Raw genomic sequence first — 288358 nt, forward strand, 5'->3', positions numbered from 1 at the left:
ATCTGATCTCTGCTTCCCAAAAATTCCACTGTGTTGTCAAGAGAAAGCAGAAAGCTGATGGAAGACATAAAGTGTGCAGAAGGCCTGCCATATTTCACAGGGATTTACTCTGACATCTGTATGTAGCTAGCTGGTTTTTTCCTTTGACCCGAGCAGCAGTCTGAGTTCAGCAGTGTGCATTCTTCAATGCATCCAGAGAATTCAAATTATTGTTTTATGGGCCAAGTGATAGCCATGCAATTAGGATTTCCCTCTGCTTTGGGATGGTGGCAAACATGTGCCATGAAATCAGCTTATTACAGCTGTGGGAGGGGAGTTGAGGTTGAACTTCCCTGTTTACGGTTTTGCTGTAGAATTTCACTTTTTAAGGAACTTTGCAGATGTTTACCAAACTTCCACATGGCTGCTTCCTGAAGTTATGCCCTGCCTTTCATCAGAGCTGAATGCTTAGATGGCCCAGAAGTTCCCAAACTCCCTATTTGCACAGAAACCTTGCTCCAGTGAGCTCTGAGCTTGTGCTGTCTCCTTAATGAAAAGCCCTTGCTGTGCCTTCTGGTATCCCCCTCTTTTACAGCATGGATTCTGTGTGTTTTCAAGCAAACTTGAGCCTTGTTTTCCATGAACTGAAATTTAGTTTGGATCCAGTTAAAACCTCTATGCTGTTTTGCATTTATAAGGGATATGAGGGTTTGTATTTATTAGAGAAGTTTCAAAGTTTAGAGCTGGATTTCTTTTTGACTGAATGCTTTTTTGCAGTTATTAGCCAATTTATTCTGTCTGTTTTCTGAGCAGGAGATTTATCATCAAATTGTAAATAGCTTCTAAGTTGCAAAAGGCATTTCCTTCCTTATTCCATCCCCTTAGCTTTTTTTTTTTTTTGTGCAGGCAGCAATAGTTTCCACACTCAGTGTTCAGGATCCCATGGATCTGGAGAATTCGTGGTGACTATCATTTTATTCTGCTGAGTACTTTAAAAGCTGTAATGAGACTGTGTGGTAAAGTTAATAGAGCCTCCTGGTTATTCTCACAGCACTTGTAAAAAATTACTTGGTGTCATGACTCACATCCAGATGACTGTATAAAATTAAGAATACTCTTAACGCTTGTTCTCTCAGATATATATATATAATTTTAATTTATTGGTGCCATGAAAATGCAATCATTTTATCAGGGAGATGAGTTGGAACTTTCCAAATGCTGATGGATAGCAAGCCAGATCTTTTCAGTGTTCAATAATCAAGTTGGAGGCATAACACATTGGACACAAGGGAAAGTTCCCTTTTGCAGATGATTGATCTGCCAACCTTTCATTCTGCTTCCAGCACACTTGTGCTTTGAGATGCAGATTTTTTTTTAGGTTACAGGTCTTTCAGATTTTTTCCTATTTATACTAATGTTTTAACCATTAAGTTGAATGAAAATTAGGTTTCATTGCAGTTGTCCCTTGCAGGATAGTGTTTAGGGCTTTGTGGAGTACATGACTGTGCTCAGAAAATGTCATCCATCCAGCTCGTTACTTTGTGATCTGTAATAATTAATTTGTGTATAGGTAGCTTTCCTGTGGCATTGTTTTTTATTAATCAAGTGAGAGGTGGAAATGAAATGCTACCATGGTTTTCATCAAGAATGGTCTTTATTCTTAGAAGTTACAGAACTTTACACCATGAACTGCTTACAGAAATTTACACTGTTATACAGTTTTGTCAGCCCATTTCAGATCACTTGTTATGGCTAAAAAATGATGGGCATGGCATTCGCATTTATTTGGATTTATTGAAGTGTGCACCCATAAAAAATGGTCCCTTCCTTGTTTACAAACTCTCCTGTAAGGCCTCTCTAGCTCTTGCTTTGTCATAAGCCTTCATCCTTCTTTTATTTTTTTTTCCCTGAGAAACTAAAATGGAAAAAACTGCATTGAATGTGACTTTGTGCTGAAATGACCATGCTGCAAAAATCAACCTTTGCCTGCAGCTGGCTTTAATAGTCCCACCCTGAGGATAACACAGTCTGCTCCTACAAAACAACAGTCACTGGGATATTCTTGTGTGCCAGCAGGGGAAGAGATGGTTCTGGTACCTGATGTGCAGGAGGTTTGGATGTAACCCTTCAGACACAGATTTCTCTGGAGTCTGGCAATGATTTGTTGGGTAATGATGAAAAAACCACTTTGAACACATATGAACTCCTATGACAAATGAGAGGACTGGTTCTGTCACATGCTGGGGCACTGCTGGTGAGGTGTGTGGCACAAAAGCCAGGTACCAGGTGTGTCTTCTTAGAATGCTAAATTCAGGGCTTTTTGGAGATGTTAAATGTCTGGGGTTGAGCAGTTTGGGTGGTAAAGTTCCAGAATATGTGGGTGCTTTAACAAACTTACTGGATCTGGTATTCCCTGATTTCAAAGTCTATTGGTGGAATCAAAACAAGTGTAATACACAGAATTATTCATGTTGTTCTGAGATTAGCTAAGTGATTAGAGCATGGCAATAATGAATTCCAAGGTCAAGGGGTTGATCCCTACATGGGCCATTGACTTGAGAGTTGGACTTGATAATCCTTGTGGGTGCCTTGCAACCTGGAATACTCTGTAATTCCTCATTAGCTAAAGCACAGGAAACACATGCATGGTATGAGATCATCAGCAAGTGTAATACATGCTTTGCATAATGTGCTGCTCTAGTTCAGCTCAGTTGTAAGAGGCTGCTGAAGCTGATGGGAATTTTTTGCAAATTTGGGGTTCTTCCCAGGGTGGCTCTTTGGCCCTGTGGCATTATTGGAGGCCTCATGGCAAGTTTTTGTTATCCTTAGGAGTAATGTCCTTGTGTTCATTCCTCATGGAAGATCCATGGCTGAGAGTGAGAGGTCTGTACCTGTGCAGGGTGGGCTCCTTCCAGAACAGAGAACCCCCAGTAGGTGCCTGCTGGGAATGGTTGCCAGCATCAGGAGCAGACATGAAGGGACTGGGTGTCCATCCACAGATCCACCAGGGGTGGCATTATGTCACACATGCCACCAAGTCACCCAGAGCAAGCACAGTCAATCAGTATAAGAAGAGGAGCTCATCCCTCCCAAAGTAGAGAGATGCCAGTCACTGACAATTCTGACTTGGTTTTGCTGTGAACATCAGGAACTGGTGGGGTTTTTGGGTGGGAATTCCTCTCCCTTAAGGATGCTTTTTACCTCTTGGTGTCTCTCCGTGGCTGGGTGGCCACAATGGCCCAAATGAAACTGGTCCAGGGTTGGCAGTGTCTGCATGAGCTCTTTCAGGGGATGCTGGTGCATGCTCTGGCCATAACAGCAACTTGGTGCCTTGACTACCTAGAGAAGCCAGGATGCTTGTTTGGTTTTTGCACCCCAAGATGATAAACTTTGCAGCAAATGGAGTAGGCTTAGCATTTCTACAATTTACTAATTGTCATTTGAATAAGCTCTAAAGAAATAACCCCACATCTTTAGATGTTGGCCACATGTGATTGTGTAACTGAAGTCATGTAGTTTTGTAAAAGGTCATAAGAATGATCCTCTGAAACCTAGTAGTCACATTTCACTATAATCTTGGGCTGATATTGATGATGCCAAAGAATTACTGAAGAAAAATAAATGCCTGGGGAAAAATCCTTAAGGCAAAGAGTATAAATGACACCTGTAGATGTCTGATATTTCTTTATCTGAGAATCTAGGCTGTGCACTCAATCAAATGTTCTCTTCTAGAGATGCAAAACAAGGTAGCTCCTGGCTCATCTGCCTAAAATACAGGGTTGAGAGCTATTTTGCAATGCCTATGTTTCTGCTAATTGTTAATTGGGCAAGCTGGAGATGATGATCAACAGCATGAGAAGTGACAAGGGTCACCTTTGGCCCACACAACTGCTTAGTCTCAAGAATTCTGCAGGCACTCTGAAGCTGCTCCCTCAAAACACCTCCCTCTACTAATTTTGTATTTTAATTCAACCCTCAAAGGTGTGTGAGAGTGCAGAGTATTTTACTACTGATGTGATGTGCCTGTCAGCTGTATTCCAGGCCAAATTAAGCAGCAATACTTCTGTATGGCAGATCTGTAATTAAATATGGAGCCCAAGCCTAATGTCTGACCTTGGGGAATTTAATTCAGTTGATTGTAGTGTTGGTGGGAAAATGAATTCCATAATTGAGCCTGAGATCTGATGTCCCCCATGGTATTTGAGTACTCAAACACAAAGTTCTGGGAGAAGTCCATTTCTAATATTCATGCTAATTTATCATGCTAACTGACATATTTGGATTCCAGAGCAATTGTAGGTTAAACAAAAGGAAAACAGGATATTAAAGGATCTGATGGGTCCCATCCAAGTTTTGTGTGAGTCTCTCTCTACTGGCTTTAATGGAATGTGGCCCACTCTGTAGAAATAGTTCTTGAATTCCTTTCACTGGAAACACTGACAAAAATTAATATGGCCCTAAAGTGAAACAGACCTGGGAAGCAAAATAAAACTCAGCTCTTGGAATTGTCCAAACCAGAGGAAGTGCAGAAACAAAACAAATGCCATGAGAATGCAAGAGAAAATTTATTCTTTTAGTTTTAATATTTCAAGTATAAATAGCAGATCACCATTACCTTATCTTTGTTAATTAGAGTAGTGCTGCAGATAGAGTGAAAATGGGAATTTTAAATGTTCAGAGCCTTACTAGAATTGAGACAGTGGGTATTTGAAAGACATGGTTTTTAGGATGGTGCTGGAATGGTGTACATCTTATTGACATAACAGCCTTAAACAACCAAAAGTGTAAACATTTAATTAGGAAGCAGTTTTTTTAGAATCTCAATACACCTGCCTTTCATTGGGAAGAAAGGGCTCCTTAGTGAGTGGCATTTTCCTTTGTTATTTTAATTTGTATGGAATTGTTTCCACCTTCCATGTAGTGTGATGTGACTATTTTTGCAGTGATGGCTTTGGCTTTGCAGTGTCATGGAAATGGCAATTGTCAGGATGTAGAAACTGGATCCTGGAAGTCAGACCAAAAAGAATAATGAAAAACATTGTCTTTGTTCTATGCATTAACTGCAATAAATCAAATGATGCAGGATCTCTTTGTGGTTGGTTTTTTTTTGTCTTTTTTTTTTTTTTTTTTTGAGTGGAAGTTATTCTGTGTAGAGTGCCACTGTGGGAAGTCCCCATTCTTCAAGCTGAGAGTAGTTTAACTGTGACTTAAATGGTGCCAGTCAATGTAGCTTTAAATGCAGTGGGCTTTAATCCTGCAGGAGGCATTGCATTGCATGAGAGAGGACAAGAAAATTCAGTTTTTCTGTGTAAAAAAAAACATACTAGAAGGCTGTGATAATATTGAAATAAGAAATGGAAGAATACATTGATCTATTTGGGGAGCAAAACAGCTTCTGGAAACCTCCTTGTCAGAATGCAGCAAGGGGAGAGATTGAAGATTTTTATATATGTATATTTGTGATGGGTGGTTTCAAGTTGTTTGTGGGATGGTTGGGGTTTTTTTTTTACTTGAATTTTGGTCTCTGGTTTCCAATTCTGAGCAAAGGCCTGAAAATGTGTTTGCTCTGAATTCCCTCCATCTGTGGTTTGCAGCATGAGGTACAAAGTCCAGAACTCTGCACAGGTGGAAGGATTTTGTGCCTGCTCAGCACTGGTAACTGATGAGCACCCAGACCTCTGAGTCCATGGTGCCACTGGAATTGTGCTCCAAACAGTTGCTGGACAAACACCAAAAATCCTGAGGGTTTAAGTCAGGGAAAATCCCTCCAACCTTGCAAGCATCTTGCAGGGGTAAGTGCAAAGTGAAATCTGCATTAGATCACTCATTGCAGCCCAGCCTGGTTAGGAGAGCAGCATGTGATCTGTTCCTGCATGCAAACCCTCCAGAGAATTGTATTTGTTGAGTTTATTTATAGGCATTCTGTGGTGCTCACCACTGCAGTTTCATTTAATGACTCTTGGGGTGTTCATGCCTTTAATGGAAAAGGACAAATGTTTTTTCTCTTCAGAGGTTTGCAAGTGAGGGCAGATCAGTGAACTTAATCTCAAGCCTAAACTGTTAATGCAACTAAAATAATGGGGTTTTTCTTCTGAAGACTGCTACTGTTTTGCAGCAGTTTGTGGCAGGTTTCTTAGCAGAAAAGAAGTAATGAATGTTCTCTTCATGTTTCCTTAAATGCATTGTGTAGTAAATGTGAAATTAAATTAAACTATGCATAGTAGAATTTTTTTTTTCTGACTCTCAGCAGTGTTTATCTAGAAATTTCCTTTTCCTGGTAAAGGGAGTTCAGCTGCTTGGAAAATGTTAATCCCTTTAGTGGCTCCTTCTGTCTCAATCCCCAAATTCAGATGACAGTGAAAAGAATTTCACTCTTAACAAGAAAATTCTATTGAAAGTTTAATTTGGGGGAAATGAGAGAAACATAAACATAATTTTTCTAAGTGAAATAAAAACATTGTGTGAAGTTCTCGAAATTTAGCCACTGCCCTCTGCAGTCCCTCACAACCGCAGGGTATAATTCAGATTTTTTTGTTAGTTGGGCCACCTTAAAGAATATCAAGAGAAGTCAGAATCATCTGAAGGGCTAGGTCTCAAAAAAGTGATGTTTAGAAGCATTGGTCCTAGAAGTCTTGCTTGAGAGGCTGTGTCCTAGCATTTCTGAAGTTAAGGAACATTTTTAGATGAAACAAAAAGTCTATTATTTTTGAGATTTGTTTTGGTCCAAAAATTTAGCAGTTCTCAGAGGAAAACATTTATTTTTATGGGGAGGAAAAACGTCTGGCAAAATACCGGGCATTTTATAACAATTTTTTGGACTGGAATTTTTTTATCCTAAAAAGAAAATAAAGCAGCTTGAAGTCTTAATCCTGCTTCTGCTGATGTGAGTCCTCAATCATTTTATTTCCTCTGATTTTTGAATACTAATATGAAGCCAATGACCGGAGGAAAAACTACCATAAAGATTTAACTTTGATGGACCTTTGCACACCTGAAACAGGGTAAATAAGTTTTAATATTATCTCTGCTATTATTTTGGGCCAAAATTCTCTTTTGCAATGCGATCCAAAAATGAGAACAGAAAGATAATTTAGGGGAAAATGCTGTAACTGTCAAACCTTTAATCTACGTTATTAGTGCACCATGTGTGGTTTCCCTGAAAACCAAAAGCAAGCTGAAAGCTTTGACTCTCATAACTCATCTGCACAATGAGTTTGTCTTCTGGTGTTTGTCTTGTAAGGTTTTTTGCCAGTCCTGAAAAGGTTGGAACTTGCAAAGGAGCCTGAGGCTAAAAAGAGTGTTCTAAGTAAAGAACAAATGGAAATTCAGAGGCAGAGAAGCAATCTGACCCTGGAGAGCTGCCTGGTAATGTAGAAAGTCTGAGGAGGAAGAGGGGTATGCCTCCTCAAAGCCATAGCTGGTGGAAATGAGCTGCTCAAAGTGAAATTCCAATGAGCAAAAAGAACAGGAGGAGAACTCATGTGAGAGAAGGAAGTTTTGTTTTTTTTTTTTTTTTTTTTGGTCAATGGCTTGAGGGACAAGAACTTGTGCTGGTCCTGCAGAGCCTATTGTGGAGATAATTTCTGGGATCAAGGAGGTGAAAAAGTTGCAGGGAGAGGTGGTTCTCCAAGAGCAAGGGAATGGTGGGAAGTCCTCATCAGTGTAATGTGCACACCAGGAACAAACTTTGTTTATCCCTGTTGAAAATGCTGTTTTTAAAGCTGGGTGATTAAATGACTGAGCTTTGGGATTTTGATGCATTGAAGTACAAAATGGGGATCACAGATGTAGTGGAAGGTTATCTTCCCTTCTACATGTTCCCTGTCCTGATACATGAGAGAGAAACCCCTTTTGATGGCAACAGGGTTTCTGTCCAGAAGGTATGAGGAGTTTTTTTAGGAATTTGTTTAGTTATAGGGGAAAAAAATTGGCTCATTGATAATATAAGATAAATCTTGTGTCAGCAGTGTTGCAAGCACTGAAGACAAGTATGTTAGAGTTACAAAGCTCTCTGTAAAATCATAATATTGGTTAAAAAGCTCAGACTTAAGAGCCAGATGTCCCTGGTGTTCAGCCATTCCAGTTGGGTGGGTGACTCTAAATCTTGAGTCTGATGAACTCAAGGAACTTGAACTTCAGTGGAGCAAAAGTTCCTTACTTTTTAAAATGAGAAACTTTCTTGGCAACCTAAGAGTGGCTTCATTTCTGTCCTGGGGTTGCTCCACACACAGGAAAACCTGCTGCCCTCCCCTGTTCTCTCTGTATGGAAGCTGCAGGGCAGGAGTGTGTTTGTGGCTGCAATGATGGGCCCTGATTTCAGCAGATCTCCATGGCTCATCTAATGACCTGTGAGATGATGGCACAGCTCTCAGGCCTTCAGAAACTCCTCAGAAGTTCCCTGTCTGAAGCTGCATGGGTGTGAGACACCCCAGTGACTGGGAGCACTCCTGGCCAGCAGGTGCTGCACTGATTTCCAGCCCAGAACACAACGTGGGGCTGGGGGACAGCCCAAATCAGACCTGGTGCTGTAGGAGAATGTCTGTGGGTTGGGTTGTGACACTGAGCTTACAGCATTTTTATCTGGCATGCTGCTGGAATGGCTTGATGGAGAGAGAGAACTTTAATTCACTGACTTAGGTTCTATCTAGCTAAAATTGTTCTTGCATTTTCCTCCTCCCTGTTGTTTGGTGCTGTCTTGCCAAACAATTCCTTTCTTTTGCTCTGAGTTGCTTCTGTTTCAATTAGTGACTGAACCAATTCTTCTGTTTCTGTCAAAAATCTTCAATCCCCCTACAGTGAGAGGTAATGCATAATGTATGTTTAGATGTGTTTGTGTACTTCTAGCTCAACAGGTAACTTCTCCATTGCAACAATTCCATCAGTTCAGGCCCCTACACTGTTCAGATTTGAACAGCTGGTTTTGTTCCTTGCCACCCCAAAAACCTTCTATGTACCTTACAGTTACATGTCAGTGATTATTTCCTTTTGGATTATTTTCAGAGGCCTCAAACAAGAAAAATCAACTGTACTGCAGACATGTGCCTAGCAGGAGTTTTACTGAGACCACCAGCTCATTTCACATGGGTCATCAAATGGTTTTCCAAGCATGTGCTGGCTTGGGCTGGTTTTGAACCATTGACTGAGAGTGGAAATATTTCATATTCCTTGCTAATCCCCTGAGCCTGCTGGCCTCCCACCCCTGTGGCCATTATTTTTAAGGAGAATCAATTAAGTGCAGAAATTCAGCTTTGTGTTCTTTCACTTTGGTCTCCAGCATTCTGTGATATGTCAGGGAACTTTTATGAAGTCTGGGGGGGAAAAAGTAAAATCAGGAGATTGCAAAGGAGTTAAGCTTGCTTTTCTTTCTAAATGGTAACAAAAAATACACTTAACTATAAAAAGATGTCAAATTATTTTGCATGCTAATTCCAAATTTCTTAGCACTGTTTGAATCCTGGTGCTCCTGTTTGGACAAGCTGGGTTACTCGATTTAAGGGGTTTTATAATTTTGGTTTTTTATTCTTTGCAGAGATATTATAATGTATACATGTCCATCTTGAGTCTCCCTAAATGCTTTTTCTGCATTTTTTTTTTCCCCAATAAAGATTTTGAAACTGGCACTTTCAGTCACCACAGCATTTCAGGGAGCTCCATCCTTGAATATGAAAGTAGAGGAGGAGCTGCAAAAGTGTGTAGAACAAAATTATGGGAACTTGACATACTGTCTGGAAAATATGTCTGGAAAGCTGTGGGTTTCCTTTTTACTCATATGCCTCTAAGTGGGTTTGCTTTATTGCAATGCCAATAAATAATTTAAGCCATTTATTTGACAGCTTGTGATCCTGTCCATTAAGCTAGTGTGTTTTTGTTAGGAGGGTAGAAATTTCCTTGGCTCTATTTTTTTCCTGCTGGTTCTGTCATGGATAGCATGGATAGGTCTACAGGATTTTTTTTAGTCTTAATTGCATGGGTGTCTCTTGCATTACCAATGCTATTGTAAGCTCTGCTGAGTAGAGCACTGACCAAAGTCTGTTACCATCTGTAGAAAAAGATGTATAGCATGACAATAAGTTTATTCAAGTCAGGAAAGTTACTCCTGAACTGGAAAGAAGCTGTCATCTTTAAGCTCTTTCAGGGTCTGAAGCTCTTGAGCTGGAAAATGGGTGTGGGATCTTGACTTTCTAGAAAGTTTAGAAGACCTTTCCAGAGAGAGGTTAGGAAACTCTTCAAGAATGCTTGCTCTGGGAATTCCTCATTGTGAAATAGGATATTTTTTGAAATTGTTTTTGCTAGATATTGACTGTCCCACACTTGTGTTTGGCTGTATTTTTGGCTGTAACTTCTCTGGGATCAAGTGTTCACAGTATCATCTTTAGTGCCCAATTTTTTTGGTAGTTCTGTTTGATACCAGCTCAAAACAAATATTTCCCTGCCACCATCCTCCTTCAGCAGGGGCTGGTTGGCTCTACCTATTTCTAAATGTAGCATAAAAACCTAAGCAAGACCTGTGGTGAGTTAATTAAAGGCAGCATGGCAGACAGTGCTAAAAACATGCCAGCCCTGAGGGAGGGAAGTTCTCAGTACTTTCAGAGTTCCTTGCTGCTCCTTTTTGCCTGGTGACTCTTAATGGCTGCAGGTAGGGAATTGTTGGAATTCTGAAGATTTGGCTTTAGAGCCTGCCATCAGTGAGCTTGGTGTAGGTGATAGATCCTGCTGCTTCAGAGAACTCCTCTGAAGTCCAAAGGCTCAGCCACATCCCAAAATAACCAATTTGCTGCCAGTTCAACACTTCTCTTAGTTCAGCAGGTTCTGAAGGGCCATCTCTCTGCTATCCTGGTGTAAAAGCTGTTTGGTGATTGCTGCTGTCTTACAGAATCTTGTTTTGTCTGTTTTGCCTTCCAGATGAGATCCAAATGTGGTTTTCCTTCCAGTAAACTCCTGTTGGGAGTGTTTTCTTTAAGTGTTGTTTTAGTTCTGTTCTTAGGCTTTCAGCTGAGCAGGAGAGTAGCAAAGTGTGATCAGATCTGACTTGGTGAATTCAGTGTGTTGCTGTGCCCTTGGGTTTGAAGGGAGGGATATGAACACTGTTGTGGTCCCACAGACTTTGCTCCAAAGCTCACTGAACATCAAGATTGTGTTTTTAGTCAGCTTCTGCCAAGATCAATGAGTAAAAAACCCAAGATCTACTCTTGTAAGAGCAAGACCTTTTTGGTAAAGACTGTATTTCTAAGTTTTTCCCTGATTTTTGTGGCTAGATTCACTAAGATACCCTGAAGGTGGATATATCAGTATATCCAGTCTCTACTTGGCAACATGCAGCTAGAAGAATAAGTGGTAGGAAGGAGAGGTTGTACATCTGTACACAGCAACTCTGTGCCTCATTTCCATGGGAAATCCTCCTTTGTGCAGGTTCAGGTTTTTCTCACATGCAATCAGAGTAAGATCAAATCCCTTCCAGCCATCCCTGCTGCAAGGAGGCAGTGGGAAAAGCTCCAGCTAGCCCCAAGAAAACATTTTGTAGATGTGTCAGTTGTCAGCATCTTCCCTTCCTCTGCCACTCCCCCCTCACTCCTAGAAAGCCCTTTCCTGGTGAGGGGCAGTGTCTGCTCCACAGCAAATCCAAATCTTCTCAGAAGCCCGGGAAGGGAGATGATCCTGCCCTGATGGGCTGTTGGGATAAGTGGAAGGAGTTCCTCTGGAGTCACTGTGGCTTTGCTGATTTACATGCAAATAATTTGTTGACAAATTTTTGTAGACTCTTTCCATGCTGTCTGGAAATGAGAAGGATTGATGTGTCTCATACTTGCTGCCTTGACCTCTTCTGTCCCAGTTAAGCTGAACTTCTCCCTGCAAAACTAACTTGTCATAAGAATTTCTCTTCCCTTTTCTGAGATTAAATGACCATTCACAGTAAGGGCACTAACTTTCTGTTAGGCCTAACAAATATTTTACCCTTTGTATTTTATCTTCCTTCCAGAAGCTGCTGATTTGTGTTCTTACCCTGCTGCTTCCTCCCCTCTTGGTTTATGCCTGCTGAGTCCCACTTTGTACCACTGTCATGGAACACTGGAAGTTGTGCCTGTTCTCAAAATAACCACTGCTGTCCTCTTTGATGGCATCTTCCAGAATGCTGTAACAAAAGGGGAAAATTTGCCAGCTGATGTTTCACCTCCCTCAGTAGCACGGGGTCCACTGCTTGCCCTGATGTTCTTCTTGCTGATCTTTCAGAGCCCAAATAAATTCCTAGGTTGACTTTGCTGCTCCAGCATCCCTCTGCAGAGGGAGTTATCACCAGGCAGGATTAATAATCAACAGGAGGTGTCTATCTTAGACTAAAATATTGGGAGAGAGGTGGGGCAAATGACATATCTGGCGTTTCACAGGGCAGGAAAATCTGGTGGCAGCTGTTGCCATAAGAAGTGAGTGGAAGGCCATAGGGTGGGTGTGGGTTCATAGACACATTTCATCCACTTTTCCAACATTGAGGCACTTCATTATCTTGGGAAAGGTGTTTTCCTTGAGTATGAGAGGTTTATACTGCTCTGCACGAAGCCTTGCACATAATAAAGATAAAAATGCAGGGAGGAATCACTGGTTGTGTACTCTGGAGTTGCAAGTGCTGAGCACTTGGGTCTCTCTGCTCCCCATCACATGGAAACTCTGCTGGCCACAGGGTTTGGGCGCTGTGAATAACAGTGGGGAATTAGGAACAAAGAGCATTTGAACTTCTGATCAGCAGTTCAGCTATGCACCAAAATGTAAACATTTGGCAAAACTGTCTGGCACACATGTTTTGTGTTTCAAAAGATGAGTTAAAAATTTCTGGAAGCTTAAGGGCTTTGATGTTCTCCAGCTCCTTCAAAATGAATTCCTCCTAAATGAATCTGTGAGGAATAGATTCTCTTGTCTAAGAATTCATGAAATGTTTTGGAATTTTTGCTTTTGTCTTCACTAAAGGAAAGTGTGGGGTTGATTGAAAAGAAAAAATAGAAATACAGACACAGTACCCATGTTAAGGTTTACCAAAAGTTCCAGAGTTCTTGGCTGAAGACAACTTCTTCACAACAAAAAGAAATTAAAATTTAAAGGGAGGCTATTAACTCTCCATGAGCACTGTCCTTGTTCAAGTAAAACCACATGTCCAACCATTCTGCTGAATGAGCTGTGCATGCACCAGGCTCTACAGAAAAAGGACTGCCCAATGCTCATGAGGAAAAACAATCCCAAAAATATTTCTTATTGGTTACTTTTGCCCTTTTGGGAAAGAACTTTGACTGAAGCAAAACAAGATCCAACAAATGTTGAGCAATTAGGAAAGGCCTTGTATCCAGGAGAAGCATGGCATGTCCGAGTGCCAGCAGCCCAAGGGACACTCAGTGACCTCAGCCTGGACTCCTTCCTCTGCCTTTCCTTTTGAACCTTTAGGTGACAAAACCCTGGGAAGGAAATTTCCAGTTCAATCTTCTGATTCTTCCCTTCAGTGTACTTCCAAATGATTAGGGAAATCAGGATATTAGGCCTGGGATTCCAGTGTTTCTCCCCAAAGCTGAATAGAAGCAGAATCAAGTCTACATGTGGCAAGTATTTTGCCACTTTTTTTTTTTTTTGGCGCAGGCTGTGTTATGAAATTAAGGTTAAATCTATCATTGGTATATTCCAGAAACAGGCAGTAAAGATACCTGGCACCCTTGTATTTTACCACCAATCTGCAGCTATCACAGAATCAGACAAAAACTCAGGGGGCTGCAGCCTGGATTTGAGTGCAGGCAAGCTGGGTGACAGAGGTGGAAAAGACTAAGCATGCTTGAAATTTGCAGCCCAGCTAAGGTGTGTCTCTTCCTTTGGCAGAAACTTTGGAGCCTCTTGTGCCTAAAGATCCTCTGCTGCAGACCTTACCTGTTCTTGTGCTTTTAATCACTACTTATAATAATTCTATAATAATCAATTTTAATCACTCTTAAATAACTAACTTAGGAAAAAAGGTACCCAGCCATCCTCTGTAGTTTGGGAATGATGCTGGTTCTGTGTGCAGGGATTGTGTGAGGGTCAGGATTTCCATGGAGAGGGGCCACAAAGGAATGAGTGTTCAGAGAGTATTGCCCAGGATCCTCTCCCTTTTCTCTTGAAAATGTCAGAGGTCCTTTAAACCTCACAAGAACCCCGAATCAGCAAGAACCATTCTGTTTGGTGAGAACTGTGGTTTGGGATCAAAATGGGTTTTTAACATTTTTCCTGGTGCTGAAGTCTATGAAGAATCAGCCCAGAGTAAAGGAGATGAGGAACAGGATATCCATAAACAAGTCCAGAAGTTAAAAATTGTTGCTGTTTGTTTTTTTTTTTTCTAATAAGCATTAATTTTAATTTTTGCTGTAGATTTGGTTTTATAAGTAGGGGAAATGTAGAAGAAAAAAAGTATAGAGCTGCTCTTGTACAGGTCCTTATGTCCAAAAAATCACCTCCTTTAATTTAGATAGCTCTTCTGCCTGGCCAGCAAGTGTTTGTGAGCACAACTCCCAATATTTAGTCAGTCTCCACTCATCAGCTCAGCACCAGCACCCTTGACTGCAGCCCAGGCTCACTTTGCAGGCCTGGCTGCAGAAGCAGATTCCAGAAAATTAGTTTAGCATGTCAGTCCAGCCCAGAGCTCCAGGCTTTGGGAGGAGGGATGAATGGAGGCACAGTTCTTGTGCAGACCACATGGGCTGGAGGCTGCCCTCTGATTTACACCCATGCTGAGCTGAGGGGAGTGCACAGGTGTATGTGGAGGAAGAAAAAGGCACACTTGTGTTTTGGGGTTTTTTTTAAAAAGCTGTGCAGCCAAATCTGTCCCAGTCTGGCACATGCTTTGAGTCCATCCAGTAGCTAACTTCATACCTGAGGCTAGATTACAGAACCTGCTGTTAGCTCAGAGTGACTTTGTGCTGCTGCCAAACAAGGAACAGGCTCATTGCTTCTTCTCCCAATCAGAAATACACAGTAAAAAGCAGCACAACACAGAATTAGGGTTGCATGGTTTAAACACTTAACAGCCAGCAGAACCAAAGGGAAAGATTTCTGTGTCTGCATCAGCCCCAAGCCAGGTTATTTCTGTTTTTCCAGCTAGACATGCAGCTTGTGTGAGCAGTGCTTGCTCTTGATGAAAGCAGTGACATTTTTGTGGTGTGGGAGGCAAATGGAGCCTCTAAATGGGCTGGTGTGAAGAAGTGCCAACTGAGCTGCAAACCTCCCCAGTGCATCTGGGCTACTGCTCAGCCTGAGCTGACCTGGAACCTTTTCACAGAACGAGGGATGTCCTGAGATGGTGTTTGCATGGCTGGGCACAGAGGCCATGGCCTGGCTTCCTCAGGTAGAGAATTGTCATTTCTGGCTGATTGGGCCCAAAGGATGTGTGCAGCTGGGCTGCAAGCCTCAGAAACTTTTCCCCCTGTTTAAACAGATATAATTTGGAGATATTGAAACACACTAAGTACTTAATGAGTGCTGTATCTTCCTCCCACCTCTGTTCCTGTGTTTTAGCAGAGCTGAGTCTGGCAAGAAGGTTGAGTCTACCAAAACCAGGCTGGTTTGGAAGAGTTAAAAATGGACTGGTGAGCTTGGTCACCCAGGAAAGATCACAACTGCACTGCAGGGCCCTTAGTGAACTGAGTTGTTCTTCCATGTGTTAACACAACTTGTGGCACTGACAGTTCTTGCCCAAGCTGTGTAACACGCTTCTGAGACAGGTGGGCTGTAAACTGGTTTGAGAAGCTTGAGCCACAGATTGTTGATATCTCTCCCCAGCCACTGTAAATGCTTGTTGAAGTATGCAATGTATGGATTTGCAGCCCTGGGCTTGCAGCTGGAACAGCTGGGAAGGCTGGGCAAGAAAAGCAGAAGAGCACCAACCTCTGTTTGGCAAACACAGCCAAAGGTTCCACTCCACTGTGACTTGCAGACCTTATTCCAGGCTCAGGCTCAATGGGTTGACAAACTCCTAGTTTAAGATTCCTAATTAATGGCCCAAGTAATAAAGTGGTGTTGGTATTTTTTGGTTTTTTTTTCTTTTTTGGTTGGTTTGGTTGGTTTTTTTTTATTTTTTTCCTCTGTGTTGTGTTCCTTACTGTCTAATGTTCATTTGGAGCAGGAACTTTCCTCTTGGGAGGGGTTGGGAGGGCAGAGGAGTCCCTGTTCAAGTGATGGCTGCTGAAGTTTGAGTGGCTGCCCATGGATATAGGGTTTGATGCTGCAGGACTCCAGTGTGGGGAATGTAAATCCCTTCAGGAAGGCAGCAGGCAGTGTGGGGTTGATGCAGAGTCTTTATCAGATCTGAACTTCTGTGCTCCAACTTCTGTGAAACAGCTACAAGAACAGTTTCCATGTGGTCCAACATTTTACTTTAACTTCTGTAAACACCCAGAAAAAACCCCAACCTTTAACATCCCCCCCAGACTGTCATCAGGTACCATGGCACAAATGCAGAGCATGGAAACTTCTATTCAAACACTTAATACTGGGCAAAGTCATAAGCCACTGCAAGGGGGTGTCCTGTAATGGAAAATGTTATGCAAGATGAGCTGGAGGAGAAGCTGCCACTGGGATGTGAGGCTGCAAAGCCATGGGTGGCTTGTTTTCCTTCTGCCTCTCCACCTAAGTTGTATAAGCAGCATCCCACCAAGGTTATTTTTGCATTACGTTTCAAACTCGAAGTAGAATTTATGAGCTAGTTTATGGTTGTGTTAGAACTTTTTTTTTAATTATAAATATACATGCTTTCAAGTAGGATCTTTCAAATTTAATGCTGGGAGAATCATTCATACTCAGATCCTGAAAAAGATTTTTTTTTTTTTCTCTGAGCCAATATGTAAAATGTCAGCTCTGATTCCCTGACTTTGCCTAATCAGGAATTACTCTCAGAGGATGCTCTCACCCTTTTTTTTTTTTTTTTACCTCCAGAGAGATGAAGAGTGAGAGAGACTTTGTTGCCTATTTTTCTGGCATGGCAGCCTGCAGTTTCAACACCTTCAGCTGTTGACTGTCAATCCTGGCAAACTGAGCAGTCCAGGGCTCAGGGCTGCCCTGATCCTTTCTCCCTTGCCCCAGCAGTTCCCTTCACACTGGACAATCTCTATGGAGAAGGTGGTGTAAGAGCCAGGTTGAAGGAAAAGAAGCTCTGGGGTAGAGTGGAGGGGATGTTTTATTTGCCAGAGAATCTGAACAGGCTCTCAGCTTCCCTGGCTTTTCTGCCCTGGCTTTTCTGCCCTGGCTTTTCTGCCCTCTCTCTCCTCTCTCCACCACAGAAGATGACATAATTTCTCCACAAAATGCCATAGTGGCCATTTTTCCAGCCCAGCTCCTTCTGGGAATTTTTAGACCTAGTTTGAAGACTCATAAAGGCTCCATTACTCTTCTAATTAGGAAATAAAGAAGGCTCATTATTTTGTGAGGGGCAAAGGACTCAAACCTTGAAAGCAATTATTTCCATGGTGAAATCCTACCCATAATTGTGAAATCAAAATGGAAGCCAAAGAGATTAAGATCCCAACAACTCATTTGACATGAGAAGGAAGGAGGGGGGAAGCCCTCAAGATTTGATTGCCCTTTTTGTAGTAATCCTTCTTGCCAGAATGTAAAAAAACTTCCAAACATCTGGCAGAGTTAGGTTAGCAAGAGTGAATGAAAGAATTGAGACACACACAAAGGGGAGCAGCAACAAGCTGAAGATTTGTAGAAGCTGGATGTGCAAACTCCCCTGTGCCTACAAACTGGGAAGGAGAGGAGTAAGAAAACCATGACCCAATTTTTGCCCAAACCTTCGCATTTTAGGAGTTGAGGAGTACAGATCTTGCTTAATATCTAAGATTTCCCAGCTGATTTGTACCACTGCCCTAGGTAAGGCTGGCTGACTCTTGCTGTAGCTGAGCCCTTTGAGTTACTTGTGCAGAATTACAGGGACCCTTCCTTACCTGAAGGGCACAGGAGAAGGGAGGAGGGGATACAAAATCTGCAGGACATCTCCAAGCCTGTCAGCTTGCTTCTTGTTTTTTATTTTCTTTTTTTGTACAACTTCTAGGTAAAAAAGGCACCAATTTAAAATTAAGACAATAAACTGGAATACCACTGACAATCGGTTTCAAGAAGTCTTCCCAGTTTCCTATCTAAGAAATATGAATTTGGGGGTGAAAATGGTTTTTCTGGCCAGCCACTTCACAGTGCAAGCTGCAGGAAAAAAAACCTGTGCAGAACCTGCACAGTCAGGAAGTCAAGGAAGGCTTGCACTTGTCTCTGGGCTCAGCTCATGTGCAATCCTAGCTCTGTGGAGCTCCAGCCCCCTCCCTGCACTCTGGGGTCTGCACTGAAGGCCAGCAGGTCTGGGTGTGACAGAGGAGGAGCCAGCAGAGTGAGGATGAGGATGGTGGATGGGACACAATAAAAACTGGAGATTTTAGAGAGCTGATCTTTGCCTGGGCAGGATGCACCTTTTCACAAGAGCTAAATGAGGTTTCAGTGTTGTTGTCTTGATTGAAGGGCACCTGAAAAGCCCTAGAAATCCCAGCTGCTCATCAAGGTGAGTTGTAAAATACATCACCTTCAGGACCTGGGTTTGCTGTTGATTTAACAGGAGGAGGATGGTGTACATAGAGAATTTGAATTAGTGTTCTCAGCAGTGGTTATGTTTGTGTTAGTGTTCTATAAGGAGGGAATTATAGCTGAAAATATTCTCAGAAGGCTCCATGCACAAGGGTGGGGGAAGGTAAAATCTAGATTTCTATTTTCTTTGAAATATTCTGCATATTCAGAAGAGTGAATGTGTCTTAACAGGGAGAGTTCACTTCCTCAGAGTTTTAAAATCCTTCATCACTCACTACTGTCCCACTTGATTTATGCTGCCTAAGGTGGGCCAGCCACACTTGAGCACTACAATAGCCAAATACATAATAAAAAGCTTAAAAAGTCATAAAAGTTTTACACAGAGGATGTGACCAGCACAAACAGCTCACAACATGTGTCTAATGCACAGGGTAGGTGTCTGTGGAGCAAGAAAAGTCATTGTTAAAAAAAGGAAACCTTGTGTTAGACTAGACAGTCTAAATGCAGAATAGCCCTGACCCTGCTGCCTCCCTCTGCTCATGGGCTGGCATCTAGCAGAACAAAACAATTTTGCACCAAAATCTTGGAATGTTTCCATTTTTGGCAAAAAGTGCTGTTTGGGGCAGACAGGCAGTGTTGCTAAGGTGCAGGGATGTGGAGAGGTTGATCCAAGTCTTTGCTTCCTTCCTTCCTTCAGGTCCCAGTTTTCCTTCCCAGATTTCTCCTGGCTAGTCAGGGCAGGGGCTGGAGTAAACTTCAGGTCAGGGTCAGTGGTTTGCTTCTGCTGCAGAACTGAGGAAACCCAAAAATATAAAGTGGAAATAAAAATGCAAGCTTCAGTGAATGAAGTGATAATTCATCTGAGAATTGCCCTTTTGTGCTCACTCCCACTGAAATTTATTTTACAATCATGCCTTCACCCCTTCCTTTCAGCACCTCTCGTTGAAGATGAACTTACTGTTTGTGTGGTTGGGCAGCACAAAAGCTTTATAGGGGAATGCCCCCCACTCTCCAGTGTTATCTCTGATCTGCTCTTGCTCTCTAGGAAATATTCCCTGGCTGGGCTTGGGTTTTGAGCAAGCTGGCTTTGGTGAGGTGAGCAATCCTGAGTCTGTGCTTCTTCATTTAAAGCAGAGAGTGGGAAAATTGCAGGGAAAAGAAATGTTCTCTCTAAAACCAGAATGTGTGCAAACTGAGCCTTTACCTAACCTACAGAAATATTGTTTGTGTGGACAACTCCTGAGGAGTTTGCACAAAGCCAAGTCCTGCCACAGACTTAATTCTAAATCCCCACTTTCCTCTTAATCTCAGTGCTCTGTTGAGCACTGTCCTTGTGTTTGCTGGAAGAGACACAGATGTTAGCTCAGGTTTGAGAGCTCAGAACACAGATTGTGAGTCCTTGTCTGGAGTGCCTGACACCTCTTTGAGGGCTGCAGAGATGTGAGGCACGGGGCTTTCTGTGTGTGTGTGTGTGTGCTGGCAGTGCTTACACAGAGCATCCTCAGCCTGCCATGGGCTGCAGGGCTCTCTGTGGGACAGGAGGTGCAGGGGCTGAGCACTGATGACAGCAGGAATAAAGCACTGGGCTTTTCCTACACTTCTTATAAAGCTTGGCTATAAAAGAGGGAAGGGTTTGGAAATGGCCTGACTTGTCTGATTTATTCTTGTTGTGTGTGAGCCCTTAAGGCTGTGGCTGTGAACTGTCTTGTTTCCATCAGAGGTGCTGCCACCACCACCCCATACACCTAATTAGCTCTCAGTCTTACACATCCAGCTGCCACCTTGAGCTTCACCACTGACCTTTAAGCAACTCATTTCTGGGTGATATTCAGATCTCTTGGGGCATGTGCAGCCTTTCAGCAAGTTTCTGGGGTTCAGGGTGAGTCTCCAGTTCCTTTTGGGGGAGCTTTGGCTCTGACATGGAGTTTCCCCCCATTTTGTACAGACTCCTCTCTCTCTCTGTGCTATTTCCAGATCTCTGCTCTTGTTCTCTGCAGTTTTATCCTGTTGGGGCTGTATGATGAATGGTGAAAACACCAAACATGGATATTTTAAAGGTATTTTCAAACCTCCTGTACACTGCACTCATGGGCACAGCCCGTGATAGATGCACAACTACAGAAAAAAGCAAACACTGATTTGAAAGCCTGGGTTGATTTTCCTCCTGCCACTCCACAGGCTCCTCCAGGGAGTGTGCCCACCTCCTTTCTCTCCCCTCTTTATCCTGGTTTCTGGTGGAGTTGTCTCTTTTAACAGCTCTAAGCCTTTTCCCCCTCATCTCTTGTGAGGGTTGATCATGCTCCTGCTCCTCTTCCCTGGAGTTTTCCAATGCTGAGTGGAGGGCTGCAGGCCAGCAGATCTTTTGGGGCACAGACAGGAGGGCAGAAGCTTTTGGCAGCTGCTGTTGCTCTCTGCAGTCTCAATGCCTGGGCCATCTGCACCTTCTGTGCACCTTTCCCCAGATCCTGGGGCCTGGATGAATTCCTGTGCTGCTCATGGCAGCAGAGTAATGGACAGGAGGACATTTAATATCAACAGTCTAGGAGATGTCTTCTGCAGATTTAGCAGGTGTGAAGGTTTTGTAAATGTATTTTTTTTTACCCATGCTCTCCTGGTTGTATTATATATAAATTTAGTATCCTTAATTGCCAAATAAGATAAAAAATATTAGGAGTTGTCCTTGTTGGTGGGAGCCCTGAAGATCCTGTTTGGATTTCACCTTGTGATCTGAGTGTGGTGGGAAAAGATACCCAGCTTTAACCAGGTGTGATCCATGGGAGCCCATAAAATACAGCTAAAATGAGCAGCTCTATAATAACAAACTTCAGCATACCAGGTCAGTAAAACAAAGGATACAGGAAAATATTAAGATGGCTTGATGACTGAACTACTTAATACTTGGACTAGTGGAGCAAACTATTTACTTCTTGTGTTTGTGCACTCCTTCAACTGATATTTATATCTGAGAGAAAACCAGGCCATGTCTGGAGAGAGATCTTGCAAGGCTGGGTTTGTTTGGGGTTGGGTTTTGAGGATTTCCATGACATTAACATAAGTCTGCTTACAGGAAATGGAAGGAAAGCATGATTTTTGGAATAAAAAAATATACCTGACCTTTTGAAAATGGAAATGCTTCTGTGTGAGCCAAGGCCTCTCTGATGGCATTGCCTTGCAGCTGAGGGAAGCACAACCATCTGGGTTGTTTTTGTTTTGTTTCTCAAACCAGTCTCTCATGTGATGCTTTCTGAAAGCTGCCAAATCCTCCCAAATCTTGGGTGGCCTGGGCCTGAAACAATAAGTGGTCCAATTTCCCATACTTTTGCAGTATGTAACCACCAATATATTTTTATTCCTGATTAAATTTGGACAGGGTTTGTAGAAAATACCCTTCCCCTTGGAGAAAATGAATCAAAATGCCTTTTACTAATCCCTTTGAGCATGTGAAGTTGAAGTTCATAAGACAGAGCTTGTACTGTAGGAATTTGCTAACCAATCACAACTAATCTGGAAGATAAGATGAAAAGGCAATAGGGGAATTGGTCACTGTGTCAAAAAGCTTAAGCTAAATATTCTTCTGGATATTTCTCTGTGCTTCTTCACACATCCTTAACAGCTGCCAAGAAATCATAATGGAAAACAATGAATGAATAATCTCATTTCAGAAGCTGAAATTAGTTCTGTTGGAGTCTTTATTTATAGATTTATTGAATATCACTGGACTGTATTTCAGAAGGTGTTTTTTTTTTTTGTTAAATGTTATTGAAGGGGTTCTGAGAGCAGTTGTTGCACATTATTGGAGCATTCATTTCTATTTCTGGGAATACTTTATTATGAAGTATTTATTATAAAAATACTTTATAACAAAGTTCAGTGGAGAATTAGAAAGGATGTCACTTGACATTGAGGAGGTATACATGAAACTTAACTGGAATTTTATTTCCTTTTAATTAAATAACAAGCTCTAGGAGAATTCTGAGATGTTGGAAACCCCCATGAGACAGCATTTGGGACTCTGACCACCCCAGTGAAGGGCTTGAATAGAACTTTGCCTGTTCATAGCATTGTGCAAATTCTGTCTAGTGCTCAGTGTGCCTCTGGCACAGGTGGGGATGGAGCTGTGGGAGGGAGAGGGGGACTTCCCTTGGATTTCCCAACAGCTCCTGGTGGCTCCAGGCAGATGCTGGGGGCTGGTGGGATTGCTCTGCTGAGCAGAGTGCAAACTGAGGAGCAATCCCTGCTCATGTGGGCTGAGGGGAACCAGCAAATCCTCTCTCAGTGGTTTTATGAGCTCCTGACACGCGCTGGGGGCGGGATGACAAAGGTTTGAAATATGGAGCTGTACATTGCAGCCTGTGCAGCTGCCCCACTGCCTGCTCCTGCAGCTCAGTGGTTGTATGGGGTGGCTCAGAGGCTGCCAGAAATGGGGCTGGTGTCTCCCTGAAGGAGGGGAATTTATCCATGATCCAACCAGAAATGGGAAGTGTTGCCAGGAGGGCCAGGCAGGGACTTAGGCTGTTTCTCTGCTATTTGATTTGAATGCATCTGTGTATGAAAATTCTCAGTGATTTTGAGGGAGCATTCAATTGTATTTAACTGCTCAGAAGCCAAATTTTCAATAACCTGAGTGGCATTTTTTAAAAAAAAAATCAAATATGGAATAGTTAAGACTGGTTTGGACCACTGAAATTTGGCACCTAAACCCCAGGGAGGTGGGGGAAAGGCAGTGGTAAGGTGTGGACAGTAATAAATCCACTGTTTGATGCAAATACTGGCAGAATCAGGCATTCCTGCCATCAGCTACCTCTGCTTCATTTTGCTGAGTAAATTCAGTGGCTTGAGGTGCCTTTCTTTCTCCATGTCTTGCCATCCTTAGGGATGCACTGAGAAGCAGCTGCAAGTGTTGAATTCTCTGCACAGGGCACCTAAATGAAGATCACAATTGTTGTTTGCAAACATGGGCATGTGTGGGACTTAAATGGGCTTTGCCCATGAAAGCTGAGCTTTTCATTTGAGCCCAAGGTAATGACCCTGCCCTAACCTCTGCCCACTGCCTGAGCCAAGCTGCTGCAGCTGAATAGTTCATCAGAGCACCAAGGGGGCTGGTTCTCACATTGCTGCAACAATGGGAGATGTCAGAGAATATTGATTTGATTAGGCTGGTACTTGGTGTAGCCTGCTCTAAGTGAGGGCAGAATCAAGGCCAAGGAATATGCCTGTACCAGCAGCTGTGTCATTTGTAATCTGGTTGCAAAAGCAGATGATGGCACCATCTCTTCTGCCTGGAAAACAATACTGGAATCAAAGCCAAACTTACAAGGAGTGTACTCTGCAATTGTCTGGGGCAAAGGCACTGATTTTTCTCAGAGTCAGTCACACAGAGACACTGTGGAAATTTTTGAGCACTGCTGCTTGCACTGTGTGTAGTTTTTCATGACTGCCAGTGGAAAATTAAGGTGCTGGGAAAATGATACACATCTGCTGTCCATAGTTTGTACTCTGTGTGAGAAGTGGGCATGTTCTTTAAAAAAGGGATTCCTAAGGGCAGGAATCCCTTAGCCTGTGTTCACCTGCAGAAAAAGTGTGTGAAATCCCCACTTTTGGAAGCAGTGCAGAAGAGCTTTTATCTTTTTTTCCTTATTTTTATTTTTTATTTTCTACTTTTCTGCTAGTGAGGGAAAGTGCTGTGAAGTCTCTGTTCTTTGGGGGGCACTGTGTACCAATAGCTAGGCTTAGTTCTGTAGTGGAAAAGTGCAGGTACTCTGTTTTCTTTGGAATATGGCCACTATGTTGTTTGTTTTGCTTTTAGTAAGGTAAAGTCACTGTGACCATGATTAATTCTTTCTTGTTGTGGGCAAAATATATTTTTCCAGCAGTTTTTTTTGGATGTCTTTTTAGTTTTGATCTTTTTTAGTGTGTAAAGGTGCTTTGCACATATTTAGTTTCTAAACTCAGAGAAATAAAATACTTCACTTATAATATCTGTATATTACTGGATATACAGCTATACCACAGCAAAATGAATGGCAAAGAGGTATAATTATAAGCCAAACTTTTAATTACTTGAATCCAAGGTGATGAAGTGCTGCTCATGGAAACACTTGACTAAATCCTACTCTAGGGTGCTCAGTCTGTTCCCTGTAGCCTGGGGGCTTTTCTTTCCCAATACCTTTAGGAAAGCTGGAACCATCTATTCCTGGCTTGGTTTTCATGACCTGCTCTTTGATTCCTGCACCTTCAGCAGGATCCAGTGTTTATTCACTGAGTGCTTTGGTTAGCACTCTGAAGAACTCTGCTGCTTCTCAGGTAGAAGCAGAGCACAGACCTTGCCATTCATGGGGGATTTGGGGCACTTGGAGTGAGAGGCTTTGTGCCCTGGGTATGACTAAAAATCCATGATGGGAACAGCTCCTTGCAGGGCTCTGGCTCTTCCACTGGGTATGAATGAATCCTAGGCAGGCTAAGGCTGGAATTTGGGTTAGGAAGTGCCCCCTTCTCAGTTGTTACCTTCTATTCCTTGTTACTGTGTCTGAGCAGCACTGTTTTGTATTTTTTTTTTTACTTTTAGCTGCCTGACACTGCACTGCACACAGCCCTGTGTTTGAAGAGATGCTCATATTTCCCTGCTCTCTTTTGTGGTAGTTTTTACACCCTCTTTGAGCATGCTGGTGGCTTTGAAGTCCTATGGATTGTGCTGTTTCAGGCCAAAAGATATTGCCTGAAGCAGCATGTGTAAAACTTTCCTAAAAAGTTACCTCTGCCTGTCTAACAGAGAGGCAGCTTGTCTGTGCCCAGGAGGTAATTATGGGGATGATCAAACCTGCTCGTGGTGTGTGGGCTTCTCCCTCCTGCCCTCAGCAGCAATCCCCCAGCCAGAGCTGCCAGCTGGGTGGCTTGCTCACAAATCTCAGCTTCCTCACCTTCATGTCAGAGGGCCCCAGCTGTGAGCTCCAGCACCTGGGAGATGTGTGAGATGAGCTGTGGAAATGGCACAGCCATGGCATCACTCAGGAACGTCTGCTGGGGTGGGGGAAACCCACACTGGGCTCTCTTGATGCTGTCAGGAGGTTTGAGAAAATGTGCAGAGCCAAGCCAGGCTCTCTGAGCTGGCCTGGAGGGACAGAGGAGATGTGACAGGGCCTGGGGTGCAGGGCACATCTCCTCCTGCTGCTCCTCAAAGGAGGGAAAGCCAAGGCTACTGGAGAGCCCAAGTGAAAGCTGGTGAACATCTCCTGGAGTGCTCCTGCTGCTGCTTTTGCTCTGGGTGTGCTCCTCATCCAACCCAGCTCCTGAGCTGACTGTGTTCCCTGGGGGCCAGGAGGTTTAGTGCTCCTTCCTTCCATCCAAGCAGGAGACACAGGTACCACCTACCCTGGTATGGGCAACAAGGCCTCCCTCCTGCAGGATCTGGCTAGCCTGGACATCTTGTTTAATCTCAAAAAGGCCCCCTCATCTTTGATACTGAAATACCACTTAGCACTTCTATTCTGGAAGGGCTGGATGTGAGGGATGGTGCAGTTGTGCCTGGTTTTTCAAGGGCTGGATGGGAAGGATGGTGCAGTTGTGCCTGGTTTTCAGGGGCTGGATGGGAAGGATGGTGCAGTTGTGCCTGGTTTTTCAGGGGCTGTATAGTCCAACAGGCAGTGAGGAGCAAGAGGAATTTATTTCATGTTGCCAGAGAAGGGAATCCCATCTCTCCTCTCAAAACCTCCTTTAGCTCCCTAGAGGTTTTACAGGGTAAGACCAAGCTCTGCCCCAGCCAGGTGACTCTCCAGGGATGTATTTTGTCATTGGGAATGTTAAGACTCTTTTCCACCCCTTTTGTGCTCAGAGACAGAGGATGGCAGAGTTTCACAGTGGGATCTTGCACTGCAGAGGTGTGCAGGGAACCCAAACCTGCCAGGTGATAGCATTTTCTAAAGATTTCTGTGTTTTTGCTGTGAGCATTAGGACAGTTTGACTGTTATCTGTCAAGAAAATAAAAAAATGACAATTTGGGGCTGAGAGGCAAGAACCAGTTTGGTGCAGATGGGAAGAATGGCCTTCCCTGTGGTGTATTTGATGATCCATGTGCATCCTGCTGTACTGTGGGCATGTGAAGGTGTGAGTTGGCTCAGGATGTGTCTCTGGAATGGTTGAGGATGTGTCTCTGGAATGGTTGAGGATGTGTCTCTGGAATGGCAGCTGAAGACATTGCAGTGACAATGGTGGGACAGTGCTGCTCAGTAGGGATCACCTGCCCCAAGTCAAATAAGAAGAGAAATAATTTTGGCAAGCTCAATAATAGCAATGACTTCATTTTGAAAAGCAAAATATTGTCCCTCCATAAATACCCCCAAGGTTTTCCCAGGCAGGGATCACAGCTGCTTTGGGAAGAAGGCACTCTGGGGCTGGACCAGCAATGACTCAAGAAGACCCTCTGGCCCCCACTGTCTGCTGAGCCTTGAGGGCTTTGTGGTGCCAAAATGAAATGGTTCAGAGTGTCTGTACACAGCACCCAGAGCTGCCCCCCCAGGGATGATATACACTGGGTTTCTAGACCACAGATTAACCTCAGCTTAGAACTGTAAATTTTGCAGGAAAATCTGATAAACCTGTGAGAGCCCCAGTCTCGACAGAGATTTCCAGGTACTTCTAACATGATTCTTCTGAGGGAGAGACTGCAGGCTGAGGGCTCCAGGAAAGCACTAACAACCCAAAATGTAGAAGTGCTTTGACTCTTATCACAAGCAGTCCCACCCTTGCCCTGTGTTATCAAACTTGGGAGCTTAACAATGAGCACTTGCAGGGCCCTTCCTGACTGTGATAAGGCATTGATATCAAAATTGTACCTGATTTAGGGGTTTCATTTCTCCATATATTATTTTCCCCCCTATTTCTTGCATGTGCAATCATAAACCAGGGCTTGGGTTATTCCAGTCCCAGAAATATTTTTAGGTCTGGGCTGTGGTACAAAGGATCTCCCACTGTTAAGGCAAAGGGGAGTCCTGGCAGTCCTGGTGATGAGGGCAAGGGCTACCATGGGAGTTCCCTAAATTGTCACAGCTGTGGATTTAGGCAGGTTATAACTGCATTTACAGCAGGCTCCTGTCATAGGATGCAGTGGGGCACCCACCAGAATTTAACTCTGCATTCTTCAAAGCTCAGGTTTCCAGTAGTATCTCCAGGAAAACTCTGGGCTCTGTTGGACATTTTGTTGGCTTCAAAGCTTCAAGGCATGAAATTCTAAAGTTCCTCTCAGAGAAGTTCAACTGAGCAAGAAGGATGCAAACTTTACTTTTCATGGTGTAATTACCCCAGTGAGAACCTGGGGGTACTCCCAACCTTCAGTTTTCTCTTTTGAGAGCCCACATCCCTTAATTCTGCTTTTTTTCTTATGGATTCTTCAATGTTTTCCACCCTTAAAATCTAGGGGGTGCTAAGATGCAGCAGAGATTTGTAATTCCTTCCTGAATAATGTCACTACCTCTTTTTATTTGGTCATGGATACATAGGCTAATAATTTCTGTATTTAATGGAATGACTGTGAAGAAGGATTTTGTTCCCTCTTCTCTAGTAAATCCCACCAAACAAAGTTACATATATGCTGTAGGTATTACTTTTAATATTTAAAACTGTTGTAGCCACATCATGGGAGCTGTGTGGCATTAGAAGAATTTTCCAAAGGGTTGTTAAAATGAAGGAAAAAAGTGCCTTCAAAAAGCAAGCACCACTTTTTGCTTCATATAATAAAGCAGTGAAATTTAAAATGGCCCTAGAATAATTATTATTTCTTGCTGTAAATCTGCATAGATTTGGGGCTCTCCTTTTTTTTTTTTTTTTTTTTATGCTATAAGGATTAGTTTATTGTCTGTGGACTGGATCCTTCTTGCATTACACATGTGACTAAATCTGTGGGGCCCAGTGGCCAGAAAGAAGGACCCAGAAAGGCATTAAAATAGTTTAGCCCATTCAGATGCAAAGTCATCTTACACATAGTTTCCCCTCTAACTGGTTTTGTGTATGTTATTGTCAAATATGAATCTGCAGAACATCTCCTGGTCTGGAATCTCATTCCCTTAGAGCAGCCAGCTGCTCTGCAGCCTTCCTCAGTGGCTGGTACATGTTGGGATCTCTGTACTCTTCTGTTTTCTAGGCATTCATTTTCATTTTTATTCTCTCCCTTAGTTTATGTACTTTGTATGTTTCCATGACCAGTCTTTAGCTGTTTGTCCATTTTTAAGATACCTGCCTAATTTGCAGTTATCAGCAGCGTGCAATCACTAAAGCAAAACAAAGATAAAAATTAATCCAAGTTGACTTTATTGATGATATTCAAAGACTGCGCAAGTATTGGTCATGTTAAGGAGTGTAGGGCTATTCTCACAGTAAATGAGCCAGGCTTAATTCTAATGAATAGTTGTGGAGCTATAAACTAAACCTGTGCACCCAAATAATCCAGCTTGCCAAGGATCACCATCAAAGGTTCGAATCTCTTTAAAAGTTATTTTTCAGAACATGACTATTCTATCTGTAACTTCTATTGTACTGTTTGAAATGGAATCAGGCTGTGAACTCTGCCAACTCATCTTTCATGTGCCTTTCCCACTGGTGTCTCTCTCTGCAGAATCAAGCCTGCACAGCAGAGTGTTTCTGTTGCCTTTTACATGTGGTCCTCGTTAAAAAAAAATATAATGCAGTTTAGCTGTGGTGAAATGACTTGATTTAAAAACAACAACAACAACAACAAAAACCTGGTGCAAAAAGTAAATCTGTTTACTGTATCCCTTTTCATTCAGAGCATTTCCTTTTTGTAAGCTCCGTTTGTGTCCAACACGACAGCCTCTTTCTCCAAGATTAACATTTCTTATGATTGTTCCTGACAGAGGATTTACTTTCAGAGGCCCTGCTAAGGATAACCAAAAAAGGGCATGCAGCAAGACACTTTTGGCAGCTCGCACGAATTTTCGGAGCTTTTTAGGTCTTGGTTTTCTGATGAGTGGCTTCCTGAGCATGCCTGGGGAATGACAGGCATCTCTGCAGGCAGGCTGAGCCCACCTTGGCTTGCGCGCAGCCATTGGCTGCCCATCGGAATAAATTGAGGACAATGCATTCCGCCGCCTGCCAATTGTAAACATAAGGGATATGTATTCACTTAGCATTGACTTTTGGGAGGGGCCAAGGAAAAGCTGCACTTTTATTGAATAGGGCTGTGTGTGTGTGTGTGCTAGGCTGCTGCTGTGCCTCTCTCGCTGCGCTCCTGCCCAAGCAGCCAGTTATTCATTTCCTTCCTACTAGGGCTGAGAACTTTGCAGCCAGAGGTAAGGAAGGGCTTGCGGGACGGGGTTGCCTGGGTTTGACTTTGCCTTGCAGATGGAGCAGCGCCGGCTCCGAGCGAGCTGTGCGAGGCTGGCTCTGCTCTGCTCCTCTCTCTCTGTGTCCCCCCTTTCCAGATGTTGGCGGTGGTCTAAGGGAGATCTCGGGTGGAAGGGGATGCATGTCTGCTCACCCTGCTGGGCAGGATCTGTGCGGGTCCCACCACTCCGTTTCTGATCCTTTGGTGGGCTCCTTAGTGGAGCTTTAACCTATTCTAACAACCCTTTTCTTTTTTAATTCCCTTTCCTTTTTAATTTTTGTTTTTAAATGGAGGCATTACCATGAGAGAGCTTTTAGCGTGTTAAGGTCTGGTGAATTCCTTTTAATTTTGCAACTTAATATGTGGACTTCCAGGGCAGCCCGACTGCAAAGGCAGTCTCGGGGTGTAACTGATACAGATACAGAGAAACTCTGCTTAATGTAAGTGATCTGATACTCGCTGAAGCAGATGTCCCTCATGGCAGCCTTTCACAGAAGTATTGTTGACAATAGATGGCATCAGTTTTTGTTTTCAGCCTCCAACATGCTCAGCAGCGCGTTGCCAGAATGTTTCTTGTGAAGTTGTCTTTCCTGTTAAAAGGGGGGGGGGATTAAAGAATGTGCTTGGGTGGGACTGGAGCTCTTGGAAGTCTGGCTCTGTGTTTGTCAGAGTGCTGCTGGGGAGAGCTGGCTAGCAGGCTCCCCTTCCCAGCTCCTTTGACATGTTGGGACAGTTGGAAAGCATTGTGCAAGGCTGGCTGCTGATAGCATGATATTCTGCATAGCAGGGAATTTCTCAGGGAAAGGGCTGGGAAAATGAAGGGAGGGAGGGAGGAAGTTAGCTGCAGATGAATGCTTGGTAGCTGCAGACACTGACCAAGCTGCTAATCTCTGGCCAGACCTGCAGGGATAGAACAGATTGGTCTCATATGTCTAGTGTTGTTTGGAAGAATGAAAACATAACTGTTTTAAAATGACTTTTTTATGGAGTACTTGTTTTCAGAAGAGAATTTCTTTTCAGAGTATACAGTTTTTGTACAACTCTGCCTGAGAAGGCTTCCCTTGCTAAAAGTCAGAAGGAGAATAATTTGGGAAAATAACACATTCTCTCCTTGGCAGGAACTCAAAGAAAATAAGGAGGCAGAGTGGGATTTTTTGTAAGAACCATGTATTTATTATAATTTGTCTATTTTAGATAGCATACTGTGAATGGTTGTGTTTGTATCATTTGCCATTGGAGAACCCTCAGACTCTGCCTCCACTCTCTTTCTGTCTCATTAAATGTAGCAGTAAGTCCTCTTCTGCAGCAAGTCTCATCTTTCTCTCTTGCCATTTAGACAGGATGGGACCCTAAAACTGCACACACCAAAATCAGCAGAACAGACTCTTTTAACATAAATTACAAATGGAGCAAAGCCTTTAGTCCACTTGCTTCACTAAATTGGTGATAAGGTAATTGATAATAAGGCAAAGCAGGGCAGAACTTTTCTCAATATATTTGAAGAAATGATAGGTCTGCCTTTTCAGGAGAAACTGCTTTGATAGGCAATCTTAATAAAACCTGCATTTGTTAATGTAGACTAAGCCATGATGGGAGGGAAGAAATACCAGATGACATGTCAGTGAACAAGAGACTCAATTGAAATAATTTGTTTTTCCTGAAAACTCCTCTTTGTTGCCACTTGCAATGACAAGAGGATCGATTCCCCAGCCTTCATTCACGGGATTAGTCCTGGTGAAATCAACACCATCATTAATGGATTCAGGGGTCCTGTGTACTCTGAATACACTTTGACAGTGAGTGATGTAAGTGAGAATGAGGAATTTTCTACAACAGCTTCTTCCTATACTCACAGCATTATTCTGGAATGGAGCAGAGAAAGGGGTCACTTCCCTTGTGCTTTAATTTCTTGCCCAACACTGATATGCACAATGCAACAATGACACTGAGAGACTTGAAAGGAAAGTGGGGAAGGGTGTAAGTTCCTCTGGCTGGCATTAGAGGGAAAATTGAGGTGCATTTAGATGGGAAGGTTTTTTTATTGGTCTCATTCATGGGGGCCACATGTGGCACAGAGCATTTGCTCAGTCCCAGAGCTGCTTATTCCAGGTGGGGAGATCACAAAGGTGTAGGGCAAGGCTCTTCTCATGGCTGCCTGCTAGGACATGGCTTCTGTGCTCTGAAGATGCCAGGGAGGCTCTGTCAGGAGCCTGACTGGAAGTCCTCCTTGTTTGACACTTCCCTTTGCACAGCTGGAGCAGCCCTGCCTGTGGGGCTGATCTTTTCACTGCAGAAAAGTGAGAGCCTGCAGGACTTCCTTCCTGCAGGACAAATAGAGCTTGAACGTTCTGGGACTGTGGAAAATACTCTGATTTCTCAGTAGTTGCTTACATGAGACCTATTCTTGTGGGCTGCCTGAGTTTTACTTTGTGTTAAAGATCAGTGGAGCTCTTAACCCTTATCTGCCAAGGGTGCAGCTTGGAACATTTGATCCCAGTGTGTGAGCCCAGAGGGACAGGAAACCATATATGCCTAAGAATGAGAGGGCCAAGAGAGCATAACTGTCCATCTGCAGGGCTTGTCTGGACTCTCCAGGGTGTGGGAGAAAGCACCAAAAAAGGGAACAGGGCAGAAGGGGAAGTGCAGTCCTGAGAGCATTTTGTTGCCTTTGAGAGGAGCTTTATGGGGAGTGTGCAGGATTGGGCTCCAGGTGCACAAAGCCCGAGGCACACAGGCCTGTGAGTGCAGAGAGTGGGAGCCTGCATTCAAAGCAAGCTTTCATTCTTTAAAAATTGTCTCCTCTTATTTAACTACCCCCTGGCAGCTTGCAAGGAGAAAGCTGCTGCCTTACTGCTTTGGGAGAGGTGTGTGTGCAGGGGATGGTTTGCTGGCTTTGAGCAGAGCTGCTGAGGGGTTAAAAGGGTGAGAGAGGATTTGGGGGCAATGCACTGCAAGGAAATCCCTTACCCTGTATGTAGGCACCTCCTCTTGGGGTGCTGCTCCTGCTTGGAAGGTGGAGCTGCTGCTTGCCTAGGGCTTGGCTGAGGCTGAAATTTGACTCAGAGGTATTTGAAGGTCGTATTAGATCTGACCTCTCTGGATGAAACACCGAGGTCACAGGACTGTTGAACTATGTAACATTTTTTTTTTTTTTTCTTCTCTGATGCTTTTGTGGATTCAACTGGCCCAGCAGGGAAGGAGGCTCAGCACTCTGTAATTTGGGATCCCTCCCACCCCCGGGGGAGCTTGCTCCTGCATTTCTTGAAACAGATTGGATCAACCAAAAGGGTTAGGGAATGTAACAGTGTTACTTAGCTGGTATGTTAGTGGGTGCTTTACATCCTGCTTTAAGGAAGTGCTCCTTTCCATGCATTTTTCATCACAAACTGATGTCTCTTCCCCTCTTCCTGCACCTCAAGAGGGGAAAACTCTGTCCATGAAGCACAGGGGCACCTCCTGATCAGAAAATCTTCAGTGTTGAAACCAGAATTGCTTGTGGGGACAGCCCTGCTGGCTTGCAGTGAGGGCAGGACCAAATAGCCGAGGAAGCAGGTGAACGAAAGGGAAAAAAAGCAGCACCCTCTTAAACCACTGGAGTAATTTCTCCTTTGAATTTTTCCTGTGGTCATAAATACCTGGTGAGTCACTTATGGCCCTGTGTCTGTTTCTCTGTCTCCAAGTCCAGGATAAGCTGTACCTTTCTGTATTTAGCCCATGGCTCTGCTGGGCTTAGTTCATTAGTGTTTGTAAAGAATTTGCAATACCAAAATGACAAGTTTAGGCACTGCCTAAAACCTTATTTTTGACTGGTTTCCCAGATCATCACAGGCTTTTTTTCTTGGTGTGCTCACATAGATATGTGATAGATTTCTAGATTAAGGATATAAAACCACAGGAGCCCAGGGAATGAGGTGAAGGCAGACCAGGCTCAGTGGTGACACTGCTGTCACATCTAGAGGGCATTTCCTGTGTGCTTGAAGATGGAATTGTTTGTGCTGCATCTGGACCAGTCTTCCTGTGAAGCTGTCATGTGTGCTCCAAAAATGCACAAAGGCAGCTTTTGCTTACAGATCCACTGTAGTGTCATAAGCTTGGAAGCAAAAAGGACTCAGCAAGCTGCTGGACCTTATCTGCTTGTTCAGTCTCATGTTGATGAGAGCAGTTAAAATTGTGACCCCTGGGGCCAGGCCAAGCTGCAGTGGGGAAAATATTAGGGGGAGATTTCAGGCAATGGAAACATTGCATGTTTCCACACCCTCTTGTGTACAGAATACAAATAAAGAGGATTTTCCCTCGAGACTGGCTGTGGAGGGTGTGAAGCAAAGTGGGACCCACCCGTTTGCACATTTTCTGGTTTGTGTCCTTAAATGGCAAAGAAAAAAAAAATCTTTGGAATTAAGCTCATAGGAGGGTTATAAATAGATTTGTGGAGATAAAGTTTTGCTGTAAATGCTCTTTGGGATCTATTCAGAAGGGTGACTTTGCAGGCCAACAGATATGAAGAGGGAAGTATTGCTAAATGCAGTAAGACAGTGTCACTGCACATACAGGTACACGTGGCTTCTCAATCTTCCCCCAAAACTGCGGAGCCCTAAGGGGTATGGAAATCACTGTGTCCCTTCTAAAATTAAACAGCTGGGTGTGAGGAAGAACTGCTGTTCATGATGTTAAATGTCTAAGGGAGCCCGAGCCTGTGACAGCTATGCAAACAAAGGGCCTGAGAAGTGTTGGCAGCTCGTTCTGTGTCCTTGTCCAAGGGAGCTGGCTCTGCCTGGGGAGGAGCAGAGCAGGGCTGGACAAACCCTCACCCAGCAGCAGCTCCTGGGCTCCTTCAGAAGTCAAGGTTAGATCCTGCAGGCTGGTGCCCATTGGATCGCAGCTCTGCCCAAATGAAGCAGTCTGTGATCAGGCCATTGTTTGTTTCTTATTTGCAAGGCTTTGATGTTCTCTCTTGCCTTTCTCACCGCCACGGGGCATGTTACTACCCTTTTCCCACTTCATTCTTTTCTTTGACAGCGAGCTCTCTAATGGTGAAATGGCCCTCACTTGGTTTCTTTTCTTCCCCCCTTTTTAGCCAACGTTCACCCTGCTAAAATCCTTCATGCAGAAGCACAAAGGCATGACCTTTCACGATTCCTCTCAATTTCAGGGACCTAGCAGTGCCAGTGTGATAGCCCAGACTATGGTTTTCTAATATCAGCTGTACTGAGAACAGTTTCTGCTCAGTCTGAGTAGGTTCAGCTGCAGAGGGAGGAGGCAAAGGATTTTATCTGCACCTTCCTAATGACCTCATGATAACCTCATTTCTCTCAGCAATTTCAACAGGAGAATTTGGCTTTGCTCTGGCCTAGTTAAAACTCATGGCTTGGGAAAAGAAATTCCCAGAGCTTGGCTAAAATGTGTGGAAATAGGAGTGGGTTGGAGAAGTGATTGGCCATCTCCCATTTACCTGCACAGCTGAACCTGCTGGTGCTGCAGGATGCCTCTAGTCAGCATCACTTTGGAGGGTGCAGCCCTGCCTCTGCAGAGAGGAGAGAGGTTTTGCTGCTTTGTTTGGCTTTGGGAACAGCATATCCCCATGTGCAGAGCCACACCCCTCCTATGAAAATGAGGAGTTTCATTCAGATGTCTGATAAACCACAGCTGTTGCTTTGCCACTTCAAACGGAGCTGGGATTATAAAGACTGAAGTGCAGCATTTTAATTGCTGTAAATATGAACGAGAGGGTTTAGGCAATCCAGATGATCCAGAGCCAAGCATTTCTGTGGCTAATGTATATTATACTGACAAAAGCAGGCCAGCTGAGCATTTCCCTACTGCTGTCCCAGTCACTTAAAACACCAACTCATCTCTTTTCTGCTGCATTGGTGAAAATGAGGGAGGACCTGGACTTTAGCTGGCCTGAATCTGAACTTCATCTCAGTGGCTGTACTGGGATGTATTTAGTGATGTAAATGATACTGAGGGTTTTTTAAAATATACATTGGATCTAGTCTGTTTGGTTTCCTTGGGTTAGAGGAATTTAGAATTCCTTGTGAGCTGCTGGCTATCAAGAAGCTGGTCCCTTTTGTTTGATTTTCTACACATCTCCTGAAGGACAATGACAGCAGGAAATGGGGTCAAAATCCCAGTAACAAGCACTCACTAGGAAATGATATTTTGTACAAGAGAGGGCACTGCAAACCCAGAAAGCCAGGAAAATTCCATTGCTCCTCACTCCCTGGTGATTAAAAGGCCCTGCCATATATGGGAAAGGTCTGAGCTTCATTCACTCCAACCACAATAGTAAATGCCTTATTCACTGGACACAGTATGCAATCAAGGAGCAGACTGACAATAAAGAGGAAAAGCAGAAACTTTTCTATGTAGTCTGCTTTCTCTGCTGTGTGTTATTAGAAGCTCTGGGAGCAGCTTTTTTCCTTGTTCCTTTATTTAGATCCCTGTAAACTTCAGTCAGTTTTGTTTGCCACTTAACCCTCCTTCTAAAACCAGACACACCAGCCTATTTCCTCTCCTCCCCCCTATATAACCCAAACAAGAAAAGAACATTTCCTTTACCAGTGCATATAGAAATGGAGTTCCTTGGTTTTCAGTGCATTTATATGACTAAAATCTGGGATTAGTGGACAAAAACCTCATTCTCACTAGGTATAAAGCACTGACTTTAGGGAAAGCAATGATTAAATGCCAATGTTCTGGGGTCAGGGATGGGACCACAGGAGTGAAGCAAATACATGTGTGTGCAAACAGGGGTGAGTTTGGGGGGAGGAAGGGAGCAGTGTGTTTTGGATGGGAGCTGCAGAAGGGGTCCCCAGTGCTCCACACAGCTCTCAGGGGTTTCCTTTCCACCCCATCAGTTTCCAGGTAGTGAAACCCTACACAGACAGCACTGAGATGCAAAGTCACTGGAGCACAGTTGTGTTTACATTCTTGCTTTTCAATTTATTTTTTTTGGGGGGGATGGTGCTGTCTGCCACCAAAATCATGGGGATAAAGTAGCTGGATTTTATTTCACATGGGGAAGGACAGTTTAAGTGCAGTAAAGTACTTAAAGTCAAGATGTGCTTTGCTTGTTGGGGATTTTCTGGAGTTTTCTTTTTTTGTTTTGCAGTGGCTATCTTAGAAACACACTGTTTGTGCCATATTGGTAGGTTTGGAGATTCTCTGATATCTCCTATATAATTCTGCTGAAAACCCACATTTTTGTGGCCAGGAGGGCTGAAGGATCTATTGGGTTTCCCAGACTACACCTCACACCACCCTGGTGTTTCGAGGCTGTGTTTGACATGGGTGTCACAGTCAGCCACAGGACAGCCTGCCTGGATTTGGAACCAGCAAATACTCTTCACCTCTGGCCAGCAGTACTTCTGAGGAGGTGGCATTTGACCATTATCACAAAGTCATGCCAAGACCTGCCCACTGAGGAGCTCTCACGTGGCCAAAAGAAGCATGGTCAAGTTCTGACTGTTGGGTAGTGCCATAGTAGCAGATGAATAATTCTGTTTTCCAGCTCTTAGAAGGATCAGGGGGAGCCAATTTGGAGACCAAAATAACTACTTATCTAATCTCATTCATATTTTTTCATTCAGGATTTGGATTGGGAGGAACTCTGCATTATATCAGCTTTTTAAATGGCATCTGGAGCCTTTGGAAAAGGTCCTTGAGCAATAATCACACTGAATGCAATAAGTATTATTGCATGGTCAAAAATGCTTTTCATTTCTTCTATTTTTACCATCTCCATGATTCCAAAGGGAGAGGGGAGACTGCTTTGTTTTTCTTTTACCTCTTAAAAGAGGGAAGAGTAAAGAAAGCATGTTTTGGAGTAATTTTTCCTTTGGTTTTTCCCTCCCCTAACTGATTTGTGAGCCAGCTCAGTGTTTGTGCAATCTCCTTCTGGCTGCCTGGAGAGAAGCTTTGCAGCAGCTCCTGGTGTTGAACAATGCTGCTCTGCACTGTCCCCATGGACAGTAAAGATGTTTATTGCTTCACCTGTCAAACCAAAAACTCCTTTGTCATCCTTGTGCCATCTGCCATAGTGACCTAATTGCTTTTCTAAAATAGGCAGATTTTGTTTTGCTTTTTCTCCCCCCTTTCTGTTCACTATCATCTGTAAATAGATGTGAGCTCCTTTCTTGGAGTCAATATACAGCAAACTTATTATTAACAAATGGAGACGGAGTAATGGTGTGTTTGCCTTCTGTGTCAGAGGATCTGATAAAGATCAGTTCCTCTTTGTGAAAAATGAAAGGAATTTACTGTATGTGTAGGAAATATGTTTTGTTATAAATGAACAGATTGAAGTGGTGACAGGCTATGAGTCTGACTTACATGACAAAATGCAGTTATACACTTCTGAAAGCCTGGAGACTGGTGTGATGAACTGGAAAAAACATTATAATCTGAGCAGGTTATTTCTGTCTCTCCTGTGACCCTTCAAGGCAATGGAAAGTCACTGATGGAAAGGCTGTTGGCATTAGCAGGCACAGAGTGGTTTCATTGGTCCTGCTTCCATGCTTACAGATCTCTGAGGCTGAGTTTAAATAGGCACACTCAGTGTTTCCCAATTTGGAATTAAATACCAGAAGCTATAGGTGTAAAAACCCCAATAACCAACACCAATCTCCCCCCAAAAAACCAAAAAGCTGGGAAAGCCATATATAGGTCATCTTGTCCCTATCCTACAGGCAGTGTAGGGTAATTCCCAAAAGTACATTCACACATGTTTTGTCCATAAACACCTCTGTTTATTAACAAAATACAATAAACTCTTTTTTATTTTTTTTCAGTTGGGATAGTTTGCTTCACTTTCTAGATTTTAGCAAGGGGAAATAGCTATCATTCTGAAATGTGTTTCTTGGCCCATGGATATTGCTCATGTGAATTCAAGCAAAAAAACCCCAAACCCTAATGAATGGAAACTTGCAGAAGAGTTACCAGCAGCTGCTTTTACTATGGACCATGGCTCTGACATGATCTCACACACGTTTAAGACAAGTGTTACCTCACTGGCTTCCATGGAAATGCTTTTCATTTGCAAGGGAGTAAATGAAGCCAGAATCAGACAGAGACCTAGGGAAACTCTCTGGGAGAGGGTTTTAGTCTGGGAAATGTGCTTTACATACATATAAAATATATGGGCATATCTGCACGCTGCAGTAAATGTGTCAGGCCACCTGAGAGAAAGAGGCCAAGTTCTGCTTTGAGTAGCACCTGTGTAAATCCAGAATGCACTGCAGGGAAAATGTGCCAGGGAGGACCAAAGAAGTATCTAATTTTCTTTGAGTGCTAGAGTGCATTTTTCTTACTGGATTTCTCAGGTTTCCTTGATTGGATGGCTAGAAAATCCAGCAAAATTAGACTGTTCTCAGGGGGCTTCATGTTTTTGGCTCCTTATTTTCAACCATGTCAAAAAAAGTTGTGTTGATTGTGAAACCAGTTCAGACAAAGGCACCACGTTTATCTGCCTTGAAAATACAGAAGGAGCAGTGAAATGAGAACTATTTTTGGAGTCAACTCCTCAGAATTGGGCAATATTACATCTTGTTTCAAGCTCAATATTGCATCTTCTTTCAAGCTGAATCTTGCAAAATTGGAGGAAGGTGGCTGTGCCCTATTGAAAATGTAGCTGTGGTCTCAAAAAGGCAGAAGAACTTTAAAACTTCTTCAGGTCCAGCAGAGGTGTTCAGAGGAATGTTTTGGTGCTACAGGGACAGTCTGCAGCTGTGGCATGGGCTGTGCTGTTTTTCTGGGAGTGAGGAAATGCAGTTGAAGATGTGACAGGCATGGGTTAAGAGTGAGTAAAGGACACAAGAGAGGGATCTGCTGTCCTGGGTTGTTGCTCTCCTTATGTTTTGGTAGCCCTGCTTGCTGCTCTCCTGTCCAGCAGCACCTGAGGTCAGGCACACCTGGAATCAGAGCCTGCAGCCTCTTGGGTGTGAGCTTTGAAATGTTGTGCTTTAGGTGCAGAGTTGATTTTAGCAGGATTCCCCACCAGTGTAAACACTGGTTTCAGATGCTTTTTGCTTGGCTCAGTGTTTGAGGCAGTGATGTTTTCAGGTGTGGGGTGTAAAGTTTCACTGTAATGTGGTTTGCAGCTGATGCTGTGCACTCCCTCTGATGGAGGGAAAATAGTTTAAGACTATGGAATTCAGGAGTGTTAACTTTAATTTTTACTCTCCTTGAGGACTTGAAGGAAAGCAGAATGATGGTAATTAAGCTTGATCTGTAGCCCAAAATTGAGGTCGGGGGAAGGCAATAAAGTGTAGGGAATGTTTTAAATGGCCCTATCTGCTTATTTAAAGGGAGCTTTTAGGGAGTGGGGTTACAAGCCTCTTCTCAGCCTATGACAGGTTTCTAAGTGTTCACTGTCTGAGCCAAAGCTAATTATACTGTCCACAGAAAGAGCCCAGCAGAAGCTGGTGTCCCTGTGGTTCATGCAACTGCTAATTATTTCCAGTGGTGATGCTGAAATTCATTCTTACATAATTGGTCTGAGATCACCAGCTTGTTCAGGTAGATGCGTTCCACACCAGGCAGGAATGGCTCCTGCCAGCTGCAGGGCCCTGCCAGGCTCACAGTGGTAGCCCAAAGTAGAGAGCCTGTTGCTGGATGCATTTGAGATGAGATTTTTTAGCTCTCCTGAGATCTTTCCCCTGAGGAAATTCAACGCTGCTGAGAGAGAAACTCCAGTAGGAGAGCTCATGTTTGAATACAGCACAGAAATCCTTTTATTCTGCTTGCTTCCAGCTTTCTTCTGTCTTAAAACCACCCCATACTTCTATTTTAATATTGTCTTCAGCTGAACAGCACTTACCAAATTCAAATTTCCCTTGTATTCAATTCAAATTCTGCCTTGTATGTGCTAAACAACACTGTGCATGTTGCAGGTCCTTTAACTGAGACAAAAATGGCCAAGATCATGTGGAAAGTCAGAGAGAGAGAGGGGCAGAGGTTGGGACTTCTGTCTCCTACAGCAGGGTCTAAAACATGCTGTCATCCCAGGGAATAATACCCATAGGTGTCCAAGTTTTGGCCAGGATAGGATGAATTTTCTGCAGTAGCTTGGGGGTGGGTGCTGGAGGAGGAGAGGCTGGACATGACCTGGCAGTGAGGACCAGCAGCTCTGAAAGCCAGAGATGTCCTGGGCTGCATCCAAAGCAGTGTGGGCAGCAGGGGAAGGAGGCAATGCTGCCACTCAGCTCTGGGGAGACCCCACCCCTGAGTGCTGCATCCAGCTCTGGGGTCCCCAACACCAAAAGGACACTGGGCTGTTGGGGGGAATCCAGAGGAGGTCACCATGTGGATCCAGAGGGCTGGAGCAGCTCTCCTATGGCAAAAGGCTGGGACAGCTGGGTCTGGAGCAGCCTGGAGAAGAGAAGAGCAGGTCTGAGATCAAGCTGGGCTTCAGGGCTGGAATGCAGTGTAGGATCAGAGTGCACCCATTTCTGCAGTGCCCAAAAGCAATGCAAGAGTTGGAGCAAGTGTGTCAGAAATGAACAACCAGAACTGTGGAAACCCAGGGCACTGGGAATATTTCTCTGTCTGCTCTGGGCTGTGCTGACCCCCAGGGGAGCACTGACTTTGACCCTCATTCATGGAGAAAGTTTCCTGGACTTCAAGATAGACTGGAACCCACAAAAGTGTGGAATAGATTCTAGAGAGCAGTGTGGGTGTGTCACTGGGTGAGAAATTGAGGGTTTGGGATTTTTAGTATGGTGTGGATGGCAGCAGGATGGAGGGCACAGGGTGTCATCCTGGGTTTCTTCTTCATGCTTCTTCTTCCTCCTTCTCCATGGGTTTGGGTGGCATTTTGTAATTGGGCAGAAAAGTTCCCATTGCAGCTCTTTGGGATCAGTTATTGGGTTAAAGGGGAAAATAATCCAGGTGTCAGTTATTAATGGGATAATTTAGTCTTAAAAGCCCTTGTACAAGAGATTGTTGGCCATTTTGTGCTTTGCTATTGAGAAGCTGCCAAACTCACAGTTGTGAGACTGTTTTAGTGATAAGAAATAATAAACACCTGAGTCTGAACTTGAATTACTGTCTCAAGTGCCTTCAACCCAGCCCCAGAGAAACCCACAGCTGGGACCTCCCCACAGAATTTTGTGCTGGAACACAGCTATGGCAGAAAGACAGGAGGGTACCTGGGAGCAGCTGTTTCTCATCCAACTCTGGTGCTGCCTGCTGCACAAAGGAGCACAAAAGTATCTCTGAAGTACCAGGAAGAAAATCTTCACGTACTGCATGTGACTTTGCATTTATACAGGTGCAATTGGCTTCAACTGAAGGGCCATTTTGATGAGACAGAATGTCTCATTTATATCTTGGGTATAAATTACATTTTGACGTGTCCATGAGTAGTAGAAAACAAACACACTCCACTTGTGTTGGTGCTCCTGTGGGCATGAAAGATGACCTGTCCTGTTTCCCCACAAGCATTTTCTGTAGGGACATAATGCCCCTATTCAGCATTCATAAAGGCACCAGCGGCTACCCAACTTGGCTGCTTGATGAGGAGAGGCATTTGCAGAATTCCACCCAGCTGAAATCACTGATTCTGCAAGTGGAATTTGTTTATACATATTCTTTCTCTGTTAAAAAAAAAAAAGTCAATTAGTGGTTTACAATGTTTATATGGATAACACCAGCTGAATCTTGTTCCAGTCCATTGCAGTCCATTTTAATGTGGCCTACAATAAGCATTGTGCAAAAATAATTCTGACTGGGATGTCCAATTGTAAGTTCAAATTCCCACTGTAAGTACAAAGCTTTGTCAAGCTTAATTAATCTCCTCAGGTGATATCAGGAACTTTTTTTTGTGTTTTTTTTTTTAAGGGATAGAAACAAAGGAGACTGAATAGAAGTAAGCTGCTATCCTACAAATTTAAGGGATTAAATAGTGAACTGTTGTATTATATTGAAGAATCAAGCCAATTCACCACCCAATACTCACCTTTTCTATTCAGCAATCCCTAAACATCTCTTTTGGGAACCAGCTGGGCTCACATCCAATTTTTCCTTATCAGGGCAAGGCTGCCAGTCCAAAGCTTTGGGCTGTGCCAGCCATGCTAAGAGGGCAGAGTGTCAAATATGCTGATTTGTGTCAGTCTGAGGGACAGTGCTGTCTCAGGCTGCTTCCTCTTTTACCTGATGGCTTTATTTTGTAGGTCTTTTGCTCTACTTTATTGATCTAATCTACTTCTGGTTTAATGTCACAGCAATAGGAAGCTTGTGGACAATTTATTCAAGTAGCTTTCAGGCAGTTACATTGTTTAATAAGCAGAATACTACTTATTGCATTGAAACCAGAGCAATCTAGGTCCAGGTTTACTTCTGGTCAAGTTAATTTTTAAACACTTGTTATTCTACAGAATATATCTCAAAGTGGTGCAAAAAAAGCAATTGTTTCTCCTGTCCCTTAAGACTGAAAAAAGCTTCTGTGTATTAAATCAAGAGTTCTAGAGAAAAACACCTGCTTTGGGACCCCCCAGAACAATATTCAGAGACGACCCTTACAGACAGTAAAATAGCTTTAGAGGAGCTCCACATCAGAAGTTGTAGGCACTCTCCTGCTTGTTCTCTGTGGCATGGTATTTCCAGCAGATTTTGAAGTAAACTTTCCTCTTCTGGGTTGTCCCACGGCACATGGACAATATAATCTGGATTTTCCCAAAACAGTGCTCTTGGGAAATTTTAATTGTCATCATTTGGATTGGGAGTTAATGTCCTAAAAGAGCAGCTCTGGCTGTTGTGGGGATTTTGGTCGTGTTTTCTGTTCAATATTATTTTAGCAATACTTCTCCTGCTAACAGCTGATGCAGACTGCCCAGAGAAATATGTGCCTGCCCTTGACTTTGACCCATCTGAATCCATTCTGTGGCTTCACATTTCCTGGATTCTAGGTGTGCTCACTGAGGGGACCTGAAATGTCTTTTTGAATGCTATTCTGTCTCCAAACGGCTCAGCCACTGCTCCATGGCCACAAGTACCTGATTTTCTCAGGACCTTCAGCTGTTGACATCCCCCTCAGAATAACAACATTTCTTGTGCATAAATTGATGTAGATTGAGAAAGGCTTCAGTTGACAGAGACCAAAGATTTAAACATGAGGTAATTGCTGTCTAATTATCATAGCCTTGGTAATGTGACAGGGGAGAAAGAGAAAGGGATATAAGTTACTTGAGCCATCAGATAAGAAATGTAGATCCTGTAGTACATGCTAGCTGCAGTATTTCAGTTCTTAGAATGTGTGTATGGTTAGCAGCTTTAGGAACTTGGTGCTGTCTTTGATTATAACAGTGCTGAACTTCAGCTGCAAAATGGAAAGTTCTGATTTTCTAGTACATCAGTAAGTGAAACCTAAACCCGTGTAATCTATAAAAATAAATGTAATTACTTTAGCAAATGTGTTACAGCTGGCCAGGTTTAACATTAAGGTACCTGTTTCTTATAGCTGACTAGAGTCAGAAGACAGAGGTGATGGCTTGGGCTGTGCTTTGCAGGCAGAATGCAGGAGAAAAATTATTGCTTTGCATTCTTCTGGGTGTGCATTAAAGCGAACTAAACAGAGTTGCAGAACTGACCTCTGACACTTCTTCCCATTCTTTTCTTCTGTTTAAAGCATCCTGGTGAGAGTAGCTTTTTTTTAAATTTCAGAATCTCTGGTAAAACTGTAGTTAAGTGGGCAGCTTCAAAATTGAACACTTGATAAAATTTTGAAGAACACCTGAGCTGTGACTGATCTCTTTCAAGGTGGCAGTCTGCAAGGGCAGGAGATGGGACTTTGGACTCCATCATTGGTGCTGCCTTGGTTTTGCTTTAGCAGAATTTTTGCCCTTTTTTCCTTGGTTACTTATCTAGCAAACATACTTGACATCTCTGCAGTAGCACAGAGATCAAGGGCTGACTGCAGCAAAGCTCTTCAGCTTTGGCCAGTGGTTTCTATGGTAAAAATAAGATCATGAAAGGCTGGACAAGATCTCTCTCTGGTCAGAGCACTGGCACAAAGCCCTGCTTCCACTGGTGTGGGTTTCTTCGTTATTCTCCAGACTTTGGTGTCACTTCCCGTTGTGGATAGAGCCTCATTAATCTGCTATAAGAGCACACTTGTTTCCTGACCTTTTGGAAATTTCAGCAGCTGTTTTTCACAGGAATGCTGTGGCTTGAGGCTTAATTAGGGCCCACCAAAATGTTTAGAGGTCCTTTAATGAAAGGTGCCCTGGAAGTGACAAGTGCATTGTGATGTTATTAACTGAAGTGATGCCTACCAAGAACTGGTGGTAGATAAGGCTATCATCAGCTGCTAAGCTCCTCTGTTCCTGCTCTTTGATCTTGCAGGTTTCTAGTTCTTCCACTTGAGCAGTTTTCAATTCCTCCTCACAAAGAACACCTATTGAAGTAACGTGGACCAACTGATTTTTGGATCACTAATTCAAGCAACTGGAGCAAATTATTAGGTTTAAAGTTTCAGGCTCAATTTAGAGCATTGGGGTTTTTAGAATTGCTTTCTGGGAGGCTTAACATTTAGGAACAACTGTCTTGAGTAGCCAGGGTATGTTACAGGACAAGAGCACCTGTGGGATCTTCCTGAGAGGTGGCCTCATTCCTGTTCTCACATATTTTGGTCTTTCCAAGAGTCATTTTTCTCCTGTGAGTGTTTTTTGTGGCATCATTAACAATTCTGTATCTTGATCTTAACCATCCTGGACCTCATGCAGCATCTGGAAATAAAAGCTGCAGTGAAAGCCTAAACTTAGTAGGGTTTTTTTGTTTTGCTTTGGGTTGTCCTTTTTTTAAAGAAGCAAAGCTGTAGTTTCTGAATGACCTGCAGATATTATACAGGCAAAATTCCTGCTCTGAATGGTTCCCAGGATAACTCTGCATTGTGTATGTCCCTAGCAACTTGAAGCTGGGATTTGTTTTGTTTGCTTGCAAAAGAAAATTAATATATCATGATGGGCAATGCATGGCACATATGTCAAATTGCACTAACAACTCAGGATTTTTGTGTTCTTTTATCTATCCATGGATAATATTTAGAAAACAAAGTAATTCAAAAACCTTAAAGAATTTTGGCTGCCTTTCAAAAATGGTGGAGTTAAGTCAATAAAATGCTCAGTGGAGATTGCATGTCCCCAAACATATTTTATCTTGACAAGTTATATACTATTGAGAGCTGCAGCCATGACTCGAAGCCAAGTTGGGAAAAGAGCAGTTCTGTTACAGGGCTGCATTTGATGGGAATCTGAGGAGGGGAAGGGAGAGAATTGTGTGTGCTCTGAGAACGCCAAATGCAGAAAGCCTCGCTAAGCTGAGCTCCTGGGCTCTATAAATCACTTGAACATCAGTAGGTCTTTACTGATTTACATCTCTTGGGCATCTGTTTTGGTTTTTATTTTACACAAACCTAATTTCTCTAGATGCATGAAAGCATGGGGTTTTAATAGGAGTTATATTGATGGGCAGTAGCTTGGAGTCTGTCTATGGAAGTTTGTAGTCGGTATCATTGACTTTAAAAAATAAATAAAATGAACAAGTGTAGCAATGTCTAGCCTCCATGACCTGGATCAAATCAATCCATGATCTCTCTGCACCAAAGTGGCTCTGTTGAAGTTTGCTCATCACACATCTTGCTTCCATGCCAGGGTGTGACTGGAAAGAATAGATTTTCTGGTAGGAGACTGGGAGTGACGAGTTTTGTGACATTAGAACAGATACTTTATTGCTCTTTTCATCTGAAAAGAATGTGAAAAATACATTCAAATAGTAAGAGGGATAAAATCTGTCTGTGAGATACCTGTTGAAGGAAGCTCAGTAGCTTGAGTCCCACTGTTGCAGGATTGAAACTCTTTGGGTTTATGGAGACAGAAAAGTGGTGCTGTGGAGCAGCAGAGTGCCTTCTCTCTGTTCTAGTTACCCTGCACATAACTCCTGTGCAGTCCTGCCCTTGTGGAAACCCAGGGCACTGGGAATATTTCTCTGTCTGCTCTGGGGTGCCCTGACCCCCAGGGCAGCACTGACTGTGACCCTCATTCATGGAGAAAGTTTCCTGGACTTCAAGATAGACTAGGATCCACAAAAGTGTGGAATAGATTCTAGAGAGCAGTGTGGGTGTGTCACTGGGTGAGAAATTGAGGGTTTGGGATTTTTAGTATGGTGTGGATGGAAGCAAGATGCAGGGCACAGAGTGTTTGTTGTCATGGGTTTCTTCTTCATGCTTCTTCTTCTTCCTTCTCCATGGGTTTGGGTGGCATTTTGTAATTGGGCAGAAAAGTCTGCATTGGGGGCTCTGTGGGATCAGTTATTGGGTGAAAAGGGAAGATAATCCAGGTTCTTAACTGGGTAGTTTAGTCTTAAAAGCCCTTGAATCAAGAGATTGTTGGCTATTTTGTGCCTTGCTAATGAGAAGCTGCCCAACTCCCAGTAGTGAGACTGTTTTAGTGATAAGAAATAATAAACACCTGAGTCCCCACATGAATTACTGTCTCAAGCTCCTTCAATCCAGCCCCAGAGAAACCCACAGCTGGGACCCCCCCATGCTCTTTTATCCCAGTGAGAGGCTCCATGTAAAGGTGGAGGAATGACACAGGTGTTTGTTCCTCCCTTCTTTTGGGATACCTTTTGCAGGTACTAAAGGAAACTTGCTGCAGGCAGTGCAGAATGGGCTGGGCTGCAAGAGCTTCACTCGAGGGCAGGGAAGAGTAAACTTTGAAGTGAACTTGGGAGCTACTTTTGGCCCACTTAATTAGCAGAAGTTGGGATGGTTTGGGTTAAAGTTCTGAAAGAATTTTAGAGGATTTAAATTTACTTCTCAGTCATCCTCTATGAACATTGGCAAGGCTTTGAAAAAGGGAGTTGAGAAAGTCTCATGTTGAGAGTGTTCTCATGAAACCTTTGCTTTGGGGAATCTTTATTGTGATGTAGAGCCTGTAAGAGGACACAGCAAACTATTGTTGGTTGGTGAACTCCCCTTTTGCCTGTCCCCTCAGAAACCTGGCTTCTAAAAGACCCCAAACACTCTTAAAGCAAGGAGGAGCTACAATAAGAATGTTTGTGAGTGTCTTAAAAATAAGTATGTCTTATGCTGAGTGTCTTAAAAATAAGTATGACCATAATTCACAGAGCAGTATGCACTGCCTAGTAGGGTTATGTGGTGTTTAAAAAGTTAAACAAATGATATTTTAGGCTTGGAGGTTTTTAATTGTTTTCCCTTCAAAGAAATATTTTGAGAAGATATTTTGTTGTGTTGCTACTGTTAAAATAGATATTTTAGACTGTTATGTTTCAATTGATTAAAAAAAGAAACCCAACAACTTGGAGGAATGTTTATATTTTTCTTCCTTAGATGTTCTGTCCTTGAGTCAGTGAACAGTGGCTTGGAGCTGATAAGGGATGCAGTTGAAAATGCTTGGCTGCAGTGTGGAGGCAGCTGCTGGGAACTAAAAAACTCAGAGGATCACCCTTCTCCACCATGGTTGTGTGTGCTGGCCTGAGAGGCTTCATCTGTCCCTGAAGTCTTTCTCAATCCACTTAGGTGTTGTCAGATGATGATACTGGGGTGGCTGGGGTGGTGCTGTTTGCTCACAGAGTGAGATTGACCACTGTGGAGTTATTTCTCTTAGGAAAAACAGAGATGTTTCCCACATTTTCCTATGGGAAGTAGATTTGAATTAAATGCCACGTATTCACCCATTCATTACCTTGGGCTGGGAGGCATGGAAAGCCAGTGGTGAAATGAGTTACAGGCAGAATTTAACAGGGTCTCAGGGGGGGCTTTCTCCAGGCTGCCTGAGCTCAGCCAGTGCTGCTTGGCATGGTGTGCCCTTCCCTGCCATCAGGTGAGTACCTGACAACATTTTCTTTCTCCTTTTGCACAGTGAGGGTGAAACTGGACTGCACTGGAGCCATTTCACAAGGACAGGGGCAGTTGTCTTGCACTGTACTGTGTCCACTTCAGCTAAAGCAGGAGCAAATCCTTCAGGTCCAGGAGTAGCAATAAGAAGGTGTAGCCCATTCAATAATCTGGAAGCTGTGTCTGTTTTTTTCTCCAAGAAGGGGTCCCACATTTGAATTGAGATCTCTCACTAGCCAAAGAATCTCTTGAAGTTTTTGGTCTTCTGATAACTCAATCTTGAAAAAGATCAAGACTTGGTAAATAAAAATTATTAAAACATACCAGGAGCTTAGATTGAGCATCCACTTAATTGGATGCTCAATTTGAATTGGGTTCCTTACCTTTACTTTGGTTAATTCTCAGAGAGATGCCTGCTAAATGAGACAACATGACTTGAAGTTCTGGGCACTGAAAGGCACAGTGTGATGCAGAGTTGTAAGGTCAGATCCAGCTGAAGCCAGAAATTACTGAGGGTTGTTGCTGTCTGACAGCTTCACAGTGATTTAAGGCACACAAAGCAATATACTCCAGCAGTGCTCAGGAAATGCTCTTCATTTCAGAACTGAAGACATATTTTCCCACTACACCTGTGTGTAGTCATTCCAATCTTTAGTAGATTGCTGCTCAGGACTTAGTGGTGTCTTTAGGGAAGCATAATGAAATCTGTGTTGCTTAGTGTCTGCTGTAACTTTTTCTAAGTGGAGGATTTCATACCCAGCATCTTTCATCAGCCCTGGGTTCCCTCAGTGTGTCATGCTGCAGTAACCTGTCACAGTCACCTTCACTGGGGGTGTTTGCAACGTCCTGCTGAAAGAGTGGAACCTGCAGGGCTGTGAAACAGGGACATAAACCCAAGAGGTCCCCCAGAGAGAAAAAAGAGCTTATTATAATGCATATACTTAGTCATGGCTGTGGTTGTATAGGACATCTGGCTTCTTTACTTTTGAAGCAAATTACTGTTTCTTGTTTTCATGGAGTAATTGGAATAATTCCTCTAAATGCTGAACCTGCCATTGCTGGACAAATGCACTTGGCTAAACATATTCCAATATTACCTGAGGCTTTCATTCCTTGTGATATTTCTTCTGCCTAAGTGTTGAGAAATTGCACGATGCTGGCTGGCAGGGCAAAGAAAATCTAAAGCAAAAAGGCTGCAGTGAATGATTGATTGGTGATTGGTACAGATTTTTAGATGTGAAAGGGTCACTGTGAGCCAGCTGAAGCTAATACTGTTATTCCAGAAAGTGCCACTAAAAAGCATGAACCAGTTAAAGTCAAGTGGCATTTTGGAAGTGAAGTCAGGGTTTTTCAGAGAGACGTTCTTTTTTTTGGCTTTCACTGGTAGAAATCCAAATGCATGCTTTAAAACAGTTTACTCTGGCTGTAGTCAAATAAGTTGAGACAGAATATTGGTCCAGATGGGGATGCTTAAATCACCAACTCATGTCCTAATTTCTCTTCTTTTCCTTCAGTTTGTCCTCCCTTTGAAATCTGGACACTTAAGAATTTTCCTAAATGCTGTGATCTGGAATATTTCCTTAAAACAGCATCTGCTGAGTTATCTTAGATTGCTGATTTACTGCTGTCCTTCCTATGTCTTTTTAGGTTTTTAATTATTTCTGCAATGATTCTCTGTTACTGTCAAGCCTAGAGCAGTTATAAAAGGAAGTTTCTACTTCTATTATAAAAGCTTTTCTTTTATTAAGTTCCTGTTTGTCCCATGTTCTCTGATTTCTATCATGACAAAACATACTAATGGTGAGCTACCCCAGTACCTGGCATGATCTCCCATGTTCTGTTTCTTGAAAAATATAATTTATTGGAAGCTGGCTTGTTAGAAGTACTGGATGAGCAGTGTTGAAATGAAATGAATTTGCTTTCTAGAAGAAACAGCCCAAACAGAAGCTTTCATCAGACTTTTCTCCTGCCCTGAAAGAGCCCAGCTGTTAGGAGGTGGGAAGGGATGGGTGCAGGCTTCATCCTCACACAATGGTTGGCCTTTTTTATGCAGGCTATTGGAAGGGCTGCTCATTTATAACAACTGTTTGTGTGAGCAAGTGAAAAACTGTCAGGGTCCTGTCTGTGTTCCATTGGTGCAAAGCATCATCAGGTGTCATGAGGTAGATTAGTAAAAATAAATTTGCAAATTTTTCCAGCCATACAGCCCTGGACTGTTATTGTAAAATGAGTAAAGATACTTAAAATACACATTGACTTGGGTTTTCTTTCCAAATCTGAAAAAACAAATAGTCTATCTAAAGCCTCTTTAATGGGAAATGATTCCCAAGGGGTTAGAGAGCTTCTGGGGTTTTTTTTCTTTTCCAGTAATGAAAAAGTTAGCACTGAAACAGGAAGTGCATATAAACATCTTCTCAGCAAGCACATGACACATTTATATAGTGGGGAGTTGAGAGGTTAAGAGAGTCCAGTTGGTGCTGGGAGCTCTCCAAGTTCTCCAGGCTTCCAGTTTCATTGTTGTGTTTGAAACCTTAGGGAAAAATACAAGTACTTATCAAATATTTGCATTTATCCACATTCTTGCAAATTACATGCAAGAATGATATTTTGGAGGTTCCTTGAATTTACTCAGTGGTTTTGGAAATTCTGAGGTCTGCCCTGTCCCATACCTAAAAATTTTGCTGTTTGTCTCGCTGTTACTTTTCAAACTTCCAACACAATTAATTAGAAAAAGAAGAAAAATTAACACACTGGAACAAGGAGAGAAAAAAAATGTCCTTACCCACGTTCCCATACTGAGAGAGGTTTTTCCAGTGTGGGGGTGGTGGGAGAAGCAGGGCCTGGAAGCTTTGTCCATAAAATCAATGGTGGGATGATTTCCAAGGTCAACAGAATCTACTGTGGCTGTACTCCTGCAACTCCCATAAACACTGCTTTGCAACAAGAAAATAGCCCAGCTCCTCTGGGATTATCCCTGAGGAATGGGTCAGCAGGGGAGGCCTGGTCCTCTCTGTCAGTGGTTCTGTCTGGTAATCCTTGGGCAGGTGGTCCCTGTGGAATTCCAACGGGATTTTGGGAAATGTGTGTCAGGCACGCTGGTCTCTTTGAACAGTTGTTATTGCAGAGCTCCAGAACTGGAAAACTCAGGGAAAAAATATGAAGTGAGGAGCAGAAGTGAAGGAGAGAGTCACTACTGGGTGATGTTAGAGCTGCTGCTACTTAGAATTCAGATAAAAAGCACAGATGACACCAGGATCAGGAGGGTGGGGGGACACTGAGCAGTGATGAAGATAAGGCAGCTGTAGGGTGCAATCTGTATCATTCAGTAAAGTGACTCTGCTCAGATAAATTGTTGTAATGCAGCCAAAACCAAAATCATATATTAAGGAACAAAAACTGGAATGAGGGACTGTATCTTCTGTGTATGAACAATACAGAAGACTCTAATAAAAATCAACTCTTGGTACCTCCTTGGGGACAGATACTGGCCACTAACTGGCTCTGTGATTCTAGCAGGGAAAATCCTGTGCAATAGTTGGAATCTGAAACCAGACAAGTAAATTAGACACACATTTTTATGCTAAGGGCGAAGAACAATATTTGGTTGATTCTTCTCTTGGTGGTGGTAAGAAAATGTGACATCTGCCTCATGTCACAGAGCCCACAGTTGTTTGGTTTTTTTTTTAAATTTTTTAATTCCTTCTTGTAGCAGAAGTCCCCCCAAGTTCTGTCTAAAAACTGATTTGGGGACTGTGTGTGCACAGGGTCAAAATTCCCACTACACAAAGCTGGAATCTTCCTGACCACCCCTGAAGTGCCAATCTCTTGCAGCAGCAGTATTGAGCTTGTTTAATTAAAACTCCAACAGGAATAACTTTGTTACAGTGGTTAACAAACTGTGTTATGGAGCCTGTCTGGAGCTGTCACAGGAAAGTGATCCAGGGATGTCTGCAGAGACAAGAAACATAAAATAAAATGTGTGGAAAAGGAGCTGCTACAGCCCAAACATGAAGGCTGTTGTTGGATATTGCAGAAGGCCTTTGAGGTGCCATGCATTAAGGAATCAGAAACTGGGGGTAACCAGCAGGACACACACCCTAGAGGCTTTTTCTGGATGGGTTCTTTCATGGGTTCTTTCTTTTCTGAATTCCAGTTCTTTCAGACTGGAATTTATTGTAGATTTAATTTCATATTAATGAAGATGAGATTTAATTTCATATTAAGTCATTAATATGAAATTAAATCTCATCTTCTCATCACTGGAGAAAGATGAGATAAGTGAGATGCATTGCTCTGCTGCATCTCCAGAAAGAGAGCAAACTGTTCTGATAACTAATCTTGATATAAGTACTAAATGTGTTCTTGGGTCACTAAATGTGTCAGTAGGCACCTCAATGACATAATAGAGCAAGAAAATGTTATTTAATGCTTGCTTTCTATATAACTTATGCAGAATGGATTGAATTTACTTTGAGCTATCTGTGCCTTCCATGCTGGTTTTGTCTTTAGAGTTTTAGGAATAAAGAAATACTTGTTCCACTTGGTGTTTATATCAAGAGATCAAATTAGTGACAACTGAGCAACAGCTTTATAAGACAATGTGGACCTGAGTTAGACACCAAGGCCAATTCCTTTTAGAATGTTTGCATGCTTACTCTTGTGCAGAAGAAAGGGTGGATGAAATTTTGGTGGTTTTTTTTTTCAAGTGTGATATGTTAAGAAAATAGGTGTGGGTGAAAGAGGAGACAGATTCTTCTGTGGCTTTATAAACCCAAGTAACTGGGAAGGTTGCAAAGTAAAGAAGGCATTACAAAGAATCAGGAAATTTTGTGAGTTCTGTGGTTTAGGGTCTTTTTATTATTGTTGTGGTGGTTTGTGTTTTTTTTTTTATTCCAGTTTTAATACTGAGGAGGGCTAAGAGAAAAGAATGATGAGAAATGACAATAGAATTTAGCAAGGGACTTGAAACTGAGAGGAAATGTGAAGGAAAGAAATGAGGATGGCTTTGGATCTGCAAGTTTGAGATGAGAGAGAGGAAGGAGGGCAGAGCTGTCAGGAATGAAGGAGAGGACAGACAGACACAAGGAAGATGGGTGCAGGTTTTTGAACCACCAGTCTGAAATAATGCTGTGAGAAAGGGTAGGAAGGGGTGAACAGAAGATTTATAGGTGACTGGAAAGATAGAGCCATGGAATTAAATCAGAAACACCAGCTCTGGGCACTGCTGGAGGTGGTAAACTGTTTAGCACAGGTTTTGAAGGCTGCATTTCCATTTAGGTGTGATGTTATTCAGTGTATTTTACACTAGCAGCAGCAATTTTGTTAATTGTGGCACTGCTCCATCTGGTGGAAAATAATTTTTTCCTGTTTAGCATGGACACTTCACATATCTGATGGTAAAAAGTGATTGGAAAATCCACCCCCACCCCCTTCCCCACGTATTTCAGTGCCTCAAAGTTAAATAACTGCACTTTGAAGTCCTGAGGGGGGGGGGAAAGTAGTGCAAGACACTCATATGATGTCACATGTGTATTTTTATATAATTCTCTGCTCTCCAGAAGTTTTTGATAGTTATCCACACCATCTTCCTACTCACCATCAGTGTTTTGGTAACAAAGGTTTTTCTTGTGTTTTTCTGTAAACTGTATGGAGGCAGTATTGACTTGCTGTCCCCTGTGACAGGTCTGGTTGTAGTTCCACTCTTTTTTAAAAAAACTTTTTGCTAAGCACAGAAAAAAAATAAATTGTTGGTAACATTGTTTTTGTGAAATTTAGGAGCATTTTTTTTTTTATTTATTGAAAAGCATTAAAATATAATATTGGATATAATATATTTTATTTTTTAAGATTATAGATAATCTTAGTATTATAATAAGATAATATATATTATTAGTTGTAAAATTAAAAAAAAAAATTAATCTGTTCTAGGACTCTGGAGGTCAGTGTTCCAGAGTTGATGTCCTGGGTAGGACACGTCATGGCAGAATATCAGATTTCTTCTGTGATTAACTGGCTCAGTGTGAACCTTGTGCAAAGTAACAGAAGGTGGATCTGCCCTCCCATGAGCCTTTAGCAGTAGGTTTTCACCTGAATACTTGGGTTAGTTTGAGACAAACCAAGGTTTAATGTAGAATTTTTCGTGGGTTTTTTGTGTATTCAGTAGTTTTGCTTCCATTTTCTCTGCCCATGAGTCTTGACTTCTCAGTAGGATTCCAGGACACATTTTTCACTTGCTCTGTTGTGGCTCCAAGTTACCCTTCCAAATGAGTGCTTGCATGGGCTTCTCTTGCCTCTTTCATCACCATTTTCAGATGTCTCCCTGTAAATGTCAGGCACTTCAGCACCTCGATGACTTCATGTACCTTCATGCAGGGCTGGTGGCCTGGGATATCCTGCAAGTGTGTTTATCTTGTCATCACCACTCCTGCTTTGGACTGGACCTGCTCCTGAGCAGTGCAGAGAGATGGCTCAGTGATTGCAGCCCCTGCTCTGTGCTATCCCACTGCCTAAACCTTCCCTCTTTGCCTGCTTTTGGATCTGGCTGAGTCCCAGGATCAAGGACAAGGGGAATGAAATCTCCCCATGGCTGTGAGCTGGAGAATGTGTTGCCAAAAAAGCTCCTGGCTGCAGGCAGTGTGATACCATCTCAGCATTTTAGCAGGATCTGTCACCCAGCTGCAACTGCAGCATGCTCTTGTGTCTGTCTGCTCATCCTGCTGCAAACTGTTTATGAGGATTTTTATCAAGATGATCCCCTGTGTGTCATCCTCTTTCACTGCACCATGATTGGCAGGGCTGCCTGATTGATAAGTCTGATAAGATCCATCTGATAAGCTCAGCATGACTCAGGTTTGTGTGGTCACTCTCAGCTTGGTGGGAAGCTTTGATGTCTGTGTGCTCTGTTTGAGTCTCAGGTAGCTGCATGGCTTTAACCACTTATTACCCAGTTGTACTCTCAAATTCTCCTTGTTCTCCTTGCCAAGCAATACACTCCCTTTTATTGCCACCTTCCATTTTATGTAATATGGCTGGGTCTATGTATTGTATTGCATTGTAATATATATTATTGCATATATAATACACACACACACCTTTCCAGGCTTTGTAGTCTGGCCAAAACAGTATTGCAGCCTGGATTGGTTGGGCTGGGAGCAGTGAATTGAAATGAACCACTTGAAGCAGTGCTCTTCCCTGTCTTTGACAGTGTTGCCTCAAGTTGAAATAGCAGGCAAATATTGGCTGGACTTAGAGTCACTTACTCCAAGTGACTGACACTGTGCTATCTGTCATTTTTAATGGGCATTTAACTGTTAGGTGTGAAATGGAGAAAGTAGGAAGTGTAAAAGATGGGATTTCCCTCTGCTGCAGCGGTTTGCAGTCCATGTAACAGTAGTTGGTACTGACTTGGAATTAAGTCTGGATTAAAATGTGGACACTAGCTGCAGACCCCATGCATGAAAAGAAAAAAGAGAAATAAATTCCTTCATGATAGCTGATGTTTTCAGAAATGCCTTTTGGTTGAAGTACTGCATGCATTTTACAAAGTTCATGTACCTCTGCAGTTTATTTTAAGAGATCTGAATTTATTTGGTGTAGATTTATTTCAATTATCTAATCAGAAGCAGACACATAACTTCTTAGGCTGTCAAAGGTATTCAGGAATGTATGACAAACTTCAAAGGAATGTATAAGATCTTGCTACACATCTTACTATGCTTTTTTATAGACAAGAGTTAATTAAATTTTCCCTTTCTGCCCAGAAATTACTTTTAGGCTAAATTAAGTATGTGGGGTTGGAGGGCTTTTCAGTGTTCTCTCTTTGTTTCTGCTTTAGCTTTGTGACTGATTAAACAACCAAATGCTTATCTGGATCAAAGAAATAATAAGCAGAGGGGGCATCCTTAGGCCAGTTATCAGTTGAAAACAATTTAGCTGTCAGGTATCCAAGTTCCAAGGCACAGAGCCCACCAGAGGGATTAAGCAAACAGGGACTGTGCACAGCAATGTTTACTTGCAAAGAAGAGACTTCCAGGGGGAAGGCAGCTCTGTTTCCCAGCCCATGTTTCTGCAGGCAGGGGTTTGCTGGGGAACAGAAGGACTGTGCCACCCGTGGGAGCCCTGCCTGCTGTGGGGTGTGGTCCCTGTCAGGTGGGACAGGAGTTACCTGGCTCAGGACAGCATCCTTCCCTGCCTCCAAAGTGGGAATGCAGCTTGGGTTAACTCCTGGGGAGACTTTATTTATGTTCACTTGCTGGAAGGGAAGGGGAGAAGGGAAAAAAAAAAGCTCTGGTTATCTGAATATACACCACTCAAGTGTGTTTGCAGGGACAATATTTCAAGTTATTAGTCTCAGCAATTTAGATAAGAGCATGTACTTTCCTACAAAAGACAAGGCACAGTGTCTTAATATTAATACCTGACAGAGAGTAACCCTGTGTGATAAAGTACATAGATAGCACAGCAAGGGGTGAATTAGAAATGCCTGGGAAGATATATGATACCATTAGTAAAACATGGAGATTTATGTGTGACATTAACATCTCTAAGATAGCAGAATTGTACTACTAACGCTGCCTAAATGTTTTTTTTTTTCCTTTCCCCCAGATGCAATAACAAAGAGATCTGAGAGAAAGGGTTATCTAATGAGTACTGCCTACAATTTGGCAGAGCCACCCCCTTCAAATTTTCCTCTGTATCCTCTGGCAAATGACTAGGACTCAGATGTTTGAAATCTGTGTCTGATGGCTGTAATGATGGTGATGTTTTGGGTGTGCCTGAACACAAGAGCTGGGTTGCCCTTCCTTGGCATTGAGGTATCCTGCTACCTGCTGGGAATGGCCCTGGAGGAGCAGCACTGGCCAGCAGCAGGCACCAAGCAGAGAGGTCTCCTGGAGCCCACTCTTGAGCTCTGACACCAGGAAGCAGGTGAATTTTAACTCTGCTGGCCAGCTGGTGGGACTTATTTCATCTGCCAGGGCTGCAGGGTCAGGGGAGTGAGAGAGTGGCTTCATCCTCTCTGTCTGGGTGTGCCCTTGGCTGTTTTACCCTGACAGCATCCTTCCCTGCCTCCAAATTGGGAATGCAGCTTGGGTTAACTCCTGGGGAGACTTTATTTTATTTATTTTTGCTGTGGATTGCTGGTGCTGTTGGTCATGCCCACTTAGGCTCTGGTTTGCATGCAAGTAGAGCAGTGCTGAGTCCTCCTTCAGCCACGGGGCAGTCCTGCCCTTCCTGCCAAGGGGGAGGTTTTATAGTCTTGGGTTCACTATGACACAGAGATGGAGCCACAATTATAACCCTGGAATGGCTGTAATGGTTATCACCCTTTCATGGCCCTGGAATTTGAAAATTCTCTATTCTCTCTAAAATGCTCTGTTGCCTGTTGGGAGTTTCTTGCTGTGCAAAGTGAATTCAGTTAAGCAAGAACTCATTTTTCAAGGGAGACCTTTTCTTACAGTGCAGGAAGTTCTCACTTGCGGAGAGCCAGTGTGGAAGTCAGGAGTCAGTCTGTATTGCCTTAAAAGCAGAGAAGAAAAACTGTCATAGTACCTTGAGGATGGAAATTTTAAGGGATAGCTCAGTGTACAAGCAGAGAATGCAAGTTTCTCTTGAGCAGACCATCACTGTAGTAAACTGAGGTATAATTACCTATTGAAATTGTGTTTTCCTTCTCTTTGAACTGTTAGCATTTATACCTAAATAGAATTTCTGCTGGTTTTGAGGTGAGGCACTTCAACGCTGACACATGTTGTTGGTAATTTGGGGGAAGTGATCTGGTGCTGTGGTGAGTGTGCAACATAATGAAGGGTTTTGTTGGGACACTTGGTAAATAGCCTCAGAAATTTGGGAATCAGAAGTTAAAGATGATCCCACCCTCTCAAGTACATGGTTAGCTTGCTGGTTGGAAAAAAGAAGGTTGCTTATAAGTAAGAATAATCTCATGTTCAAATGTGGAGCCTTTTTACATCTGGTGAAGTGTCATTAATTATTAATCATGTGTGAAAATACTTCATCTGAAAGATCTCCAAGATCTTTCCAAAGGTGAGTTTTGTGTTAAAAGTCATTGGCAGTATCATTTGGATGACCAAGACTGAAGCACAGTGAGCAAGAAGATTTAGCTTTAATTTACACTTGAAATGGGAGAGGGCAAATTAGAAACCTGATTCATGACTGGTGGGCTACTTACCTGGCAAGATTTTGGGGTCTTTTCCTGTCAGCTGGAAAACAACACTGACACATCCAACTGCTGCTGCAGGAAGGGTACAGAGGCATTTACAAACATCAGAGATGCTGACTTTGTACTTTTTGATGCCTTTTTTAATTTTTATGAGAGAAGTTGACCAGAAACAGCTCCATAGTGCATAAACCTTTATTGTTTGGGGGTTTGTAAGTTCCATTTTATTTTTCAAAGTGTAATTTTTTTTAATCTCCTAGTCTAAAATGAAACAAACCCTCACTTTTATGATGTGCAAGCATATATATTTTACATTTATTTTCATAACTTCCAATGGAAAGAAGTCTTCCAAGGAGCTGTTGTCAGGTTAATAAAGCTGGAGTCTGAGGCTCCACAGGGCAGGGAAGTCCTTGAGCTTCATTCCATGACATGGATGGTTCTGGATGCTTTACAGAAACAAAGATATCAGGGTGTCATTTAGCAGTGCTTGTTTTCAGTGAGTTTTGGATCAGATCATGAAACAGTTTGCCTAAGAAACACCACAGATCTTAGATTTAGGAACAGATTTTATTGGAGACCAGGCTCTTTATATACTTATAAAAAGACTTTAAAAATATGGTTGGAATAAGTTTCTGTGATTCCTTTAAATCAAGAAATGAAGCCATTCTAGTGATTTCTAAGGAAAGTGAAAGTTAGCATGTAAGAAACAGATGCTGATTTTTTGGTCCTGCTGAAACTGATGGTGAAGCTTTTTTCTATCCAGTTGTAGCCCTCAGATTTGGCAGACTTGCTGGTTTTAGCCATAACCTCTGGCCATACACCAGCTCTCTGGATGTCCAGTGCCTTAGGCTAATTCAGGTCTGTGAATCCTGTGTGAATGTGTAGGACATAAATGCAGAGCATTTTCATGCCACATCTTGGTATGCCTGATGCTCTGGGTTGATTCCAGTTGAATGCTGTGTCAATCAGTGCAGCATAAAGTAACTCTAATGGAGAAATATTTCAGACCCACTTATTTTGACTCGTCACTGTTGGCAGGGGGAAGAACTCTGCACAGAAACTGGTGAGTTTTCATCTAACCCCTGCATTCTTCTAGACTAATATGGACCAAAAAGCCTCATAAAAATCACCAGAGTGAGTGTGCATGCATAATAGAGAGCTCCCAAGCAGCCTTGTTAATCCATGTTTTACACTGTCACACAGTCCTGGAATGCATAATAGTCTGGCTATAGGTCAAGGGCCTGTTTGTTCTTTCATATTTCTCCTTTAGTTGGCAAGTGGACACACTTTCTGTCAGAGAGAAGATGCCAAAAGAAAGGGCAGGGTTTTTTCCAAGTTATTTTTGAAAGGCCTTGATTCTTGGATGTCTGATTAGGATATTTTAGACCTGGCTGTCATTACCCTGGAAATCAAATGTTGCAGCAGCTTAACACAGGCAGCCAAAGTCATTAAAAGCCTTCCAAAAAAATTCATCTCAAGATACAGTTTTGTTCAGCTGCACAAAACAGCAAGGCACTAATTTTGAGCTTAGCAGGGGATTCATATCTTCTGCCTTACATCAGTTTTTAACCTAAATTAAGTGTCTCCTTTGAAGAGCAAAAGCTGGGGTCTGCTGTGTTCTCCCTTCTGTTCTCATGCACATCCACACACGTTTCTGTAGCAGAAGTTTCTTCCTGTGCTTGGGGTTCACAGAACATGGAATTCTGAGCTGAGTTCTGTGGGAGCCTGAGCTGCAGCACCCAGGTTGGCTGTGTGCCTTCCCTGTCTCCCAGAGGTGAGGAGCAGCTCCACTGGGTGGAAGCACCTTCTTGGGTGTGAATTTCTTCAGCCCTTTCAGGACCCTGATGGGAGAGGCTGCTGTGAGCCCAGGTCTGTCTGATGCCTGGGGTGTGGATCACTGGGTGACCCACAGGTGACATCCTTGTGCTCAAAGCAGGAGAATGTCAACAGCTCATTTGTTTCTTTTATTTTATCCTGTTCCTCAAATAGCCTGTGATTATTCATGGCTTGTTCCAGGTCTGACACAGTCCTGCCCTGAGTTTTCAAAGGTGGTTCTTCAAATACATTGTTCCAAAGATTTGTTTTAAACTTGGTTTTTCTGCAGTTTTTTGCTTTCTTTATCTGCTTCTGGCATAAAAAAACATGAAACTGATCACCTCTAATCAGAATTATTTCTTGGGCAGCTATGAAAGCAGCAGTTTGAGAAATCATATCAAATTCTCTTTTAGTCCCAAAGCAAGCGTTGTCACAGTGAATACCTTGGAGTTTGTAAAATTTCCTGTACAAAATTGCCTGTTTATCTGGTATTGGACTCCAGCTTGATCTGGGATCTCCAGATTGATCTGGGAGATCATCTCTCCCAGCCCCAGGTTACTTACCTGCAGAAAATAGATGATGATTCTGAATTACTTTCAACCCTGTGTTAGCTGCAAGGTGTCAGGCAGATTTCTTGGTATTTATTTTAAAAGAAATCTTTAAAAGAGAATTTCTTTCTGTAGTGTAAAATGGCTCTATGATCAAACTGCAGGCACTGTTTTTTCTGTGTCTATCTCAAAGTTCTTTACAGAGGAGTTTGGCATCATTTTCCCTTTTGTCACTCTGACAAAATGAAAATGAAGCACAGAAAAAGAAAAATGATTCCTGAGGCAGCACCAGAGAGGAGGTGATGCCAGCCAAGTGCTTTGTCCCCTGTGTCACGCTGTGCTTGGAAGGGCACGAATCTCCCATCCAGATGACATCCAACATCTTACTAAAACCATCAAAATATTGTTCCTCAAGGAGATAGATGGGATATGAGAACAGGAAATATACTTTTAAACCAGCTGACAGTATCATAGAGCTGTAGCAAATGACAAATCTTTTGGAAAATCCAGTAAAGGGCAGAATTAGATTAATTTAAGAGAGATCCAAGAAATAGCATAACTTGTGCTCTGTCACTTGACATCTTGGCATGCACAGGTGAGCCAGACAGCTCTGTTGGTTCAACCCATGCTCAACATTCCTGTCAGTAAATCTGCTCAAAGGGCCCCATATCCAAATCTTGTGTGGTACAATCACTAAAGCTTTTTTTTTTTTTTTTTTTTTTTTTTTTGCTACTGCCTGGAATTTCATTCTGAACAATCACTGATGTAATACCAAACCTATGGAGTCTTAAACACATCTCAAATTCTGTGGAATGAAGTGGACTCCTACCAAATCAAAAAGATGCAGTATTTTTTGTTGGTACTGTGTTGTTTTTTTTTTTTTTTCAAGTGGCTCATTCCAACATTTTCCCAAACATATTTCAACTAAAAATGTCTGAAAAGAAACTTTTTACGGTTTTCAGGCTTGGGATTAGGGTTTTGTTAATTAATGTTGTTTCTGTTTTCCTCTCTCCCATGTTTCTGAGACAAAGTTTTTTGGTTGTTTTCTGCCTTATCTTGGGTTTTATCTCTAAATGTGTGGCTTTGACAGCTCTGTCATTGTGTTGTGCCTTCATTTGCCCTACAACCTTCAGTCCCACCCAACTCAGCCTGTCACAGAGCTCTGCTGGGTGCCTGCTGTCAACACAGCATTTGTCAAAATTCAGTACTTGGTGCTCAGTACATTTCCTACTTATAGAACTCTAATTGTCCTCTTGATGCCTGGCAGAAAACCTTCATTTCAAAATATATATTTTTTTTTAAAAAAGGGTCAATTTCAGCCTCATAGCAAAGTATCAGTCCAGGTGAAATGTTGTTTGGCTTGTGTTTCATTCCTTCAATCCACACACATTGAAACTGAAGAGAACCAAGTTAAGAAAATGAGTGGGGGAGTAAAAATTGAGGTTTAGAACAATGGTCAGTAGGTCTGGTGGTGTGTCCCAAACCTGGAGCTCATCACCTCAGTCATGGAGTGTAGGTGAGTGCTCAGCAAGGCACCAGAGACCCTTCAGGGCAGATGAGGCTTTAAATTCTACTTTTCTTTGTGCCAAACTTGTTAAAAGACTTTTGCAAGTCTAAGGAGAAAAAACCAAACCAAACCTCTGTCCCACAAACCTCTGTCTCTTCAGGGTTTTCTCTGAGCTATAAATTCACTGCTGGTATTGGCTGAGGAAATGGCTGTCTGCCCAATATAGTTGTGCCACAAAAGTGTACAGAATCTCTACCTTTTGGTCTCCTGTAAGGAAAAACATGGAGCAAAAATGTTGGGGGAAAAATATAAGTAGAACAGGACATGACCTTTTTTTGGAGTATATATGGAGGAATTAAAGGAGCCTTAAAAATTATATTCTTTTTTCTAAAATGGGGGTGAGATGATCTACAGGGGGTTGAAGAAATAATGAGGTAAATAAAGTAAATTAATTTGTGTTGCACTTAGTGCTCCTTTTAAGAATGAAGTGCAAGGTAATTGTCTCAGCTTTCCTTTGTGTGTGTCAGCCAGAGATTTCTTGAGTATGAACCAAATAATTTAATTTTATAGAAACTTTTTAGTTACTGGTGCCCCTTGTCTTTGATATTTTGCAGGCTATGTGGTATGAAACATTATAAAATTATATCAGCAAGTAGATTAAAAAATTCCTCTGGCTCAGTGTTGTCAGCATTTGCTCATTCATGGTATTTCACTTGATAGATCACAGAATCATAGAGTGGTGCGAGTTGGAAAAGATCTGAACTCTATTTGTGAGTTTTGTTTCAATAAGGAATTCCTGAAGATATTTGGCAGAATGAATTCCTTTTTAAAAAAGTTTTTTTTTTAGTCATGTCCTTAGGACTACAGAGTAAAAACAGCCCAAGAAAGAAAAACACGTCCTTGGTCAGGAATATGTGTGTGTGTATTTGTGTGTTTTGGCTCTTCCTGAACAAACCTAACTTAAAGGTGAGTAATCTTGTTTGGTTGGTGAGGAGAACACTTCAGTACCCTGTGAATGAGAGCACTCAGGGAGGACTTGGTGTGAAGGTATCACAGGAAACAAGGCTGGGTGAAAGCCTTGGAAAGAAAACAAGATGTTCTGATTAGCACTGCTGTCCACCTTCAGGGCTTTGCCTGCAAAACATCTCAGCAGTCAGGAGGTTACACAACTCCAAGGTGTTTCCCTGTACTGTGTTGTGCCTTGGAATTTATATTTCCTTCCTTGGATGTCAATGATGGGGCATTTTTCTCACAGCTACAGCAAATTGAGCAGAGTTTCTGCTTGAAAGACCTGGATCTGTTCATGTAGCTCCATGAATCCTGAAGGGCATGTCAGTCCTTGGGTTTTATTAGTGATTGGAGTAGTTTGGCATTTTATTGATGGAAGGCTGGATCTGGGTTTTCTCTGGGTTTGAGCTCACAACTGCAGTTGACTTTAATGGGAGTTTTATTAAGGCTGAGATAGCCCTGTAACCTGGATTTATGCATTGCACAAAGAGGACCTGCATTCCTTTCACCAGCTCTGCTGGGTCTGGGAAAACCTGCATGCTTCAGGATTTACTGTGATACAGCCCTGGGAGGTTCAGAGTGGATTTTCCTAGTGGAACTGCCATCTTAGCTGGTCACAGCTGTGATGTTGTGTCTTGGCAGCTCTAGGGACAGCAAAGGTGTTTGCTGTTTTTGTAAAACAACAGGGTACCCCTTGTGCTTAGCCATGGTGGAGCACAGAGCTGCACGTGTGGAGGAGACTTTGACTCCCTCCTCATTTCATCACACACCACCATCAAAAACCCCCCTTGGCAGGCAGTCTGAAATTGAAACCAACACCTCAAAATTCTCTAAGATAAGCAAATCCTGCCCCTGACACTGCTGCTTATGGATTTAGGAGAAATCCTGTGAGATTGCACTGCCACTTGCAAAGGCATGATGCATTTTTTAGTCTCATCTATTGCCTGAGACAGTGAGTCTAATCAATACTCTTAAACCCACCTGCTGATTGTGTTCATTAGGTGGGAAGGTAAGCTCATTTGTCTAATTAAATTGCTAATTGTGAAGCAAGCTTGGTTTTGGTATCTTTCTTCACCTGATAAAAGAAAATTTCTCTGCACCTTGTAATTCCAGCCTTTTGTCTTCTGAGTAGATGAACATTTGAAAGTTTTGTCTGTTTTACTGCCTCTGTACATGGAGGGGGATGGGAGAACCCAGAGCCCCTGAGCAGCTCTCCCAGCTGCCTGAGGTTACTCCAGATTGGAGATCTGACTCTGTTCTCCCAAGAACTGCCTCCAGTTCTCCCCCTGAGGCAATTTTTTCTCACCCCCTGCTAAATTATCATTTATCCCAGTCATTGCTTGAAGGTGGCTGTTGTACCCCTGTAGCAGTCAAAGTACTTGCACAGACAGACAAACAACCTGTCACTGACACCCATGTAAATGCAGTCCAGCAGCTATGCACAACTAGCCAGGAGTTTTTTGCATCTTTGACTGGAGGCAGCCAGCAATCAAGAAACTGTGCTGGTCTACAGCCAAAAGAAATAGAGAATTCCCTCAGTTGTTTTTGGTTTTTTTTTTTTTCCTCTGAAGTGATTAATGAGGGCATAATCAGGTTTGGCTCCATATTCATCAGTGCAGTTTGGATATTAAAATTGTCAGTTCTGTGGCTGGTGCTTCCCAGGATGTTTTCAGGATTGCATTGCTCTGTGGTTGGGTTCCAGTCATGGCAGCAGGAGCAGGTGAATGGATGGAGCAGTTTTCCTTAGGAGTGGAAGCCTTTTCCCTGATGGGGGCTCAGATGCACAGAGCAGTCTGTCTTTACTTGCTTGGGAGTTTGTCCCTCACAGAGGAGTCACTGGAAAAGGAAAAGGAGCAGCAGATCAGTTCAGTCAGTGGTGCAATTGTATCTAGCAAGTGCAGCAAGGATCAGGATCTGGTTTGCTTTCTAGATCATCCTACCTGTAAAATTTTTTCTGCCTTTGGTGCCCTCTTCAGCCCCCCCCAATAAAAACTTCTATCTTTCCAGTGCCTGTGATAACCATTGGCTTGCTCCAAGAATCCCTTGGGAGCTCAAGAGGCAGCACCTTCCAGGCTCAGGGGCAGCACATCTGGTGAGATATATGCTTTTTTTTTAATTTTTTTTTTTTTCCTGGAGCTGTTGTTCAGTTGAGACAATTTCTATCATGAGCTGCGCTTCAGTGTTAGCTTGGCTTCCTTTGAAACCCAAAGTCTGGTATGGGAAAAGGTTGTTTTGGGGTAGTGATCAGCCTGATCTGGAAGACAAATGTGGTAGCCCTGATCAAACTGACTGCCAGAAATTACTTCTTTGTTTAGGACTTTTCCACCCCAGTTCTTGCCTTTTGTTTTTTTTAGTGTTTTGTACTTTTGCTAAGGATTACAGGTAAGTATGTACATGGTAATTCAGCTCTCTAAAACACTGAGAAATTTTTCCATGCTGTGGCTCCCTATTATTCTCCTGGTTCCTGGAAATCACCTGAATGGGAAGGAGGTGTTTTTCCCCTGGGAAGGCTGAGCTCTTGTGTCTTTGTCATTAACCCTCCATGTGGCCATCCTTGCCTGCAGCCTGAGGCAATGAGGTCAGCCCAACAGCCACCCTGGGCTTTCCCCTGGTGAAAGGTTATGAATATGGAGACCATTATGTGTCATTAAGATAATAATGCTGCTGAATATGTCAGCAGAGTCAATGGCTCTCTGTTCCCCAGGTGTTCTGGTTTTGGTTTGGTGGGGACACCTAACAAAAATTCTGCTTGCCAGGTGGGAGAAAATTTGCCTTTCAAAAGATTCAGCACTTGATAGGAGTCCTGCTAAGCAATGATGGTAATAATAATAAATGTTCCCAGGCTGGTTTATAATTGCTGTTTAGCCCAGATTGCTGTGAGTGAGGACACTCCATCATTCTGGCTGCACAGGTGGAGGTTGTGATGTCATGTGCAGCAAATTCACTGCTGCAAAGGGATGGAACATTTGCATAAAAGAGTAACACAGGGCAGAGTTTCAGCAGTGGAAACTAAGGAAAACAAAAGTTTAAGTGAAGCAGCCAGCCTTGATGAGGAGGTGAGCAAAGGGCTTGCCTTGAAGGGTTTCTCTGCTTGTTGAGCACCCCTCTGGAGTGACTGTCACTGCCAGGGGCTGTGTTTGCATGGTCTGATCCTGACATGTCCTGTGAGGGCTGGGTTTGTAAGGAGTTATCCTTACAAAGGTAATCCCAAGGAGCAATGGGCACACCCGTGGTAGAGCTGACAGCTCTTGTGTCTGCATGGACGTTTAGTGAGTTTCCAGCTCTGAGTTCTCTTTCCTCAGTTCTCTTTTTTTCTCACTTCTGATGTTCACAGGCAGGTTCAAGTGGCCCAGCAGAGCAAAGTCCTGAGCCCAGAGTTCCTGTGGTCACCCTGCCTGCTCCTCTGGTCCCTGGCTCTCACTGGTGGTGTCAGCAGATGAGGGAAAGAGGAGGCAGGGTGAGCTGGGCTGAAGCCAGGAGGATTGAAACCTAAAAGTGAATTTGTTGGGCAATAGTGGCCCCCAAACACATTTTTTTTTAATTTGCATGTGGATCTATAAAGGCTCCAGTTTCAGTCCTTGGGAATAATTAAACCTTAAGCAGTGATAAACAGTGCAATATTCAATTAGTGAGCTGCCCTGACCAGGGCATGTCAAAGTAAATTGGGGTTTTTTTTTGAGGCTGTTAACTGTGCTGACAGAGAGTTGGTTAATTCTTGAAGGAAAATGCTTTGGGCAAATTCCCAGCCTCCAAATGCCTGCAGGCAGACTTGTCCATATTTGTGGTATATTTGAGGTCTAGTGTTCCTCCTTTGGGCCATATATCTTAAGGGGGAATTTTAATGGAAGGAAACACTGCTGCAGAGCAACAGCCTTCTCTGAAACAATTTCCAAAAATATGTTAAGGCCAAAGGTCTTGTTTTTTCAGGGCAAAAGAAGTGAATCCTCTGATATTTACTCAGTTATAAATAGTGATGGGCAAGGCTCTAAGGATGGATTCCTGGAAGATTGTATCAGGGATTGTTATTCCCCAAACTAAGCAAAGGCAGTGGTTGTCTTTTAATTGTTCCATCTTCTTTGGCACAGAGAGCACCATTATTAAACAGATAGCAAATAATTATAATAAATTTGAGGTTTTCACTCCTCCCTTACTTCCTTCCAGTCCTAACAGGAGTCAAAATGTATTTTATTTCCAGTAAGAGATGGCAGTTTAGTGCGGGGGGGGGGGGGGGTAATGTTCATGATAAATGAACATTTCGTTTTGGTTCTCCAGCTGTGGCATCAGTGAGGTGGCAGGAGAAAGTGCCAACCCATAGGGAAGGAACTTACCTGGGGTGCAAGAGGTGCTGCTCTTGACCAGCTGGGCTTGGACAGGGAGTTGCTTTTCATTTATGCACTCCTCTCTTCCCCCATCTGCAAATAGGAGGGGGGATCACAACTTTCCTTAGAGAGAAGCTGTTTGAAAATGTTCATTTCCACTGAAAGCTAAATCTGCTTGGTGTCACTGCTAATAAATAGGTGAGTGCTATCTAATTCCATTAGCAGGTTAGTTTGCCTCCCACAGTGAAATTCAGTCTCTCACAGTGCAGGTCTTGTAAAGTTCAGCCTGCAATTTGTGCATCACCAAAGAGCAAACATGAAACCCAGATGAGACACAAGCCTTGCTAAGGAGCCTGAAGGCCAGAGCCTCCAGAAGGGCTGTGGCACCTCCAAACAGGAGCACAGCATCTGAGGGCTCTTTACAGACTCATGAGCCTGCTGGACCACTACATTCTAAAAAATCAGAAAATGCACAGCATTATTTCTTGGGAAAGGAACAGTTTCTCATTTGCTTTCTAATTTTCTGTATCAAATGTACAGTAACTGTACTGGCTGGAAACTGTGCATTAGTAAACACTAAATAATAAATGTTTGGTAGGAGGTGAGACCTCAAGTAGCAAGAAAAAGTATTTTTCAGACACTGTGCTTTTGTGCAGATGTGGTTTGTTGCTAGTACTTACCAGAGAAGAAAAAATAAAACTGATTTCTGATAGCTATTAGGTGTCATTCCAAAATCTTGCAGTTGAACATTTATTTCTGCTGATGTAAGACAGGTATTGAACTATGTAAAAAGTTGTAGCTGGACTCTGTAAGATACTTGAAACTTCTGAGAACTGAAGCCATTTCCCACTGTAACCTGTTTTAGGCTATTTCTACCCCCCAAAATTAAATTCCCAGTACTCAAAAAAAAAAAAAACAAGGAAAAGGAAAAAAGACACAGGGATTAAATGGCAGAATTGCTGCTTTTTTTGGTGGCTGTTGGTACTATCATATATGCTAAAGCATTCCAACCAAGGGCACGTGGCTGCAATGGAATTTGATGTACCATCAGTTTTAGGGAACAGCCTGTGCCTTGTTAATATGATCCATAAAAGGCTTTCAAACTTCCTGAACCCAGTCCCTTCTGTTTCCAAGTCTGCATATGATCTCATAGGAAATGATCTGGGAGAGGCCAGCCTACCCTTTTGCATAATCAAGGTAGCATTGTTCTTTTAATGCCTAAAGTGAGTTGTTTCACTGACATAAACTCAATAACCCCCTTCCCTCCTGTCAACAAGTCTCTATTATCAGGCTTTGCAATGATTTTGGGGGCATTACAAAAGAGAATAAATGGGAAGAATGAAGTCTGACCTCAATAATGCCATTCATTTACTTTGTCACCCTTTGTCTCAGCTGTTTCAAAAATCCTGAACCCAGTGAAATTTGGAAGACTGAAATGCAAACATGAGTGGGCAAGGTTTATTTTGCAGAGGGCTCAGAGGCAGGTGAGCAGCCTGCACCTTGCCAGGTTTCATAAAGGGCAGGAGTAGCAAAACTGCAATATCTGCCCTTTATTTAGGTTTGATATTGTGAAACCTCTCATGGGTACATTAGCAGCAGAAAAAGAAAGTGAAGAAAGTGAAAGAAAAAGAAGTCTTGAAATCCTTGCTCTTTACACAAACCCAGAGTGCCTCACGCAGTTCATGTTCTTTTTTATCCTTGGGATACCCAGGATTTCCTCAATATATTTAGCCCAAGAAGGGAAACACTCCAATGAGCTGCTGTCCCTGAAAGCCTTGTAGGGCAGCGAGCCTGAACCTCCCTGCCAGGACAGGGAGAAGAAAAGGCTCTGGGCTCTGTGAGTGTGCACAAGTACAATTATGGTCTAGTCCATGTCAGTAGGCTGAGCTAGCTGCCTAACTAAGTGGCTGGAGTTGGAGTGAGCCTAAGCAGAGGGCTCTGTGGCACTCTGCTCGCTGCAGAGTTGTTAAATTTGGCACTCTGCTCTGGGCTCCAGTCAAACATTTTCTTAACCATATTAGGGTATGTGGAAATTGGCCAGCCTTCGAGGGACTTGCTGCTTGTGCTCATGTTTTATAGAGCAGGCAGCCACTGCTTTGCTTAGAAACCAGCAGGTTTGATAGAATAACACAAATAGAACCCTTTAAAATTGTCACTGAAGTGTGGTAGGGAAAAAAAGAGCATTTTTTTCCCAAGACAAAAGAGATTGTTATAACAAAGTTTGCAGTTCCCTTGTGCTTTTCATCTGTAGGTATTGATCATGCTGTAAATCAGATCCCAGTAGTTGTGTATTGAAAAAACAGTGAAGTGAGCCTAGCTGGCTATGGCAAAGCACTGCATTGGTGATGCTCAAGGCTTGCTTGAGTTGGGTTTGGGGAGCCAAACTCCCTGGGGGTGGTGCAAGAGCAATGGGCTTGATCTGTGTTGCTTCAGAGGGAAGAATGCCTGAAACTTCCCCAACAAGGGATCCAATATTCCACTGGAGAAATTCCAAAATAGAATTAAGTGACAGCTTTTAGGTTCTTAAGTGTTGGGAGTTTGTCAAGCAGGTGTGTTGCTTAAGCATATTATCAGGCCTACCCTATACTCCAGTAGATTTTACTATTATTAAAATTACTTTTTTTGATCAGTAATGTTTTAATAATTTTTAGTTCCTTACTGCTCCCTGCAGCTGTGAACTTTTGTTTCAGTAAAATGATTTTGTCCTTCCTGATGTTGTTCTAACGCTTGCAGAGAGTTGTCACATCCCCTACTTAAAACTTATTTGATGCATCCATAGCATTTTAATCTCTTTAAGTCACTCCCTCTCTGCTTGCTCAACACTTTCATGGCTCTCCTGTTGTTGTCCCCTGGGCTGTTATTGTCACTGAGGAAATGAGTTCTCCAGAGCTGAATGAAGTGTTCCAGGTGTGATCATCACAGAGCTGTGTTAGGGATATCACCTTTCTGCTTTGTCTGTTTCATTCAATGTTGCATGGACCCTTTCTGCTACTGCATCAAGCATTATTTCATGCCTGCTAAAAAAAAAAAAAACACCCAAAAAACAAACAAAAAAACTGCCATACAAACAAACAAAAAAAAAAAAACCAAAAAAACCAATCCAGAAAAAAAAAAACCCAAAAAACCCTAAACAAACCAAGCCAAATTTAAGCTTTTCAATTACAAATTCTGATAACCTTTCTTAAAGATGTGAAAATGGCTGAATCCATGCCTGTGGTTTGTAGCTCGAGGCTGCCAAGAGGGTTGGAATCATCTCCTTCAGCTTTTTGCTGATGGTCTGTATGATCTTAGACAAATCTTTTGGCTGCTTGACCCTCGTGTCTGTGTTAGTGGGCATTAACACTGTAGTAGGGGCATTTGGTGAGGCTGTGAGGGTTGGCTCAAGTTTGTGCATGATCTGGAAAATATAAAGAAGTGGGAGTGTAAAATATTGGGGAAAAAGGCTGCAGGAAACCAGATTACCTGACCTGCTTGTGGAAACTGAGGAGGGTCATCAATAAAAAACCTGTTCTCTGTAATGATTTATTTGCTAAAAGAAGAGGGAAACTAAATCAAATGAAAATGATGAACTTTGTATTGAGTGTAACCTCTGCAAAGTTCACTAGAGACCCACTGAGAATATGGTTTTAACATGTCCAAGTTTCCTTTGTTTTACCCAGCTGTTAATTTTTAGTTTGTAAAACCAGCATAAGCAAGAATACATTTGGTTGATAGTCTTGGAGGAGAAAGTAAGCCTGTCTTTTATTTAGGCAAGTTTATATCAGCACAAAATGAGTGCAATATCATGAAATTGTAGCAGAGCTAGGAGTGGGGCATGGAGAGAATATGATATTATTTTTAGATGTACTCTGATCTCATGTAAATTAAGGCACATCACAAATGAGTCTTCTGAATCTAGGTTGGTAAATCCCCTCACTGGCACAGCATATGGATTTACCAGGTTAAAAACCCCTGAACCTGCATTCAGTTGATGTTAATTTGTGAGGACCACAAATTAATTGTATTGTAAAACATCTGAAACCCAGGCTCACTCATGGACAGTCCTCTTAACCAGGTCCAGTACTACTTCTGTGAGCTGAGAAATTTGCAGAGATGGTCCCTGAGGTTTACAAAGCCTGGCAGCACTGACAGTTTTAATAAGCTAAGTTTATATTTGGAAGTGAATGCTCTGAGGTGGCCCAGGATAAGCAGCTGGAAAAAAATCTTTCTTAGTGGTTGTTCAATTTTCTACTGCATTGTAGAATTTGGTGTTTGGAAGGTTACAGAACCACTTGTGTGCAAGTTACTGCCCAGGTGAAGGCTTCTCTGGAGCCATGGATGAGGACTGAAAGGTTCATGAAATATTTATAAACCGTAAGGAGGGAATGCAAAAGTGCATGAGCTCTTGGGGTGGGAGGGAAGGGATTTTGCATGACTTTTTCATGCCCACATCCCACTAAAACAGAAAAATAGAAATGCAGCCTCAATATTGAATCCACTTAAGGGAAATGAAGAAGGAAACATTTCTGTTGGTTTCCATTTTGGATCCATTACATAAAGGACTGCTGTAGGGCTGTAATTCAATGCAGGAAGCATTTCTATGGAATTTTGGCATTAGGTGGACTTCCCAAGAACAGCTACTGTCCAGAAGATATTCCAGCTGAAATCTTCTGAGAGCAGTTTGCAATGTTGGCACTGTTTCATCTGAGGTCTGATCCAACTTGAGCTAGGGGAGGAACAGAGGAGGCTCTGATTTGGATCTAAATGGCTCCTCTCTACCCTGTCCAGCTTGCACATAAAATGTTCAAACAGAGGAACACCCCAACCAAACAACCCCCCAAAAATGACCCCTTATGAAGAAATGAAAGAGAAAAGGTTGTACAGAGCTTGTGTTTGACTAGACTAAGACACATTTTGAACCACAGGCAGGAGCAGAGGACAGTGAGAGGGGAGATGGTGGCAGGGGAACGTGGCACAGGACAAAGGTGACCCACACTGCTCCTGTGGGAAGCACAGCCTGGCTTGGATGGCTTTGAGCAGCCTTAGCAGAAATTCTTTCTGCCACAGCTAACTCCCTTATTACTGAGTTCCTTAACATCTGCATGAGGACCTTTCCCAGACTGAATCCTAAACCACCAGGACTGGGCTGGGCTCTGTGGGCAGATACAGGAATATTCAGCAAGATGCCTTTTTTTTTTTTAATCTCAGTTTTCCTTTGGAACAAGCTGACCTGAGAGAGCCAGATTAGGTTATGTTATGAATTTGATTGTGCCAGGGGTAGATTTGGATGTCAGCAACACATACAAGTGATCAATTCAATGCAATTCAAGTGCACACAAGTTATCAATTTAATTAAATGCAATTCCTGCCCAGGGGAGGGTTTCCAACTGACCCAAAAATAGGCCTGTGCAGTGAGGGAGCAGAAATGTGGGCTGCTTGTCTAGAGGTCTTGAATTCTCTTTAGGAGAGGGTTAGGATTTGGAGCCTGGTCTCCAGAAAAGGCTTCCAGTGGCTGACTTGCTAAATCCTGCTGTGGTCTAAGTTTTAATGGCATTGCTACAGGAAGAAGAGTTTTGATTTGAGCTGAGGTGGTCTCAGACCCTTGTAGATGGTGGCTTTGAAGGCCAGACTGTGCTGAAGGGTTCACCTGTGTGAATGTGGTTGTGACAGCAGGAAGGATGGAGGGGCTGGGCTCACAGAGAGCCCAAACTCAGGGAACCCAAGCACAGGTCTGGATGAGCTGGTTATGGCTTGGACTCAAACTTCAAAGCCTTCAGTGAAATTCTGAATAACCCAATAGGAGGATTTTGGGTTTGGTTTGTTTTCTTAGATGTGAAGAACACATCTGTGTGAGTTCTAGGTCTTGCCTCCTATTTTATGTGCCTAAAAGGCAGCTATGCTGAATCACTGCTAAGTTATTGTCCACCTTTTTTGTCCTTGGGATAGAATAATGGTGTTGCTTTGGATGTCTTTTTTTCCATGTGCCTCCTTCCATATGCCTGTGGCATGCAGCAGAGTGAGCTCAAGAGTTAGTACTACATTTACTTGTGTTTTGAGGAGAAAAGTCTCCTTATTGCTGTTTTTCCTCCCCTGTTCCCCACTCCCTATCCTTTCTATTTCAGAACTTAATTCACCTTGCCAAGAATTTGATTGAGTAGCTTGGATATAAAACAAGGGATTGTTTTATGACTCTTAATAATATTTGTAGATGTGCACGTGAAGTTAAAAATGCATCTCATGTTCCAGACTGTAAGCTGAATGCTAAGGGATACAGCAAAAGAATTTCTCCTGTTTTATCCTGTTTTAAATTGCAGGATTTGATGGGTAAATGGCAGGATTTGATGGGTAAATTGTGGATTTCATCTCCTCACAAATATCTTATAGTTATTTTTGAAGATGGAATGCTGATGCTGGCAGAGTGGCAGCTGTAGCTGATGCCAACTCATGTTATGCTTGTGATCCAAACAAGTGTAACAGATCAGAGCTGTATAATAATAGAAAAATGAATTTCATAAACAAATAGGTGGGGAAATTCAAGTGAAAACAGCAGTGGCTAAGGGGAAAATTTCAAGGACAGAAAATAGGTACTCAGTGAAAGTCAGAGCTGGTATCTGTCCATTGTATTTCTTTAAACATTCAGATTATTTTACTTTAAGGAAAAGGAATTGAATTAATGGACTTGAAAACTGTATGCTTGGCAGAAAAAAATAATCTGCATCTTGGGTTCATTGCACTTAGGCATCCCAATCTGGCTTTAGATGGGGGTTTTGCATGGTGGGTTGATTATCTATGGTTAACAATGTCCACAGTCAAAGTGTCTTTGGTTCTGGTTTTGTTACATCTGTCCTCGATTTTTGATCCCTTCTGGCTCTGAGGATTTGCTGTCTTGCCAGTGGAATCCTTAGGAACCTTTGCAAGTGTCTCTGTGGAGAAGGTGATGACCATGCCCTTCCTCCTCTGAGCTCTTGTGAGGAGCTTCCTGCTGTTCTTGTGAACAGCCCTTGGGCTGAAACTGGCAGGCAGTATTAAAAATAGATTAAATAATATAGAAGATAGACTGGGAGAAATAGTTGGTGTCTAATCCAGTTCATTCTACTGGCCCAGAGCAGAGTTTACTATTTAAAGTGATTTTTGAGTGCTGTATTTTTTTCTGGAAGTGTCCCATGCAGAGCTTTGCAGTTTGCCTCACTTGACCTGTTACAGTGCTTAATTGTCCTTCCCTTTACACAGTTTTCCCAAGGGTCTTAATTGATAGGGAAATTGCTGTGTCAAGGGACAAAATCAGTCTCTGTTGCTCCATTTTAAGCACATTGCATCTTCTCCTGCCCTCAGGGGATGTGAAGGGTTTATCATTCTCTAATATATGTGTGAAAATTACTGTTTTTTATGCTTGGCAAGCTTGACCCTTCCAAATTCTCCATGGACACCATGTTTCCTGGATCTCTAGAAACTTTTCTTGCTCTCTTCCAACAGTTCCCTTTCTCCTGAAGCAATGTGTACCTGTGGATATATTCAGATTTCCAGCCAGGAACTGAGCAGCACCCAAGAGAGAAGGAGTGCTGTTTGTAGCTGCTGTGTTTCCAAACATGTGACATGAGTGTGATTTGCCATCAGCCCTGGGTTAGAGATTTTTGACTCCTCTTTTTCATTTTAGAGTTTGATTCCTCTTTTTTTATTTTATCTGTCAATTACTGCCTCAGTAAAACATTACCTAGTGTTTGTGAAAGCAAACTTACCCAGCCACTATTGTATTTTTTGGATAGATTTAACCCACAAACTGAGAATGCTCAAAGCTGAAAACAGCCAAATTTTGCATGTTCTGGCTACTTGTTGCTTCAGTTGTAATTCTTAACTTTGATGGGTTTTTTGAAGCTATTAATAGCAAAATTTGTGTCAGTGAATATTGCCAGTGATCTCTCTGGTCAGTGGCTTGGGCTGCCTGATTTATTCAGCCATATTTTGGCTTCACAGAATAGGTCAGGCTGAAAAACAAAATACACTGAAATAGGGAGAGAAGCCCTAGAGCAAGGAGGAGAATAAAAATGCATGCATGAAATGCTTCAGTGAGGCTCTTGCAAGTGCTTAGAGAAGCAATTAGAGAAACACTTTGGGAGAGCAGGATGTGTCTGGAGCCAAGTTTCTTCAACACCTATGGGTGTGCTTCACATTCATTTTTGATATCTGCTTTTAGAAATCTTGAGAAAGAAGAGGTAATGCCATGACAGAAGAACAAACATATTTTGCTGAAAGCAGAGTGGGTGCTGTGGTAGACATCATGTTATTAAAGTGGGAGCCACCTTCTTCCATGTAAGAGGGACAGCTTAAAGCAGCTCCTCTAATCCCCCTTGCAACACCATGACTTAAAGACTTTGGAGTCTTTGAAGTAAATTTCCCATAGCAGTGGGAGAATCATCCTGATCTCCTCCAGCCTGCCTTCCTGAATACTCAGAGGGTTCTTGATGAAGAGAACAGGTCTTGTAAATTCCCTGAGGAAGTAAATTGCGAAGGCCTGCATTGGTGTAGCAGTGAGATTTGTCAGATCCTAGCACCTGATTGCCAGGGTTTGAGCATTCTGAATTCACAGGAACACATTTCATCACTGTCCTCGAATTCAAGCTGTTCTATCAGCCCAAGCCAGAGAGGGGGAATGAAAAAGAGTGCCTGTCAGTGAAAATATGCAGTACAGAAAACAGCTTTGGATATACAAGGCCTAGGAAATATGAAATTGGACTTGTTACTGTCATGAAGCACAATGTAATAATTCACAGTGGATCTGTCACTGTAATGAAGAGGAGGAAAAGCTCTAATGCCCTGAAGAGTACATGGGGTGTTTTATATTGCTTGCCCAGGTGTGGGTGTGCTGGATGGGGGCCAGATATCAGTGGTGTAGATCTGTGGGGTTCAGTGTGGGCAGAGCTGAATCTGGCCAAGATTCTCAGGAGAGACCTCCTAAAGGGATGAGCTTTGTTGTGTTGGTGACTTGCACCCACAGCACTCAGCTTCAGAAATATTCAGGCTTTCCTCTCAGGGTGGCAGCTGATACACTGCATTTTCACAGTGCTAGCAAAAGGAAATACCTGCTGTTTCAAAAGGTATTTTAAAACTTTCCCATGCACTGAGTGGATAAGGACACAGGTTTTTAAACTCACCACCTTGTCTTCCTTTTGAAACTGCTGGAGGTTTTCTGTCTGAACCTTAGGAATATTTTGTGCATGGTACTATGGTGAATATGTAGACCTTAGCTGGCTGCTCGTTGTTGTTTATAAAATTCTGTTGGTGCATTTACAAATGGCAATTGAAATCCATGGATACATGAAATAGACTTTCAAATATGTTTTGAGGCAGGATCTGAATTACAATAAACATATTGCTAAGTCACTTGTGCAAAGGTAGACATTTGTTTTCCTCTTCACAGTGAAACAGAAGTGTAAACACTGAGCATTTACTTAGTATTGTAATATCTTATTTTTGTAGATTTGTGGAAAAAAAAAATCAAGTGTTTTCCTTTTCCCTCCCCACCCTTTCCTCTGGGGCATTGTTAGAATCTGTCTGATCCATGGAGATCTGATCCAAACCTAGGGAGCTGAATTTTTTTCTGGATTAAAAAAAAACAACAACAAAACCTGGGTTTGGTCATTTCCCCAAGGCTCAGGAATGCTGGTGATGTCACTTTTCTTTCCTCAGAGCTGCCCTTAAGAGTTCATCCCTGTTGCAAAGGCCATGATGGATATTCAAGAAACATTTCAATAAAACTGTGGCAGCTGAAGTCTCCATCTCATCAGCAGGTCATGGTTCAGTGACACATTGTCCACGAGGGCTCACAGTTGGTTATCCCTAAAATAACAGGTGAAGTAGTGCTCTTTCAAGAAAGAGGGTGTGAATGAAGGAAATTACCTGCTCACAGCTCCCATGAGCCATGAAAGCCACTTCCATCTCTGCCCAGGACCCTCTGTAAACACCCACTGAAATCTTGTATGGCATCAGTTGTGTATTTCTTATGTTTTCATTCCACAACATATACCTGCTCTTGATTTACATGACTAAAATACCAATGGAAAAAGGGAGAATATTTTTGCACACCTTCTGAGTGATAGCAATGAGACCTCAGATATTGTTGTCCCTGTTTTGTAACTTACTACCTTGAAGTTTCTAGTGGATCTGTTAGATCAGTGTTAACAGGACGGATTCCTTTCATCCTGCTGGGAGAAGGGTCAGTGTTGTGCTGCAGAGATGCTGCTAGACAAAATGAGTTGTTTAATGAGATTTAGGGAAGGCTGACACTAGGCTTGAATGCCATGGCTCCTGTAGAAGTGCCAGAGGATTTTCCTGCCCCTAAATACAACCAAAGTAAAAGCTAAAACACGTGGCTACTCAGAAAACCTCCACAATGGTGAACCCTTGGCAAATGGCTGGGTTGGATCTTGGAGGATTGAAGTTATCCTCTCCCTGTTCTGTCAGTTTTCCAGCTCTCATGTGGGAGCTAGCAAATATGTGAATTCCCTGGGGTTTGATGTGTCTCAGAGGGAAGCAGCACAAAGCAGATTTCAGAGTGTTGCTGGGCTCTCTCAGTTTTAGGTGGGTTGTGCAGTGCTGGCAGGATCCACCCTGGAGTTTGTCTCAGGCCACCTTTTGGTTCCTCTCTTGGATCCTGCATATTTCATGGTTGGTTTAGCTGGGTTCACAGAGCTTTCTGTAAACCATGGAGTTCTAGGGAGAAATTTATGGGTTTGAAAGAATAACCAGCTTCATAGGGCAAATGGCACTGTCTCTGATTATGGTATGAAAGGAAGTTCTGGGTTTACCACTAATTGCAGATAAAAATTAATATTTGTGAAGGAGACACGTATGATTTATTTATAAGTGTTTTCTGTTTCCATAATGAAATTTCCTTTGGGTTTAAGTACAGCCATTTGGAGGAAAAAGCAGAGGTCTGTGGCTCATTAGTTTCTGGTGGTTGTCAGAAGCCATTAATCAATTGCCCCTTTTACCAACATAGGTCCTAATTCAGCAAAGCATTTAGGCACAGGCTTAACTATAAGCATGTGTTTCAGAGCACTTTGCTAAATCAGGGCTTTAATGTGATTCAAGCTTGCTGCATTTCTTTCCCAAGTCTAAGTTTAGCCCAAAATGACAGGAGTCACTAATACATCAACTGAAGTGTCATGTACCTTCCTCACCTGTCTTTCCAAATGGCAATATCAAGGGGGGGGGGGGGGAATGGGACAGTTTTCCCCTCATCTTTTTCAAATCCTACCTCAAATGGAGGCGACTGTCCTGAACAGTAGGAGCAAGAGGAGTGAGATGTGGGGAAAGCAGATTATTTGTTCTCTCCAATCTCTGTTTTTGCTGAAGGCTGCTTGGTGATGAGGAGGAAAGAGGAAGGCAGCAGATCCATGTTGTGATACAGCCAGATGAATCCTGGTATGCAGGATCTAAAAAAATAAATCTAGGTAGAGCATGCATGCATCTTCATCTACAGAGGAGACAAACTCAAGTTCCCCTCCCTCTGTAACTCTCCCAAGCACTTCTGCTACTCTTGTAAAAATTACAGTGTGACTTTCAGCAGGGACTGACGGTCAAGAGTGATGGTTTTGTGCTCAGTCCAAGTCTTGTCCTCTTTGGCACCTGGAAAATGATGCAGCCCAACCACAGCCATCCTGCAGAGAAATTCCCTGGAAGGAGCAGCACCTCCAGTGCTGCTATAATAATGACTGCCCCCTCCCACCATGTCCCCCTTCCCATTTTTTATTCCAGTAAGAGGATCAAAGGAACCTGGGGTTTTTCTTTATTTGTGTATGATTCATAATTGAGTAGAGATGATTGAGAGCTCTCAGAAATTGCAGCAGTTACTAGACCAATACAATTTTTTATGGTTCAGCAGGAAGCTGCAGATCTTGAGAGTAAAGGTAACCAGCCTTATAATCCCTTCAGGAATTGTTTGGCATAGGAGAGAGTATAGTTTTTTGGTGATTTTTTTCCCCAATCTGTGAAAGCCAAAGTGACATCCATGTGTCACACACAGTCTTGATTCATTTCAGACCTTGCAGTAGGGATGCTGCCTGTTGAATCAGCAGAAGCACTTTTTCAAAAATAGAGGTTTCCTTTGGATTTTCTCCTCTCAAATGTTGCTGTCATTCAAACTGGTTTTGCTTGTGAAACCTGACATCATCTCAGCCTGAGGTTGTACGTGGGAAGGACAATTACTTCATTGCTTCATGTTTCCCCTTTTCTTCCCTTTCTGTATTTGACAGCAGCAGGAGCACATGATGGAATGGTGCACTGGAACTTTTGCTGTGTGCATTGCACAGATGGAAGTGACAACTGAGCTTTGGCTTTCAGGCTGAAAGCTTTGGTTTTCAGGGCCCACATTGCTCCTAATGGACCTTGACTCTGCAGCATGCAGTCAACAGATTTGTGTGGAAAATTTTGCGTGCTTCCTTTGACTTTCTATTGGTATTCTTCTATCCCAGGGAGAGGAAACCAAAACACTTTCTATTTTCTGTATTAATAGTTTTATACCACACTTAGGGGGAGCTTAAGCACTGTTTATGTTGAAAAGCATTCCAAGGCCTCAAAGACTTAAAATCTGATCAGATGAGAATCAAAGGGCAGTGGGGGAAGAAGCAGCTTTGAGGTAACCCCCTGTCCCCAGTCTCACCCCAAAATCATGTGACAGATTAAGGCAGAGAAGTCTCATCCTGAGCCCTAGGTCACAACTTTCTCTTGCTGGTAAAAGGATGTTTTAAATAGGCTTTGACTGATAACTATGGCATGCTTTATCTCTGGATAAAATTGTCACTGTCACCAGTTGTGAGATCTTTTTGATAAAGTTTGTTTTGCCACTCTAGAATGAGTTACCAAGACAGGTAAAAGCATAGGCTTTCTATGGTATGGTGTTTTTTTATTATTTTTAAAGTTTGGAGCCTTCCTCTCTGAGTGATTTTGGTTTCAGGAAATTAAGGCAACACTTACGGAAGTTTTAAGATATCTCTCTTTTTTCTTCATGCTTGGATCATGCAGTTACTTAGAATCCCTCATTGTCTTGTGCTTTTTTAATGTGACCCTCTAGGACTTGCTAAGCACTGTGTGTTTGAGAATTGCAGCTTCACCAGGAGCAAAAACTGTGGGCTCTGAGCAAAACTGTCCTTACAGATGCTGAGCTAATATAGGTGGTCTTGAAAAGTGTGAATCTTTAGACATCCATAGAAGGCACTTGACAACAGCAGAGATTGGGTCTTGAACAATTAAATAAAATAAAATGCCTGTGGTTTTTTTTTCTTCAGTCTATGAAGTTTAACAAAGAAAAGGGAAAGGATGGTCAGGCAAAAAAGGGAGAAATGGTGGGATGTGTGTGATTAATACAGTTTTAACTTTGCTGTCTGTGATGACACTATGCAGTGATGAAGTGGATGTCTTCTGTGATTTATTTTCTTCTACTTTAAAGTAGTGGAGCTCTAAAAATGACTAATGAACCTCCTTTCAAGGTTCATATCTATGACCTAATTCATGTGTGCAGGAATCTTGTCTTCCTCCTAACTGCTGCATAAAGTTGAGGGCTGCTCATCTACAGAGCATTAGAGGCCAAAGCAGAGACCCTGGACAAGTTCCAGCACTAATAGCTGCATTCCAGTGGAAACAGGAATCAGATGTACAGGGCACATCCTGGTCTAATTGGCAGATGCTATTTACCATATGTTAATTGCAAGTTGTATTAGAAGCTATGATGTTGATTAAGGCAGCAATTAGAGCAGTTCCTTGTAAGATGCTGAGTTTTTAAAGATAATTGTTCCAGTGGATGCCTTTTTATCAATGTACCATTGAAGCTTATTCTTTTGAGCAAAACCTTATTAATGTGTATTTTCCCTAACCTTAGAGCTAAACCTTATTAATTTGTATTTTTCTAGTTTCTCCAGAAAAGTTCCCACCTGAGGAAGTGTTCTGCTGTACTTTATTTAGACTGTGAAAGACAGTATGGTGTGTATGTTTGCATACTATTTTTGTGCTGCATCTGTTGCAGATAGATCAGTGTATATATGTACATTTAAAGTCTATTTGATGCAACCATCTGTAGGCCCAAATAGGGATTTTTCTCTGGAGTTATTAGAGGTGAATATGATAATTCATGGAGCACCAATATCCCCCTGTGGGGATGCTGCTATATAAATAAAGTCCAGCTTTATGTCTTGTGGACAAATTCTAGTCTGGAGGCTGAAATCAGTCTTTGGATTGTGCAAAGCTTGTGAAAAGCCTTATGTTGCATCGTCTGGGTGGTGTTTGGTATTTCCAAGTAGAGGAAAGAGCAAGGGAAAGCTGTTGCAAGAACAAGATCCAGAGGTGTTCTCACCCTTCAGGTCAGCTGAACAGGCCCAATCCTGCAGTTCCTCTCTGGTACAGAGTGACCCCAGGGTTTTTGCTGCTGGAGAGATCAGCTGCACAGCCATGGTCATTGGTATTGTTAAGGCTGAGCAGCTCTCCAGCTCAATCTCACTGCTCACTTTCTTGAAATGATTCTGTTCTGGTGACTGAGCTGGCTGCCTTCACATGGGACATCCAAAGACATCCCAGAGGAATCAGAGCTCATTGTCTGGTTTCCCTAATGGTCCTGTGTGGAGGTGGGAGAAATTGCAGAACCAGAAATCCACCGTGGATCCTATAGCCCGTAGTGCACAAAAATGTACTGAGACATTTTTGGGCACAAGCTTCTGGCTACAAGAGGACTTGTCCTGTGTCACCACACTTCCCTCGTGCCATGGTACTGAGATTTCCCTCTGCATTGAAGCTGGAGAAAAGCTGATTTTCTGTCATTGTTCTACAGCCAAAATAGTCACCCAGCACCATGTCATTATAACAAGATTTTGAGCTGTGCAAGCAAACGTGAGGAAAAAACTCATTTTTCTCTTCTTGAAAAAAGTACTTCACATAATCCATAGTGAACAGTGTGTATTGCTTTGAGAGAACAATTTATATCCATTCTCCTAAAGTGGAAGGGATTCCAAGCACAGGAAATCACCATGTTGAAGGAGAGGCTACTTTGATTTATGCCATCTTCAAAGTGTTTGGACTTCCAGTCACACTCCAAGCTCTCAAACTGAAATAGCTATATCTGCCCAGGGATTTGTCAGGGCTCAGCTGCATCTGTTCAGCATTGTATTTTCATTGAAGTAGTGCAACTTTTTCTTCCTGGAAAGAAGCTGTTTGTGTATTAGCCAAAGGCTGCAGTTGTAAAGGCAGGATTGAACTGGTGTGAGGTTTTTGGTTTAGGGTTTTTTATTTTTTTTTCTCTCCTTTTTCTGCTCTAAAGTTGGCATTTATGGTGTGCTCCATTATTGCTTGGCTGTGGACATGTCACCAAGGAGGTGCTGTGCAGGGTACCAAAGAGAGCAAACCAGCCCACCACTGCTGTGCCTGCCTTTGTTTTGAGGTATTTGAAAATGGAGACAAATCTGCCACATGAGTAGAAATTCATTATAGACAGCTTCTCATGAATGTCTGTCTGAAATTCTGTTAGATCTGGCTTGAAGGTGGAAGAATGGCAAACTCTTTGGGGGCTGAGAAGCCCCTGTGTCTGCATGAACTCCATGGAGATCTTCATGTGTTACCTTCAGAGATGTTTGGTGAAGCACAGGTGATCCTGTGGCAGTTGTAGATATTCCTGCTGTTTTGTAGGCTTAGAACAAGACAATACTTGGGACTTCCTCTGTTTTCTACATCCTCCATTATTTAAAATGATTTAGATGTCATTTATGGCTGTATAAAGAGACCCTTCAGCCTGTGTAAAATGTGTGCTTTGGTTCTGGCTCAAGCAAGGAAGCTGACACCCATGGATTTGCTGTTTCTGGAGAAGGCAGCAGTTCATCTTCTGCCCCATTTGTCACTGCCCTCTCTCCCTTTTCAGAGCATACCACTGAAAGAATTTGACAGAAACCAGTTCTGTGTTTCTAGGAAATGAATAACTTGTTTATTTCAGAGAAAGTGGCCTTCTTTTTTTTTTTTCCTTGCAAAGAAAACCAAATAATACTAAAAAAGCTGTTTCACTGTTTGACACACTGGGAGGCCCCCATGTAAGGTCTTCATTCACAGAACATATCTGTGGCTGTACAAGTGATTTTCTTTCTTTTATAATGAGCCTTTTGTGAAAGGAGAGCAGGAATCACTCCTTCCTTCACAGGTTTGATGTGAGAGTGCAAACTTGGAGTCACTCATTACTGCAGTGGATATCCTATGCATACCACAGACAGAAACAAAAACTGCAGCGTGGTTGGATGTTGACTAAAAGTGAGCAGAAATATATTTGTGCTTGTGTATTGCAAGGAATCTCTATAGAGATTTAGCCAGGTGAAAAGATGATAAAGCATTACCTGAAGCCTTCTTTGTGGAGTTTCAGCCGTGTTTTCCTCATGCTGGAATGCAGCTCTTTTCATTTCCCACAAATATGCACAGAGCAAAGCCATGTGTGGGACAGGGATTCGCTCCTGGAAGGATCACTAAAACTACTGTCCAGTTCTGGATGGAGAATTCAGAGTATTCAGACAGTAACTGGAAGTCACCCTGTGCCTCAGTGGGCTGGCAGAGCTGCCACTGTCCTCAGCAGGGCTCTGCCCAATTCCTGCAGCACAGAGCTGCCATTCCAGGCATTGCTCTGCCCAATTCCTGCAGCACAGAGCTGCCATTCCAGGCATTGCTCTGCCCAATTCCTGCAGCACAGAGCTGCCATTCCAGGCATTGCTCTGCCCCAGTGAGCTCCATGGGAAAAAGTCAAGGAGCACTGTCTGGAGGAATGATGGAGGCCAGTCCAAATTCCAGTGGAGGAATCCCTAGATGATAATTTTTTTAGAAGGTTTCTGATCTCTGGTGGCTAGAAGTCAAAATTAGAAAAATATCTGAGATGATGAATGGCCCAGAGGAGAACAATCTAATTGTTCTGATGAAAGCTGTTTTCTAGATTCAACTCAGAGCTACAGCACCAGCCATTTAGCTTCCCAAAGCCTCATTCTCCTCTTTTATCCCCCCTCTTTTCGTTGTTTATCTATGTTTAATCTCTTGTTTGTGGACACACAGGTAGAATGAGCCCTGTTGCAAGAAGTATTTGTTATCATAAGGCTTTTTGAGCACTCCTCCTATCTGACAGTTTATCACCAGAGATTCCTTCTCTCTGCTGGTGTGTGGGCCTCTCTAGCAGTGTAGATAATCTGTCTTTTTAGTGCCTGAAGAGGGGATGAGCACCACTGAGGATCCGGTATATACTAAATGTATATTCTATATATAAAAGAGTAATGTCATAATGCCTTGAAGTGACTCCATGAAGCTGGAGGTGCTGTAGGAGCTGCTCTGGGCCTTGGTGTCATGGACTTATCCAAGTGTTTTGCTAAGTCTCATTCCCTTTGTGCCAATTGTTCTGCCCATCTTTTTCACCTTCTTTGCTGCCTGTGTGTCATTTTCTCTTTGTTTTTAACATCTTTCCATTGCTTTAATTTTCCAGGTTCTCTTTCATCCTTGTGTTGTGTGTTCTGGGTGTGTTTTTATCTGAAGCACAGTGCAGATTTGTTTATCCAGCTATTCCTCCTGTCAGCCTTTTTTCCACTGATCTACAGGTGGTAATGTTATTTTAATTTTTCATAAAGGAGATGGAAGCTGTGATAGGTAGTGAGGCCTAATAAATTCAAAAGCATTGGGGGCTGTAGAGACCAGAGAGACTCTCTGTGACTTGCACCTAAAGAAATGAACCTGAACTGGTGGTACCTTAATGTCCTTGTCACCATGTGGCTGTTCTGATGGAGCAGGGCTCTGCCATTCCAGGTAAAATTATCCTGCTCTCAGCTGGCAGAAGGTTAACTTGGCTCCCACAGCGTGGATGAATACAGGCAGCATTTCTGCTTCATTCACAGATTTTTCAGCAGGGCTGGGAAAGGAAGATGGAGAGCATTCAAATAGAAATATGCTTTGAACTGTGGTTTTGTGCATTACAGAACAGGAGAAATTAGTGGAGTTGGTGACCATTGTTTAATTTTGTGTATTTTGACAACTTAAAGATCAAGGAAATCCTGATTTGCCTGACAAGAGGGTTCTGTTTTTAAATAAGAAATACGTAAGATTTAAGTATCAGTCTTGAATTCCACCTGGTGAATGAGTTCTGATGTCCATATGATACTTTTGCTCTTCATCAATCCAATGTGACCCTTACAGAAGGATTGCTTTGGACAAATGGCACCAAGACACAAAATTAATAAACTCTCTGTGAGTGTTGCTAACAATGAGAGCTGGCAGTAGACAACATCAGCTAGTTTCCCATGAGAAACAAAGAAATATCAAAGGGCTGTAAATAGCATTGCATTTTCTGTTTGCCAGATGAAGATGGGACATGTGGATGGTTTTGAATGTTTTGCCCATTTTGGCACATGCTCGCATTTTCAGTGGCTTTGGCTGCTTGGTCTGAGAGGTAAAAGACAAATTAGTGCTGTCACATGGTGAGAGAAGCCTCCCAGCATTCTAAAACAGCAAAATCCCTGTTATTCTTACTGCTGTGACTGTTCTTCTGAATAAAAAGGTAGCATTCCTTAGTTTATTACAACTCCTTCCCTCTAGACAGGATAGTCTGTCTTCCCCTTGCACTTCTCAGGTTTATTTTGGTTCCCCTGTCCTGCTCAGAATTCATCATTGTACCCTCCCTCCCATTTGAGAGGGAATGGAAGGAATCTCTAAAAGCTTTTGCTTGAATTTGATTTTTGGACCCAGCTGCTGCAGATCTTGAAGGAAAAGCAAAAGCTCTGTGAGAAGGATAATAGAATCCTCCTCAGCAGGAAGAATTAGGAAGTTTCTAATTTGGTAGTCAAAGAGTCACCCTACCTGGAGAAGAAAGTTTAACTGAGAACCCTCTCTGACTTCTCCATGTTCATGTAACCCTTGGACTTGGGCAGCAAGTGACCATCTGAAAGATAAAACCATCCCTCCAATCATGTTTAATTCAACTAAAATCTATTCTTGCAGGGAAATTGGTGTAAAACCCAAGGAGGCTGAAGCTAACCATGGGTAGGGTCAGCAAGTGCCAAGTTATTTGTCTCACTGAGTTTCTCTTATTTTCTAATCCAATTCTGTGTTGCCACATAAGAGTTAATGTTCATAGAGTGTTTCAGTGTCATGCTTTGATGCTTGGATACCCAGAATTCATTCTGTTGTGTACTGCTGGTCCCTAAACTGTTGAGTTATTTATATTGTGTTGGGATGAGGAATAACATTGCATTTCCAAAGGCCTTGTCTTTTTCTTTTCTTCTTTCATTTATAGTTTGGGCTCCAATGACTTGAACTCTGACTAGCTGCAGTAACATTTATTTGTGAGCCAGTGTCCTTGAGACAAAACAAACACATTGCTTTGCCTAATGTGGTTATCTTTCCTATTCCAAAAAATATGCAAAGCATAAAGAAAAATGTTTTGCAACCTCGTATCCCCTTTCTCCTGTGTTTACTGTTGCATGGCAAATAATATGCATTATGGTATTTAGTTAGCTCAGATTTGCTCTGTGGTCAACCACAAATTTTCTCTGGAGTCAATGGAAGATTCAAATACTGGAGGAATCTGGATGTGAGTCAGCACATACTGACCAGAGCTGGGTGAAAAATTCTCTCTTTACATTTTCATGAATTCAAAATCTTTCTGGAAACTCATCATGTTAAATAGAAAAGAGAGACACACTTCCAGTCTAATCAATTTTCAGATCTCCTTGCAAGATTGAAGGTTGAAATGCCCCCCCGGGCAGCTGGGGGTGAATATTGGGGCTTTCTCTTGTGAAAATGGGGGTGCATTTGCCATCCTGTACTCTGCTGCTGCTGGTCATGACTCTCCTTACAGGTGCTCTGCACTGAATGAATTATTAAATAATTATTTTTCCTTTTTCTTTCAATGTAAGCTGAAGTGATTCCAGGCAGTCCAGGCAGGGAACAATCCCATTCCTGAACACCCTTTAGGTTGATGATGTGTTGGTTCTTGCCTGAGCTGCAGGATGTACCTGCAGTTATTTTTACTTCACCTTAATTCTCTTTTCTCACCACTTGGATTAGTGTTTCTTTACTAGATAGATCTTTGATTCAACTAGAACTGATCTATTTGCTCAGCTGAAGATGGATTTCTACAGAAAACATCCATTTCATTGATCTGGGGAGGTTTGCCCCATCAACTCCTATGTGTTTTATCAGAACAATTGCAACTGCCTCAGGATATGTATCTCATATGAGTAATGGCCTGAAACAAATAAAATGTGTGACTAGAAAAGCAGATGGTGAATGAGAAAACAGGAGTTGGTTATGCCTGATAAGATTTTGAAAGGTGATGTGGAAGCTGTGGAGAGAGGAGCTTGGTAGCAGGAGCCCTCTCTAAGGTCAGGCATAATAAAAGCCCACAAGAAATGTGAAAGATGAATGAATGAAAAGCTGTGGGTAAAGAGGCTAATGAGGTAGTCAGCCTTTAAAAATAGTTAACCTTTGAGTCCTTGGAATGTGTGAAAATCCTGAACTGAGTCTTTGGATGCTTTGGTTTTTCTCTCCACACTCCTGTTTGTGAAGTAAGGACTGCAAAGAAAAAAGGTAAGCCCTTCACTGGTCTTGGACACAAACAAATTTCATAAAAACCAGGACAAACCCCTAACCAGATGTGAGCAAAAGCTGCTTTAGTGGCAAAGAGAAGCAAGGCTGAACTTGGAAGGATTAACCTGGCTCTGCTGAAACCTCCATGAGAAGGGCTGTCCAAGCAGGGTTTTTTTACCCTTCACACACGAGCACTTCAGTCATGCACAGCTAGCATGGACCTCAGCAGCAGAGGACAAAATAATTAACAACATTAAAATGGTAGTCTGGCTGTTTTTAATCAAAGAGGCATTGGTGTGAGAGAAAGAGAAAGCCTTAAAAATAGGTGGTTCTGTGTGGTGCTGCAGATTCAACTAAACTTTAAGACCATGTTCTTTTTTGCGAAATCTATAAATACTTTTTTGGAGGGGGAAGGAGGGGACAGAGAGGAGAGGGAGGTTGGGAGGGGAATGAGAATGAAGTAAAACAAAATTCCTTTTTTTTTTTTTTTTTTTTTTTTTATGGAATGCTAACCAATCCCTTGGCAACAAAGGCTGTGTTTATTTTTAATTAAAAAATAACATAGCTGGGTTGACTTCAGTTTTCCCAGCTGCTATTCTTCCATCACAACAGCTCTGTGGCCTCTTTTCCCTTGCTGATTTCTTTCATCATTTGCACTTAGCTCGTATGTGTTACATGGGTTTCATGTAATACTTCCTACCACTGAAAGCAAGACTAACAGTCTAAACAAGTAGCTGGGGCTCAGTCATCTTGATTCTCATCTGCAGTACCTGAGCATGCCCTTCCTTTTGGAAAAGCTCTAGGTGTGACCAGGAGAACCTTTTTCCATGTGCACATTCCTTGCTGTTTATATGAGGAGAGATTGAAGACTGCATTTTGAAGTTATGAGTTGTAGATCATTAAAAGAAATGGAGTGGGTTTGGCAGAGCTCAGGTATCACTGAGCACACAGGTAGGGTTTGAAGGCTGACAGGCAGCCTTGGTGGTTTTCCTCTAGATGATGGATTGCAAACTGCCAGGTCTTGGTTTGCACATGGAGGGAGAAGGTAGAAAATAGACGATGCTTGTCATGCCTTCTCCTGCAGCTTCATTTCCTCCATCCATGGGGCAGAAGAGGAAGAAGTCAGGGTGGTGATCCATTGATCAAAGTGACAAAGCTGGCTCCTTGTGGAGTGGAGCTGATGGTGCCCATCTGTAACCACCAGTTTGCTCTCCTGAGCAGACTAAAATTGCAGTATTTGTGTAGACAGCTAGAGGCCCTTGAGTATCTGGGCATATCTGCTCCTTTCTGCAGGCTTTTTTAATTACATTAAAGTTGAGATAGTAATGCTGCAGCCTTAAAGGGTTGGAATAGCAAGAATGTGAACAGCAGTGAGAAAATAAGCTGGAGATGAGCAGAGAAAAAAATGGGTTAAAACTATCACGATGTGATGCAAATAAGATGCATGAAAACTTCTGGGATAGAGTAAGCAGATCTGAACTCAAAGGGTTGTGTACCAGCCATCTCTATCTAACACTGCCAGCAGCAGTGGGAGCTGAAAGCATCAAAGCTCCAGCTGCTCCCAGGCAGTAGCTGGAATAAAAGCAGTGGTTTGTTGGGTCACTGGAAACAGCCTACGGAGGAAGATATATGTATTAATCACCAAAAATGTGACTGCTGGGACATTCTTTGTGATGCCTGATTTGCAAGCTTTCCATACCTAATAAAGCCCCTTAGAAGAGTTTTTTGCATTGGATTTTTTGCATGGTTCCTGAGTAAGTGGCAGCGTTCTGGTGATACTTTTACTCTGTGGAAGTTCCTTAGTAAGTGGCAGCACTGTGATACTTTTCCTCTGTGGAAGTTTAGCTCTGTTCATCTTGCCTCCATCAAAATGCAGAAATTTGCAAGCCCAAATGCATAAGAATGCTTATAATTTGAAGAAATTACATTATCCAAGAGTTTTTAAGGTGCAAAAAGGGAGAGATTGGAAATTTGTGGGAGCAACCTCCAAAACTGATAGGATCAGAGGCAGGAGATACCAGGACAATAACAATAAGGAGTAGGAGCAAGAGGATCTGGGCCAAGACATTGGTTTAAGTTTGGGATAGCAGGAATGTGAGCAGGAATGAGCAAATAAGCTGGAGAACAGTGGAGCTGAGGGAAATCAGGAGAAGAGGAGAGGAAAAAACAGGGCAAAAGCATCAAGATGTGATGCAAACAAGATGCACAAAAATTTCTTGGATGGAAGAAGTGGATCTGAGCTAGGTTATCCTGTGAGGAAGGTGATAAAGAAGGGATGTAGAAAGTAAGAAGGATAATTTTTCCCCCCTTCTTTTCTTCCATTTCAAATTTTCTGGAGGGTGGCTGAGCAAACTGGTGTGTGCTTCCTGTGGGAACTGGAATGCTGTGTCCTTCCCTTGTCTTTGCAATGGAGCAGCATTGGCTCATTTCCAATTCCTTGTTTTGGAATGCAATGCATTACCCCTTGTAAAGATGGTTTATTTGAGATAGTACTTAAAGATTTGACAATAATCAAATAAAACACAGTGCCTGTGGTCAACCTAATCATGTGTCCCAAGTCTTTATAGGTGATTAGAGAACTGAAATCTGTTGAGCTGAGTGTTGCTAGGAAAACACAAGATTGTCTTAGCAGGAAGGAGGTAGAAACTTCTATTTTAGAAAGTAAAAGTTAGTCTGAACTAAAAGCTGAAATAAATCCAAGTGAAAAGAAAGTGGAACCAAATGTTTCCCTCCACAAAATTTGGGAACACTCATTCTTAGGGTTTAATTTTCACTCCTTTTAGAAAACTTCCCCAAGGACTAACCTTGAAAATGGAAGCAAACCTTTTGCCTCATGGAGAGGGTGTTCTCCAGGGACTTTCTGCTATCCTATCTCCACAGAAAAACCCATGTGAAGGGAAGCCACAGAAGAGGTTCACATGAACCTTCCCTGCTGAGGGAATGCCTTCATTTGCACAAAGCTCTTTTTTCTGAACTCTTTTTATTTTTATGGGAGCTGTGAGCTCCAGGATCCACAAATAGAAACTTTTAGTGCTGGCACTAATCCTGTCAATCAAAATTCTTCTCAGAAATGCCATTAATTAAACTTCCCTGAAAAGGATACAGCTCACAGAATTTTCCCTGCAGCCCCCTCTCTTCCAACACCCATCCCACTAGTGTGTTTCCATTCAAGAGCTGAAGATGACACAGAAGAGGAGAAAAATCACATCTTTCCCAAGAGACCTTTTTTGTTGTTTCAAATTTTTTAGCTTACTTACTCTGTTTCTTTTGAGCAGATTTTTTATTTGAAATGTTGAATGATGCTAGCAGCTGTCAAAATATGCTTTAAAGCAGGGACTTTCCATTTACTGTCTGTTGGAAGAGACTGTTTTTTGAATTATTATGAAGCATTTTTTTATGGATTATTAACAACTTGGATTAGAGCTCTGAGCTTTCTGGAACCCTCTTCTGAAAGGGACAACGAATTTGCAAGGAATTTGGGACTTTTTATTAGCAGTAAAGAGTTCCCCTCAGAAGCACGTTCTGTAGCAGACATGCCTGCATCCACTGCCAGTGATGTAGGGGAGCTCATGTTCAATTTCCAGATTAAAAACAGGGATATCACCAGCTTTGGCTTTTAAATTTGAAAGTGTTTTCTCTTGCAAGCACACAGTTTGAGAGGGGAATGCTCCCCTTCAGCTGTCTCTGCCTCGCCGTGCGTGCCGCTCCTCTGCTGGCCAGCGAGGTTTGTTTGAGGACAAAGGGCTGATCTGGAACAGGCCTGTCCTGTTCCTGCTGTCCCTGATGTCCCTGTGAGGACAGCAGATCCTGCATGGAGCAGCTGAGGAGCACAGCCCTCTGTTTATTCCTGTGGTCAGTAAGTGCTGAGCAAAGCAGGAACAGACGGCGAGTCTGGTTTTCTGCTCGTGTGAGTGCCACTGCTGCGTGGTTAGCAAATGGTTTCTGCTTAGTAGCACAACTGTGGCCAAAGGAGGAAGCAAGTGCTATGTTTGCATGGCCAAGGATGCTGTTCCAGCCCACATCTGCTCAGATGCACACATACTTTGCTTATTTGTTAGCCCCTACTTTCAGGAATTGCCATGCACAGCTCTCACAGTCTACTTTCAGTCAGTATGAGCTGTACTTAGTCCTCCTTTTGGGTGTGTTGAACTTCAGGAAGCACTTGGCTTTCTTTGCTGTTCCATGCCAGGATGTGCAGAATGAAACCCTGTAAGTAGGGCAGTCATTGTACCTGAAAGATGTTCACTTTTGAGAGAGTGTCATGTCAATGTCAGAGGAGTGACTTTGCCCCAAAATATCAGGGAGTCCTGCTACTGTCAATGGACTGCTCCAGTCAGTGTAAGGATAACTGGCATTTTATGATGGTGGAGGGGAATTTTGTCATTTTCTGAAGCTTTGATGAGTTTCTCCTTAGGAGGATTTTAGCAGTGTGGCAGAATGGAAGGGGAAGATCTCTCTCCTTCACAAAACTTTTCCCCCAGGAGGTGGCTGCACCCCTCTGGGAGGCAGAGCTCAGGTGCAGCAAACTGTGATCAGCAGGGCATGTAAATGTGTGTTTAGCCTGAAGCCAGTGGGATTTGACTGTGGTTTTTAAATGTCACTCAAGCATATTGCTGTGTGAGGTGTTTTTATTTACTTTGAACTGCTGTTTTGTACTGAGAAGCTGTGTGCAAGTGCCTGGGTGAGCAGCTCACAGGTGTGAACACTCTTCCCCTTTCCAGGTCATGCTAGAAGACAAATTCCTTGGGCAGCTTTTTTGGGTATCCTAGTGATGGATGAGATTGAGGCTTCTTGTCCCCTCTGCTGCTGGCAACACTCATTTGCCAAATCCTTTACTGAAAGCCTTCTTCTTGCACATAGCCACATCCAAGGAAAAGTTTTAATTGCTCCCTCTAATTATTCCCATGTAAATAAATTACGTGACAACATAAAAATCAAAAGGAGAAAAGCAGTCTGGAAGAAGTGTGTATTCAGAGAAATACTTCACCCAGACTGTTTGTTAAAAAAAGGTGGTTTCCTGCTGTCATTTTCATGACTCGAGGGAAAGGAAATAATTTGCACAACAGCCAATATTGAAATCTATTGATAAAAATTCCTAGCTGTAACTGGGGTGAGATTCAACTTAACAGCCATTCTTTGGCTGTCACACACTGTGACTCTGTCACCATGGGAGTGGGGACAGATTACAATAAAAGCAACCAAACAAGAGTCTTCCTAAAGGTGCCAGTGAAGGACAGAAATTGAAATTAAAGAAAATCCATTTAGATGTAGGGAAGAAGTTTATTACTGTGGCAGATCAACACAGGAACGGATTTCTAAGAGAGGCTGTGGTGTCTCCATCCTTGGAAATACTCAAACCCCTGCTTGGAGCTGGGTGATCTCCAGAGGTGTCATCCAACCTGAACTGTTCTGTGATTCTGTGAAATATTTGCTATTTTTACAGACCAGAGGATGAATCCTTTTATCCAACAAGTTGCTAACTCAGAGTGCAGTAGGTAGGCTGGGTCACCTCCTTTGTCACAAGGAACACTCAAATGCACTTTGCAACTACTCTTTATGTTCCCCCTCTCTCCTATGATTTAATTTCATTTTCCTAAGTGGTTACATATGTAGGTGGGACTGACACCCAGGTGTGCTATTTCCCAGACAGCTTTTTAACCACCCTGCTGTCAGGTTTGGGATTGCTCCATTGCATGGGATGCAGTGCTGAATACTTTGTGTGCATACCAGAGCTAGCTGTGCACTAGGTGAGTGAGGACTGGCTCACAGGATTTTTTTCAGTGTTGGCAGCTGCTGAACCTAATGGAAAGAAGGCTGCCATGGAGATCTGTAAATATATGGATTCCACCTTTGACTTAGGAATTCTGGGAGTCACAAGCTGCTGTAGGGCACTTGTGGGAAGCACATTTATAATTAACTTTCCCTGTCCCTGTGTTCTACTCTAAATATCTGATACTGATCACTGCTGGGATCTCTTGGATAAAATGGAATACCTGCAACACAGAGTTTGATAACAGGGCCCCATAACTTTATTTCCATCCAAAACTACCAGGTGTGATGGAACCAGGTTCATTACCAGAGCAGAGAGCAGTGATGAAACCATGCTTTCCTTTGTGTGTGTCTGCATCTATTTTAATAGCCCTCCCCAGCCCACATTTAAATGTCACAGGTTAACTGCTGAGTGACCTTGGATTTGATTTGTTTTCTCCAGTTTCTGTAATCAAGAGAGCAGGAACTCCTGAACTTCTTAAGCCACAAAGTACTTCTGATGAAGCAATTGTAAGAACTTCCAATAAAAGCATTTCAGTTACTGAAATTGTATTTAATGGCTACTGTCCTGTGTTATCTGGGAATCTGTGACTCCCAGAATTCCCACTGGGAATAACAGAGCCCATGTTAGCTGGAAACTGAGTGTTGAATGTGCAGTGCTGGGTGTGTGCCAAGGTCTGGGATGCTCTTAATGCCAATGCACAAATGAGAGCAGAACATGAACCCAAAGTTTATGGTCAGGAGAATTGAAGAATCAGTAAAAATGGTGCCAATTTTACCACTGAAGATTACAGCCCAAAGTGTGTCCAAACCTGAGGGATGTTTGTTGGATTGGAGGGTTTGGATTTGTGGAGTCTGTTTTTTGACCTGGGCCTGAACTTCCTTCATGCTTAAGTTGTATGGAAATTACCTGTTTGTTAAATTGTTCATAACCCTTCAGAGGCAGCTTACAATGGAATTGTGGTGGGAGAGAAGCTTTTTTGGAAGGGAAGCACTGTGAGAGAATATTTCAGTCATTTAATTGATATCACAAGTTATGTTGAACTTGTTTCAGAAAAGTGTTGGTTTAGAACAGAGCAAATACAAGGAGAGAAGCAGAAGAGGTCTTCACTACTGTGGGAAAGAAAATGAAAATATTTTTGGGGGTTGTATCAATTTTAGAAATCTTGAAGAGATTGAAAGAGAGCAAATGGTCTGAAGCAGGAAAGGGCTTTTGGACCCAGGACCCTCCAAAAGCATGATCTGAATGTCTTGAAGTTATTCCTGCTGAGAGTCAAATGGGGCACATTAAACCATAGAAATGAGCAAAATAGGATTTTCAATTTAGTGGAAAAGTTGGAATTAATGCAGTGACCTGGAAGGGCCTTGTTATTCATGAGTTGAAGCTCTGGACTGGCAGAGCCTGGTCTGCTCTTGCTGTTAGCAGGTGTAACCAGGGAGAGGAAGAAGATTATTTAAAGTTGTTGGTTTTTCTTTTCATACCCTGAAAATCAGGGTTGTTTTCTGACATTGTTCTTTTTTCTTAGGTGATATGTGCACAGTAATGCTCAGCATAAAGTTGGGGTTGAGATCTCTTCAATCTACTGCTGCAACTCCTAATACATTGGATCAAATTCATGCCTTTGGCCACCCCAGTGTTTTCAATAATGTGAATCAGTGAAAGGTATCTTAAAACCTGGAGACCAGACTGTAAAATTGTTAAAATTACAGAGCAGCCATTTATATGGAGTCCTCAAAATCTGAGTTTCCAGTGAACAACCACAATGAATGCAAGTACCAACCCCATGCTTTTATCTTAAAATGACTGGAAACAGGTTGAATTTTAAATAATCCTTTTCCTCTGTTGGCAGCAGATGTTCAACACGAAGGTCCTTGGTTCTGAAGAGCACAGACCACTAGAGGCTCTCTGAAGAAAACTTAGATTTTATTTTTACTCGGGTGTCTGTGCACTACCAAAGCAGTAGCTGAATGCAGAGGGGAAAACACCCCAGTTCCTTGAAGTTTGTTCTTTCTGCATTTCCTGGTGTCCTTGGTGGGTTTCTACCAGGCCACCCAGAGAATGTTCAGGGTGGGAATCCTATTCCAATGCATGGCAACCCTTTTAAGGAGCCACCTGATACTCTCAGAGAGCTCTTCCTCACTCTCCAAGAAGTTTTGAGTGTCATTGGCTCATTTAGGGTTGATTGCTGTTTGTAGAATGATCTCAGGGTTCCCTTTTTCCTCCTGTACCTTTACTTCTGCAAAATGAACTCAGTTTGCCTATAGAAATTTATTGCTATGAGCTCTTTCTCCAGTTTGTAGTACTCACTTTAAAGTTTGATTAAACTGAATAGTTTTGTATTATTTACAGACTGTCATCTTACTGCTTACCTGCTTTTGCAGGGTAGTTTTTGAACATTTGTTATACTGCAGGGAATTTTCTAGATCCTTAGGGGGGGTGTCCTGGAAAAATGTCTGTGCTGTGAAAATTCACTGCTGGTCAGACAGTGTGTTTCATCTTGTTCTAAAAACAAGAATCTGTATGAACTTCACTTCTTAAAGATGTTTTAGTGACTGACTTGGTTAAGAGATCTCGGGAAATCAAAACCTCCTTTGTCAAATTCTGATTTCTAGAGCTCTTGACAGTGGGTTTTGTTGGTGTCTTAAAACTTTTTAAGTTTTACTCCATACTTAACCCCAACTTTCTAGGAATGTCATTAAAAAAGACTTTACCAAAGAAAAATGAAGAATGCAGAGTAATTATGCCTTTGCTAAATAAGCTTTTTTTTTTTTTTTTCTATTTTTGTATAGAGTTCACCTTGTTTTTCTGGAGTTGTCATTTTGATTCATCAAGCAGCTGGTTTGTTACTGAAAAGCTCAGAATATTTCCTCTGATTGCCTTCCTGTGAGTATGATCAAAGAAGTTACCTCAGACTTCCTTTCCTGTGGTATTCAGAAGCTGGGGGGTTATTTGAGGCTTTTTTTTCCTTGTGTGTTTTCTTATTTCTCTGGAGGCTGATCCAAATTCCTCTGGACATCAGTGGAGAGCCCTGCAGCAGACCCCTGGCTCCTGTCCCTCTGGTGTCACTGACACCAGTGATTACTTTATTCAGAATTTATGGTGGATTTAAAGCACTTCACATGGAATTTTACCTTCAACTCAAAAATCATTGTTTTATAGTAATCATTTGGTCTGTGTATGGCCATTCTTTTATAAGTTCTGTTTCTCCACTGGATTTTAGCAGTTTTTTCTTGCAGTGGGAGTCTTAAATCATATTTATCTGTGTTAGGATCATATGCTGGAGTGCTGCTATCCTGTTGTGTCTTCTTTTTAGAGCAAGCAGGCTCTGGGAAGTGTGTGAGAGACCAAGTAACTGTGTTTACTGACTATTTACAACATGGAACACTTAGACATTTTTTTTTTTTTTTACAAACATTGTTCTTTCACTGCCAGAACCAACTGAGGGTTCACAAACCATTTAAAGGAAGTGTTTATAATGTGTGTAAACTTTAGCCCCTCAATATACGGAAATTCCAGGCTGGAGACAAACTCTGGACTGGCTCTAAAGTTTAAGGCAGTGCCTGTGGCAGCAGAATGATGGGTCAGAAATATTGCCCCAGCATTGGGTCAGCTCCCTTAAATCCCATCATCTTCAGTCATTTCAGGGTTTAAGGAGCTGCTGGTCACTGGTGGGGGTCACTTTCTGTGCCTGGGCCTCCTGTGCCCCCTTTTTTTGGCAAGAGCAGTGTGGAGGAGGAGACACAGCCAGCAGAAGGCAGGACACTGCTTGCATTGCCTTTCATCTCCAGCAGCCTTCCCTCCCCATCAGGATCGCTGGGTCCTGGCCCATTTCAGCTGGTTTTGTCATCATCCTTGGGGAAGCAAATTTAACTTTGTCTGCACTTCTGGGAAGGTTTGTGCAAGTGCTGAATGGGCTGATAATGGTTGCAGGCTGTTCTCTGCCCTGGCTGTTGTTTTGCAGTTCTGTGTTACTCTCCAGCCTTTGGTGGGGGGAGTGTTTAAAACTGAAGCCAGATGCAATCTGGTATTTCCAGTTGTAGGAAATGCTGATGTTTCAAAATCAGGATTTCTTTTCGATTCAGAACCAGCCAAGATGTTGTGGAATTTCCCATGGAACATTTCTTCCCACGAGATGTCTAGCTTTAAGTTCCCACATGCTTCCACAAGTAGTGTGTTTATGAGGTATTTAAATTCCTTAAGAATATGAATCCAGGCAAAGGAGGCCATACTGTCCAAAAGCAAGTGGGCTCATAAATGTTAGTCCTTTTTCCCTGTGCTAAGGGTTGGGTATTCAAAGAGAGCAGTGACTGCCCTCCAGAGTGTTTCTGATACCTCAGCAGCTGCAGTTGCATCTGTAGACAGGTATTGAAGAAGGGACCTCAGTCTCTCAAAACTGAGGCTGAGTTGGGGCTGGTTCCTTATTTTGGTTCATAAATTGCATCTGCAAATCCATCCTCCAGGGACCCAGTCATCTTCTCCAAGTGTTGGATGCAGGGCAAATGTCACCTCTCTCGTGCTCAAAGTCCCTCTGGTGCTTGCCCAGCAATTGTCAAGGTGACAAAAGAATTCTGTCACAAAGAAGTTAAAGCAAAATCTGATCATATTTTTCTGCCCTTAACCCTCTCTTTCACATGGCAAAGCTGGCTGAACAGGGGGATGGGTTTAAGGGGACGTGAATGAAAATACCATGGAATAGGTAATTAGTTGATTTTAGAAAATCATTAAAGCAAATGTTGTGGACCAATGCACTCATGTGGAAAGGCAAAAATCCAGCATTTTCTCTATGCTGGAAATGAGACACAGTTCACATATATATTTTTGTATATATTCACATATTCTCTATGTGAAAATATATAAAGGGCAGTAACAGTTTAGTATTATCATGACAGCCCTGTTAAGTTAGTTCTTGAATACAGTCAAACCTGACTTAGGAAAGCAATGTCACATGCTTATATGAATTACTTTCAAGAATAAGTGCTACCCTCAAACGTTAAAGGTTCAGAGTCACTGGGTAGGGATGATTGGTTTTTATTTTCCCTTGGAAATGTTTGTTTTGTTGAAAGATGTTTGCCATTAGGAAACATTGTGTAAGAGTGGGCTTGGTCAGCTTTTCTCCTAAATAATCATTTAGGAGAGAAGCATTTTTGTAGAGTGCTGAGGATATTTTATGTGGCTTTATGAGGTAAATTTAGATGGGTATAGGGTCTTCCTCCTCTCGTCCATCCTCTCTGCTACTTGGAAAAGGAGGGGCAGAACTCAATCTTGCCCAAGTTTCCCTGTAACTTCTGGGACCTCAAGTGACCTCTGAGTACAGCTGGGGCACTTTTTGGGCAAAGCTCTTCTGTGAGAGTTGGGAGCCTGGTGGGTTTTGTGCTGCTGAGGAGGGGTTACAACAGTTTGGAGTGGCTGTAAACAATGCCAGAGCAGCATTTAGATACAGAAAGTTGTTCTTCATTTAAGGGTGAACCCAAATGAGTAAACCTGTTGTGACTCATCCCAAGTTTTGGATGAAGAATATTTTTTTATTTTCCAGAAATTAAAGCACCTTGGAATTGTAAAATGGACACACTGGGTAGCTGAAGAGAGATCTGCTTCTGACAAACCATGCCTTTTCAGATAGAGGTTTAAAAACATTAAAAAAATTATTAAAAGAATTCTGAACAAGCAGAAAGATCATATGTAAGGGCAGAATCACTGCTGTGCTTGGAGTGAAGGGAGTGGAGTTGGTTATTTGCCTCTTCTCAGTAGGTAGGGAGCAGATCCAGCTCACTGGAGAGGAGGTGGCAGGAGCAGGCTGCACTTGGCTCTGCTCACTGGCAGGGAGTCCATCAGGGAGCAGTGACAAGCAGAAGCTGGGTCTTTGTCCTCTGTGCAATATTGCCCTTCTAAGTCAGCCAGTGCACGTGCTGAGGGAAAGATGGGCTGGGAGCTGGGGCTCTCCAGTCTTCAGTGACAACTGCTCTCTCTCAGCTCCATCACAAAAAGCTCTCCTGTCACTTAAAAACTGCATTTCTGTTGCTGATGCTGTGAACTTCCCAGGGCCATTGTTGGCTTGGTGTAACTTCACAGAGCACACCCATCTCTCTCTGATAAATGGGACCAATCGTTCAGAACCCTGATAAGAATTGCACTGTGCAGCATTACACAGATTTTGCTTGCCCACAGCTTGGTGATGCTTTCAGATCATGACATACCTTGTCCCAGTATTTCTATATAATAGAAGTGAGAAACAGCTGAAATTTTACAGGGTGTCTTGTCTCCAGCTCATGTTGTGTACTCAGGTGTTGTGCTGGGGTAGCCTCAGAAGCACACCAGCATTGCTAGATGTGAATATGAACTGAGCTTGAACTCCCAGTCTCTGGAACTTCCCCATGCCTGTTTTCCAAGCAGAGACTGATTTCTTTGCATCTTTTTCTCACGTGAGCCCTGTGGGTTTGGAACTGTTGAGCCTTTGGCCTGACTCTGACTTGCACTTGAGTCCCTTTACACAGTTAAGGCATTCTGCTGCAGGAGTCTTAAAATGAAAGTAGATGACATTTAATAGTTTAAACTAGAAACAGGTCCCCTAAAAAATAAGTGAAATTGGTCTTCCCTAAATTGTTGAGTGCTGACTTTGAAAAAACTCTTCCAGTTTCCGCAGGCAGACTGGAATCTGGAGAACAGATACCCCAAACTTCAAGAGATTACCTGAGGCAGGGGTTTTTTCTGCTCTTCTTTTTAGGAGAAAATTCTTTTCCATTACACTTGGTACCCACATGTCTGTCTTAAAGCACTATTTATTTGTCACTGAACTTGAGAACTGCTGGTATAATATTCTCACCCTTCTTTAGGATTTTTTAATTTGCTAGTTTTAATGATTTATATTTAACATGTATTTTGGTCATGTGAGCATGCTAAAGACTCTGTTTGTATTTTGAATATTGGGAGGGATTTTTTTTATGTGGAAGGCAATGTTTAAATATGTTTTGAGAAGGGGGGGAGGCAAGAAAAGCTGTCATCCATCAACTGGCATTAAGTCCAACTTTGAAAGTTTGATACAAACTAAATCTGACTGTTAGTGCAGATATGATACAAATTAGCTGTGACTTTATGATACCAGCTGTTCCTCTGACAGGGTAAAAGGGCACATAACTAGAATAGCATCTTTTGTTGAAAGCAGTATTTGTCTTTGTTAAATGTGGGAGCCTCAGGCAAAAAAATCGTGGTCCGTAGTTATGTGACATGAGCAGTCTGCAACATGTTCATGGAGCTCAGGGGGCTTCTTACTGATGTTTTTCAAAGTCTGGGTTATCAGAAGTGTTCTATTTTTGCCAGTTTTATCACTGAGACACAAATCTTATGTTTTTCCCTCGTGTGAAAAGTGAGGATAATCTAAGTGCTGTTTTCCTTACATGTATAAAGACAATCCTGAACAGCAAAACCTGAGGAAAGCCTGCAAAACTGAACATAAAATTTAATTGAAATGGTTTTTTTTGTTAAGTGTTCTATCTTTTTTTTACCAGAGTTTTCAGGGCATTTTATTCCATAAAAAGTCTATGAAGTCTCTAAAAAAAGTAACAATGAGCACTAACTGGGATGTCACTGCACATCTGTGTCCCTGCTGTGTCCCTGACCTTAACACCACGCTGACCCTGGCTAACTCAGGCCTCAGAAAGTTGGCTGTAGCATGTAAATAAACTGAAACAATGGGATTTATGTAGAAATCACATTAATCTCACTTCTGCCACTGGACTAAGAGCCAGCAATTTTTCAAAATTTATTACTTATTTATTTACAGGTATCAGACATACTCCATTTGAATCAGTCAGGGAAGGGGCAGTTTTAACAATGGAGTTATGTTATTAGTACGCAGATACTTAACCAGGAGTACTACAAGGAGTAACACTGAGGCTAGAACTGCCCAGAGAACCAAAATTTAGGCTGAGTATCTTTTACACTTTCTTAGCCACTGTGAGGGATGGTAAGCAAACAAACTCACCTCCTGCTGGAGATGCAGAAAATAAAAAAATACATGTATGTAGAACTGTAGCAGGCATGTGAGTGAAAGGGCAGAGTTAAGTGTATTGAAAAATAGTCACTTCTACTCGTAAACTTCTTGGAGTGAATTTTAAAGATAAATACATTTCAAAAGAAAAGTTGAGGATGTAATAGCTGCTGAGTTTTCATGCATTGCTGGTGATAATATGAAGCATACAGCAGAAAATTCCAAGCACTACTAAATAGGACTCAGCCATTTCTATTGCAAACATCGAATTTTACTGTCTAACATCTGTTTCTGAAATTATGTGAAGTATTTATTTAAAATGTCTTACCATGATAGTCTAAGTGACAAGAGAACATCTTGTTTTCATGAATGTGTAGAGTGGTATGTCAACAAACAAAGGTCCATACATGACATTTGAAGAACAAAACCCCACCACAAGGAGTTCCACATTCTGTCTCGATTTTTTCTGTTTATGTAAAAGTCCCCTTAGCCAGCTTTCTCCTTATGGCTGTATCCTTGCAAACCTGGAGTATCTCCAAGGAGAGCCTAATGCATCCCTTCCATCCGTGCAAGGAGGCTGAGTATGGGAGCACTGGGCTGGCTACAGAAGCAGCCAAAGTGGAAATGGGTGTGAGATGCTAGAGAAATATGTGTTCATCACAAATGGGAAGAAAGAACCACGAGGAAAAATGACATGGAGCACTGAGACAGGTAGCATTTGAGCAAGAAAATTGAGTGCTATCAAATGTGTGGTAGCTGCAGACGCCAACATCCCAGTTTGATGAGTTTTATGGCCATGATATAGGATATGAGAAGGGATGCTGGTCCCCAAATCCCAGAATTTAAGTTAATCTTTTTATTATCTGAAAATGCATTCCTTTTAATGAAAACAACTTTCCCCCCTCATTTTGAGTTCTACACTATTGAGTTGTACTGCTCTAAGCTTCAGGTTGCCATATTCCTCTCCAAGATGCTGGCATTCAGTGGTGGAATAATAAATAATATTGGCTCTTTTGGGTGTTTGGGAGAGGGAAGACAACATTTTGTGTTCAGATGTGCCAGCTGCCTCCTCCCATCCTCAGGACAAGGAATTTGTGCAGTGGCTGGGTTGCAGTGAAGTGTTTGGGCACCATTTCAACAGCACAAGCAGACCTGGGGCTTCTGGAGAAGCCTCTTTATCCACAGGCAGGCAGGTTACTCCTGAAGTTGAGTTACTCTGGGATTTATGGTTGATGGTAAGGAAAATCCCTTTATTTTAAGTTCCCACTGTTTTGAAGATGCTGATCATGCAAAATGGCTCAAGTGTGGGTGTTTCATTTTGTTACCCCTTGTTCATTAGTGTCTCAACTTGATTAATTTGTGAGGGTCAGCATATCTTTGTTATGGTTATTTAGAATCTGATTTTTCCCTTTGGAGGGAGCAAAACCTCTATTCTGTAGGAGTAAAATGGGCAAAACTTGACCTTGGAAGTGAGTAACCATTTAAGGATTTGCTCCTGCCAGTCAGTGACATGCTGAACATTAGGGCCATTCTTATATATCTGTATTGATCTTACAGGTTCTTTTCTTTCCCCCCCTTTTCCCCTTCCTTTCCATCTCTTGCTTTCATTTTACTTTCATCTTTTAATTTCTTCCACCCAGCCCAAAGCAAAAATCTATAAGCAATGGTCTTCTTCAAAGCATGGAAGCTGGCTCCAAAACCAACCTTGCTTCAGTTTTAAAACTTTGCTTGAGGGAGCCAGAATCCCTTTACTTAAATGATTTAATTTTCAAGCAGTATGAATCATGCAGCAACTGCACAAACTCTGGCTAGAATATATTGTACATGTGTTTGTTCTTTAGGCAGTAAGGAGAGAATACAGAACTGGAGGTCATTTGAGTTACAACTGCTTTGGGGGATTTTTTTTTTTTTTCCCCTAAAACATTCCTTCTAACAGATGCAGTTTAAATGGGTTTGTTTATACGGCGTGCAATTGCAAAGGCCCAAACTAACCAGGCTTTACACAATGTGGCCTTCTTCCAAATTAATCTAAAATATTTTAATCCCTCTGGAGTTTCTTTATCCTCTGCATCTGTGCTGTAGTTGAGACACATTTTTAACATTTCTTTGAGGAAAATTACCTTTTTCCCCCTCCAACTGTACTCAGCAAGGTCAGTGGAGCACTGTTATATGCTATTTAAACATCTGAGATTCATCATCTATCTGCACAACAGAAAGAATCATCATAAAAGGTCTAATGAATCCCGACTGCTAGCCAAGTGAGGGAGTCCCCTTACGGATACTGGGGATTAGAAACAAAGAAGACATGCACAACACAGGTTTTTACACTTCAGCTCGTGCAATTAAGAGCTAAACTACCCCTCAAGAAGGGAGCGGGGAATGTTTGTGACCCCCAGAACATTTCTGGCAAATCACACCCTGCTGGAGCCAAATGCTGAAGTCATTGCAGGGGCTGGGATGTTCTCTGGGGCTGCCTGGGAGCAAGGGGGGGTTCACTACTCCCCTTGTGGGACCAGCCTGGAGGGGCTGCTTGCCCTGGGAAAGGAGATGCTCCAAGCCATGGGCAAGTTCCAGTGCTGCCTGCCTCAGTCCCTGTGTGCCTGTCCTTGGTTTGAAGCCCTTCTTGGTTTTCTTTTTCAGTAGCAAATTTATGGGACTGAGCTCATTTTTGCTACCCAGGAATTGAAATACTGAGAGTGGCCTGAAAATGTCAATTTTTGTAAAATTATTTCTCAGGCATTTCAGAAGGCACTGCTGCTCCTTTAGCTGCCTGTAGCTCCAGACAGCCTGAAATGGCCACAGGGAGCAGATGCAGCTTCGATCTTTTGGGATGTTGTATCTGGAAAACTTAAATATGGGCATTTTTATCTGAAATAATGTCATTTAGGTGTTTTTTTTTTTCCTTTGTAGATGGCACCAGGGCTGGTTTAATATCTGTGTTTGTTCTAGACTCATTTATCCTCTGATTCTTGCTGGATCAGGAAGTTCAGACTGTTGTAGTTGAGGCAGTCACAATACAAAGCAAACTCCATTTCCATAAGGCTTCAAACCCGTTTTTATTATAGCATGAGTGCTTTTTATACATTCTTATAAAACTCAGAAGTTTACACTTTACCCATGGGTCAGGAAAGCCAAGGTGCTCATTGGAATAGGCAGTTGCAGGTTTCTCCTATTTATCCTTCTTTCTTTCTTGGTTTCTAAGTCAATGACCTTGATAGGAAATTCTTTCAGGGGCAAACATGGATCCTCTTATCAAACTTTTCTCTGGCTCACAGAGGTCTCTGTAAAACCTCTTCCACATCAGATAACTTTAGGATTGAACCTCTGAGGGGAAAAATGAAGTGCCGAAGATGTCTGTTCCATGAAGGCCTAGGGTTTTATCACAGCTGGTTTTTAATTCTCATCGCTGAGTCCTGCAGGGACTGCAGAGCTTGTCTGCCAACCCAAGGACAGGCTGGTGGCCTTGTCCTTAGTCCTGGTGGCCTCTGCCTTGCCCATGGTCTGAGTGAAATCATCACCCCAGACTGTGCCTGCTTTCAAATGAAGAACCATACCTACCCCAAACACATTTTCCCCATCTTTTCACACAGTCAGAGGTATTTTGGGACCACTGTAAGCCATCCAGTAATGGAATAAATTCCAAGTGCAGCAGGAGACCACATTGGAGGGAAAACTCATTATGTGCCAAGGGCATTTCTTTGACTTTTTCTACCAGTACTGGAAAATATCCCCTAAATAATACATCTGGATGTGGAGGAGAAGAGAGGGAAAAGATGAAAACCAATCCTTTAAATTCAGTAGGAGCCTATTTAATGGCTTGTTTAATCTGCCAGCTGGCACAGCATTGACTTCTTGCTGCACATACTTTAAGAAGACCTATGTAGTTCTTGGAAGTGAGTTTATATTAAATTGTAGAAACTTAAATATGGATAAATTGGCAAGGCTGCTTTTTGGTACTTAATAGAAATCAAGAAACTGCTTAGTCATCTCCAAAGATATTTCTGTCTCCTTTTTAATATAAATACCAAAACAATGTGGACTTAAAGCCGTAGCAAAGATAGTGAAAATTCAGATCTGTTCCCTGGGTGTGCCCTCTTTGAGGTATGTGCACATCCTTCAGACTTTGAAATCACATTCCCTATTCACCTTGCTTTGGGCAGTGTTTTCATAGTGTTGTTTGTGACACCATTTTCTTTGAAGTAACATTATGAGTTGGCACATTATGAATTTGTGTCTTCTGCAGAAGAAGAAAGGCTGGAAAGAACCTTTCCTGGCTAAGAAAACTGGTGTTGTCTTGATATGGATTTTATTAGGGGTGTCTTGCAGATGGTATCACCTAATTGGTTCATTTATTTTCTATGACTCTAAGTGTTGATGCATTTGGATTTTAATTGGCTTTGTGTGGAGGGAGATGGGTGCAACTGAGAGCAAACTTGATGTGCAGTGTGATGTAAATAATTACATTTACACTTCCTGAAAAGTTAGGCTGCACCAAGATGCATGTCTTCTGTTTTCAATTACTTCCAGTAGTGGAAAAGCAAGAGAGAAAGGATTTAACTAGAGAGCAACCTGTCTTTTATGTTTAAGGGACTCCTTTAACAGGATCTGAAGTGACACTTGTCAGCATTTACAAGTTGTAAAGGTTTTATTTGGTTCAGGTAAGCATTGAAAAATCTGGATGTTTGTTTATGATTTTCAGATATGGATTTTATTTTCTTTGTGCTCCTTAAGGGTGCAAGCTATTTTCAGGTTAGTGTGTTTTGGTTTTTTTATTTTTTTTTTTTTTAAATCTGGAGTATGGATTGTAAGAATCCTCCAAGTTTGGAAGTGTTATCATCTTGGACTTTGGTTTGATTCTTCTTTGTACACATCTAGCTACACCCTGTGGCTATGAAAAAGGGGCTTCATGTGCCTTTGGTGCCCAGAACTTACACTGTGAGCAGTCATGTGTGCTCTTGTCTCAGTCTGAGCTGGGTGGAATTACATGGCAACAAGGGAGGCTGGAGGAGAATCTGTGGGGGTTTTGGAAACTTGTGGAAGGGGATTTAGGGAATGGTAGTAGGTAACATTTAGTACTGGAATGATTTTTTTTTTCTTTCCCCCACCTATTTCTTTGAGGGATTTTTTTTTTTTTTTTTTTTTTTTTTTTTTTTTTTTTTTGCCTCTGGACCACACAGATATTTGAGGCACTGTTCCTAAATAAATGAAACAATCTGAAAATTTATTTGCTTTATGCAGTGCTCACGTATAACTTTCTTTTGTGTGCACACAGGACACTGCCAGGTCTCACCTATCTTGTTTATTTGACTCTGAGCCAGGCCAAATCCTCACTGCTCTTGGGTCTTCTGGTTTGGTGACATTGCTGTGTGTTTCCTTGTTTTCAGCTAAACTCAGCCTGTAGTGGGGGTTTACAATGTAGACTTTGAGGGATATGCATCTATTTTGTGGTACCCTGTTTGCATGGTCCTGTTGAAAGGCTTTGTGTTTGTGCTGCCCTGCTTTTCCTCTTTAAAGCCAGGGCTGACCTCCTGCTTCAGCTTTCAACCAAAGTGACATGGAACTGCTGCTCATTAGAGATAAATTAATAGACCTACTGGGCAGGAAACAATCTGGGTTTCCTTTCTAAAGAGGACCAGAAGTGTGAGCTGGGAAAGCCCAGCAGAAATTCCTGCCAGGTGGAATTCCACAGGTTTCCATGATGCCCTTTCAGCTGCCATGTGCCTGTCATGGTGGCATGTGTTGTGTGTAGAATTCCAGAGGTTCCCATGATGTTCTGCCATGGAATAACTGCCCTTTCAGCTGCCATGTGCTTGTCATGGTGGCATGTGCTGTGTGTGGAATTCCAGAGGTTCCCATGATGTTCTGCCATGGAATAACTGCCCTTTCAGCTGCCATGTGCCTGTCATGGTGGCATGTGCTGTTTTGGTGTAAATGTAAAGATACTGGGAGGGAAGATGAGTTGAAGTTCAAAAGCAACTGGCAACATGTTGAAAATGTGTCATTCATTTGTTCCAAGGTACTGGTTGGATTCAAAATACTCAGTGTCTCTTAGGGCAAGCATCAGCAAACCAAAGAACTCTAGTTGTGTTGTGATTTTTTTTTTGGTCATATTTCTTTTTTCTTTAGAAATGCAGGGATGATGTCTAAAACCTAGTATTGCTGCTTGGTGTTGGCTCAACAGAGCAAGCAGCAGAAACTCCCTCAGCTCTCATTAAAGTGGATCCTGGAGCTGGATCCTGGAGCTGCATGTTTTAGCACAAAAGGGGTTGAAAACACAAAACTGCAGCCACAGTAAGCTGGCTGCATTGTACCTTCATCTTATTTTCTATTACTGTTTTATGACTGACTTTGTAGCTTAATGTATCTCGATTTTGTATTTTGAAACACGTTCCAGAAAACATGTGGAGTCTGAAGCCTGGCTGAGTGAATATTGCTGTTGGAACCTCACCTTCAGATTTGCTCAAACCTTTCATTATTTTTGATGGCATTGCCTTGGCCTTTTAATTCAAGACCTGAAAGATACAGAGAAAGTGTGCAAATAGAATGCTAAAACATTTGTAAAACCTGCTTGGAAACAAATACTTTCAGGAAATGTGTTGGTGAAGCTTCTCCACAACTGGGCAGCTGCTTCTGCCTGTGTGATACTCTTTTCCATTCTCTGAGTTGGTTTTTTTTCTTTTTCCTAATAGAAATCAGTGGGAAATTGGCATTTTCATTTAACAGGGCAAGAAGTTCTCTAATATTGTGATGAATTAGCAGAATTGAGATCTTTGCTGGTAGAGGCAGATAAAAGGCAAGGGTAACTAGTGGGTGATATCCCATGAGCTTTCTGCCAAGTGTTTGATTGAAGGAAAAAGTGAGCACAAGTCAGAGCTCATTTGGGGATGAAGCACTTTTACAAATGTGGACTACAAAATCCCTTCTCTTTTTTTGTGTTTTGCCTCATTGACATCACCTGGGTTATTCTCACTTGTGGTTAAACATTGATAAAGGGCAGTGAAGCTTTTACTGCACTTGTATCTACAGCAAAGGCTGAGTGTTTCCTCAGAGGTGAAAATAACTCATTTCCCACAAGTAAGGACTGCAAGAGTAAAAGCAATTCTGCCTCTGCATGTGTGTGCATAAAGGTACAAGAGGATGAAGCAGCCTGTGGCAAGATCTGAGACCACACCAGTTTCTGGCATGCAGAGTATGCCCATGGAACTTCCATTGTGCTCATTAGATAAATCTGGCCTGTGAGGGTGCAATCCAGTCCTGACTGAAGTCTCTGGGAAGTGTGCCAAGGATTCCAACGGGACCAAGATTTCAACTCTAGCTTGTATATGAATAATAATTCAGTGCCTTCTGATCTTTGGGGACAACATATTTGAAATAATTCAGAGGACACTTGGAGGGGAGAGTTAAGGGTCGATCCTCCCACCATGAGAACAAGTGACTGTGCCAGCAGCTTCCACTATGTCTTGTTTCTTCCTTCTGCTAATGGGAAATGATGGACAAATGTCACAGGGATCAGGGGTGGGACCAGTACATGCAAATCCAAATGTCAAGAGAGAGCTCTGCCTGGCCCTTGAGTCAATGTGCAGTAGAGGAAAGGAGAGGAAGGAAGAAGGAGTGGAAATGGCAGTCAGCCTGCCTGAGGGAGTCAAGATAAATGGGGACTTTCCACTGCAACTGCCTGACTCTGAGATGAGAGCTCCTGCTGCTGCAGCACCAATGTTGGCTGACACCTCTGGGGCTGTGCAGCTCCTGCCCCAGCACTGAATTAATCCTGGATACAAGAAATGGACCAGCCATGGCTCTTTTAGTGGCAGACCCTGATGCCCTAGGGTTTTATCTTTTGTAGTTTTCATCCTGCAATTCTTGAGTGTGTCACTCTGAACTCCATACAAAGTGTTAGCTGCTGTCTTCCCATTTTGGTCATACAAAACAATTCCTCTCCAGGCCTGGGAATCAAGGACACCTCACTGTGTCAGGCCCTGAGAAATGTAAACAGAAGTGAGTTGGGAGTGGGGAGCAAAATTGGGGGAAATGGCTTCATTACTTCACTGAAGCTGTAATTGGAAGATTAACCATGCATTAAATATGCAAAGGGACCCAATTTATAAAACTATGAAAAGCTGTGAGCCATCATCCAATTTTGGGTGTAGCCCCTGGGTGGGTTTTGTCTGCCCTAAGGGCACCTGAAGGTCCTTCAATAAATATAACTCCTTTTTATTCCCTTTATTTTGTCCAGCCTCTTTTTGGGTAGTTCTGAAAATGCATCAACACAAGGAGTGAACTCTGGCAGCAACAAAATTCTATAACAAGCTCCCTGTCAACATTTTGATGGGGTCCTGTAGCAGTGGGAGCTGTCACAGGGCCTGGCACCTGCAAGAACATTTGTGATGCACAGTTGGGTAGCCTGTGCTGGGGGCAGGGCTGGTGAAACCTGTTCAGCACCTACTGCAGTGGAGGGGCTGGACCATGGCATGGTCCTTTGGGCCACCAGTAGCTGGCCAAGGACCAGCTGGGGATCTCTATTCTGTGTAATCACTGCAGATTTTTGTTCAGGGTGCAATCTCTATTCTGTGTAATCACTGCAGATTTTTGCTCAGGGTGCAATCTCTATTCTGTGTAATCACTGCAGATTTTTGCTCAGGGTGCAATCTCTATTCTGTGTAATCACTGCAGATTTTTGCTCAGGGTGCAATCTCTATTCTGTGTAATCACTGCAGTTTTTTGCTCAGGGTGCCACAGAGGTGTTCACTATTCTATTCATCAGGTTTGCAAATGCTCTACCAGTGTACATGAGCTTCTTTTACTCCCATGGAAGATGAGATGGAAAATGTACTTCATACCAAAAGCAGAGATTTTAACAGAGGGGGGGTTTGATTTCCTTGTTGAAATTCTTTGTAATTGACTGCCTTCCTCTCATAAAGTCAGTTTGGAAATACTCATGTAGCTGTAAGTGAAATGTTTGAACTGAAACAGGGACCTTGAGAAAACACCGAAGTTTGATTTTCTTGTGCTGAGGTTGGTTTGCCATTGATGAATTGCCCTTGGAAGTCCTAAGAAGCGTGGTCAGATGAAACAAGGAACAGCTACATTGGAATAAAACTGGGTTCATGTGACCTAGTATATTTATTTTGCCTCAAATCCCAAATGAGCTATTCTGTTTGGGAAGGAATAAAGCTGCTTGATAGGGGTTTGTGGGTCTGTGTGTATATGTGTATATGTACAAGAGTTTATTTTCTGCAGTCAACATGAATGCTTGGCCAAATTTTCAGAAACAATTGCAGATGTGGTTTTGCATGAAAGGAACATTGAAAATGAATTTATGGAGCCTTACTGTTGGTAATATATGATTCCAGTGATATCTAACATCTTGGATTAAAGAAGGAGCATGCATGAGGTGTGACAAAGGAGAAATCAATCCTTTGAACTCCACCTTTTGATTTCAATGAAATCATGCCTGCTTCTAAAAGACCTGAGTGGCATTGAATGCTTCTAAAGCAGAATTAATAGGGGAGCAATGAAAATAATTTCCAAATGTTTTCTGACAGATTTTAATAAAAAACACATTTATTTGTTTTGACTGAAGATAGATTAAGGGACTCTAATTCTCCCAGATATTGCAGTAGAATGCTTGTCATACCTGCATTTCATGGGTGCCAGATTAAACAAGTCACATTTAGACAATGAGTGTTGCTTGCTGAGTTGCTTTTAGCTTCAAAAGGGGCAGTGAAGAGGTTATGTTTGCACTTCTGAGGTGGAGGAGGTAGAAAGAAAGGGCAGTGGTAGTCTTAGGGATACAGTACATGTCATGGTATTTAGCCAAGTAATGTGAAATATCCTTTATGCTTCTCACTGACCAGTCCTTTGCTGACATTTGGAAGGTCCAGGGCTTTGAGCCACCTGGGGTGGACACAAATGGGAAAATGGGACACTTGTAAACAGTCCCATGAACAGGGTGCAAGTCAAAAAGCTGCATGCAGTCTTGGTTTAAATCAGAATTTAATGGGAAAATTGATGGTTTTGGTGGTAGTATTAAGGAAAATAAAGAGGCCAATGACAGCAACAACTGAGGTCTTCTGTCCCTAACTGATCCTGTAGTGAGGACAGGTCAGAGGACAATCAAATGCTTAATTGCAAGCACATGGGTGTCACAGTTTGGCATGAGAGACATTTAGGGAACTGATGCAAAGCTTTGAAGCACTTCCCTAAATGTCTCTCATGCCAAATCATGACAATGGGAAACCTTTGTGTAGCTGGACTTGGAAGAGTCCTGAAATTTCTACCAGCTCCTGCAGAACTGGGATTGTGCAGGATGGGCCTGTGCTGGTAGCCCAATTTATTCACCATCCTGAGAGGCTTGCTGGGCACAGAAAGGGAGGGGACACACCTGAGACACAGTGTGCAGAGGTCTTGAGATAAGATGGGAAATTCAGCAGATTTCTCTTGTTACAAGGAAACTTAGGCAAAATCCCCTTGCTTCCCTCCAGGTGAGGGAGGGAATTGGGAAATTTGGTGTTGTACTAAGAGGGAAGCAAGATGGAATGTGCTTGTGTGCTGCAGTCACCAGGAATGGCCGGCACAGAGCCTGGGGCTGCTGTCTTGTGAGGGCTGAGCTAGAGCAGAGGCTGGATGGAGTTAAAGAATCGAGCAGGGATTTATTGAAAGGATCTCCTCCATGGATCCACCTTGGGCAGCACCAGAGCCCAGCCAGGGCTGCACCCAAGATGACCCAAAATGGCCCAAAATGCGTGGACAGGCACAGGGTCTCTCCCTGGGATCAGCTCTGCTCCATTCCCACCTTGCAGTTCATTGTCCCAACCCAGCTTTAGCCCAGGCACTCCCACCCTGCTTGTTTTTCTCTCTCCAGCCCACGGGGTTTGTGCTCCTGGGCTGAGATTTGGATCATTTGTCCTTGGTGCCCAGCTGGAGCAGGAATTGTTTTGTCTCCCTGCTCTGTGCACAGAGCTCACCATCCCATAATGTGAAGCTCAGACCCACACACTGAAGCAGCACAGAAAGTGAAAATAGAAAAGCCAAACCTGAGCCATCAGTGCAGTACCTGGCTGTGTCACATCAGGGAAATTGCTTTTGTTTGAAGTTTCTTGGCTCAACCAGGTTAAAGCTGGTGTAGAAGTTCAGCCTAAACATCAGAGTCCGGGAGCTCCTGCAGTGCAATGGAAACATGACTGGGAGGTCTGGAAAGACATTTCTTGTTACAGACCTGAGTAGCAGTTTGCATTTTGCTTGCTGCCAGTCTGGCTCCTCTGTTTTTAAGACCCCCTTGATGCCGAGTTGTCACTGAAACCAGTGCTGGGAATAGGGTGGGGACAGTGTTAAATCTGAGCCAGAGCAGGAGGTTATTTTGCTCCCCATTCTGGATTATACAATTATATTGTTGTCTGTGTATTTCTACTCAGCCAATTTATTGTTAGTTTTCAAAAGGCATATTCCCACCAAGCACTAGTAAAATATTTTGTGACATATTTGTAATTACCACGTGCTTTCCTTTGATTTTCTACCTGGATGAAAGCTTGAAGAAAGAAGACAAAATTTTCAAAGTCTCTCTTGGGATGAGACATAAAGGGACTGGGATTTGCATGAGTGTGCTTTGTTCTGGGAGGGATTAAATTGAAGAAAGTACTTTTTAGCATGACAATGAAACACTCAACAAATTTTAGCAATAAACCATAGTCAGCTGAAGATCAAAGGCATTATGTGAGGTGCAGGGAGGGAGGGACTGGTATTGCTTGTGAAGTGAAGGAGTTTTTTGGAGAGAGATGACATTTTCAGGGCACACACTTTGCTGTGATTCGGATTCAAGCCACATGGCAATGTAAATTCTTCCACAGGTCCCTCTTTTGACCCTGGTTGTGGAAAACTCCCCCAAGTTTAATTCAGATTATTTCAGTGGTGTAAAAGCTGAAAAGATGCTGAGAGTCTTGTTTTGTAGTAGAAACAACAAAATGGTAACTGGTGGATTTTTCACACTGTAAGAGTAGCCCATGTTCCAGTAATTTGCACATTGGTGTGGATGATGGGGGAATAGAACTGGTCAAATAATTTTAGACATCCACATTTATATATATATATATATATATATATATATGCTTCTTTAAAATTTATTGGTGCCTAGGTGAATTTGATGAAAAACATACCTGAAAATAATTTGGAAAAAAAATAAATTGACATATAAAAATATTTTCCATTTTAATTTGAAGCCCCAAAATTTTATATTTAAAATAAAACTAGGGAGGTTTTCTTTTTGAGGTTGGATGAAACATTGCTTTTGAAACAGTTTTCTTAGGGTAGTTTTCCACTTTTCAGAAAATGAAACTTTTTTGATTTGACACCAACTTATTAAAAATGAGTGTTACAGGAAAATAAATATGCAATCAAAGAGTAGAAAAATGAAATGTCTTTGCACACTTTGGAAGGTCATGCAGAGAGACATTTTCCCAAGTGGCTTTGGAGGCAGGCCGTGGGGGGGAGCTGGGTGGAGTGTCACATTTTGTCCCAGGATGTTTTTACTCATGAATAATTTTCATCTTAAGAAGCATTAAAATGTGCACACTCCAAAAAATGGCTCATAGAAAACACTTCTAATAGTTGATACCTACATCAATACATAAAGCAATTTCTGAGTCTTCTCAGAACCTTAGATTTTATACCATGTATAAAAAATGTGTATTATATTATATATTTTGGGGAAATGGGAAGAGTTTTTAGGTGTTATTGTCAGGTGGTTCTCAGAGGCTGAAAGACAACCTGTCATTTTTGGGGAGACAGTGAACAGCACTGAATAGTTGACTTCTCCAAGCTGACGACTCCTTTTCTTGCACTTATGTGGCTTTGCTAGCTAAAGGTCAAACTGTTGACCTGAACTCCATTTCCCAAGTGGCTTCCTGAGTTTTGAAAGAGATTTGGATTGAAAGCTTTCTGAATGTCATGCAGTGGCTGTGCCTCAGTCCTTTGAGAGGAGACATTACACTGGGATAAACCCTTGACATCCTCCCAAGACATCCATCCATCCGATCCTCATTGCACCACAGAAAAGTATCCTGAGGATGGGGAAAATCTGCTGCATCAGGGACTCCTTATCACTGCTGGGCCATCTCCCCAGTGCTCCTGGGAAGGAAAAGAGGGGAGGAAGAACAGAAATAGTTCTGGGTTGTTGTTGTTATCCTCCTCAGGCTTCCTCAGTGAGGAAGAGCTCAAGCTTTTGGAGATGAGAGGTGGTGCTGGAGGACCATGATGGGCTGGGGTATTTGGAGAGGACATGGGGGTAATGTTGGTGCACAGAGCAGCCCAGAAGGAAAGTCTGTGCCTTGAGAGGTGCAGAGAGGGATGTGCCTGGCTGGGTAGGAGGTGATGAAGGTGCACATAAATCAGATATCAAAGCACGTCTGCTCTGGGGAGGCAAAGAGGGAGAAAGCTTTGGGATTCTTGTTTCTAGCATGTGAGCTGTCATCCTAACAGCCAGCTCTTTGTTTAAATTCCTGATGGTGGCTGTGTTCTGCTCCACAGACTAAATGACTGTACTAAATGGTACAGTCTTGATTCTTGAGGACTCTGTCATTGCACAGAACCCAGTGTGCTGCTTTGAACTTGTTCTGTGTGTGCCATTCCTCCTTTGATCCTTGTCTCCCAGCCAGGGGGAACCACATCAGCCCCAGTAAAGAAACTGGGGCCAGGTTTAGCTGCACATGTGGGCTGAGATGGAAGCACTTCTTGGGAGACAATGGAAGATCTGCTGTTCTGGGTTCTTCAAGGGGTACCCGGTGCCAAGGGTAAACACAAGATTGGCAAAAAATCTTTTTTACAGTTTGTTTTTTAGATGCATGGTCTAACTGAATTTAAAAGAAGGTAACCAGCAGCAACTGTAGTGTCTCTATCAGATTTGCAAAATTAATCTTTCCCTTCAATCTCCACAAAACAACCCCAGACAAACGCGAGGAAAATCAAATCAGCAACATCAAAAATTTAAATCCCCCAATCTGGGAATAAATCAAAAAGAAAAATACCCCCCAGGAAAAGTAAACTAATAAAATAACCTTCACAAAACCCCTACCCTCAGCAGTGTTTTAATCCAAAAAAGGGGGCAGAAAAAGCCACAGATTCCCTGAAGCCATGCAAGGCTTTGCTGGTGCCAGTGATTTCATGGGGAGGGCACTTGGCTGTTGCCCCGGCGGGCAGGGACATAAATAAAGCCACGAGACAGATCTCCATCTGCCAACAGAGCGCTTCAAATAATGCCCAAGTGCACCTTGGCTTGGTGTGCCTCCAGCTGCCAGCAGCTCCTGAGCCACCTTTGGAAGTTTTGGGCTTTCCCTGCGGAGTGAGGGGCTGGGAAAACGTGGATTTGGGGGGTGGGAATGCTGCGAGCGCAGCGGCGGGGCTGGGATTGCGGAGGAAGCTGAGGCCTCCAGCCCTGCACAGGAAGCAATCTTAGAGCAGGCCTTAAATGCCAGATTCCAGGCAGAGTTTAACTAACCACTGACAGCTCTGTAAACAAAGCAGGGACAAAAAGAGAACAGCTTTCCCTTTTCTGGTAGTCATTTTTGGTTTGGGGGCTGCAGGGGAATTCTGTAATAGTCGGCTTGATGGGATATAAACCGAGGCTGGGAAGGCTTTGTATGTGAAGAACTGAAAAGGGGAAAATACTTACATGGACTAAATCCTAAAGAAGAAGGTAGGGCACGGGCAAAACGCGCCGATTCAGCCACAAAAAAAGTATTGCTACTCTTCCTTCTTTGAGCAGGATTTGTACATTGTTTACTTCCCCTGGCTGGTATTTAAAAGCAGTGGCTTAATTTTCTTGTTTCTCTTTTCGTTCTCTCTTGTTTTTTTCTCCCATCTTTCTCTTTTCTTTTTCTTTCTTCTCTCATTTTCTCTTTGCTTTCTTTTTCTGCATTTCTGAAGGTGGGGGGTGGGAGCAGCCGGATGGGGACTGACTTCTGCAGAACTTTTAATTATCTGTGCAGCTAAAGAAAATAAGAACTCTCTTGTGCAGTGCTTTTATTGCTTGCGGTGAAAAATTGGAAGCTGGAAGTTAAAAATCCTGCTGAATTGTTGCTTTTGTTAGTGGAAAAGACCTGTGACGTTACAAATAGCTGGTCTGTGGCTAGCAGATGTATACAGTCCTTACTTGGAGCATGTTGATTTAATTTTAACTAGGAAACTAAATGCAGGCACGGGCTATGTTTATCCTACAAGACATTTCATTAATCTTGTTTATCTCAACAATACTGAGGAAGTTGAGTTTTTTGATGGAAAAAGAAAATAGTTGCAGCCAAGCTAAGACAGCAAAGCAAAACTAAATGGACTCGGTTGGTTAGATGCATCCCTTGTGCTTTCACTCTCATCTAAGTGATCCTCTCCCTTTTAGATTTGGATCTTCCCAGAGCTTGGAACACTTAAACACCCACCATGGATGACTTTGAACGCCGCAGAGAGCTCAGGAGGCAAAAACGTGAGGAAATGCGCCTGGAAGCAGAGAGGTGAGTTACTGCATCTGGAAAAGGGCGCTGGTGCCTGGCCTTTGATGAGCAGGGGCTATGAGAATTTCTGCCTTAACTTCCAAAGAGTCCTCGTGCTAAAGACATGTGCCAAAAACCAGCTTTAGCTACTGCTGTGGGGTGTGTGTTGTCCCATTTCCGTAGACTGCTGTAAATGTCTGGCTCCCAGTTGTTTTGCTACGTGGATAAATGTAAACAGCAAAGGTGATGGAATATGGCCACGTGAAATCATAGAAAGGGAAAGCTCATCCTCAGGTGCTGTGTGAGTGCTGTGCAGATGGGATTGTGGTTTTGGCAGATATTTATATATCAGATATCATAGATACTAAAGGTAAAGTTATAAGTTGAAAGGTGGGATGCACTTGGTGTATGTAGTATAGCATGTGTGTGAATTGTCTGCCATTCCTGTGCAGGTGCTGTTGTGTTTGTACTGCCTGTTGCTTTTTATTCATTTACAGTCACTTTATGTGGGCAGCAAGAGCAACATTTGCTGTCAGTTGTCACTGATTTACTTCGGTGAAATGAGAGCAGAATTTGATGTGGGTATGATGATGTCCATTTATGAAAGAAATACCATGAAAATACTGGAAATTACATTTCATTAACTAAACCCTGTACAGTTGGGTTGGCTTTAATGAAATTTCATGATTTACACTGTTGTAAGCAGGGAGAAAGGCTCCGTTTATTTTTGAAATGCCCTCAGTGATAAAAAGATTTGATTTAGCTTATGAACACTGCACTGATTAAAAAAAAACAAACCTATGTTTAAGCACATTTTATTGTTATTTTTGTACTTAATTCTGAATAGGGACTTCATTTTCATTTCTTCTTCTTTGAGCAAAGCTGTTAAAGGAAAGGCTTTGGGGTTTGCTGGGAATGGAGGCCTTGGGTGGTCTGTGGAGGATGTTAGGGGCTGTAGTTTGGGAGTTTCTGTAGAAAAATGCCACTTGACTTCTCTTTGAAGATCTCCAGGCTCTCGTTGAGGATGCAGAGGCTGCAGAGTGACCTGGGCATCAGCCACGTGGTGGGGCTGGTTTGAGCAGGCAGGGACAACCCCAGGGCTTGGGGATAGCTGGCTCTGCCCTTGCCATCCCTGGAGCTGGAATCCAGGGTGCCACCTGTGCCCCATCCTGCTAATGGGAAGTGGCTTGTCCATGTCTGGGGTGCCTTGTTGGGGTTTAGGTGATGGAGAGGGTAGCTTGGTGGCAGCCTGGCCAGAGGAGAAGAGCTTGAGCCCATGTCCCTTTTTCCCCTAATCCCTGCAGATGTGCTCCATGCCCTTTCCCACACAGTGGAAGGCTTTCAACAATAAATTACTCTATGCTAAATCTTGCTGTCCTCCCTTTGCTGCTGCCAGCTTCAAGCATTCAAGCACAATGAGTCAGACCCCTTAGAAGTCACAAGACTGCTTTAAAAATCTGAGGATCTTAAAAATAATTTAGTCTGGCCTTTTTATTTTTGGTTTCTTTAACAGTAACAGAGCCTGATTCTCAAGCTGGGATGTGACTCTGGGAGCTGGGACCTCCCAGATCCTGTCCCAGAGAGGGCAAAGTGGGGCAGGAGCTGAGCTGAGCACCTGCCCCCAGTGCAGGGCTCACACAGAGGCAAGGGCAGCAGCACTGGGGCTGTTATTAACAAATGAATATGTGATGCTGCATTGGTTTTGGCAAATTCAGATTTTTTAGGGATTTGGGGATCATCTTCACCTTTAATAATACAAGCACAACATTGTCACATGTCACAAGCTGCAGAAATCTGCTTGCCATACTTGCCTCTGAATGCTTTCAGGTGTTTTATGAAGTGGGTTGTGCAGTCCTAAAGCACAGCGTGGAGGTTGGAAATGTTCCTAAGTTCTGAGCAGAGGCCATTCCCCAGCCCTCCCCTCAGTGGCTGTAGCCCTGCTGTGGGGAATCCAGCCCTGGCTGCAGGCATTTCTGCTGGGAGATGGAGAGATGGATCTCTGTAGGCTCTAACATGCTTGCCAGGTCTCCCACATACTGCTTTGAGAAGAACAGCAAAGCCAGAAAAGCCAGCTGCCATTCCCACCAGCAGTGCTGTAACTCAGCATTTTGCTGTTTCCTGGGATAAATGTCCATTGGGAGCCTGGCTTTCTAGCTGGATGCTGTGTCCAAGAAAGACTGAGGGGTGAACATGTTAGCAGCATGGACTCCTGCTCCACGTGCCCAAGTGGCTTGGTGTTCTCATGCCTTCATCAGAGCCAGAGGCTGTGGTAGGAGTGGTGAGGACACAGGAGCTGTCAGATTCCCAAGTGTCTGTGATGCTGGAGCCACTTTGGAGAAGCTCAGTGTAAGCTCAGTCCTTAAGGTCTGGTGTTAGGTTTTGTGTTTTGGGTTTTTTTCCATTTTCCATGATGGAAATGATACTTTTTTGTGCTGTGTATTCTGGGTTCATGTGCTTGGGACTGATCCTGAGGACTCATTTTGTCTTTTGAAGACCAACATTGCATTTCCCCCCTGGTGTGTGCTGTGGCTAGTAGTTCATGCAGAGGCAACTCAGATAAAAGTTGACACCAATTTAAAAACTAAGTGACTTTTTTGCATTTTAAGTTCTCATAATTTCATAAATTCTAGATTTCCCCACACAGGCTCACTGTGCCCACCCAGAAATGTTGTCCAGCCAGATTTATTTTATTTTTTTTTTACTGTTTATATTTGTCTGGATCTCTGGAGGCCTATCAATGTGTTTGGAGCAGCACTGCAGACCTGTCTGGGGGCACATTTCCAACAGCAGACATGTGGGACTTTGTCCAGCTTTCTCCCAGGCTGTCAGATTTATGTGCTCAGCCTGGCAGGGACCCAGCAGCTCAGGTACCTTGGGGGGGAAGGAGACTTTTCAGGCACAGCCTGGGAAAGCCAGGACCAAGTATGGCAGTGATAACTTGTGCCTATCTGGTGTGCACTGGTCAGGTGTGAGCTCAGGGAGAAAAGGGAGATTGCTGGGGTGATGTGATGATGGGATGTGCTGCATCTTTGATTGTTTTGTGGTAAAGCTGAGGCTTTGTCCTGCTCCCCAGGGACAGAGGGACTGCTGTGCCTGGTACCCTGAGGTACCAGCCTGGAGCCAGTGGGAAGCTCTGCACTGATTTCTGTGGATTAAGCCCTACCTGAGTTATTCCAGCCAGTTGGTTGATGAGGCAGTGGCAGCCCTGAAAGGAGCTGGGTGAAGGCTTTGCCTTCCCAGCCCCAGGGTACATTCTGTGCTGGAGTGTCAGGGCTGTCACAGAAGGGAGCTGCACGGAGCTGACAGGATGAATCCCATGTGGAATTGGAGCACAGGGGACTGGTTGCTTTCAGCAAGGGAAAAAACAAATGCCACCTGCTGCTTTGTGCCTCTTCCTAGGCAGTGAAAGATCTTGTTCTCTTGAACAAAACCATTGGGTTTTGTCATTTTGGTGTTGTAACTGATGCTGGAAGAATTCAGCCTGGAGCTGGGTAGAGTCTGTGTGTGTCTGCAGGGGTGATGCTTTCAGTATCTTGCTGGTTCACTTCAGTCTGCTGCAGCTGCACTGAAGAATTGAGGTGAAATACTTCTTGTAATGACAACAGACCTAATGCCTTGACTGCAGCATAACTGAGAGCAAAAATAAGCCCCTTGAACTCTCTAAAAAATATTTCTCAGGTAAATCTATTTAGCACTCAAGCTTTAAATTTACAAGTGGCTGCCTTGCCATTGTACCAGCAATAAATTTTTGCTTTTACTTTGTGACTGTTGTTTTGTTTGTGTTTGCTTTTTATTTGTTTGTTTTTCTTTTTTAAAAATTATACCAGGAAGCTGATCCAACTTGCTCCATTGTCACATCATCACTACTGCAGAGTTCAGGAAGGTCTTAGGGGCATTGTCAGGCTGGCCTTCATTTGGCTGAAGCTTAACTTTGAATCTGAACCAGAGATTTGCCCTGTGTCATGCTCTTCCCTAAAGGATTGCTGATCATATCATGGGGAAAGGAGAGATGTTGGTCATCCTGTTGTGAAAATATGGCAGAGAGAAGGGGTTCACTAGATCCATTACTATTAATTATTGCTAGTAATTACTATTACAAAATTCTCCCTAAAAAAGGTTATGTGAGTAGGACACAGAGAAAAATACTGCCACAAAGCTGGATGGTTCCTGATAGCATTAATTTCTAAAGACAGTGGCTAAAGATTTCTTTATTTTTTTTTTTTTTTAAGAGATCCTACAGGCTGGGGATGGCAGCAGCCCTGCAGGAGGCTAAAAATCTCCTGGGTTAGTAAACTGATTAATGGAACTTCTGCTAAAACAAGACCAATGGTTAATCCCAACTTGGTACAACTGAAAAAAAGCAGTCAAGTGCATTTCAGTTGGGATCCCTGAAGGTGTGTAGAGAACCAGAAAGACATTTCATGTGCTTTTTGCTGTTCCTGTCGAGCCTGATGTACCTCTGGCAGCACACAAAGGACTGATTCACCAAGTTAAGAAGGTCAAACCAGCAGGGTACATCTTTGCAGGACAATGAGAAGCATGTTTCTTGTCTTCTGGAGAGGTTAACACTGGACACATTTGGGTCCACAGCATTTTAACTCTTCTGGAGAGCAAGGCTGTGTCATCTTTGCCAGCCACAGAAAGTAAAAAATGCCCTTCTCTTGTCCAGGACAGGGAGGGTAAGAGTGTGTCCATGTCAGATCAATGCTGAATGACCACAAATAACTTTGGAAGCTGTTTTCATTCCTGCAGTGGAGTCAGCCCTGGTATGGGGTGTACATTAGTGAGAAATGATAGACAGTTCTGAGTTTAGGAATTACACAAAAATGGTTCCTTTCTGGTTTCTCTTTTCTTGAAACACTAGGAGCGGCCCATTTCTTGTTCTCAAGCATCTGGTTATGTTTTTATGAAGAGTTTTCAGAGATTATGCTTCAGTTCAGGTTGATGTTGAAAAGGAGAATATGATCTTAATACAAGTTTTCAGTGAGTGCATGTTGGAGCATAAGGGAAGCTGGCTGCTCCATGTCATTTCCCAATGTTCATGTTTTATTTCAGAATTGAATTTCCCCACAAGTTAAGCCTCTGTCCTCCTAAGGGCTGTGCTCCTGTCTATTCCCAGCTTCTTTTGCTGCTAGAAAAAACCTACAGTGGTTTTATCTCTCCATGAACTTCATATATCCTGAAGTTGCAAATACTTTGTTTGTCTTTCTGTAAAATACTCACTTTTTTGCTAGACCTGAGACATGACATCTTCTGCCCAGGAGTTAAATATTGAGGCACTGAATAAATAAGATTAGAGATGCGTGAGAGTTGAGAACAAATTGAAGCAGAGTGCTCCAGCTGTTGATCTGTCTTCACAGCTGCCTGGAATTCCAGGACTGACAGGACATATTTGGATTGTTGAGGTGGGTTTGGCCCTTCCCACTGAATCTCTGTTGTGCAATTTTTGGAGTTCATTCCTAACCCAGGCAGAAAAGCATGGTCCAGTGGCTCATTGAAACCTTCTCTACTGCAGGCACCCTCAAGTGAGAGTGGGTGCTAAACAAATCTTTGCTATTGCAGCACTTCAAATGCCCTGGAGGAAATAACCAAATGTATGGGAAGGTCAGAAGAATTCAGTGGTTAATATTTCGTGTTTTTCAGATTGTATTTTCTTAAAAATGCAAGAGAAATATTTCATAAAAGCAGCTTTGATCTTCCAGAGAGAGCTAGACATACAGAGCACAGACTTCACTGAGCTGAACCCACTGCAATTCCTAAGCAGACAACAAAATCAGGTCCTTGGTATTTCATATGATAATCCAGATTTTGGATTGTAGTATGTTAAAATCACTCTGTAATCTGGGGACTATGAGTGCTGCACCAGCCAAGCTTTTAGGAGGACAGCTCCAATCTAGCACCCAGACAGTTGGCAAAATGCCCCTTCTTCCATCTCTTGGAAACACCGAGGAATTTTGGAAATGACTGGCTGAAAAGAGCCTCCTCCAATCCTGTAAGCAGGTAACCCACCTACTGCCAGTGGAAAACCTGCCCTTTGTTTCCTGCTGTAAATTTATTAGCTTTAACTGGGTCCTCATGAGCTGGATCTTATTTAAATATCTAATAAATGCAGGCATGGAGACACAGATTTTTGTGCTTATTATTGATAATTCTGACAAGCATGCCTGCTTAAATAGCACCATGTGAGGAGCAATATAACATGGAATTTTATCATGATTTTCAGGATTGGACCAAAACACAGGAACAGCACAAAGAAAATCATGAGTCTGAAGAAATGTAGCTGAAATAGCACAAATAAGTGTCAGTGGCTTTCCTGCCATGTTTATGTTGAAAAATTACACCTGTTTAGTATTTTAGATGCAAAACTAAAGGCCAGGGCAGTTAAGCCAGGGCAGACTGCAGCACTCTTGCATCTCTGCCCCTTCAAACAGTGTAAATATCTGCCACCAGAATTTTCTCATACAAAAGACTTCAGAAACTTGAAATGCAGAACTGCTGTGTTAATGAACACTGGCCTAAGGCTGTGAAAGCACAGAGGCTTCAAACTTGCTGTGCCATCCACAGCAGGGCACGGAGCTTAACTTCTGTTCACTCCACATGGCAGAGACCAAGGGCATTGCCCTAAACTGACTCAGAGCTAAAAAAGGTTCTGTTCTTGGTCCCTGGTCTACTTCTGTCAGACTCTTAGGCAGGGGAATCCCTGTATTTCTAAATTTCTTCCTAGACAATAAGGATGTAGCTGAGCTCTCAGCTGCTCAGTCATTTTCCATCTGTCTGATATCCACAACTAGTGCAAGTGGCAAAGTAAATTTAATTCATTGTATAAAGCATTCTCACACCACAGGATTATGTTCACCTCATCACAAAAATGCATGTGCTTACAAATGAGTTGGCTGAAAAATCTACATTAACCCTTCTTTTACCTAAATGAGGCCTTATATTTAATAGTGATGCTCAGCAACAAATTTCATTTAGTTTAAAGAAAAGCAAAGGGAATAACTGTGTTCCCATGCAGAAGCTGATGGCTGAATATCCCTGTGCCTTAGGAAAAGTTTTAAAAATTACTCTTCAGGCAAATATGATTGATAGATTTACCTGCTGTAACGTACTCTGTAGGCTGTATCTGTGTGTTGCAAGGATCTGGACAGAAGAAGAACTAATGTCAACCTTTAAAACTGCAAATTTGAAGGCTTGGAATGGTATCTCTTAGTTATTACATTTAAATGCCTTCTTTGAAGAAAGCAAGAACATTGTTGAACTTAATTATGTTACTATTATTCAGGGCATTCTGGGCTCAAAATGGTAGAAATTATCAGGCATGAGAGAAATTGCAGTTATTGCCCAGCTGTAAGACTCTTTAAGGAGTGAGATGAAAGTAAATTTAGCCAGAGTATTTCTAGGAGCATCTGCTTCTCAGTGAGTTTGCATTTTATTAATGTCTTTATGATCTAATATCTGAAATTAAACCAGATAATCAGAAGATGAGATTTCCCCTTAAAAATCTGAGGCCAACTGGTTTGCAGGGATAATAGATGAAATGAAGTCAAATGCTAACAAGTTTCACACACGAATAAGCAGAGTTATGTAAACACCATCAGACTGCTGGCAGCCCGGGCAAAGCCATCCCTTCACAGCTCAGTTCAAAGAACCACAGAGGAAAAATGTGATTTACAAATGAAACCCCAAACTGATTTCAACTTGCAGAAGCATCTCATTTGGTCAATTAGCTCCTGCATTTTTGGCTTTGTGCCTTTAAACAAGTTTTTAATTACTGAAGATAAATGTTTATAAGCGGCTTTATTTCCCTCTTATTAGCTCGTGCTAAACGAGGAAAATCCCTTTGCCAGCAGATTGTCCTTGCCTGATCAAGGTCTTTCATAGCATGAAGGAACTGAGCTCATCAGATGGCTGTGCTTCTTGGGCTAATTAATTCATCAGCACACAGCTCAGGAAAAGTTCCTGGCCAGAGAAAAGGTCAGTGGGCAACCAGACCTTGGGAAAGAATCTGGTGACAGCAGAGTCCCCAGGAGCCTGAGCAGAGGGTCAGGTCAGCACAGAGGTACAGCCACAGGTTAGGAGCAGTAGTTGTTCTGTTGGTGTTACAGCTGAGCCCTCCTCTTCCTGGGGAGCAGTGAGGGTGATGGGAAGTGGAAAAGTAAGCAGGATGCATTTCTTTTTGTTTATTGGAAAGTATAAACCAGTGGGTGGTGTATGAGACAGTGAAAGGTTAGCTCCACTTTTGACATTAAGGAAATATAAATAGATGCTTGGTTGCTCCTTTTTATGTCAAAACTTGTTGGTTGGGCCAAATGAACTTGGTTATTAATAGTCTTTGCTAGATAGTCTTGAATAAAAGGCCAGCAAGTTTGTCATGCTGGCATAGAAAATCAAGGGAAGGCTGCAACTCAGCAGCAAGTTGTGACTGTCTTTTGGTTTGGGATTTTTTTTTTCTTTTTTTTTTTCTCAACATTTTTCTAAAAACATGCCTCAGTTTCCTTTAAGGTAGGTTGTGACCCATTTTCAATGCAGACATAATTGAAGCAGATAGCAAGGACTGCTCTAGCAAAGGTTATCTTTTAGGTGGACTGTGCTGAGACCAGAAGAGGTGCTCTAAATTGGTACCCAAAAGCAGAGCTTCTTCAAAAGTTTGGTTAAGTTTGGTTAATACTCCTACTTTCCTCTTCCACCAGTTTGAGACCACATTTTGGTGTAGGCAACATGTTGGTGTATGCATTGATTGATGGAATTGAGCAAATACTCCCTTCTTAGTGAGACCTCTCTGACCTGATGCATGGATATCATGGCAAATTTTAAAGCCAATTAAGTGCACAGAGGCGAAAGAAACCAAATCACCATGACTGGATTTACTGCTTGTCAGCTGAGCCTCTCTCAAGGCAGGTTTTATTGTGACACAGCTTGGGGGGTGAGCACAGTCACATTTACCCTGGGAGGTTTGCACAGATTTAATGCACTTGGTTGCAGTCCAGGTTTGAGGTAATTTTTCTCTATTTCTGTGCACAAGCAAGGACTCTGTAGCTGTGATGCACTTCTAAAGTCCCTGAGAACATTGACAGTTCTGTGTTCACAAGACACATCTTCCTACCACCAGGCAGGTTCCTATGTGTAATGGCTTAATTTGGAGAAATATATCTTTGGAGCAGAATTCCAATGAGCAGACAGTGTTAACAGGAGCAAGCTGGTTTCATTTATAACACTGTCAGCCCTCCAGTGATAGGGAGAAGATCAGATACTCAGTGTATCAATCCTGGGAATTTCTGAAAGGCAGAGTTATAATTACAATGGTGAGAAAGATATAGGGTTGAAGTTGGCCCCAGAGCAGAATGCTTACTTAATATAAAGAATAAAACTGTTTCCATCTGTGTTTTCTAGCAGAGAAAAGAAATATGGTGGTATAGATGGCTTTAAATGAAATGTACCTTTTGGGAGCAGGGGAAAACAACAAGCAAGCAACCTCACAAATTTGTTTTTTGATCTTCACCTGAATTCCAGAACTGTTATTGAAAACTTAGCCATCAGATTTTCACAGAAATGCTTACAGCTGGGATGTGAACCATCACCAAAGGCTGCCTTTATACCTCCCACTTTCAGTGCTATCCTCTCCTCAGAGTACCAGAGCACAGCAGAGACTGGAAAGCCCTTCCCATAATCCATATACAGAAGGGTTTTTTGTCCTTGTGCCCCCTCATGAGATAATTTTACCACTGTGTTGGCATGTCACATCATGCCATCCCTCAAGATGAAGTCCTCAACCTGTTTTGTCCCTTTCTCCCACAGAGAAAATATTTGGTTAGAAATGAAAACAAAAAAAGAAAATGGTGTGTATTTGCACAGGAATAGGGTGACGTAGTTTCTTCAGAATAGGTTTCCTTGACTAGCCTGTGATCACCAAGCTGAACAGCCTCAGAGCTTTTCCAAGCTTGTTCTGGGCACTGTTGCTGGGATCATTCCCAAGATTCCCCAGCAGCCACTACTTCAGTGTCTTAATAAGGCAGTGCCAGAGCTGGGGAGGGCAAGGAGATGGATTTTCTAAACACTGGCTACTCATGGATTCCTTTTATGGTCCAGCTTGCACAGTGGGGTATTCCTCTGAAGGTCAGAGACAGGGATAACAAAGTGCTTCCCACTGCAGCTTGCTTTTTGAGTGCAGGCATCATTTGTCTGGTGCCACACATCCAGGCTGCTCTGAGAAAGAAACAGTTGGGGAGGGAAGTGAGGAAAGAAGGGGGAAAAGCAGGGCCTGAAGTTCTGTGTTTTTTGCATTGATGCTATTGCTGCAGGATGGATGGATTTGTGATAATCATGACGGATGGATTTTGCTGTTATTTCACAAAAAAACATCCCTCAGAATGTCCTCTGCAAGATTTCAGGGATCAGGTCATCCCACAGCAATACCAAGGGCAAATTTTCATGTCGTGGTCATGAATTTGGCTCTTCCTTCTCCCAGCAAAATGAGATAGAGTGCTAATGACATTTTCAAACCAGTGAGTTATGATAGCTGGAGGGTTTGTCTGTGCTGGAATGCCACAAGAGGAATTTGTTTAAGGAAAAGATTTAATTCCACCCCCCCTTCTCTCTTGTACAAGCTAGAGAGTCTTTTCTCTCATTAGCATGTAATCATCTTAAACTGGAGGATTGAGTAAGTTCCTTCAGGGCTATAGTCTCATTTCTCACCCAAATGTTTGATGGCATGGATGAGTCATTTCAATATTCTAACGAGAAGGAATATATTGGTGATTAAATTAATATGAGAAAACCTCCTACTAAGTAATGAAAATATCATCATGTTTTTTCAGGCCTGAATATAAGTGGAGGATATACATAAATTGAATGAAGAAAATATATCTTCAAGGCAAACCTGAAATGCTCAGGCAAATCCAATGGACTTGTAATCTAATTTTTAGTTTACTGATTATTATCAGATGGCCTAATACAGTACCTAATAAACTATGGAGATAATGAAAGACTTCAGCTGTGTCACCAGCTCTGACACTGTTTGAGTAAAGAGAAGTGCTTGAAGGTGTTGTTTTGGTGACTCATATCTTGACAGTCTAACTTTCTTCATCTGTTTCCCTGTTGCTTTGCTGGCTCCATCCTGATCTCACCTATGGTGCTCACATCATACTCACAATGAGATCCTGATGTGCTGCCTTTGATGTCACCACAGGTCTTGTGGTTATGCTGACTTTGGAGGAAATGTGACTTCTCAGTCTGTTGGCCGTGTGGTTTTGCTGGATAGAATATCTTGCTTTGAGGAGATAAAGGCATAAATGCACAGAAGTGGAGCAAAGACCACAAAACAGACGGTTTGGCTGATGAAAGCTTTTTCATTCCTCTCCTTGCTTGGAGATAACAGAAGAATTCTGAAATTCAAGCGAATAGAAATGAAAATGTTTTAAAGCAGGGTAGATCTAGGAGGAAAGGGTTGGCTGCCAGTTCAACTCAGGGACCCATTTAACAGGCCATGTCATACACTCAAAGCTATTCCACGTTAAATTGCATTCCCTTTCAAGGCTTGCCCTCCTCTCATTCTGAATCCTGATTTTGGTGGTTGTGCATGTTTAAAAATTCCTCAGGATTTGAGGGATTGTTGTGACTGAGAGCAAGGTTCATCTGTCCCATCCTCATTCTACTGCTGGCAGAAATTCTGCTAAGATGTCTTGGTGACTAGCAATGACTTTTCCATCACCAGCCCATCTTCATTTATTTATTGGTTGTTCTTCCCTCAGCTTGGGCTGTACCCTGTCATCAGTTTCCAAGCCAAATTCTTTATGGAAGTCAACAGGGAGTCCCTGCGCAAAGGGAAATGACATAATGTTGCCCTTTAGTCCTACCTACAGAGAAGCAGGCTTGGGAAATGTACAGATTTTCCTAATTAGCCAGCACTGAATTTACAGCATGTGTTCATTTTCTATTGACATCCGGCAGCAACCCAACACGTTGTAAATTCGACCGTTTGTATTCCAGACAATTGTTTTTAATCAAAATATTCTGGATGTTGTCTTTATTTGCCTTGCATATGGGAAATGTTGGGGTCTTCAGTGCTCTGAGGTAAAGAATGTGCCATTTTAATGGGCAGCATGGAGTGCTCTTAGCTAAAAATGTTTCCCTGTCCCTTTGGGCTGTGTGATTTTGTAGGCTGCCACCTTTTACACCACCAGTAACTGCATTGTGCTGGAGATGTGTCTCTGCAGTTTGTGAAACACTTTTGATGGGAAAGATGTTTCTGTAAATGTAGGCTGTTATCATGTGAGCTGTCACCCTCCACAAGGAAAGGGTTTCCCTGTTCATGGCCTGCTTCTCTAGGGCCTTCAAGCTGTTCTTCTGCAGCACAGGATAAACAGAGTTGCAGAATGGGTTTAAAATTGAGACAACCTCTTTGCCAGTTAGAATTCAGACTCTTTAAAGCTTAAATGCTTAATTAGATGAAGTAAGGATGTAAGCATAAAGAAATCTGGCCAGAGCAGACTGCTTGAAAGGTAGCTGAAAGTGATTGCTTCTATTGGGAATAGTAATGCCATTTCTTACTGCTTTTTGCTCCTCATTTTAGCACTGAAATGCTTCTCATGATGAAAGCTGCTTTGTACACCTCTATAACCAGAGCTTCTGGCTTTCTGTCAATTATTTACTAAATATGTATATAGATATATAAAATCCTTTATATATATATATATATATATATATATTAGTATATGTATATATATATATTAGTAAATGTATATATATATTTAGTAAATGTGTATATATATATACATTTAGTAAATGTGTATATATATACACATTTACTATATATAATGTATATTTAGTAAATAAATATACATTATATATATTATATATATACACTATATATATATATTTTTATATATATATATATAAAATCCTTTATTTTATATATATATATAATCCTTTTAGCAGGGTAGTGCTGCTCCTTTAGCTTTCCAAATGGGGAGTGAGGAGGGACTCAGCCACAAACCTATCAGAAGGGATGTAGTAGTGCTTTTTTTCTTGCCTCTGTGCTGACCAGATCTTCTCCAGGCTGCAGAATTTGGGGAATGATGTGCAAATCATCCAGGCCCACAGCTGCTAGCACCTGTCCTTTGGTCCAGGCCACTCTTAGAAGGAGAAGCCACGAAAAGCAGCCTCGGTCACAGACTTCAGGAATCATTCTCCAGAAGTTTTAAGGTGTTTGAAGGCTGGCCCACCTCTGTTACATCTAATTAGGACTCTGTGTATGTTTTATTGCAGGGAGAATTGCATGTGGAGCCATTGCTTATCTCTGCCACTGGCTGTTGGCTCCTGGATGTTGATGGGGAGATCTTGCAGTGTCTGCTGATGATTTCTCCTGGCAAGGGAGGCTGATTAGGTGGACAGGCTGATAATGCTGGGCCTGCTGGCTGTTGGGTGGCTGGCACTGAGTGCCATGAGGTGACTTGCATGGGCTGCAGGGATTTTATGGAGCAGCTGTGTTCTTGGTAAACCTCTTCAGAAGGTGGAGAGGAGTAACACCTCCTTGTAACCCCTTCCCACCTGGATTTTGTGGGATTTCACAGGTTTTGTTTGAGGAGACTGAAGGGTGTGTGAAATGCCTGTGCAAGCTTTAGAGTCACATCTTGAATGGTCAGTGGACAGGGCACTTTAATGTTGCTGAGCATGTGTGGGAGACATCTGGAGACTTACTCTGTCCAAAACTAACAAACATGAGGCTGCATTTTTGGGAAAGCAATCAGAAACTAGGGCAGGAGCAATACCAGACCCTTTGACTGGAGGTGCTCTCCTGCCATTTGTGAATTGGATACATCTGGACAGCAAACTAGAGAGAGAAAGATTTGCGCGGCTCTGGGGCGTTCGCTGCTCTCTCGCGCACTGGCGCTCTCCGCCGCGCTCTCCGCTCGTCTCTCGTTCTGTCTCCTTGCGCTCTCCGTGTCGCTCTCTCTTTTCTCTCTCTTTCTCTCTTCTTTCTCTCTCCTCTTTCTCTCCTCTTTCTCCTCTCTTCTCTCTTCTTTCTCTCTCTCTTGCTCTCTCTCTTTCTCTCTCTCTTTCTCTCTCTCTTTCTCTCTATCTTTCTCTCTCTCTTTCTCTCCTCCCTCTCTCTCTTCTCTCTCTTTTTTTTTCGTTTCTTTTTCTCTTCTCTTCCTTCTCTTCTTCCTTGCTCCTTCTCTTATCGTCTTTCTCTTTCTCTTATCGTCCTTTCTCCTTCTCTATTTCCTTTCTCCTTCTCTTCTTCTCCTTTTCTCCTTCTTTATCTCCTCTTAAACCAGAGCCACGACCCTGTTTCTTGTAAATGCACCTTTGTCATCACAGCTTTAGGCTGTCAGAACACATTTTACCTCAAGCTCCATCTTTAATCACTGAGTGGCAGACCTGGGAATAGAGGCCATGGCTCAGCCCCAGGACCTCATTGCCTCTCCAGGGCAGAGAACAGCTGAGAGCTTTCTTACAGAGCAGCTCTGCAGTTGGCTTGCAAGCTGTTTTTGGGTCCTACAAAGTGGGGCAAATGCCACTTGAGCTGCTAACAAAGAGCACAGAACTGCCTGCAGCCTGGTTCAGGCAGAGGGGGGCAATGTGGCAGCTGAACCTGTGCATTTAGTCAATGTTGGGAACAGATAATAAATAAAGATTTTAGGGGTGAAAAAAACAGATTGCTTATGTAACCCAACTGTATTTGTTAGACTTCCTCCTCCCTAGCCTCCTTCCCCATTATTTATCAATTAAATATGCTGAGAGCAGTGAGCTGTTGACCACAAAATCAGGGAGGGGGGCTGTGGGGTAATAGTTGTTATCCTGTTCCAAAAGCTATAACATGGATACCAGAAAGAATGAGAGTCAGATGTGGAGGAGGCTGTTGAGTTGCCATTGGTAGAACAGAACGTTCTGCACTATCCAGTCATGGTTGTTGCTGTGTCTAAAACCATACACTATGAGGGAAATGTGGATGTCACTCTGGAGCTCTTGTGGGGTTTTTGGGCTCCTCATTACGTTGCTACACTGTGTGTGATAGATTACACTGGCATTTAAATTCCATGCCTCAAACCAGCTTATTTTGCTGCAAAGACTTTGCTTCCACTGAGAGCTGCATGCAAGTGAGGAGAGTCTGATCACTGAGGCACTCCAAGGTGCCTGTTTGCTGTTCCTGCTGTCAGCAAAATTCTGATTGACTTCATTACAAAAACTGGATTAATGCTTGTAGGCTTGTTTTTCATGAAAACCTGGATGCTGGTGGGGAGAGAGTGCTGAAAACTGGGAATGCTTACCCCAAACCCTTTTCCATGGATGAAATTGAAGGGGAGGGGGACAAATTCTACATTTCCTGCAAGGTGACAATGAGCAGCTCTGGTTTTCTCCAGATGGAGAACATTCTCTGATGATTGCTCCATTGAGAAATAAGGATAGAGGCCTTGCCTTCACTGAGCTGTGACCCTGGTGTCCCTGAATTGTGCTTAGTGATTCCTCCTTTGCTATATTTCAAATCAGTGTTTTTCAGTATTATTTGGAGCCACAAATTGGAAACCAACATCAAAAACTTAAACTAAATATGACCTTGAAACTTGTTTAAGCTGTTATTCTTTTCCTGAACAGCAACTCAGTCCAAATAATGACTTTTAAAAGTCTTTTTAAAATTCAAATATTATCTTGAAGGAGCCAAACTGAAACCAAACCAAAGCTGAGCTGAAAAGTACACATCAGTTGAACTTTATGAGCAGAGCTGTACTGCAAAGTTGCTTACGCATGTGCAGTGAAGGGAAGGACCTCTGCTCTGAAATTCTTGCTGTCTTAATTCACAGCTGATTGGCAGTGAAATGGCAGAACATACAGTCAGGCAATTACAGATAACACAAACTGTGGTCAGGACTCATCAGATTGACTGTGGAGTTGTTGGCAAATGTGCCCCAGACCTGGAGACTGCACTGGAAGATGGGTTTTATAGGAAGAGCTAGAAAGGAACAACCCAAAATCTCTCACCTACTTCTACACTCCAGGATGTTACTCCTTGCCTGAGACCAAAAGGAAGGACACAGTTCCTTGGGGGAGTTAAGGTGGGGCATTTGTGACCCTGTTAGACCCATCTAATGGGACACATGGCCTTTGTCATGTGCAGCTGTGGGGATCCCTTACCCCACCTGCATCACAGGTGTACCTTGCTCTAAAAACCATACCAGCAGTGGCTGCCATCCACTACCATCAGTTACCTAAAAAAAGCCTCCGTGGATTTTAAAAATATATTTACAAGCAATTTTATTTTTCCTTGTTCAGGGCTGAAGGGAACTAAAACAATAAGGAGTTGGCAAGTACTGGGAGTGATCAGACCAATGCTAGTTCAAAGATTTAAAAGAGGAAGAACACATTAGGAAGAGGAAATTTTTAAAGCATCTCCCATGAGCTGAGATGATGACTCTGCCACAGGTGGTTGCCCAGTGGGGCAGGATCATATCCAGGGTGTGGGGATCCTCCTGAATTGTCCCAGGCAATCCTGGCTCCAGACTCTTGCTGTGATAGAGCTCCTGGGCAGTAAAGGCAGGGCTGAGACATTTGCACACTCTTTATTTCAGCTCAGCACCCCGCCCTGCAGCTCTGGGGTGTCGGCCTTTATGGCAGTGGGTATTTGGCCTGTGATAAATGTAGCAAGGGGTTTTTTCTTCCCTCCCTCGAGTGCTTAAAGCTCCATTGTCAGCATTCAGGAAAGCTGTGTTTAGACTGAGTTGGAAACGGGTACCAGCATGGCTAGCTGATGCAAGAGGGGTTTATTTTCCATTTTAATAATTCTTTAAACAGGTCCTGCGTTTGTATGTAGCTCCTTTGTTGGAATAAAAATCTTTGTTGGAGGCTACCAGACAGCTATAAATAGCTGTCGTGAGTATTTATGCTGAGGATAATCTCAGGAGAAGATATTTTTAACTTTGCACATTGTTTAGAGTAGGAAATTCTTTTAATGCCCACATTTTCCATTCCCAGTGCCATCAGCTTTTCCCCAGCCCCTCTTATGATGTGTGCCTCGCTTGCTCTTTCTCCCTCTTATTTCCTTTAAGGTTCAAGGTTACAGCCAATCTGCTCCAGAGGCAGACTTGAGTTTATTATTATTTTTAAAGGAAAATGCTAACTTTGGCCTTTTGTGACTGTGTGGGAATTGAGTTCATTTCATGGGGCTATCAGAATGTGAAGGGGATATCTCACCAGGCTGTCCCTGTAAATTGGGTAATGAATGAGCACTTTATTTCTGTTTCTCTCCTGCATGGAACTCATGTGCTTGTTAGAATAACAGGGGCCAATCTATTTTATACTCCCACAGAAAGTATTCCACTTTATTTTGGCGAGTTTGTGAGAGCTGCTCCTTGTACCAATACTTAATGCTGGACCAGAAAAATAAAAACCCAAAAAAACCCCAGGCATAATGCTGAACTAGCCTTGCAACTTAAAAATATGGTCCATAACAAAGCTTGTTCTTACACAAGCCAATACATAATTTCAATCTACAAAATCATCCAATATGTGTTAAATTGAAAGTGAGGTGCAGACTGTGAGCCAGATTGAAAACAGGTAAAATTTGACACAATTTGATCTGCAGCCTTTGAGAGAAGTTCACTGTTTACCTGTGATGCAATCTAGTCAGGCCTTTTTTATTTTTCCTAATTCTCTTTAGTCTTAAAAGAGACTGACAGATGCAAAGCCCAACAATAAATGGGAGTTGGGTACCTTCTAGACAGGGGAAACCTAGATTGTCAGTGTGAAGGATTATTTGTCAGCAAAAAATATGTGAGCTCTGTCCTGTACATGGTCAGATTTTAAAAGGCATTTCAATACCTCTTGAGATTTGCCTTTGAAATCTCTTTTCATCTCATGGGGCTGCACAAAAGACAATCTCTGTGCTCTTGAAAACATCACCCAAGCTCCCTGCTACTGCCAGCAGCTCTGGAGCATCTTTTACCTGTATGAGGGGATGGTGTTTTTAGAGATGAAAGATATTTTAAGCCTCTCTTTCTCTGCACAGTTGATAAGGATTTGTGGCCTGTTACCTACCTGCCCACGTTTGTAAGGCAGTGCTGTTTTCATGGGAACTGCATTTGTGTTTTTGACTGCTCGTGTTACTGTTAATTTGACTATTTAATTTGTGTTTGCCACATAAATATGGAGGTAGATGTGCACACATACCCTGCAGCTTTGAAATGCTGCTGTGCTGGAGGCAAGGGCTGGTGGCCACACAGCTCATTTGCTGCACTAATGGTTAAAGAAAATTAATTCTGAGGACAGGAAAATTAAGAAAAAAAAACCCCTTCACTGCAGACTGTACCTCTTTTCAGCCTGCTGAGTGAGCAATGTCATAATCACAAAGATCTGGGCTTAGTTTCCCATCTGTAATGTTGTTTGCCTGAAGATCAGAGGTTATTAAACATGACTACTAAATAGAAAATCTGACCTTCCAGGCTGTGCAAATGTTAGAGAAAGGAGCTTGGTGGGTGGAGAGAGGCTGAGTGCTCACATAGACCTTGCTGGGGAAAGTGTGGTCTGTGCCCAGGAGATCAGCAAAAGGTTGGGACCTGCTGCCTCAAGGCAGCTGATGACCTCCCCCAGGCAGATTTTGAATTCTTGGAAGGTCTCTGCTGAAAACCATCAAGAACCCACCTGGAAAAGTGTGAGCTTTGACCACTGTGATCCCTTTGCTTGGGCTTAGCCAGGAGGAGCTGGCTAATAAAGAGGGATGGGAATGATGGAACTAGATAGAGAATAAAAACTTGCATAATGGGAAGTAACAAATGTGGTGTAGGTACAGAGACTAAATCCCTGAAGGCCCTGGGGGTGGGGCAAACCCAGCCAGGTACAGGGACACAGATCCAGTCAGAAAGGTGAACTTAGATCATGACCTTACAACAAAAATCTCTTGACCAACGGTGAAGGAAAAGTGGAAACTTGACCAAATGTAGGAATGTTTTATTAGCACACTGGCTCCCAAGAACACACAGTTCCCACTGTGGCCTGGTCTGGTGTCCCCTCCTCTCAGTGCCCTGCCTGCCAGGGTTTATGGCCAAATCCCTCTGTAAAAGCATCTAGGGTAAAAATCTCAGCAGGGTGAGATCCCACAGATAAGAGCCCTGGGAAGTACAATATGAAATAAGCAGCTGCTCTGGGGGAACTCCTGCCCTGGGCAGGCAAAACCCAGGAGAAAAAGCAACAACCAGCTGGGAGCAGGACTTGGTGCTGTGCCTTACTGCAGAGTCAGTGCTGGCCCTGTGGTCCAGCAGGGAGGCCAGAAACCACTGGAGGTCAACAAGAGGAAAGGTGATGGATTGCAGCCACAGGGATGTCCTGACTCCCAAGGAAAGGTGGCAGGGTGTGCTCCAAATGGAAGCTTTCTGCATGTGCCACAGCCTTGGCTCAGAGGTGCTTTGCTGAGTGAGCTTGCAGGGGTGCCAGGTGCAATGAGTCCAGTAAAACCTGGCTGCAGACCTCCAAGTTTCTCACATTCCCAGTTTATGGGATGCAGTCAAATGATTTCTTTCACTGCTATCTTGCCTCTCTTATCTGATGAAACTGCGGCTTTATTCAATCTCAGTATTTTTCTCCTTTCTCTGTTGTCTAGAATGTGACTAGATCAAATTTCTCCTTTCTGTCATGACCATTAGTAGCTTAGGTTTGTTTTTTTTTTTTTTTTACATGAAGCTTTTTTCAACAATAAAATCTCTCCCAGACTGTAGTTACATAATATTCGAGTCACAGTGATCATAACAGAATCCACCTCACTTATTAGGGCTGTGGTCATGGAAATGAAAATGCCCTGGGAAGATTTTTTTTGCAGGATTTTGCTACTGCACACATAATTCATGAGACTTGATCCATGAAAGATGATGCCATTTTTAGGCCCATTGCATTGAGCTGTTTAGTATCCTAAATTTTTTAGTTGTGAAGTAAAAGTACAAAGCTTTTGGGCTTCTTCTCCCAGGGCTTAAGGAAAGAAAAGCTTTGTAACTACATAATTTTTAGATATTGTATGCTGTGGTATGCACACTCTAAGTGGCTTTGAATCCAAAGTGTCATATGATGAAAAATCAGCATGTTTATAGATGTACAGGGTCTTCCCAGAGTCCCTTTGTGTTATCATTCCTTGTGCTTGTCACCGACATGTTTTATGAAAAATCCTTTCCTTAGGATTTTTCCCCTCCTGAGAAACTGAGAGGCCTCAGGAACAAACTGTAAACAATTCTTATCTGCTGCTGTGGAATGCAACAGGGGGAATCTGGGATTGGTCTCATCAGGCTGTTTCCAATCACGGTTCACCTGTCCGGCCAGTCTCGGTCTGAGAGAAGTCTTTATTTTCATTCCTATTTCTATTCTTAGCTTAGCCTTCTGATGAAATCCTTTCCTCTATTCTTTTAGTATAGTTTTAATATAATATCTATCATATAATAATAAATCAAACCTTCTGAAACATGGAGTCAACTTTCTCGTCTCTTCCCTCATCCTGTGACCCTTGTGGAAAATACCACAGTGCTGCCTCTGTGTCCTCCCTGCTGACTTCTCAGCACCACTGTCCTCCACCTCTAGCTCACAATCATCCTCACAGGAACTGTTCATGTCAGAGGAAAAGCTTTCATGTGCCTTTGGTGGTTTCACTGTGAGTGGAGGAATGGTGACCCAGGGGGAAGATGACCAGCTGTAAAACTCGTGTCATTTTCTTCATTCATATTTGTCTATTTCTGATTTTCTTTTTCCTCTATCCTGGATGGCTGGGGATATATTTGCTCTTTGAAAACTGTGAGGCCATATGGGATAATTTTCAGAGAATATCAGGACAAGAAATTTGGTGCAAATTTCACTGAAAGAAGAACTTGTTGCCAAAGGGATCTCCTCTTCAAGTGCCTTCTGACATGAAAACAAGCCCTCAGTATTGACAAGTTTATTGAAACAAAGAGATGTGTCCACTCACTTGGTGCTTATGGGCTCCCCTCCACGAAGTAAACACAGGATGTGATTTGTGGGGGCTCTGTCACCAGTGAAGCTGCACTGGGATGGAGTTTGGCTTGATCTTTGTCAGGAGCTGGCTAGCACAGCTCCTTGCCAGAGGTGACCTCAGCAGACACTTCTGATGCCTTGAGAGGGCTGAGCTAGAGCAGAGGCTGGGCAGAGCTAAAGAATAAAGCAGGGATTTATTGAAAGGATCTCCTCCATGGATCCACCTTGGGCAGCACCAGAGCCCAGCCAGGGCTGCACCCAAGATGACCCAAAATGGCCCCAAAATGCCCGGCCGGGCACGGGGTCTCTCCCTGGGATCAGCTCTGCTCCATTCCCACCTTGCAGTTCATTGTCCCAGCCCAGCTTTAGCCCAGGCACTCCCACCCTGCTTGTTTTTCTCTCTCCAGCCCACGGGGTTTGTGCTCCTGGGCTGGGATTGGGATCATTTGTCCTTGGTGCCCAGCTGGAGCAGGAATTGTTTTGTCTCCCTGCTCTGTGCACAGAGCTCACCATCCCCTCATATGAAGCCCAGAACTGCACACTAAAGCAGCACAGAAAGTGAAAATATAAAAGCTAAACCTGGCATCACATAGGCACTGCTGAAACACAGCCACTGCTTGATCAAACCTTTTGTTGAAGTCTTGCAAAGCAGCTAGACCAGGTAATGGTTGGTCCAAGACTTGTGTGGTGAGAATTTGTGCTGCAGACATTCTTCTGTGCCCAGCCTCGATGGGGAGGAGCGAGGAGGGCTCCTTTCCTTGGATAGTGTTATCTCTTTAGGATGAGCTGTAAGAGCTTGAGGGGTTATCTCTGCAATCCTTTGTGCTCCCATTGCCAGCACGGCAGGTGCTCCCTTCCCCACAGTCTGCTGAAAGTTTTTCATTGCTGTTGTAAATCCAGATTGAGCCTCTGACTGCTGTAGAAATAGCAGAAGTGGATGTGTGCTTCCTTGGACTGCAGGGTGTCACAGATATCAATATCATTGCCACGTTTTCCCTGGGTAAAGATGCCTCCAGAATTTATGTGGTGGCTTCTAATCCGTCTGTGTGGGCTACAACACTTGGATTTGTATACACTCCTTGCTGTCAGCAGGATTTAAGGAGGTTTTGAAGAGCTTTGTGTTGCAGCCTGGTTGGTTTAGAAGTGCCCCCTTGCATTTCTGCAGGAAATCTGCACAGAAATGGACTCAAGTTTTATTCAGCCCAGCATGTTTCTATCAAGAGAGGCCCTGTTTAATTCCACCAGTGAAAGTATGGAGGGCATGGGATTTCTGGTAGTGCTGGAGGTCACCTGAGGTGTGGGGAGCCTTCCCAATAATGCAGCAAGGTTACAGCATGCAAGGCAGAGGATGGAAGTTGCTACAGAGGAAAAACACTGCCAGAACAACAAAATTTTGCTACCTGGTCTGTGCTGAAGTGATGCCTGACTGTGTCATCCCAGGGCCTTGGTGAGACAATGGAAATTCCTTGAAATTCTGGCTGTAATTCTGAAAGCATGATAGTTTGTTTCTAGTGTTCCTGTAATTTGATGGTAATTTAAAAATAATTTTGGAAAAGTGTTTGACATCAGTAAAAACGTTCAGATCTTAACTCCCAAATATTTGTAAATATGGACAAAGGTAAGGGCACCAAGAGTATCACAGTCAGAGACCCAAGACTGTGCCAATAGTTGTTAATTTCTAAGGAAGCATTAATTTCCCTTTCCTGTTTTTCAAGAATTTTTATGTGTAGGAGAAATGCCCCTGCTGCATAAACATTTTTTAAAATAATGGCTTTAAAGGACCTGAACGAGGGCCTGAATCCAAATGTTTTGCTAGTACTTAAAGACTCTTTGTTTAACTCTTGCTTCTTTTTTTTTCCTTCTTTTTAACATAGCTATAATATGGCTGGAGCCAAGATCAGTATAGGGCAAATGTGGCCAAAACCCAATAATAAAATAATAATATCTGCCTGTCCATCACAACCTGCTCTGTTTGCCTGCCTAATACTTTAGCTAAAAGGAAAAAAAAGAGCCAAAGCAGGAAGAGGAAAGGATCATTTTCTCTCCTCTGGAGCTACAAGAGGGCAATTTGATCCCAGGTTTGGGTTCACTTCTCACCATGCTTCCTTTGGGGACGTTTGTCATCCTTCTTCAGGGGAAAAAAGAAACACCAGGTGATGTTTGTTTCTGAGAACATCATTTGGAGGTGGCAATCATACATGGACTGGGTGTGTGGACTATACCTGGCTCCCTGGATAAATAGAGGAGCACATTTGTTACAAAGAGGCTAAAACAGACCCACAGGCAAGGTCTTAACTGCAAGGTGATGTAACATCAATTACAGAATTAATGAAATTCTCTGTGTGTGTTTTGGGGAATGCACAAAGCTCTTGGGGGAGATGCTGGAACCCTGGATGCTGAGAATTTTAAACTTTCCATGCTGAGAGGCACAGACCCTCAAGAGAGCACTGCATTTGACCTAAGGCCTTGGAGAAGGCTTCCAGAATTGACTGATAGCACTGGGATTATGGGTGTGGAGTTTGAATAGGAGTGTGCAATATCACAGGGTGGAAAAATTACAGTTTAAGGTTTTAGAATATAGCAACATATATAAAGCAAGATGGAGGTTTTAGGGCAGTGGCTGGTCCTTCTTCTTCACCTTCCTCTCCATGGGTTTGGTTGGTGTTTTGTAATTGGACAGGAAAGGCCACATTGCAAGGCAGAAGGGATCAGCTCTTGGGTTAAAAGTAAGACTAATTTAGGTGTCAGTTCTTAATTGGATAATTTAGCCTTAACAGACCTTGTAGAGAAAGATAGTTGGGCATTTTGTAGCTTGTTGGTAGAGTGCTGTGGAACTCACAGCTTGTAGGACTGTGATATAGATATCACAGTATAATAAATGTAAATAAATAATAAATGTTTGAGCCTGAATATGAAATACCATCTCGAGTGCTTCAATCCTGACCTCGACAGTGACAGAAAAGTTAGAGACACCTGGGGAGGTGGGAACATGTATCACCCAAACCTGAAGAGCTTGATCCACTGGGACTGCTCTCAGCCATCCCATTGCTGGTAGAATTTGAGCTGATGCACAGGTTTGTGGGTGATGAGCCCATCCCTCTGCTGCCTTTTGCCATCATTGCTCTTCCTGCCACAAATGCCAAGAGCCAGGGAACCCTGGCTCCTATTCTTAGAGCTCAGTCTGAGTCTGCAGAATGAGCAGTAACTCTACCCATGAGCTCTGGTTCTCATTGGGACAAAAAGTGTCCCAATCTTTCAGTGTCATGGATTGATTCAGCTGGCAAGTGGTGCAAACCAGTACTCTGAAATTGTGAAATGTATTATTCATTTGCTGATTGCTGGGTTATGTCTTCTTGAAGGGGGGGGCTCTCATCAGATATGGCAGTAGTAAACATGTAGAAACAAGGCACAGCATCTGGTATCATTGTGGTTTTGTGGAGAGTTGGATTGGAAATGCCATTATCCTTCTGGGGAAGAATCACAGCACATGGGAGGGTGTGGCTGGTCATTTGTGTTGGTTCAGTCAAGCACTCTCTCTTCCCATCTGCTCACAAATGAAGAAAGATGAGCAGAATATCAGGAAATGTTTGCAATCACTTTAAACAATGGATGTTTTCTTAATTTACCTGACCTCTCCAAGCCTCTTGTGAGAAAGCAAGTGGAGTGATGCAGCACAAGGTAGCAGAGATTATGCTTAGTGTTTAGACCTTGCTCCTGTCTCCTTTAATTCTGATTCAGTGGCAGAATTCTTGCAACTGAAAATCCAGTAATGATTGACCTCTTCCTTTCAGGCAGTTCCCTTAGAATCCTCTGCTTGCTTGTAAACATATGTAGACAAAATCTTGGTGTTTAGATGCATTCAAAAGATGGGAACAAATCATTTTTCATTCATGCAGAGTTCCTAGTTTCCTTACCTGAAGTTTGTGTTGTTAAAGAATTTGGTAGGTGTTCCCCACTTGGTTTCTAGATCTTTCTGCCACAGTTTAAAATGGATTATAAGTCAATTGGGAAAAAGCTATTGCTTTGAGGGAAGTGTAAAAGAAGTGCTCTAAATGGCAATGGAGTGAGGAACCATGTCTGCAACTGTGATTTTCCCTTAGCACTGATTTTTCCAACCCATCATGCTGCACACATTTGGGTTCATCAAGCAGCAAAGGACTGTGACACACAGGGCCAAGCCTGCAGAATTAGGGGTGCTCTGGCAATCTGGTTTTGGCATGCTGAGGGTACATTCTCCCTGTAAGAGGTTTTTCTCCTTTGCTTTGTGCTTGGTTTTAGTAGACAGGCATGTCCAGTGGCATGTGCTGGATTGACACAAAATAAAATGGATTTTATGAGTAGGGGTTATCATGGTAAGCATGGATCTTGTGTACATGAAAAGAGCTGGTGTATCTCTAGCCAGACACAATTATTTCTGATCTCTCTGAGAGCTGCACACAGAAATGGCACCTGAGCTTTGTGTTCTTCACCTCTGGATGGAAGCTGCCCTTCTTTATTCAGTATTTACAGGCTTGAGATTACCAGCCTGAGCTTGTTTTGGTTGCCTTTTTTTGGGCAGAAACTGAATACTTTTTTATAACTTTCAGAATCTCTGTGATAATTTTTGGTTGGGAAACCTTTTTACAAGGTTCTAACTCCTACTTTTGGGAGAGTTTCACTTCCAAGTGAGGTAAGTGGTTTGGAGAGTTCCACATGAGTAATTATTCTATTAAATATTGAAGATAATAGGAGAGAAAGCAGAAAGGAACTTGTTGGAAGTGGTGTGGGTAGAGCAAGCTGTAGGCTGAAGTAAACCACAGCCCTCTCTTTAGCTTTAGCTGCTGTTTAAATCTGTTTAATAATGTTTGCTCTTCCTTTCTTTGTGGAATTTTGGCACATCACATGGATGGGGACCACATTAATTACTACCTAATTCAGCAGGTTGAAATGGTAAACTGAAACTTAGGAGGTGATGGGGCAGGAGAAGCATTCCTTTGGCCCAGGCTGCCGCGAGGACAGGAGCTGAGGATCAGGGAAGGAGCCATGGCTGGGATGCTGCCTGGCCTTTCCACACTCCATGCACCACTGGGCCAGGCTCTGCACTCCCACTCCTCTAGCTGTGCTTTTAAGGAAGGATTGTGAAGCATCTGGCCCTCAGCTAGACAGTGAGAAGGCAGGAAATGCCTTTGTGCAGCATTTGCCAGCTGTGGTTTCTGGTATGTTGGTGGGTGGGTTCTCAACATGTCCATCTTGATAAGAAAATGCCTAAAGCCAGACCCTGCTCATCCTTCATCAAAGGTTCATTTTCTTTATCTCCAGTTTCAATTAAATGTGGAGTTTCTAAAAACAAAAAAGGCACCCTGCTCTTCTCACAGCCACATTTAACCTCTTCAGCCTTGCTTTGTGCACCAGGAGTAACTGAGTTACAGCTGAGGATCAGGGCTCATCTTCCCAGTTCAATCAATTCCTCTTGACTTTCTCCAAAGACTTTTGTATCCCCTGAAATTCTGCATGTCATATCTTATCATGGGTGAGAAGTCTTTTTCAGGGAATATTTTAGAGGAAAAAAACATAGCAAAAGGTTATAATGGTTAAAAATTTGTCCCTATTTTGTTTTTTTAAATTATAAAAATGTAAACATAAAAATAGTCTCCTGTCTAGTGAATATTATTATTCATGTTTTTCCTACTAAGGAAGAATGGAGAAAGAAAACATCCCATAATTTGAATGGGTTATTTGAGACCTATATAGTCTGGGTTTTGTGTTTTTAAGAAGTACACTTTAAAAAAACGTGTTTGGGATTCAAATGGAAGGGTGTGGACAAAGTTGGGTTTTGAGAAAAGACTGTATTTAAAAAGAATGCATTTTAAATAGTGCTGATAGGAATAAAATACCAACAAAGGATCTACACTTGTTTATTTTCTGTACAATTTCTTACACCCCCAAAATATCTCCTATCTATTAATCTCTGGGTTCAGAATTGGTCCAGGCCAGTTGTTTTTGTGTAAGTTCCTAAGTGTAGTGGATGTTAACCTAAATTGCACCAAGTGATGCAGGAGTCTTTGTCCAAGGGGGAGTTCAGAGAGGCAGGACCTGCTGCTGGTCCCTTCCCACTGCCAAAGGGGGGGCATCTCCTCTGGGAATTGCTCCAGTTTCTCCCAGCTCTGTATTTCCAACATTAAAAAAGAGCTAAGTTAAATCACAGAACATCACATCAATAGTTGTTGGCTCACTTGTTGCCAGACCAAAGTGAATTTGAATTAAACAAGTGGTTTAATGCTTCCATCCTGCTTTAGGTTCTGCCTTGGCATTTGGAGCTGAAGGGATTTTTCTACTTCCTTTGTATTCTGAAATCCTGTCTTAGTCTTAAGGTGAGAATTTCACAGCAGCTTCAGTGTAAATAAATGAACACTGAGGAAAAAGCTGCAAGCCTTTCCCAAAAGAAAAAAAAAAAATTGCTCTCAAGTATTAGAAGTGCTTGAAATCCTGCCAAGTTTTTGAAAATACCTCTGATTTCTTTCTTTCAGACTTTTCTGAAATGTTTATTTTAAACACCTTTTTAATATTTTTGAAGAGCTTTAGTGAACTAAAATGTCTGGTGGCCATTTTAATGAGATATTTCTAATTACTCCTGTGGAACTCTTGAAATGTCAGAAGCTCTCTCGGTGCAAAGATGATGCCCTAAGGAGAGGTTTCTCTTCAGCTGCCTGTGCTTTGGAATGATGGAAAATTCCCTTTCTGGATGTAAGTTTTTTAGATTGGAAGGGTAAGTCCCTGTTATAATGGCTGATTTTGGGAGGAAGATTGTGGTACTGCACGTGCTTTAATCTCTCCTGAACCTCCAAATCCTGTAAGAGCATCTGCAGGAGGAGTTCCTGGAATCCTTCCCATCCCATGAGGTTTAATCACAAAATGTGACACTCTGCAGCCATGTCTCAGGGCACAAAACATCATCAGGGCATGGAAGTATAGCCACAGCTCTAAAACTCAGGCTGCAGCTTTTGGCAGATCTTGAAGGGGAGGTTTGCCCTTGGGAAAAGGAAATTATTTTTCTTTGTAACCAGTGGTTGATACTTCTCTTTGCATTCCAGACTGCTACTGACTCTTTTGATAGCAATTTTATTTAAATCTCCTTGAAGACAAGTCTGTCTGTTTTGGGGAAGGCTCCATTTCTCTTAAGCCTCTTATTGTCAGTTTTTCCAATTTTTTCAGTTTCTGTGAGAGTTTAAAGGGAGGATATTGGTTGATGGCAGGTTGCAGAGAATGCAAACCCCTCCCAGCCAGTGAGAGCTGACAAGGATTTCTTTCATGTTCACTGGTGGCAAAGGGGATTTTCCTCTTCTTTGAGGAGGAAAAGAACAGCAGGGGTTCAGACATTTTCTTGCAGCACACCAGAAATCCCTACAGACTGGTGCAAGTTTGGCAAAGGTCTGTGTCCATACCCAGCTCCAATCCCTGAGAACACTCTGCAGTGACATGGGAGACCCAGGGGATGCACAGGAATGCTGATCCTTGTGAGAGTGGTCAGGCCACTGGGTCCCAAAGATGGTGAGAAGGAAGTGATCCAGCATTTTCCAGTTTCCCTTAAACACAGGTGAACACTCACAGCTGCTTTTCCTGCTGTCATCTGTCACTGCAGATGGGAAGAAACCCTGGGCTCGAGACTGGCTCAGACCTGTCCTGTCCTGGTGGTGTAAGGTATGGCCAGAGAGCCCTTTTCCAGGAGAAGCTAGGAAGCAGACATGGAATGCCTAAAATTAGATTATTCACATGGTGTTTTTATAAATTACAACAGCTTCCAGGCATCTGAGTGCAGAAATAAGTATTAGCACTTGAGTATGCAAAGAAAAAATATAGTTGGGTCTTTTATTGCACTAAATTTGAGCTCTCAGATCGCTAAATTTACGATCTCAGATTGTGTCCTTGATGCAATCACTGAACATTTATCACAGAATAAATTAATTTGGAAAAGACTTCTGAGATTGAGTCCAGCCTATGACCACAGTGAACTAGACTGTGGCACTGAGAGCCACATCCAGCCTTTCTTACACACCTCCAGGGATGGTGACTCCACCAACCCTAACCCATTCCAATATCTAATCACCTCTCTCTGAAGGAATTCTTCCCAATGTCCAACTTAACCTCCCCATGTGCAGCTTTAGACTATGTCCTGTGCTATGGTGATTATATTTTAATCTCTTGGTGTCCTTTTGTGTCTATTACCATGCAATAAATCACTTTTGTTTTTTTTCCTTTTGAAAGCCTGGCAGGCCTGGATGTGGCAGAGCCCCAGCAGAGCAGGCAGAGAGGAATTCTGTGTGCAGGGAGATCTCTGCTCCATGGCCAGGTGCAGTGGGGTTTGCAACTTTTCCTTTTCCCACTGCTTTCCTCTAAAATGTTAGGTGTGAGCCATGGCTGGAGAATCCAGCCTTGATGGACTGTCCTGATCTGAAATGCCAGGACTTGTGGAAGTGTCCAGCCCCTACCCCTTGTTGCTTTCAAGAGGGAAATCCCATTAGATTGTACAGATGAGACTGGAACAGTTCGTGTTTAGATTTCCCTAGGATGAGAAGAAAGTAAAGAAACCTCTTTTTTTTGTGTGTGGTTTTGTTTTGGTCTCCCTCAAGAAAGGAGAATTTTTGGAAAAATAGGTGTTGGATATATCCTGTTTCTTGAGTAGTCCATGGAGTGTTGCCCTTCTAACACCATTTAATGCCCTGCTTGGTTCTTCCCTGGAGGAAGCTGGCAAGGCTTGCTGCACAGGGAGAGAAAGTTTGATCTGTTGCTAGCTCACCTTGGAAACTGAACATGGATTGGGATGGGAGTGCTAAGGAGATTGGTCAGACAGCAGGAGCTGTGAGTCTCAAAGTCAGAGTGGGGATGAAGGTGCTGCAGAAACCTCTGCTGTGAGCCATGGAAGTGAAGGAGTAACAGGGACAGTTCAGATCCACCCTCTGCCAGTTTGCTAAAGTGGATTTGAATGAAATTGAATGTATAACTAGCTCCTAATTTCCAAAGCATTTTTGTGTGGGTTTAGCAATCTGATTCCTGTCAAACCCAATGACTGTCACATTGACGCAAATACCAGGCAATATTTAGAAAATTTAGGAAAGGTATCTTGCCAAGCAAGAGAAAAAAACCCAACCCCACTCTTTTAACATGCATTCCTGTAGGAATCAGAAATACAGAAGAAAGGGGAAAAGCATACTGAAGTGTTGACCATTCTAACAAAAATCATACTGTACTGGTCTTTTTTGGATTTTATTTTCAAGTTTTCTGCTGGCTGGAGGCTTTTGAAGGAAAGAAAAGAAAAGACTCATCTTCTGTCTTGAATTAACTTAGTTAATGATTAACAGAACAGTGCAGTATGTGTGGTGCCTTTTAATTAAATCAGAAGAGACATGATTTGGACAAGATTTTAGTTTCACTTTGAAAGTTATTAAATAAACTGACACTGTTTGCTCTCCAAAAGTTCCTGGGAGCATCCGGTTAGCTGGTAATCCCTGTGCAGCCAGTGAAATAAAGCTGCTTCCAAAACACCTAAGGGCCAGCACCAGGTCTTAAAAATGACTGGTCCAGTCAGACAGGAGCATAACTGAGCATGAACCTGCATCAAGCAGGGGCCTGGGCTGAGGATCCACTTTCAGTTCAGGGACAACAAAGGTCCAAACTGAGTGTTTCTGGTCCAGTTTGCCTTTTGAATACCTCTGAGCTGTTCCAGTGGCAAAAGCTGTTGAACAGTTGCTGCCTTTGGTGGAGTTTGGATGGCTTTTGCTAGGTGAGTTTATGGGGTTGTTTGTGAAGTGAGAGCCTGACTGGGGCTTGGATGCTGCTCGCCAGTAAAATTCAGAGTATCATAAGATAGGAGCTTTAGGTAGAGGAAGGAAAAGCTCTTCTCCTCCCAGAGCTGTGTGCATGTGTGCTCACATTCATATAAAGCTCTCCCAGCAGGAAGGATCAAGCCCAAAGCTTGATCAAACCCTGGCTTCAGACTGGACCCAGAGACTGGATGATCTTGCTGGCATGTGGTAGCACACAGGGGTGAACAGATCCAACATTTCACACTCTGAGCTTGCTGTTGTTTACTGATCTGTGTGTTTAGGAGCTGGCTGAGGCCTCCACCCACGCCCTCTCAGCAGTAAAATCAAGGCAGAGCCTGTTTTGCCTGGAGATGCATCTATCATCTGTATTTGCATCACACCTACCACATTGTGGCTCCTTCTGGCTTTTGTGGCCAAGCTTGAAGTGAATAGTTATCTTTGCAGCATGCCTCCAATGTTTTAAAAACAACAATAATCTAATACAAAACCTGTTGTTGAAATTACCTATTGCCAGAAACTGTTGGTGCAAAGAGAGCTTAAATCTACATTATTGGCACCTTTATGTTTTGTGGGCTCTGCTTGTTTTACCCTACATGGCTGTGAGCAGAAGTCCTACAAGTCTGGGCTTTGAGTGTTATCCTTCACACTGATCAAGCTGAAATTTATTAATACCCATTATGATTCAGGTATAAATGAGAGACAGCAAATTTTAAAGTTAGAAAGCCAAAATCACAGATTGCTTTTTATTGCTGTGAGAATTGCCTTGTGTCCCTGAAATGCATGAAACACAAAAGAATGGGCATGGATTTGAGTGGGGAGACTCAGCACAGCCCTGGCATCTGCTGCTGGTGGTGGCTGAGAGAAATGGGCTCTTGCTCAGAGCAGGAGGGCACCAGAGTCTGTCCCTCACCTGTGGCAGTGCCAGGGCGTGGGGAGAAGTGATAAAGCCTTTGGGATTTCTTCCCCCTCACACTTTCCTCCATTCCAGTTGTCTGGTGACCAGAAAGTTATCTGTGTCCTGGTGGTTGTGTGGAGGCTGTTGTTTGGATCTCCGTGTTTATTTGAGAGCAGTGAAAACATGGCATAAAACAAAAGCTGTGCTTTGGTGGAAATGGTCTCTCACACCCAGGAAATATGATGCTGCTTTGTTTCTGGATTGTGCATTTCCCTATAAGTGACTGATAGAGAATGCAAATATCAGCAAATATGTTTTTCTATTCAAGTTTCAATTTGCAGTGATAGTTCTTGGAATATGATTTTAGCACTTGTCTTGGAGTTGGTTTTGTTTACTGTTACAACCATACATGCACTCAGTAACTTTTTTGTATGAAAAGCAGGATAAAATTACCTCAAAAACTGAGGACAGTCAGAGAAAATTAAATTCTTTTCCCTGTTGAAGATCAGACTCCTGCCTGCACTATCCAAATCTATCCTGTCTCAGCAAAGCAGGCATCATGAATTCTGCATGGGCTCTCTATGGGTCTTATCTGGAGCTACATATTTTGGAAATGTTTATAATTGTGGTCTGGAGGCTCTTGCCTTCTAATGTACAAGGTTTGTGCTCCCAATCCTGCAGAACCTGTCTATGCAAATAGTGCTATCTTCTGATCAGGCATTTGCTACCTGGTACTGTGTCAGTGTGAACATGCAAATTCTGCTTGTGTGAGGCTCCATGATTTGCACATGCAGATGCCCAAACCTACATATTCCAATTTGAGTTTGTATTTTAATACATAAATCCACATATGTACTCACAGGTTTCATTGAACACATGAAATTTTTTGACACTGCTGCTCTTTGTGGGCACCCAAGTAGTAATAAATATGGGATAGAGGTAAAGAATGAAGGGAAGAATGGATATCATAGCTGTAGGATGGATTCTTAGTCTTGAATCTTGAAAGAGCTTGGCTTTTGTGGGCAAGCTTGAAGTGAATAATTATCTTTGCTGCATGCCTCCAATATTTTAAAAAGAACAATAATCTCATATAAAACCTGTTGTTAAAATTGCCTATTGCCAGGAACAGTTGGGACAAAGAGAACTTGGATCTACATTATTGGCAGCTGGGTGCTCACAGGTTTCATTGAACACATGAAATTTTTTGACACTGCTGCTCTTTGTGGGCACCTAAGTAGTAATAAATATGGGATAGAGGTAAAGAATGAAGGGAAGAATGGATATCATAGCTGTAGGATGGATTCTTAGTCCTGAATCCTGAAAGAGCTTGGAAAACTTATGACTGTGAAATGACAGAATCTCCTTTACTTGGGATATTTACAGCTTGACTTGGGAAAAAATATACATAGTAAGAGACAGCTCAGCATTATTTGATGACCAAGTACAAAGTCTTGTTTTTCTAAGTGCTCAGGAGAAACACTCCAAGAGCTCATGTATGAGCTGCCAGACTTTACCTTCAGCATGTGATTTTATACACAAAGTGTTGTTCATCTGTGAAATAAATTCCCTGCTCACATGCCAGTGTCCTAGAATGAAATCTCCTAGGATGGTGAATGCAGATGCTTTTTGCCCTGTGAGATGCATCCACTGAGTCCCCTGCAGTGAACTCTACTGGGGCATTTCAGAACAGACCTTCAAAAAGCCAGCAGAGTTTGTCTGCTCCGTGAGAACATGAAAGAGACTGTGGCATCTTTCATTTTCCCAGGGAGGGAACAGTTAAAAATATTCTTCAAATAAGGAGCAGATGTTAATGTCATTAGAATGGATTTTCATAAAAAACATTTGTTCTCTTGCAAAATGCCAGTAGCTCTGCAAACTTCTCTACAAGTCTGCCTGCTTCTTTCAGGCTTGTGGCACAGAGAAGGGGCAGTGCAGGGAGAGCTATTTACTGTCTCTGAAACCAATCAGGTATGTTTCTGTAAGTTGCCTGCTTTAAAATTGCCTCAACATGAACCAAACAGCTAAAGAAACATGAAGGTATTTGAATAACAGGGCAAGAACAGTGAGCATCACAGTGAATTCCCTGCTGGCAAATAGGTGCAGAAAGGAAGAAGCTGCCTATGGAAAGTAATGGTCTGGACATATGCCTCTGTCAGGTTCTAAATTCACTGGCATTCCAAAAGAAAAAAAGATTCACAGGCTCACTGAAAACTCTGCCTTGCCTGCAGGAATGGTTAAAGTAAAAATAACAAACAAAATATTAAGTGGCTCTCTGGATGACCTCTGGACATTCTTATTGTTAGTATGAGTAGACATTGGAACCTCCCAGTAATAATTTCCTTTTTGGAAAGCTCTCATGTCTCCTTCCTCCTCCTCATTTTACTGCTTTTAATGTTCAGAAAATAGGAAAGGCCCTTTCATTGCTGCAATAGCTGACCTTACACTCTGCTGGAGCCATTTGCCTTGAGTTCATTGGCATGAATGACACCTCACAAGTGCTCTACTGTGGTTAGCATTTGTTTGCTCTAGTTTTGTTTTTATTTTCTCTTTCTAGTGTCTTCCTTAGGGGTTTTGGTGTCCTAGATCTCTGAAGCATCAGGGCATACAAGGAATGCAGGTTGAGACACATCTCCTGCCCCATTATTTTTTCCTTGTGCTTTAGATGCCCATGAGGATTTTTGAGATTATCTGGGAGGTGATTTGCCTCTTCCTGGTCCATATGCAAGATCTTCACCTCAGGGCCACAGTGTACTGAAAGCATCCCTCTTGGTTAAGGTGCTGAAGTAAACAACAGGCATTTGGCTTCCAAATGTTAAAGGGATTATGAAGTGCAAGGATCTATAGCTGCTTCAGATCCTGCTCCCACTTCTTTTCCAAGAGGTTGCAAGCATGGCACAATGTGCTTCAGCTTCTTTCAGGGGAGCCACTTCTGCTGTAAGCTTAGGGAGCTGCTGGATCCACATCCAGCTGAATTCACAGAATTCACAGAATCACTGGGTTGGAAGAGACTTCAAGATCATTGAGTCCAACCCAGTCCCATCACCTCAGCTAGACCCTGGCACCCAGTGCCACATCTGGGTTGTTTTTAAACACACCCAGGGATGGAGACTCCACCACCTCCCTGGGCAGGCCATTCCAGAACTTTATCACTCTTTCTGTGAAAAACTTTTCATAATATCCAACCTATATTTCCCTTGGTGCAGCTTGAGACTCTGTCCTCTGGTTCTGTCAGTGCTGCCTGGAGAAAGAGCCCAGCCCCACCTGATCCCAACCACCTTTCAGGGAGCTGTTGAGGGTGATGAGATCACCCCTGAGGCTCCTTTTCTCCAGGCTGAGCACCCCCAGCTCCCTCAGGGGTTCCTCACAGGGTTTGTGTTCCCAGCCCCTCTCCAGCCTCACTGCCCTCAGCAATGGGAGTGCTTGGCATTGCCTTGGCTGAGCCCTCCTTGGTGCTCCAAACAGGATGCTCAAATGGCCCTGGAGCTCCTGTTGAAACAGGGATTCCTCAGCTGGATGGACCTTATGGCTTACACGATGGGCACAGCTCGAGGGCAGCTGGGGTGAGGCTCCTGGGCACTCCCCAGGACACCCTCCCAGCTGCTCCTGTGGGATATCCCAGCTCCACATGGGCCTGTGCTCCTCACCTGATGCAGTGGGTTGTCATCTGTGTGTCCAGAGCTGCCTGTTTGAGCTTTGCAAGTGTGACAAATCATGTTTGGAGCAATTTTGGATGGGAGAAAGAATAGTAACAATATTGGTGCTGTCAAATTAAAAATTACTTTGTGGGATGCCAACGTGCATCCCTTCTCACCAGCATTTTTAAGGAGCCTGTGTGTTCACACTGCCTCACATGTTCACCTTCCTTTAAGGGCAGGGAAAAAAAAAAAGTAGCAGTGGTCTGCCTGCTGCACCCTCACCTCATCTGCAGACCTCTCTGCAATCACAGAAGTGGAATTCATATTTTCCTCCCCTGGAAATCAGCACTATTGGCCTTTCCTTGCTCCAGACCAGAATTCCAGTATATTTTATGCACCAAAAGATGGGGGGTTTAGTGTACTTTAGAGCAAAGGGCTGGGCCTGCAGAAGGTGTGCATGAATAAATAGCAGCTTCATGGGGTACTGCAGGTCTGTTTCTGTGTGTGTGTAAAGAAGCCCTTGTGCAGGGGAACCATTCAGCTATCTATAAAGCACAGGATTGTTGCCTTTTCACAAAAAAATCTATCTCATCCAAAGTGGAGAGGAAAAAAGGATCCAGTTATTGCCTATAGGACTTAAGCAGAGCTTAAATTAATATCAGTGTCCTGAGCAAAGTGCAGCTGCTGGATTCTTGAAAGCTCTGAGGAAAAAGGAGTCAGGGCTGATGCCCTGGCTGTGCATCATCCATGGCTTTGTGCAGAGGGTGGCCTGGGTGTCACCCCAAGGTAAGAGTGCCACCTGCTGAACCCACACAGTCCTCCCCACAGACAGGAGAGCTCGCAGCAGAGATTTCCCTTTGGGATACTGATCCATCCACACCCACTCTGGCAATTTATGGGGGGTAACAAGATCACAGCCTGGGCTGGAAGAGCTGCAGGACTGCACAGGGAGTGGTTTCAGTTTGCTCACATTTTTGGGCTTTGAGGGGAAGGGCTATGAGAGCCAAGCACATGAAACTGGTAACTGATTTACATCGCTGTTTGCACTTCTATTTCCTGCCCTGCTCACTGGATGACAGGGAGGAACACTGAGGACAGTCTGCTAGACTGGGTTCAGCTCCAGCCCTGCTTTTAATCCTGTTGTTAAACAAAAGATGGTTTTACCTTGACTGCAGTTGAGCTTGCAGCAACTCCCCACCTCCTTGGATTTGTCTGTGTTTAGAAATCACCCTCAGTCTTGAGCTGTCTGATCCAGCCTGACCTTTCACAAGTTAGACTGGATGAAAGTGCCTGCAAAATGCTTAGGCAGTGATTTACTATCAAAAGGGAGCCCTGTTCCCTGGACCATTCTTTTTCATCTGGGTGCTCTCATCTCTCAGCAGGCTGGAATGTGACTTTCCTGTGAGCAAATACTTGCAAAGGCACCTCTGTGCAGTGCTGAGGCTGCTCAGATGAGCTGCCTGCACAGAATCCCTTCTTGTGAAAGCTGAATGGGAAGCAAAGAGTTTGTCAGGCAGCTTGAGCAGCTGAGGAATCTGCAGGAATTTCTGTAACTGGGGGCCCAGAAATGATGAGGAGGAACGATTAGAGAGAATACAGTAAAAAAAAAAAAATTAAAAAAAAAATCATAGGATCACAGAGCAGGGGGGAGGGGGATACAAGAGAGATAATGAGCTTGACAACAGGCAAATACACAGTGTTATTCCAGGAGCTACAGGACCAACCAAATGGTTAACCTGTGGGGTGGAAAGAGCATCCAATGAGTCTCACATGCCTGAAAGGATAATGGCATTTTTATTATCTCATTCCACGCCCTGATCATCCGTCCATTTGCTCCCTGGAGCTGCCAGCAGTTTGCACTGATTCATCCTCTGCAGACATGATCAGCAGATCATACTGCAGGCAGAGCTTGTCCAGCCTTTCCAAGTGAGTTGCCAGTTTGTTCTGTCTGTATGGATTCAGCCTTTTGGTGTGGTGTAGGAGCTGCTGGGGTGGTGGAAATGGCAAGGGCAACAGAACAGCTGGGCAATAAGCAATAGATTGCATTTTTTTGCTTCTTTTTTTGCTACATTGTGCTCTGTTGTCCAAAATCTTTGTGTTCATGCATTCCTCTTACCTGAATTGCAGAATTCAAATTGTTCAGTGCTAGAAGGATATGTGGGGAGAACTGGCTGCTAACTGGAGTTCTGTTGGTGGGAAGTTTGCAGAAGTTTCATAGCTAGTGTGAAAGCTTCCACGTAACTCAGATTGCCTAATTCACTGAGTAAATAAAGTCCTCATGGCACATTCATGGCTGAATGTGGAAGGGAAAGCAGGAGGAGAAAATCAATTAGCCTGTGTAATATTGCCAGTAATATAATCTGCTTTATTCCTGTCCTGTATTGTTTTGTTGATCTGCTTTATGAGTTGATGGGTAGGAAACAGGACACTGCCATGTTTCTAAATTGCTGAGATTTATGTAAGGGTTTGGTTTAAAGCTTGGGGGAGAGGTTTTGAAGAGCAACTGGGATTTCTATGCCTGTTTTTTAGAGTTTCCAGCATGAAATCCTGTGCTCTTGGAGGGAGAGGGAGCTCAGGGATTTCCGAAACTCATCCTCTCCAAGAAGTCCCTTCCAGGAATCTGAAATCCTTCACTGTGATTTCAGAAACTGGGTAAAAAAAATAATAATTTAGCTAAGGGCATGTCAGATGACATTTTTTTGTGTGTTGTTCTGTGGTGAAATACAGCCACAAGCCACAGCAGCCAGCCCTCCCATACTTGTGTGTGGGAACAGGGAGCAGCCGTGGGGAAGCAGAAATTTCTCTGCACTCATTGCCAGGGGAAAGCAAGGGAGGGGAAGGGGCAAAGCAGGTGAGATTTGGACACTTTAGTGATTGTATAAGTGATGAAAATATTGACTTGTGATACCTGATGTGGGGAGCTGGACCTTGAGATCCTTTCTAGTCTGTGCTGGACCTGGTTTAGTGAGGTTCCAGAGTCTGGCTGTTTTGTTTAAAATGCTGGGAGCCACTGGATGTCCTTGCTGGGAGATATTCTCTTCCAGTCCCCTCTGGGCAGGAGAGGGAACCAGCAATGTGCTTGGCATATCTGATGTGTTGGGGGAGTAAAAGCTGGGAGCACAGTGTTAGCTCGAGTGTGAAGTGAGTTCACTAAAATCAGTGAAATTCCTCCTCAGTGAAAACAATCCTTTTCTCTTGAAGTATGAGTAGCTACTGTAGTGTTGTTTTGCTGTATCTTGAGAGTCCTGGGTCCTGTAACAACTTCTAACAAAAGCAGACACACCTTGAAAACCAGACTTGGGTTTCTTTTGTCAAGACTCACAGTAGCATGCTTGGGGAAGAAAAGCAAAGTTCTTTTTGGCAAGGACTTTGAAGAGAAATCAAATATGTGGCCAGAACTTGGAAACTTTATTCCCTGGTAACAAACATCTCCATGACCTCAGGCCAAAAGAGGGAAGACACCTTTAGCATTACCCACAGAGGTTTCTTCAAAGCATTGCTGAGAGAAATCCATGATGAAATACTGCCCTTCCTAGGCTGAGGCACAACGTAACCATTCCAAGGCTCAAGGCTTCTCAGGAGATTGCAGGGGAAAAGAAAAGGAGTATTAAAATCCTTATAAGTTCACTCTCTGGAGGCTCTCCAGGGAAAAGGAGGAGGCTGTTATTGCATTATTTTGAATGAGGTACAATGTGATTGTTAACTTCTTGCAAATGTCCTTTAATGGCCCCTTTATGTGATCATTCCATCTGTGTCGTTTAAAGATATTTTCTGTGCTTTCAGTGGACTTGCGGTATTTGTAGAAAATTTTGTAATTGCTAAATAGCTGAACATAATCCTGTTAGCATTTGATACACTAGAAATTAAAAGCAGAAGCTCTCAGTGGAGCCAAGAAATTCCGGTTGGCCTGAAAACATGAAATCTGTTTAATGAACGTATAGGGATTGGCTTGGCTCGCTGTGCTGGACACTGAAGTGTTTACTGTGCAAGTTCCTAGAGAAAGCACAAGTTCTCTTTGCCAACAGGTAGAACATTTTCTTCCAGAAAAAGATAACTTCTGTTCAAACTTCAGTTTGGTTGTTGAAAGCTCAGGTTTTTTCAGCATTTTCTCTGTATTGTGGGTTTTCTGTTCTGTATCTTGGCAGGATGTTCAAGACTCATATCAGTTAATTTTTTAGGAGAAGAGAGGGGTTTAAGAGGACTCCTCCACAGATAGCAATGGTGTTGGTGGCACTGTGTTATCTGGTTAATTCTGCTCCAAAACTGATGCTGTTAATTTTAATTTGAAGCTCTCTTCTTCTTCTGGTCTTCTCTTTTGGCCATGCTCTTCATTCCTGCTCCCCAGTGGGCAAAGGCCTCAATCCTTAATTTTTGAAAGCCTTTTTACATTGCTGAGGTAATACAAGAAGGACATAATGTAACTACAGACAAGACATATGAAGGTGTTTGCCCATAGTGAGGTTCTTTTTCAGGTTTGGAAGCAAAGAATCCCAGTCAATTTCTGAAAGTGTCTCTTTCCCAGCAGGGACAGGTCTACACAAAGAACTGAGACATTTTTGAGGGGGAGATTCAGTGGCAGAGAAAGGACAGGTCTACAGGGAAACATCTGAGATTTTTGAGCCTTCTTGCCTTCTGCTTCTTTTGTTTTCAGCATAAGAAAAGCTCTCAGGAGCACAAAGCTGGAGTGGAGCTTGGAGCATCCACCTCAGTCTTAATTCCACACTGTGAGCATCAAGCATCTAAAGTTTTGTCAGAGAACAAGTGACTTGGAAGAGTTTTATGAAAATTCTGAGCTAAACTCTCTACCCTGTGCAAGCCTTGGTTCAAGCCAGGAACTTGCTGTGAATCCAAATGCCTGAAATGAGCTGTGAGAACTGCTTCTGATGAAAGGTAAATTTAGTAAAACCTAGAAAATATGGGAGAGTTTTGGCCAGAAATCTTTCAGAGCAGTTCAGAGCAGAGCTGGTTATGAGTTCATGTCAGGTTTTGAAATTGGCTTTGTTTAAATTAAAAGAATAGGAAATACTTTATTTTTTAAATGAATTTTTCTATGCTTTCTGCGTAAGAAATTAGTGAGTTGCACATTTGCTGTTTTTGTAAATAAAGTATTCTGATTTTTTAAAAATCTTTTGATTCCAATTGACCTATCTTTCAAAAAGAAAAGTAAAAAGAAAAAAAACCTTTTACTTTCTTGTTCCAGGATGAATTAAAAAAAAAACAAAAAAAAAACCAAAAAACCAAACAGCCCTGAACATTTTCCATATCACTTCACTCTGACAAGAGTTTTTGCTTCTGCTTCAGCAAAACTAGAAAATTCATTGTTAGTGCAGATCTTAAATCCAGATAGCTCCTCCACAGGCACACTGTTGACTTAGGTGTTCAACCAGTGGTGGGTGGGGGTGGTAGAGCTTTATCCTGCTTCTTCAAACCCCTGCCCTCCCCTTTCCTGCCAAACCTGCACTCCCCATCCACCCTCTTCCCAATTCTGAGTAAAACAGGAAAAACTCAGGGAAATTCTCTGGTGATTGCTTTAGGCCCTCTTTGCTTCTCAGTTCATATATATGTACATATTTCCATATAAAACAGATGAAGTCAATTATGTCCAGTAAATTAAATCTAATGCTTAAAAATGCAACCAAGAAAAACCACTTCCCTCAGTCACTGGAATAATTGAAATACAGAGGCTCAACTTAGTGTAACTTTTCACTCTATCCGCATTTTACTTTGTTAAAAAACCCCAAAACATTTGAAAAACCCTTTCCTGCACTATTTTCATGTACTGACTATTTGATTTATATTTTGGGATGTGTAAGCTCTTAAATGTGGTGAAAAAGTCTCCTTGAGTTCAGTAAGGCAGCTTGCATATATAAGTGGCTGCAGAGCCAAGTTTGTAATTATATATCTGTATAATGTTAGCCTTCAAACATTTATCCATTCCAATTTTAATTCTCCATTTCATAAAATCTATGATCAAATTTTGGAGCCCAAGCTAAGCTGATGTTGTCTTTTTTAATTTAGGACTCAGCCCTTTTATTCTCCTTCTGTGCTTTCCTTTTATTAGCTACTTTCTTTTTGTGCTGATGTGCAGCACATATTGTTGAAGGCACTTATTAGAGCTGGAATTTTACAGCATGGAGACTGTCCTAATAAGGGAAAAAGCCAGCCCTTTGTTGGTGAGGTAAGAGAAATCAGGCAGTGGATAATTTTTATTTTTGCTGATTGAGAAGGATAAGGTGCGGTTTGGCAGGTACCGCATGGGTTTGGCATTTGCTGACACGGTTCCTCTTTTCTGCAGCTCAAATCCTTTGCAGAGCAGGCAGGGAGGGCTTCCCCCACTCCCCCTTTGGCCTTGCCCTCCCCTCTTCCTTCTCCTTCTCACAAGTGTTCAGCTGCTGCTGTGCAGTCTCACTCTGACACTCAGCCTGCACGTGGTGGTGAGATGTTTCTGTGAGTCCAGCAGTGCAATGCTGTAATCACCTTTTTGGGGAACACCACTCTGGAAAACTCTTTTCCATGTGGGCTTTTTTTTTTACCTCTGAAGCATTTAAGCAGTTTATGTGAAGCTGACAGAAAAATCACACCGTACTCCAAAGCATTTCAATACAATTTCTCTCTTCTCCAAAACCCACTACTGAAGCAAGGTACCAAATTTTAGTACCAAGGTTTAGTTGATGGCTCATCTGTTTTTTCCTCCCAGTTGCTTTGGATGTGCATATTGAATTCCAGAGATGAGCTGCACATCCCAGGCTTAAGTACAGGCTTCACATCTGAACTCAATGTAGTTCCTTGTCTTTTTAGCTGAATTATGGTGAGCAAAGTTTCAAGTGAGGACAGAAGCTGGTGGTTTGGGTTTTTTGTTCCTCAGCCTCTGTTTATCTCTTGGTAAAAAAATACTAAGCCAAGTATTGGCTCTGCCTGAATTCACTTTGTGCTGCATCAGGAGACTGAAACTGATGTAGAGTGGCTGCCCCCTTTCCACCTGGTGCTGTGGTGTGTTTCTTTGATTGCTGAAGGAATAATGGTTAACCCAGTCACTAATACCCAGTTTTTTCTGTCACTCTCTTGCTTATTTTCTTCTGAATACTGTACATTTGCTGGCATCACTTGGGAAGCAATTTTTTTCCTCTGCTCCCCACCATAGTAATCCTAGAGTACATATCCTGTCATAATTGAGGTTAGCTTACTGTATGGAAAGGGTGTGACAGACAAATGGGTGATAATAAAGCAGAAAAGGAAAATAAACAGCTTTAGTAGCAGGGGTTGGATGTACCAGTTCACATTAACCAAAACATACAGATGCACCATTAGGTGTGGACTACTCCCAAAAGCTTAATAAACAACCCCTTTTGGGGGGACTGGTAAGATTTGGGTGTTTTTTTTTTTTTTTTTTGCAAGATGCCTGTTTGTATTCAGACCCTCCCTCAACCAGCATTTTTCTTGAAGATCAGGAACCTGGCTAACTTTGTCTTCTTTTTTAATTTCCCTCCATCACTTTTCCACACACCTTGACTGAGCAACAGTGAGAAATACTCATTTTCTCATGAGCAAGACTGGTTCCAGCAGACCCTGGCCTACCAGATGGAGAGGATTAACTCTCTGCAAGAAGTTTCACTCTGAATCTTTTTCAGATCACTTTCAACTTCTTTATACCTCTCTGTAGCAGGATCTGGTCCTGCTGCAGGTCCTTGAGGCAAATGTTGCTGTATACAGAACAAAAAAATAAAAGATGATTCTGGTTCCAGACTGAACATTATTGAGAAATATCTCCTAAATTGTGTGCTATGTATTTTTAAAAAATTGAGGAAAAAAGCTCCTGGAGAAGCCATCCATGTGCATTTGTTTTTCTTCCCCTGATTCTTCTGGAAATGTGGAGGCCTGTCCTAGAGGTGTGTCCTTGAGACCAATGCACTTGACAGTACAGGATGTAAAATTCTGGCTTCTGTTTGGTTTGCTGAAGCCAAATTGCCCACAGGCCTTTTTAAGCATAAAAATACATTACATGTTTCTGAACAGGAGGTTTTTGGCTTGCCAGATTCCATCTGCAATTCAGTCAGCCCTGGAGTTGCTGCAGTGTAATTACAGAAATACCTTTTAACATCACAACTGTTGCTGTCCTGGCTCCTTCCTTACGATGAGTTTTTGTTGTTTGGGGGGTTTTTGGGTTGTTTTGTTTTGGGTTTGTTTGTATTTCTTTTGTTGTACCTGATTTAGTGGAGTTTGTGACTCAGTGATGTGTGCTACAATCATCCTACACTGACATGGCCATGGTGGAACCTTTGCAGTCTCTTGGGTCATTTTCAGGTTGTTCCTGGCTTTCCACCTCCCATGTGCTACAGACATTCTCCAAAGACATTCTCCATTGTCATGTGTTTCCTTTCCCCCCTTTTTTAATTTTTCCCTTTCAGTCATCTCTTGGTAGTGTTTATTTGATTATTTTGCAAAGCCCAAATGAAGTGTGTTCCACCCTTACTGTATTCTCTTGCACAGTGATGTCTTTAAAAGAAGAATCCCATTTTTAAATTAGGGTGTGTGTTCTGTGTAACACTCATCTTTCCTCTGTGAACCCTGAGGGTTTGCTTAGGATTCTGTTTGTCCTGCAAGAGGAACATCTCTGACATGTGCTCTGGGTGTGTAAGATGGTGTTGTGCATCTTGGCCTTAGTCATCTCCCTCCTCCTGGAACAGGAGTGGTCAGACACATCATGTCAGCAGTTCTCTTTCTCAGGATTGCAAAAAAACCCAAAAGCCTTATTACCAGAGGCCACATCTGTTTCCAAAACCAGCTAAAGCTTTACTTTAGTTAGAAAGATGAAGTTTGAGGACTAATTTTCTCCTTGCTCCTCCATTAGATTTGCCATAAAGGCTGTAGCAAAGCAGATTTGTTGCTCTCAGATTTGTCAAAGAGTAGCTTTTACTCAAGGCTCACCAAACTTTAGTGGTAAAAAACTCCCTGAAGGCTGTAGCAGAGCTATCTTGGTGTTCCCATGGTCCTTATCTCTATGGCTGTGAAATCTTCCCACTGACTGCATCAGGGATAATTTGCAGCCCGTTCAGCTGAGAACAAACATTCCTTGTGCATGTCTGAGAGCTGCATTGGTCCTTTGGCATTTTGGGAGAGCCATGGGGTTAATTACTTACCTGAATTCTTTGTCTTTCAAACTCACCCAACACCCTGTGAAGTGCTGAGGCAGGAGACAGTGTCTCCCACCCAGCCCTGAGTTTATTGCCCCTGAACAATTTTGGGTGATGGCATTTTGAGCAAACTTTGCTCAAAACGTCCTGAAAACCTGTTTGTGTGTGATTATAGCTGTGCACCAACACTGGCAGTCTGTCTCTTGCTCATCTTGAGCTGGCAGAAGCACCCCTAAGTGCATCCAAGAGCACCTCACTGGCAGAGGATTGGAAATGTTTGGGTTGGGAGTTACACCTGTGTTTGGTGTGGGTAGTGCTCTGGATCCTGAAATGCATGATTTTTCTCACTGAACATTCATGAGTGTTAGATGGGAACTGCAGCACAAGGGAGTTAAAGCATCCCACACACAGGAACCTGTAGCAGAAGAGGGGCCAAATGAAGTCTTTGAAACCCTGTATTTAGCAACATAACTCTCAGCACGTTAGCTTGAATTAAGAGCAGTCTTAACTTTGCCAATTTAGAGTATTGCTGATCCCTAGAGCTTTTTGCTACCTTGTAGCTGCTAGAGGTTGTCTTCTTCAGAGAGATAATGATCATATTCTTGTTTACTCCGGAATCTCAGTTGAAATGTGGGAACATTTCAACTTGAAATGTTGAATTCCTCCTGCCCTCTGTGTGAGTAGGATTTCAAATTCTCTTACACTTGTCCTAATTCTATGTAGTGCCAAGTATTTGTCATTTTATGTTGCCAAATCCTCGCTTTACAAATGTTGCACTTTCACAAAAGTATATTAAATGTGAATTTACTATCCAGTGCTTGGGTTTTGGCCCCTCCCAGTGCCTTTCAGGCTGCATGACTTAAATTCAGTGAGAACTTTGATAAAAGGACAAATGGAATTGCATCTCCCTTGCAATGGACTTGGAGTGTGTCTGTCAATGGCTACAATGGATTGTTGGGAAGAGGATGCTTGGATGAGTGCCTGGCTGGATCAAGTGGAAGGTCTGCTCTCTGGTGTTATTTCTGGGATCCATCTGCTGTGCAAAGGTTGTAGAAGTCTCAGTGACACCCCAAACACTCTGTCTTGCAGTCCAGGTGAGAGGGGAGAAGTTTTGACTTTGAATCCAGAGCAGTCCTGCAAGGGCTGGTGTTGGAAGGGTTGTCTGGCATTCAGGTCAGTCCATCTCCCCTGTGGGACCAAAGAGGGAGCACTGGGAGCTGTGGAAATGCAAAGAAGCATTCCCATGTAACTTCCTGCAGTTTCTCTAGGACTAAAACCTCTCTGCTGTAGAGCTGGGGTTTTCTCACTGTCACCTTTTGGGAATCCTACCTCACCAGGTCCTGCTGAGCTTTCTGTACCTGTGGAAGCTTGAGAAGCAGAAGGGTGTGGCAGCAAGCCACACCTTGTTTCCACTGCTTTTTTTCCCAGTGATGATCCTCTACCCCATTTCTTTCATACTTTCAGGCATTTAAGTGTATCTCAGTTCAAAACCAAGTGCTCCAAAGGTTCCAGACTGTGTTGAGCCCTGTTGACCCCCGTGAAAAGTCTGAGGTGCTTTTGCAGTGACATGGCCATGAGATCCCCTGGGCTGAACTTGCTTTTGGCCCTTCCTTTCCTATTTCCCAGCAGGCACACCTCCTTGTAAAAAATGTAGACTACTGAACTGACTTGGAAATGCAGAAGGCTTTATTTAAAATGTAGAGGAGAGCCAGGCCATCACTTGATCAGAGAGAGCTGAGGGAAGCTTGTCTCTTTGTTCAGTATGCCAGAAAAAGATCTTAGGATAATTCTCAGGATCTCAGGATAATTCTGTCAGTGGCTTTCACTGACATGATTAGGACATGGGAATCCTCATAATATCCATCTCAGGATAATTTCTGTCTGAGCAATAGAAGTCAGCAGAGTGCAGCTGTTGGAGATGGGGCTGGGAGGAAGGAGTCCACATACCTACAACAACTCCCTTCAGAAGGTGCTGGAAGTGCTCCTTGTAGCTTGAACAAGTTTTTGGAGCAGGTGTGAAGTAGTGCAGCCAAAAGAGAGCCAGATCTGCTCTGTTTAGACTAAAAGTAGTACATTGATCTATAGATCTGTTTTTCCATTCCATAAACTGGCATTATAATAGCCACAGTCCTCACCACACAGAAGTCAGAAGGGTTGCAAGGATTGCTTAACATTTGTAAAACACGTTGGGATCTTTTGATGGAAAGAATTTAACAAGTGCCAAGAACTAGTAGAATAACAGGGGAAAATAGCCATCAGTCTGCATTCACTTCTGGAATCTGATGGATTCTACCCGAAGCTTTGGCTTAAACACCTGTGGGCGTGTACATTTAATGATGAATTTCTTGATTACCCTCTCTGTAAAAATGTCAGCTGAATCTGTTAGACAGCTTTGCTTCTTGGTGATGGGAACTGGGGATGATCAGGGCTTGTCTCACCTCTGGGATCAGATCCCCTTTTGGCAGCCCTTGTAGTCTGTTTCCAGAGGTTGTATTGCTGTCTTATCACAGCAGCTCTTTGCTGTCCTTCCTGTCTCGTTGCCCACCTGTGTGAAGCATTTTACTGACTGGCTATTGAAACTATTACTATTGCTGACTGGCTTCCTGTGTGCAACTGCTGTTCCAGAATGAAACTGAAATTATCAGCAGCAACAACAAAAAGGGTGCCATAATAACTGCTGTGGTCTGAAATCACACTGAATGTTGCACCCTGTCCCTATATCCCCCCAGGGCAGTTTCTCTGTTTTAGGGGCCTCTTTACAGCTGCCTATGTCCCTTTGGAAGTCTTCAGGCTGTGGGCACTTTTAGAGCAAGCCAATTGTTATTTTCTAGTGATTCCTGGTTTTTATCTGGATGCTTCTGTGAACAGCTTATAAATTGTGGATAATTTGTTAGTGACTCTTGGAAATGGAAGAGGTTTTTGTTGGATGCTAGAGTTCTGTGAAAAGGGCTGTTCTTCCCCCCTGCACTCCCACTTTTTAAAGAACAGTGGCATTTGGATTTGTATTTGCAGTGTGATTAACCAGCTCTCATGAGCTCAGTCAGCTTTCCAGACAGTATCTCCAATACTGAGTTTGGAAATTTCTGACAAGTAACATCTCTGGAATAAGCATTACAGTGAAGCAAAAAGAGAAGAACAAGCACATCTAAGGGAAAACTAATTGAAAGGATAAAGCCAGGCTATTTTATTGTGTTTGTGTGGGTGTAGTTGCAATGGCTGCATTTCAAACTTCCAGCTGTTTAATTTGCACAGTGCTGTTATACGATGTCTGCAAATTGTTGTAGCATTAGTGTGCTGTTCAAAGTGCTGCACATGACCCTGCAGATCGGTACAGACCTGTTTTATGGAAGGGCTCTTTACCTTTCATGAAGGTGAAAGGCACACCAGGATTAGCTTTCACAGGGATCCGTGGAATGTATCTGCCCCTAATCCTGTTAGCAAATGACGTGATCTGCACTAATAATTCCTCTGCTGCCTCACTGAAAGTGTCTCCTAATCACCTTGGCTGTTGACAGAAGGCTTCTTAAACACCTCAGAAAGAGAGAGATGCTTGCCCATGCTAAAAGCAAACAGCCATGAATTTCCCTTGAAACAAAATCCACACCTGCACAGCATCCGTGAGTTGTGTGCGTGGGGAATCAGTTCCAGAAAATGTTGAGACATCTGATTTTCATTAATTTTTTTTTTTTCCATTCACCACATGTTGTAGCACTGGATGTATTTGTAATGCCATATTTCCCCTCGAGTGGTTTATTTCAGTTAGCATGAGGGTTCACAGTCTGCTCTGTTTTGGGGCATGTCCTGGTCTTGCATTTCATCTGCTATCCTGTCTGTGGCATTTATTTATTTCAGTAGTCTGCTGTGCTATGTTAAGGCTGTGTCCTCCTAGTGCATATTTTGTGCTGGGAAGAGTGGATAAAAAAAAGATTATTCTATTATTATCTGAAGAATTATCTGGTAAAATAATTTTTCCAGACTCCCTGTGTGCATGCCTTGTACTTAGTTGGTCAGCACAGTGTTCGCTGTATTTCTGAAAGCTGCAGCAGGCAGCCCCAGGGACCAGTCTGGCTCCTGAAATCATCAATTTGTTCTTGTTTGCTAATTTCTGAGGATGCAGCTTTGAAATAAATAAAAACAACACCAGAAATATTTTTTTTAAAGTTGAAATTACATTAAAAAAAATATAATTGCCTGCTGCAGCTACTGGGCTAAACTGCACATTGAGTTAGATCTTGATTTTGGGTGCAATCAGTAAGCTAGCAATTTGACATATAAAATTGCCTTGAAAGCCATATTAAATATAGCAGCCCAAAACCACAAGAAAGAAAACTTCTTATTTGTCTTTGTAGAAATTGTGGATTGTGCATTCTAGGGCAAATCCTACAAAGCCTGACTTATGCCTCAGCTAGGCAAGATGCCCATTGTTCTCAAGTCATATGCCTGAAATATTACTTACTGGGTAAGGCTGTGGCATAAATTATTTTGGATTTTATATGCAATAAAGCACTAGAAGCTGGAGGTGGTGGCAGCAAGCAATTTGCTCTGGAGTCAACAAATACCACATTAACCACAGTGGTATGCACACTGATTGGGTTTTGCTCCCACTTTTTTCACATTTGGAAAAGCAAGCTTGTTTTGTACCCTTTTTTGCATGTTTGCCATCTCTGTCAGGGAAACAGAGATCTGGGTGAACTCCACCAAGCTTCAAGGAAAACAGTAAAAACTTATCAGGTAGAAGGCACTCGGCCAATTATTGTTTTCAGCTTTCTTTCCTTTTTTTTTTTTTGTTTTGTTTTCTTTTTTTTTCCATGCAAAACTTCTAAATTAGAACAGATTGGATATGCTGCTCTGCTCACTGGCAGGTCCATGCTGTGTCTATTGTTATGCAGTAAAACTGCAGAGCATTAGGCTTCACATATTGAGAGAATTATGTTGCTTCCCCCTGGTACATTTCCAGCAAGCACTTTTATCTAAATATAATATACATTGGAGGCAAATTTGACATTGTTTCGGTAGCAGAAGGGTTTTACCCTTCATGTTTGCAGCCCTGTGTTGGATTTATGCTGAGGTGCTCAGAGGCAATTTACCAGAGCTATGTGGCTGTGGTTGCAGAATCTGCTTGCATTTCATATTATGAAACAGATCATCAGTTTTAAGCCATGAGGAAAGGGAGAAAAAAAAAGAAAAATAGGCTGGAGCATGAGTCATTCTGCCTTTGTGCAGAGCAGAGCTGTGATGGTACAGATGGATCTGACTGCGAGGCCCAGGTTTAGGGCTTGGATCTAAATCCAAAGGGACTCTGCTCTTATGAGCAGGAAAAAGGAAAAGAGACAGGGCATTGGAAATCTTGGACATCTACAAAACTGAAATTCGCATTTTCAATGGAAAGTGGTAATTTGGGAAGCCAGGGACTTTCCTAGAGGCTTCATCTGCAGCCCCAGCAAAGAAATCAAATCTCTGGATGGTTTTGGCATTAATTATTTGGTAATCACCAAGGATCTTTTTTGGCACTATGGAGTCTTTTTTCCATGTGGTTTCTCCTTTGCATATCACTTTTTATCCTTCATTCTTCCATGTGGATGTCTTGCACCTTAGGTTTCAGAATCACACTGTTAGAGGGATGAATGCACCTACTCTTTCCTCACCTGTTAAAAAACCTAAATGTCAAAAACATGAAAAAAAAAAAAACCCCATAAAAAAATTCACAAACTGAACCTCTCAGAAGACCTTTTCTTTCCCATGCTTAACTATTTTGTCATGTAAACAAAATAACAATCTCCCAGCCAAGTCCTTAACCAAAGTAAATAATCCAAAGGTTTTGCTCAGCTGAAACAAAAAATTGCTGTTAAAATGGCTTGAAGTTTCAGCCTTTAGGTATTTTAGATCAAGCCTTAAGGTAGAAGAAGTGCTTCTAAAGGTATGGTGGGAAATGAAGGATGGTCTGACAGAAAAAATGTTCTTCTGAAAACATTTGATAAGAGAAAAACAATCCTTGAAATCTTTGGAGCTATGAAAAAGAAGAAAGTCTATAAGGAACACAGTGTGAAAATGAAGTGAATGAGAACACAATAGACTGAAAGGTGCATCAGTGTCTGTTTTGGCCCAAGAACTGGGGGCATATCAGGGTAATCTGCCTGCTCAGAAGTACAGGCTGTGGAGAATGGATGGATAAACAGAGTAAAAATATTTCTGAGACAGAGATCAATTGTGGCCAAAAGGAGAAACATGCACAGTTTGTAAATGGAAGGCTGTAGTGTTTAAATGCAGCAGGTGCCACCATATAATCTACTCTAATTTCCTAAACATAAGTGTCAGTGGAATTTCACCAAGCTATCTACAATGAACCCCAAAATCATTATTTTGTAGTATAACTTCCAAAAAGGCATCCATCTTAATGCAGAGATGGATGGTTCATCATTTCTTGTGTGTGTAATTATCCTCACTGTTCAAAACATGTGCTTAATTTCCAGTTTTAATTTGTCTGGCTTTCATTTCCAGCCATTGGTTAATTTTATCCACTTGTCTCTCCTACATTCAATGTGGAAAAAAAAAATTGGGGCATGTCAAATGGAGAAATATGTGAAAAATATGGGTGTTAATGGCAGCATTGATGCACAGCATTGGACTGAGCACTGTGGTGGCATGTCTGCATGTCTCCACCATAATCCCCTGTTTTCACTCACTACGTTGTTTTGAAGCATGAACATTTTGGACTGAAATTCTGCTCATTCCCTCATTAAAAAAAATGAATCTTCTTCAGCAGGTCTGAGCAGAATGCTGGCAGCTCTCACTGAGTGATGGAGGGAGGATTAGAAAAAACAAGTTTTTTTTCAAGGATTAGAAAAAAAAGTTTTCCCCACAACTGCCCCCCACCATTCAGCACATTTTTAGGTATGACTTGAATGAAATACAGCTGAGATTGACACGCAAAGCTTGAAAGAGAGAGGCACAGCCCTCTGTGGAAGCATGTCCCCTTGTTGTGGTTTTGTTTTTTATTTTGAGGTGAAGATTGATCATTTGTTTATATTCAGATTTTGAAGTGTGCCTATCATAACACAAATTAGGCAAACAATAAAAAGATGAAAAAAATATTTCATCATAAATAAAATGGGACTGAATATCAACAGTGACACAAAGAGCACTCCCCAGTGGGTATTTCAACAAAGTCCATCCTCACCCCACCCATCCTTTCAGGAAGAGCCTGGGTAAATAGAGAGACTTTCTAAGAGCACAGAAGGCCAACAAATTCAGCTGTTATAGGCTGAGTCTGGCAGTGAAATCTGTCATTGAGGACATTTTACTGACATCCTCCATCTGACATAAATTTGGAGTCACAAATCAACAGATATCACTTCAGCTGCTCTGGTCTTACATCATAAAGGGCAGAGGTCTTAGAAGTGGGTTAGGTTGCCAGCTGGAGGTGCAGCAGTTTGGTACAGGATGGATGATCTCATTTCTTGGGGTGGACCACAGGCAAAATCAATCTGCAGCACATGTAAAAGCTCCAGGATAACAAAGCAGTGTGGGAAAGAGCTTGCTGAATAGGTGCAATTGTGTCTGAGTCCCTGTTGAGAGGGCACTGCTGAGGACACAAGGTGTTTCTGCAGGCATAAAAACCAGACTGACATTTGAGTGAACCATGGAGGAAGGAAGAGGCAGAGATGAGCAGCCTTCTTAAAAATCCTAAAGGCTTTTGTCCTTTTTGGAGTTTTTTCATGTATTTCTGACTCTTGAAATGGAGTCAGAGTTGAGATCCACAGAAATTCTTTCTCCCTGCCTCCTCTAGAATGGAGTAGTGGGATCCAGCTCAAATAAGCAGGTTTTTTTCTACTCCAGTGAAAAATGAAAAAAGAATTTAGATTCATCTGGTTTATTTATGACTCACTGAGGGCAGATTGTGCTACAATTATAAGGTTTCTCTTTAATCAGAGCACACACTCTTTAGAATGGGGACCAGATTTTGCCCAATCTTCATAAATTGCCTACTGTAGCAAGCCCATGAGCTTGATCAGGAAATTTCAGTGCTGTCATAATTCAGAAAATAATAATAATGTACCAGTACTGGGCAAAGAACTCCAAGCCCAAAGTGCCTTAGATAATGCTTGGGCTGATTTGAGGTCTCAAGTGGAAACCAGTTAAATCTGGCTTGTATGAAATGGTTTCAGCCCCGTGATCATCCCAGCTATTACCAAGTTTCTTGCTGGGTTATAACTTTACATAAATTCAGAGTTTGGTGTAAAATACAGAGTGCTGTATTTCTCTGAAAAAGGTCTGAAGCAGTTGGCCACATCTCCTGTGTTCCCAATCCAGCAGATTTATTTTTCGCTCAGAGTCACCTTGATTCAATCCAGAGGCAACATTTTTAGACTTGCTCAGACGTTAATGAGATTTGTTGTTGAGTTCTTCAGGTCTGGGATTTCAGTCCTTGAGAGCTGCCCTTGATGATCCTTGTGGGTCCCTTCCAACTCAGAATATTCTGTGATCTGAACGTTCCACAAGGGAGTTGTGTCAGCAGGCTTGGCACACCTCTAGGAGATCATGCTGTGTTGTGGTCCCACTGCCTGAGACAGCTGGAACAGCTGCTTGTGGACAGAAACTTGCCTGCAGAGCCACGTGGAGGGTGACAAATGGAGAGAAGCTCAGTATAATTCAGTTGCTGGGTGTGTGCTGGGCTCTCCAAGGGTGGAGAAACAGCACAGGCCAGCGTGGATCACCAGATTTCCATCTGCCTGATAAACAGAGGGGAAATCTTGGAGACATGCTTTTTGTTATTTATTTACTCCTGCTGAAGGATGTCAAAAGGTGTAGGCAATTGGAAGATAAGCTCTGGAGAGCTCCCAAATTGATTTTGCTCGTGGTGGGTTGCTACAGAGATCTGTTGCAGTGGGAGAATGAGGGTCACCCCTTACACTGAAAGCAGTGTTAGCACAATTGTAAGGAAAACAAGAAAGAAATCTCCTAAAAAACTGCAATTACTTGTTCCTTGTGAATGTTTCCTGATTAATGGGTAGATTGCATGACTGATGGTGAACAGAAATTAATATTTAAGGTGATTCTCATGAAAGTACCTGGTGTACTTGCTCACTGTAGGAAACTGCTGCCTTAATGGATGTGTTTAGAATCATAATAAGAGACATTTTCAGCTTTCTTAACAGATGATCTATGTGATAAGTGTCCAAGGACAGGAAGTACATATCTGTTTAATAGATAAGATTTTGTGGGAATTTTTGCTTAGGGTATTCTTTTTGTTTCCTTTTTTAGTTTGCTGAGCAACTGGTGGTTTAAGAAATGCATTTTAAAGAGGCTTTTAAAAGCAGTTGTTCTCCTTGCTGGGTAGGGGTGCTCTGTCTGGGTACAGAGAGTGGAATAAACTTCATCTTGGTGTGGTCTCACTGCAAAGGCAAATCCTGAGCTTTAGACACTGTGTGTTGGCTCAGTTGTGGCCACTGTCCAGCTGCCACAGGCTGGGAGCAGTGTGTCCTCTCCTTACAGCTGGATTTCAGAGTTGAAAAGATCATAGGCTTCTTGCAGCCAGAACATCTTGCTAATGAGGGGGTGTCTGGTCAGTTTGCTAATGCAGTTTTATTCCAGAGTCTCCTTCTTGAGGAAATTAAAGACCCCATAGATTTATTATTGTATTCACATCCTTTCTGTTCTAGACCTAAATGAAATGTTGATACCCCTTGAAGTTGCTTGCAAATGGCAGAGTTTTTCCTTGCCTTCCCTGCACCACACCTTTAGTGCTTTTAGTTCAGCTCCTTCCTTTCTTCCTCATCCCCCACTGTGATCCCTCATGGCCATGTTGCTCATGGTTTGCTCTCTCTTTGAGAAGAGTTGTTTCTATAAAGAAAAACCTCTTAAAGTACAGCATGAAAGTTGCAAATTAAACTCTTTGGTGCACTGAGGATGAAAATGCTCCTTCTAGTTCTGGCAAGTGGCTCAGCCATGTTTTACACTTTAAATTCTTAAAACAAAATTGGAATAACTGAGTCCCTGCTGAACCTATACTTTCAGCCTTCTTTCAGCAAAGGAGAAAAGCTCAGAACATGGTGATGGGAGAGGTTTGGCCCCAAAGAATCTGATTGATGGCTACATCAAAATTTAGTTGCTTTTAATGTTTAAATATATGCAAAACTAACATTATCTCTACTTGGTTTTAGTCAGCGCAAAACTCAGGTTTTTTTTTTCTATGCTCATGGCTGCACTGCTAACTTAAATATGTGACTGTGTAAAGAAGGGAGACTTCTTAACCCTGATGTGTCAGACCACTGCCAGGAGCAAAGTAAAAGAATGTCCTGACTGGGTCTGGCACATGTTAGCTTCCTAATTCACTTTCCCTGCTCAAAAAGATAAGAGGAATGCAGGCCTCTGCCTTTATCTCACACAGTAATAACCTCAGCAAAGATTTGAATGGGACACGGGATTATTGGGATTTTAAGGTCTTGCTTTCCTTTTCAAGCAGGATGAAACTAAATGTAGTCATCTGTTGGGGCAGATGAATACAACGGGTTCTCAGCTGTAGGCTTTCATCACTTCAGAGATCTTGTGTGATTTGGCCTGGCAGGGCTCTGGGCTCACAAAAATTTTGTGGGTGTCAGATATTTGGCACTCAGAACTGACCACTGAGAGCTGCTGTCATACTTGTCTCCCTGCTTTCTAGTCTTTAAAATGCAGAATTCTGTCAGTGTTTTCAGCATGTGATGTTTAGAGGAGACTAAAAAAAAGCTAATGGAGACTAATGAAAAGCTGCTTTCCTGAGTCCAGTTTCAGTTGTGTGGGCTTGATCAAGTCTGCTCAAATCCTTTGAGTGCTCCAGCAAGGAGGATCGTGGTATGGGCTAGGAGAATGTTTGCTCAGCTACAGAGCTGGGCTTTTATGGATTTGGTGCTTTCTAGCAGCCAGCGTGGTGTGGCTTCTGCCTTGACAGGCACTATTTTCTCAAGTTCTCTTCAGAGAAACAGAAGAAAACCAGGGTTTGAAATAATACATCTCAATTTCACAGCGTACTTTTACAACAGCACGTGGAGCAGCTGCTGTAGCCATGCTTACTGTGCTCTAGAAAACTGCTTTTTGTGATTTTTTTTTTTTTCCAGTGTCCAGTATACCATGGCACCAATGTTTCTCTGTCCCTGTTGCAGGCTCTCCTACCAAAGCTTGATCAAGCTTGCTCAAATGCTGCTGTGAGTGCTCCAACAAGGAGGATCTTGGTATGGGCTAGGAGAATGTTTGCTCAGCTACAGAGCTGGGCTTTTATGGATTTGGTGCTTTCTAGCAGCCAGCGTGGTGTGGCTGCTGCCTTCCCAGGCACTATTTTCTCAAGTTCTCTTCTGAGAAACAGAAGAAAACCAGGCTTTGAAATAATACATCTCAATTTCACAGCGTGTTTTTACAACAGCACGTGGAGCAGCTGCTGTAGCCATGCTTACTGTGCTCTAGAAAACTGCTTTTTGTGATTTTTTTTTTTCAGTGTCCAATATGCCTGGCACCAATGTTTCCCTGTCCCTGTTGCAGGCTCTCCTACCAGAGGAACGATGATGATGATGAAGAAGCCGCCAGAGAACGGCGCCGGCGGGCTCGGCAGGAGAGGCTGAGGCAAAAGGAGGAAGGAGATCTCTCAGGAGAAGCAACAGAGAAATCTGAGGTCAATGCCCAGAACAGGTAAGTGTCTGTTGTTGTTTACTGACAAGCCAGTGGTGGTTTTTGTTTGGAGCAGAGAAGTGCCTGGCAGAGGTTTGCTGTGGTGCTTGAGTTTGAAGTGCTGGTTTGGCCATCCTTAAACTGAAGAAGGACCTCACACAGGGAGGATCAGCCTGGCTGTGTCTGCGTGGGAGGGTGGGAGCATCACACATCTGGCTCATGGCACATATCCAGGTGTCCTCAGGGCTGTCTGTGGGGGCTCAGCTGGGGCTCATGGAGGCTCTCAGGTTCTCTCAGGTGTGGGTGCATCTGGCCTTACAAAACACCACAGCTCTGGTTCTGCTCACAGGGGTCATGGCACCGTGGGGCCAAAGCACTGGGGGGCACCCAGTGCTGGGTGTGAGCTCTAGAGCACAGCACTCACCTGGCATTGTCAGTGTCAGGCAGGTGTAAAGAGGAGAAAAGCTTATGGAAGGTGGTGACACTTGAAACTGTGGAATCTTTCAAGTTGGAAGAGGCCTTTAGGATCATCAAGTCCAACCATCAATCCAGCAGTGCCCCTGCAGCCCCTAAGGCATTACACCATATCCCTGCTATCAGCCCCCACTTGTCACAAAGCTGAGTGGCCTCCCTGTCTGTCCAGAGCTGGCCTTCCTGTCTGTCCATCATCTGGTTAGTTTGATGTCAGAACTCAGGACATCCCTTTGGGAGTCTGGAGTTGCTGGGACCCCTGCCAGGGGGCTCAGAGACCCTGGCTCACAGCCCAGAACACCAGTGGGTTGGATTATGAACCATGGAGCAAATTGCCACCTTTACATGAGGACCTAAAAGCCCCAGCAGTTTAAATAGTGTAATAATAAAGTCATCACAGGGTGCAAATGTAGGTTTGGGGATTTTTAGTATAGGGGTTTTTGGGGACAAGATGGAGGGACTTGGACGTGTCCTGCCTTTCTTCTTTTCTGCCTCCATCTTCACTGGTGATGTTGGCACTTTTAGATTGGTGTAGAGTAGAAGCTCACTGTCTAACATAGGTGATAGGTATTGGAAAATAATTGTAAATATGTCACATGTAGTTTGTGGTACATAAAGGTAACACCACCCTGGGGGCAGGCAGAGTGCCTCTGGCTGTCCTGCTCAGTGGACCACGGCTGGGCAGGAGGAAAATTTTATAGATAAGATACAATAAACAATTCCAAGACTGAAAATGGAAGAGCTTTAACTCATCCTTTGAACACGTGGGCTGAAGCAGAGACTTTTAACACATCTCGGGGTCGCAAAGCCCTGCGACCATCCAAGAGTTTTACATAAATATTAATATAAATAATAGACCCAGATTTCCAGGGGCCACCACACAACTGATAGAAAAAACCCAATGGCAAGTGCTAATAGAAACTGAGCACAAGAAGCAATTTAAGGCAAGGATAGTGGCTATAAATAGCAAAACAGCCACTAAATTTTGAAGCGTACAACCTGTTGAGTTTTCCAACCGAGGACGGTACAAGCTTTTTTCCTAAAAAGAGTGAAGTGCATATGTTGTTAGAAAGAATTTTTAGGTTTTTTTCTTTAATGCAAGCCTGTCCCTTTCCCACAGCGTGGCAGGAGAGGAAAGCAAGCGCTCCACAGATGATGAAGCTGCGTTGCTGGAGAGGCTGGCGAGGCGGGAGGAGAGACGCCAGAAACGCCTGCAGGAAGCCCTGGAGCGCCAGAAGGAATTGGACCCCACGATCACAGATGGGAGCTTGTCAGTGCCCAGCAGGAGAGAAGTAAACAACGTGGAAGAAAATGAGACCACGGGCAAAGAGGAAAAGGCTGAAACACGCCGAGGACGCTGTGAGGTTGAGGAGACAGAAACAGTTACCAAGTCGAACCAAAGGAACAACTGGAGGCAAGATGGGGAAGAAGAGGGGAAAAAAGAAGAAAAAGACAAGGAGGAGGTGCAGGAGGAGAAACCAAAGGAGCTCCCCATAGAGGAAAATCAGGTAGATGTGACAGCAGAAAAATCCGCTGATAAAGAAGAGGCAGTAACTGTAAATGCAGAGGAACACAAAGCAGAGAATGATACAAACGCTGTGCCAGAAGGGACACAAAGTGTGCCTGATGCTGTAGATAATGAGAAGCTCAGGGATGAGGAAAAGGCTGAGGAAGAAAGGAAGGAAGCAGAAGAAAGGGAGAGGTTAAAAGCAGAGGAAGAAAAGAGGGCAGCTGAGGAAAAACAGAGAGCAGAGGAAGAGAAGAGGGCAGCTGAGGAGAGGGCAAAGGCAGAAGAGGAGAGGAGGGCAGCTGAGGAAAGAGAGAGAGCTAAAGCAGAAGAGGAGAGGAGGGCAGCTGAGGAAAAACAGAAAGCAGAGGAGGAAAAGAGGGCAGCTGAGGAGAGGGCAAAGGCAGAAGAGGAAAAGAGGGCAGCTGAGGAGAGGGCAAAGGCAGAAGAGGAAAAGAGGGCAGCTGAGGAAAAGGCTAAGCTAGAAGCAGAGAAATTAAAGGAAAACAAAAGATGGAAGAACAGAAAATAGAAGATGAAAAACCTCAAGCAGCTGTCTTAAAAAAACAGGTACAGTAAGCATTTTGCACCAAAACAAGACACCTGTGGTTTGTGTGAAATGTAATGCAAGAACAGATTGAATTGGAATTTTCCTCACAGATCTAGTCCTGTACTGAAGTTACTAACCCTTGTGCTGTTGCTCTCTCCTTTCAAAAAGAAATCCCCTCCTGCTGACCAAAAATTCAGTGCACAACAGGCCTGACCTCACCCCATTGCTCAGAGACAACCTTGCATGTTCAGACCTCTGCATGTGCTTTTGCTGCCTTTTTTCCCCTCAGCTGCTATAAAAGCTGGCCTAATGCAGTAACACATCAGGTGGAGGCAGACACACCCTGGCAGAAAATATTCTGAGCACCTGTTGAAGTGTGTGAGGAATGCTGTGTGCTAAATGCAGTCACAAGAAAGGGCTCTGCACTGGGACATGTGAGCATGATGCCAGGGAGAAGGGCCCAAAGAGGGGAATGGGAGGATTTGGAGAGGGCACAGCTGCACACAGAGGTGTGGGCACAGCAGCATTTGATGGAGTGGTGGCTGCACACTGGATTGGTACGTGAACACAGCGTGGAGAAACAAAAAATGCAAAAAGGTGCGATGTTCTTGTGTTAAAAAATAAATAAATTATTGAAAACCCAAAACCAAAGGAGGAAGAAAAAGTGGAAGCTAAAAAGGAAAAGCTGCCAGAAGAGAAGCTCCAAGCTACCTCCATACAAGATCAGGTAACTCATAAACCACTGATTTAGATGGGATAGGGAAACTTGAGATATGAAAACAAATAAGGCACCTATAAGTGAATGTTGATTCTTCAGCAAAGTACTTAAGCTTGTGCTCCACTTCAAGAACATGGGTAATCCTGCTGAAATAAATAGGGATGAAGCTCCTTAAGTGCTTAAAATTAAGTAAATTCTTAAGTAGTTTGTTCTTTTGGGGCTTTAGGACCAATTCCTGTTTGTCTTAAAAGAAATATTTCAGGAAACTCAGTTCAGTCAACAACACAAGTATGGTTTTCCCTCTGGGGATGAATTTTTCAGGACAGTATCAACTAATCATCCTTCTCTGGTTTCCTCTCACTTTACTGTGAACTTTTTCCCTATGAACAAAACCTACTCTAATATTAATAATAATGGTAATAATAATCTAGGCCCTTTGGCCAGCAGACTGCCTTAACTAATAATTCCCCTGCAAGCTGCAACACCCCATGATGTAAACTGTGCATACCCAAGATTCTTCTTTTGTTTTAAAGAGAAAAACCCACCAAAATTACTGCATTGCATTTCCACTGTAAACACAGGAGCTGGTGCCATGGTGTTTTACTGTATGGTAAGTAAATAAGATTTGGGGACCATTTACTCTTCAGGGTGCAGCTGGACACAGGGAGCCATGCTCAGGGCTGTGCAGTGGTTTTGGTTCATTGCAGCAGCTCTCAGAACAGCCCCTGATTCTTATTAGGGGAGACTGCTCAGAGCCTTGGAAACTTGGACCCATTTGGGTTCAGGCAGGTCTGTGTGGCTTAAAGGGAGCCACAGCACAGATTTCTGCCTCTCTGGTGGGCTGGGACCATTGAGGGTTGTGGAGGGTCCACTCCAGGGTCCTGAGTTAGCACATGAGTTTGGAACATGCTGTGGATGCTTAGCTCACCCTCAGAGAGCAGTGAGGAAATAGCTGCACAAAAGGAAGGGATGGATTATATTAAGAAGACAGAACCAGTTTCCACTATTCACTTTTGCATGCAGTCTTTGAATATCTCAAGTAAATGTAAAGAGGAGTCTGTAGCTGACCACAAACTTTGATTTGTGGGAACTTGAGACACAGTTGTCCTGCTTGTTCTTATGGAGAGCTCAGCCAGCTCTCCCTGGAGCTCTCATCATGCTTTTAAACCCTACCCTACTGGGCTGGATTATTCCAGGAAATTGGCAAGACTTGTAAAAGTTACTTGTGATTTTAGTGTTTCCATCTTTGGATGCTGAAGCTGAGACAACTTAATAGAATCCCACTTCTGGTGCAATGCTGAATACCCATCCTGAGCATTCAAAATGCCTTGGAAATCTCAGCTGTTGCTTCTTTACTTGTCAACAAAAATTGATGATCAGGATCCCATCTCCACTTGTCCCCCCCCCTTTCCAGGACATACAAATTCAGTGAGGTCTCTTTCTGAATGTTCATGCAGCTGAGAGGATCCCAGTGTTCCCAGTGTTCCATGAACAAGACCCAGGGGGAACAGAATGTATCTACATAATCAGGTTTTGCTTTTGCTTTGGACCTCAGAGTTCAGGTTTTGATTAATTTGGCAAGAAAAAAATTTGTCTCTTTTTCTGAACTTCTGCACAGTTTTTCGTTCTTGAAAGTGACCTGAGAAGTTCACAAGACCAAGCTTTCTCATGATGTGAGACTCCTGGTATTTCCTGCTTCCAGTTTGGCTAGACATGCTGCAGCAGTTGCTTTTCTCATGGTGTTTGGGGGTGGCAGCTGACTCTGCAGGGGAGCCCCAGACCCAGATACCCACAGCTTTGAACTCCCCAAATAACTGAGCCCAAGTAAGGAATCACATCTGCCAGATGGGCCCAACCTCAGTAACTGATTTGCTTCAGTCTGAAGGTGCTCAAACTCAAAATTCAGAAATCTCAGCTCTCAAATAATAGCATAAAAATCAAACAGAAAAGAGGCAGTATAGAAAGAGATAAAAATATAAATACATAATGGTGGAAATTTGTTAACCATGCCTTTGTTAATGTTGTAGCTTGATGTCAAGATTTGTGAGATTTATCACATGTGAGCTATTCCAGTTCAGGTAACATCACCTGTCTGCTCCAAGTGGAGTCCTTTCTGAGTTCAACAGAAGCTGAATTAGTCTGTAATTAGGCAGTGAGGAAAAGTAAAGAATTTATTTTGTTGCCTGCTTTTGGAATGAGATACAAAGGATGCTGCTTCTTTGCTATACAATCTCTGCTTTGGTATTAAAATTAGTAGGAGAAGGATTGAGCCCAAAAGATGTGAAATGTTTCTGTAATATCTTGTTTTACCCTTTTTTTTTTGTGCTAATAGTTTTCTCAAATGTAGACACATTATCATAAATCATACTGGCCTTTGAAATGCTTTTTCCTAACCTACTAATTTTTAAACTATACTGTTTTAATATTAGTTTTCTCAGTGATTTTAATTAAGATGGAAGAGATACAACCCTCCCCAGTGGACCTGAATCCATAAGGCAGCTGGAAGTGTTGGCTTTTTAAATAAGACTTAGGAAGGTCTTGATGAAAATCTCAGCCAAGGAAATCTTATGCTCCCAAAACCCCAGGACAGACATCCTGGCACGGGGAATCTTGTACCAATCAGCACAGCTGGTTTCAGCATCACCCTGAGTGGGGCTGAAAGGTTTGGGGGGCTGCTGCTGTGAGCATGATCACCCCTTTGGTTTGGGAAGGCCCAGGAGATGATGCTGTCTGGTGGCATTCAGCAGGATAAATGAACAGCCCTGCTTGTCTCAGCCCAGCAGGACCATTCCTCAGGGCCCTCACAGCACCATGGCCAAAGAATGCACAGCCATGGAAGCTGAGCTCCCCTCTTGTTCCTCAGGGTGGGAAAATCTGCTCCCAGAGCACAGCAAATGCCTCTGTTTGTTGTGCCCAACATCCCCCACCAGCAGCAAATTTGCTGAAGTGGTTTAGGCATCCTGTGCTCACTTCTAATGCGTGCTGCCATGGTGGCATCCATTGCTGTTTCTCTGGGCAGCAAACTGGCCTCAGGTGAAGTCAGGCTCTGACTCTGGGGCTTCACGCTGTGCCAGCCTAACTCAATGCCTTGGGAGGATCTTGGCTTTGAAGGCTCTGAACTCATCCTTTGTAGGTGAAGATTTTGCTTCTCCAAGAGTTGAGATGGATGGATGTTCTTCCTCTATGATGAGGAAGAACAGAAATTTCTTTTGATTTGGGCTTTGAAGCTGTGTTCTACTTTTTCATTTCAAGGTGCTCCTTAGGACACCTTTAAGAGCAGCTGTGTTGCAGACAGGACAGTCACAGAAGTTCTTTCTCTTTCAAGTTAGCAAATGGGATTGCAGCAGGCTTCCAAAGTATTTATTTTCTAAAGATCTCCATTTGAATTCTACACAGAAGGTATTTCTTGCTTGCCAGCTAGAACCTTCCTTCAGCACAGAGCTGGGGAAAGCAAATAAATACTTTGGAGGTAAAGGTTTCATCTGCTGCTGCTGAAAGTTGGTTTTGGCTGGCAGTCTTAACTAACAGAGGATATTTCTACCTGAGGATGAATAATTTAAATCAGTTCACTTTCTCCTTTTATCAGCATCTAGCCATGACTCAGCATGCTGGGGTCAGGCCATCCATGGTATTGATAAATACTTCAAGTTCATAACTCTGAAGAAATACTGGAGAATGAAATTTATGCATAAAATATTCTTGATTACTATTAAGAATCATAAGGCAAAACTTTTTAAGGATAAAGGGAATTTCTACTCATGTTTTCCAGAGCATTTAATTCTTCCCAGGTTTAAACATTCATGTCTGATAATGCCTCCCATGACCAACCCCAGGTAGGACTGTGCTTTCTGTCAGAGTAAGTTTTGCTCTGATTGCAAGATAATTTTGTGGTTTGGCCATTATTCTTGCAGTAATGAAGCATCCCTGTGCTGTGACACTGAAAAGAGCATCAACTTTGTCAAACAAGCCTGATATTTGTTGGAGGTTGTGTTATTTTTATTGCACCAGTGCCCTCAAACTTGGTACCAAAAATGTGTTGGCAAGTTCCAGAATCTTAAGAAGCAAGAGGTGAATGATGCTGCAATGGGGGGAAGAGTTCTGGGTGCAGTTCCAGAGTGAAGCAGGGTACTGGCATCGTCCCATTGGCAACAGCCAACTTTCACAGAAGACTGAAAATATTATTTTCAAGATGCTTTGATCTGGAATTCAGGTCAGGACAGAAAAGTGACAGCTGGTCACAGTTTAGAGCTTTGCAGGCCACTTCAGCCCTACAGCATATGAACAGTTTGAAGACAATTCCCAATCTTTCCAAGAAATCTGTATTTCTCAGCTGTTATTTAGAATACCTCATTCTGACTTCTTTCTTTTTTTCTGGTGTGTTTTGTTCTGTGGTTTGTGCTGTGTTCTGACCAGGATGACAAAGGTAAAGCCCCCAAAGAGGAAATGAGAGGTGTCTGGGATCGTAAGAAGGGCGCTCCCGAGCAGAAGGCGCAGAACGGAGAGCGTGAGCCGCCTGCCTCCAAACTGAGACCTGCTGAGAATGCTTTTGGGTGAGTGCCAAGGGACACCTGGGCTTGGGGGGCCACCTCTGGGTCTCTGCTGGTGGAACTGGGCTGGCACCATCAGCAGAGGCTCAGGTGTTCCCTGGGCTGTAGCTCTGCAGTTTCTGAGCTGTCCCCACTCTGCTGCAGGAACATCCTGAAGTTCTGAGAGCAGCTGGAAATGGCCTTGCTCCCCCAGCAGAGACAAGAGCCTTGGTTTTGTTCTGCTGGAGCTTTGCTTCCTTACTAATTTCTAATATCTGCACAGAAGCCAATAGTGACAAACCCCTAAATTTTGTGTTCTCTAGGTTTTTTAGTCAGATCTCTGCTTTTACTGTAGTAATCTATTTCCAATTACTCACCTATCTTTATTAGCAGAATAAAGCACAATCCAGTTGGTAACTCTAGAAATAACTTCTCCCTTCATTTAAAGGAAAACATTAAAATTATTGGCTTCTGTAGAAATGTGTTTTTCCAGTTAGATAAAAAGCTCTCCTAGCCAAAATAATATTTTTCTTTTTTTTTCCCCCTTCCTTTTTATAATCTGTGTCACAGTTAGATTTTTTTTTTTTTAAGGAAATATTTGGCTTGTGGTTATACTGGAAAATTCAAAGAAGATAACAATTTTCTAGTGAAAATTTAATTTAAAAGGATCCTGCTTGCTAAAAGCATGGGATACATAAAATAGAAATCAAATTCTTCCTTTTAGCAGGAAACCAGGAATGAGTAGGTTAGAAATGAAAATTTTTCTCCTTCTGCATCTCTCTTCCTCTTTTGCATTGACACAGGCAAAGGAAAGGTTAAGCTCTCCAGGCACTTTGAGAAGTCTGAGCATGGCAGATGGGATTTGCCATTGTATCTCAGCATTCCCCTCGTGATTCTTCCGGGAAAAACAAACTTTCTCAAAATAAAATGCAGTTCAAAAGACCCTGGAGACACCCTGACCTAAGGCCAAAAGACAGGCAGTGATGGAGATGGAACAGCAGGAAATTGGCCATGCTCAAAACTTGGGTCACATCATCAATAACGAGAACGATTTTCTAAAAATATTTTGATTTGTTTTCACTTGCTTTACTTCCTGTGGGAGACAGGCATTAGTGGCAAAATGTAGATTTGAGTTTCCACTCCTTTTTTTTTTTCTATTTCTGTTTTTCTTCTTGTGTTTCATGAAATTGTGAAGAAGCCTGTTCAACAACCTTTTATCAGCTGAGTAGAAGATTTGGGTTGGCAGCATCAGCAGAGGTGCCAATGTTTGTTGGGTTGTTAGGTATAAATTAGGGCCATTTTCTAATGAACTGCCCTCACCGAGTTGGGCTTTTTCTGTCCTTTGTTCCTTTTTTTTTTTAAATGCACACGTCAGATTCTATTTAGAAAGAATATAACTTGGCTAACTTTCAGTGGTGAGAACTGAGAACAAAATAGGGTAGTGGAGGCTAAAGAAAAATGTTCTCTCTCTTTTGGTCTAGGTCAGTCAGTAAGAGAAATACAGAATAAAATCCCATTTTATGGTTTCCTCTTCCCATCTCCCCTCCCACCTGCCTTCCTCCCTATTCTCATCCAGGACTGCAGAAGTCCTAAATGTGATGTAACATGTTTTTTCACATTGTTCTGATGTTTTTGGCTCCCACTTCTCTCCTTTTCCTCCTTGTCTGAAATCTGGCAAACAGCTTCATTTCTTAATACCAAAGGGGTGCTTACAAAACTCCTCCTCCACCCAGCACCTCAATACTAATTTTCCAATGCTGACAGCAGAGAACAGAGATTTCCCAGAATCTGTTGAAAACAGAGGAGTTGGATGTGGAGGAAAATAAGGATAATTACTGCCAGTGTATTGTTTGCTATTTTGGATTTTGCAGAATCAGTCAGGGCAGACCTGTGAGCAGCATAAGAACCAAGTAAGTTCAAAACTTTAAATATCCTTCTTTTTAAGGAGGCCAGAGCAATCACCCAAGGTCTGCAAGCAAGAATGTTCAGAGTAAATTCTGCCACTGGCTCACTCAGCTGAGTAGGGGCTGATTCCATTGAGGCTGAGTGCACTGAGGGCCAGCCTTCCCTCTGTGCTGAGGCACAACAGAGTGGCTCTTCCTCAGCAAAATCTGGGCAAACATTCTTCATTCTCTTCATTCTGAAGGCCAAATGTTTGCCCTTGCCAGGGGGATCGTTTTGTCTGTCTGAAGTGACCTCTCCCATCTTCTCTGGACCCAAAGCTTGCAGGTCTTGGTGAGTTGGCAACACAGATTTAGAGACCAAGAGGCAAAGGAAAAAAATATTGAGGTTCCTGAGTTTGTTTGCTGGAGGGGCTACAACCTTGCATTGAAACAGGAAAGCCTTAAGATAACCAGGGATTTCTTTTGTCCTGTTCATTGGATCTTTGGAAATTACACAGTGCCTTGCACAGGTTTGTGGAATATTTTGGGTTCTCAGTACTTCTGCAAATGGACCAGAAGTATTCCAGGCTGGACACCCACTCAAAAATCACACCTCAGTTATTGCTCTTCCCTTTTTTTTTGAAAGGTTAAATGCAATTTCAAATTAAATTCCCAATGTATTCTCACAATACTTGGTCAATTGTCTATGTGTTTTTCATTTGAAAAAGCAGGAGTTCCTTACTGTAATTTGGCATCACCACCTGATGCAAGCCCTTATTTGTGGCCACTTAAATTAACTTGTCGTATATTTTTTTAGTGATACAATTCCTAAATCATGCATGTCCTGCTACAACCAAATTAATTCAATTTGGTAAGGTCATCTGGGAGCAGAGAACTCTGCGCTAGTAGATTTTATTATGATATTCAAACTACAAATAATTTAGCTCTGGTCTTTCATCCTCCTTTATATGGCTGACTCCATCTGCAGGAGACATCTGTCTGAATGAAGAGCATCTTTGCAGGATTGCAAAGTCATTTATATCCTTATTTTTTTAGATGCCAACAATGCAGGAAGTTTTTTTATATTTTTAATTCCATAAATACAATCATCTTCTGTCTTTTTGTCAATAGCACACTTAGAAACCTTAGGTACCTCTCTCCTTGTCAGCAGGAGCATTAAACACACTTCAGGAGCAGACATTTGTCTAAGCACTGATGTGGTAATTATTTAACAAGGTGATGCTATCTGACTCTGTTGGAAGCATGCACTTCACCTATGCAAATTCTTTAGGTCTGGGGTTTTATTTTGGCATTCTTTCTTTCTGTCTCCTGTATTACAGCTGCTTGGAAAACTCCTGTTTTTCTCCTGTGGAAAGTTACCATTAATAATTTCCAGTTCCTTACTAAAAAGTCATATTTTCCCTAGAAAATGTAAGCCAAAGACCTGATGAGCCTTTCTGTTCATACATGCTGGTGGAATGAGAGTGATGGGTATTATAGCTGAGATAGGAATCTTTTTAGGGTTTTTCTTTTTTTTAAACACTGTTGACACTGGAAAATTCCCTCTCCTCTATTTCCTCCCGTTTTCCCCAAGTCAATTGTTCTATCCCCAAAGATGTTTGCCTTTTTCTAGGGGGTTTATTAAAAAATATTTGTCTTTGAAGGCAAAGGATTAGTGTATTCTTTATGACACAGAACACAAAACAGAAGTGGCACGAGTCCTCAGGCACAGGTGTGTGTGGGAGAGACTCCTTCCTCACTGGCAGGGATGGGAGAGGTGCTCCCTGTAAAATCCCAGCCCAACAGCAGCTTTAGTTCACAGAAAGCTCAGAATGGGGGGAACTGTACTTGAAAACATGAAGGGAAAAGGATATAGGTCCTAGTTTTGGGGAAAGTGTGAAAAAACACAGAACTTGGCAGGAGGCTCAAAGCTTCCAGTACAAAAGTATCTTTTGTAAGGGTACACTATTTAAGTGTATTTTCAGAGGAAAGCTGACATTTTTAAAATATTGTTAGGCATCCAAGGTACGATTATTTTATTTTATGCTGGGTTTTGTGTCTTGTTGGGTAGAAGTTTGCTACAAAACCTGACATATGCAGCTCTACACATTCTCTCCTCTTTCTCTCTTTCTCTGTTTTCCTGATGGAAATGTTTTGGGCCAGCCATAGCTTGCAAGGAGCAAAAAGTCTTAGAAGGCAGCACTTTGTTCTCATGTGTGAATCCTTAGACCAGGGAATGCCCCCCAGGGTGGATTTTCCAGCAGACACATCCCTCTGCACCTCGTACAGAGCCAACTACAGGCACTGCCTCAGGTGGCAGGGAACCAGTCCCTGCTGAAGGAACCTTCTCCTGACTCGGGTTCCTGATAAACCATGCTAAGAAAACCCTGCATCCCTCCTGCCAGCTCTACAAAAATCTGTTTAGACATTGAGGACTCAAAATAGCTTGCATTTGGAAAATTGTCTTCTGTGTGCTTTTGATTGTTTTTGTCATTTTGTGTTGATTCAGTTGATCCTTCAGAGAAGCTTGCTTAATAATACAAAAAATGGGGAATTGTGGAGACCCTGGAGGGGGAACATTCCCTGGTCTAGGGAGACACAAGAAGCTTCCCTCAAAAAGCTGTTAGACCCCATTGGCTCCTTCCCCTGTTCCTATGTGTTGGAATAATCACCAATATACCTGGACAGGACGTGCCTGAGCTTGTCTGGCCCTTGGTGCTGAACCAAACAGCAGCACTGTGGTGTTTTCACCCCAGAGACACTTTTGGCTGGCTGGGTGTGTGGTGTTTCACCCCAGAGACACCTTTGGCTGGCTGGGTGTGTGGTGTTTCTCCCCACAGACACTTTTGGCTGGCTGGGTGTGTGGTGTTTTCACCCCAGAGACACCTTTGGCTGGCTGGGTGTGTGGTGTTTCACCCCACAGACACCTTTGGCTGGCTGGCTGTGTGGTGTTTCACCCCACAGACACCTTTGGCTGGCTGGGTGTGTGGTGTTTTCTCCCCACAGACACCTTTGGCTGGCTGGGTGTGTGGTGTTTCACCCCACAGACGCTTTGGGCTGGCTGGCTGTGTGGTGTTTCACCCCACAGACACTTTTGGCTGGCTGGGTGTGTGGTGTTTCACCCCACAGACACCTTTGGCTGGCTGGCTGTGTGGTGTTTCACCCCACAGACACCTTTGGCTGGCTGGGTGTGTGGTGTTTCACCCCAGAGACACCTTTGGCTGGCTGGGTGTGTGGTGTTTCTCCCCACAGACACCTTTGGCTGGCTGGGTGTGTGGTGTTTCACCCCACAGACACCTTTGGCTGGCTGGGTGCTTGGAGGCAAGTCCAGGCATGCAGGAGCTCTGGTGGTGGTGGGATGGAGCTTCCCCCGTGACAGGGTCTGCTCCTCCAGTTTCCCTCTGGCAGAGAAGCTTTAAGGTGATGGTGAAGGAAAGGAGTCAGTTGTGATGGAGGGTTTGGATCCAGAGCTTTGTTCTGGCCCACAGCCTCTGAACCCAGCCACAGCTCAAACAGAACTCCTGAACTGTGTGGTTGCTGTTCCTTTTAACCCCGGGGAGAGGGGAGGGAAGGGGTAGGGAGCCACCAACCAGGTACAGGGGAGGAGGTCTCAAGGGCCAAAGCACACCTGGATGGCCCAAAGCCTCCCAAGGGTAGAGAATTGAATCTGCCAATCACTTGACGCCCTTCTGGAATTCCAGGACTGACAGCGCTCAGCAAGGTGGGCAAAGGAGGGGATGGACACACCTGGGAGGGAATTATCAGGGGAGGGACCAGAGGTGCTGGGGTAAGCCCTGACATCACAACACGACCCCCCATGGCACCAGTGTCCCTTTGGTTGCCTTGGCAGGCGCTCCGGCGGGAAGGGCGCCGCGGAGGAGGCCAAGCCGGGCGCCGAGGCGCTGAAGAGGCTGGAGGATCAGCGGCGCCGCCGGGGCGAGAGCGAGAGCGAGGAGCTGGAGAAGCTGAAGGAGAAGCAGCAGGAGGCGGCGGCAGAGCTGGACGAGCTGAAGAAAAGGCGGGAGGAGCGCCGGAAAATCCTGGAGGAAGAGGAGCAGAAGAAGAAGCAGGAGGAGGCTGAGAGGAAAATCAGAGAGGAGGTGAGCGTCAAGAGTGGAGTGCTGCACTTGGGTTTATTCCATTATTGCTTGTGGTGTTTTTAGGGTCCCCCGTGGCAGGAAGGAAATGATGAAGCTGACTCTGTGTTCTTAGAAGGATAATTTATTATGTTGCTTTATTATATGAAAGAATGTTATACTAAATTATATTAAAGAATAGAGAAAGGATACTTACAGAAGGCTTAACAAGGTACTAAGAAAAAGTAGTGACTCTCTCCAGAGCCTTGACACAGCTGGACCACGATTGGTCATTAAGTCAAAACAATTCACATGAAACAATTCACATGAAACTAGTCATTTACCAATGACTAGTTGGTAAACAATGTTTAAACCACATTCCAAAGCAACAAAACACAAAAAAGCAAATAAAATAGTTGTTTTCATTTTTCTTTAAGACTTTTCAGCTTCCCACGAGAAAAAAAATCCTAGCAAAGGGATTTTTCAGAAAATATGATAGTAAAAATTACTATTTTGCTTCCACTTTCCTTGTGTTAGTCAACAGCTCTTTGCAGCATTGTCTAGTGAAGACCTGAGGTAAAACATGCAGCATCCAGGTGATGCAGTGCTGGGCTTTTCCCCAGCCAGATCCCAGCTCCATGCCAAGACTGGGCTGTATCCCAGAAAGCACAGCCTGGGATACAGCTGTAGGGGTTAATCAATAACGACAAGGCAAGGGAGACACAGTATTTGCAGGGATCCCTGATGAGGGGAGAGAATGATGAGAGGACTCCATCTTATCAGAAGGCTAATTATTACTTTATTATACTGTGTTATTCTATATTATATAACACTATGTTCCATTACATCTAAACTGAATCTGCCAAGCACTCAACTCTGCCTGAATCTTGTGACAGTCAGCCCACAGTCCCAACAAACACACACCTGGCCCTGACAGGCCAAGAAAACAAAACCCCATCACTGTGGGTAAGCAATCTCTACACTGCATTCTGCTTTGGCACAGCAAATAAGTTAAGAATTGTTTTTCCTTTCTCTGAGGTTCAGAGAATGTAAATCCCAGAAATATTCTTGGGAAGAATTGTGCCTTGCTTTTTTCTGTGAAGAGAAATGTAGTGACAGGAGGAGGTCTTTAGTATGGTTTCCAAAAGGGTTTATTCTATGGAAGGGTCAGGGACCAAAGACACAGAACACAGGTGTGGAGGGGTTTTTAAATGGGGGCTGTTCAAGGGGAGGGGATAAATCAGCAGCTAATCTGAGATATCCAGGGCAGGGGTAAAAGGCAGGGTTCACAAAAGCATCTTCCAGTGAGGGAAGGGCCACATGGACCCCACATGGACATGGAGGGGGCGTGGGGTCACATGGACTAATGGGAGGTCTTGCTTAAGGGAAATTCCAAGTAGGGCATTGGCACCAGGTACGATTGACAGGGAACTCAGGGTAGATTGACAGTGGAGTGGATGGGGTATAATTTGGACCAAACCATTAATTTGGGCAATAACAGAACTTTCCATTAGGAGTAAAAACACACTGCAACATCCAGGGTATGAAAAAATGTTCTAATTCTAGCTTAGGACAGACAGGGCTCTAAAATCTGTTTTTATGAGTCAGGATTTCCTCAGAGATAGCTGCAAATTTCTTATCTTCTTGGGGATTCAGAATCTTGGGGTAGTGCTATAGACACATATTTTATTTTTTTTTTTTTACATTATACAGATTGAATTACAAAGTGCATGTCAAAATTTATCTGCTGCAGATGGGCTGGAATGCTAATGTTATATATAGTTACAGTGGGCCAGATCTCATTAGGGAGATATTTTGTCTATTTAAATATTGAGTATCCAACACATCTGTTTTCTTGTACTTCCTCTGCCAAGGGACTCTACAAATAGGATTTCCAAGTCTCTGGTGCATCATTTAGGAATCCTAGTTGTTTGGAAAACAAATGGTAAATGAATAATACTGATAGTATCTGGCAGCTGAATGCCAATTCCTTTAGTGTTGTGAGCTCTTTGCAGCAGAACTCAGCAGATGCCAGGATTGCACAATGCCCTGCTGGTCAGAGCCCACTGACCAGTGCTCACACTGGTGTTGCTTTGAGGGCTTCTGGTTTGACTTGGAGCTTGTGAAGCAAAACTCCTCTCTGGAGGGTGTTCTGCAAGCATTTAATCTTGGGTTTCTTGGCCACCTGGTGATTCTTCCATGTTAAATATTAACCTTGGCACAATAAGTGTCAGAGTAGAGGGACAGAAGAACAATACCAATGTGATACATGAGAATTCAGAGAAACTGAGCTTGAGCCTTTTTCTGTTTAAGTGGAGCTCTGTGACAATAAATTTGGTGACTTTACTGTGAGAAGCCACAAGAGCAGCACACATGAATTGTCTTCCTGGCATCTTTAACACTGATGGATTTGCATCAACACCTTTATACATTTCAGGCAGATCACTGAACTTTTTCAACTGGCATAAAAATCTGTTTTTAGAAAATCTGGTCAATGTTTGCAGGGCTGCACAGCCCTGTGGTGGTGATGTCAATTCTGAAAGAATGACTATGCATTCATATTGTTCAAGGAGGAGAAGAGGAGGATGAAGGAAGAAATCGAAAGAAGAAGGGCTGAAGCTGCTGAGAAACGCCAAAAGATGCCAGAAGATGGAGTGTCTGAAGACAAGAAGCCATTTAAATGTTTCAGTCCTAAAGGCTCATCTCTCAAGGTAATCTCCCACTAGCATCTACACAGAACATAAAAAGTGAGGTTTGTAGTCCAAACCAACAGTCCAACATCAAAAGCAATGCTGAAATACTTGTAATCAAGCCCAGGAAAATGCTTTGGTAGACTCATTCATTGGGATGATTGAAAATTAGAGTTCCTGCTTAAAAAATAGAGAGTAGACTGGCAGTTGTCTCTTCTTGATGAAGAATCTCCAAAAAGGATCTTCACCTCCATGAGAAGATGATTTTTGAAGCTTAGAGCAGTAATACTGTGTTGTTTTAAATTTGTCATAGGAGTGCTTTGTGAACTGGAGTAGAATCACAGAATCATTTAGGTTGGAAAAGATCTCTTAAGAGCATTAAGTCACAAATGTTCTCTCACTTCTTCCACATCCAGTTATTTTCTTGCTTGCCAGATTACTTTGTCCTTAAGCACATTCAGCCTCATCATCATTAATTGTAACTGACCTGTATGGGAATTCTAGTTTATGTCTAATCCCCCTAAAAATAACATCTAGAAGTACTGGGCTGGATTTCATTTTCTTACATAACAAAAATTACAAACCTCACCCTTCTGTTGCTGCAGGATTTCTAAATGGTCTTTTGTGGCCTGTATTATATTAGAAGTGTGATAAATCAATTAAATGGTCTTTCAGCATGGAAGAAGAATTCTGGCCCCACTGAAATTACTGGGAGCATTGTTTTGGAATTCAGTCCAGTTGCTTTCTCAGCTCAATCTCAAACTGCAGATCTATTAATGTTTTCAAAGTTCTTTTCCTTTTTTCATTTTGGCCACCTATTAGTCATTTAAGAATCCAAAACATTTGTCAAAAAGGCCACTTAGTGGGAAATAGGAGAGAAAAGAACCAGAACTCATTGAACCATGAACTGGATCTCTATGAGATTAAAGCTGTAACTATTGAGTGAAAAATTGCTTTTGAACAAAATTACTTTTAGCTACACTTTGATCCAATCTGGGATTTGGGTTTGTTTTGGGTCCAGTTCTAGCAAATACTGAGTCCAAATGTTTTGGAACATTTGAACCTGAAATACTGGGACAGTTGTAAACAGAGATTGCAAAGCTTCATGACTTACTCTGATTAGTTAAACCTGGCCTTGCCATTTTGGTGGCTAAAGATGATGTCTATAACAGACACCATGAATGTACAGCTTCTTCCCAGCCTCCTGGGAGGGCTTCCTTGTCTTCTGTTTATTGAGATGCCTTTTATGATGTGCATTTCGAGCTTTAATTCTCAGGAGGCTCAGAATGGAGGAAATTGTACTTGAAAACACAAAGTAAAAAGGATATAGATCCTAATTTTGGGGAAAGTGTGAAATAACACTGGACTTGGCAGGAGGCTGAAAGCTTTCAGATACCTTTTGTACAGATGCTATACTATTCTAAGTGCATTTTCAGAGGAAAGCTGACATTTTAAAAATGTTGTTAGGCATCCAAGGTACTTTTTTTATTTTTTTAATGCTGGGTTTTGTGTCTTGTCAGGCAGAAGTTGTTTGCTACAAGACCTGATCTATGGAACTCCACACATTTTTACCTCTTTTTCTGTTTCCCTCTCTGAGAAATTGGTGATACTCTCCAGATTCCAGCCCAGTGTCTGTGGGTGGCCAGTGTAGATGTGTAATGCTGTACAAGTTCACACCCCAAACTGTTTCTTGGCATTCTGTGGTCAAGAGCTGAGGGGAGAGTAATCTCACTTTATTAATGTGATGTGAAACTTGATGTCAAAATCCAGTTATGAGGACACAGTTTATTTTGTTACCTTTAATTTGGACTGACTTCCCAGGCTGGTCTCAGCTGGTTGGCATGCAGCTTTCTCACTGTCTGCTCTGCACTGCCCAACTCAGCTTTTGATTTGTAAAGCATCTGGCCCAGGTCTCCTCCTGTGGTGGATGTATCAGCTCAGATCTGCCATGAGTCATGTGAGAATCCCAAATGCACAGCTGTGGGTGGGTGGTTGGAATTAATACTGAAAAAAGGGAGGCTCAGTGTAAAAATAATGTATGATACATGTGCACATTGTGACTTCTCCTGGGTCACAATCTGGCTAAGCACCTTTTTTACTCCTTCCCTGTCCTTCCTGATGTGATAAGCTTTGGGGAAAAAGAAGAAGTTCACAGGAGTGGCCAGAATGAGGGAAGCAGGGTGTGTTGATTGCCAAGGGAACTGCAAGAACAAAGGGCAGAAAGGAGCTTAACTGAGCAGCAGTGTGGAATATTGCCACCCCATGGGTGCTGCATCTGTCCATCTGTCCAGGCAGGCCATGGGCTAGCTTGGCTTGCAGATCAGAACTGAGAGACAAAGATGTGCAGCTCCTCTCCATCTATGACACAGCTCATGGATGCCCAGATGTAAATGAGCATGGAAAAAATACACATATCTGCTTATATTTAGGAAAAAACCTGCTGTGATTGTCTAGTCTGGCTTCTAAAAATCACAGTGTTGACAGCTCCTGTTGTTTTAACTGGTAAATACAGTGTTTGCCTCAAACCTGAGACAAAACTTCAGCAGAGCTACCACAGTGGGGAGTGCTCTCAGTGACAGCTCGAGGGTTGGTTCCTTCTGAGGGGACAGTGAAAAGAAAACCAGCCAAGGAAATACAGGCCAAGCATCCCTAGCTCAGGGACAGAAGCAGCCTGGGTTTCTCAGGGCTGGGTGGACACCCTGTGGGCTGCAGTGGTACCAAACTTCTGTTCAACCTCTGTCCTGCATCTTGTTATTTTTTAAAAAGAAGGATAAAGCCTGGAACAAGCTCTGCTGCTCCCCCATCAGCCTCTAGCTTTTCCTTTCCCCAGTTTAGTTGTTGCAAAACTTGATGCATTCAAAGAATATGTTTCCTGAAAAGTCTTTGATCATTTTTCTTTTGAGGCAAGTTCATTCCTCATATTTTCTTTGAGGAGGAAGGTTACTGAGTCTTTTTTTTTTCTATTCTCTGGGTAAATCAGGAGAGTACAGGATATTTCAATACCAAGTCTCCTCTTGGGGATGAACACCACCCCTAGAGAAATGCAAAAGCAGCTGGGTGTTGAGGGGAGGGAGCAAAGGCTGGGACATCCCTGTCTTTGGAGAGAATGTCTCCGATGTGGCAGCCTGCACTCTCTGCAAGGCACTGCTGACACCTAACCCAGAAGACAGGACTTTACAGAAACATTTTTTTCTTTAAAGACCTGTCTTGTCCTATCTCATTATTGCTGTCACTACCTGACAGCTGGGGTAGTGGAAAGAATTAGGCTCCACACAGTCTGTTCTCCCTAGATGAGCTGTCCTCGAGGCAGAGGGAAAGCAGAATGGTAAAAACAGCATTTGTGACATTTGTTTTTCCCCACCTTTGATGCTGATGGCAGCACTGGGGTCTGGTAGGCAAACTGAGCTAAACTGGCCCACTCTGCTCAGGTGCTGCTGACAGCAGGGAAAAGCAAAACTGTGCTTAATGAAGCAAGAGGCTGAGTGAGGCACTCAGGGGATGAGGAGGAGCCTCTCCCAGAGACTTCTGCTCCAGTGGATTCCCACTGGGTCCCTCCACATGTTGGATATGAGGCAAAATTAAAACACAGGGTTTTCTGGGTTTGTTTTTTATTCCACTTTCTCTTTTTTTTTTTTTTTTTTTTTTTTTTTTTTTGTTTGTTTGTTTTTGGTGATAGGTCCATTTACAGCTTTCTGTTACATAATATCCAATACACAGTTTAAAACTCCTATAAATCAATGTAATACCATTTTTTAGAAACAAGCTTTGCTGGGAATATCCAGTGGTTTTTGTTTCCCAAGTCATGGTCTCATATTATGTGTTAACTCATTCTGTCTGGTCATAATTTAATTAGAGTTGACTTATTTGAGTACCTGTGTGCTCTGAAAGTATTCCATGGTCACAAAACATAGTCCAGGCTATTTAGCAAGATCCTGATAAGATGAATGCAGTAAAAAGATTATTCTTATTTCCTGAAAACTGAGAAAACATTTTGAATTTTATGTTAACCACCTTGCTTTGCCTGTTTCTTTTACAGATCTATTTTGTCATACTGTTTACTGTATGTGCCAAAGGTTTTAAATTCTTTGCATGGAGTTTGTGTGATGTGCAGTGGGTAAAGGACCTTTAGATGTTGCTGTGCAGTCTAAATGTGTTTGACTTCTATGTTGAATACATGTGTGTGCAGGTTTGTTTGCTCTAGGTGTATTCAATGTCTGCTTCTGCTGACTTTTGAGGAGGCTTTTCTACAATAAATCCTCACATGAATGTGCAGAAGGTATTTTATCCCTCCATGCTTCCCCAGCCAGAGGGCCTTGCTCAGCTCTGAGGGTTTCTTCCTAACTCTTTCCTATTTATTTTCTGCTTTTGCTTTTCCACTCTTCTCTTCTGAACAACCCCTGACTTTTTCCTGATCCCACAGCTGATAACTGAGTAATACACAGTGAGAACTGGTAACTGAGAACCTCTGTTACCAGTGGGTAAAGAACAACCCCACTTTTGTCTTTTTATTACAACCACAAGCAAAATGTTCCTCTTCTTTCCCACCTGTTCCACCAGTGCCCACCTGAGCCTGGTTTTCCTGCTGTTCAGAACCATCTCTCCTGCCTGCACATAAAGAGAGAGTCAAGATCCTGTAAATGAATTATTGGGCAGTTGCCTTGAGTCCTGGTTCTGAGAGAGAGCCCATATTATTTGTCCTTGCTGCCCACCAGGGTTTCACTGATGCAGCTGGGGACAGCCTGGGGATAAACTGGAGTTATTGCTGGAATAACTCCTCATTTTGCTGGTTATGACCCAGAAATCAGCACTGGGGGAAACCTCTACTGAGCCATAGCAGAAGTGAGGCCATGTGTTTTAAGTGACCATCCTCGGTCTGCTGGGTCACTTTTGAGCCATTTCCCTGCTGGTTTTGTGGCATTGCCAGCTGCACCTCCTCTGGGTGAGAGCTGGAACCTTTTCCTGCGGGTGTGCAGGGCTCCTGCTCCTGCCGGTCTTTTGCTGCCACCTTGTGACATCCTTCCACTGAAACAGGGGATTTGTCCTGGCCAAGCCCATCTTTGCACTCAGGACTGCTTTCAGCTCGTGTTTTGGCAGCTAAAACCCGTGATGGAAACGGCTCTGTAAATTGTATGTATGTTTTAGAGTTTCAGAGGTGCCTTTGAGCCGGGTGGGTGGTAGCTGGAGCTGCTCCAGTGAGCTCCTTTGGCAAATTCTGCACTCAAGTGAACTGCCTGCTTGCAAGGGCTTGAGCAGTAAACTGTGCATGCCCTTTGATGGGATTGCTGTGGGATTTGGTGTTCTGGGATAGCCTTGGATGCTAAAGGCACTGAGGAGAACCATTTAAAGGAATGGCTGTCATTGCCTTGCTTTAAATGCCAGGGCAGGCACGGTTAAAGTAAATTGAAAATGGAGAGGCCCTGCTGAGACTGGGGAATCCCCAGGAATCCAGCCAGGCTGATCATTAATCACTTCAATCCCCTGGAGCTGCCTGCATGTATTTTACTTTTAAGTGAAACTGTAGAGCCTGGCATGAGAAGTGGAACAATGCAATGTTGATAAGACTTGAGGAAGTTTGATGAAAATATTTCTTGACCCTGAATACAAATGGATGCACACACTCCCCATCTCCCCACCCCCCAAAGGGAAATGTTTTAAAGCTTTATTCAGGGATGGAGTTTTTTCTTTTCAAGGTGTTGAGAGATTTGACAGAAGCCATATGAGACTTTCATGAATCTTCCTCCTTGGAGACATCACAATATTTTCCTGTTTACAGAGTAGAAAATAATGATGAAATGTCAGATACCAGTCTGTATAATAACAGCTGGTAGATACTGATTCAGCAGTGACCCTGCCTGAATGTGAGCAGGGTTTGCACTGATGGGTTTTTTGGAGCCCAGATTTAAATTGTGTCTTCCAAAGACATGAGTAAGGGAGGCTTTGTGGCTGAGCTCCAAACCTGGCCTAGTCTGATCCCTCAGCTCAGAAAAACTTTATTAAATGTACAAAAACTTTGTATTTCTTGAGACAGACAGTTAATGTACTTGCTCTTGTGTGGGGGATGTGAGGATGACATTGGTTTTTGTGTATATCAACCCCTTCCATGAATTAGACTTCTTCCCTTTCATTCTTTTTGTGTTGTTAATTTTTTTTCTTGTTACATATGAGGCACTAAAGAAATGTGTAGAATGCAAACATTCATGCAGAAAATATATGCATTTTGTGGATCTGTAGCATAACAGGCTTCTATCTATAAAACATTTTGTATGTCTCTGAAATTTCTGTTGGAATGCATCTCTTCCAGATTGACTTTTCTGACATTTAAAATGACATTTCAGGCTGGCCTTGCACAGGCTGACCCTTTATGAACTTTAAACCTAAAGCTTTTGTTCCTCTCTTTTCTAGATAGAGGAGAGAACAGAATTTTTGAACAAATCTGCTCAAAAGAGGTAAAGCAAAGAAAACAGTAAGTTCTGTTCAAACAGCAGTGTTTAAGTGGAGGGAATAATAATTCCTGTCTTTTTTTTTCTTTCCCTACTTCCTGCAGTGGAATGAAGCCCACCCAGACAACAGCAGTTGTCTCAAAGATTGACAGCAGACTTGAGCAATACACCAGTGCAATTGGGGTAAGTTAATTCCAGTAAATGGATCTGGTTACTAATGGCTCTGGGGCCTTTAATCAGCCTTTGTTTTGCTGTTCAAGAATTGCAGGGGTTTTTGATCACAAACTCTTCTTTCATGTGACTTCAAGAACAAAGTGCTTGAGGCACATCTGTAACCAACATCTAGAGATGCATCTAAGCAAAACCTCAGATTTGGGTCTTGCCTTTCATGCTGTAATTTACTGTTTTGTAAGCTGGCAGGAGCTTTGGAGGGTTCAGCCAGCATCTTGAGTGACAGTCACATCCTCTGCTTGGCTGATGAGAGAGCTGTCAGCACAGAGCTGATGGTCATCCTGAGCAGAGCTGACCTGGCAGCTGATTTAGGAGAACAAGGAACTGGCTCTGTGCTGCTGGCTGCCACCCCACAGTGAAATTCCTTGGCCAAGACAGAGAACTAGTTAAGCAGTGGCAAAAGGGAAATCAAAATCACCTTAAAATGCAGTCCTTGACCCCAGGTGATTTTGACAACTGTGCCTGAGAGCCAGAGCTGAGGGCTTTTTCTGTCCCTAGTCCAAGGTAAAATAGGAAATTGATACCACAGTATCCAGCTGCCTTCTGACTTGAAATATTTCCTTTGCTGAGTTTCTGATTCATCCACAAGTGGCCAAATCTGCCTTGCTTTGCAATGAGAGGCAAAGCATCACTCATACAGGTTCTTATTCTCATCCAATCTATGATATGTAAAATGTGCATGAATTTTGACAAGAAGAAAGAGAAGAAGAGGAGAATTTGGCCAGTGTTTTTAGTAACCATGCAAAAGATATATTTGCCCCAAAAAATCACCCAAAAACTTCCACCCAGTGCTCCACTCTTCAAAAGAACACCCTTTTTCAAACACATAGTGATTGCTGAGATTACAACTGAACCTAGAATGCTGAGGCTCAGTTGTCTGGGGCAGATGGAGCAATCTGATGCTGATTGACAGAACAGCCTTTCCTCCTGGCCCTGCAAAGGGATTCCCCTAGCTCAGGCTTCCAGGAGCCAGGTAATAACTTAGCTGTTAAATCCTTGGAGCAGTTGTGTGCAGAGCTGAGGTTTGCCATGGGTTTTAGAAAGGTAATAGACACAAAAATAAGGGAGTGCCACTTTCCCAGCTGGTTGTGTCAAAGGTGCAACTGCAAATGGAAAAGGTGAGAGAGTCTCAGTGGCACCTCCTGAGCTGGGTACTTCTCATCTTTGCATGGTCAGTGCTAGAGCCAGATTGAAATGCTGCATTCCCCAGAGCCAAACCACCCTGCAAATCCAGCTCTCACTGCCAAACACCAAGTGGCCCCAATTTTTCCCCAGGGCACAAAGGCTTCAAGACCTAAAGCTTCCGACCTTCACGTTCCGGCCGAGGGCGTGCGTAATATCAAGAGCATGTGGGAGAAAGGCAATGTCTTCTCATCACCTTCTGGGACAGGAACACCTAATAAGGTATGAATTATCCCAGGGGGATATTTTATATTAATTATCCCAGGGGGTGTAAAGAATTAGGCTCTGGACCTGGCCTTGCACTCGTGTTCCTGTGAGTCAGCCTGTCTGCTCCTGTTGGGGTCACTGGTGAAGCAAATCCCAAAGGATCCTGAAGGCCCCAGAAAGCCACAAGGTGGTGTGGCTGCAATGTTGGGTGTCATGGAAGAATTTAGTGACCTACTGAGCTCAGTTATGGGACATTCCAGTGCCACATCAGGTATCTTAGAAAAATACATCTGGGCCACTCAAGCAGAGTACAAAGAAATTCTTTGAGTAGGACAAAATTCTTCTGGGGAGCAGAAGAGCTTTGAATAGGCAGGATAGTGATGATATTTTCTAGGTATTTCATGGAAGTATTGGTGAGACCTTTATCTTTTCTGTGTAAATCCTTAAGGCAACTTTTCTTTCTATAATTTGATGCCATTTGTTGGGCATTTATCATAGGCAAAAAGATAAGCCATGGATTGAAGTGGGTAATTACAGATAGCAATTAAATTTTACTAATTTGTTCTAGCCTTTTAAACATTTAATGATTTAAATTTTAGGCCGCTTCTCTATAGTGTGCCTCTTTTGAAAAAAATTAGTTTCACAAGAGAAAAAAAGTAAACTTGAGCTGATGTCTCTTCTATTAAGCTAAAGATTTTTGGGGTTTGAGCTTGTGGTAGAAACAGCATGTTTGTGTCTGACATTTATTACTGGGGTAGCAGTAAAGAGGAGATTTTTTGATATTTATTACTGGGGTAGCAGTAAAGAGGAGATGTTTTTGTCAGTCCATGTATATAATTTCTGAAGACTAGAGGGCAGCAGCACTGTGTAATTCACAGGGACAAAACCTTCAGAGCACACAGGATGGCTCTGAGCAAGCCATAGGCTCAGTGAGGACCTGTCTATTAAACCCAGGCTTGGCTTTGCTTTTAAATCTAAACCATGGTGATCAGAGCAAAAGCCATTCTGAAATTGTTCTGATTGGATTTCATCATTTTGCAGGAAACTGCTGGGCTGAAGGTTGGTGTCTCCAGTCGTATCAACGAGTGGTTGACCAAGACCCCAGAGGGCAACAAATCCCCTGCTCCAAAACCTTCTGTAAGTAAACTTGGAACAAGCATCTCTTCAGCAGGTGGGCTCTCTCCTGGGGCAGGGGGTGCTTCCTCCACCAGCTGATGGCTTTGGAGGAACTCTGCTTTATGTCACAGCCCTCTGGCTGCTGACTCCTTGTAGCCAGAAAATGGGGAGAGGGAACAGGGCAGTTCTCACCTTAAAGCTCAGAGAAACACTTCTCTGGCAGAGGATGACTTTAATTTACCACCTGTGAAAGATTTACCATTAATTTGGAAATTACCAGCCAGGCTGCACACTTACACACACCCGGAGTTTGGCCCTTGCCCTGTAAAAATCTTCCAAGTATGTTTTAAAACACAACTGAAATAATTTATTTCTGTATGAGCCTGAATGTAACTCCTAATGAAGGCCCTTTAGCCTGCCCATTGGTTCAGCAAGAATGAGAGCAGAAAATGCTGTTGAGGTAATAACCTGGGAATGTGGGAAGCAGCAGGAAGAGGTTACTGTGGGATGGGGAAGGTTAAGGATGAGGAACCTGAATATCCATATTGGAGAATTGTTTCTGATGTTAATGATTCAACTTCAGGATTTTGTTAAAGAACTGATTTCTTCCTGTGTCCTTGTGCAGTGTTTTTCTGCCAGTTCAGCTGCCCTTTGTGAAAAGTGCAGCCTGAAAAACACATTCTCATTTCACACTCCTATTTGTCCTAAAGAGGAGTTTGAAATGTCCAGCATTGTCCACTACAGAATCTGCCTCCAGATTTTTCCCTCTTTTCTTTCAAGTTGCATCTTTTAGACAATGTAAAACTAATCTCTTGTTTTTCCCTCAGCCAACTGTTTCTATCTGTGTCCTAATTTCCCTCTTTCTCAATAGATTGTTCTTTCTTCTTTCAATGTCTCTGCTTGAAGGAACACGCCCTCCTCCTATTCTTCTTCTTTGGGGGTCTGTTTGCTAAGTTGGTCAGGTAAACCTGTTTATAATTGACTATGAAGGTTTATATACATCTATAATGTCTGTTTTTAATTTTTTTTTTAGTCAGGGTAAATGAAAGGAAAGCCTAGAATTTCTTATTTAGCAAATAACTCCTCACCCCCATCACATTCCACCAAAATTGAAAAATGTTCAAAGTTTTTGTGACCATCAAGTTTCTTGTGGATTTTAGAAAAATACTAAATTCAAGGCAGAGCAAAGATTTCAGTTTTACAGTGAACCAAAGTCACATATCCCAAATTATTTCAGGACTGTGGAAGAGGGTTTGTGTTGATGTCCCCTGCAAATGGCTTTGTGATAAGGTCAAAATTGCTTTCTTCCTTCCTCTGTTACTACTGAACTGCCTTTTTAAGGAGCAGAATTTTCTTCAGGTTTTAATCATCAACAACCTTGTGTGGCTGCAAATTATGATCAGTTCTAGAGCTCTCTGATGGGTGCAAATACCCCTTGCAGGAATCTCATTTCCATTCACCACTGAGCATTCCACAGAGGGAAATTCTCACCTGTAGAAAACTTTACCTCCCCAGGGATGGCCAGTACAAAATACTTGAATACTTCCTGAAAAAAAGAGCATTTATGTCCAAGATTGTTTGAGTCTCTTGTTTGCTATACACAGAGGTAAAAATCAACCCAGCTGCCCAGCAATTTTCATTTTCATTTGCAGCCCTCCTTTTCCCCAAGAAGCTAATTGGCATTTTTATGAGTTTTGATTAAGGTCTCATTAATACACTCATTTTCAGAGATTTCTGCTATTCTTTAATCACTTTATCTCATCTGGTTTGGGTTTTTTTTGTGTTTTTTTAAAATTTTTTTTGTTGTTTTTTGGGTTTGTTCGGTTTTGGGGGTTTTTTTGTTGCTTTTTTTCTGTCAGGCTAGTGATTGGCACATCCTAAGGTTGCAAAGGATGCAGTGGAAATGGAAATTTAAATGGATATGAAGGGCTACAGTGATAAGTGCTGAAATGTAGAGCAGGATCTCCTCTTCTGTTGTAATAAAACTCCCAACTCTATTTTTAACATAATTTTTTAAGGAAAAGATTTTTCTTTTGACCTAAAATAACCAAGAAAAGCTATTTTTTAATTCCTCCCTAGTAGAAATACTTTCCCTGAAAAAATGTGGGGTTTCTTCTGCAAAAAAATGGATTTTTTTTTTTTTTGTAAAAATCTGAGGGTGCAGTAACTCTTCACTGCACTCCCTAAATTGAACATACTGAGTTAGGACCAGTCTGTGCCATATGAAAGAGATGCAACAGGATTGTTTTTTGTCTTAAAACATGGATATGTGTGGAGTTATTTTGTGAAATACAGATCTTCATAACTAACAGACAGTGTAATATTTACCTCTGATGGAACTTCTCTGGTGAGCAAGTTGCATTTTAGCTTTTTCTTTAACAAGTGGAAATAAACCTGTACTAATGTTGGTTTCTGTTCTCTGACATTAAAATACAGGATTTAAGACCAGGAGATGTGTCTGGCAAACGAAATCTCTGGGAGAAGCAGTCAGTGGAGAAGCCAGCTGCTGCTTCTAAGGTAATCACACTTCTGGCTGGTGTTTACTGGGTAATATTCTGTTACTAACCCACCTTTTTATCTATAAAAGAAAGCACAGTGAGGTTCAGAAAGCAGTGTATACTTTTATATTCCTGTTTGGCAGAGCTGTGTTATGTGTGGACATCTTTGGGTTTTTTTTTTTTCTCTGTTATAAATGCAATTTTCTCCTGTATGGAATTTTAATAATGTGTTTTTTGCTTTTTCAAACAGGTATCAGCCACAGGGAAAAAATCAGAGACTAATGGTAAGTAATGCCATAATGCATATATTGCACCTGTTTCTAAAGTTTAATACATATTATTACATATAATATAATATAATAATATAATATAATACATATAATACAATATAATATAATATAATCTAATATACTATAATATAATATAATATAATATAATATAATATATATAATCAAGTTATGCATATAATGTTAACAAACATGATTATATGTGTATTTAATTAAATAATACATACAATATTTGATATTTACATACAATATTTATACGTGTATTTAAATAAATAATACATACAATATTTGATAATATACATATTATTATATGTATATAATATTTGTATTATATACATATAATAACATAATGCAAATAGAAACATGACCTAGTTTTACAGAAAGAAATCAACAAAATAGCCCTCTTAGTTTTTTACTTGAATTTTAAATTTTATTTAATATTTATTTCTTTTTATTTATTTAATCTTTATTTTATTTTTTTGTTTTAAAGCACTCCAAATAAAGCCAATTAAGCTAATTGTATGGCTAAGAACCAGTAGGGAAGACTGGAAGTTCACTGACCAATTTAATGGCTTTAAGGATGCTTTGCAACATCCCTCTATTCTTTGCTAAGAGAAAAATGATCAAATGGAGACAAACTCTTGGTTTTCTGCACTCCAGTGTGTGCCCACACATTTTTAGTGGTTTCATGTAAAGGTGTATGGTTTGTGTAGTGGTTCTATGTGTGGTGCACCTGTGAACTTTTCTTTTTGGCTGAGTCATGCAAAGCAGAATTGTTTTGTTCCTCCTGTCCTTTTTCAAGCCCAAGTGTCAGGAGAAGGGTTTTTGGGCTGGCTCAGGGCTAGTGCAGCCCTGCTCCCATGGAAGGTGTTCTCCACCCACAGGAGCAGTCCCAGCAGAGGGGTCAGAGGTTGCTGAGCCTCTCCTCAGAGGCTGAAATCCTGATTTTTGTCCTCCTGGGAGCCACCTGAGAGCACCGCCAGCACTGTCCTGCCTCCTTACATGTTATCCTAGAGGGCTTTTTGTGCCTTTTCTGTTCTAGAGATGTCTTTGGGCTGTTGCAAGCCATATTTAATCTGTCTCTTTCTCAGCAGGTTTGAGACAATTTGAGAAAGAACCCTAGGAGGCCACTAAAGACGCTGGACCAATCAGTTTGGGGAAAAAAAAAAAAGGAAAAAGTGCTAAATTGTTCTTTTTATATTTATGTTTATTTACCAAAATGTCTTTTTTTTTTTTTTTTTGCATTATCCCAGTTAAAACCATGTATATTAGCACTGTATTTAATAATCAGTCTAGACATTCATCAGAATAGTACTGCCTTTGCACAAGAGCCTTTATTCCTAAAGAAACCCATGCTGTGAAATATACAGACTCTCCTACTGACAGTCATAAATCTGTATCTGAACAGAGATTTCAGCTGGCATTAGAGGTCAACCCAAAACACATGTTCAAGTGAAGTTGCTGGGGAAAGGTGTGCAGTAAACCTATAAAACCAATGGTTACTTTTGTAATACAGAAGTTTTTTTCTTTCTGCACTTTAGACTAAGGCATGGAAGAAATATCTTTAGTTGACAATGTAATATTTTCTGTAAGTTGCCCATGTCATGAGAAATACTGCATCAATAACATGTTATATTTTTTTTTGTTTTATACTTTTTTTAAGTATCAATTTTTCCATTCTAGTTTAAGTTAATACCTAAATTTGGATGAATATGTTAGCTGACAGCGGTACTGATATTTCTTTTTGTTGTTAGTGACTAGTAATTGAATGCAATCTAGAATATATATACACACATAGCTTTACAAAGTTTAGCCTAAAGGCACTACTAATGGTAGAATGCTTTAATATGTGCTAGAGTATTATATTTAGCAATAAACATACATAATTAGCCAATATCACAGCTTAAAAAAAAATAAAGACAAAATCACACACTTTTCTATAGTAAGATTTCATAATTGTCATTAAAGGTATGGTGAGATAAGTATTAAAAAAAGTTTAAATGTCAGTTGCCCAGTAATGGGTAATTAAAAAGAAAGTATAGTTTTTAAAAGAGGAAAAGGTAAGGGTATAGAGGGTCAAAAATAGGTCACTTGTATAAAATGTTGTAGTTTAATTTATATAAAACTACCATAATTAAAAAGAAAAAAATGCAGAGTTGGAGCTTGTTTCAAATGACTGTACACCAAATCTTGCCATCCATCAGTGCCCTACACCAGGTCCAGAGAAAATGAAGTAAACCTCTATCTTTGTGATGCTTCTTTTTACCTCTCTCCCCTGAATATCTTATTTACAGTTGTTTTCATTTGTACATAGCAAACACATGGCTTTAGGACGTCAGCTTGGTTTGGATTTACATGCCCTACAGTTTAGCATTTACATCCTACAGTGTATGGGTGGCATAAACTGAGCAACTCAAGCAGCCCCTGAGCACGTTGTGAACAGCTTTGTTGTGCACCAGGACCCCCAGGACCTCCCTTATCCCCCCTTCCATGTCTTACAGCACTGGCTTCTTCCTGAAGAAGTGTAAATTTCTATTTCAACCCAAAGCTGGGCTCCCCTGCTTGGCTGAACCATCTTGTTTACATCTAGGGATGCACAAAGTTGTCTCTAGGGGGTGAAACTGTGCCTGGCATTGTCTGTGAGTTGTCGTGGTTTTTGTTTGGGGGTTTTGTAAACACTCCTCTGAGTCTTTCAAATACATCTGATAGCTGCAATAAAAACTATTTGTTCAAACAATGTATTCTGAAACTGCATCTGCAATAAATGGAATATTTCCATCAGCAGCCCCGTTTGTTAATGAGCAGGAATGGATCAGTTGTAAGTGGGGTAGGAGCTGTGCTGAGTCCCTGTGGGATAAGGTGAAGAACCCCTAAGGATGTTCCTTCTGATGCCACAAACCAGCTTGGGTTTAGCCTGACAAAATCTGAAAAAAAAGTATTTGAATATGAAAATATCTTATAGGAATTAACTGTGAGGCTGCCTCAGGGTTTGCTTTGGTGATTTTTAAGAAGATTTTTTGCTGTGCTTTTCCTTAGATAAAGCCAGCCTGTGTCTGAGTGTAATTTTCTGGGTGCTGCCAGCAGACCTGCACAAATCTAAGTTTGTTTGAGACTCCCAGTCTGATGTTGGAGGCAGCCCTTGTGTCCTTTACTGTGAGTTATCCCTGCCCATGATGCTGCCTTCAGCTTTCCCCAGGAATCACACAGGGGTTCAGTTTCTAGGTGCTCAGATGAAGGGATGTGTGAGGCAACCTTTGTTCTTTAGGTCCCAGCTAGAGCACAATCCTGTTTTGAAGAATAAGCCACAAAGTGATCTCTATGTCCTAGCACAGGGATTACAGAAACTTATTTCTATCTGTATTAAAATTTGTAAAACCCCAGACTTTAGAAAAATTTTATAAAACTATGTACACTGATCAACTTTTGTGGTTAATAAACTTTATTCATATTAAATTTTAAAGCATTAGAAATACACTATGAAAATCACAAAAATATAAAAAGCAATGTAACTAGAGCATTCTTTGACAGTGACTGATGAGCCAGTATGACTGACCACACTGGAAGTAACATATAAAAAGTCCATGTAAGTCCCTGGTTTTTGGTTCAGCATGTCTCTAGTTAAGGAAGACCAGATAAAAAGGAAAGGAAAAGACATTGTCTTTTTACTACTAACCAAAACCAGATTTCTGCTAAGCATCTTTACAAAAACCCCACCCTTATTGCTGCATCAGTTAGTGGTCTCCTCCTGGAAAAAAAAGGGAGGAAAAAGTAACTGCTCATAACAATTATCAAGTACAGAAGAAGAAATGAAGAAGCTGCAGAGCACATCTAATCTGGAAGGAGGTAAACGGAGGTACTGCAGGAACCTCCTGCATTTAATAGTCTGCTTTGAATGGGTAGTCCTTGTGGTTGACAGCTCTGAAAAGAGAAAGACCTTGTTATTCAAGCAGTGCAGAAAGATTCCTGGGCAGCATTTCCCTGCTGCAGCCTCCCTCCCTCCCCAAATGCCAGCGTACTCAGGGGCTCTGCAGCTGTCACTGAACTGAACACAGGCCTGTGGGAAAGCCCCTGGAACACCAGCATGCTGGATGGAACCCTCCAAATGAATCTCCCTCCTCAAGTTCCAGGACATGCCTCATTCAAGCTCAAAGTTTTGGTTTTGGTCATGTCTGTTTTCGAGACGGAGTGTGTGAAAATACAGACAGAAATAGGACAAAAGGATAGTAAGGATAATAAACATACTGGTTCACTGGAACTGCCCTCCAGTTCCTGTTAAAGCTGAGGATGACATCCATCTCCTTTTTGGACAGTTCAAAGTCAAACACCTAGCAGGAAAGAGGAAAAAAAACTGTTTTTAGTTAGGTTTGTGAGTAGTTAGCTCCTAAGTGTGCTTCATGCACTTAGGACTTGAGGTAGGAATGCATTAAGCACTGTTGAGCAATCCTCTCATTTCTCAGGCAAATAAGAACCCTTGAAGTCATCAAGACAGTCCTTTTGTTTCTGAGGTGCTGTTCATAGCAAGGTCTTACATTTCTGGGTGGCTGAACTCCAGCACCACTGCACTTTGGGCTGTAATGCACACAGAGACTTCAGGTGCTCAGGATGTCTCACAAACACTGGAACTGGAGGTAAATTTTCTGCTACAAGAGAGGGCTACTGGGTACCAACTGCAAAGAGCTGCCTCACAGGTCATCATCTGAAGAGTTCTTGCTAGGGGTTCATGGGGAAAAATTACTCCAAACCCTCCCACCATGGATTGAAAGCAATACAGAGTTATTTAATAAGATGCCACACCTTGTGAGCAAACATCCAGCTAAACTTCACTGCCAAGGAGAGCCACAGCCTCACAGTGAGACAAACTCTAACAGGTCTGGTGTTTGTTCTCAGCTTGTTCCTTTACACCCCAAGGACTTGTTAACCTTTTCCCCAAGGGCAAGTCCAGATCTGGGGCTCCTTTCTCCAGCAGCAGAGCTCAGACAGCCCTGGTGTAACCCATTTCTCTCCCAGCAGGAACAAAATGCTTTTCCCCAGATTTTCAAATCTCTGGATCCCCCTTCCAGTGCCCCAGGTGCTGCTTGGAAACACAGAGGGGCTATGGGTGTGGGTGCCCATCCTGCACAAAGCCAGGCTGCAGCATTTCCCAGGGGATCTTCACCTTCATGTTCTCCTCCACACGGTGTGGTTTGTCAGACTTGGGAATGACAATGATGTCTCTCTGCACCAGAAAGCGGATCAGGACCTAGGAGAGACCAAGGAGGAGCATGAACACTGAGCTCCCAGCAAATCTATTCAAACCCATTTTGTGGATTTTGTTTTTTCTTTTAATCTACAACTTATTTTTCACTCTTTGGAAGACTACATATTGCACACAGGAGTTCAATATGCCAGGATTTGCTCATGTATTTGACAGAAGACTGGCAAACTGTATTTTTTTTTCTACATTGTGGCTTTTGCAGGATTTGTTTTGGTTTTGTTTAGGGTAGTAGCAAGGGGAGAAAAATAATGATGCTCTGGCTTTGTATGATGTGATTGCTCAGACTCAATGAGCATAATGACACTACAGATTATTTTGGGCTCACAGGTAAGTACTCACAAAGGTTCAGCTTTTGGAAGTCCATAAAAGGAAAAATGTATTTACAGAATGCAAAAGTTCCCCTCCCCCCTAAAAAAACCCCAACTGTTGCATACAATGTTTTCATCCTGCTCTGCCCTAAAATATGATTGTCTTTGATTGTATATGAACACGTGGCTTTGTTTGAAGTGCAGGTTCTGCATACCCCAGGCAACAACTAATTTGTGTGATTAGTGAACAAAGATAGGAAAAAAAAATCTTAAATAATCAAGCAGCTTTCAACAATTCTTTGTGAACATGAGCAGATTGGAGGCAATTAAATGTGTCTCCAAATTACAGGACTCTTCTGAAGAATAACTTAGCTGGAAAAAGGAATAAAAATCTAGGAAGGTGAATGCCTGAGGTAAGCATGTACCACTGCTGATCAGCCCAACCCAAAACTTGGCACTCAAGACCTCCTTGAAAATAGCTGATAATTTTTAGGAATGCTGTTAAGACCTTGGGCCGAATGAAGAGTCAAATTCAAGCCCAATGTAATGGATCTCTAGAGAAGGAAGCATCTGCTAGGACTGTCTTGTAAAACATCCTAGGAGGAGGAATGGTTTGCTCTGACACCTTACCTGGGCAGGGCTTTTATGATGCCTAGCTGCAATGTCTTTAATCTTGGGGTCATCCATAAGTGTGGGTTCCCCTGGCTTAGCCCTGTTAAAAAAAAGGGATGGTGGCAATGGAAAGGTGATGGCTTCCCTGTAGGAGCCTTGTATCATGTGACAATCTGCATCAAGACAACAGAACTTCTCATTTTAACTGTATCATTTACCTAATTTTATAATAGTAATAATAATAATGCTAATAGTCTTCCTAGTTCAACTGCAGTGTTTTGTGCTCAGAAAGGCTGCAGAGCTCTCTCACCACGGGCGGTTAGGAGAGCCCAGGGGGCTGTAGGCTGTCACAGCAATCCCTTTGGATTTGCAGTACTTGACCAGCTTCTCCTGGGTCAGGTATGGATGACACTCCACCTGCAGGCACAGAAAGATGGTTGATGAAAGAGGCAGACTTTGCTGAGCTGCAGAGCATTACATTTTAAATCCTCTCGGGTCAAAGAAAATGTGAAGACTTGACTTCATGATTGAAATCTACCTTATAAAAAGTGATTAAAGTCACAGCAGTACCTAGAGGGGTAGCAGAGAACAGAGCTTTCTCATGCTATGTATTACCCACAGAAAGCAAAACTAGATGAGAAGAGTGTTGTCTGTGTGGAATCTGGGAAATGAGCCTTCCTGGACTCCTGCAGGGCAGGACTGCATCGTCAGAGGGGCAGCTCAGAATGCCTCAAGCTCTTTTTCTGCTCTGATGCCCCCAACCTCTCCTTGCCTCAAGGAGCCTCTCTCATTGCTGAAGAAGCTTGGGGAGATGATCTGAGCTACCCTAAGGAAGCAAGCTCATGTTGCAAATGGATGTTTGGGTAAGAGATCCTGAAAGCAACAGGATTTGGGGATGGGGATGCTGCTCAGCTGCCCAGGCCATGGCATGACCTCAGGGCTGTGTCTGTGCTCACACCCAGCTGTATCTGGACACTGGAGCTTCACCAGCAGGCATGGTGACATGAAAAACCTGTAGAGTAGTTAACTTAGACCTGAGCTGCTGTGGGCATTTCTCTGCATACTCCCCATCTGGAAGAGATGGGCATCCAGCACCCTCAGCTGCGTGCCAAGAATTTTGGAAATGGAAGAAAATCAGAAAGTCCCTAAGCTGCTGCTGTCCTGTGATTATGTTCATGAGGTATGTGGTGAGAATTTGTGATGTAATTGGACTCTTCAACCTCCTTTCTATAATGAAGTTGAGTGGTTTATTTTATGAAAAATAACTAAGTCCTGTGCATCCTTCTATAGTCCCATGCTGGTGCAGAAGCTCCCAGTGGGGATTTTGCTGAATATATTTAAGATTACTCTAAACATATATTATATATTATTTATATAGAACATGTCTATTATATATTATATGAATTTAGGTATACTCTGATTATATATGTATACACACAGACACACATTCTAAATATATTTAGGAATACTTCTTAAGTTCCAGCCTCATGAAAAGGTGATCTAGACAATCCTTAAAGTAAGGATTTTCATCCTAATCCATTCTATGGTTCCAGACTGCAAGGTTAGCTGAGGAAGGGAAACAAAATTCTCACCTGGTTCATTACAGGCTTGTGCTTCAGTCCTGGCTTGTTCAAGATTCTTTCAATCTGTTCATGGTTGAAGTTGGAGACTCCAATGGCTTTTACCAGGCCAGCATCCACCAGCTCCTCCATGGCCTAATGAGTAAGGACAACCAAGGTGGGTGTGAGTTGCTGGTATTGCTGTCAAGCTACATTATTTTATTTCTCTCAAGCTTGCGGCAAATGAACAAACAACTCACTCTAGAGTAGATTACATAAAAGTATCTCAGTTCATAAAAGAAAATAGAATCCTAACTGTATGAATGCCCAGTAAATTAACAGCCACACCCAGATTAATTTGAAGGGTTGGTTCTACCATTGTGTGTATCCAAATATTTTAGGAACAGTAACTGCAGTGCTGATAGCTTCCTTCTCTTTAGCCTTACTGAACACATCCCCTTCTTGCTCCCCAAAACAAGAGCTACAAGCAGGCTGAAATACAATTTTGTGTGTCTATCCTTCATACCCAAACCTCCATTTCATTTTGCACACAGATCTCTGCTCCATCTTTAGAGCTGATACTTTCTCTGAAGAGCAAACAGTGACTTACCTCCCATGTGTCCAGGAAATCTGTGTCACTGGGAATACTGTGACCCTTGTCATCCAGGGGATGCAGCTCTTCACCAGCCTGGTAAATCAAGGCAGGTAATACACAGACTTAATTTTTAAGTGTTGAATTTTCTACAGTGTGCCAGCACTTTGCACTGCCTTTACAGGCAGCAAAGGTTAGCAGGTTGTTTAAACATCTTGCACAACTAAAAATGATGCTTGTCCATTAGTATTCTCTTTTGGATGAGGGCCATATTTTGCAAAATGAGTGTCTGCATGCAAAGAGTGTGGGGATTAGTAATAATTATGTAACTTAATAATAATAATAATTATGTAACTGGAGAGGAGGGAACTGACACTCCACAGCCCCTTTATTCAAGTTTCTTATTTCTTTTACACTGATGTGGACTGGGGGAGGAAACACACTACTTCTGTGCTATGCCTCATTTTTCACTGCTGGTTACTTCAGGCCAACCCAACATCCCCCAAAACTTAGAAGTCCATGCTGTAACCACCATCCTGTGCTGGTTCCCAGAAGACCCAGGGGGCTCACACCTACACCTCATTCCAAAAGGCATGAAAAGCCAGGCCCCTGTGATAAAACACACCTAATTCTTGCTACCACAGGGACCAGGGAAGAGCCCAATGAACCCCAAATCCCAGCTGTGTGATGAAGATGGCCCCAGCAAAGATGAGAGAACCCTGGGCAGGTGAGGAGGAAAGGTGTGGAGAGCAGGAGTACCTTGAATCCCATGGGGAAGTGCATCAGGTAGAGGTCGAGGTAGTCCAGCTGGAGGGCAGCAAGGCTCCTCTGGAATCCAACCTTCACCAGGGACTTCTCATGGAAGGTGTTCCACAGCTGTGGGAAGAGACCAAGCCTGACTGTCACTTTACAGCTCCCACAGGACAGAGCAGGGCACAGAAGCTTCTCACTTGGAGGTGTGGGAGGAAAACTCCCTCCCCACTGAAGTCAGGACATGCTGGAGATGAGGATGAAACATTTCCCTGTTTAGGCAGGACAAACACACCACAAAGCAAACTGGGATGAAGGTGGAGTCAGGATTCCCCCTTATGAGAAGATATTCTCAGATATAAAACTAACAATCTGGCATCTGACACAGCAAACCTGTTAGTGTTACAAGTGTTGTTTTCAGCCTAAATTTTGACTGTTGAGCAGCTCATAGGTACCTTCTTTCTGAACCTTTTAATTGGGACAGAAAAGAGAAGAGAACGGAGAATGGTTGTCAATTTCACTTCATTTTTGAAATCAAAATTCAAGTTGTTTAAATAGAAGAACAAGTATTGTTAAATGAAACCACATTCTTTAACGAAAACAAAGCTTAATGTTGAAAATCTTAGTTATACTCAAAGTTTTCTGGTTTTGCTGGTGAAAACCCCCAAATTTATTAGCTGAACTGTTCTTTTTGTTAAGGAGCACATCTGGGACAAGTGGATGCGATAAGGAATGAAGAAAACACCTATAAAATACTTTGATTTCTGTTCCCTTTCAGGATTGCCATTTGTACCTGACAGACTTTTCAAATGTTGTGCTTAGCACTGATGAATCCAGACAACTGTCTTGCCTTTTTTTTTTTAACTTTTTCCCCCCCTTATCTTGGGTGTGTCCAATTGAACATCTGGTAAAATTGTCTTAATTAATGTCAGGAAATTATTAGATCAGCAATAGCTGTGATATCTTTCCTAAGTTGTCAATAGTTCCTGATAAAGCCAAATCCAAATTGCAGATACAGGATGGGACTTTTCAGACACAAGAAGAAAACCATGAAGTGAACGTCAGAGAAGGGAATAGGTCCCTAAGTAACTTTACAGGTACAACAAAGGTTTCTCTGCAAGAAAAGCTAAATGCCCCAATAATCTTGCATCCTTGTACCTTAGTGACAATGAAGAGGTCTTCCCGTTTCACAGCTCCCTCCTTGATCTTCTGCTGGACCGCGTTCCCTATTTCATTTTCATTCCGGTAGAAGTAGGCACAGTCGAAGTGGCGGTAGCCGGCATCGATAGCAAACTTCACCACCTCCTCCACCTTTCCCGGAGGAGCCTAGAAGCAAACAGAAGCCAGCCATGAGCTCTGCCATGTCCCCCTGGCAGGTCCCAGTGCTGTGACAGCTCCTCACGGTCCCCCTTTCCAGCTGTTCCTGGGGTTTCCTCATCCCCAGCATTTCACTGAAACCCGCCGGAGTTTGCGGGCATTTCTGCAGGGACCGGGCACAGAGCAGAACGGAGTTGGTTTCTGCAAGACTTCCAGCTCTGCCACCGCCAGCAGCGCAGCCCCCACTGCCATTTCCCCTCTTTGCTCCCTGTGTTGCCCAAGAAGTTTCGCCGCTTCACCTTCCCCAAATCCTCCCCGCCAGGGCGGCTCCGTGCCCAGACCCCCCAGACCGCGACCCCATCCCGGGGCTGCGAGCGCTGCCGCTCGCTCTTCTTGCTCGGCTTCTTTCTTTTATTCTGTGCCTCCTTCCACCTTCCCCAGCCCCTCATTTATATTTTTTTCTGCCTTTTTCCCCCTTGCCTGTTGCTCCCCGCTGCCCCCCCGCGCCTGGCATCCCGCCCGGTTATACAAGCGGCCGCCATCGGCCGCATCGTGCCCACGCAGGGCACGGATCCCGCTATTGCAGGGCTGACTCCTTCTCTATTTTATTGTTTTTAACTTTATTTCGCATCTCGGCATCTCCCGCCGGATCCCCACCCTCCCTCCTGCGCCGGTACCTGCCAGGTGCCCAGCCCCAGGGCGGGTATCTTCATCTTGTTGCTGAGCTCCACACAGGGGATAGCCATGCTGCCGCTGTCCGTCGGTCCGTCCGTCGCTCGGAGCCGCTATAAGGACCGGAGCTGGCCCGGCCCCGCCTCGCCCCTCCCCGCCTCGTCACCGGCGACACACACGGGATGCCCGGCAGCTTCTGAGGCTGCGGGAAGGCTCAGTGCTGATTTAGCTCTTTGTTGGAAAAGAGCAAACCTTGAGCAAATGTCTCAGCAAACCCAGAGCAAAGGTCTCAGCAGCCGAGCTGGCGCTCCGCACGCGTTCTGCTGGGCTGTGGTGGGATCGCCAGCCCGGGAAGCTCTCAAAAGATGCATGGATGTGGCACTTGGGTGTCACTCTTGCACCGAGAATGACACAGGAGCAGGCAGGAGGTAGAAAGAGCAAAGAAGGCTTTATTCGAGAGAACCGCGTGGTTTTTACAGAGTGGTACAATAGATTCTATTTGATTGGCTAACTAACAAAATCACCTTCCTCACGGTCCTTGAGAAGAACAGAAAGATGAAGGAGAAAACCACCACCTGCAGATTGCTTATACTTAACAAGTTATCACATCCTTACAACTGCCTGAGAATTCTCATAAGCTGCTGTGAGAAACACTTGCCTTTTCTCTCTCTCTGTCCCTTGCCATCCACACTTGGGGACATGGTGGGTTGGTGGCAGATGTGATGAGGACTGGTTGGACTCGATGACTTTGGAGTCTTTTCCACCCCTGATCACTCTATGGTACCACAGCTGACAGGGACTGTTGGCTGCCAGGAGAATTTCTGCCCGAGGCAATGGGTGCCCATTGGAGGATTTTCTCCAGTGGTGGCAAATGGACTGAATTTTTCATATTTTTCCTCAAAAATATTAGGCTTGCCTGTTCAGAGAGGAATTCATTAGAAGGGAACGTGGCCTTACCTTTGAGCTCATTTCTGTGTTCTCTGTCTCTGCAGAGGGCTGGGCTCCCTGCTGGACCATCAGTCTGTGGAAGGAATCTCTTCCCTGGCCCCCTGTTAAAATTTCACCCAGTGCTGGGAGGGTGTCAGATGCTGCTCAAGGGATTTGAGATTGCAGCTTGTCAACACAGAGTGCTTTAGCCCAAATAACCCCTTTCTTTTTGCTTGGGGTGAAAAGTTGTCATAGTTGAACAGTCACCATACAAAGCAACACTCCATTTTCAGAAGGCTTCAAACCTGTTTTTATCATAACATGAATGGTTTTTATACATTCTTACAAAACTCAGAAGTTTACTCATTGGTCAGGAAAACAAAGTGCTCATTGCAATAGACAGTTGCAGGTTTCTCTTATTTATCCTTTCTTTCTTGGTTTCTGTGTCCGTGACTTTGGGGGAAAATTCTTTCATGGGTAAAAATGGATCCTCTGATCAAACTTCCCTCTGGCTCACAGGGGTCTCTGTGAAACCTCTTCCACAAAAAGTGATATTTAAAGGTGGCAGGGGACTCTGTATGAGTGCAGTGCCTCAGAAATGAAGAGGCAGAGCCTGGAGGGACTGGGCTGCTTGGCTGGCAGCTGTCTGGAAGAGAAGGTGCTTCACACCACGGAGCTGATATAAGTCCAACACCCTTCCTTAGGCATCTCACGTGTCACAGGGACTTGGGGTTTAGTTATCAGAGCAGGGATGCTTTGCTGCTTGAGTCTTCTTTTTCCTTTTCCTTGTATTGCTATAAACTCCTCCTTGCTCACTGCTGATCCCTGACCACCAGTTTAAATGCTGTGGGAGTTCCGCTGGTGTCATCTTGTGATTTGTACAGCATAAACAAGAGTTAAATATTTTATACTTAGATTTTAGTGTTTGCTTACCAAAATGTAGAAGCCACTAACTGTGATGTTTGATGTGATTTGTTAAAATTAATGTGCATTTTCATTATTTAAACTGCTTTTATGGGACAGTGTTTTCAGTTGGCTAGCAAATGCATGTTCTGGGTTTAAATATAAACAAAATCTCTTCCTGGTTTCCTTGCCATTGGCTTAACCAAGCTTTACTGTCATCTTTCTGTTGCCTGGGATGTCATCACACATTCCAGAATGGGAAAAAACCCAAACTGATATGAAGTAGAGATGGAGAAACAGGAAATCAGATTTTTCAAAGTAGCTGATAATTCCAGTATGGTCAAACTAGAGCAGTGAGAGGAGGTGTCTTCTCTTGAAAACAAATATGAAAAACACATAGCTCAAACAACCCCATCCAAAACAACAAAAAGACAAAGCTACTGTGAGAGATGTGATGAATTTGACAGAAAAGAAAGATGTACAAAAAAAAAAAGAGAAAAAAGTCTGTTGAGATTTTATAAATTTAGTAATGGTACATTGGTTTTGAGGCCAGAAAGGACCACACTAGTCTTCTTACACTGATCTCCAATTACATTGAAAAGATTTTATACCAAGCCTATGTCATATCCATATTACTTAATATTTTTTAAAGGCACTTGGGTGCTACAGCAATAGGAACTGATTAAAATTATGTACAGATTAGACTAGGAAATGCTGAGCTCGAGCTATTAATTGCTATTTATTGCTTTAATTGCAATAAAATCTTGGTGTGGAAGGTATAAACCCCACATAATTGCCCTTTTTTTTTTTTTTTACCCATTTGTTTAACAGAGCCATCATTAATTTTCCTCCCTATAAATTTTTATTTGAAGACATTAATGCTTTTGGGGTGAACTTCCTGCAGGCTAGGGAGGAGCAGGGAGAGATTTTGGCAGCTCAGCCACAGCAAGGGCTGGCAGAGGAGAACTGCTGGAAGGACTCTGTTATGTACAGGCTCTTCTCTTCCAACTTTTTTGTTCTGATTTCTTTATCTGGATGGAGGAAGGCAACTCATCATTCAAAGCCACACAAAACCCGACTTTACGAGGGTTTAAAAGGCTTTACTTATTTTCTGGCTGCTGTTATTTGCTGGATGCAGTGTGGGTGCTGACTGGGGGAACTTTTTAGCTGAGTCATGGTGAATTCACTCCTTGCAGAGCCTCCAGCTCCCTCGGGCACCCTGCCCTGGTGTTTAACCAATCAGAGCCTGCAGACACAGGTGGTGACTTGTCCAAAACCTTGCTCATCGTGTCCATGGGTCACTACCCCCTGACTGGAAATTTCCTAGAGTCTGATTTAGAGCTGTCCCTCCTTTGGGGTGACTTTTCTAGAGAGTCATGGTGCTCCTCAGTGAGCAGATTTTGCTGAAAGGCAAAAAAGGCAAATCTCTTACATGGGCAGTCCAATGGGAGAGTTTTGTCTAGACAGAATCAATTGTGGGGCTGTGAGGGTCCCCAGGATGAGATGAAAAATGAGAATTTGACTCCGAGTACTCAGAAGGCTGATTTATTATTTTATGATATATATTATATTAAAAGAAATGCTATACTGAAGAAAGAAAGAGGATACATCAGAAGGCTAGACAGGAATGAATAATAAAAACCTGTGACAGACCAGAGTCCTGACACAGCTGGACTGGGATCGGTCATTAATTAAAAACAATTCACATGCTGGGTAAACAATTCTCCAAATCACATTCCAGATGAGCAAAACCTGGAGAAGCTGAGGCTTCTCATCTTCCCAGGAGAAGAAATCCTGGCGAAGGGATTTTTCAGAAAATATCACAGTGACAATCACAGAACCATTAAGGCTGGAAAAGATCTCCAAGATCATCAGGCCCAGCTGTTAGAGATGAAAATTTTTAGGTAGGAAGTCCCAACATGAGTCAACCTGGCTGATAGGGTTCCTTGGGGAAACAATTTACATTATTTTCCTGAGCTAATAATGCTAAGGAGCCTGTCACAAATGTCTGCTCCTGCACAGCTGACAGAACATTGCAATGTATTGATTGCAACAACTGTGAAACAACAAATGTGATTTTTTTAACTGTTAAGAAGGCAAGCATTGCTTTTTATATTTTAGTAAAATTGGGGTTGTTTTTTCCTGTGAGTCTAAAGGAAGCATGCTGGGCACCTTTTCAGGGTGAAGACTGAGACACAGCACAGAATCACAGAATGCTGAGATGGGAAGGGACCTCTACAACTCATCCTGAACCTCTTCCCTGCTCAAGAAGATTGCTCAGAGCTGCATCCAGATGGAGACACCACAACATCTCTGGGCAAGCTGTGCCAGTGCTCAGTCACCTTTGGGGTGGAAAAGTGTTCTGTAATGGTAGAGGGACCTTCCTCTGTCTCAGTTTGTGCCCACTGACTCTCATCTTGGCACTGGGCACCACTGAAAAGAGCCTGGCTCTGTCCTCTTGGCACCTTCCTATAGGAATGTGCTCTTTGTTGATGGAGTGACAAAACTATTCTTTGTCTCCTTTAAAATGAAAAGAACTTAGAAGTTCCATTCAATCAGTGAAAAAGACACTTCATAGGACTTAGAAGACTTCACTTCAAACTTAAGGATAGCCAGTTGGACAGAAGCTAAATTGTCTTGCCTAAGCAATTTACTAGAAAAATAAGAGAACAGAGAAACTAATTGCTTTTGTGAAGTGTTTTATTAGGAGCAAGAACTTGCACTTGGCTCGGTTTTTCTCTGTAAAGAGTTTTGTTATTTTGCCTTTTATTAAACCTTTTCTGTTTCTAACACTACCACCTGCTGATTTTATGGCTTTTAAGGTAGCTGAGCTATCTTGGGTGTGATACAGATCTCCAGGAGTGTGTGAAACCTGGCTTGAAGAGACCATGTATCACCTTCCCTTCAGGTATTTATGTACATTGACAAGACCCCCCTTGAACCTCCTGCTCTCCAGACTAAGGATTCTCAGCTCTCTCCTAATAGGAGGGACATTTTAATCCCTTAATTAATTAATTAATTAATTACCCATGCTTTGACTGAGTCACCTTCCTGTCATGCCCTGGGCAGCCCTCCTGGGGCACCCAGCCCTGTGGCCCCCCAAATTTCAGCCTGTGGGTGTGAGCAGGGTGAACGTGGCAGTGCTGTGCAAAGTGAGGCTGCCACTGTGCAGGAGATGATCATTTTGCAGGGGCCCTTCTTACAGGATGCCTTTGGCACCCAAATTTTTCCCTTTTTTGCTATACCCTGTCCCAGCCTTCAGCGTGTTTGTGAATTGGTGCATGCTCTCAGCCTGTCTCTAAATAAAAACTAACCAAGCCCCAGTAACTTAGAGCAGGAGAGGTCTGCTCTTACTGAGACAGATCTACTTCTGTCAGTGTTTGCACAACATCCTGCTCATGGCTGTGACAGTGCCAGAAGGAACTGGTACATCAGCAGTGATGAAAGTTTTTGTGTGAGAGAAACATTCCTAGAATGCTTTGGTTGGTTCCCCCTGGGTGAGTGCAATGGGCAGGACCCAAATTTATCAGCAAGCTGTGGATTTGCAGTGCTCACTGAAATCATTTCCCTGCAGCAGCTGCCTTTGGGGTGGTTGCAAGACACCAGTTTCAGTAATTTCAATTTCTTTTCACCAAAGCTCTGAGAGCAGGGTTAGAAATTCCTTGGAAGGAATCACCAGAGCTGTGTCCACTGAATCCCAAGCTGTGGTGGTGTTCACAGGGGTCCCAGGATGAGAGAAGAGAATTTTGACTCCATGTTTCAGAAGGCTGATTTATTATTTTATGATAGATATTATATTAAAACTATGCTAAAAGAATAGAAGAAAGGATTTCATCAGAAGGCTAGCTAGCTATGGGAAGGAAAGAAAAAGGAATGGAATATGGAATGATAACAACAGCTTGTCACTCTCAGAGAGTCTGAGCCAGCTGGGATTGGCCATTAATGAGAAACAACCAGGTGAGACCAATCCCAGATCCACCTGCTGCATCCCACACCAGCAGAGAATCATTGTTTGCATTTTATTCCTGAGGCCTCTCATCTTCTCAGGAGAAAAACTCCTAAGGAAAGGATTTTTCATAAAATGTGCCTGTGACACCAGCCTATGTCCTGTTTCTCCAGGATGGTGGTGCCTTTGCTCCCCTCCCCTTGGGGCTCCTCTGCAACCTTTGGGATTCCTGCTAGGTCCTAAGTGAGGCTTTTGAGCTCTCCTGGACCACAGTGGGCTGTGCCAGCACCTCTCTGTGAGTGGGAATCCTCCCAGAGCTGATGAGCCCTCAGGTCTGTGATCCTTGGAGGGCTGCTGCTGAAAGCTGATGAGAGGGCCTGGCTGATAACTCCATTCCTCCACCCACTGAGAGATGCAAAGGCAGCAAATGTGAGTATTCCACTGCACCCAGGGGGAATTTTTAACAGTACCTTTGCACAGATATAGGTATTTCTGTTTATTAATACAAATACCCTCCCCAGCAGCAATGGTGCTATCTTGAATCTGTAACCAGGTCATTCTAGTAATTGTAACAAATTCTATTTAATCACTTTATAAATATTAAATTAGTCAATTACTAAGTACTGTTAAGCCCTTTTTGCATCATTACCCTTTGCACCTTTTCTTTTTTGCACCTCTGGTTTCCATGTAAATTTTTCTGAACTGATTCTAATGCAATTTTCCTTTGTATGCTTCACCTGTGTGGCAAGTAATGAAGTCAGTCTTGCCAGTGAACTCTGCTAAATTACATCTTTACAGATTTATGTTAAAACCTGCTTTCACTAATACTTTATAAGCAGCCTAACACATTCATTTGCCACATCCACAAGCACACACTTTAACTGTGCTCAGATTGAGTTCAATCCTGAAAGGGCTTTCTCCAGTTGTACAGATAAATGTCTGATTGCTGCTTCTTCCTTTAAAGGCTTTTAGGACCTTTTTTGGATCTCTTCCATGCAGTTTTTTGAAAAGAGCTGAGATAACCCCTTTGATCCAGATAAGAATGTTGACAATTCAGATCACCTGAGATTAGCCATACAAAGTGGGGCTGGCTGCTCCTGGAGAAGAGTGTAGGAAAGTGGTGATGGATGAGGAAATGCACTGCTCTGGCAGCAGTCCAGCTCTCAGCACTCTGGAGTGTTGATAGAGGCCCTTGTTTGTGAATATGAACCAGCAGATATGCCAGGGTGACATCCCTGAGACGATATTTACATTTACTAAATGGGAATAGTGGATTTTTAAATGATGATGGCTCACTGTTGTCATTGCTGCTGCGAGAGAATTGTCAGCCTTTTATTGAATGGAGCTTCTATAACCAAGGAGAAAACCAGAGAAATCCACAGGGTGGAAAGCAGAAAAATAAAACTGTCTCTGAATAGTAGATTCTAATGTAAACACTATTTGTCTTCTTTCATTTACCAGCATCTCTCTAGAATGTACTGATGCAATCAGCCCTGGTCTGGAGGAAGGGCAGGAAGGGCTCTGAGGCTCTTTCCTGGCATGGCACAGTTTGCTGCAGTCCCCACAGGTCAAACTGGGCATGGCATTGATGAAGAATCTGCTCTGCCCATCCTCCTCCACACTCACCTCACTAACTTTGCACCCACAACCACTCTGGCTGCAGGGCAGTAAGGCTGGATACAAGCTTAAGTGAATAACTGTCACTGGTTAAAAAAATAGCTTAAATTATAAATGCTAACAAGCAGCAGACTTTGAGGAGATGGGGGAATGTCCAAAACTGAATTTCTGAACTCTCTGACAGGCTCTTTTGGATTACCAGGACTAAACAAAAGTGACACACCCAAAGAAGGAGCTTTAATGGCCTGATTAAAATAGGTGCTCTTGTGGCAAGCAGGAGGAATATTCATCTTGGGAGGGATGAGCTAAAAGGGCAAGACTGGTGATTGTAAATATGCTCAGGTGACCCTGCAGTGGGAATAACTCTTGATAACCTGTGTGAACAGCAGGCCAGTGGTCCTCCGTCGTGCACAGGGTTTCATAGTGCCATTGCCTTTTTTCCCTTTCTTCCCCCCGCCCTTTCTTTCCCCCCGCCCTTTCTTTCCCCTCCCTTTCTTTCCCCCCCCTTTCTTTCCCCCCCCTTTCTTTCCCCCCCCTTTCTTTCCCCCCCCTTTCTTTCCCCCCCCTTTCTTTCCCCCCCCCTTTTTCCCCCCTTTTTCCCCCCCTTTTTTCCCCCCTTTTTTTCCCCCCCTTTTTTTCCCCCCCCTCTTTTCCCCCCCTCTTTTCCCCCCCCTTTTTTTCCCCCCCCTTTTTTTCCCCCCCCTTTTTTTTCCCCCCTTTCTTTCCTCCCCCCCCCTTTCTTTCCCCCCCCTCTTCTCTTTCCCCCCCCCCCTCCCTTTCTTTCCCCCCCTTTCTTTCCCCCCCCTTTCTTTCCCCCCCTTTCTTTCCCCCCCTTCTTTCTTTCCCCCCCTTTCTTTCCCCCCCTTTCTTCCCCCCCCTTTTTTCCTTTCCCCCTCCCTTTTTTTCCCCCCCCTTTTTTTTCCCCCCCCTTTTTTCCCCCCCCTTTTTTTTCCCCCCCTTTTTTTTCCCTTCCCCCCCCTTTTTTTTCCCCCCCCTTTTTTTTTCCCCCTCCTTTTTTTTCCCCTCCTTTTTTCCCCTTCCCCCCTTTTTTTCCTTTCCTTCCTTTTTTTTCCCTTTCCTTTTTTTCCCTTTCCTTCCTTTTTTTTTTCCCTTCCTTTTTTTTTCCTTCCTTTTTTTTCCCTTCCTTTTTTTTCCCTTCCGTTTTTTTCCTTTCCTTTTTTTTCCTTTCCTTTTTTTTCTTTTCCTTTTTTTTCCTTTCCTTTTTTTTTCTTTTCCTTTTTTTTCTTTTCCTTTTTTTTTCTTTCCTTTTTTTCTTTTCCTTTTTTTTTCTTTTCCTTTTTTTTCTTTTCCTTTTTTTTTTCTTTTTCCTTTTTTTTTCTTTTCCTTTTTTTTCTTTTCCTTTTTTTTCTTTTCCTTTTTTTTTTTTCCTTTTTTTTTTCCTTTTTTTTCCCTTTCCTTTTTTTTCCCTTTCCTTTTTTTTCCCTTTCCTTTTTTTTTCCTTTTTTCCTTTTTTCCATTTTGTCTTGTCGTTCTGCCCCGGTGCTGCTTTGGGCATCTCCCTGTGGATGAAGTGACAGAAATTCACACTCTCTCTGTGTTTCAGTTCTGAGTTTGTGGCTGTCCCAGCTGACTCACACATGCAGAAATGGCAAGTAACCACATTTATGTAAACAGAGTTGTTTGTTTTTATAACACTGCTACACTCCAAGTTCAATTTTCTTTTTTCTCACATACCTCCTTGGATCTTGCAGCAGAGTTTTCAGTATGGTTGGTGCATATGGGTAAAAAAGAGGGGTTCTGTCACTGTCTGCACACCAGTTTCCAAATGGAATTTTGTAACTTCTTTGGCAAGAAGAGCACAACCATGTGCTGAAACCAGTTCAGGGCAGGTAAAGTGACAATTTTATTTTCTTCTGTTAAGAAAATCAAATTATCAGCAAAGCTGGACTGTGCTAAGGATCCTGTGACAGAGTGCACCTTTTAAATACCTTTAGGAAAAACAGCCAGCTTAACCATGCTTTAAGTAAAAAGAAGGGAAAAAAAGGGTTTTGTCCTTCTTCTCACTGTTAAAAGTGCAAGAAAGCTTGGAAACCTGTTATAAAAGAATGAAGATGTCAGGCCCCACCTTTCCCTGGACTGTGGGCAGGCTGTACTGGCATTCATCCTTCAGTTTTGGCATAATCTGGATCTTAAAGCTATTTCTTTAGCTGGAGACATGTTACAACCTTCCTAATGTATTTGTGTGACCCCCAGAGAATATTAGCATTGCCTGGATGTCAGCTGTGGACTTTAAATAAGAAAGTATTGTACTTAAAGGTCTTTGATTGTGAAAATGCAATTGCAGTGTTTCAAGCTAGTGCATTTCCTTTTCTAAGTGCTCTTGGCTCTTCCTTAGGCTGATATTCTATAAAGGATGATAACAGTGCTTCAGGAGAACAAATTTATTGCTGATCTTTAGGAAATTGGAAGGAAAGTGGAATTGTAACTGGTGGGGAAAGCAGGGGAAGGCTTAGGAAGGGCTTCTGTGTAGGACAGGGTGTGAAATGAGAAATGAGGGGTCCAGAAGGGGGAGAGGCAGCAAAAATAGGGGAGTCATACTCTTAAATGGAAATGTGTTTTTCGTCTGGGTCCCACTGGAAACAACAAATAACCAAAAGCACAGTTGCTCTTCAAGCTCATCCTATTTTATCACAGATCTTTTGCTGACATTGTTTTCTCATTGACGTCAGAGGAGGTTTCAAAGGCAATTGGAAGCAGCTGCCTGCTGCAAACACACGTTGAAGCCATCAGGAAAAGTGGTGTGGAGTCTTTCCCTGGAATATGCTTGAGACTAGTCCAATATGTCTTTTCATCACAAATTTTAATCATCAGTTGCTGGCTCTGTTTATATTTGCTGCAGTGGGACATGTACTGGAGCAGCTGTATCAGATAAGGGTGCACAGTAATATAGAACTGGCTTTACCAAATCCATCAAACTCACTTTCATCTCAAATACACTGCTGTTTATTCTCCTTTTTTTTCCTCAAGCACTGTCAAGATTTTTCTCTTTTAATATTTTAGAGGATTACTTATTTTAGAGGATTACTTATTTGAATAAAGTTCAAAGTCTGTTGATTGAGTTCCTTATATCTATTTATATTGATATTTGGTGACAGTGTATTAGCTTAGATGATTACATAGTGAACTTTCATTACATGATTGAATTGGTATATGCTAACTTTAAAAATTGGCCTCTCTTCTTTATTTTTTTTTTTCTGGGAAAAGGTGTGCTTTACCTGAAATACTTTTTTTTCTACAAGGCCCTGTGTGATGGCTGCTGATTTTTCAGTCTCTGTGTGGTCAAAAGTGTCTCATGCAGAGAAGCACAAAGAATCTGAACTAGAACATGAAGAAAAAAAGACAATATACAGTGGAGCCCAGGGGCATCATGTTTAGGGGAGGCAGTGTGGACCATAGGCTTTGGGCATTTAAAACCCCTTCCTTCTGATATTTCCAAGTAGGGAAGAAAAGGACATTGTCTAAAGAAGGCTCATGGTCACTGCAAGTGCCCTGACCCCAGCTGGCAGGGAAGGGCTCTGAGCTAGAGACAAAGCATAAAGGGAAAAGGAAATATCCTGTGGCTTGGTTTGGGGAGGACAACACTCAGGGATGTCTTAAAGGGGAAAGCAGACATTGCACAGCAAGGCAGCACTGATAAATGAAGTATAAAATGCATTTTACTACAGGATTTTATATTTCTAGGTTCTTTATCTCTTCCTGGACCTGCAGAGGGTGCAAAATCTCCACATTGCTAAGAAGCAGCAGAATGATCTCGTTCTCCTGGTGCATTTTGCTTCTTTGGTAACTTGTAGCAACTCCTCATCAGCACCAAGATCCTCTCCAGAAATGTCATTGTAACAGAAATGGAGATAAAAGCATTTATTACTGAAATCAGGGCTGTTGCCATTTAATTGGCAGAAATGTTTTATTCTTCAATAGCTGCACCTAGTGCCCAGCAATTCTCTCCAGCCTCGTGCAGTTTGGTCCCTTGTCATCTTCCCTCTTTCCCTAACAGGATGATTCCCTCTTCATCATCTCTGTTTTTCTGCTTTCTGGTTGATTTTAATCTCGATATTTCTTCTGGCTAACAGTTTCTGATGGAATTCTTGCTTCCAGCTTTAAGTATACCATGGAAACAGTGGGGGTAAATGATAAAATGCATGGCTTTGGTTACACATTTTACTTTCACATGGTTTCAGCAGTATCTAGAACAACACAATAAAATAGCTGAGACATTATTATTATTATTTCACTTCATTTATTTTCAGTGATTTAGCAGGTGTCTTCAATGGGAGAAAGTGTGACTGCAATGTTTAGGCCAAAAAACTGCTTTTCCAGTGTAGGGGTTTCTGGGATAAAGCTTCTCTGCTTTCAAAGAAAGCCTTTCTGTTCTGCAAATCAAAACAAATGCTTCACTACCACTCAATTAGAGCAGAATTATTAGGGAAATAATCCCTCAAACTTCAAATACCTCTCCAGGGAGGGGCGAGAAAGTTGTTAGTGTGTGGTGCTAAAACTTGTCTAACTTGTCTAACTCGCCATGTTTCATAACAAGGATTTTATTTTTTTTTTCAGTTTGTTTATTTCTGTTCATTTCTGTTTTGTTTTTAATTCACAGTCTTCATTCCAGCTGTGACAGGGTTGGGTTACAATATTGCTGGAGATTGGTGGGATTTCCATGATTGGCTTTTGTGTCGGAATGAACGTACACTTAAATTTAGGTCTCTGTATTTGGTCAAAGTTCTTTGTGGGGCTCATTTTAAGCAAGTCCCATTCGTTTTCTGGCTGTAACAAAAACTTCTTGTGCATTGACCTGCTTATATCTCATCCTTGGGTTGATGGGGGAAAAAACCAACCATAAAATAATCAACCAAAAAAAATATAAAATCAACCAAGGAGGTCAAAATTGTGTCAAGGTCCAGCACAGACCCTCATGTTCTCAGGGGCTGCAGATGGTGGTGATACTGCAGAGAACAGAAAACTTTGAGGCTTGGCCTTGATCCTGCTGAAAAACTGTAGGAAAATTTCATCTTGCCTCTGATTCCTACCCAGTGCAAGTCTTTTGGCTGGGAGCTTCAAAATGAGTTGCTTAGATAGTCTAATTTATATTTGGATATTTTTAATAACTCTGATTAAGTCTGAGCATGCAGTTTTCTAAGATGAAAATGATTAATGGTAAATAAGTTGTTTGATTTGGAGATATTATTAGAGCAGTATTGCAGTAGCTGTATTAACATCATAATGATAATCTTGTTATCTTTGGTTCCAGGAATTGCAGGGTTTAGACCTGCAAGGCAGAACACAACATCATGATATAATTTGGTAGGGAAGAGAAGTGCTACTCCTCACAAAGGAAAGATTAAAGGCTTGGGGCCCATTATGTACCCATCTGCAGCTCTGTTTAAAGCAGTGATATTTCTATTTGAATAAGCTAGGGAGAGGTGTGTGAGGAGCTGCCTGCTCTTTGTGCAGCAGGGTGGCTTTTCCAGGGTGGGGGTGGCAGTCACATTTTCTGGAAAAATCCCTATGGCCCAGGATTTTCTCCTGGGAAGCTGAGAAGCCTCAGAGAAAAAGGAAAACAAATTCTTACCTCATTTGCTTCTCCTGTGTTGTGCTCACATGTGGAATGTGTTTGGAGATTGTTTACCCACAGGTGATTGTTCCATTGGTTTCATGTGAATTGTTTTGACTCTTTGGCCAATCCAGGGCCAAGCTGTGTCAGGACTCTGGAAAAAATCACAAGTTTTCATTATTATCTTTTTAGATGTGTAAGTATCCTTTCTGTATTCTTTAGTGTAGTTCAGTATAGCATTCATTAATATAATATAGTATCATTAGATAATAAATTAGCTTTTCTGAGAACATGGAGTCAAATCATTGTTCCTTCTTTCACCTGGGAACCCCACAAATCCAATAGGTGGGAAAGGAGGGTGCTCCCAGCTGTAAAAATGTTCAGTTCCTCCCTGGGGCATGCAGGGCCAGGCAGGGGGCAGGGGAAACACTGGGCTGGAGCTGATTGCAGTCCATGGCACTTTAGGTGATGGAGGCCTCAGGATCAGGGAATTACCCTGCAGGCTTCCTTGTTAATTAATTAAAAATACACAGGAGTGCAGGAGAGAGCCTCTGTAGGGCCCAGACAGAGCTACACCTGCTGGAAGATGAAACACTGCCTTGAGATTTATTTATGTGCTTGGATGGGGGAGAATCTCCTCCCTGAGCAGCCAGGGCTTTCCTTTTCCTTTTCCGTTAATGTTCCTTTTCATGGTCGGCATTTTACTTTCTTCATGTTACCGTGGCCTGTTCCTTTTCCTTTTCCTTTTCCTTTTCCTTTTCCTTTTCCTTTTCCTTTTCCTTTTCCTTTTCCTTTTCCTTTCCCTTTTTCCCTTTCCCTTTCCCTTTTCCCCAAGTGTGGGTGCCAGGGGAGTGGTGCCACACAGAAGCCTGGCATGGAGCTGCCAGCTGGGATGCTGAGACCTCAGCTGGACACAGCTCCAGGCCAGAATTTTAAGGCCAGCCTGGCCTGAGTGGAGAAGTTTAATGTGTAATTATTTTGACAGTGCAATAACTAATACTTTATTAAGCTCAGAGTGGTAAGAAGGGGGAGCCAGAGGGTCCTTGGGTAATATTCTCTGTATGTAGGTCAATTTATTGTTTCCAGATATTGTCATTACATTCTTTATTATCAGCTGACACTTTCAGAAATCTGGCTGCAGTGTTAATTTTATTTTCCATGTATCCTAGGGCATGAGAATTGACAGAGAGCTTTGCTAAGAGAACAAAAAACCATTAATTTTAGTCCTTTTTGCTGATGTTTTGGATTCTTTCATTTTTCTATTGAAAACTTACTTTACTAAAGAAACTGATAGAAGTTCATATGAATTTGGCAATTTGACATCCATCAAAAGTGGAATAGGGAACAGGGATAAATAAGAATTCTAAAATAAAAGCTAGATCTGTGAGGGATTGCTGAAGAGAGGCAGAGGAAAATAAAGGTCTTCATTTGCAATCCATTCCAAGCATGCTGCCTCCAGGGGACTTAATTCAGCTACAAACCTCTTTTTGCAAGAAATAATTTACAAAACCTGGAAGGTTTCTGGTACTTCCAGTGGTGTTCCTGCAATGAATTGACCATTTAAAAATACAGGGAATGTTTGTGAAGGGAAAGGATATTTTCATAGATGGGGAGGGACAACTTTGTGGAAAGGCAGGTGCTGCTGCACTGGAGTTCTGAATGGCAGCTGTAGCCACAGGCTTGGAGCAATTGATGCCAGGGAGGGAGGAGCTCATTCAGAGTTGATGTGAGGACAGATTTTGAGCAAAGTATTTTTTTTTTTCCCCCAGCAGCTCTTTCAAAAAGGGAGTAGCCCAAAAGTGGGTAGGTGTCAGCTCAGCTGCCATGACCAGCTGAACTAAACCATGCACAGAAATGTACCAACCATTCACTGCTTGACAGATTTGACAGAGAGGAAGCAAACTGGATTAGAGCAGGGACAGAGAAAAATCCTTTGGCACTGGATTTGCTAAGTAACTTCAAAAAAGAAAAAAGTAACTTCAGAAAGACTGGGTGGTAAGATCCTAATGCAGAGCAGATGGTAGTTTTCACTTCAGTCAGTTCTTCATAGATGTTATCCTAACTAAATAGCTCACATAAAAACAACACAGGCTTTAATTTCTGCTGCATTTTTACACTGAATTAGCTCTCTAGAATGAAACATATTTTATAACTTCATGAAGATAAACTCTTTGTAGTGCCTTTAACTAAGGACATTTGGCATGTTTATTTCTAAGTGTCACACTGATTGATTTTTTTCCCCCCACTGAGATGTTTTCTTAAAAAACAGTAAGAAAACTTGAGCTTTTTAAGGCAACCCCTATTACTTGTGCAGGTACTTTGTGTCCTCTCTGAATAACAGAAGTTCATGGCTGTTGGGCTTTGAACATTCACTATATCTTAAAAATAGATTGCTGTTATTAAAAGAGCAATCATCTTTCTCCCTTTCACTCCAGAAATTCCAAAGTAAAATACTGTGTAAAAGAAAAGCCATTTGCTTGGTCACTTCTTGTGCAGAAAGGGAAAATACCAAAAACCAGAATACCAGAAGGCAATAAGAATAAGCACAAAATAACTACTGCAAATGATCTGGATATTTAGATTTGCTCAGGGTCTTGCTGATCTCCTTGATACTCAGAAGATCCACCTGAATGGGAGATCTCAGCTGTGTGTTCTGGGAAGGCTGAGAAGAATTTGTCTCTCCTGAGCTGCTGCTGTAGGTGGGCATCACAAACTCTCTGATGTTTCTCCTTGTGTGATTCTGGCTTCTGGTGGAGACAGAACCTTACAGAACTTCCATTTTGCTGTTAACATCTTACACCAATTGGAAAGAAAAAAATCTCTTACAAGTCTCCTTAACTATCTGCTTCTGAAATTCTAATGGCTTTTGTGAATGTTGCAGGCTGAAAGAAGATTACATGGTTCTTTGTGTTTTATCAGAGCATTACAAATGTTATTTTGCTGACTTCTTGAGAAGAAACTCCTCTCTCTTTCCCATAAATAATTAGTGTCCCCAAATGCTGGATGCAGTTTCATTTAAGCTTTGTTATACTGTCTCTTTTATGTCACATTTGTTGGGTTTATGTGTGGAATTCATTTCTCCTGTTCTGCTGATTTGCAAACAAAGCCTATTGCTAATTTGACCCACAGAAGATGGCAGGAAACTGTGCAGAGATAAAATACCTGACTGCTTCCAAGTGTTTTGTTATAAATGCTGAAGACATCCATACAGGCAGGTGTGTTAGAGCCTGGTGTGTCATTTTGGGCATGGAGTCCCTTTTAATGTGATTCTGAAATTCTGACCACACCATCACAGCGGTGTTTGTTACTCTGCTCTTGTACCTTAGCTGTAAATGCATTTTTGCTTTTGCCATTTCACTGACTTCTCTAGCCTTGTTAGGTGACTCTTCCTCCTAGTCACAAAGGAAGATTTATGGTTTTTAATTTTATGGAAACTTTTGAAATTGCTATTTTTTTCTCTTCCTTTCCCATCTTTCTGGTAGATTTTTAAATCCTTGCCATATCACTGCAAATCACAAATCTTCTCTCTTGGCTAATTCATATTTCTTTGAGCCAATGACATAAAGTAGTCTTGTAATATTTATTTAGTCTTCCTTACAATTGTCAGCTTCAGAATAGTTGACACCTCTCTATTGAAAATCATGTCAGGTTTCCCCAGCACTCTTGTAAGAACTCATAGTATGTGCCACCATGCGATTATTTCTTTTTTCTCTCATCCAGATCTTTGCAGGCTCCAATCAGGTCCACAGAGAGTAGAGAAAAATCTGTGCATTTTCATTTCTGGAGGTGACAACCTTTGTTGTACTACCCCCCACAACCATCAGCTATTTGCAGAGGTGATGACTATTCATGTGGTAGGTGGATAAGGATGATGAAGAAGAAAATTATTCTTGACTAGCTGAAGTCAGTTTTTCTTGATCTCTAGATCCATGATAATACAGCTCTGCCTATGGCTTCTACTCAAAACATTTGCCTTTTACACAGGAGAGCCCCCCTCAAAAATATTCAAATTTAATTTGAGGGGAGGGTTGGCTTTATATGATCCTTGGGAGCAGGGATGTTTGGCTGGGAGCACAAACCTTTTCCTTGCCACTCACACCAGGCTACTTTCACTCTGGTTTATGGCATCATGTTTTCCTGTTGATTTTTTCTTCATGCTCTTAATTGCATGCTGCTGTGAAGATTACAAGCAAAGCAAAGAGGATGATTTGTTATCTGTAATTTCTGTTAAGTAACAGCATTCTGTGGGAGGTGCAGGCTGTAACTGCTCTGAGGAAACTGCACCCAGAGCTGAATGAATACTGGTCTGGTTTGCTCATGGAAAGGTACAGAACATTTCTTTGTCTTGTGGGCTTGATAATTTCATCTAAATACCAACCTGCAATCTGATTACCTTCGTGTAGGGTGCAGTGCCTGGTCCCACAGCTGTGTGTGGCTCTTCCTTGTTGTTTTATGTCCCAGGAGATTCTTAGCTTCAGTGCTTTTTTACCAAAAGCTTTTATGAAAGCTGCCACAGCTACAACTGGAAAGGACTCTCCAGCCAAAGGAAATTGATGTGCAGAGGATTTCCCAGTGGGGCATCCAAAGCAGATGTGAAGAGCTTTCAGCTGGCTGGATGAGGGACCTTTAGGATGTCTCTTGCCTGCACCTGCAGTCAGTTCCCATGGCTGCATGGCTCTCTCAGCATGGCAGCCCTTTGCCACCCTCCCCCTGGGTTGCTGTGCAGCTCCTCTCCCTTTCCTTCTCCTGCTGCTTGCATTCATCTCCTCTAAAGTCCCATTTGCTTCTGGACTCTCTGCTTTTACCTTTGTAGCCAAACACAGTTAAAATAAGGTTTATATTGTGGGGCATCAGTGCTTTGGTCATGGAGTCAGCCTTCTGTTTCTGCCCACAGTGAAAATCTGTGTGACACTTTTCCCTTGATTTAATCAAAGCAGAAGTGCCAGAACTGCATGCAGTAGTTTGGGGTTTTTTGTTTGTTTGTTTGTTGGGTTTTGTTCCCCTCTATTTTCCTGTTGTTATTATCTGCTTCCCCATTTTAAACTCTTAAGGGCAGGTACTCTACCACACATAAATTGAAAAACCATATCAGCAGGGAGATGTTCATGCCATGAGCCTGACTGTGAGAGCTCCATGCTTGGAGAACTTGAGTCTGGAGGAGCCAAAGCCTTGTCCTTCTGTTCAGAGCAGCCAGTGACCTTTCCTCTCTTCTGGCACATTCAAGTTCTCCTCTCTGCACTCCTAACAGCACCTGAGAAATTAACTGCTTTTTGGCTCAAATTTATTGGAAAAGCTGAATGTTTTTACACATAAATCACTTTCCTGGGTCTGCAGTGGGCACAGTTTTCCTTTCAGTTGGTTGCAGTGGCTCTGAGCAGCCAGATTACCTCAATTTCTGCATCCTTTGCTGTGAGTCACCAGGGCTGTAAAAGTGACAGTGTCACGGGTGTTTTTTCATGCAGCACAAGTGAAAATGTGCTCTTTTCTAACTGAGACACTAAACTAAACTCCTGGCCCAGGACAACACCTGGATTTCACTGCTGAACACAGGGCAGATTTTGCATTTCAGGAAGGCAAGGCAATACACTGCTTGTTCCTTTGCAATTATCTTAAAATAAGCAAAATGTGGGGAGAAAGAGACATTGGAGATATTTGGGCCAGGACCCTGTGGATGCAAATTAGCCTTAATGGCTCCAGTCAGCCTCACCTGGCCTTTCCTACACTCCCTGTTGAAGCAAATGGGGACTTGGCTTGATCAGACACAGTGAGTTCAGCTGACACCATCAGGATACTGATAACTCAGTGGTTTGTTTGGGTATTTTTTCTTCTTGATTTTTTCCCCTCTAAAATAGCTGTAATTTTCCTATACTCTGTGCTGACCCACTGTGTTTAAAAAAAAACCAAATCCCTCCCAAAAAATCCAACAAGAGCATCCAACAGTGCAGGCACTGGGTGTTGTGGATGTCCAAGTGGTGAGCTTTTGCTGTGGAAATCCCAAAATCAGAAGGTAGGCAAGATTTTTGTGCTCATAAAATTTCACACTAGACAAGGCTTTTAATTCTTGCATGGTTCAGGGTAGGTAAAAGACATGGGCAGCTTCTTTTCTGTTTAATTATTTCTCTCCCCAGCCTTATTTCTAAGGCCTATGGTTAAGTATACTTGAGGTTTTTATGTACAATCTGTAGCAATAGGATGATGATCATGGAAATATTAAGATTATGTAAATATTTGATTTCTTTGCATCCAGATTAGATTTGCACCCAGATTGTTTTTGCACACAGATCTAGATTTGTTGCTGAATTAAGTCCCTTGGAGGCAGCATGCTTGGAATAGATTGCAAATTAAGACCTTTATTTTCCTCTGCCTTTCTTCAGCAATCCCTCACAGATCTAGTTTTTATTTTGCATCCAGATTGCTTTTAAGGAGATAAATAAGTTATAGTACCATCCCTACAAATAGTTTTTTCTACACATTTCAGGGCCTATAATTTCTGTGGCTGTTTATGATGTCACAGTATTATTATTTATTTATACAATGTATGAGAGCTTCTGTTCCCATTTTAAAACATGTTGTGTTTTAGTGGTTGTCATTCTCTTGCTGGTACCTTTCACCTCTTGTCTTTGAAGTGACACTAAGTAGTTGTAGAATTAAGAGTTCCTTTTTGGGTTTTGTGCCTTCTGTGCTGTTGCCCAGTGCTCTGAAGTGCTCCCATTTTGCTCAGTTTCTATGTTAGGTGTCAAAAGAGAGGATTAAATCCAAGTCTGAAGAACTCTGCAGCTTTGGCTGTTTTGTTTATCTGGTAACAATGGTAAAGCTGAGACACAAGGGAGAAAGTGGGGGAGATGAGTTGGGACATGTTATATACCTGAGCCTCAGAAATTAAATATTCTGTAACTTTTCCAGGGGTTTTAGCAGGCTGTAACAGCAACACCTTATATTTAACTCCTGTTCAAGGACTGATTTGCAGATTTCTGGTTACACCTAAACCCAAATGAGGCTGTTTGTGGCTGTTTTTATCTGGGCTGGCTGCTGCTAAAATCCATTTTCATCATTGTCTCAGTTTCATATACCTGGCTCCTCTGAGCGTTCCTGCAACCTGCAAAAACGACAGTAAAAGACAGTGGAACAGTAAAAGACAGTAGAACCCTCTGTCTTGTCAGGGTGATTCATGAAAGGAGACATCCTTTCAGTTGCTGTTTCTATTCCATACCTCCAGCCTGGCCTCCCACATCTGTAAATCTGGGTGATGTACTCTTTATACTGGTGTTAAGTGTGACTTAGCCTTAAAACAGAATCAGTTCTTCTGGTGAATAACTGATCTGCTTATTCCTTAATTGGATGTGTCTTGTAGCACACAACTTTTAATTTTTTAATTTTTTTTTTGTACTAAAAAACCTCTGCAAGTAAATTCAAAGTGCAGATCTCCACAAACTTGGAACTGCCCATAGTTTTTATTGTAAATACTTGTTGGATAAAACTGTTTCCCCTGTTAATGAAGGTTGATAGGAGATAAAACAGCTGTCACAGTTCAACAGACAGAGAAAATTGTTTGTTTGTCTGTTTTTCTTACTGTTTCTGCTTTCATTAAAGCAATGCTCTCACTGGAATATTTAAGTAGCTGCAATACTTGCCAGAGGAATATTACTTCTTTATTACAGTGTAAATCAGCTCTGAGCACAATTTTGACTACAAACACAAAGAAGATATTTCTAAAAAACCCTAATGTAAGTTGAATTTTCTGGAGCTCCATTTTGAGCAGAGCATGTCGAAGCCATAACCAAGAGAAACAAAATTTTATTTTGGCTTTTCCTCTGGCCTGAAGCCAGAATTGCTCCTTGTGCTGAGGACACCTGTGCCTGGGCTGGTGGCTGGACACCAGGGAGGTCTGAGAGTCCCTTTGAGAGGCTGGAGCTTGAGGGATGGTTTGGGAGGAGGAGGAGGAGGAGGGAAAGTCTGCTGGGGATGCCCAGCTCACTTTCTTGCTCTCACAGGCAGTGTGTGTTATAAAGCCTTTTCTGAACTTGCTGTGAATTTGAGTTTATGTGCCTTTTATGAGCTTGCAGAAATTGCAGGCAGGCATTCAGATCCCCAGGTTTCTCTCTCTGGTTGACTAGCCTAGGTCATTTTATTAACTGGTACTTCCAGTTAATTTAGCAAGTCTTCCCTTTGGAAACAGAAATCTCTTGCTACCAGTATTGATTCATTTACTTTGGAAAAATATCAATGACTGGCTCCAAAATCATTTTTGAGATACTCCTCCTAGAACATATTCACTGCAACTGAGAGTTGGTTTCTTTTCCCAAGTGAAAGGAAACAGGACAAGAGGAAATGCACCTGGAGGTTTAGGTTGGATATTAGGAAAAATTTCATCACAGAAACTGTTATCAAGCACTGGAACAGTCCCCAAAGAGTGGTGTGGAAACCCAGGGCACCACAGGGAATATTTCTGTGTCTGCTCTGGAGTGCCCTGACCCCCAGGGCAGCACTGACTGTGACCCTCATTCATGGAGAAAGTTTCCTGGACTTCAAGATAGACTAGAATCCACTAAAGTGTGAAATAGATTATAGAGATAGTGTGAGTGTGTCACTGGGTGAGAAATTGAGGGTTTGGGATTTTTAGTGTGTTGTGGATGGAAGCAAGATGGAGGGCACAGGGTGCTGTCCTGGGTTTCTTCTTCATCCTTCTTCTTCCTCCTTCTCCATGGGTTTGGGTGGCATTTTGTAATTGGGCAGAAAAGTCTGCACTGGGGGCTCTGTGGGATCAGTTACTGGGTTAAAAGGGAAAATAATCCAGGTGTCAGTTCTTAATGGGATAGTTTAGTCCTTAAAAGACCTTGTGACAAGAGATTGTTGGCCATTTTGTGCCTTGCTGTCAAACTCCCAGCAGTGAGACTGCTTTACTGGTAAGAAATAAGAAACACCTGAGTCCCAACATGAGTTACTGTCTCAAGTGCCTTCAATCCAGCCCCAGAGAAACCCACAGCTGGTGCTGCCACAGAGGGGAGTCCCCAGCCCTGGAGGGATTTAAAAGCAGTGTACATGTGGCACCTGGGGACTTGGTTTGGTGCTGGGGTAAAACAGACTCTGTGGTCTCAGAGCTCTTTTCCAGCCTCAATGATTCCATGAATCCTTGGCTCCTGGTGCCCAACACCTTTGGTAGCAGCAAGACCTGTTGGCCACCAAGGGCTTGTCTTTCCCATTCCTACACCAGAGCCTGCAACTGAAGCATTTTTGCTGCAGCACAGGGGCTCTGGCTGGGCATGGCAGAGTGGATGGGGACCCTGGGAGCTTCCTCTTCCCCCATCACCCACTGGGAAGGACTGGGAGTGTGTCCTCCACCTCTTGCACTAGGAGAAAAAACAGCTGGGATCTGCATATCCACTCTCCTGTGTTCCTAATAGTCCCCAACTGATATAATTAAGAACCTCATCACAGAGGTTCAAGATGGAAAAGATCTATTAGACAATATTGTTTATTGCCTTGGGACCAGCACAAGATTGTTTCCTGTGAAATAGTTTGCCACCTTCAGGGGAAGTTGAGGTCTGTAGCACCATGCAGGCTCAGGCTCTTATTGAAGAGCTTCAAGGCTTATATGTACATCTTTGTTAAAGCTTTTATTAAAAAAAAAAAATAAAAAGAAGGCATTTCCATGCCCACTTGCTCTTGCAGATTTCAGCAGTGCTACTTTATTTCTCTGTGATAAAAAATAATACTTATTAGTTTTGTGTGCTCAAAGGGAAATAGGAGAAAATAATAAAGGAAGAAATTGGAAATGATCAAATACTTGGCCTTATTAAGCCAGTGGAGGCCTTCAGGTGGTTTGAAGTTTCAACCAGAGCCTCATTCTTTTTCCAGCTTATTTCACTTAGAGACAAGAGCTGTGAAAGAGGCTTTGTCCATCTTATTTATCATTTTAATGAGGTAGAATATAATTCATAAATATCTTTATTTTCAAGTTAAAGGAGTCTTTTTAATCACAACCAACATGGAGTCAGATGCAGGGCAACAAAATATTCAAAGGCTTGCACCCTCTCAGCCTCAATGTAGCTTGAGAATGTTAAATGATTTGCAGCAAATTGTTAGATAAAACTACTAGTAAACTGATATTTTGCCTCCTCTGAGATGTTACTGTGGCTGGAGTACCTGGGGCAAGGTCAGAGGGTGCAGAGTAAGAATTATTGTGGTCAAATGCTGCCTCTGAGTGCTTGCAGTGTGACCCAGTCCAAGCTGAACTCGATTTCTTTTCATGTAGAGAAAAGTGGAGAGAGTCAGTCTGGATCCTCAGCCTGTAATTCCATATAATAAGAAACTTCCTGTAATCATCACTCTGATTGTTGTCCAAGTTAAAATAAGGTGAGGAGCAGCAAAGCACAGCAGCACATGGCTTGGCACTTGCTAGCACTTAATCTGCTGTGTCAATGCATTTAATCTGCTGTGTCAAAGGGGAGTTAAGGCTTAGAAATGAGGTCTATTAACAGAGTAAATTATCTTAGTAACTGGATCAGTTCCTGCAGCCTGACAGAATAGAAGTGTTGAGCCTGGTCATAGTGATTCAAAACAGTGGAGCAAAATTCTGCATTTGTTCCAAACCAGAAAAACTCCCAAACCTTTATAAAGAGTCTTACTGGGTTTAAAATTTTTGCTGTTCAAATGTTACAAAAGCTTTCATTCTTGTTGCATTGTTTAGAGTAAATTTGTATATTGAGATTGGCTAAAGAGACACTAACTGAAGCTGTGTGGGAAAATTTTATTGTGCTGTTAAACTTTACTATTTATTAACTTTATTGAAAGGATAAAATGGGAATAATAAAAATGCAAGACTCCAAACACATAATTGTAGGCTCTGAGGAGCAAGCTGGTTTCAAGAGAATCCAAGAGTGGTGCTAGGGTTAGACATGGGAGTTAAATCTTCAGATCTGTTGGGAAGTTTTTGTTTTTCTCTATGAAATATTGTAACAGTGCTGGGAACTCTGTGATGGCTGTGCCCACCCAAGACCAGGTTGGGTTTCATCTGCTGTGGTGGTAATTCTTGTCTGTGCAAGCTGGAGTTCAGGCTGGGCATCCCAGAGTGGGTGCAAGTCCAGCACTGCCACTTTGGAGGGTTTAGCTGTGCTCTGGCAGTTCAGTGGGCAGGCAGAAGGACCAGAAATATTTTCAGGCTACATTTTATTCCTGAAGATCTGCCTTTTGGGATTGCACCTGTTCTCTGCCTGCCTCTATTCTCTTTATTTCATCTTTGCAAAAGCCTCCCTGGCTGTTTTGGCTCTGAGCTGACATATCCAAAGGGATAAGGTGAAGGTGGCTCCACAGTACAAAACAATCCCAGGTGAAAAGTTGGCAGGAATGAGGGATGGTGGTGGGGAGGTGTTTTCAAATTGTTGATTCATTGCAAAGTTCCCATAAAAAATACCTTTGCTTCAGACACTTTAGTGTTGATTGTTTAACTAAAGGAATTGCTATGATCTTTTTTCAAGGCTAAAAAAAATATAGATATGAAGAAAATTAATTTTAAGTGTAAGCAAGCTTAAATGTTTGAAAATGTTGTAGTCAGAAGAAATCACAGCAGAATCATGTGGGAAGTTGCCTTAACAATAATCTGTGAACCCTGCAGCAGTGTGTATATTCTAGGTACTGTGAACTGCCAGAATCCTGCCAGGATTTTGCTCCTGTCCCTTGCATGGGGCACAGAGTCAGTGGGAAGGGCTGTCTGAGCTGGGGCTGGGCTGAGCCCACGTGGCTCAGCTGGGTTATGGTCACATCAAGAGCTCAGAGACACCTCTAAAACCAATCACAGAGCATTCCTGTCTGCTGCTCACAAGATGTACAAGTAAGAGGCTTTAGTCTGCAAGTGCTAGTAAAACAGCCATCAGTGCTAATAGTAATAGAAGCAAGCTTTGAGAAGCAGTGAGTATATAAGAAAAGAGCAAGGGATTGAAAATCAATAGGCAAACCAAATGATTACTGACTCTGCCAGAAGCAAGCTGTAATTTACACTCTCCAGGACTTGTTTACATGTTTATCAGCTTATTTATCAGCATATTTATCAGCTTGATCCTTAGGTAAATATATATCTAAGAAATATGTGCATCTATTAATTTAGAACTCCAAGGGTGACTTTCATAACGTAGCATATTCCAGAGAGTCATGTGCTGGCATTCAAACCCTAAAACTCTGGCAAAGCTATGCAAGAAAATGAAATCTGTACAACCATGAAGAGTTGGGAACTTTCTTCTGAGTTATCTCTGAAAGGCAAAAACTGTGGGTATAGGATCTAGGATTTTCACATCTGGGTTTTGCTGCTGTTGTTCTCAGATGTTTTTATTTCTGGACTCATTTTTCTGGAAATTAAAAGATAACAATTATTCTGGGAATGCCAAGGACATCTGCACTTTCATGTGGTCAGAGGAGATGCTGAGTTTGTTGCATGCCTTGCTTGCTGGGTAACAGGGTTTTTCACTTTCTCTGGTATGTTCTGCTGGAGATCTGCTGAACTGGAGACTTAGAGCCAGATGAGGATGTGGGATGCTCACAGCCCGTGGGATCTGCAGCCAAAGGTTCTACAAATAACTCTGTTTTTGCCTTAAGCTATAAATCACATTCTTTTCTGCAGACCTGGCAGGGTTAAGATAAAGCTTCAGTACTTTCATTCCTTTGAATACTTTCATTCCACTGTGCCCTCTGAAAATGAAGAAATAATTGGATGGAAGTTGATTTGAATCTATTGCCCTTCGAAGAGTACCAGGATTTGTGCATGTGTTTGTTTTGCAGTGAGTTCATACCACTAGCCTGCTTTCTTCCTGTCCATAAATTCCTTTCAGAAGGAAATATATTGCAGGATTTACTCTGAGCCTCAAGGTGCTGGCTGTGAATGGACCATAGCAATTCAGACCTGGCACTGAGGCATCATCCTGCTTCCACCACCTTCTATTTCTGGATGTTCACATTTCCCATACTATCAGTGGCAGATCCTTTACTGCATCCCAGAGAAGGAAGAAGGTGTCTCCTGTCATCTGTTATTTCTGTCTGCTACAAATCTGCTCCTCATTCATGTTACCCATCTCTCACTGGGTTGCAGGAGCCATTTTGAGCATTGACTGTGTGGCTCTCTGAACTCTGGCTTTTCAAAAGGTGAGAAGTGAAAAAGCACAAAAAAGAGAAGTCCATGCAGACCAGGTGAGCTGCAGACACAGAGCATTTGCAGTGGGGTAAGAGCTGTGAATCACAGCTTGGTTTTGGTACTCAAGGCCTGAAGAGATGCAGCTCCTGTGTACTGAAATTTTAATTTTGGCTAAAGCCACTAAGTAGGGCTCTGTTGTAGCTATTTTCATGTGCTCACCCTCACACTGCCAGAGCCTGACTTTGGGAAATAGCCTGACTTTTGTAATTTTTGGGACCAGTGTCATTTTACTTTCAGGTGTAGTCCTTGCAAGACCTCAGGCAGGAGGAACCCTGGTTCCTCAGGCAGGAGGAGCCCAGAACCTTCACACCTGAGGGTGAGAAGCCCTTGGGAAAGTTTCTGAGCCCTTCAACAAAGACAAGCTCATTGTTCTGCAATGTCACAGATGTTTCTTCTTGCAGTGTTAGGAGGAAAAATGCAATGGTATGGTCTCATGTTTCAGTGGAACACCTCAAAGAGAGATCAAATAATCTGATAATCAAATGGATTTTTATCCTACAGATCTCCAAAAACAATTTTTACAACAGCTCAGATCATAATCAGAGCCAGAGTGAGATTGCTGACAATGGCAGGCAAAGATTTTGCATTTCACAAGTGAGTAAGAAAGTGTGTAGGAAGTAAGGTGGGAAAAAATGAGGAAAATATCCATTTCTTCTCATCTCTGCCTCCCCAGGAGAATAAAGAAGCTTGGAGAAGGAAATTCTGAAATGCTTGAGGAGAAATAAAGCACTCCTCTCTGAAAGAGAGCTAATTAACATACAGGCTCAAGAGACAACAATGTGCTTTAATAGCCAAAGAGAGAATTAAGTTATTAATTTACACCTTACAGACTTCTGGCCAAAATGGTTCATGGGGACACTTCCTGCATTCACTGTTTGAGAGTGAGAACTGCTTTTTGGAAGACCCACAATATTTGTAGATCAGCTTGTAACAAGAGTGACCCCCAGCTATTTTCAGAGAGCCCATGGTGCCACTAGGTGCCAATATCCTTCCCTGGTTAATATTATACCTAATAACCCCAATTTAATTTTAGATCAGTCATTGTGGTTACAGACAGGGATGGTCTGTAGTAGCAGGGAGTTTGGCAGAAGGCTTCACAGCCCTGCCAGGAAGCAGGGCAAGGACTGCAGGAGAGCTTTGCAATGATCTATGGGAGGTGGTGCCACAGAATTTTGGTCTCTTATTAGCAGACTTGACAGCTACAATGAAATGACCCATTAAAACAAATTTTCCACACCATTGTAATTAGGTTAGCAGCAAAATTGGCTGAGCGAGAGGAGATGACAACAAGGTCACATTTGCAATCAAATTTCCATGCTAACAGTGCTAAATGTAAATAAAAATAATTACAAACTCTCCCTTTGTCAAAGGGTGGCCAAAGATTGGCTTTCCAGCTGACAGAATTTGGTCTAAAGTTACAGCCATGGAAATCACAGCAGCTGGTTTCATTTGGGAGTCACACGATACAGTTCTTCTGCAGCCTCTTCCTCGCCACAAATTTAGGCAAGCTTTGCAGAGAACAGAATTAATACTTGCACTGTGCTTTTGAAAAGATTGTGGGCCAAGCCAAGTGAGCTGGAGTGGAGCAGGAGAGCCAAAGGATAGCACAAACCAGTAATGAAAGCAGCATGGGGTATCATTTGGCCAGAGGAAGATCAGAATGGTGGAGGGATTTAAGGGTTCTTTATGAAATAACCCTCCCAAGAAAAGGAATGTGTTCAGGGATTAGGATGGGATCCTAGGAACTGGGAAAATTGGAGCTTATTCTTGACCTTGTCACGTCCTATCTGTGTTCTCTTCTGTCTGTGACTCAGTTTCCCAGCCCACAAAAGTCCTCACTTCAAAGCTCTTTTCTGGGCTCCTCCAGGGAGGCTTCTGGCTCTTCTGGGAGCCCAGCTGAGCTGCTGAAAGGCAGCATCTCATTATTAAGTTGTCTGTTCAATGTTTTAGATTTCATGTGAAATGAAAAGCTGAACTGAATGAGTTGTGTACAAGCCCTTGAAGAAATGAGAGTTGTATTTAAAAAAAGACAGATTCACCTTTCATTAGGCTCTCCCCCAGCACATCTAGTTCAAACACCTCTGCCAAGCATTCTGTGATCCTGATTTCTGCTAGCAAGTGCCTTGGGAATAAACTGTCTCAGAGCCACTAAAACTGCCATGGCTGCTACAAATTCCTGCTGGCTTTAGAGCCTCTCACACTACTGCAGGTCTGAGGTGAGGAAGAAGAAAAAGCAAAACCATGAAAAGATTTTTGCAGTGGTACAGAAGAGACTTGGGTCTGGATGATTAAGTCTTTTCATGAGGATGATTTCAAGGCAGATCAGAGAGAAATGATAGACAAATCTGGCAAAGAAGTCATTGAGGCCTGAGAGTGTGTGCAGAAATGTTTCCTCAGGTGCTGGGAGGAAAAATGTGCATGCTTCTCTCAGCAGAGGGTGGTGTTCTGCTTCTGAAATGAACCTGAGGAATATTTAAAAGACAGCTTAAGAAATGAAGTTCAAAAACATTTCTCCTGGGAGCAAATCAGACCCTAAAACTGTCCTTATCATTGCAGCACAGTCAGACTCCCAATAGTTTTGGAAGTTCACCTGTGTCTCTGTCAGGAAAGAGCATCCCCAGATTTCTTTATCCCTGGGCTGAGGGTGAATTCAGGTATATTTTAAAGACCAGAGGCCCTGGAGACTTTGGGGGAAACTCTAGGGAAGAGAACTAATTTGAGGCATCAGGATAAAAGATTTAGAAATATAAAGTGAGGATTTGCTGAGCTTGTTGCAGAGAAATAGAGAGCAAATCAAGTTATTTCTTGACATTCAAAGAGCCTGTATTTGTCATCCCAGAGTGCAAAGCATGGAAGAGCTTTCCTGAGCAGCTCTTTCACACCTTTCCTGCTTGGTAGAACGGGGGAGCTCAGAGCAGGGATGGTTTGGGATCATGGATCTCACTGGGATGTCCCGGGAGAGGGAAGGGTCCCATTCCCACGGACACCACTAGAGGCCACCGCAAACCTCGACAAGGAGCTAAAAAGCCTCCAAATTCCAGCAGAGAGCGAATTTCCAGAGAGGAGCCCCAAGGCCCTACTGTGTCCCATAGGAGCATGTGTTTCGTGTTTTCTGTAACGAGGGAAAATGTGCCTGAGCTTCCAGCAAGCTCATGTATCCATCAGGTTTTTAATCTTTTTTTAAGGATTTTTTTTTCCTTGGAAGAAGGGTTAGATAGAAGAAATATTTTTCCTCATCATGATGAAAAATTTTTGTGAGGTTAATACATGTCATATCTGTTTCATGGAGGGCAACTATTAGGTCCAGAGAATTTAAGAAACTTGCAGAGATTATTAGATATTTTTCTTAATTTTTTGCTGTAGAAACATAAACTCCTCTGGGTCAGAGATTGTTAAAAGCTTTTTTATTTACTGGGCCCAGCTATCACATGTGTTATAATGAAGAAAATGGACCACAACTTTCTTAAAATCCTGCCTCTATTCAATACAATCAGCAGCCTTGCCCTGAAGTGCTGTTTTTTCTCCAGCTAAGTGCTGACACCAGTTTCCAATATTACCTCAGTTCTATGAACCACATTCACCTGCAGCTGCAGGATCAGGAAGCCTGATGCAGCATTTTTCATGGCTGAATGCAGACATTTGGCTCAGGCAGAATAAAGAACATAATTAAATATAATCTAAATTAGAAGGGTGTAGCCATTCCACCCGTTCAGCCCATTTAGGAGCACGCCCAATGCAACATATTTTGCTGTGTCTTAGAAAAATTATGGATCATGGAAAAAATATGTTACATTTTGTGACAAATCATTTAGCAAAGAATTGGCTTTTCTCCACGGAAAACCTCTATCTACCACTTTCACAAGTAAATATTGGCAGCAGTGACCCAAGGTTGTCACGTCAGCCTTTCACATCATGTTGCACATTGCTTTGTAGTGTGTCCTAGTATTAAAGCAAAAGATTCAATTCTGTCAGCTGTGTCTGAAGGGAGAGTCTGGCATTTGGAAAGCTGGGAATTTTAGAGCTAGAGGATCAGATCACCTGGAGATGTGTCTGAACTTCACACCAATGGGGTAGCACTTTTTTCCTGTGTCATTAATGACAAAGGATGGGCTGGTATTGCCTGATTAAGTTGATATTGCATGTTATTCTTTGTGTGCTGGAAGCTGTAGGAAGCGTGGAGCTGGATGTTCCTTCCTAATTTTGTTTGCCTACACCTCTCAGTATTTTGTGTTATACTTCTTATTAATGTGAAAACACCCATTAAAACCCAGCTGATGTATTTTTATTGGTTTAAATGGCCCATTCCAGCAGGGGGAAGGAGATTGCACTTTTTCCCATAACACACAGCAGTGGAGATCTGCTAGATACAGTAGGATCAATTTGTTTTCCTTTTTCTAATTACATATGGAATGTTATCAGATCTGCTCTGCTAAATCCTCAACTCTCTTTTTGCAGGCTGAAATAAGCCTGGCCAATTTCATGTGTGTGTGCTGCTTTTCTCCTTGAGTCTCTGTTTACCTTCAACTGAAGTTTTGTTTGGGCTGTAACAGTTTCTTTTTGCCAAAAGGATAATTTGAACTTGCAAATAAATGCACAAGCCCTTGCTTAGCATGCTTTAACGAAAGGTTAAAGTGCTGCATCCCAGGGAGGGAGGCTCTGCATGCTGTCACTGCCTTGTGCCCCTCTGCAGCACTGTCAGCTGTGCCATCCACAGCTGCTCCTGCCTTCTTGACCTGCAGGAATTACATCAATCACAAAGCCAGCAGGATTCTCCAGGAGCCTCTGAGGTGCTGGAAATGCCCACAAGGTAACTCAGTTTTCTCTCTTCCCCAGCTGTTCCTCCTCCCATCACCTGCTACCTGTTCTCCTTAGGTGTTCTGTTGCTGTGCCCAGGCTCCCAAAAGAGTGAAGAGCAAAGTTTTCACAACTTTATTAAGTTGTGTTCACCAGCTCCCAGTTAATTCAGTGGGAATGAGCTACCTAAAAATGTAACAGGGGCTTTAAAAACTCCTAGAAAGAAGGAGCTCTCCACAGAAGTGCTTCAGGTGCAGTGATCCTCTGTACATGTTCTGTCTGCTTAAGCCTGGATAACTTTAGGTACATAATTAATGCACTTCAGTTAGGAAAATTGTGCTGTCTCCCCTGCAGTGAGAGAGAGAAATGAGCAGCTTGCCCCACCACGATCTCAGCTGCTGTCAGGAGGTGCCTCGCTGTTTCCTAGAGTGCTCAGGGTGACAGCAGTTAAGTGTCTAAAATTAGTTAGCAGAGGACTGGGAACTACTCATCTGTCAATCACTTTTAAGACTGCAGCATAGATGTTTTTGAAAGGCTTGTTAACTTGAAATATGTTTTTTCTGACAGAGGTCAGAATGAATCTTTTGTTTTTCTAGCTAAGGAAAAAGCAGGTGGGACTTAGAGCAGATATAAAAATCAAAACAATAGGAAAGGATGTGTTTGGTTGTAAATGCTCACTTATGTGGAATTCTGACTGGTGCTTTGGAAAGGGTGAGCTCCACAGCAAGGAGCTGAGGCACTATAAAACATTCTCTCCATGGTTCATGTTGCCTGCCTTTGCTTCCATGGCAGGTGCTACACACCTGTGGAAAGAGCGCTGCTGTGAGCATACATTTTAAACCCTTTATTTCTGACAGATAATTTCAAAATGATGCAGAATTTGTACCTTTAAATGGGAGGTTTCTGAACAGCAGTCATTGAAACACCAGGCCATGAGTGGATGGCACCATCATCTGTAAAAAAATTAGATATGTAAACATACTTCCTTAAGGAATGCAAAGGGTACACAGTGAGATGATCTCCTGAGTCTGAGGTTCTTTCATTTCCCTTTCTGGTTCTCACTGTCTGTACCATTATTAGCCCCCTTTGCTGACACAAACACAGAAACTCATTGGCAGTCTCTGGTGGATTGGAGGATTTATCTCAAGAATTGCTCTGGCTGGGGAATGGATGGCAGAAGTAAAACCACTCAGATATGAATAATGTGGTCTCTTTCTTGATTTTCTTTTTCTGCTTATGATCTATTTTCACAGCAAGTCATTAGTAGTGGAGGCTCAAGAAATGGTTGTGTAATAATTTACATAATAAATCCTGGCATCAATCTGCAGTACTGACAAACGTGTTCTGGTGGGCTGAGGCTCATTAGGCGTAGCTCTTTGTCACCCACTGCTGCTGGAGATGTTAAAGGCTGTCTTTAGTTAGGCTGGAGCTATTCTTGGTCTGAGTTAATGGTATGGACATGTAAAGACATTTGAAAAGGTCCCTCAAAGGCTTGTTTTCAATTCATAAGAACAGTGTGAAAAAATTAGTGGCAAAATCATGAGGAAGTGTAAACCCAAAGGTTAAATTGACTCAAGTTAACAGGAGCATCGTGCTGCCCTGCAGTGGGAGATGAACGTGGGCCTCTAAACTTCTTCCTACCAGAGCTTTTGCATGGCCACAAATCAGAGATCTGCTGGAGTCTGCTCCTTCTGTGAGTGCTGCTTTTAACCAAGGGAAGTCAAGACCTTTATTCCTGCTCCTTAAGAAAGGATTTAATGCAGCAGCAGTGTAATCCCTGGGATGATCCCAGTGAAAACTGGGGAGTTCAAAGGGGCAAGGTCTGCCTTGGAGACGAAGAGAAAAAGCATCTTTCTTCCACTGGCCAGGGGCCTTTGCAGAGCATTAAAATTCTAAAGTTGAAACATGAGTTCAGGCTCTCAGATATTGCCTTCCATAGGGCCTGGTTGAGTTGGTTGAGTTGCTCTGTGTGAGACTCTGCTGTGTTACGTGGGGCTGTAGATGGGCACAAGAATTTACAGGTAGTGAGTGCCCTGCAGCACTGTGTGCTCAGACTTTAAGTAAAAAGACTTGATGAATTTCTTACCATGCTGAAAGAAAGACTGTCATGAGAGGATAGGTTGAATTCCTCGTCTCTATGATGGTTCTAGAAGCCACAAATATTACCCCTGTGAAACCCTCCAGACAAAGAAATGCTCCAGCTCTATCCCTTAGTGAGACTTCAATTATCAGTTCTGAAAACAGCTCACACTTACAATCAGTGATGCACAAAATACTCATCAGAATTAAGTTAGCTTTGAGTGGAGCAGGGCTGGAATTGTTTATGCTGCACACTCCTGATTGCAAGATGTTGATGAGCTAATTAATGGTGAAGTTGAGTGCCTCAATCTGTGGTTATTCAGTCTATTAAAGTAGGTGGTTAATGTTGCCTCACAACAGGAAACTTGTGAGGTTGTTAGGGGTTGTGTTCTTTCCCCTTGCCCCCAGCAGCAGGGTCTGAGGCTCTGAGTGAGGAGAAAGGAGGTGTTGGTGTTCTCTGCCTGGGTTCTTGTCCAATATTCTGGATCTGAATTCATTCTTTTTGCCGTATTTATTCAAGCTTTGTATTTTGGTTGGCTTTGTTTATGGAAAGAAGAAAAAATAACTTCCCTCTTCCAGGATTTGTGAGCCCATCTCAGGTGAGATGAGGGTGCCTTGCACTTCACCTGAGTCTGAGGATGCAAACAGAGCAGTGACGCCATGTGATTTCTTTGACCCCTGTTTCTTAGAGCAGCAGAGCCTTTAGCATCCTGATTAGCTGCTTACTTTCCATCAGAAATATCTATTTTCCTTATTTATTCTTTCCTGTGTTGCATGAATTTCTGGTGCTTTGGCCTTTTGCCATTTGAGGGAGTCGACTTCTCTTTGTGGGCCCTGTTTGCTCATCCAAGGTTGGGTTTCTCTGGACAAGGTCTGCCAACTGCTCCTAGGATTTATAAAGTAGGAACTGCTCAAAGTTATCTCCTTGCTATCCTTTATCTCATCCTTCTGGCCTTTGGCTTTCAGTGTTTGACTCATGCCTTTGTGCATGGGAGAATTCTGGACTGCCTTGACTCACAAGTGTGACCAGTTCTGGCTTTCTGCCCAACTTTTCTCTGTGTCTGTTTTGCTTGTGATGCCAGTTTCTTCAAAACATTTAAAACAGCAGAACGTTAAAAAATGGAATTGCTTTCCTACCTAAAACAAATATAAAACTTAAACTAAACCCATCGTTTTTCTAAGTCATGATGGTTTGGTTTAGTTCTTTAGTTTGGCTCTTTTGTTGTTTCCTTTCCTCAAGAAGAGGTAGTGCAGAAGTTTCTTAAAAAAACTTTGAAGGTTGCCAAAATGTCCAGACCTTCAAAACTTTTATCAGTCATGCTAATGGAAATATTACAATGTCATGCAAATGTGAATTAGTTGGCAGAACATCTTGTTGCAGCCAGGGAAAAAAGCCCTGCATACTGAGTGGCATATTTATACTTCTCAATGGCATCCTTATTGGCTAAAGTGGAACACATGTAGCTGTACTTTGTAAAAATAATGAAGTCAAGGATATAAAATAGCTGGGCTTCTCCAGTATTCAAACACTCTTTCAGATCAACAAATTGAAAAGGTCTTTCAGGATTCTCTTGTGGCTTTGTGCAAAAAAGATGAAATCATTCAAAGAGCAGGGCATAAAGATACCATCTGATATGTGGATCAAAATGCACTCTATGCCAGGAAAATAAGACCAGTACAGAAACAGTCTTGAATGAGGTTTAGCCTTCATTGTTCCCTGTAAAATTGATTGACAATTCTTTTTCAACTGCCTAATTTTTAAAAGAGCTACAGGAATTGTTCAGCCCAACCTCATTTATATTTTGAATTAAAGCTTTGTGTGCTTTTATTCATCATGGCAAGCATACAAAAAATATCAGCACTTATCTGATCCTGGCTTTACATAATGCAGCATTAGTCAACAAAGTTTTACCTGCATTCTTCCTGTGGGTTACTGGGCTAAGTGCTCAAAGTCATAACCATTTCATGGCTGCTTGGTATCTTCTTTAAAAAGAATTTGGAGAGCTCAGCTTAGCTCCTGATAGATCCTCAGGGCTGTACCAGAGATGTGTAGGCTGTTTTGGACAAAATGAGAAAAAATTTAAAAAAATGGAGCTAAACCCCAGATTTAGGCTACAGTCCAGCAATGAGTTCCATTGTTGTTTCCATGGAGCTCAGTGCAGGATCAGCCACAGTTGTTTTTTAAAAAAAAATATTCTCATGAGGCCATAGTGTTTCCTGTCTTGCTGGGAGCATGGGAGGAAGAACAGTAATTTTGTGTTGTTTTGGCACATCTTCCATGCCTTTCAGTGGAGAACAGAATGGAGACAGGAGCAAAAGGCAGCTGTATTGAAACATACTGATTCTTTTTCTTCCTTTTTTTTAAATTTAAATCCCAAAGAAGTTCAGACTTGCAGTAAGTTGTGAAGAAAGGATTGAAGTGATGGGTTGAGATGTTTCTATGCTTCTTTGGGGGAAGATTTCCCTGTCTCTTTTTGTTTCTCTTTTATTTTTATTTTTTTCCCCTTGCAATCTATAATGAGGATTACAAATTAAAGATATCCCCAGACAGCAGCCTGGATCAGAGTAAGCCCAGTGGATGGATGCTGCTGCATGAACCTTCTTTCTGATTTTGTAGGTGTACTTGAGCTCTGCAACTGCCAATCATCATCTCAGATCTGAACATCCCCACCTGTGAGATCTGGCTCATAATTTGATTTCCTTCCTAATTTGATTTCAGCTAACAGGGTCACTGTGGCAGAAAGGAAGGAGAGAGTTCTTGAAAGAGGAGCTTTCCCTTATGCTTGTTCCCAACCTGGTGCATGCTGCAAAACACTTCCAGAACTTCCACAGCTGCTGTCCTTTCTCTCAGAAAGGCTGGTGAGGCATTATATAAACTGCATTCTGAAAGTTGATGCAAACAGGCCTTGCTCTTTTCCCAAAGCTGCTGAACAGCTTTTGAGTGGGGAATGATGCTGCAGCAGCTCCTGAGAGGAGGGGGGTTATTTTAAGCCAGCTATAATTCTGGGTTTCTGCAGCTGACAGCTACACTGGCTGGGGTGGGAGCTGGCTCCTGTCCCTGGAAAGGAAAACAAAAGGTCCTGCCCACCCTGGCTTCTGGTGGCTGGTGCCACCCAATGAGTGCAGGGATTAATGGGACAGGACGGTGCAAGTGCTTTGGGACACTTCCATCCCACATCTCACCCACCCACACAGCCTGCTCTGGCAGGCAGAAGAGCCAGGAGAACTGCCTCCCCAAGGTGATTCACCTCACCCTGGGGCAGCTGGCTGAGCCCTGTCCTGGAGGTAAAAACCTGTGCAAGCTGGCTGCTGTCAGGTGGGGTCTGCTTAACTAAGTCTGCACAGCTGGAGTTTGATCACCTGAATTCCCTTCCTGCACCTGAGTGCATCTCACTTGGCAAAGGGATAAATCCTTCCAAAAATGGAGTGGGATATTCATTCTTATCAGGAAGTTGCCTGCAGTAACTAGTTTGAAGTACTTAAGTTCTTTGTAATGCTCAAAATGATCCCACACCTTCCTGGGAGCCTGTTTTCCAGTTTCTCCATGCTCAGGTTGCAGCAGGGCTCATCCCCCAGCCCTTTGGTTTGGTTTTCCCATGTTCCTGATGCTGGGCAGCATTTCAGACACTCTGGGTGTGTAATCCAGACTGGCAATCCATCATGATGCTGGGCTTAAGGGTCCTTTCTTGCTCTCCCCAACTCCCATCTTTAGTTCAGCATTCATGACTTCCTTTCTTTCCAGAAACCCTATTTCCCATCTTACCTTCCATGCAGAAAATTAAACTTGGTCACAGTCTGAGCATCTTTGAATGCTTGTCTGTAACTTGAGATCTGAATTTAGAGCTGCTTTTTATTTCAAGAGCACTGAGCCAACCAAAACGGGCTCGAATTTGTGGATATACAGAGAAGCATCTCCATCTGTGCTCTTCATGTTTTGATTTGCTCCATGAAGAGCTGCAGGTGTTACTAGATCCTTCTTTTGCTTCTAGAGAAATACGTGTCCATGACATTGTACTCAGCTATGAAAAATAAAAATGCAGCTCTCAGCTGGAAGATAAAGATTTTCTTGCTTTAGTTTTGACAAAACAGTAAAAAGCATAACAAGGGGTACTTTAGGAATATGTGACTACCTTACATAAGTAACTCAGACCTGTTCATGTTGGAAATAGACCCAGAAAATGAGGTAAAATTAAAAAATCAATAGTTAAAGGTGTTTTTCCTATATACTTTGGATTTTATGATTTTATGACTACATGTGCTATTTACCCCACCATGTTCACTAATTAGAATAAACATCTAAGCAAATTTAACTTGCTTTCCTGTATCTTTATCTTGTTCTACCAATATCCTGTGGAACCTCAAGGAGCAAATAAAATATCTCTGTAACATTTTTAATCCATTCTTAAAAATTAAATTCTCCCTCCACCTCCCAGTTCAAATGACATTCAGTGTTCATCTGGGCCTCTCTGTTTTACTCAGAGAAAAGTAAAGAGTATGGAAGAAATAAGTTGTCCTAATACTGGAGGCAGGAACAATGAAGAGATGTCACAGATTCTGTGAGCACTTGGTGAGTTTTGCTTGTGTTTTACTGGGAAGTTGGATTTTGTGATGGGAGGTTTGAGAAGCAGCCTGTTGGACTCACTAAGGGTGTGGGAAGAGCAGACGTGGGAGGTTTTTGCAGTCAGAGCAGCTCTGGATCAACCCCACTCTTGCACCATATCCAGGTTGAGGGAGAGGAGTCTTTCTCTCCAGAAATGCCTGCTCTGACCCTGTTTACTCAGCTTGTCTCTGACATTTGGCACTGTAATAGGTACCAGAGTCTGCCTGTCTTTTTCTCCTGACATATTACCATGCTAGAAAATAAATCCTGGCTGCTGCTGAGCTCCAGCTCCATTCATCAGCTCCCCTCGTGTTTGCAGGAGCAATAGGATCAGTCATAATTCCTCCAGCATGGATTGTGTTCCTTGGTGTCAGAGGAAGCTCCTCCACCCCCTCTGGGTGTCTCTGAGCAGTTTGAAGCGTGCAGAAACTGCTGCTTTGAGTGACATTTCTCTGCCTTTCTTCCACAGATGAGATCCTGCCACAAGCTTTTTTTTTAACTTCTCTGCTGGTAAAAGGTTACCAGTAAAACATTATCACAGCAGCAAGAGGAAGAGAGTATAAAATAGACAATTCTTGTATTTTTCTTTTAATCTTCTGACATCTGATGTTTTTTTTCACCTTATGGTATCTATTTGCAAGTAATTAAGTGAAAGCCATCCATTTCCTCGTAGAAATGGAGACCAAGGACGTGAACAAGGTCAACATTAAGGCTGAATATTTAACTAAAAGTTGCAGGTTAAACTTTTCGAAAAGTCTATGATTTATTTCAAGCATCTCTGATTTTTTTCTTCAGCATCAATTAGGAGATGTTATGGTTGGTACCAGACATGCCAGTGAGGTGAATTAGCTGAAGGTTTCTCTCACCTCCTTGTCTCATGATTCAAGAATCCCTCAGTCATCTTTTGCAGGTGTTCTGATTTTCAAATGCTCAGAAGATTATACTTCAAATATAAGATTATCCCTCTAAGGGCTGCCAGGAGCCAGGGGTTGGTTTTAGTCTGCAGCTCATGTGGGGAAGCAGTGAAGTTGGAGTAGGGGGACATCAGCCCCAGTCCAGCAGTGCTGGGTGCTGTGCATTAATAAAGGAAGCAGGTGAGTCTTAGAACAGGGCTTTCACAAAATCTAAAGTATGGAAGAGCATCTTGCAAGACTGTAACCTTTGTTTGTCATTAAAGATTACAGTTCTGTGTTGTATTTCCAGCCATGGTGCAAAGACAAATGTTCTTTAGGCAAGTGTTAGGACCATTTTCTCTTTTCTTGATCTATTTGTTCATCCACCAACTCCAAACACTGATATTTTAAATTGTCTTGTTTTCTAACAAGCTTAAGTTTAAAAGAAGTGACTGAATGTATAATTGCTGAGAATATTCTAAATTGAGATGGTTTGGCTTCTGGAATGAAATCAGCTTGTTTCAAATCATATTTAGAAGCTGAAGAAGTTGTGTGAGAATCCTTTATCTTCTGCTGTTAGAGGATTCTGGAAACAGCTTCATGGTGAGGTGATGTTCTTTTGGAAAGCTTTGGTGCACTTGGAGCAAACCCCCAGAGCTCAGGCTACTTGGCAAGGACACTGCAGTCCCCACCCAAGTAGTGCAGGCTGGTGGGAAAAGACAACTTTTCCTTGGCCAGAACAAACCCCCAGGATCCAAAAGGGCTTGGGATGAAGAGCAGAAAAGGAGAATCATGGACAGGAATAACATCTAAGGCTTTTCATAAGTTGTCTCACCTTGACTTACAGTCAGGACATGTTATTTTTGGTGGCACTCCAGATCAGTTAAAATGAAGAGATTGCAGCAGCCACAGCTCAACTTTAAACTGGATCATTTACACATTGCTAACATTAAAAAAATGTGCTGTGTGATTCATATTATTATTATTATTCTGTGATATGCTATTTATTTTATATCTTTGCCACATTTCCTGGTACTTAAAATACTTTGGAATAACTGCCACCACAAAATTACATGGTTGTGTCTGTCAAGAAATCTAACTGTGAGCATGGCACTTAGGATTTTGGAAGTTGGGATATTACCAGACAGCACTTGGATTGCAAAAATGCTGAACAATAGAAAAATGAATATTTGTCTATAAATACCCTTAGTAGACTTCAGAATTCCACAGGGGTGAGGTAAATAAGGCAACTTCAAGTCTTAGGACTTGAAGCAACCTTTTGTGTGTGCCCCTCTGGGAGTGGGAATTGCCAGTTAAAAGAAGGGTGAGGAGAGGTGGAATGTCACCATTTGATAAGTCTGGGGGCTGCCCACATCTGTATGGATTGCTGCAGCTGTGTGTCTGATCCTCTTTATGGATGCTCACCCCAAATTCTGCTCAAATGCACATTTTCACTGAGCTTTCTTGTTAAAAACCACAGGATTTCATTCTAACTTTGCTGCTGCTCTCAGAAGCCCCTGCAAGGCTGGAAGCTGACCTTTCCTTCAGTGGAACACAGGGGGTTTCTGTGCTGCCCTGCCACAAATGCCTCCCCATCCCATCAGCCACGGCTGCAGAGGAAAGTGGAGAGAATCCAGCTGAGCTGACATTGCTGAGTGAAGTGACCAGGCCAGTGCTGTACAGAGTGAATATTCATGGGTTTCTATACTGATGCCTCAGGGTTTGGCTTTTATATTTTTCAGGTTCTGTGCTGCTTTGGTGTGTAGTTCTGAGCTTTATATTAAGGCTTGGTAAGTTCTCTTCTCAGAGTAGGGAGAGAAAACAATTCCTGCTCCAGCTGGGCACCAAGGACAAATGATCCCAATCTCAGCCCAGGAGCACAAACCCCGTGGGCTGGAGAGAGAAAAACAAGCAGGGTGGGAGTGCCTGGGCTAAAGCTGGGCTGGGACAATGAACTGCAAGGTGGGAATGGAGCAGAGCTGATCCCAGGGAGAGACCTCGTGCCCAGCCGGGCATTTTGGGGCCATTTTGGGTCATCTTGGGGGCAGCCCTGGCTGGGCTCTGGTGCTGCCCAAGGTGCATCCATAGAGGAGATCCTTTTAATAAATTCCTGCTTTATTCTTTAGCTCTGTCCAGACTCTGTCCTAGGGCAGCATTGACAAGGCAACAATCCTGCTGAACATCTCAGGGAGCAACTATTCTGCAGGGAGCCCGTGGGGTGTTCATCCTTTGGAAGCACAAGAAATCCTCTGACAATGTTAAAAAAGCACCATTCAGGCAGGGCCAGGGTGGAGGAGAGTGGAGGGAATAACAGCTGACCTGATGGCAATGACATCTGGAAGCTGCACCACTGAGTGCAGGATGAGTTGTCCAGAGGGAAAGGAGCAGGCATGGTTTGTGGTTTTATGGTTCTGCAGGCAGCAGACCCTGCTTTTGGCACAAACTCTCTGTTATCACTCTTCCAATGCTTTATCTCACAGCTAATGTGTACAGCAAAGCAGATGTGAAGACTGAGTCTCAAACGCAGTAAAATGAAGACTGAGTCTCAACTGCAGTAAAATGGTTTACAAATCTGCCCAGTGTACTGAAATGAATTGCTAGGGATGCTGATTTAATAATGCATCTCCTAATGCAAACCAATGAGCTTCCCCTCCAAACCCCACTGATATCACCCTGTATTTTTCAGCCATGGATTTTGGTTTACCTCTGTTTTGAAGGCATTATCTATGTAATGAAATGACTTTGGGATATATTCACCGGGGCAAATGGCTCAGGATAGGCCTGGTTGGTGGTTGCAGATATAAATACATTTGTCCTGAAGGTAAACTGATACCTGACATCCTCAGCATGCCATATAAACTCAGGCTTTACCTTTGTAGTTAGGCTGAACCCTATTAGCATTCCTAAACACACCAACCCTGAGGCTGGGACTGCGTTTTTTCCTCTTACAAGGGAGAAAAATGAAAAAGTAAAGTAGGAATGAGACAGCCAAACTAGAAGAAGGTCCCTCAGAATTCTCATATCCAAATCAGTACTTGGTACCCCAACCCTTTACATGTGTCATAGGAAAGCATCTTGGGTGCTCTGGAATATATTTTATTTTTGGGAATATAGTTGTGATTCCAAGAAAGACATTTGCACTTTTTGGACTCTCCTAAGCAAAAGGATGAATTAAATGCCAAAAAAAAAAAAAACCAACCCATCAAAAAACCCCAAAACAAACAAAACCACCCAAACAACAACAAACCCACCAAAAAAAAAAAAAAAAAAAACAATGAAAAGACAACCAAACAAAAAAAACCATGGTCATCAAAAAATAGATTTTGGTGGTTATTTCTAAACAATGAACTCCACAACTAAATATCAGACTAGAGACTGATTTTTGAAAGCATTTCAGATGCTTAACCCCAGAGGAAACATGGAATAGGGATGGGGAAAAGTGTGTGCATGATGATGGATCCATGCTAGAGGAGAAAAAAACAATGCTGGAGTAGTTGGAGTCGTCTTTGTCTTGGAAAAAGCAGTAGACAAGCAAGGGGAAACTTCAATTTGATATTTCCACAAAAACCTTTATCTGGTGTTTAGGAGTCTTTATGGTTTTTAGCCAAGTAGTTCTATGTGTGCACCTGCTGATCATGTAGATGCTGTTAGATGTTCTTTCCAGGATGCACTGCACCAGCTTCTGCTTCAAACATCCACAGCTTTTAGGCAAGCTGTTCTGAAATCCTGACATTGATATCAGAGACCTTTCCAGCTGTAAAGAGTTGTGTTGGCACCAATCAGTTCTGCTTGGATTTCTCCCACCTTTTGAGCCCTCAGCTGCCTGTGGCTGGTTAAAGTCATTTTTGTAGCTGTTGTAGTTACCTTCATTATTTCACATGGGGATTAAGTGTGTGGTAAAGCAGTGACTTGAGTGCTTGATGTTTCTGTGAGCCAGGATGAAACCTAGCCATGGTCCAGCCCCCAAGCTGGAGGCTGCCTTCCCTTGGGTTCCTGGCAGGCTGGGTCTGGGCTGGGTGTTCAGCAGTTTGACAGGGCTCTAAGTGGATGTTCTCACCCCTCAGTCTGACCTGAGCCCTTGGAAAGGCATTGCAGCACCCAAAGACGTTTGCAGATGTTTTTATCCTCTCTGGTTTTATGATTTGTGCTTTGTGTTAGGGGCTCTGTTATGACTTGTTTAAAGAGAGTTTGAATTTATTGTTGCATTTTGCAGGGATGACAACGCTCTGCTCAAGAGTGTCTCAGTTTACCACAGTTTTAAACAGTTTGCCATTAGTGAGCAAGGGGTGAGGGAAGGGAAGTGCTGGTTCAAGAGAGGCATAACTCAACAAATTTCTAATTTGCTCAAGTCTATAAACCATCAAACAGATTTTCCTTTTTGCAGGAAGATCACATGAGTTTGATTTCTTTATGGAATCTATCCAGCCCAATTCCTCTATTTAACCTTATTTAAATTTATTTACTTACTTCCCTTTGGCCATTAAAATGTGTGGTTTTATGGTTTTTTTTGATAAAAAAGTCACCATTTAAAAAACCAAAACAACAAAACCTACGCTCAACACAATACCACAAAAACTACAAACAATTCCTCACACTAAATAGAGACCAAGATGTAGCAGGTCCTCCTGTCTAATGGCTCTTTGTTGTGACTAAGATTGTCTGTACTTTCTTTTTTTCACACCTGTCACAAATCAACTTTATTTTCCATACCCAGAGGGATCCTGAGAAAATAAAAGATGGGACCTTATTTTTCATTGAGTTTGTGGTATAGAGCTTTGTAAGATAATTCTTCATCCCTATCATTCAGAGACTTAAATTTAACTGTTTTTTCCAGGCTTGCATTGTTGTTCAGTGCATTCTCCCCTTTTTAAATTTCAAACTTTTGTACCACTTTCGACCTTTCTTTTATTTTTCAGGTCCTTTTGTACCCACTCTGTGTGTTGCCAGTTCTGCTTTGAAGTCCTTTGCTGTTCTGTCAGGACAGAGATTTATTTTGCATGACTTCTCTGAGCTCTCTTGCCTCTGTGAGGATGTGGCAGTGCTCACCTCTGGCAATCCATTCTTAGATTTTACTTTTATTTTTGCCCTAGTTATTTAATATAAAAATATCTGATCACTGTTATTTTCCCTGGAATCCCTTCAGCTGGGTCATTTCTGCCTGGGAGTTGGTGGAATTCTTTTGCACAGAGGGTTGTGACAAAACTGTGTCCAAGAGCCCCCCCCTCTTCCAGGGGGGTCTGTGGGATCAGGGCTTTGCGTGTGCCTGCAGCCCCACAGATCCTGCAGGATTCCCCACTGAGCAGCCCCTTTGCTGGAGCTCCTTGGAGAACAGTGACCAAGGAGTGAGGCATGACCCCTGCTCTGCCCCACTCTGTTGCCTGAGCACCAAACTCTGAATCTGCACTGACATTCCCATGTTTCATCCCCCCTTTGTGTTTTAGGTGCATTGGCTCAGACTGATGGCTGTTTAATCTCCCCCTGGTTACCTCTGGGTTTGCTGCATGCTGGAGACAAAGAGACACGAGGAGTTAACACCAAAAAGTTCTTGTATAATCCATCTTGCCTTTTTCTTCAAGTCTGACTGCAGCATGTGAGGGAAATGCAGAGAAGAATAATCTGGCATCCATAGGGGATACACTGAAAAGGTCATTTTTTGTGTTTGCCTGTCCTGCTGCTTTGGAAAAGCACTCGAGCGTGTTCACCTCGCTTATATTTGGAAACCTTTGACTTCTATATTCAGTTTTCCTTTGTGCCTTGCTGCAGCTCAGAAAAAGTTGTCAGAGATCCTGGAAGATGGCACCTCTGAGCCATGGGACTGAAGCTGATGGAAGCCTGGTGCTCCTGTTCCCCTGTGACCCACCTGGGAGTGCTGCAGATTTATGGTTTGGGCTGGTTCCTCACAGGAGAGCAAATCCAGCTCTGTAGCTGCAGCTGGAACTGCCAGGAAATCCACACAAGGCTCCTTTCACCTGTAAGTTTTTCATATTACCATTTATTTGAATTTTGCTTATCAGAGTAACACTAAGCACTGGTGATGGATTGTTTATTGAGGATTCTGATATGGCAAATCATTTAAATATTTGTGATGAGTGAAGAAAAGCATGTTTTAAATGAGTTGAGGAGCTCCACAAGGGGAATTACATGGTAAATAGCAGCACAAAAAGATGGAAGGTAAGGGGTCCAAAAATCAAAATAAGTAAGTAATAGTAAATAAGTAAATAATAAATAGTAATAAGCAAATCATAGATAAGTAAATGATAAATAGTAAATAAGTAGTAATAAGTAAATAATAAATAGTAAATAAGTAATATTTGTGATGTAGGAAGAAAAGCATGTTTTAAATGAGTTGAGGAGCTCCATAGGGGGAAATGCATAGTAAATAGCAGCACAAAAAGATGGAATCAGGTGAGGGGGCCAAAAATGGAAATAAGTATTTATAAGCCTTGTTTGCTCTCTCTTTTAACTGAGAGCTCTAAGCAGTTGTAAAATTCTAGTGTCTGTGAGCTGGTAGGTCCCAGGCTGCTTCTGGAATCTGGAAATCCCCCATGGATGCAGACCTCCATGGTCTCCATGCCTTGACAAAATTCATATAAATCACTCCAAGTACAAATAACTTAAATTTTCCAACAGACAGAACCCCCCCACCCCCCCAAAAAAAAAACCAACAAAAAAAACCCAAACCCAAGTTTCCTTTTTTTAAAATTTTAAATTTAAGCAAAACATTGAGATAACCTCACACAATAAAATACTACAGTAACTTCACATAAATTAAAATGTATGTGCACCTCCTTAGCACAGTGCCACTCCATTAGTGCAAGGGGTTTTCCCTTTTAACTTTTTCTGTAGCTTGAGTGAGACTGAAAGCTGGTACTTGACCCAAAAACCACACAGGAGCCCTGATTTGCACCCTAAGCCCTGGCTTGCAAGAGAAAAGAGCATCCAATTGTTTCAAGCAGAAGAGCTGTTCCTCTTTACCTGCTGCATTGCTGCAACAGGAGCCCATCCCCTCTGGGAATGAACAGCTCCAGAACTTAGGAGAGCAAGAAGGAAAGCAGAAACTTTTCCCTTTAAATTATTCAGTGCCTTCACTTGCTTTTATCTGTCATCCATTGGGGGCTGTTTGCTTTTATCCCCTCCTAGGGGGATGTTAGAGCCAGGAGTGTCCCACCCCTCTTTATTGACCCATCCTTTAATGGCACCTGCCCTGCCTTGCACTTGGTTTCAGTATTCTGGGCTGCAGCTCCAGCCTTCATGGCACCTGCAAAGCAGCCAGGCATGAATCTCACCAGGAAAACACCTGCTGGTGCTTGCTGCAGGGATTGAGGCTGGGGCTGGGTTAATGAGGAAAAGCCCTGGAAGTGCTGGGAGAGACATGCAAGGAGCCACAAATAATAGGAAGCCTCACAGCTTGAGTATTGACCTGCTTGGAAGCACTGTCCTCTCAAACACAGAGGGTGAAGGATGTCAGAGGTGGACAAGGAGTTCTGGGTCAATCCCAAGTTGCCATGAGGATGAGCAGCAGAGCACACTGGGTAACAGAAGCTCTGCTCTTGTTGCAGCCCCTCAAAAGCCAAAATTTAAAACAATTACTAGGGTATCTTCAAAAATTAGCACCACTAGGTATATTTAAATAATGCATTGGTAAAAGATTTATCATTAATTTCTGATCTGATGGCAAACTTTGTCCCCTTTCATGTTGCTAGCTGGATTGTTCAATGTTGTAGCAGCTGTGTCATCTCAGCCTTTGTCTAATGATAAAATCATAGCACACAGTACACTCGCTGCTGAAATTTATCAAAATTTTCATTTAAAAGGCCACTTTTCTGTCTGTCACAAGGGTAATAATGCAGGAAGTTTATCACCAGCATTTTTCAGAGAGTTACACATCCTTGCCATTCCCAAACAATTCAGCAAGAGATTTTGTGGTATAATGTATATTCTGGTTTTGTGACATATTGTGGAAGCCAAAGTTCTTGCCATTTAAAAACACACTCTTCTGTTTCATAAATCAAACCCATCATTTAGTGGAATCTTGAGATGCCTTTGGGTAGGAGCCTACTTTTGTTGGAATGCTTTTTTTCCCCCTGAAGCGCAAGGGGAAAAAAAATCATTATTTTGCCATCACCATCCAATTTTTCAAACCCAGCAGTTTTTAATTCAATATCTATGTGATCTCATGATAACACAGACATGTGAGAATCCAATATAAAGCAAGTTTTAGGTGGGGACTGTCCAGAACTGCAGCACTTGGAGTTTAGCTTTCCCCAGATTTCCCGAAGACTCAGATCCAAGGATTTTTGTTTGGGTTTTTTTATGCCTGGGGGAAGATCAGATGCAGCAGTGGTTTTTTTTTTGCTTCACCTCTATTGCTACCCAAATCCTCCAAATAAAATCATAAGACACAACAGGACAGTGATCACACAGCTGCAGGTTCAGTCTTTTGATGAAACATTGAAAAAGCCCCTGGGCTTATCCTTTTTTATAAGGATATCAAACCTGGGTCTCCAGGAGGCCTCTGGCTCCTCTTTTCTTCTCCTCCTTCACACAGACAGTGGATTTCCAGTAAGTCTGTAAAGCAGCCAGGGGAGTGCTGTCCCACACAGTCCTTGGGAGTGGGAGAGAAAGGCTTTCATCCCTGCTTTCCACAGAAGGACTCTGATTTGTCAGGCAGCATGGACAGGCTGGAATTTTGTGAGATGTGGTGGATGTTTGGCAGTCAATCAGACCCAGGGAAACTTGGGGGCACTTTTGTCTGTTGTAGGAAGTTTTGCAGAATATGAACAGGCTTCAGTCTCACAGGACAAAGTAGGTTCACTGGTTTACTGCAGGGGCATTCCTTTCCCCATACATTACATGCTAAAACCATCCTGCTGTTTCCTTTTTCCTTCCTGCTTTTCCACACACAGGGAACTGGAAAACCTGTGATGCTGAAATCCACCATTAGGCCCATGGAAGGAAACTCCAACTTCAGCAAACTCTTTTTATTCCTTGATGTTTCTCATATTCTCAGTTTCTATGAGTAAAAGTAATTCTGCCATCATTTAAGTAATTGGATTATGTGGCAGTCAATGCCAGTAATCTATTGTGTTTACTCTCTTCTGTCATTCTGCTTTTGCAGTTTCTGAGCCAATGCAGTTCTTCCATCAAAGACAAACACAACTGTTTTGCAACACCTTCCTTTTCCCTACATAGGGAAAATTCAAAATACATAATAGAGGCTGTGGCCACCAACTTGTTTCACTAAAAATTACCCAGGAATTGCTAAAACAGTGAGTGTTAAACAGTTAAACGTTGAACAGAATGAGAAGAGAACAAATAAAAAATAACCACAAAAATTTTCCCCTTATTTTCTCAGCAAGGATTTTATTTTCTCTTAAGACCCAGGTGCATCCTGAGCAGATGTTGCATCTCCCAGAGTCTCTTGCTAAAGGGGTTTCTCTCAGTGCATCTTCTCAGGGGTTATGGCTGAGCTTTCTGTGGTAAATGTCTCTCTTAAGCCCAGCTAATGTGAATCAGAGAAGGGTTAAGGTGGGAAGAACCTCAAAACTTCATCTTGCCCAAGTGGTGTCACCTGGAGAAAAAGGGCTGGGCACTGCTTGGCCACTTGCTGAGGCAAAAATATCTGAGAATCAGAACAAGAGGGACCTGGAGAGGATAATGCTGCTTCTGTGCCCACTTCTCTCTGCCTCCTGCTTAGGGTCAAGGGAAGTAAAGAGCTCTTGAAGGCTGAAAGGAGCTCAGGCAGTAACAGGGGAGCTTTTAGGGAATGCCTGGTTATGGGATTGGGCTGTTCGTCTCTGCTCCCACCCATGCTTAGGGTGGTTCTGGCACGCTGGGCCTCAAAAGATGAGTCTGGACTCTGGGTTTTTTCGGTCTTCAGAATCGTTTATTGTTTCTTATCTACAAAGTCCCTTCTCTGCCCCACCTGGATCTGACCAGCACGGCAGCCAAAGGCACTCTGACCTTCCCCCAGGGTGGGCACATCTTTTATAACAAAAACTACGGATATCAGATTTACTTTTTATCCCCAATACCTGTCACCCTCGTCACCAAGTGCACCCTCACCACAGCCCAATCCACAAGTGCCAACACCACACCAGAAGATGGACAACAAGAGGAAGAAAGAAGAGCCTTGTGACACGCCCTGATTCCTCCATCTTGTCTCCACAACCCCCCTGTACCAAAACCCCAAAATCTGGGATTTACCCTATAATTATGTCTTCCCTCCACCATTCACACCCGAGTGATTCCCACAGGTTCCATCTCCTCACACATTGGTGGCACATCCCCAGATGGATCAAAATCCATCCACCAAGTGCTTCTGGCAACATTCCAAGGCCCCCGAGCCCCCCAGGGGTTCTCTCGGTATCTCTGGACATCAGGAGGGATGGGCTGAGTTCCCACACCTGGTGATGCAAATGGATGAGCCATGGAAGGCTGGCTGAGAGGCCAGAGATGGGGCTGATGGGGCAGCCTGGTCTGCCCCAGGGTCTGATTAATGCTATGGGAGCCCTTGAGCCAGCTCAGAGCAAGCCCCACAGCTCTTGGGAGCTCTCCTGTGGGCTGCTCCATTGTGTTGCCATTGCTAAAGGTGCAGGGGAAAGCTGTTTCAAAGGATTTTTATTTAGCTGCTCTACATGAGCTTTTTCTCAGCCTACATTTTAATGCTTGACAGCTGAGCTTTTACAAGTTTTGGGAGCCATTAATCAGAGCAGTGTTTTGGGAAGCTTTTGCAATGTATATTTGAGAGTTTGTATGGCACTGGTTTAAATTAAAGCCTAAGGCTTACATTTGAGGCTGCTTTTGGCTTCTTTCTGTAAAGCATGGAGCCTTGTATTATTGTTCTAAGAACCCATAATTAGTAGCAAATGTTTGCAAAATGCTGAAGGTTGTTGCTAGGGTGCTCCTTCAGGCTGGGATGTGTGAGAGATGGTTTAAGTTAATTTAGATCTATTTCAAAACCTGTTTTCTTAAGCTGTAAGTATAGCTCATTTTTAGGCAGTGCAGTACATTCTGACTTTTCAAATGGGCAATGGAAATGAAGGCATTCCTTCAGGAACGGGTGTGACTTTGAGTGAGGAGAAATGAAGCTCCCATTCTTTGAGGTAATTTACTGGGGAATCAGGCAGGAGATAGGAAACAGGACTTTAGACCTAGGCTGTTTTTCTTTTTCACTGAGGTGTTGAGTCTTTTGCCCAGAACCACTCAGATTTCAAGCTATTTTTTCAATTCAAACAAGGATCAGGAGCGTATTTTTATTTGTTTTGAAGGTCAACGATAACTTTTCAAACCAAGAGTAAAAAAATGATGGAGAAGCATTAAACAAAGAGTTTAAAAAATATGGAGAAGCATTAAATCATCCCCTAAAAATCTCTCTCTCTAACATTATATGCCTCTTGAATTTACACATAATGTTGTGTGTAACAATGATGATTGCTTTTCACTGTGTTTGATGACAGATTTTGAAAGACCCTCGTAAAAGGTGTTCTGTTTTTTGCCAAAATATCTGTGAATGTGTTTTGTTGCACAGTGCCCTCTCTCCTGATGCTCTCTGCCATCAGTGGTGACCCATGGTGGAGTTTTGGGGCTACCAGAGGTGGGAATGGGGAGGGCAGGAGCTGTATCTGGTGTCTCACCCTTCTAGAGGAGGCTGGGGGCAAGAAGTGCCATCAAAACTCATCCTGGCGGCTGGGTGACTCTGGGGAATACAGGCAACACCTTCCCCTTTTCTGTGGATGTCTTGCTGAATTAGGGTCTATTGTCCAAAATGTTCAGATGTGGGAGCAGAGGAGGAGGAGGATTTGTGTGTTTGAGCTGAGTCAGGCATTGATTCAGCCCAGTCTGAAAGGTGGCCATAAATTCTGGTCCTTTTCACAAACAGGGATGCACACGGACTGACAATGTGACTGGGTTTGGAGAGGAAGATGCCTTGGCTCCAGGGCTATCACAGTGGAGACAGGTAGAGAGGCACTTTAAAACTTTGATGGGTCTGTGGTGATTTTCCTTAGATACCTGTGAGAAAACCATGGCAAATAAAGATGTTTCAGAGGCCGGGAACATGAGTGAGAATCAACAACCCTTGGATACAGAGGGAGCACCAGGGAATCTGAACTTCAGTGCCACCATTGCCTGCACAGCAATTTCCTCCCACCAAAACCTGGATGAAAGGCCAGAGAGGGGAACAATTAAGCAAGCACCTAATTTGCATTTGCCCATCACTTGCTGTCTGTGCTGGACTGCACCCAGCTCCTTGCAGGATGGCAGGCTCTGGATTGTGGAACAGCAGAGACACATTTTTGTAGCCTCTCTCCTGCGGCCGCGGGGCTGTGCGGGAGCCTGGCTGGGTGCGGGAGGCCTGGCCGAAGATGCCACACCAAGTGCCACTCCCGGATCCCCTCCGGAATCCTGGGCAGTGGTTACCGTCTGCGGCGTGGGTGGCGCAGGTGGGATCTCAGCTACAAGGCACCAAAGCAAAGGAAGGAGGAGGGACACCCGTATACGTACCAAGGATCTTTTAATCTTGCTCAGTGGTGCTAGGGACAGGTGACAAGGAGGGTAACTTCGACGGGGGGGGACTGCTAATGGGAGTGGGTGTGATAAGAGGAGACACAAAGCTAACCAGTAACGAGGACCCAGCGAGGAGCGTGGGTTACAGCTAAGCCACTGAGTATCACGCAGGGGAGGGGAGAAACCCCAGGGGCAAATCATCCATCGAATAAGGAAATGACTGACACAGAGAGTTCTCGAGATAAGGGGGGTGGTTACCAAGACTGACAGGGGAGGGGGCAGCTCCAAAAGGGAGTAAATAGGGAGAAACCATTCTGAGGGAAGTACATGGGGGAACCGAGGACCAAACCATTATTGAGTTACAAAAGGAATAAAAAGGAATAACCGATTCTAAAAATACACAATGCCACACATTTTGCTCCTTTAGGTTTTTATGTTAAATTTGTTTTTTTTTTTTTTTTGTTAAATTTGGTATGTTTTGTATGTTAATCCCAGAGGCATGTGGAAGTGTCTGTGCACAGCAGAGCCAGGGTCATTGTGCTCCTCAGGAGATTTAACTGGCCTGGTTATTCCAAATTGTACTCCGGGTGTGTGGGCTGGTGGATTGTTGAGCTGTGGTGTGCAGTCCCTTCCAAAACCCTGCCTTCTTCTGTGTCCTGTCACCATGCATAATCACCTGAATCAACAGGGAGGATGGCAGGATGTCACTCACAAAGAGTGCTAAGAATGCTCTGGGTGCCAGAGCTGAGATCTTTGCCCTGTCTATTCTTCCTCATCTTTGTTTCTTCATTTCTAAATGAAAATAGTTTAAAAAACAGAGTTCTCTCTCTTTCAGAGTGGGAGGAGAAGCTGGTTAGATGTTTAAAGTTTGGCCATTTGAGATGCCATCAGAGTTTTGTCTTGTGGTTTTGTTTGTTGTTTTTTTTTTTTTTACCACCTTGCTTCTAGTGCTCTTGGCTCCAACTAAAAGCTTTAACATTTTTCCCTAAAGTCTGTGATCAAAGTTGAAGAACTTGCCTACATTTAGAAATAGTTTTATATTTACTCTATTCAGTACTATTATATTCACTTTTTTAGTGAGAAACAGAAAAAATTAGAAAATGATAAGATTTCCCCAGGGTTCATAAAGCTGTGATATGGCTCATTTGCAAGTAAGCAGGACAGGCTTATCATTAAGTTGGGTTTTCTTCCTGGAAGAACACTCAAGCTAGACTCAAAACTTGCTCCAGCTTTTTTTTTTTTTTAATTATTATTTTTATTTTCTTTATTTATTTTTATTTGCCTCTATCTTCCCTGCCCCTCTTTCAACTACCCTAGTGGAGGATCAAGAGTAACCACTTGGATTTAAAGTCCTTCTTTCACAATTGTTAACTATCAAAATGTTGATTTCCAAGTGAAGTCACCAGACTGACATGTTGCTGCTAATTGAACAATCAGAGGTATTAATGACAATCAGACACAGTGAAATGCTTCTTTGTGAGCCATGAAGTCTACCAAGAGATCCCAATTTCTCTTTTTGCTTAGAACAAGTGGTGACTTCATTTTTATTGCCTCTCTGAACTGTCAGTCCTTGGGAAGGGGTTATAAACTGAACTAGTAGTTAGAAACAAAGCAGGAACATCAGACTGATGCATCAGGAGTTGGGAGTGAGTTTCATTGGAGCTGTAGGAATAGTTTGTGTTTCTAAGCTGTGTTCAGTGGCCTGTGCAGTATTGGTCTGGGTCTATCTGATGTAGTTCAGAAGCTTCAGGCAGAACAATGCGTGGTAACTTTGGGAAATGGTCTTTTCTCAATTTATTTTCCTTTTGTTGGGGATAGAGCTTGGTTTTTAGCTGAATGTGAGTGTGGGTGTTTCTTGAAAAATGTCATCTTCTGTATGTGACTTGGCTTCTTTATTTATCTTGAACTTGTGAAAAGTTGTTTCAATGGCAGAAGTGAAAATAAAAAGTGATGGAAGAGCCCACCCCTTGGAGGAAAGTACCACAAGCTTAAAGTTATAAAACTGATTCTGCTTCCTTAAAAATAACTTCTCAAAGTCTGCACATGCTGAAAAGAAGTTGCATTGCTTGTGCCCCAGCTGGGTGATTCCAGGGCCCTTCAGGAAGGGCTGCAGTTTGCAACTTCAGCTTCTTTTTCCAGAGGAATTATACTCTGGAAAAGAAAAGCACAGGCCTTCATCTGAAAATGGGGGCAGATTCATTAGGGAGGTGCTGTGTGCCTCTGGCCATGGGTGCAGAGCGCTCAGTGTTTATTTGCTGGCATGTCCTTCTCTACACAGGAAAGCAGTGCTGTGTTTTAGGTGCCTCACCATAATTCCATAAGGAGCTGTTGAGTTTCTAGTCTCACAAGTCATGGAGCATGTAAACTAAAAATATCTGTCTACAAAACCAGTGCTTTGCACCCAGCTGGTGGTTGTGCTTGGTTTTGTTACACTGGCTAAAGTAGAGAAGATACAACATGTAGTAAACAATGCTCGTGGTGTGGATCTGATAGATCCCTTCTCAGATGTGCAGTGCCAAGGTGGGGTCAGCAGTGCTCTGTCTCAGACAATGCTGCTCTTGGGAGATGTGGTTGATGCTTTTCACAGCAAGTGTTGGAGCTGGGGGAGAAGGCTAAGGCCTGGTTATGGCTTGGATTAGGCAGCTGGCTTGGAAACAGGAGGAAAAAGTCCAGCTGAGATGCAGATATAGGTTCTAATGTGTCACCATGATATTTTCTGAAAAATCCTCTTTGCCCAGGATTTTCTCCTGGGAAGCAGAGAAGCCTCAGAAAAGAAGGAAAACAATAATTATCTGATTACTTGGGAATGTGCTCTGGAGATCATTTACCAACAGGTGCATCTTTGATTAGTTTAATGTGAATTATTCTTAATTATTGACCAATCACAGCCAGCTGTGTCAGACTCTGAGGAGTCAGTCACGAGCTTTCATTATCATTCTTGTAAAGCCTTCTGATGTATCCTTTCTCTTTCTGCAGTATAGTTTTATTATAGCATGATATGATATGATATGATGTAATATAATATAATGTAATATAATATAATGTAATGTAATATAATGTAATGTAATATAATGTAATTAATATAATATAATATAATATAATATAATATAATATAATATAATATAATATAATATAATATAATATAATATAATATAATATTCAGCCTTCTGAGAACATGGAGTCAAATTCTCACCTTTCACCTCGTCCTGGGGACCCTCACAAACACCACACTGATGCTCTGTGGAAGCTCTTCTGACCATATATTAAGCTCCAAGAGGAAAGATGGAAAGTCAGGAGAATGGCACTGTACAGCACCAGGATATGGATTTATAGCTGCTATTGCCCAGCTGGGACTTGGTTAGCATTAAAATGTGTCAACAGAGTAGAAATAAACTGAACCTGATTCCATGTTAGTAGATTGTCCCCCCCTTTCTGAGCATATTTGTTTGCTATGGTTACTAAGGAGATCAAGCTCAGTTTAGATTTTGTTAAGCAGGCAGGAGAATCTGCCAGTTCTTCAACACAAAGGCCTGATAAGGTAATTTCCTTCATCTCATGTTGGTGGCAATGAATGCAACTCAAGCACTGCAAATGGAGAAAGTGTCTCAAACTGTGTTTTCTGGTAGTGGCTGTGATTCTTTTGGGCTTGTGAACTGGCTGACTTTGGTCTTGGTGTTGGTGGTCTGAGATCCCAGGACCCTTGGGGGAGAAAAAGTTCCCTTTGTGTGGCAAGAAGAGATACTATTGAAAACCCATAAGTGTACTGTGCTGGGATCTCACTGCTAGCTGCTTTTTCCATGGCATAAAATGATAGATTTTTGGGGAAGAACAGGTCAGATATAAGGTAAAAATCTTAGTGGGAAGACCAGCAAATTGATCAGTAAAACATAAGGGGAACTGTAGAGTCAGGAATACAACAAGAAGCCACGGGTAGAAAGGGAGAAATTATAAAAAAAAAAAAAAAAAAAAAAAAGCTTGTAGCTGTTTTGTAGTTTTAAAAAAGGGGAAGACTTAGACAATTATGTTACATGGTAGCTTTTGGCTTACCTGTCTACCATCATAGGTAACACTGATACCCCTAAAATTCAAATTCTTTGTTCGTCTGCTTCCAACAGCCTAAATGCAATCACAAGGTGAGCTGGTTCTGTAAAGTTTTTGGTGTTATAGAGGGATGCCTTAATAAATATTATCATCTGATTTGTTAGAGTATTGATGAGCAGAAGGGTAGCAAAGATTGGGAGCATGGGGGAAAGAGGAATTGGAACTAATAACTGGCACATATCAACAACAGTTGATATTTGCCAGTTATTAGTTCCATCATCAACAAATATCAGTGATTGTGGGCACTGGTGCTGCACAGCTTGATGAGTGTCAGGTAGGTTCTTCTATCTACAAATGACAGCTTGAGTTCCTAATATCTGCATTAGAGCACTTCCTTTCCTTTGGACCAAATTTTCTAAATTTGCAACCACAGATACTTTTACTGATAGGATCCACATCTTCATGGACCCTGTTCAGCCTTGGAAGGATCATCTTGGCCTGGCCAGCTGGGATCCACTTTCTGTGTAGCTATTGCTAGATGAGAGATGGCATGCAGCTGTAGGAGAGCAACTTGGAAATAAACCAGTCTAGAGCTGGAAGCAGAATGACATTTAAATCTAAAATACATACTGGTGATTGCTGGGGCAGTTGCACCACCAGTCAAGTCTGGTTCTGTCCTGGTTTCCATAAGAGGCACTTGAGTGTAACATTTCATGCACTTTAATTATGGAACAAAATCTGCTCCTAGCTTAGCTGTTAATAATATATTTTGAGATTGAATGCTGCTATTGAAAATGATTCTATGCTGAAACAAAGGATTCAAATCTGGCTTTTGGGAGCTGTTTCTACTTAGACACCGAGGCTTGAAGCTCACAGCATGATGCCTGTGAGCCTTTGGGATGAGAAACCAAAGCATGGAACTCCTAAACTATAGTTTCTTGAATATTCTTAGGCTGTTCTCACCTGGAACTCTGCAGGAGTGCATGCAAGGTTTAGAGTTGCCTGTTACTGAACTAATCAGTGCTTTAAAGTCTAGCAGGTTCTGTTTAAATCCCTTCTCTGCCTTCACATGGGTCTGCCTCTCACTGGCACTTTGATTTTAAATCCCTTCTAAAACTGGAGGAAAAACTGCAGGATTAATTTGCTGCAATGCCCTGGAACCTCTTCCTCAGACTAAAGAAGAAAGGAGCATCTCTGATCTTATCTCTATGCTGAGGAATGGGGATTTTTGTCAAGAAAACTACCTATAAAGAAGAACTGCAGCTGGTGCAACTGCTGTTATTAAATTCATCAGCCATAACGAGAGGTATCAAATCACAGTGTAGGCTCAGATGCACCTGCATCTGTGGAAGAGTCATCAGACTCTATTCTGAAGGTGATTTTTCCCCATAAGGAATACTTTTCCAGAGGAAGAAGAATGCTTTTGAGAGAGCTGCTTGAACTTTATGAGGAAGTGCTTCAGTATGAATGAAGTCCCTGCATTCTTACACCCTTAAACACCATTTTTTTCTGGTCCTTGTATGGAAATCCATTAAGCCTTCACAGCTTTACTAGAGAAGTGTGTGTATGGAAAGAAACCTGCCCAGAGCCAGAATCTGGACTTCCAACAAATCCCTGTCTGCATTAACTTGAGTACAAGCAAAGCAGCCCCCATAACACACCTGCAAAACCACACAGAACTCTCCTGTCCACGTCTGCTACTCTGCAACAGCAAATTCCCCACAGAGGAGAACTTTTGGCATTCCCAGATTCTGCATCTGCCCTCCCAGGAACATGCCCCAAGTGTTCCTGCAGGTGGGATGCTGAGCAGCCACTCTGCAGCAGAATGAGCTCTCACTGGCAAGCTGCAAAGGGCAGAACTGTGGTGACAATGGGGAAATGTTCTGCAGAAAGTCATCACTCTGGTCCTAGTCAGACATCTCTTGGTCCCTTGCTGCAAAAATACCAGAGATGAGCTTAAAAGCTACAATTCATGATGCTGCAGTTCAGGTTGCTCCTGGATTCCAGAAATATGTGTATGTTGAGTGGTTTATAGCACATAAAACCCCAAGTTTTTCACAGGAGATACATTTACTTATCTCTACAACCAGCCTTTGTTCTCCTGAGGGTGAAACTGCCATATCAATTTTCTTTCTTCCTCACACTCATCACCTGGCTTTATTCCATGGGGATGCCAGCTACCTTTGCTCTCAAGAAGTGACATTGCAGTAATTCTTCTAGTGAAACCCTGAGCAATGCATTCCTCATCTTGCCTTTCACTTTGCAATCTGCTCTTTCTATTTCCATAGAATTACAGAATCATTTGGGCTGAGAAGACCATTTTAGGTCATTGAGCCCAGCTTTTACTGTCAAGCCCAGCACTAGCCCTGTCCCAGGTGCCACATGTGCACATCTTTTAATTTCCTCCAGGGATGGTGAATCAGCTGCTTTCCTGGGCAGCCTGTTCTTTTTCCTGGTATCCAATCTCTGTGGTCCTGCCTTCCTGCAGCAGCTTCAGATTGCTCAAGGTCATTACTCAAAGGAGCCTGAGTTGTGACACTGTTACCTGGAAGCCATGGAAAGCCATTTATCTGGGAAATTGCTCAGCACTACTCCTTAGGTGTCTGCTCTGTGGGAGTATTGCTCTGTCAATAGGTCATTCAGCAGATTCCAGATGAATGAGGGAATGCTGCAGATCAGTTTGTCTGATGGACAAGTGAAATGTCACGAGAGGAGTTTGTGAGGGAAAAAAATAAATTTCTTTTCCCAGTCTTTAGGATTACTGCTGCTAATCCATTCACTCATCTTGATAGCACACTGTTTATTAGTATTTCCATGTTTTTGTTTTTTCCTCTGTAGTTTTTTTTCCCCCTTAAATTTCCATTTTCTTGCATTTTTTACCTTCCTGGTAGATTACTTATGTAAGATGGGGAGAGTTGTTTCTAAGTGGCAATTTATATGAAATATTGTGACTTCCTTATTGTTGTCTCAATGGTTTACAATGCATTTTGTCTCCTCTAGCTACAGAGGCTTTCAGCATTTGTTATATTTGTCTTTCATAACAAGAACCATTTGAACAGTTTCTTTATTTAGTTCACATGCCATTTACAAAGTGTGTGTGTGGATGCTTGTGTTTTTCCTAAAAGAAAAATACAAAGAAAATTGTTCTCTTTTGTGAAAAGGGTGTGAAATCTTTATCCTCCTCATCTCTGCAGCTGCAAAGAAAACTCTAAACTTGAAGAGAAGAAGTTGCTGTTCTGCTCTGGGGATGGGGAGTGATTGTGAGAAAAACAATTTACTCTGCTGGGCAAGGAACTCCCTGGGTCACTTTGCTCTGTTATCCTCACAGTTTATCTTACAAGCTGGAAATAGAGAAATTCTGAATGGAGATTGATTTGTTCATTGTCTCATCTGAACCAGCACCTTTATCATTTGTACTTCAGTTCTGCTGATGTCCATGTTGACCTCTCTGCTTTAGACCAGGCCAGGATTTTCTTTCTGCAGTTGCTGTGATAATAAGCCCTGAATGTTGCTTTAGTGTTCCTGTGCTGCTGTTTCATTTGCAGGGTGCAGGATGCTGTTGTTTGCTCTGCTCTTTGACCTTCTGCTTCTTCATCTTGTTTTTCAGCAGTGTCTGCCCAGAACCTGTCTTTAAGCAGAATGTAAAACTGAAGGATGTTGTTACCTTTAGATCAAACTTAGGCTTTGATGAGGGAGATAATGACCTGAACACCTCTGGGTGTCAGCCAGCAGTGGTGTTGCTGCCCTCTGCATGATAACTTCAGGGAAGCCTGCTTGGGAACTGCATGTTTTGTGGGAATTTGAATGGTTTCAAGATGTTTATTGTCTGTTAAGACCAAAGAGAATGGCATTGAAACATTCAGTGGAGGAGTTGTGATGGTGCCGTGACAGGAGAGCTTTTGACTTTGAGAACCTCTCATAGGAAATTTGCAGAAACACACAGCTTTCCATTAAATACTTGGGTTGAGAGCATTCAAAACAAATTAGTCACCAAAATACAGAGAAAACATTGAGAGGCAGCTGCTTGGTACCGAGAATGAAGGACAGGGGTTGAGTTCTAAGCAAATGTAACAAGGGGATTCAAGTCTGAGCAGAAAGCTTTGGGTTAAGTCTCAAAACTGTGGTGTGGAGCAGTGGAAGCTGCAGTTTGCTTGGCTTCTCACTGAACACCTCAGTCCAGGTGCATGCTGTGAATTCCTGGGACATCCTGACCCAGCTGCACACCTTGAGGGGCTGTTTCTGGAAGTGTTGGGATAAAGTCTAATCCCAACAATCTTCTGGCAGCATCCTAACTCCTCAGAACACAGTCAGCTTTCCAATGGTAAGGGAAATGTGCTTATGTTTTGCCTCTTCCTCTTCTCTCCTTCCTTCCTTTGCTCCTTTCAACAGTTTTGTCTATATTGCAATAGAGAAATAATTAGGGATTCTGATCTTTAAAAAAAAAATTAGTTTGGATTTCTTTAAATCATTGCCAGGTCATGCTTTAGAGTTTGACTATAAGCTGAGGAGTTGAGAATGAAAGAGATTTTTCAAGCACAGAATTGTCAGTGTGACCCTTGTATTGGGATAAATAAGGAAGGCATATATTAAAAAATAGTAGATTTCAATGTTACAGTCCCTGATTAACCTCCCTTTTTTGTTGCCTCAAGGTGTGTTACTGTCCTTGGCTAGGAATGAGGCTGAGCATAACAAAATTGTAAATGGAGAAAGGCAAGGCCCTCTGCATTCTCCAGTTGTGTGGTACAGCTACGGTAACAACTGGTTTGCATTGGAAACAAAAGGAGTCTTGCCTAATGGAAAAGGAATGAATAGAAACCTCTTCAGTGCAGAGCTATCAACATTCAGCATTCTGTTTTTGTTGGGTGGATTTGTTGGTTGAAACCCTGTCCCTGAAACACTTCTGTCCCTTCTGTGGCTGGATTCTTGTGCTCTGAAGTACCTGCAGCAATTTCTTGCTATGCAAGAATATGAATAATAACATAGATTTAAGTTCCAAAAAATGCATCAGATGACCAGTGATTGCAGAGGGAGTGTCTGAGTTTATACTGATTTTATCAGGGTGTAGTGCCACGTGAGACCAAATTCTTCTGCCTTTCAGGCAATTTTCTGTGTTGTCCAGCTAAAATACAATTTTTCTTGAGACAAAGTGGGCACCAGAGCCATGTCCATGCTGCTGTCCCCAACAGACTGCCCTTTGCATTGCCTGCTGCTGACCTTGGTTATACCTCCTGATCTTGCTGCTTATGGAGGGGGGAAAAAAGAGAAGAAATTGCTTCTAAAATGTATTTGGTTAGAGGCCAATTTCCAGTAATCAAAGCAACCAGATCTAAATTCCAAAGACTGAGGGTAAGAGCACCTTTTATAAAATGAGGGTGACTTGTTTTATTGAAATCTATCTGGTAGGTAGATGCAGTGTTTCCTTTCTGCTCTCCTCTTGGATTTGAGCTCACCTACATAAAACCCTCTTCATAGGTAACAAAATTTAAAAGCACTGACAAGGAAAAGAATCTGCAAAACAGATGTTAAAGGAAAGCAGTCAAAAATCACTGCTCTTACCCTTTTATTTATTCCCTTATTTTTCCAAATTGCTTTGGATTAGCTTGCATCAGTGTCATGCATGGTTATGCTTTAGGGGACAAAACGTGGGAAGGAGAAGTTAAGCTTTGCTCCTAGTAAGTAAACAAGATTTGTTGCCATACATTGTCTGTCCATTCCCTGGAGTGTCTTCCAGTGAATTCCTGGGGTTTGCTGAGCTCTGTTTTCAAGTTCACTGGTGTCTCAGCTGAGCACAGCACTGCTGGGGCAGTGGGGGCCAGTGCTGCCTGAGGTGACCAGAAAAAGAAAATTCCAGATTTTTTTTAGCCAGGAAATGCTGCCTGAATATCCCTCTCCATCTTATTTTCTGTGCAGCTTGTGGGTGTTTTGACAAATCACCACCTGGTCATCAGCTGGAAGGATCAGCTCCTTCCACATAATTTCAAATATTAGCTGGTAATCCATGGATAAAATTGCTGAGGTAGATGAGAAGCAGAAATCCTTAATCTAGATAATGTCTCCACCAAATGTGAGTAAATACATTTCGTTGTACACTCAGCATTTCTTTGAAACAATTGAAATGTGATGGAAATTCTAAAGAGGGAGGAGCAGGGATTGATTTGCTGCTCCACCTGAGCAGAGTGAGGGCAGGAATCCTTAGGAGGAAGAGGATGTGAGAAGTATTAAGAAGCTCTTCTCCAGAAAAAGCTGGCCAAAATAAATTACCTCTCCTTTCCTGACAATTACCTCTCCTTCCTTGACAAAAAAGCCAAGCCAAGACTGGGAAAAGGTCAGTCTTTTTCCGTATTGGCCTAGAAGTGTCTTAATTCTGGAATTTTCAGGATACTGAGGGAGTGGTGGTAATTGGAATCATTAAGTCACTACCCAATTAATTATTTGTATCATCAAATCTTGAGGGTATTTTTGTGGGATAAATAATTCCTTTTCTCATCAGATAAAAAGTGAATTTTATGTGATCCCTCAGATCTGTGGCATGAGTTTCTCCAGACCTGAGAATTTTGCCCAGTGCTGATATCTTATTTAATTCTTGGCAGTTTAAGAAGCATTTCCAAACATACAGGTAACCCATGGAATCTATTTTATATGCCTTAAAAAGCAAATTTTTTTTTGTATCTAATGAAGTATTTTATTAGACAAAAAGCCCTACTAGTTTTTCAGATATGTTTTTAGTCATAGTGGTATAGTAGGATTCTCTGTGCAGACACTGAATGTTCTGCTTTCCAGCACTCTTCATTACTGTTATTATTGGGGTTTTTTGTTTTGGTTTGGTTTTTTTTGTTTTGTAGGGATGGAAAGAAATAGAACAGGAGCAAAATCAGGAACAGAAGTGAGTCTGCATGCATTTGTGAGGCCTTAAAGAGATGACTCTGCCAGGGGCTGAGCAGTTTGCTGCTCGCTCTGTGGGAGACAAAGGCTGAATGGCACTTCCCAGACTAATCCACTGAGAGCCAAGAAAACAGAGGTTGAGAGCATAATTATCCTTTGAACTGCATGTACAGCATGGTTCAGAGCCCACTCTGGAGCTGCTCTGAGGGCAAGCCCTGAGATGCACACAGGATGGGTTTTGGCAGCAGCTGCTTTGATCTCCTAATCCACTTCCAGTGCATTAAGGGGAATTTAACCTGGGATCACTCTCTGCAATTCAGCTCTGCTCAACCTGAAACTCAGAGTGTTTTCTGGAGTTTGCTGTGGGGAAAATGCACATTAGTGTGTTTGATTTAGCACTGAGGAGACAGAGCCTGTTGACAGAGAACATTGGGAGTAAATCTCTCTGTGGCACTTCCTACATGAGAACCTCCACTGATCTGATCCTCTCAGCAGTGGGAAAGGATGAATGCCTAAGGAAACCCAGTAAAAAACATTTTAAAACTCTGATTTCTTTATCTATTTATCTCTTCTTTTTTTTTTATTTAATTTGGAAGTTGATTTTGTCACTGCAAGTGGCAATGCAAAGTGAAGATGTCGTGGATCTGCTGAATTCTGTGGGTCTTAGAACTTCACCAAATCTCACCAAATAATTTTTAAATGAGAATATGCTTAGATTTATGGACCATGTTGGTCCTTTGGCAATGGAACACAACCATGCTGTTAGAGGGATGGCAGTTATCTTTTGTTAAGTGGGCAGCTTTCCTTATCTCTTCCACAACCCATCCTCCCTCTGGAGAAACCTCTGTTCATGGGCCAGTGAGTGTCACTGCCTGGCTGATAAAATTCCATCATCCCATTGGGAGATGCTCTGCCCAGGGGGAGGAGCCAAGAATTCCCAACTGGATCTAATCTGGATCTTGGGACACCAGAACAGCATTTCCACTGGATTCCCAGAGGAGCAGCTGCCTCTTCCACTGGATCTTCAGAGGAAGACTGCACCCTTCTACAGGATCCCTGCTCCAAATGGGACTGCTACCAACACCCTGACCCACAGGGTGTCAGCTTGTATTCTGACTCTATCAGTGTTGTTTTGATTTACTGCATTCTTTATTTTATTTTTTTTTTAATTTTCTTCCCTAATAAAAGAACTGTTATTCCTGCTCCCATGTCTTTGCCTGAGAGCCCCCCATAATTTTTAATTTATAACAATTGGGAGGGAGGGGTTTTACAGTTTCCAGTTCAGGAGAGGCTCCTGCCTTTCTTGGCAGACACCTGTCTTTCCAAACCAAGACAAGGCATTCCTTCTGTCCTTGCTGCACCTAACCCCATGAGGGCCCTGCAGCCCTGGGTATGCACACATGCACTAGGATATTTTCAGATAAAAAAATCAAGCATGCATTAGGACTAGCTGTAGATATCACAAACTTCCAACTTCTTTCTTTTTTCAGTTGCAAGGAAATTAAATTTATTTCACAAAATTCTGCACAGAAGGCACATGCTTCTCTTGGCTGCCCAATAAGTTTGCATTCAAAGTGCCTGTTGGATTTTGCTACTGGCCATGCTGATTTCTTTTTACTCAGTGCTGTAGTGGCTGAAGTAAATTTCATACTCCAAATCACAAGCTTTGTACTTGATTTACTTCAGTTCTTCTGTATTTGGAAAAATTTGCTTTTTCTTAAAGGATGTAGCGGTTTGGTGGGTTGGATTTCTTTCATTTTTTGATCACCCTGTGGCTGTGCTTTGGATTCTTCCTCTCTGTTTTCTATGACTTTTTTTCCTTTCTCTTTTCCAACTCCTGTAAAACTTCCTGACTCTTCCATTTCCTTTCCAGCTCTCGAGGAGTGTTGCAAACAGGCCCAGGGATGAAATCCTGCCTTTGCCCCAGCTGATACAGGAATGGAGGGACTGAGCTTCCTGGCAGTCTGAAATCCAAACAGAGCGCTGGGGGATGGCTTTGCTCCTGCTGCTGGGACATTAATCCCTGCAGGAAAGCCATCAGTAGAAAAATTATGCTTTTGAGCTGAAAATAAATTTGAGGAAAAGATGAGGGAAAACCCCAGAGTGCCTGGAGGGTTTTGGACAGGCTGCTGCTGAGGGCTGTGAATTGTGCCCTGTGTGAACATCTCCTTGTCCTCACCTGCTGGTATTTACTCTGTGGGGAAGGTTCACACATGTTTGTGGAGCTGCAAGGATCAGGTTGCATGGTGGTCATGTGGGAGACTCTTGTGATGCCACGATGCCACATCCTTTCATTCTTGTTTGTGCATACCAAGATCTTTTTTGATTTTTATTGGTTTGGGTGGGTTGGGGTGTTCCTGTTGGTTTGGTTTTTTTGGTGTTTTGGGGTTGGGGTTTTTTCCTTCTTTTTTTCTTTTTTTTAAATTACTGAGATTGCATTTTAACTTTTCTAGGTGGATGTGGCTGTTTTGAAATCTGGAGGTACGGAGAGCCCATCAAACTAAATTGCATTTCCAACAGTAAATAAGTACCAAACCTTAGCAGAGTAACTTTCCAGAATTCCTAGAAGTGAAGCAAGCCAAACAAAGGGAAAAGATGCTGCTCTCTTTATCACCTGTGTCTTGTCTTATTCCTTGAACAGAAACAAGCTCAGTCTTTGGGTACATTTTATAAATTTCAGGTCACTGAAGTTCCACCATGATTATCTTTGGATTTAGGGGTTATATCATCTTCCTTGGCTTGGAAGAAGATCCAAATGTAAGCAAATGAACATGTTAATTTATTTAATTTAATGCTTGATTTCCTTTTTATTTAAATTCCTGTAAAAATTGCTGCATCCCCCTGTTTTAACACTGTGTATATCCTATTGGAGATATATATGGAGAAGTAAGGTGACATTTTTTTCCTTCCAGTCAGTCATGATAATTTATCAAGAATTATTTCCCAAGAAAGAACTGTTATGATTAAATTTGGAATTATGTCTACAACAGAGGTAAGAGACAGCTACTCTCTAAACCATCTTTTTAATGTCTTTCCTTCTTTGTTTTCTGGGATAGCCTTACAAAAAACCATGTATTTATATATCCAGTGATAAATCCTGTAAGTTTGCCTTTAGAAACTTTTTTGGAATTGATTTTTTGGTATTCAAAGAATAAGGACAGGCAAAAGGGAATAATTTTGAGAGAGGGTTTCTGCTTTTCCCAGAAGCTCTTGTGGTTTGGAGAGTTGTGTGGTAAATCTCATCACACACATTTCATGTGCTGTTTAATAGCACAGTTAATAAGCTTAATGTTGGGAGCCAAAGTGATTCCTGGCTTGGCAGTGCTTTCTGTAATTTGGAGAAGTGAGTTTTGGAATAGAAATGAAAGTTCCTGGCTCCTCACAGAAAACACATTATGTGCTTGGCTGCTGAGTGCCTCTGAACCCTACCAGTTCCAAAGGAGTGTGTGAATTTTGGGCAGCTTTCCTGACAAGGTAAATAACCCCTGTCAGCTCTGTTCCTATTCTTTTACAAGTCAGCATCTTCACTTTGGGCATTTTGTTTCTGTTGTGTTGCTGCTCTTCCGGATCATTTCCTAAAAGCTCTTAAAGCCCTGATGCAGGAAAGAGGGCAAACACTGCATGCACTTTCTTAACTGAGAAATCAGGAGAGAAAAACTGATTTTTTTTGGTTTTTTTTGGTTTTTTTTTTGATTCTTTGGTCAATACATATTGAAGGAAATTATACTAATAGATTTTTATATATATATATATATATATATATATATATACAAACACACATATATATATAATGTAGTATATATAATGTAATATGTATCATACTATTAGTATAGTACTACTAGTACTAAATATATAAAATATATATAGTACTACTAGTACTATTAATATATATTATATTTTATATAGAATATAAATTATATATTTAAATTTAATAAATATATATTTTTATATAGCAATATAGAATATATATTGTGTATTATTAGATATACTATATAGATATGTATGGTACAACTAATACTATTAATATATATTGTATTTTTATGTGTAGAATATATGAATTATATATTTACATGTAATGTAATAATATATTATAATATAATGTTATATAATTAATGTTATATAAAATATAATGTTATATAAAATATAATGTTATATAAAATAGTATAATGTTATATAATATAATATGATGTTATATTGATATTTTGTTTTTATCTATATTATGTATCTATCTGTAGATAGATAAATAATATCTGATAGGGAAGGAGAGGGCAAACTGGGATTGTTCTTTCTCTTGGGCTGAGTGCTGGCTTATTGCCCTGTGAGGAGGTGGTTGTGTCCTCCCTAGTGAGTCACTGGGTTCTCTGTCAAAGGGCCTGTGATTACAGCTGGACATAGGCTCAGGAGGTCTGATATCCTTTGGGGATGATGATGATGATGATGATGGCATTTTTGTGTCTAAAAAGAGTGAATCAGGGAAGTACCACGTTACTCTGCTGAACTGGTGCTGGCCTGTCCTCCCTGATTTCACCAGTTAATTCAGAGATTTGGAGTGAAAAATAACTGAGAGCAGAGATGCAGGGGGGTGAGGCTTTGACAGCACAAAGACTTGGAAAAAAGAGACTCAGCTTGAAGCTACAGTAAAACAGAATTACCTTTTTCTCTGGAATGACCTTGTTCTCTGGAGCTCACAGCTCCTGTAGTTTACTTTCTTCTTTACTTTCAGAGCAAGCCTGTACATTTTTAATTTCTCTGCTGAGGTTTTTTTACCTCTTGTTCTTAACAGTTTCCATTTCAAGAGATAAAATTTTTCCAAAGTTGTTTTTTAGCTCTCCCATAACTTGTTTTTCCTTGGCAATTTTCAGTTCCCTGGATTGCAGCAGGCTGTCAGTTTGCAGAATCATTCCTATAGCTAATCCTCCCTCTTCTCCTTTTCTCCTCAGCTGATTGTTCATATTTTCAAACTTCACACTCTCACCACCAAAACCTAGACATTCTTTGGAGCATAACTTGAGAAGGAGCACAGACCTCAAAAATGTCACTGAACTCCGAAGTCTCAAAACAAAATCCTTTCTCTGCCTAAAAAGGATGCTGTCAAGGGGTCTGGTCCAAAATTAAAACAGAACAAAAACATTTTATATGTAATAGATAAAAATACATATAATAATTGTATAAATACATATAATATATATAACATAGGGCTTTTCATAAGTATTTTAAGTGATTTTTTTTGAGATTTTGTTAATTTTGAGATTTTTTTGGTTGATGTATTAAAGAGTGTGGTGGGTTTAGTGTTGGTTAATTATTAATATATTTATTTTTTGTTGTGAGGTAGGATTAAGAGAAAGATAGAGTAGGTTTAAAACTTTAAAAAGCTATAAAGAAAATGTTTTTAGTAGCAATCAAAAGAAATAATAATGAGAATTAGAGTACAATTTTTAGAACACTTTTTTTTTTTTGTAACCTTTTTCCTTATTGGTAATGTAAAGAAATAAAACCTACAATTTTAGTTGGTTTATTATTTTTAGAATTTTTTTTTTTTAGTTAATTTTGGGAGAGGATTTTTTTTTAAATGTTATAGAGACTTTTTTATATGAAAAAATAGGGTTTTTTGTGGTTTTTTTAATGAATTGTAGCTGTTTAGGGAAATTTGTCATTGTGAAGTATTTTCTATTTTTATAAGTTTATTTTTTATAGTTGTGTTTATGGGTTATGTTAATTTATGGGCTATTGTTCTAAAGATGACTTATTTAATGGTAAAGATTTTTATTATTAATTTTTAAATTGTTTTTATTCTTGAGAATAAAAGAGGGGTCTTTTCAAACTCCTCTAGTGTAGTTTTTAACTCCTTTGTGTGAACTTTGACATTGCTTTACAGGGAGTGAGGATCTGCACTCAGAAATGTCAATGATGCTGCAAACAGACCCTGCTAATGAAATGTGGGCATTTTGAGTGGGGGCAAAAGCTGGATAGGCAAAACTTTTGAAAATGTGTTAGATCAACATAAGTTTCCAATGAAAGGCCTTTAAATTGAAATCCCATTTGTATTTGTTGTTATATTTGTTCTTTCCCTCTGGGAAAAGCAAAGGGAGCTGTTTCCAGCACAGGCAGAAGGAGAAATCAATGGGAAATACCAGGGTCTCAGTGTGGGGAAAGTGAAGGAAAAAAACTCCAAAAGCCATTATCAAATCCTGTGTCAGCAGGAATGAGCAGGGTTTGAGGCAGAGCCCAGCAGATTTCAGATTGCTGGGACACTGGCATGGAAAACTGGGCCACCAGTAAGGAGGTGAGCATCCCCTGTGCCATTATTGTCATCTTGGTCATTGGCAAAAAGCCATCTCCTTCCAGGGAGAGCTGACCTCCCTCAGCCCAGACAGGAGGGTGCTCTGGAAACCCCCAGGATTCAGCCAGAATTCTGGCTGAAAAGAAATGGGATTGCACAGGAAGCCCCTCTGCTTTTCCCCAGCCAGAGGTGAACCCTTCAGGTTGGCTGATCAGCCAGTGCTATTTCAGATGGAAATGATGCTACTCTGCACGTGGCTGTGCTTGGGAAGTCTTTTTGTCATCATTTTTATTTTAAAGAAAGGAAAGAACTCATTGATTCCTGAGAGTGGGAGATGGGAAAATACAAAATCAGCTTTAATGTTGCAAAGGAATTGTTCCTTTCCTGAGGCTGGTGTCATTCAAGCAGCCAGAATCTGAATGTCCTTCAATCCCCAGCCAGAATCTGAATGTCCTTCAATCCCTTGGATGTGGTTTTTATAGTTTCAATCTTTAGGTAAAACAGGCTGGCTGTTCTGGTTTTTAGGCTTTCCTAATGGCTATAATGTTCTTTCCTTCCTTTCTGTTTCCCACAGTGTTTTTCCTCTTATTTTTGGTGACTTTCAGATTTCTTGTGGCATTAGTAAATAGTTTCTGCAAATGTGGTTTCTGACCTTGCAAATGAAGTGGAAAACCTTATATGTAAAAGCCTAATGTTTAAAAAAACATCAAAAATTATGTGTATCAAAGCTAATTCCAAGTGAATTGGAAGAATGCAAAAGCTGCAGAAGTAAGGTCTCCAAACAGACCTGCTGCATTCACTTGGCTTCTGGTTTTTCAAATGAGCTGAAAACAGATATTGCAGATTGAGAGTGCATTTAGAAAAATCTTTTCTGAAATCTGGGCACCAGAGCTACTCTCTGTGTGAAGGTGTGGGGGAAGACCTTTTTTTGCCATTTTCCCTGGAGTTACCCAGCAGAGTGTGCCTATTTGAATGTGTTAATAAATATATCTTGATGTACTTCCATTGCTCCCCACTAAATTTATTTTTTTTTCAGAAGTCTTGGTGTCCTGACAGGTCACAGCTTAACATTGAGTTTGTGAGTTTTAATCTTGGGCTGGGAATCCCTTAGGTGTGTCCTCTAATTGTAAATCTTTGGGATTTAGGTGTGGCTAAATCAATTATTGAAATTTAAACCTGGTGATATCAAATTAAAACCTTGCTCGTTTTTCCAGTTCTCTTTTCTTTGCTTAAAAACAAAGACAAGAAAGGACTGCCAAGAGGATTGGCATCTCTTTTGTTTGCTGATATTATGACAAGACTTTCCACATTATTACATGGTTTTCTGGAAGTCTGGATTGTCAATATGGATAAGCAAGATTATTTTCTGCTTCTGACAAAAAGGTAATATTTTTTGCCAACTGCCTTTCATTTTTCCAGTGAAATCTTATCAGAAGAAGCCTAAAATAAAAGGATAAATGAAATAATTAATAGGATTGATGTAGATTGCAGTTTCTTTTATATACCTATAATTTTAACTGTATTAAAATTTTCAGTAATATCAAAATGATAACAGAATGCATGGATGGTTATCTTTTCCGATCTTTGACCTTTTGTATTTTAATCCCATTCACACTGCTTCTATTAAAAAACCCCTTGTGCAGGCACATTTTAATTCTCTGTTCCTTCTACATTATTTGATCCATAACTTCTTGCTGCAGTGCATGAGAGGCACAATTATTCTGTTGAACTTCCTTATCAAGAACTCTTATTTAGCATCAGGTCAGCACTGTGCTAAATCTTTTCCTGAGGATCTTTGTGCTAGGAAGGAGTTTCTCCTTAAAGGAACCTGGAAGTGCATTGCACATTGTAATAATATTTTTTTTTCTGAAATGGAAGGGTGGAAAAAGTCCTTTAACTTGGTCAAAACCAATGGTCAGATTATTTTTCTTCCTAAGAGTTTTGGGAGAGGATTTGGCTTACTTTGAGTGTGATGGACATGGGCTTGGAAGGTTTTACCCAGTGAGTAAAATAAGCCTTAGCTGCAAAAAGATCAGTCCCACATCCCAAATTTTCCTGAGCTTAATGTTTGACACAAGCTCACCTGAAGCAGAATTTTCTCCCAGACATACTGATGGGAATGTCACAGTTTCAGTTTTTTTAGAGATGGGCTTAAATTTTTTTAAAGAGATGGATGTGCTCTGTTTGTTTCTACCTGCAGTTTTCAGATTGCCCAGAGTGTGAATTGAGTTTTCTTTTGCTACAAACCAATAAAAAGTCAGATAAATTTTTCTCAGCTTTGCCTTTGCCCACTTATTATAAGTAAAGAAGATTTAAAGGCTGTTTATATTGTGCTGCTCAGCAAGCTGGTTTTGGCTGCCCTCAGTAGTTTTACATACAGTGAGCACCACAAATCCTGGCTGCTTTGTCCAACTCCACTCTGCTGTGAGCTTTTGCTGGCTTAAGGCTGCCACACTTGCAAGATGAGTTGAACTTAAGATGCCAGAAATGTCAGGACCTACATAGGTGGACATAAATCTAGGGACTGAGTCATGTTTTATATTCAAGGTGACTAAATCTAAAACCTGCAAGGCAAGCCTCACAACTTTTACATTTTCACCTGCCAAAGAGGAAATGTTTCTGTCATGATGATCTCTCTTACATCCAAAATACCATTGGCCAAGCAATTTTTTGGTGTTTTTTTTTGTGATTCCCCTGGATGTTTTGTAGGAGTAAAGGGTTTGTTTATTTCCTGTCCAAAACCAGGTAGATGGCTTCTTGTTTGCCGGGCTGGAACAGAAATAATTTGCACTGATGACTTGCAGTAAGCAGCCCTGACGTGGTATAAGGTTTTCAGTGGAATTTTTCTGCTTCCAGCAGCAATAATGTTGGTCCTGCAGCTCTTATTTTACTGTATTTTAAGAGTGTTTCAATCACAGTCATGAATCTCCCTCTTTCCAGGGTACAGATGGGTAACATTTATTCAAAAAATTATGACAAATGAAGAGTTAGATTACTTTTGGTCTTGAAAAGAAAAGCTATTAAACTATTTCAGTCTATTTAATCACTAATTTTATTTCCTGAAACTACTGAAATCCTAATGACGAAATGAGTGTTTATCCCAAAATGGATTTTATATTCAATCTTATTGTGTAGCATGGAAGGCCTTCCAAAGGCCAAACCTTAATTATTTTGCTGTCATTTTATTCCAAATAAGCACTAAAGCATTTCTCCCATATACTTTTTCCCACCAAAGATCATTCCTAATAAAATCTAATTTTGATTTTGTACATTCCAGAGCAGCTTGCTTTTAATCAGTGCCTTTCAATGAAGTTTTCAAGGCCCTTTAATTGCTAGAGCAAGAATGTGAGTTTCAGTAGACTCCTGTGTGGTTAGAAAATGTTACTGGATCATCTCCATAGCTGGGGATCAAATGTAACAAAAATGAAGTGTTGTGATGGTCACTGCTCCATCATTTGGGCTGTCTAGCAGAATCTGGGGGCCAGAATTAGGTGTGCAGCTGCCCAAAAATCAGAAGTGGGTGTTTTGACTTCCTACAAACATAGGGATTAATTTTAACAGTAGATCATTAGTTATTTAGTACTAGAAATTGGATAGGGGTCCTTGTGTTCATGGAAATTTGGAAGGTTAGGTGCTTTTTTCTCCCTGACTTGTGAATTGGGTTGTTCTTTAATTTTTAGTCGCTCTGATGGATTTGAATAGCTTCATTTAAAAGAATGAAGACAAATTGCTTCTACATGAAAGCTAGAAAAGTGATTTTTTTTTAATCTTTTCTGTCTTGAATTAGATCGGAGGGAAATGATTGAAATCCTGCCTTGTGTGGGTGGTTCTCTCAGACTTCTGCTGTCACTATTTTGGGTTAATTATTTAGTGAAACTACATCACAACCCTCCTATGCACCAAGTGAGCTCTCCAAACACTGGCTAAAAGCCATGCTCATTCTCTCCTTTATGTCAGCAAATAGCTAAGAGGAAAAATGCTTAAAGAGGGAGAACTCAGAATTTACATGGGGAAAGAGGAATAACATTATCTTCTGCCTCTTTCTCAAACAAAGGTCGATGTTTTGTGTGCTCTGCAAAGACCAGCGGGGTCCTGGAATATAAGAAAACCTGTTTTCTATAAACTGATGTGTCTTGGACTCCTGATGGACACAGAGCTTGCAGCTGAAGTGCTTTTGGAAGAACAAAGAAATTCTGAGGCTGGAGGACTTGGTTTCTACAGGACCAGGCACAGCTGAGGAAAGCTTCTGAAGAGATGTCCATTGGATTAGACCTTCTGGGGAGGCAAACACAGTCAAAAATGACTCCCCAAGGTGCATTTTTGCTAATTAGTAATATCTAATAACCATGTAGGAAAAGGAGCCAGGATAACTCTGAATGCCCTAAGAGGGTACTGCAATGAGGTGGAGCCTTTCCTTGCAGAGCTTTAAGATCTGTCTCTTCAAAATAAGCCAAAAAAGGGTTTTATTAGCAATGTCCACAGAGAATATCCCTGCATGGCTTTCCACAGCCACTGCTGGGCTGGATTTGAGCCCAAGGAGCCAGACTTGCCCCAGCAGCCCTTGTCTGTCTGGAGGTGGCACTGCAGAGTGGGTTTGCAGCCCTTGGGAAGCCCTCAAGGGCAAATTTCTCCTGGGGAAGTTTGTGATTTCTGCATGAGTTGAGATCCTCAGTATTCCTCACAATCAGTCTGGAGACGTGGACAACTTGCAAACTGAAATTACCTTTTCTTGAAATTATTCCTAAGCAAGTCTGTTCAATTAAAGATTACAATGGGTAGTGTTTTACAGGTATGATGAAGACAGAAAGAAGCCCCAAACCAGCAGAAACTCAGCAGTAATGGCAGTGAAAAATCTGTCCAATATCACAACAGGGTAAGCAATAAGTCACTGTATCAATTTACTTGATTAGGGCTGTCAACAGAATGCATCTTTATTGATTCATTTCTGTGGGGCTGATAGATCATCTTGAACTGGCATTAAAATGGGATTTAACATCATGGGGCTCAAGGGGCTCCAGACCAAGAGTTAGAGAGACCAGCTGGAGAAGCTGCTGTAGCTGAATGGCCCCAAGGGGACAGAGATCAGATCATCTTAGTAAGATGAGGAACTAGAATTGCTTCCACAAAGTGTGTTAGAGAAACAGCAGGTTTTACTTGCACAGTGTTTGATGGATTCCAATCTACAAGGTGACTGAATGCTGTTAGCAAAGTCCCTTCTCTTTCTCAGGGGAGGGAGAAGAGAAGGTTTTTTTCTTTGCTGCAAACCTTCCTTTGCCAAAACAACTCGAAATACTGCAAGAGGATTCGTTCAAACCCACTGGGACTGAGATTGCTGGCTATGGTTAAGGACCACTTTAGTGCTGGGCCATCTCAGTGGCTGATTTGGCTGAGCTCAGAGGTGACACCCTCCAACAAGATGCTGCTGTTCAAGTTTTAGCTGCCCTCACTGTGTGCTGTAGTTGACAAGACAACTTTCCAGCAGGGAATAAGGAAGGAGAAGTGAGTGTTTGTGGAGTGCTGCAGGAACGGGGCCCTGTGGCTGCTGCTGTTCCTCTGGTGGGTCACCCCACACCTGCTGCCTCTCCCCTCTCTCCCCCCAGTTTTGCCATGGGAGATGAGCAGCAGAATTTCTCCTTGGTATCTGGGGAAACAGAGCTGGAGATGGTTCTGCCTGTTGGCTAATTTGTGACATTTGCAATGCTGAGGAGCTGTACTCTGGGGCACATATTGACATTTAATTAGGAAAATTACTCTGTGTTGGCTAGACCTAAATGTCAATTTATTAAGGCAATATATTGGTAGTTTATCATGTAATGTATGTTCTGCACTGGATTAAAAAAGGATTGAAAATAATAATAACTAAAAAATCCCATACCAAATATGTGTGAGCTACCATATGGCTGGCTACTGTAGCATAACAGAATAACAAGAACAGTTAAATATGTCAAGCAAGAATGTGTTAAAAAATCCATTTAAATAATCATGGATCACCTGGTACTCGTCAGTATCTGCTTGGAGATACTTTGGATGGATTTCCCCTCCTTAGGGCTGATTTTCCACAGGATCCCAACCCAAAAGTGGCTCAGCTTTAACAAAATAAGCCTATTCTAAAGGTGTTAAATTAAGCCTGGCAAACTCCTTTGGCTATTTGCTATACACCCAGCTGAGCTCATCAGTTCATCACGTGTCCAAGACCTTTTCACTAAATAAGGACAAAATTCTCCAGTGCATTTGGTGCTGGTTTTACTGGGAGCCCTCTGCAGCCCCAGGCTGTGCAGTGAACTCTGATCTGTTGGAGATGGACACCTCCACCAAGGGAAGAGTCTGGAGAAGCCTCTCATGCACACCCCAGCCAGGCTGCTGGAGCTGGCAGGAGGAAAAGGCACAGGAAAATGGGAAGCTGTAGCAAAGCACAAGCTCGATGGCATGGACTAAAAATGCCTGCTGATGAGCAGACTTTTTGTGATTGCAAATTAAAGAGCAACTTCTCTCAGTGCTGGGGCTATTCAGGCAAAACAAACTTACTGGAGTGCACCTCTCCAGGGGTCAGATCATTTAGAAAATAAGTGATGCTGGTGAGTGGTGAGGACATTGGTATGTTGAGTACTAACACCTCGTAAAACTGAGCTGAAAATACAGATTTTAGGTTGACAGATTCCATTAATCTACAGCAACAACCCTATTCCATGCATGCTTTAAGCAGTGTTGCAGAGCAACCAAATATTTCCCATTGAGTAAGCACCCAGAAATTTTCCTGAT

The 288358-nt window shown here is 42.4% G+C and overlaps 2 protein-coding genes across 2 annotated transcripts; one reads left to right on the forward strand and one right to left on the reverse strand.

The window, feature by feature from the left end:
• The first annotated feature begins 29638 nt into the window (after positions 1-29638).
• CALD1 (caldesmon 1) lies at positions 29639-205101 on the forward strand. Its single transcript, XM_018919821.3, is given in 18 exon segments — positions 29639-29843; positions 65791-65875; positions 97215-97308; positions 117789-117900; positions 173810-173956; positions 175527-176413; positions 176416-176483; positions 177116-177190; positions 181595-181731; positions 187441-187690; positions 190237-190377; positions 196759-196802; positions 196901-196979; positions 198303-198431; positions 199458-199553; positions 201969-202049; positions 202281-202314; positions 203412-205101. Coding segments are annotated over 15 exon segments (2268 nt in total). The 5' UTR covers positions 29639-29843; positions 65791-65875; positions 97215-97308; positions 117789-117829; the 3' UTR covers positions 203441-205101.
• A 632-nt stretch (positions 205102-205733) lies between these two features.
• LOC103820479 (aldo-keto reductase family 1 member B7-like) lies at positions 205734-213549 on the reverse strand. The gene is made up of 10 exons (XM_009095151.4): positions 213387-213549; positions 212551-212718; positions 211402-211518; positions 210661-210738; positions 210084-210206; positions 208802-208908; positions 208510-208591; positions 207473-207556; positions 206560-206642; positions 205734-206235 (listed from the first exon to the last, which is right to left on the reverse strand). The coding sequence occupies exons 1-10, from the start codon at positions 213453-213455 to the stop codon at positions 206193-206195; spliced, it is 954 nt and encodes a 317-aa protein (XP_009093399.3). The 5' UTR covers positions 213456-213549; the 3' UTR covers positions 205734-206192.
• Positions 213550-288358: the final 74809 nt, after the last annotated feature.

Source organism: Serinus canaria, chromosome 1A (assembly GCF_022539315.1).
Source record: "Serinus canaria isolate serCan28SL12 chromosome 1A, serCan2020, whole genome shotgun sequence".
In the NCBI taxonomy this organism is placed as follows: domain Eukaryota; kingdom Metazoa; phylum Chordata; class Aves; order Passeriformes; family Fringillidae; genus Serinus; species Serinus canaria.

What these genes read in the sequence shown, in the direction of transcription:
- LOC103820479 (XM_009095151.4), bottom strand. Translation starts at nt 213,455, where the DNA reads ATGGCTATCCCCTGTGTGGAGCTCAGCAACAAGATGAAGATACCCGCC. An exon ending in ACTTCCCCATGGGATTCAAG is followed by an intron (nt 210,739 to 211,401) that starts GTACTCCTGCTC and finishes TTGATTTACCAG; the next exon opens with GCTGGTGAAGAGCTGCATCC. An exon ending in ATTTCCTGGACACATGGGAG is followed by an intron (nt 210,207 to 210,660) that starts GTAAGTCACTGT and finishes CTTACTCATTAG; the next exon opens with GCCATGGAGGAGCTGGTGGA.